Source organism: Lepidochelys kempii, chromosome 5 (genome assembly GCF_965140285.1).
Source record: "Lepidochelys kempii isolate rLepKem1 chromosome 5, rLepKem1.hap1, whole genome shotgun sequence".
Taxonomy (NCBI): Eukaryota; Metazoa; Chordata; order Testudines; family Cheloniidae; genus Lepidochelys; species Lepidochelys kempii.
The window spans coordinates 22,493,997-22,756,563 of NC_136384.1; the positions used below are offsets into that span (position 1 = coordinate 22,493,997).

Below are 262,567 nucleotides of genomic sequence, written 5' to 3' on the forward strand. Positions count from 1 at the left end.
CTGCCACAGTAAGGAGATTCTCTATTTAAAACTAAGCTCATTGTTAGGAATGTTTGCCATTTCCCAGTCAGTCATGAACTGCTTTTTGAATTTTTCAAAGACATGCACAAGTTTGAAAAAATGCCCTCTCTCTGCCAAAAATTAGTCCATCCTGAAATGAAGACAACCACCCATCCAATCCCCAATTATGCAAATTAGCACCAAGAAATGGAAACATTCCTTGAAGCTGTTATGCATAAGTGAGCATCTTTATTGTAGTACATAATAATGTTGCTCATTTGTAAGAACTCTTTCACTTTGTCCAGATAATTAAATTTGTTTCCATATATATTAAAGGGGAAGAGGACAGAATGGCTGAAGGTAGGGGCTGCAGAACTGGTTCATTGGTCTGCATCCAGCTGGGGTCAGTAGGAACTGACAGTTGTTGCCATCCAAGAAAACAGCTGTCTTTATCAGTTCAGTTCCAGGAGAGTAGATGTGCACTCAGAAAACACCATTATATGTTCCGGATGTCTCAGCAGAGCAGCCAAGGTCCAAATAAACATAAATACTCACATAGCCTCTTACCTATTGGGTCTGAGGTTCATTGGCGGGGTGGTGTGGTACAAGCTTGTATAACCCCATCAATTACAGGGTCCTAATTATTGCAGAGTCAACTGACCGACAGAAGGCCAAATTTCTTCTGACAGTGTGCTCAGAAAGAATTAATTAATAAATTAAATAAAGAATTATCAATATTCCTTGCAAAAATATTCATATAAACAATCTTCAAAGTCCTTATGTTAGTGCTAAAAAGAATGTCGTACAATAAATAGTTATCATTAGAACTAATCAAAAATTCCATTGAAACAACTTTTTGGACAGAAAATTACTTTTAAAAAAAATTCTCAGGAAACTTTTGTTTCATTTAAAAAAAACTTGTTTATTTTTAATATAAAACTATTTTTCCCCAGAGTTTTTGGTGAAAAATATTATTTTCTCACCTCCTCTAGATAACCATACATTATAAAACCATGGCACAACTGAACCAGAGTACTTTCACACACAGTTGTTTTCACTGAGCTCTAGCTGACATGATGGCGATGAGAATGTTCCTAGTAATGTGGACCTGAAGATGTGCTTCTGTGGTGGCCACCATTTGGATGATACACTGAATACTGAACCATAGGCTGCTACTTCATGAAGATTCCCTAGCTGAGGCTCTAAGAGACTCATGTCCTCTGTGGATCAGACACAGGGAGGAACCTGCAATACCCACTGACCAGTGGGTTACATTTCTTCGGTTAATTATCCATATAATCACCATGGTATATGAGTGTCTTATTTAAATCCAGGTGAGCAATCCACAAATTCACCTGTGTTTTCTTGCCCTCTTGTCAGGAACAAGTCAGATTTTTAGTAAATTCTCTCTATTTTTATTCTTCTCTCCCTCATTCTGACAGCACCACTGCTGACTGGTTGTAGAAATTTATTCTCAATTAATTTGCTCTGAAAAGGTGAGGTTTGAACGGGTTGGTAGTTGGACGGGTTGGTGGCATTGGGTTTTGATTTCTTGAATCCCAGCCATATAGTTGTGGAGTTCTTTCTATGGAATTGTTGACAACTTATTATTATTATTTGCATTACGGTAGTGCCTAGTATTCTCAGTCATGGACCAAGACCCCATTATGCTAGGTGCTGTACAAACAGAAAAAAGAGAGAGGCCTTGCCCCTAAGAGCGTACAATCTTGTCTATATTAGTAGAGGGTCTCAGTGTTCACTATCCTTCAGCATCCAGGAGGGGCCTTGGCAAGAATCTCAGGTGGTGGCTCAAACACCCTTTGGCACATCCAGCATTTTCTGTTGTGTGAAAAGGCCAAAGCCTGTAATGAAGTTTGGGTTGCTATCCTAACTGGGATTCCACACAGATCATTTTGGGAAGGTTGATCATTTTTCACAGCAGTCTGTGCTGACTCTTGAAGCCGACTGGTCATCCACCTAAGACTTTCCAGGAGTTATGGCTGACGAGAAGAAGGGTCTAACCTCCATTTCCATGGTCTTGGTGAAGGTCTGAAGGAATTCCTTAGCCCATAGTCTGTGTGTCAAGAGGTATTTTTTTGCTCACAGTGTTAGAGTCAACTACCTTTGTGTTCCCTCTGCCACAAGTTGTCAGAGAACCCTAAAGTATTTTGTGGGTGGTGTTGTCTGGGAAGGATGATTTAGATGCTAACATGTTGATTGCAATGAATAGTATGCGACTGTAACATTTTTCTGGGTATGTAGCAATTTTCCTAAGGAAGTTCTGGGAACTTTCTGGATCCAGAGGTTTTCTGGGGTGGACAGCTGTGATGTAGCCTTCTATTGCAATAGTGTCTTGTTATGCCTTCTTATCAGGTAGACCTGTGATGTCAGCAAGGAGAATGTGGTGGTCCATGCAAGATAGGATATGCTTCATGTGTTATCTACATCCACATACAGACAGAAGATGAAGTCTAGTGAATGCACACTATGTGGATAGAGCCTGTGACTGCCTAAGAGAACCCCATGGTTGTTAATCTAGACATGAGGGCTCTGACCAGAGCATTGGAGCAATGCCAACATGGGTGCAGAAGTCTCCCAAAACAATGACTGTAGCGGTGTCTATCATCATCTCTGTTAGCTCTGCTGGGAAGCCTGAACTTTTTGGAAACCTATAGACTAAAAGATGCTAAATGTTGACTTTGTTTTTGGCATTCAGACTTTGACTGTTGGCTAGAGTAGGCTGATCACTTAAAAATCAGGGTAGTCCTGACAGAACCTTTTCTGCCTTTGATGTAACCTTCAACAGAATGTCAGCTTTGCCTCTGGCCTTCTCCATTGCTCTGATATAGTGATGTATGGAGTAGCCTCAGGGGATGACATAGGCCAGAACTGTACCTGTGTTGTTGCTGAATGAGATCTCAGTGATGCAGCTCAGAGGTTTTCTTGAAGTTTCTTACCAAGCCCCAGGAATTTGACTAGGTTGCAACGAGAAACTGCAGGTGCTTTGGGATCCTAGGTGGTGCACTGCTGCAGTAGAGGCACTGGTACATGTAAATATTATGTTATGGCAGGCATCACCAAGTGGTGCTTAGTCTATTCATACTCTTCCAAGTTCAAGCAAATGTTCAGTCTTGGGGAGATATGCTGTATTGTTAGTTTTTGTTATGCAAAGTTCTGTGTAGAAACAGTGGTCCTCAGGGAGGAAACTGAGCAATCAGATGGTGAGTATAGTCTCTGGCTGGAGTAAATTCTTAAAGCAGAGTTGCTCATTGGGAACTGGACACTGGTGTTGGTCTGAGTTTTCTGAAAGAAGAGATGCAGTTTGACCACCTCTGTTCCAGGATTAATGTATATGTGTAAATACAAGAATTTACAGAATAGACCCAGACTCCACCTATGTTCTTGATTTCAACTCCACTGGGAAGCGGACCTGCAAACACCTGGACATCTGCTATCACTCGTAAGAGGACTGAAGTTGGTGTCCCAACGGGACACGTGTTAGAAGGAGGAGCGACAATTAGACAGTTCATTACAATGAGCTAGATCATCTCCGTTTAATCTGATCTAATCTAGTCTATCTAGAAGTATTCAAATAGTTTTTAATGGCCATAGATGGTATACCCCGGAGATCTACATGAGCAAGGAATATAAACTGCCACCTGCCTGGCACTATTCTGCAGCCGCAGACCCAAGTAGAGCCCTTTGAGGAATCCACACCTGGGGAGAGTGTGGGAACATAAAATTATTTATTTCTGGGAACATTACGTTGTTCATATTCAAGATAGTAGAGAAGAAAAGGGGTAATAAATAGAACTCCAACTGGAAATGTACTTAAAAGTGAAATGACTGAAGAAAAAAAAAGGCACGAGAGGAAAAAAGATATGAGTAACTTAAATGGTGAACATCAGTTGTGAGTACTCAGTAATGATCCCTAGCCCATGTAGGCTCATATATGTCCCTCTATCCCTCATCTGTATAGTCACGGAGAACCTCACAATCATTAGTGCATTTATTTTGGGGTATGTCTACACAAATAATGAGTTTGCGGCCTAGCCTGCTGCACACTAAGTGTCCATGTGGACCCTGCTGCCGCACACTAAAATTTCCCAAGTGCTCTTTCATGTACCCCACTTTGAAACAGGAATAGATTAAAGCACAATAGCGAACTTTTAGTGCCTGGCAGCAGGGTCCATGTGGAAACGTAGTGCACAGTAGGCTAATGTGAAGTAGATTTACACCCCAGCTTGCTGTGAATTATGTGTTTGGGTAAACAAACGCTTTGCAACTACTCCCTGAGATAAGAAAGCAGTATCACCCCATTTTGCACATAGAGAACTGAGGCAAAGAGATTAAGTGATTTGCCCAGGTCACCCAGGCAGTCTGTGGTAGAACTAAGTCTGTGGTGAGACCTAAGCCAGGGCATTATCCACAAGGCTATTGTTTCTCCCTGTTGCTATCCTGGTTCTAGCACAGGTTCTCTGACTGGTACGTACAGCGATTTATTTATTTTTTCATGAGAACCATGTAATCCAACCCATGCCCCCTTAACTCTCCTCCTAGGTAATCTATAGCACAGTTTGATAACACAGTTCTCATACAAACAAAAAGCCCTATCCACATCAGTGAAATAAACCATGCTAGAACGCCATACTAACAAGCATGCTTAGACACACACAACTGTAGCTAAGATGTTTCTGAATCATAAATGAACTGAGCTTTTCTTATTAATTTTATTTAGCATATGGACATAGGTGCTGGAACTAGGGGTGCTGCCATGAAGTGGTTTCAACCATATACAGGGGTCACAGTTTGGTTCAATGGCTCTTAGCACCCCCACTATACAAATCGTTCCAGAACCTCTGCATATGGGTGGAAGGAAGGTGTTTGTCAAATTTTCAGAAGTCCTAAGCAACGCCCTCCCACAACCCACTCCATGCCCCAGTAGGTGATGTCCAGCAATAAATTAATGTTAGGATTTTTGCCCTATAGGTGTGGTCCAAGAGGATCTCAAAATCCACAAAAATTTTTGACAGGAAAAGAACATTTCACAACTTTTCTTAATTTCCAGGCAGTGGTCCTTGCTGGTCCTACTCAGTTGCTCTTTCTAGCCTACAAATCCATAAATGAAGTATATTACTTAATTTCAATTACAATGTTAATTATAGAAGACAAATGGATACTGGATCTCACACCGTAATTAATCTACCCGATATTTACTTAGTAAATTGCTCAGACCAGATTAAGCTGTAGCTAGGGAAGCAGGACAAGGAAAGTGAGTGACAGAAGCATTATCATGGCACACTGCCTCCCATTGGGAGAGTTCTTCTTTCTTCTGAAAGAGACGCCTTCAGGGATCATGTAATTTGAATTCCCTGTGAATTTAGTGTCATCTTAGCTTGACCAGCTCTGGAAGAACATATTAACCTCCTCTTGTGATTTTCAAAAAACCATTCTAATTTAGCAAGTAATTAAGGGTCACATGTAGGATAAAGAGCTAGATAATCTTGGATTACGCACAGGAAGCTTTGTTTCCAAGGCAACCCCAGTGGAGGGGGTGTTAATGCCGAGGTCAGTCAGTTAATGAACTGGGAATGGTTACTGGCAGCAAAACAGGCTAGGGCCAGGGAAATGGAAATAACAATTATATTACCATTTAATGATTCAGTAATAGAAAACAAATGCTTACAAAGCTGGTTAACACAGAAAATATTGGAGACAAAGGTTGCAGTCAGTGGGAACGTTCTGCTGGGTAAGGTCAAGTGAAATCGAAAACAGTGACGCTTGACAAGCCTCATATTTCTGAGCTCAAATCAGTTCAGTTGTCATTCATGGATTTCATTGCAGTCTCAGTACGAACCTGTCAGTGTTTGCGTAAACTGACGTTGTTTTCGTTGGCACTAAATGCTGGACATTCATTTCTTCCTAAGGTTAGTCCTGACAGAGGTTACTACCTGTGGGACTTTGTTGGAGCGATATCAGCTGGATGGATTTAAGACACTGGGAGCAGGACACACAGCTTCTATGTATTAAGGAGGTAGCATTGTCTGACAGAGTTCTAGGCCTCCATGACTAATCTTACAAAAAAATCTCACGAGGCAAGAACAGAATTAAACATTATGGACAAGGGTGATATGCAGAAGAAACTCAAGAAGCACATGGTAAAGGTTAACTAAAATTCAATCAATATATTAAAACAATTATAACTTTTTAAAAAATGGAATCTAATGCAGGAGAGACTACTCATAAGAGATTGTAATTTGAATTATATTACCAGGTGGATACTTATGACCATTCTAAATGCTTGCTACCAATCCAATTATTCTTTTATAATCGGGCTGCCTCGGTGAACAGAAGACTATGTTCACATGGTTCAGTGGGAACATCTTCACAGAATCCCATATTCCTGCTTCTATTTAAACCCTTTCATACCTACCTCTCTCACAAGGTGGACAGATCCACATCAAGAGCCAAATTCAGTGCTAACAAATAGAGGTGTGACTTCCAGTGACTTAGATAGAAGTCAAGTCTGCTTATTCTAGGGGCTGGATGTAACCCTGAGATGTCAATGAGCTCTTGCATTTTGCAGAGTTGATGGTAAGCATTCCTTCATGATTCAACGTTTGGGGCCAACTTGTTAAAATCTGGCCACAAAATCCTGTGTTTTCATGCACAAACCGGCTAGCAGCACAGAGGAAACACTCTATGCAGTGTTATTGCAGCCATGTTGGTCCCAGGATGTTAGAGGCGCAAGGTAGTTGAGGTAATATCTTTTATTGGACCAACTTCTGTTGGTGAGAGAGACCAGCTTTCAAGAGGAAATATTGTTTATTAATTTGTGTTGAGTTTTTCAGACTTAGTGGGCACTTGTTGTTCCACCATGGAATTGCCTCTGCAGATCCCTGCTTATGAAGTCATGTGCCATGCCTCACGGGTACCTCCGAATGTTCCAAGCATGCCTGTAATGCCCTATGTGCGAAGGGTAACCTTCAGCATTGTACGTTACATGTAAGTAGGCCACTGAGACATGGCGCATTCCTGGCTCGCATACCAATCACACATCATCCTGATTCTAATTATATAGACACTATCAGATAAAATCTCACCCCCAAAATGTAGATTTTGCAAAAACAAGTTTTTATAAAACCTCGTTGCAATGAACTGTGGCCACACATACACACACCAGTGATAAGCACTGATCAAAAGCAGGCCCTTCAGCGCTCAGACCCTGAATCAGCAAAGCACTTAAGCACATACTTAAGTTTACATCCATCCATGTTCAGCAAAGCACTTAAGCACACGTTTGACTTCAATGGGACTTGAAGCCTATACTCAAAGTAAGAACCTACTTATTTGTACTGATGAATAGAGATGGCCTTTGCTGTCTTGGTGCCCCAAAGCTTAGGCATCTCTAGAAAGCTGCTAAAGCAAAACTACTTTACCTTTACGTCAGTGATACTCAGACCTCAGTGTTCAGGAGCCGCATTGGTGATCAGCATTACACAAAAGAGTCACAGTAGTGTGAATTCATTGTTTCATTTACCATTTATCTCTCGCTATATATATATATATATATATATATATATATATATATATAAGCTATAAACGAAACAATTAATTCACTGATTTTATACTTTATATTTTCTCACAGCAAAATGACTGACCAAGTAATATTATATGATCAACTACAGTTGGCTAATAACATAGTAAAAGCATCCTGATTGGCTAATAATTAAATTACACTGTGTTTTAATACCATGTGCTGTGAAGAGCTGCAGGAGACACATTAAAGCTCAGGCTTCAGAGTAGCAGCTGTGTTAGTCTGTATCCACAAAAAGAACAGGAGGACTTGTGGCACCTTAGAGACTAACAAATTTATTAGAGCATAAGCTTTGGGCTGTAGCCTACGAAAGCTTATGCTCTAATAAATTTGTTAGTCTCTAAGGTGCCACAAGTCCTCCTGTTCTTATTAAAGCTCATGAGCCTCAGTTGGAGTATCACTGCTTAAAGTAGTACACTGTTGCAGTGGGGGTGCTGAGAGCCATTGCACCAACGTGTAAACCCTGTATATGATGGAAACCACTTCAAGCTGGAGGGTACGGCAGTGGAAAAGTTTTCTGTTAAAAAATGCAGTTTTGTCTGAGCCAAAATGTTTTGTGAGGATGTTTCAATTTAGACTAAACTTTCAATGGGAAAATGTTCATTTTGACTTTCTTGTTCCATTTTGCTAATGTCAATATGTTTCACTTCAACATTATCATTTAAATTCATTTTGTTTGGACATATATTATCTCCATAACTAATTTTAATACTATATTATATTTAATCTTTTAATAATATATTGTAACACTGTAAAAACTGTAAAACTGTAAACAAAACTGACATTATTGAAACAAAACATGTTTAGCCTTATTAAAATGAAACTTTTTAACATTATTGAAATGAAAAATTTTAGTGGCTCCAAACTGAATTTTTTCAGAATTTTTGTTGCACAGTAAATTTCAGCTTTTTGTTCTGATTCAGAACCACCATTTTTCCAGAATTGCCCGCAGAACAGAAATTCTGGTTTGTGATTAGCTCTAGTTTCCATGAAATATTTTTAGAATTCCGATGGAGTAGGCTTTTTAAAAAGTAAATAAATAGCCACCTGTTGTGTTTGTAATTCAAGCATTGTGTTAGTGCATGTGAATCTTAACATTAAACTAACTAAATAAAATGAAAGTGACAATCTATTTTCATTGCCCAAACTGATACAAAAATCAAAAAATAAACAAAGAGCATCCATTATAAAAAGTAAATTTCATTATTAAAATTCTTCCAGACTTATTAATCTAAAGCAGTATTAGTACCAATAGGAAGGAAAGTTGTGATTTTTAAAAATATATGATTTTTAACCAAACATTACTGTTCTCATTGTTCTCAATGAACATTCAGAAATATTATTTCTTTCTTACCATTGTTTTCATTTGCAGTCTAATAGCAAAATTGGAAGACACATTCTGTTTTTCTCTGTACTAATCCTGTTCTCTTGCTGAGATAAACAATTTGCTCTTTCAGTTTATCCATTTGCAAATGAGATTATTGTCTCATAAAACAGCACAATAGTAATTTTATAAATTATGCAACATGAAGACTATGAATGATCTATTAGGTTTTTAATGTTTTCTTAACTCATCTGTATCACCAGTTCTCTCCTGTGATCTGTTGAGAGGAAAAACTCTGCAGGTGTTTTTCACCTTTTTTTAAAATAAATTCCCAACTATTTGCAATATTCAAATGAAATCAGTGTCTTAGAATGTGTTTTTAACAGTTGTTAAACTAGGAAACATTTAACTTAAAGATTTGGCCAAATTGTTTGAAAATGTGCATGGATTAGGGGTGTCTCCTATAGGGCAACTGATTTTTGGATGCCATCTGACTCCACAATGGTTCCTACATGCAGCCCCCGAACATGTGCATAGTTTTGCAGCTTCTAGTATATCTGCATTCATTTGGGGGACTATGGCATACTGAGGCAGACCCAGTTACTTGGTACACATACTGCACTGTATAAGTAAATATACTTTCCCCCCCAGTGTATATACTTTAATATATAAAAAGGAGAGAATGTGCAAAAAAAACAAAAGTGCAGCTGGAAGTACATGCCACTCTGTGTCTGTAAGATAGTCTTCATTTAGTTTTATTCTTCACATTTCACAATGAACAGGATAAAAATGTCACTGTAAGTAAATAATTTAGCCTTATGCTTAAGTAGATTTCACAATAAGCTACCAGATGTACAAGAGGTTACAAGCAACTGGTCAGTTCAGAAGTTCCCCAATGCTGCACAGATTTAGAGGCAAGGAGAAATCTTAACTCTAGGCATTCTGATTGCAAAAGGATCAAAAGTACATTTAAAAGGCATAAGTGAATCAATACAGAAGCTTGGAAAACCAGAAGTCATCGTACAATGGATTCAAGTAGCTCATCAAAATTGGACTAATGCCAAGTTTCTCAAAATAATGCATCCTGGTTCCCATAGTACAATGAAATTATTTTGTTGTCAAAAAATGGTGCTGTGTCACATCCGTTCAGTGTGAATGGTTTGGGTTGAGTATTAGTCTGCCACAGACATCCACTAAGCAAATCTAGACATTGTGCCAAATTGTTTTGAGGTTCTGTAAGACGAATTTATCTAGAGGTTGAACAAATATAATCAAACTGTTGACTGCTTAATTGTTCAACTCCAGGCTGCAAAGTAATTAATCACTAGGTTTATTTGTCTATTTATACAATTTCAAAACCCCAATACAGCCTGAACAGCTAATGGAGGCATTTAACCTATTGTGATTCCTGGCAAGTCTTAATTCAATATTTGATTTGGGAGGTGTATCCGCCAAACTTTTCCAAGAATAACAACTTAACAATGGGATTAATCAGAGTACTTCAAGTATTAAGCAGTGGCAAACCAGCAAACATCATTATGAACATGCTTTGTAGCTCTCATACAAATACTGTACAGTCAGTAATATTCAGTAAACAAACACTTGACTTCCCAATTGACTTCAGTCTTTTTCTTCTCAACATCTTCTTTAAGGAAACTCTACCAATGCCTGATGAAAAGGAAGCAAAAGCCCTTCACTGTGCAGAAGTCTTTATGGAAAGGAAGATACACTTCTGTGATTTCCTTTTTTTACACTCCTTCCTAAAACAGCTGGCCACAGTTAACAAACCAGCCTGACTGTGAAATGAAGGCAAGTTATAGCCTTTTCAGCTATCAATGCAGGATATAATACCTAATTTTGGTGGGAAACACAACATACTAATTATTACTCACAAAGCAGGGACAAAGTCATAGAGATTGCCTAGCCATTAATAATTATTACTTAGAAAGCACACCAGAACATTTATACTCTTCCTAAAATAATAGGTCAACAAATCTAGTCATTTTGTTCAACATCTAAAATACTCTTTTTAAAAAATGTGAGCAGAGCAGACACTGCATCATATTGGGACCTGTAGGTCACAGTGATACTCACTATCAATTACATTTCCTTGTTTCTTTCTCTCCTTTTTTCTTTTTTGGCTGATTATAATATTTTTATATCTGAGGGACTGCTATTTTGTAAGAGATCTCACTATCTTTTGCAGCTTTGGACAACCATGTTCAGGTCGAATTTTATTAAAATGAACAACTGACTTGTTCATGTTTACTTCAAGCAGGGATGAGCTGAACAGATTTGAAAACATCTGAAACCCTTTGAACGTTAGAGGTTGGAGAGTTTAGACTCGTTTAAAGTAAATGACCTGGAAGTGAACCATGAGAAACATGAAAGCATCCTAGGCTTTGAACTTTGACTTCTAGAATGCACCCATGAGAAGCATGAGTTACTCCCTTGGAGGAACTCATGTGAACCACTCCCTTACTTGAACCACCAGATTTTCTTCTCTCTTGTTGCTATAATTTCTTTCCTTTTCAGTTACCAAGGATTCCTTCTCATTCTCAGTTGCCAGACCTTTACCCTGATCTACCCAACACCTTGCCTTCTCCCTTCCTTGCCTCCCACAGCTGCTACACCTCTTTTGTCTTGCTTGCAAACCCTCCCCACCCCACATCCATCCATCCATCCATCCATCCCAACCTCTCTTTCACTTTCTTTCCATTCTCTCAGTGACATTCATTTTCTTCCTTTTGCCAGGTCCTGTCTCAGTTGCCACACACTCTCTTTCAGATGCCTTATCTCTTCTGTGGTACAGCACAACTGCCAGCATCATAACACTGGATAAGGAAGGAGCAGTGCAGAAATCCATAGTGTAGATTTCCTGTGATTCACTGTAGGAGCTCCCCTCTCTAATGGGATCTGCTATGTGGGATCAGGCCATTAGTCTGTATTGTCCCAGAAAATGGCCAGTGACTAATGGTCAGAGGAAGATGAAAATACTAATGATGCAATGCTGCTGCTTTCCAGTGGTGTTGACCATACACAAATAACTGCTTTGAACAACACAGTGATCTTCTTCAACATGGATTGTGATTAACGTGAACCTGGAAGTACTAATTAATGAAACCAGGAACTAAAAGTACCAAAACAGTAAGAAATCCTTCTACTCTGGGGAAAGATGGAGATACATAATAGCACTACATACTAGGCTTTCAGGATATTTCCTCATATATAATTCCTCCAAAATCCCAGGGCTCTGGGCCATAGGTGTGGCAGCCACAAGCATTGTAACCATCAAGGTGACACTGAATAGACTACAGGAGGAATAGGGAAAGGGGCCACATCCAGTCAGGCTGCAAAGAACACAAGAGAACCCCCTTTGGCTGCCAGCAGGAATTTGACCCCTCCACTCCTTGGCTCTATCTTGCTGCTGGTGAATGTCACTGAATCTGCACTTTCCACCTCCTGCTGCAGTGGCTTCTCTTCTGCCAAACTGAGAATGGCCCTGCTGGGGACTTCCTAGCTAAGAAGGAGGTGGGGAGAATGAACAAATGGGTCTGTGAGAGAAAGAGGGAGTGAGAGCGAGGATGCAAGAGGAGGATACTCTGGGTGAGGAGAGACGGAATGGTCAAGCAAAGGTGAGGAAGGAGAAGCAAAGAAAATGGAGTAGAATGTAACAGCAGAATCTTGCCAGTGAGCTTCATAGAACCCCAAGGTGTGTATTGTATTTTACTGCATGTTCCAAAACATCAAACCACACAGAACGCTAAGCTAAACCCACTTCCCCTGACAGGACACATGAAGGAAGTTGTCCTCTCAGCACTGAACTGATATTAACAACTAATCCAAAGCTTGATCCAATAAGCATACCTGAGTGGAAACTGGGGAACAATAGGGAATGCACATAAGGAAATAGGTACCAATTAGGATCCTGGGAAGAGAGAAACAAGGAGGAAATGTCCATTGGGGCCCAGATTCTGCTCCCAGTAAATCCAGTCACCCCCCTGATTTACATCGGTGTAAATTAGACTGGAAACCCAGATGCCAGAGTCCAGGAAGGAAACGTGTAGGAGCGAGAGGGAGAGAAGAAAAGGCTTTAAACTGAACATGTGTAAATGAATTGCTATTTTAAGTTGTTTTCTTTTAAAAAAAAGCTTCTCCAGTGCTTGTGTGTGTGGTCTTATCTGTGTCTGCAGTAATCCGAACATCAGCTGGGAACACAGAATTTGCTAGCTGGGAGGAGAGAAGGCTGTATTTCCCGACACGTCAGAGACGTGATGAGACACTCTCTTCAGGCAGAGCAGCTGCTGCCTTTTAGTCCCTTTGCCCAAAATACCTGCTCTTCTGGTCTCCCATGCCAGAGGGTGACCCGAGGTTGATGGCTTCCTCCAAAACCTAGAGGATTAGAGAGAAAGCAAATGGGGAGATTGAGTCCCAGGCCACTTTAGGGGGTTACATTGGTCTTGTTCCTATCTCAGCAAATATTTCACCTTGGGTTTATTCTGTTGTGTGGATGGGCGAAACCCTGGAAGCCCTTGGCCAGGCTGTGCACTGGGGAGTTCTGGGATGCACATAGGAGGGAAGGAATCCTGCCTCCAAAGCTACTGAGAAACAGCAGCAGAGCTACAAAAAGGCTCTTGATGCAATGTCAGGATTGCAATAGATTGCCACTGTGGTCCACAGCCAGGAGATGAAAAAGCTGATGTATTGCCTAGTTATGGAGCTGCCAGCCCAGCTCACTCCCCTCACCACAGCTTGCTCTTAGCCCACCACCGAACCCACCCTGCAGGCAGGGGGAGACTCTGCAGGACAGAGGTCTGCATAGGTCCCAAATCCTGCCCTCCCCTTGCCACTGCAGAACTGGGGCAGTTATGTTGGGTTGGGCCCTTTATGGCTATAGAAAAGGCTGCAGAATTGGTCCCTGTATTGTTTGTATGACAGTGAAACATGAAGGAGTAACATAGGATGACTGTTGTCTCATTGGAGTTCTTACAGAAGGGATGGCCTAGTGTAGTGCTACTCAAAGCGGTGGTCCGCAGACCGATGCTGGTCCGCGAGCCATCAGCTGCTGGTCTGCGCACACATTGGAAAAAAAAATTGCCGGTCCCCCACATCAGATAGCTTGAGAAGCAGTGGCCTAGTGGTTAGCATGCTAGCCTGGGACTTAAGCGACCCATGTTCAATTTTCTGCTTCATCACACTCTCCACTGTAACACTTTGTCTCTGTGCCTCAGCTCCCCATCTGTAAAATGATGAAAACAGAACTTCCCTACCTTACAGGGGTGCTGTGAAGATAAATGCATCAAAGATTCCCAGGCGCTCAGATACTATGGTCGTGGGGGCCACAAAAGTACCTACAACAGATACATGTTATGTGAGGTCTCTCTTACCCAGCAAAGTGTTTAATAAGATAAATACGAAGACTTATTTAAAAAAACAACAACAAATAAGCAGGCACATACACTGCACCTGTGAAATGTGTGTGTTCCCAGGCAAGTTGTGTGTGTGCAGGTGTAATTACCATCTGAACATGCAAACTGAGTGCAAGTCAGGCCCCCTCTTTTTGTTTTCAAAGTCATCCTCTAACTTTGCTGCAAGATGCTGCCAAACAGGTGGACAGCTCAGGATAACTGAAGTCATTCAAGCGTACATTCCTTCCAGTTTAGCTTTTCGTGAGTTTCCTCAGTCTTACTCATCCTTGCTGTAATGTTACTTTAATTTATGGGTGAGGGATATGTGAGTAGATGAGGGAGTAGTGAGAGTAGTGTACCAGATTACAGAGCAATAGCTGTCTTTTTACACAGACTAATTTTTTCAGCTGTGAGAATTTATTGCTCCGTGACAGACCTACAAACGTAGCAGTGAAAACAGAGTGTTCGAAGAATTAAAGAAAACAACCCTTCTTTTCACCTTAGAGCAGAGTCAATGGATGTGTGTCCTGCTGACATTGTTATTCAATCTGCATTTAGCGAAAAACTGTGGCTGTTGCTTTACGCAAAGACTAACTGTACTTCAATTATTTCAAAAACTGACCCTGGAGCCAAGATTCTTTTGACACAATTAAAAGAGATTCATTTGTGACTAGTGAAAAGAACTGAGAGATTTGGATTTTGTAGCTAAGACAGGAGGAATATCCTTTTTGGAGTAATTGTCATCTCCCCTGCACTACAGATAACCTGTGAGGAGTGTGCTTTTTAACCTGACAAACCATTACAATGAGAAACCATTCTGATTTGAACAGAAAACTTCCTGTAGCTTAAATTATAACCATTTAAAATGACCAGAGGTGTAGCCAGTGAAGTCTGACTGACCCTCTATTATGGCTTGTTCCAACTATTATAAATGGTGCTGACTTTTGCATATCATGAAACGTGCCTTTGCTAATGTGGGCGTTTGAGAAAAAATAAACATATTTATAATTATTAAGTTCCATGGTTGTTTTTTTTCCCATTTTCAAATCACATTACAAATATTAACCTTCAAAATAACTCTGTAAAATAGGTATAATTTTGGAGCCAGATCTTCAGCTGTTGTCAATTGTTTCAGCTCCATGGACTTCAACTGAGCGACAATAATTTACACAAATTGAGGATCTGGCCCTCACATTTTACAAGGCCAAATACTAGTAAGTTAGTTTCACCCAGCTTCCATTCCCTGAGGTCAGACACAGAATATGGCATATTGAAAAGTATTTGCTAGAACATAAGATTTAGAAGTTTGATGTGGTAATTTGACACTCTGATATCAGGGGAGAGAGTAAAAGCACTTGTCCTTGAGGAAAATGGCAGATGTTATTCCCCATCTATCAATAACATTCTTCAGATAATTTATCCTTTCATTTAAGATTTGTTTATGCATAGGAAGGTAAAATGAATTATCAGCTATTTCAGTGTAGGGTTGTTTATTTCATAAGATATCAAATATATTATTACCTAGATGATAGATTAGTTAGCCCATTAAAGCTAAAAGAGCCATGTTAAAATTCCACAGCTACATTATAATCTTTTAACCTTTATTAGCCAAGGTCATCTTCATGTCAGTATCAGGCACTGGGTCATCTGATCTTTTCTTAGAGCCTGTTCAATCCAGCGAGACACCGAAGTGCCTTTTCCAACGTCCTCAGCTCTCAATTGCTGGTGCTCAGTATTTTGCAAGACAGCACTTTGTATTTCACAGGATCATGCTCTGGGGCATCCTTATCAGAGCTAGAACAGTTTTCCAGCCACAAAAAATAAAACCTATGGAGTAGCATATACTGTACTGTGTATTTGAGATGCGACATCCACCTGCGAGGAAGTAAGAATTCTGACTTGACAGGCCTCATTCTTCAGTGAAGCCTATGCTAAATCACTCGCCAAAGAATATTAAAATCCTCACCAAAGACATTGTTGAGATCTTTACTAATTACTGATAGTTACATTGTTGTTTTAGCAGTGTCAGTCCCTGGATATTAGAGAGACAAGGTAGGTGAGGTAATATCTTTTATTGGACCAACTTTTGTTGGTGAGAGAGACAAGCTTTTGAGTCACATGGAACTGAAGAGCTCTGAGTGGCTCAAAAGCTTGTCTCTCTCACCAACAGAAGTCAGTCCAATTAAAGATGTTACCTTGCCCACTTTGACTCTTTGATAGTTACAATGACGAACACAGCAAGATAGATGCATTTGAGGCCCAGTTATCATTGGAGTCTCAAGCTAGCCTGTTTGGAGCATTTTTCTGACACTAAAATTCTCAAAAGCAGGCAATGTGTTGTAATATGTGAAAATTCTACCACTGGTTATGCCCGTTTGGGGCACTAATATGTGCATGCAGATTTCAGTGCACAGAGAGATGGAGAGAGGTTGGGGTCTGAAATATTAGGCCTTTTATGCTCTTTGCTGCGTGCTTTTTATGAATGTTGCATCATTTCTTTTGTGTTTTCCATTGTATGCTTACGTGCCATCATTCAACTTATTCTTATTCTATTCTAAACTTTTTAAAAAGGGAAAAATAAGGCCAGAGGACTTAGCAGAAGGCACCACGTCTGCCATGATTTAGCTTTTATAGACAATAACCATTCCTGGATCCCAGGACACAGTACACACCCTGATCAGAACCAACTACATCTTTACATGTAAAGTTCATTCCTCCCAGCTCCAATATTGACCTCAGTTTTGTACAACTGCACAAAAAGGGGAGCCAGGAAGAAGGTACAAGGAACCTGCCAGACTTTCAGTAGGAAATCATCTTTCTTGCACTCGCTATGTTTTCTAAGCCTTCCCTAATACCTTTGAGTTATTTTCTTTGGCATCAGAGAGTTTCTCTTTCAATAATTGCCGGGCTTGTGTTACAATACTCCTTGGTCACTTTCTCTTTACATCATCCCTAGTACCTTTCCCTTCTTCATGAGCTTTGTAAATAGGCTTCACTGCCCTTCGAGAGGGCTTAATTATTTAACATTAGCCCAAGTGAATTTGTGCTGAACTAGTACTTCCATAGTGATCAACATGAGGAGGTACCAGTGCCCTACCTCAATGGATGGAGCAGCAGGAGGGGGACAGAAAGAAGACAGAAGAGGAAAGGAACAGAGGTGTGTCTTCACCTCTCTCTTGCTGTCTTTCCCCAAGGACCTTGCTGGTGGTTAGTAAATTACTTTTATGCACCAGTTTTTACCTGCTAATACACCTCACATATGCTTTGGTGGGACAGGGCCCAATCATTTACACAAGGCCCGATTCAAAAGACTCCCATGGATTTCATTGGACTTTGTTTGAGTCAGGTCCATAGAGAGAGGGTACCTGAAACCTTGCTGCGGTTGTGGGAACTGAAAAATGCTCTTGTCATGGGGCAAGTGCAGTACTACTAATAAATAGCACTTTGCCTTTATATGGTGACTTTCATTCCAGGACCTCCATGCACCGTACAAACCCTTGGTGAGATAGCGTATGTATCAGTATCCCCAATTTACAGCTAATGATACTGTGGTCCAGAGAGATGAAGCAGCTTGGCCAAGGTCACCCAGCAAATTCATGGCAGAACCCAGATCTCCTGCCTTCCTCCCCATCCCTGTGCCTTAACCGTAAGATCATCTCATTCCCCTTCAGAAAATGACAATCATTCCAGGTTAAAGTGTCACGTAATCCACCACGCTCATTAGCCCTTAGGGGATATGAAGCGCAGGTACTGACATTGACTGAAGTAAACTGGGGAGTACAGCACACATCTAAAGATTACAGCTCAGATGTGGGAAATGTACAGCGGCAGCCCAGTGTTGCACAGTGTGTGATTTTCAACCCCATGTTACATTGACTTGTGGTAACCAGAAGCTATTATTGCTATGGGAAACAAAGGAAAACAGAAGGATCTTGGGAGAACACAAGCAGGTTAGCCGTAAACAATGGGGAGAACAGAGATCACTGCAACTGTGAGCTACAGAACAAACATGTCTGGAAAGCACTTCAAAATTTGTAGCTGCATAACACATAAGAGTGCAATGAGCTTAGATTTGGACAGGTATTAGATCAAGAGGCAGACAGCAGGTTTCTCAGCTCTCTTTGTTTTGTGGCTGTACCGAGTAATGGGTTTTGCACAGTGTTTGCTAGTTGCCCTGTAACTGCAGCAACCAAATAACCCACATTTAGAGGAGTTAATTGTAACTTGTTCATAAGGAAGTTTCTTTTTCTGAGCTAGTAGGAAATCCTTAATTTTCATGACAATGGAAAGAAAAGCAAGTGCCCGGTACAAGATTCAAAAGCATCTTTAGGAAACTAACTCCCAATTTAGAATATGAATAGGGGCCACAAATTACCTGGGATAAACATTTAGCCAGTATTTGACTGCTTGCAAACTAATTGATTTTGCCAAGTGCACTTACATGAAAGACAAAAAAAGAGTCTTTAATGTTAGTTTCACTTCAGCATAAATGAAATATTTCTGAATTGTTTTAAAAATGGATGCTCGGTCCACGCAATCTGTTCATTATACATATTTTATATTTATAGTTTTTAAATTTTGTGTCATTTTTGTCTAATGTGGGAATACTTAAAAGAGAAGCTTTAAAGGAATCAGAGCATCACCTGAAGGTTCTATAACAAAATGAAGACACTTACCCCCTCAAACATCTATTTCCATGCAACTTGCAATATGTTGTTTGATTGTAATTTGCAACACACACTGCAACTAGCAGAAATTTCTTTCATAGTATGTGTGCTCAGGGTAAAAACAATACTAAACACTGCTGATTTCATTTGTCACAAACTTTTGCAATGACACCTTTGTGAACTTCCTTTGAAATTTTTTCATAAATATTGGTCTATGGCTAAGCTATAAGGATAGTATGCTTGGACGCTCTCCATCTGGGGAGTTCAGAGCACTTTAGAAACATTAGTTAAACTTCAAGACACATCCCTAAAGTGCAGTAAGTATTGTTTATATCCATTTTGCAGGTTGGATTAATAAAGCAGAGAGAGAAAGATCAAAAAGCCAATCCAATGTTAATTGGAATCCATAGAAAGACACCCCATTTTGGATCAGGTTCTAAATGAATTTCTCAAGAACACAATAGTACTAGAACCCAGGAGACCCCCTAATCTTTTGCTCTAATGCTAGATAGATTAATTTTTTAAAGATACCTTGTATAATAATACTGATAATAATATTTTGCATATATAGTTAAAAATAAAATACCCACCAAAATTTTCAAAACTGGTTCCTTTGACAGGGATAAAGATTTTTTTTTAGGTTTTTTTTCCAACAATTTTCAGGGATTTTTTTATCCAAACTTTTATTGAAAATGTTATCAACATGATTAGTGAATCTTTTAATCCAAAATTTGATCCAAATTTAATCCAAACCATTTCAAAAATGGCTTTGTAAAGATGAAAAATATTAAAATGATAACATTTCAATAAAAATATGAGATTTTTAAAAAAGAAAACTTTTAAAAAATATTTTCAAAAAGAAAGGCACACAAACGGCTTTTTGATTAAAATCTTTTCATCCAAAAAATTTCAACAGCTGTGGTTGTTGGCTTTGCTGTGGTCATGGACATATTTCATAGAAAGCGAATGACACAGATTCACTGATAACATGCCTGCTCAATATTTTTTTGATGTCAGTTGCAGACTTAGAATAACTAAGAGCATACTGACAGGTTTCAGAGTAACAGCCGTGTTAGTGTGTATTTGCAAAAAGAAAAGGAGTACTTGTGGCACCTTAGAGACTAACCAATTTATTTCATCCGATGAAGTGAGCTGTAGCTCACGAAAGCTTATGCTCAAATAAATTGGTTAGTCTCTAAGGTGCCACAAGTACTCCTTTTCTAAGAACATCCTGTTCTCTAAAGGGGAAAAGTTGTGTGTATCGTTAAATCCTCCAGAGGTTAACGCTTACTTCTCACTGACATGCTTCCAGTCTTCCCACCAACATCTCACTTATAAGCAAAACCCCCACAAACGATTATGGACTATGCATATTTTGGGCCCAACCTTGCAGCAAATAGCTCATGCCAGTGACACTTACTCACCTGACGGAGCACTAGTCATGTTGACTGAAGGTTTTCTCTCTATCACCAGGTAAAAATACCTTCTTAAAACTCACATCTTCCACAATGTCTTCTAACAATGATTTCTTCAAGATAGCAATTCCAATTCAAATCAGACATGTCTGTGTGTTTTAATTGTCTTGCCTCTGACTGTTTTAGCACCCAACCTCCCCAGACAAGCTGTCCCAGAGAACTAGTAGAAACTCCTAGAAGTAAATGCTGTGGGGTTGGCCTTTAAGATTATATGCTTATTGGGAAAGATACTATGTATTTTATACATTGATACAGCTCCAAATACACTGGTGGTTCTCTATTATAATTTGTAACGTGGTAGTTCCCAGAGGTCCCCATCAGAACTGGGGCCTGTGCTAGGCTCTGTACAAAACACATAGAAGACCGTCCCTACCCCCAGGATTTTACAGCCTAAACAAATAAATACAGACTAGATGTGTGTTCAAGAACACAACTGCAGCTAAGGTTTACAACACATGTGTAACACATCAGCAGCATCTACCAAAGCCATGTTGGCATACAGGAAAGTGAAGGAGGCCTAACTGAATGGACGTGGCAACAGCCCTAATTCAGGTAGATGAGAGGGGTCTATCAGCTTTGAGTGGTTTGCTTTGGAGGGTGCTTTTATGTAAGCCTATCAAGATAATAAAGAGCTTAGTGCATGTTTGCGGCATTTAAAGGGTAGCTGGCTATTTGTTCACATTTATTGCAGGTTGTGTCCTATCCTTTACAAAATTCAACTGCCCAAAGCTATTTATGTAAAACTCACCCCCAAGCCTGAAAACCCCCCATACTTCTTGATTTTTTTTTTTTTAATTTTTTGTTGCTAAACCCTCATTAACTCCACTCATGCTGTCTCACTCTGTCTGCCAGGGCTTAAGAAGTGCTTTTTTTAAAAAGCAACCAATTAGCACCTCATCAGCTCCAATTAGAGGAGACAAAAGCAGTGTAAAGATAACTCAATGAGAGGGGGTGGCACAACATCATGTAATCACTTAAGACAGCATTGAGCATTCACTGTGCTAACTGTGCTGGGCCTATTCACCTTTTTTTCTTCCCTTTAGATGCATTTAAGACTGTTTTGCTGGGAAGCCAGGCCTCCCAGGAGTCTCATAGTTCCCCATTCAGGGACTACCTGTTTACAGCTCACAGAGCAGAAGGACCTAAACAATCCTATATTGTACGCTTAGTGCTTCCTTAAACGTAGGCCTCAATAATGGCATGTTTTCAGTGGCTGGGCAGAATAAGTTAAAGGCTGGCTTTATACTCATTAAGTGTTCTAGCTGTACTGTCTTCTAATTACACGGGAGGGCAACAATATAGTTTTTTCAATGAGAGTTCTTTGGAGCAGTTAATTTGGTGCCTGTACTAAATGCCCCAAACATTAATTAGTGTGGAAGGAACCCTAATTTCCTCAGGAGCTTTCCTCTCCATTTACTCCCCTTGTTTTCACATAGGCTTGGATGAGCCTCTATAATGAAATTACCTCATTAATGCCTTTATTCTTGCACAGTAACTCATTCAAGATCTACCATTTAGCTTTAATTTAATGCTGTCAAAAGCAAAAGGTGCATTCACGGCTTTGATGAGTGAATTTTTTTCTCTCTAAAGGGTGGACAGATTTAAATTATTAAGATGGCAAGTAGTGAGTTATAATTGGATACAAGCAGCACTTCAGTGAATATTAAATGCTTTCAAAGCCTGGCCTATGTAGTCTGCTGACTATTAACTGTGTCCAGCAGGTTTTTCTGTGGTTTCTGAATTAACGGCATCTTAACTACTGTGACGCAAATTAAGTTTAATTTTTCTTTATAAAACCAGTGGTGATGCCTTTTATCCACATGACATTCAGTTCAGTTTTTCCCATTGTCCTAGCCTGACCTCATCACTTGCTACTACTGGGAATCTGGGGCTTCATCCTGTACTCCTTATGCACACACAAAACTCCCACAGTGCCTAATGGGAGACTTGCCCGAGTGAGGAGTACAGGATAGGGATGAATTGCAACTGCCACTTAGCTCTTGATGCTCCCTATAGGGTAACCAAAGCCAAATGAGCTTTCAGGTAGAATCCACCTATCTGACACACAAACAAGCTTGCATTTCCTTTTTAAAAGTAATGATACTTAGCACTTATATAGAGGTTTTCATCCATAGAACTCAAACGACTTACAACTGCCTTCACCAAACAGGGGCACTCCACCAGAGGAGTAAATCACATCATGGAACAAGCCGCTACACTTACACTGAGAGAACCTGCTTTAATACAGAAAAAAAAAAGACAAAAAACCCCACAAACTGCACGCTCCTTGTTGTCACCTACCACCTCACACAAGAACTCATATGGGGTATCATGAAACAATTATAACTCATACTTGATGGGGCCTACATCCTAAAAGAAACCTTTCCCAAACCCCCTCTTCTGGCCTTCAAATAACCCCCCACCTTATCAAGCTCATCATCGGACGCAAGCTCCCTGCACACGAGGACACACCAACTCAAAGCAGCACCAGACCCTGCCATAACACCAGACATAAAACCTGCAGACAGATCTCCACTGCTACAATGATCAACACTCCTCAGAACACACCTTTCAAGCTTAAGCTTATGCTCAAATAAATCGGTTAGGGAAAGCTTATGCTCAAATAAATTGATTAGTCTCTAAGGTGCCACCAGTACTCCTTTTCTTTTTGCGAATACAGACTAACACGGCTGCTACTCTGAAACCTTTCACGATCTGTGGGTCCTACACATATCTATCACAACATGTGGTATACCTCATCCAGTGCACTAAATGCCCCGGTAATAATGATGTGGGTGAAAGCAGACAAACACTATGCTCTCAAACTCACACAGGAAAATGGTAAAAGTTAAAAACACTGTATCACCCACGGATGAACACTTCACAAAACAATCACTCTATTTCTGACCTCTCAGTCCGTACACTCAAAGGAAACCTTCACAGAACCTAAAAATCATTACAACAATCTGTAACCTACTAGTCCCCTTTTTTTGTCCAGTGACTTCAGAGGTGTTAACTGCCCACTTCACTTTGAGTGGTCTCCTGCAACATGTGCTAATGCCTTTTCTTAACAATCTGTTCTACCTTGTATCTAGCTGTAACACTCTGAGGCCTGGTCTACACTGCAAAGTTAGGCTGACGTAAGCCACCTTGCATTGACATAGTTGTGCATGTGTCTACACTTGTATTTATTTCCCACCGATGTAAGTGCCCCATTACACCAACATCGTAACACCACCTCCCTGAGCAGTCTTGAGCCAGGGTCGATTTATAGAGGTCAGCGCAGCGCAAGTGTAGACACTGCATTACCTATGTCGACCCCAACAGTCCTCTGGAGGCTGTCCCACAATGCCTCACACTGACCGTGGTGGTCACAATTGTGAACTCCACTGCTGAGGGTTCATGTAGACCGGCAGCCAGCGGACCCCACGCCCAACTTTAAAATCCCTGCGATTTTTTGAAATGCCTGTCCCTGGTTGTCCAGCTCGGTGAGCACACCTCTATCTGGTCTCCATAAGTGTGTGCAACTGCACATGCTGGCTGGATGCTCCAGACAAGCTCCGGCCTGGAGTAGACAGGAGATATAGGATCTCCTGGCCTGTGGGGAGAAGAGGCTTTGCAGGCACAACTCTGAACCAGTGATAGAAACATCAACATCTACAAGCAGATTGCCCAGGGAATACAGGAAAAGGGATATGACAAGGATGAGCAGCACAGCCATGCGAAAGCCTAGGAACTATGGCAGGCATACCAGAAGGGCAGGGAGACCGACGGTTAATCCAGTGCCATCCGCAGACCTTCCACTTTTACAATGAGCTGCATGCTGTACTTCGTGGAGACTCTGCCTCCCCCCACCCACACAAACCACTGTGGATACCCCTGAGGAGCCTAAGTCACAGGCCTCTCTCGGGAACAGCGATGAGGAGGAGATGGACAAGAAAGAGGAGGCGGCATACTGGGGACAGGCGACTGAGTGAGGGGGTCCAGCTGTGCCACGAACCAGGACCTGGTTTTGACTCCACCTCAGTCCAGTCCATCCCAGCAGCCGAGCATGGGCAAGCCCAATGCTGGGGAAGGAGCCTTGGGCAAAGGTGTAAATACATTTTCCATTACACTGGTGGCACCCCCCCAAACTGAGCAGGACACAGGTATTGACTGCCCATTAATTTACTTGTGCTAGAAGAGAGAGTAATACAACAAAGACAGGTAGAGTTGCTATCTGCTTTTCATTCCCCTCTAGAATGGGGTGTATGGGGGGGGGCATGCGGAGCACTTTATTTATGGACAGAGCGATGTCTCTTGAATCCTGCAGAGAGATTCTGATGAAACTTCCATGGAGGTATTCTGCAATCCTCTCCCAAAGAAGCCTTACTTCGTCCTCTGCAGAGGACAGTTTCCCATGCCAGTTAATGATAACTTCACCAGGCACCATTGCTGTAAACAGTCTAGTAGCATACAGGCCTGTGCTCTCTGTGCCTTTGTTACTCTCTCAGGCATGTATCTTGGGCATGAGATATCAGCTAAAACTACCACCACCTGGGGGAAATGGTGCAGTATTCAGTGCCATTGCCCTATGATCACAATTTCATGCAAACGAGCTGAGCGTGGCACTGGGAATCAGGTACTCCAAAGCAGAAGTGTCAATAAACTTGTTTAACACTTTCAGGGAGCAAGGGAAGGAAGGCAGCTCTGAATCTTGAGTTTCACATAAAAAGAAAAGGAGGACTTGTGGCACCTTAGAGACTAACAAATTTATCTGAGCATAAGCTTTCATGAGCTACAGCTCACTTCATCAGATGCATTCAGTAGAAAATACAGTGGGGAGATTTTATATACACAGAGAACATGAAACAATGGGTGTTACCATACACGCTGTAAGGAGAGTGATCAGGTAAGGTGAGCTATTACCAGCAAGGGTGGGGGGGACCTTTTGTAGTGATAATCAAGCTGGGCCATTTGCAGCAGTTGACAAGACAGTGTGAGGAACAGTAGGGGGAGGGAAGTAAACATGGGGAAATAGTTTTACTTTGTGTAATGACACATCCACTCCCGTTCTGTTCCTACTGTACTGACAATAGTACCTTTATGTGTTTTATCTGCAGACGCAGCCATGGCAGGCTTGAAGGGGACCCCTCCACACCTGAGGAATGACTCTCCCAGATAAGGATGAGGAAAAAAAGAGGACATGTTCTGTGAGATCCTGTAAGCCAATGCTGCATCAGACCTTGAACAGAGGGCCTGGAGGGTGAATATTGCGGACTGTTTGGAGAAGGAAAGCGTGGACAGGAGAAAGGTGCAGGAAACGGAGAGGGAGATGCTTCCTGTGCTTGCAATGGTCATGACAGTAGTGCAGATCTCTGCAGGCTCCAGGCTTCTGTCTGAGATGGCAGATAGCAACAAGTACCACGCTGATTCATTGGAAATAGGTGCAAAAATTATGGGATAAAGATAACATTATGGGATGTACAACACTGAATTATGGGAAGGTGATCCTTTTCTCCTGGTCACCACTGTGCGAGTCGTTTCTGCCCCACCGTGATTGGCCAAAACTAGCCAAAAGACAGTGCGCTGGATGGTGGCAGGTTGGATACTGGGATACCTACCCATGGTGCACCACACTCTGCATTGACACAAGCACTCCTGGTGAGTTCACACACCGCCAACACAAGGAGCCATGTATGCACACGCATAAACGATATAGTAACTTTGGCAGTTATATGCTGATGTACCTTGGGTCAGCAAAACTTTGTAATGTAGCCATGGCCCGTGTACCTTTCCCAGACCTGAAGAAGAGCTCTGTGTAAGTGCCAAAACTTGTCTCTTTTGCTCCAATAAAAGATATTACCTCACCCGCCTTGTCTCCATCATATCCTGGGACCAACACAACTACAACAACACTGCAAGCAAAAACCTTTGTCAGTTTCACCAATCACAAGCTTCAGAAAAAATCCTGATCATGACAAGGAAATGATGTACTTAAAGGTGTTATGTGCACAGAAACGAGTGAAGTCCAGGGATGTTTCGCATTATATTTTATCTGTGTGAAGTGTATGCTCTGAAATGGTGCTAGACTGGCATGCCTGGAGACTGAAGGCCTGTATTTATCCACAGGCAAGTTGTAGCATGGGTAGTGGCAATGCAAGCGGCCCTGCCAATGCGTTTCAACTCTGTCCTGGAGGCATCGGTCCTATGCATAAAAGGATAGTTGAGGATCCATGTGACAATAATGTTTCCTTTTTATTTATTTATTTTTTATTATTATTAGTGGCTTGATCCCAAGCCCACTGCCTTTAATGGAAAGACTCCCATTAACTCCACAGGGCTTTGGATCAGGCCCTTGTTCATTAATTTGCTATTAATTGTTTGATGTTTATATGCTGCTTAGAAGATGTGAAATGCTGTATTTCCTAAGAGCTGAGTCGTACAGTTTTATTTTCTCCCGGGAAAGAAGGCACAAGAAGATTTGCTCAACAGGAAATCTTTGGTTTTGTTATATAAAAATAATAATTGAGTTTAATTAACAGAGGACCATACAGAATGGGCTGTTTTTTGCAATTTTTTTGTCTTCATATTATTTGCAGGTGCAAGTTAGGTAATTTGCAATACCCGAATACTTGATTTCGGAGAGAAACAGTAGTGACAATAAACTTTGTCTACAGTTAAGTGTGGATGCAAAGTCACATGCTCATTCATGTGTGTCAACAATTTGTGGTCACAGAAACTGAGGGAAGATTTCAGAAATCTGGTCCTTGATCTTTAATCCATTGCTCATCTTCCCTCTTTTCTTCCTTTCTAAATGATCTAAGATACTTTAAATGGAGGAATATTTACTTTGATGCTTTAGTGCTTAACCTGGCTCAACACCATTCCCCCTGCCTCTGGCTGAATATTGTCAAAATTGCATACAGAAGAGATCATAATGGGAAATAGAGAGGTAATACCTTATCCTATGCTAATCATTACCTACTGGGACCCCCCAGGCACCCAAATTGCGTAATGGTCGTCTGGTTACTATCCTTGAAATCTGGCCCATTACAAGGGCTTGCCTGTTATTTCTGGGGGGAGATAAGGGGAATGAGGTAGAGGAAATGGGATTTGAGGGCCAGGAGCTTTTTATTTCCTGTCTTTGTTACAGATTTTTCTCAATTTGGTTTGTTTTTTTTAAATGGCTCCTTTAAGCCACATATCTGTGCTCTCTGATGTGCACTGGGGCGGGGGGCACTAATTAGGGGCTCAGCTCTCTTCTAGCCCTTTTCAGTGTTGCAGGCTTCCTCTCCAGAGCTCCTCATTGATAGATTGAGTGCCACTGGAGAGAGGACAACTTGAATGTCCGCAAGGGCTTGCACAGCATCATGCTGGCTGCACATTGAAATACTGCACAGTACATTACCAGGAGCCACTCAACCCAAGGAAAACCATCTGGCAAAGGAGTTCATCTCAGCTGGATGTTCACAACACATGAGAGTCCCTGAGCATGTTCAGATATGAACTCTTATAGCATGGTGCTGAGTAGGGCATTAAATCCCTATTTAGAAGGTATGTACCAATTTTCCAGTAGACCTCCAAGCACTGTATTATTGACTAGCTAGCAAATGAAAGTTACCTTTAAAAAAACCCAAAAAGTGTTGCTGTAGGGAAGTCTTTGGGAATTTGGGGAGGGAGGAGTCAAAATCTGAAAGGCCATTAAGGTCTACAGATTGGATTAATGTCCAACACTATATTCAAAGTTGAATGTAAAAACAATGCAATGAAACCGAGGTAAAGAAAATAGCTTGTTGAAAATGTGGCTGCCCATTTCCTCCAAAGGTTAGGCACACACAAACAAATCAGGCCCTCCACTGGTTCCTGGTTCAAAGCCTTGGTCCTGATCTTCAAATCCCTTGGTGGAACAAGTGCAGCTACATTAGAGGCTGCATCTCCACCTACGTATCACCACCACAGTTGCACTCCTCTGGGACAATGCAGATCACAGAGCCCAGTGTGAAGAATGTAGGTAAGAGCTAGGGGCAAGCCATTCTCATTTGAATGCACTGGCTGCAGAACAAACTTCCAGAAGAGCGGAGTCTTATCCAGTTTGAGCACATGTAGGTCATGCTGTAAAATCTTCCGCTTTGCTAAAGCCTTTCTAACATAAGCCGATGGTGTTCACAGCAACAACCCTTCCACCAGCACCCATTCTCTCCCCCTCCAAAATCCCCCAAAAAACAAAAGAAACAAAAAAACCCACTCTCCTGCAAGAAGAGCCAAGAACTCCGTGAAGTCCATCGGGGCCCTTGTTATACCAGGCACTCAGATACTATGGCGATGGTTGCCAGTACAAAACAGTAAGAGGAAGAAACAGAGCAGTGGGGTCAGAAATATAAGAAATGTTATCCTATAAATTAAGAAATGCACCCCTCTTAAAACTTTTGGATTTGGTCAACTAACTAGCTTTCGCTACAAGGGCTATTCCTTTGTCCAAACTACCCTAGCCAGCTGAAAAAGGTGAATTGTCCAAGGAGCCTGATGAAGGTACCTATCAGGTAACCCATCTGTAAATATGGCTCCATCATCCAAAGGGGAGTATTTAAATTTGCAGTGGAGATGAGGGCCTTGTTTACTAAAAGAGGAAATAGTTTGATGTAGGTCCAGTGGCAACACTGAAGGGAAGTAAATTGTGTGTGTGAGAATGATTTGATGGAAAACTTAGTTTCTGATGATTGATGATCCTGAGCTTCAACGTACCAAATCATGCAACTCTCATGACAATGTAAAGGCTCACAGTTTACATATTTTGAGAAGTGATTACTCCTGGACTAGGACAGGGGGTTGAGATGATGACAGAGCAGTAGATCTAAACTTCTTCTTCTTATGTGGCATCTCTATTACTGAAGGTTTGCAGTCACGGTAGCCCATTCTGTATGGTCCTCTGTTAATCTCTTATGTGGATAAATAGTCTTTTTGATCCACACAGGATACCACATCGCCCATCCCAAATTTTTTTTTCTGCCTGTGTTCTTCTGCCATCAATCTTCCTGAAAGGGCCTGTAAGCATGCATCGCTCACTGAACCTCTTTAGAACATGTCCTGCAAATAGATTCTTTTCTTTCCCCGTACAATCTGTCACAAGCATTTGCCAAGTTCTAATAATCTCCAATACTTTGTAGTGGGTTATATGATCTATGATATTTTCAGAATTCTTCTGTAACACCATAAATGAAAGGATTGTAATTTCTTTATTATTGACTGTTCTTTTATGATCAGTTATGTCCATGTTTCACAGCCATAATTTAGCACAGAGCAAATGTAAGTTTTTAAGAGTTGGAATCTTGTCGTCAGATTTATGTCCCTTTTCCTCAGATGTTTATTCTTCCAGAATGTCTCTTTCGCTCTTGCTATTTTGATGCTGACATCAGTTTCCAATTTTCCATCTTCTGTAATGATGCTTCCTGAGTAGCAAGCCCTAAGTTACTGTGAGAAAAAGAGAAACAGGAAGAGAGGAATAACTCAAACAAATAAAAGCACATACAAATGACATTTTTGAGGAAATGTAAGATTATGAGGATGAAAAAGTGGGCAGATTTTTAAAATGAGGAAGAAAATGGTGAATAACCAGGCTGAAGTAAAAATTGCAGAATCAAGGTATTGAGCAGACCTCACTAAGGGAACAAATAGAGGGAGTAAGGAAAAGATGTAAGTAGCAGTGAGGCACCATAGTGCTAGCAGAAATACAGTTTGCAGACATGACCCTGGGTCTCATGTCGGCATCTCATAGCTGGTACTGTAGGATAGAAAACATCATGGATAGATGAAAACCGAGCAAAAGCTGCAGTTGATCCAGTACTGTTGGACTGTAGCAGAACAAACATATTGGGAAGTAAACCAGTTTTGAGGAATTATGAGCTGTTTGGAGCTGGCGCTATTGTTTTGTACATTACCTCGCACAGTGGCATTCTGGGCCATGATTGGGTCTCCTAGGTGCTACAGTAAGACAAATATATAAACGAAGCTAACTAACTAAAATAAATAACAAAAGAATAGGATGCACTCTAAAGAGCAGGACTTTGCAAACAATTTCCCCCAGAACAATACCTTGACCAGCCTTCGGGATGGGTAGACAGTAGCAAATTGGAAAGTTGGCCAAAAAAAACCCAAACAATCAATGCCGCCGATCACGGAAAAGTTTTAGATTTGTAAGGCAATAAGAGTCATTTTAAAGGTAATGTAGCCCATATAGGGGAGACAGGCAGTGTACTAGTGCCCCCTTCTGTTCATGGAGAGCCTCAAATGAAGAGGCAAAGCAGTAAGGAGACCATACGCTGGGGAGGGGGAAAATAAGCGCATGAGAATGCGAAGGGTAGCTTTACAGAGGCAATCAGAGGAGAAAGTGACAAGTATAAGAGTGGATGAAGAAACAAGGAGGACATATTACCAACAGTGACACTGATCATGTAAAGGCCTTGAGGAATTAGAAGAAGAACATAAAGAGGAAAATCGGGTTCAATACACAAAAATGTTAGATGCAGTTCATCTGAATGGAAATGTTAAAGGTCAGATGCAAAATGAATGGAAAAGAAAACAGGGACCATAAAAGCCTGTGCAGGGATGATTTCGGTGTCTTGGACTTACCTGAAATATGGCTGGGAAGCAAGATATCAGAGAATGTATATATTGGGGATATGCATTATTAAGAGATTAAGGGAGACTTGAAAGAAGTGAAGGAAAGTCTTCCTATAGCAGCTGCCTGGCAGGGCCAACCCTCCTTGTTTCCAGATGCTGACGAGGTTCAGGCGGGAGGGGATCACTCCTTTTCAGCCGCAAGTTTCAATGCTTGGTTTCAGCCCAGAAGTGAATTTTAGCCAAAATCCCTTCACTCTTTTTGGAGTTATGGAAAAGTGAAAAAAAAAATGAATGAATTTGATTTAACATGGGGAAAAAATGGTAAGACCCTTTTAGCTCAAACGTAACTCAACGCTAGCTGGCCTTTACAATTTGAAATATTCACAGAGGCTGGAGTCTCACGGAGATCTAGGCTCTTTCATTGTTTCTTCTTTTCCCCTCCAAGAAAGAATAGTAGTTATAAGATTTACAAACTCAGAGCCTCATCAGCTGGGTGATAGTAACTTTTGCTAATGCTGGGAGCTGTGATGCTATCTGTGGTTATAAGTTATTTACATGATACATCTGTCCCTGTGAGCCTACTGCTGTAGTCCCCAGGTGCTGTAGATGGATAATTGAAGCCAGTGTTCAGAAGAGAAGGTCAGATCTCCATCCCGCTCTTTAGTGTAATCACTAGGCACACTTGAGTGCACTGCTGGTCTCTCTCTGGGGAATGCTAGAGTAAAAGGTGAGTCTTTCAGCCTGAGGGATGGGATCAGACGAAAATGCCACATTTATCCAAATGTTCTTCTCGTTGGATGGCAAGGTTGATAAAATCAGGAGCTCAGAATGCATTATAAACAGGGATAGTCTGCACCTCACTATTCACAATCACAGAATGTTCCTATTTGGGCTTACTTAGCTCTCTCTTACTCCTCTCCGCAGATGAGCCCCGCCCCTTCTCCTCCTGACCTGCTAATGCTAGAGAAAGTGCTAACCTACAACTATCTGTTCCTATTTCTGTCTGTAACTTAACATGTCAGATATAGATGCTTCACAGGGGATTATGCAACTGCCTTACTTATCACATGTGGTCCATGCACTGATTAATTCCTAAATATGACCGGTGTCTATGTAGAATACCTGCTCAAGTGTTCAATTTATTTGGATCAAAAGAGCCATGGCATAATCAAGTGTTTAGTTGAATGAGCAATTCACTTTGAATAGCACAAATATTTGGATTCAAGTGTATGTCAGTAACGATCAATTGAAATCTTAATAATGAAAGCCTGTGGGAACAAAATGGGTATAAAAGAGAGGGAAAGATTCTTTGTGGGGGTAAGTCATTGCAGAATGACTACCCAAGAGGTTTCCCCACTGCAAATATACAGGTTAGTTAGGTTCTGAGCTAGAGCAGAATGGGACACAGAGCTGACGATGAATCAGTCTGGCCAAAGTACACAAGTACAACCCACCTTCATATTCTGTCCTTTGTTTTCTTTGGTTTTAAAAGTCTAGGATGAGAAAAATGATAACCTCTTGATGTTAAAAGAATGTAAGGAAGTTGCAGGACCTGCTGGCACCACTGGGTAATTTTAACTAGCCAAGCACACACTGGTTGAATGGCCGCTGGGGCCTGGTTAGGGGAAGTAATTATTCTCACATGCTATTTGGGAGGCGCTAACTCACAACTCAGCCTTGTGAAATACATCAGAGTTAATAACGGCAGCAAGTGTAGGGCTGTCAAGGTTCCTCCCCCACTCTGAACTCTAGGGTACAGATGTGGGGACCTGCGTGAAAAACCTCCTAAGCTTATCTTTACCAGCTTAGGTCAAAACTTCCCCAAGGTACAAAATATTACACCCGTCGTCCTTGGATTGGCCGCTATCACCACCAAACTAATACTGGTTACTGGGGAAGAGCTGTTTGGACGCGTCTTTCCCCCCCAAATACTTCCCAAAACCTTGCACCCCACTTCCTGGACAAGGTTTGGTAAAAAGCCTCACCAATTTGCCTAGGTGACTACAGACCCAGACCCTTGGATCTTAAGAACAATGAACAATCCTCCCAACACTTGCACCCCCCCTTTCCTGGGAAATGTTGGATAAAAAGCCTCACCAATTTGCATAGGTGACCACAGACCCAAACCCTTGGATCTGAGAACAATGAAAAAGCATTCAGTTTTCTTACAAGAAGACTTTTAATAAAAATAGAAGTAAATAGAAATAAAGAAATCCCCCCTGTAAAATCAGAATGGTAGATACCTTACAGGGTAATTAGATTCAAAACAGAGAACCCCTCTAGGCAAAACCTTAAGTTACAAAAAAGATACACAGACAGAAATAGTTATTCTATTCAGCACAATTCTTTTCTCAGCCATTTAAAGAAATCATAATCTAACCCATACCTAGCTAGATTACTTACTAAAAGTTCTAAGACTCCATTCCTGGTCTATCCCCGACAAAGACAGAATATAGACAGACACACAGACCCTTTGTTTCTCTCCCTCCTCCCAGCTTTTGAAAGTATCTTGTCTCCTCATTGGTCATTTTGGTCAGGTGCCAGCGAGGTTACCTTTAGCTTCTTAACCCTTTACAGGTGAGAGGAGCTTTCCCCTGGCCAGGAGGGATTTCAAAGGGGTTTACCCTTCCCTTTATATTTATGACAAGGGCGCTCCCGTGATGAAAAGTGCCCTGTGCACAGTTAGGGTTGACACTGTAATGCAGGGTGACTTTCTGAAACAGGTGACTCAGTGACTATGAACTTTAAATGGGTAGATTTTTAAAATGAGGAGGAAAATTGTTAATAACAGGCTGAAGGGTTAAAACAAAAAATAAAAACTCAAACCACAGAGTTTTGGAATCTCGCAAAGAACGTCATCTTTGAGGCACAGAAGGTGTGAGTACCTCTAAAAAGAAAAGGCAATGAGTAGAGAAAAACTACATGGTTAAGCTTCCACATGAGCTTATTAGGGCTAAAAAAAAAAGCATCCTTTAAAGAACAGAAAATGCTTTCAGGATGACATCAATAGACAGGAAGATGCAGAGCCAAGGAAGATATTAACTGTAAATTCAAAAAAGGACACAAGGCCAATCTGACTAAGGCACCTCTTCTGTCACAAATACTTTCCCATCTCTGCCCTCCAATGTGTCTGTAAGTGTCTAACCTGTGCCAGGGAAACCCCTGTGAACACAGACTCTCCACAGGGCTGCAACACTGCTAGCACCAATGGCCACCCACAGAGCTTTGGAGAGCTGCAGTGACAGTCCCTCAGAAGTGGTCTGCTGGTGCCGTGAACCTGGTGTGGCCAAATGATTTCGGAGTGAGTGGGTGTGGAATAAATACACTTTGAAGGAATGTGAGCTGAATGAGCACAGCACAGAGAATCACCCCTGAGAGCTAGTACCTTTCATACGGAAATGGCAGTAGGAGTGTGAGCCTGTTGATGCTCCCAAACTCTACGGGGCATTGTAATTCAGGAAGTTCCTATAGTGTAATGCCAGGTAGTAGGGGACAAAAGACAGAGACAAGGCTCCTCTCACTCAGCAATTCTGAAATATGTTTTTGAAAACGAAGTAAATTCCCAAACAAAAAGCTCTGTTATTCTAAAGTTAAAGGTCAAGCGTATGTACAATACCACTTACTTAAAGGTTAGAACGAAACACTTCAGAAAAACATTAACAGAAAAACAATAAACAGGCACTGGAAAACCAGGAAATTCTGAGTTAAAGTTAAACTTAGTCATAGATTAATAGATTCCAGGGCTAGAAGGGACCACTGTGATCATCTAGTCTGAGCTCCTGTATAACACAGGGCGTAGAATTTCTCCAAAATAATTCCTAGGGCAGATCTTTCAGAAGAATATCCAAGCTTGATTTAAAAGCTGACAGTGATGGAAACTCCATCCTGACCCATGGCAAGTTGTTCCAATGGTTAATTACTCTCATCATTAAAAATTTACACCTTATTTCCAGTCTTTAACCTAAGCTGGTAGAAATAAGCTTAGGGGGTCTTTCATATGGGTCCCCACATCTGTACCCTAGAGTTCAGAGCGGGGAGGGAACCCTGACAATAAATAAAATAAAATAAAATAATAATAATTAATAATTCCTCATGCCTTTGATTGGGTACACTCTGGAACTGCTAGCACTGTACCACTATGTGTGGAATTGGGAACAAAGACAGACTGGACATGGTAACCTTAGGGCAATTTAATCGAGGAAATATGGACACGTTGAATTTCCCTAATGATTCAACTGTGCCATCTGCTGGGGAGCCATGGAAATACAGCACTGTAACTGACTTTTAATACAGAAGGTAACAAGGAACTCTAGAGCGTCTTTTACAGTTATTAGTTGACTCTGCATGGGATGATTATTTTCACCCAGTAATTTCTTCTTGTAGTTTCATGTGCCTCTTGATATGAAGCATTGGTCACCCGTTGCTTTTCCCATTATGCTCCCTGCCTGTGGAATCTCCTTACTCTGGCGACTTACGCAGAGTCTCCTACAGCTTTAAATTAGTTGACATTTTATTTAATTAGTTCTGCATTCGTTTATCAAAGGCTTGATCCCACAGTGCCTAAGGTCAAGCTTCCCAGATGGCTCCCTGTTTTGCACTGTTGGGAAGTGTTCAGAGGTACCTGCCAGAAGAGCACCCTATAAAGAGAAGTGATTGATTAATCATAGAAGCTAGAGGTGGAAAAGCCTGTTAGGTCCATTACTCTATGTATATAAGTAAGAAAGGCAACAGCTGAGGAGAGTGAAAATATAGTTCTTTCTTCTGAGGTTCCTGCCTCCAAAACCCATGGATCCATAGCCTCACCCCACTAAGACTAACCCCAAACATTCCCTTTTATGCAGCTGATATGAAGGGATTATACTATAGCAGGACAGAATCAAACAGCAGTGCCTGGAGGTCAGGGAGGTGAGAGATTCCAGCCAAACTGAGGGTCCTTCCAGGTAAAGGATAAAGTAGACTGGTGGTGCTGGGGACAATTGCACTGCAGCTGTGTGTGCTGACCCTCTCCTCTGGCTAGAGGATTGTGGCTAGAGCCTGTCAAGCCAGATCCTGACAATGAATTCAAGTATACTGAGAAAGAAAATAGAAATGGGGAGAAGAGAGAGCAAGCAATGGACTCATGTCATACACTGTGCATTATTGTTGCGTCTGCCGACATACTGAGCCAGTGCTGTGGATGTGAGTTCTTTTGAGTGGCTGAAATAGACAGTGGAACATCCTTTGTTCACAGCCAAAAATCTACAGATTAGCACTACCCCGGTTAGATCTGATGCCAGCTGCCAGGCACAGATGTTGATTGTGCTGTAGTTTATTATTCGTAGCTCCTGATTAGACATGTCCCCATGTCCTCAGTCCCAAGATATATGAACAGTAAAAAATATCTTACTGGAGTGAAATATAATTTCCTTCCCGCGCCAGCCCACCTACCAAATCATGGCACCAATTTACAGCCACAGCTAGCCCAATCTAAAACCAGGGGAAGGGAAGTTTTCTTTCTAGTTACCCTCTTTCTCACTGGGGAACCCAATTCCAAACCAGTCTGTTCCACTGAGATGGATTTATGAGTCTCTCTCTGTGCCAAAGCACAAGCTCTACCTTTGTTTTTGTTTTTTTAAAGGACATTATTACATAAAACCAAATGTAACACTTCATTTGTCACGTCTTTAATTTCCTGCCTGTCCCCAACGTTTAAATCAGTTCTTGTGATACCATCTGGATTTCCAAAAATGTGCTCCCCAAGGTAACTTGAGTTGTGAAATATTGGGCAACACATGACCAAGTTTTTCATTTTCTCTGGGAATGTGTTTTCGAAAATTTTGATGCTGTGTATCAGGAGAATGAAGAACTGTTCTTGATTTTATTACCTCTTTCTTGATCAGTCTCTGATCAGATACAGTCTATATTCCTTTCCAGTTGACCCCTAGCTCACAAAACCAGAAACCAAAACAGTAACATACAGGATACTACCCATGATCACACTCCATAAGCAAGTCAACATGCACAAGATAAATTTGAAGAATGTGTGAAACACACTGTAAAGTACATAGTGTAACTTTATAGGGAAGACGGTAGAACCGTACATTAAAGCAAGACAAATCAAAAATCAAAAGCATTTTCTACCTGAGATTGATTCTCCTAAAAATTCTCACAGTTGCTACTACCAGTCCAGCTCCATCAGTGGTACCTTCAATGGGACTGGTAGCGTAGATGTAGCTGCCTGTATTTTAACCACCAAGGCCTGGATGCACAAAAGGAATTAGGTGTTTTTGACACTGCACGTCACAGCATCTAACTGTTAGGCACATAGAAAATCACTGCAATGCATAAAGCCTGAGTTAGGCGCCTAGGTTTCTCTATAATGACTGGGGAGAGATAGGTGCTTTAAATTGTGATTCACAGAAGCCAGCACATTAGGCAGGGACCTGCCCGAGCTAGCTAATGGGAGATGCTAACCAGAGGGGTGTGCTAAGTCCCACCTCTCTCACGGATAGAGGCACCTTAGTCCAGGTCATGGGTGGCAGGTGAACACACCTTAGGGGAGGCTAGCCCCCGGTCCCTCCTGCTCTGTCCAAGGCCCAGCCTCTTCTGCCCCGGAGTTTCCCCCGCCCCTGGGGGTGGAGTGTGGGTGAGGCCATGCCAGGTTGTTTGGGGAGGCACAGCCTCCCTCTCCCTACGATACCCACCGCCCATGGTCCAGGTTGCAAGGAGGCGCTCATCTCTGCTTGCGATTCTCACCCAGGATCCCTCTTCTGGAGTAAGGAGCCAACACTATTTTTGCAAGAAAATGGGGGAGGATGGAGGAGGACCTCCCTTATAACTTTTAGCCTAGTGGTTAGGATAGTCAACTGGGAGACCCCCAGTTCAAGTGCTCTCTCTGCCTGAGGGGGGAAAGGATTTAACAGGGGTCTGCCACCTCTCAGGTGAGTGCTCAAACCACTGAAGCTGTGTACTCTGGATAAATAATTAAAGGGTCATTGGAGCAGGGGACTAGATCCTGGTCATTCACAGCCTGGGTGAGTGCGCTAACCATCGGGCTATCAAGGCACGCTCTCTCTCTCTCGGGATCTTATGACTCCTTAATCATTTATTCACAGCTTCAACGGTAGAGACTGAGGGTGCCCAATGTCAGAATATCCCGCTGCCCAGTGGTTGGAGCACTCAACTAAACAAGTGGTAGATCCCTGTTCAAACCCCTTCTCCTGCTCAGATGGAGGGGGGACTTGAACCGGTGGTCTCCCACATTTCAGGTGAGTGCTGTTGTGATAACTGGGCCTGCAAATTGTGAGTTCAACTGTAAAAAGTGAGTGAAAGTTCATCAGTTGTCATAATAACCTATAATAAATATTAATGAGAAAAGGTACACAAGGGACATACACAGACAGACTGAATTAGCCCAAACTAAAAGGCCTCCTGACTAACTCAAGGACTGTGTTAAGAGCGTGCCAGTAAACAATAGAAGTGTGGGACCCAGAACTCACTGAACCAAAATTGGTGTGTCGGAAACTAGGCCTAATTTGTGGACAAAATAACAAGGAGACGGGATAGTCCACTCATCACTCCCTTTGCAGGTCCTTAAAGAGACTGTGGGGACAAAAATTAGCTATGGGAGTGAGCTTCATCGTCATGGCTTCCTGAGACCCCAGACCTTCTTGGTCCTAACCCTGACCACACCAGGCAAGAGAGAGGGACCCCGATGACATTGCCCCTGCCACTGGTCTAGCTGAATCCTGACCACCACCTGGGTTGAAATGGATTGGACTTTAACAACAACAAGTTCCAGCCCATTTCAGCTAACTTCTCTTTTCTCCAAAAAGACAGGTGTTACTATCTTTGATACCACTAAGAGACTGTCAAACAAGGGGGGTTTTCCTTCTAAAAACTCTCTCCACCTAGAGGCGAAGGGCACAAGAGACGTTGTTAAAATGAAAGCCTTAGTTAATACTTTACATTTCAAGTGCTGTAATTGTTTTTCCCTTCTTTTCTGTAGATTTAATAAATGGTCAAAGGATTTTAATGGTGTGTTCGCCATGGTATTAAGGAGACTGAGGTCGCTGTTTATCAAACCCCAAACCCCAAACCCCTTGTTTGAATTTTTTTTATTGCTGGACAGCGGCTGGGTTATGTCACTAAAGGGGTTGGACTAGATGACCTTCTGGGGTCCCTTCCAACCCTGATATTCTATGATTCTATGATTCTACTCAGGCTTCAGGTTGAGGCCCAGTTGGCAGGGCTCAGGGCAGTGGGGCTTTGGCTTTCTGCCCTGGTCCCCAGTGAGTCTAATGCTGGTCCTGCTTGGCGGACCCCCTGAAACCTGCTTGAGGCCCCCCCAGGGGGCCTCACTCCCCTGCTTGAGAACAGCTGGTCTAAGGCACCTGTCTCTCCCCATTCATTGGAACCTAGGCCCTTAAGTCAGGCTTTGTGGATCACTGTGTTGTTCCTGTAATTTGTTAGACCCTGCGACGCTCGTAATCGCAAGTCCCTTTGTGGAGCTAGGCCTTTCTGCCTTCCCAGCCATGTCAGAAGCACCCCCTCCCAGTACTTCCTGAGGGCGGGGTCTTTCCCCTCTGGACGAAGCCATGCCATGTAGGGAGTGTTTGTGGATGTGCCACACACAGAGATCCAGCAACTGGGCCACAACACACTCCTTGAAATCCTTCTGGCAAAGAGTTGATAACTCTTCTAAAAATGGCCCTCTTTTCATGCCTGGCTGAAATAGGAACAACTTCTATTTGGTTCAAAAAACAAGACTCAGCTAAAAAAATTATAAAGTTAAGCCAGTTATGGTTTAATGTTAGCTATGGAGGAGGTGTTTAAGGCCCTTAAGCATAGAATCATAGAATCATAGAATCATAGAATATCAGGGTTGGAAGGGACCCCAGAAGGTCATCTAGTCCAACCCCCTGCTCAAAGCAGGACCAATTCCCAGTTAAATCATCCCAGCCAGGGCTTTGTCAAGCCTGACCTTAAAAACCTCTAAGGAAGGAGATTCTACCACCTCCCTAGGTAACGCATTCCAGTGTTTCACCACCCTCTTAGTGAAAAAGTTTTTCCTAATATCCAATCTAAACCTCCCCCACTGCAACTTGAGACCATTACTCCTCGTTCTGTCATCTGCTACCATTGAGAACAGTCTAGAGCCATCCTCTTTGGAACCCCCTTTCAGGTAGTTGAAAGCAGCTATCAAATCCCCCCTCATTCTTCTCTTCTGCAGGCTAAACAATCCCAGCTCCCTCAGCCTCTCCTCATAACTCATGTGTTCCAGTCCCCTAATCATTTTTGTTGCCCTTCGCTGGACTCTCTCCAATTTATCCACATCCTTCTTGAAGTGTGGGGCCCAAAACTGGACACAGTACTCCAGATGAGGCCTCACCAATGTCGAATAGAGGGGAACGATCACGTCCCTCGATCTGCTCGCTATGCCCCTACTTATACATCCCAAAATGCCATTGGCCTTCTTGGCAACAAGGGCACACTGCTGACTCATATCCAGCTTCTCGTCCACTGTCACCCCTAGGTCCTTTTCCGCAGAACTGCTGCCTAGCCATTCGGTCCCTAGTCTGTAGCTGTGCATTGGGTTCTTCCATCCTAAGTGCAGGACCCTGCACTTATCCTTATTGAACCTCATCAGATTCCTTTTGGCCCAATCTTCCAATTGGTCTAGGTCCTTCTGTATCCTATCCCTCCCCTCCAGTGTATCTACCACTCCTCCCAGTTTAGTATCATCCGCAAATTTGCTGAGAGTGCAATCCACACCATCCTCCAGATCATTTATGAAGATATTGAATAAAACCGGCCCCAGGACCGACCCTTGGGGCACTCCACTTGATACCGGCTGCCAACTAGACATGGAGCCATTGATCACTATCCGTTGAGCCCGACAATCTAGCCAGCTTTCTACCCACCTTATAGTGCATTCATCCAGCCCATACTTCCTTAACTTGCTGACAAGAATACTATGGGAGACCGTGTCAAAAGCTTTGCTAAAGTCAAGAAACAATACATCCACCGCTTTCCCTTCATCCACAGAACCAGTAATCTCATCATAAAAGGCGATTAGATTAGTCAGGCATGACCTTCCCTTGGTGAATCCATGCTGGCTGTTCCTGATCACTTTCCTCTCATGCAAGTGCTTCAGGATTGATTCTTTGAGGACCTGCTCCATGATTTTTCCAGGGACTGAGGTGAGGCTGACTGGCCTGTAGTTCCCAGGATCTTCCTTCTTCCCTTTTTTAAAGATTGGCACTACATTAGCCTTTTTCCAGTCATCCGGGACTTCCCCGGTTCGCCACGAGTTTTCAAAGATAATGGCCAGTGGCTCTGCAATCACAGCCGCCAATTCCTTCAGCACTCTCGGATGCAACTCGTCCGGCCCCATGGACTTGTGCACGTCCAGCTTTTCTAAATAGTCCCTAACCGCCTCTATCTCCACAGAGGGCTGGCCATCTCTTCCGCATTTTGTGATGCCCAGCGCAGCAGTCTGGGAGCTGACCTTGTTAGTGAAAACAGAGGCAAAAAAAGCATTGAGTACATTAGCTTTTCCCACATCCTCTGTCACTAGGTTGCCTCCCTTATTCAGTAAGGGGCCCACACATTCCTTGGCTTTCTTCTTGTTGCCAACATACCTGAAGAAACCCTTCTTGTTACTCTTGTTACTTGTTACTCTTGACATCTCTGGCTAGCTGCAGCTCCAGGTGCGATTTGGCCCTCCTGATAACATAAGCATGTGCTTATGTAATAGGCTTGGGGAAAACACTATGCTAAGATTAATATAACATTCCTTTCCTGTACCTCAGCTTACCTCTCTACTGGGGTACAGAATAGAGTTTAGTCTTTTCAGAACTTATGTAAAATATACAGAGTTAAATCTCAGAGAACAAAAGTGACACAAAAATCTCTAAAGAAAAACACATTTACTAAATCCATCCAAGTGTGTGTGTGTAAATGCAAAACAGTTTACTTATAAAACAATTGTGATTATTGCCAATAACAACTTTTTAAAGATAACACTTTCAGGATGTCTTCCTCAAGTTTTTTCCTACCCCAGATTTCAATGCAAAATGTCAATTATGCCCACACACATACATATGGTGCCCTAGGACTCTTTTATGGGAGGATTTACCCACTTCCGTCTCTGAGTTGTGGTCTCCAAAACCTCTGTAGAGCTGCAAATTCCTTTAAGTTCCTATAGTCTCCTTCAAATTCCCCTTGAATCTCTGCAATTTTCACAGCCTGCAACCATTCCAGTCCTCCTCTTCATCTACAATGTGAAGGAACCTGCAGTTAAATCCAACAGAACTGGAAAGTCCCTGGAACACGACACTTACAGCCACTCCTTCTATGGTTGCGCCATTACTGAATGTACTGTTTGGCTCCCATTCCTGCTATTTATAAACTCCTCCCCCTCCTGTTGAGTTCCTGTTGGTTCCACTTTCATAGAGTATCTCTGGGTGTCTTCTGCCAGAGTGCTTGCCCACCATGGAAATCACCTAAGTCGCTTCAAACCGCTAATGAGTATTCCTAATGCCTACCACATGCAATTTCTGGATGATTCTTACCTATCCAGCAGGGTCATCCCATCCAGCTCCAGCCAGTGTGCAGGCACACAAAGCACCACAAACAAAAACATAAACCAAGTAATAAATGAACATCACCTCTCCAGCGGAAAGACTGGGAATAGTACTGTTCTTATTCTTTGTAATTGCTGCAGGATCCAGCCTGGTCCCACTGGGCTAGATGCTGTTTGCGCACATAAGAAGACATTCTCTTCATCCCATTTACCATCTAATTTATCGGGTCAGCCTGTGTGAGAATTGACTGTTTCAATTTTCTCAAAAAGAAAAGGAGGACTTGTGGCACCTTAGAGACTAACCAATTTATTAGAGCATAAGCTTTCGTGAGCTACAGCTCACTTCCTCAGATGCATATCATGGAAACTGCAGCAGGCTTTATATATACACAGAGAATATGAAACAATACCTCCTCCCACCCCACTGTCCTGCTGGTAATAGCTTATCTAAAGTGATCATCAGGTGGGCCATTTCCAGCACAAATCCAGGTTTTCTCACCCTCCACCCCCCCACACAAATTCACTCTCCTGCTGGTGATAGCCCATCCAAAGTGACAACTCTTTACACAATGTGCATGACAATCAAGTTGGGCTATTTCCTGCACAAATCCAGGTTTTCTCACATCCCCCCCACCCCCATACACACACAAACTTATTGTCGGCCAACCCAGAGAAACAAATTCCTGCGGCATCCTGATGGATACTTGGAACTTCATTAGCTCAGCGGGGACAGCATGCAGATCCTTCTGCTTTCATGGTTTCTGCCCCAGCCACTGGGCTAGCCGAGAATCTCCGTTAGCTGCAAGCACTCTTGGTAGCTGTGTTTCTTCCTATGCCATACCAGGCACCCTGGACTGGGAATTTGGCATGATCATGCAACTAAGTCTGTATGGGCACAGCTGCTTGGAACACAATGCAGAGGTGCAGGGGTGTGCCTGCAGTGTCAATTACAGGATCAAGGCCTTAGTCACTGCCCTTGGTTGTTGGTGTGGTAATTTCACCCGGCCTCGGGGGATAGAAAGTGGGTAAAACCAAGATAAGGTGACTGTAATATCACAAAAATTGTCTGCGGGCCTCTGGGCCCTGTGTAACTGCTTTTGACTCACTCTTGTAAGTGGCCTTATCTGACACCTCCCAAGCATGCTGGGAGTACACACAGGATAGTCCCTGCCTCAAAGAGGTTACAGTTTCGGTTCTTCTGAGAGAGACAAAGGGTTAACAGAACAGAGGGGAGGCCTTGTGAGGCGGGAGGGCATGATTTACAGCAATAGGATTGCACTGTTACCCAGCAAAGGTTAGTACACAGCACAGCGAACATCTTTTGTTACAGCAGCTTTGCTGAGTCCCTTGTTCTATACATCGTAGCACTAGCTGGGCTGGGCAAAGTAATTGCTAAATTTCATGCTGACAGACGGCATCCCTTTCAGTGTTAGGTATGCATGAGTTAGTGAAACAGTTCAGCACGCAAACCACAGCCCCTCTCTTCCCCCAGCCAGATCCTGTTTTGCCAGGAAAAATGTCCTTTCTTGGTCACAGAAAAAAAAACCAAAAAAACAAGCAGCAACTGAAACGCAAAAATACTCCCCCCTCCTAGCTTGGGGTTTCTTACCAGCCCCAGGAGTAACAAACAGCCTCACCTGTCCTTTTCCTGGAACAGTGGCTCTGATGGGCTCTCCCTGAAACACCTGTATGAGCCTGACTGGGTGTTATTTCCCTGTGTGCCAGGGACAGCATAAAACCTCTGCATTCTGCCATCACACTGCGACGCTGAGGGATGAGGGTGGGTAAATGACTTTCCCAAGGTCACCCAGGAAGTCGGAACCAGGATTCTGACAGAGCATTCCTGACTCCCAGCCCCCATTCTAACAACTGGATAATAAATATTGCCTCGGACATTGACATTTTTCACGGTATTTTAAACTATGAGCTTCCCCTAACGTAGCTCCTCTGTTCTGCTACACCAAAATGCAAACCACGTTGGATACGCCAACTGTAAACAAAGAGACCCTATGACTAATTATGTTTATTCTGACATAAAGCAAATTAATTTACATTAAATGCTTTCATGCACAGACTGTGTTGAACCTTGTATAATGAGTATGACAAGCCTTAGGACTTCAAGATGCTGATAGTTTAGTTAACAAAACGCAGAAGAAATCTGATTATCGTTTTCATGTGGTTTTAGAATCGTGTTTTGAAGCCACTTCATTGTAAAATGATTTCCAGCTGTTATTTCCTCTTTGAATTTGTTTCACATTATTTAATTTGTGCAACTTTCACATTTCTAGACTTTCAAAAGGGAAAGTACCAGCATCTGGCTCTCTCTATTTCTTTTAAACATAGGTTTGTCAGTTTTGAAATATACTTTTTATGGTATATAATCTGCAAACAAAGGAAAGACAGATTGTAACTGCGCCATCTACAACACTGGCAAGAATGTATCTGAGTGACATGGCCAAATTCTGCTCTTATTTACACTCATGCATGTATATAACTGAGAGCAGAAACAGGCCCAGTGTGTGTATTGTTACTAAATAAAAATGTGACAATGTCAGTCATTAAGATGAGCCAGAGCTGGTCCAGAGAACCAGATTAAATACTGTATTACAGTGAGAAAAATGTAAAAGGAAAAATAGCCAAGAAAGTACTCCAGACTATCTTTAACTTCACATGCTGAAAGACAGCCCTTTGCCTCATCTACCAGGCACATCTATTTGTAAAAGCAAATGCAAACTATTTTGGGATCATTAGCAGTTTGATGTAACTGTTTCTGACTCTCATAAAATGACTGGCACGTGTAATGTGGCTGTGAAAGGAGAGATGCGACTGTGCTGTGGTCTGAGGCTAAAGTCTCTTCAGGTGAGCAGTTAATTGCATAGCAGGTGACCATAGGTAGGTTGCGTTCTGAGGTGTCACAAATGATGGAATCGTCTGAGTGCTGGCTTAACAAGTCAGACTATTTCAGTGCTACTTTCTTTGTTAAAACGTGTCTGTGATTATTGACAACTCGTCTTGGGACCCTCAGCCTAAGTGACACACTAATTCATGTGGTTTATGTACCCTAGTGGAAATTTTAGTAGACTGTAGAATCAGTCATCTTGCCTCTGCTGGTGTCTACTGTAGGAGTAGTAACAAGTAGCTTAGCTCCCTTGTTCAAAACCTATTTTCCCAACTTGAACCAATGGAAAGCGATTGTAAATTTGGATTTCTGGTAAAAGGCCCAATTTCTCTCACTTCTTCTTGTCTATGGCCTGAGGAAACGAGTCTGTTTCTCAATAGGCAATGTGTTGTGCTGTGAACGTAACGTCTACTGCTACCAAGCAAAGGCTATTCATTTTCTGTACTTTGCGCATAGTTTAAGCCATGTCCTTATCTATCAGTGTCAGCAGGAGCTGTGTGGCTAATTCCCAGAGCAATAGCCATATGTTTTTGCAACAAAATTTGCAGTCACAGTGCTATCACAATATAGATGTTTCCCCACTTGGTCTGTGTAATGTCAGAGTTCATAAATAGCACCTCAACTCCATAGCACCAAAACAATCAGTGTGAATCTTAACTAATAGCCATGATCACCATGATCTGTCCTGGGGGATCTCAAGACAAACCTGGAGAACTGATTTAGACTGCCTACAATGAGCTTTCTCTTAGTCATGCACCAGTGGGAGTTCCTAACAGTGGTAACAGTGGCAGGGTGCTATTGTAAATCAGCTGCCAGCATTTTTACCACCATGTCATCTAGACCTGTTCTGAGAAGGTGCAGACACTATGGGGTTACTTACTTCAGGAGCCAGTCTCCATTGGCATTGTGAGCAACAGCTGGGCTGCACCAATGGTAGTCCACTAGTGGGTGTGATGGTGGCAGACTAGGTGACAGGTCATGCCGAGGTCCACACATCTCAACTAAACACTGACAAATACAGAGCTGGAACCAGTCTCGCTCACCTGTGGGTTAGTATTGTTAAAATAGGTATTAGAGTTATAAGAATGTGTTTAGACTTAAGTGAATGCTTGTGAGTTGCTCTCACTTATAACATCTGTATCCCATACTGTAAGGTCATATTTGCATTGTAAGCCTCTGTAACCGTGTAAATCACCAGACAAGAGAGAGAGACATTAACTAGCTTGAAATGCCGGCCTACAATAAAAGGTGTTATGACCTGCCCCTCAGAGAAAGCCCTTTAACACCAGACAAACTATTGTGGATCATCAAAGCAGACAAAAGACTTTACTGATTTCTCTTTCCCCCATGAAGAGGAGAATGCAATGAATTCCCACCATCAGCTGAGCTGGCAACTCAGAGAACAGGGAAGGGAATAAAAATCCCTGACAAGGGACAACAGAGAGATAGAAGCTGTATCTCTGTGCTGCTTAGATTCTCAAGGGCAAGGTTTTCTAGGCATAAGCAAGAGATCCTCAAATACTCCGCTTGGGATAGCCCTAAAGGACATATAGAGCTTGCTTCTTATAGAAGCTATTACTTTTTGAAACTTAAGATTGGAACTCATTTACAAGAGTAAAGCAGGCAAACATATAAACCCACCAATAACTCTCTTATTCCCTTTTCCTAGTTAATAAATCTGTATATAGTTTATTATAAGGATTGGGTGCAAGTGTTATCTTTGGTGTGAGCTCTAAGGTGCAATTGACTTGGTGTAAGTGACTGGTTCTTTGGGACTGGGAGTAACCTGAATACTGCTCTGATGTTTGGTGTAAGGGATAATCTATCACAAAGGCAAGCTTGCCTAGGTGACGAGATAGATCAGTGTATGCAAGGGGACTATCTACGACTCCATGGTTAGGCTGTTGTAGTGCCTGAGGCATTTACACTTAACAAATGGTTGCTGAAATCGAAGTATAGAAATCATGGCCAATTTGGGTTTGGGGCCCTGCCTCTTAACAGCTTGCCCTTAGGTTGGTACTTATGCTCTTGAGCTACTGCAGGACAGCTTGACAGTGGGAACAGTGTGGAAACCACGACAGGGCCCTTAAACACATATCTCTACCTTTTAAAGATCAGCAGTGTGGATATAGCAGTACGTACTAATTCATTAATACCAATACAGTGCGGATACAGCAGTATCATACTCCCATTTCTTTGAAACTCTTGGTAGGTGGATCTACTCTGAAAAGTGATTCTGTAAAAATGACTTCCTGAAGTTTCATGTTAATTGCCCTCCAGAATGTGGAATAAAAAGATGGCGGTGTGTTTCTCTTCCCCGCCCCCCATCAGTCCTCCAAACTGGTAATGGAGGGTTAAGCTAAGTTATTTCTTTCTTGTGCATCATCGCTAGTTATAAATGTCCTGGCTCTCACTACACCTGTGTATCCTCACTGTCTTCCATTTTTGCATGGACACCTGTGCATCCCCGTGGCTTCACCGAGTTTGCACAGGTGAAACTGACTGGAACTTAGTAAATAGTTCGGCTGGCGTTGCACAAGAGAGAGCATGGCCAGCTCACTCCAATGTAAGTGTGTTGGCTCTGCAGGGCTAGTCAAAGTGAAAAGCAGTAAACATTGTATTCTTATCACTAACAAAGTGCATAGACCTCTGAATACAAAAAAAGGACCAAGCTGAGTAAGAAGGTGCCATGATTACATAACCACCTTTTAGAAGTGAACCATATTCTGTTGAGTTAAGATCAAAAGTGGAAAACACTATGTAAGAGCTGGGTATTAATGAATTAGTATTATTAATGACCTCACAGGAACATTCACCTGCTGCCTCCTCCCAAATAACAGTTGACAAAATCAAGCAGGACCATGTGTGCATGCATGAATGCGTACGCGTGCGTGTGCACACCCACACATTGCCAACTGGCCACATACATGGAACACCAACAAGAATGAAACTAGTTTCCCAAAGTAAAGATTTCTGTCCAGGGAGAGCAGGCCCATTCAGTCCGCTGGTAGAGAGAATTGTTATAAATGAACAGGTGTTACATATTGCTGCAAAAAGCAGCTTTATGTTGGGAATAATATTCATCAGACTTTGACCACCTAGAAGTTCACAGTGCTACTAAGGTATGAGTGGTAAGGCTGGGTGAAAATTTTCCATAAACACTATTTTTGATGAAAAATTGCTTGTTTTTTGACAAAGCGAAAATGTTCACAAAAGGTGTTTGCTTTCCATGGAAAATTTTGACACTTTGTCAAAAAACTGACCACCTGAAAACCAAAAGGTTTTCCTTTTTGGGTCAAAACCCCAAAAATTTTGATTTAGAAATACTGCCAGTGTGTCTCATAAGAGCTGGGACAGCCATGATGCACTGTGGCATCTCAGCAAAAGGGGAGACTCTGGTGCATCATGGGAGATGTGGTCTGCCCAGGTAGTCCAGCCCATAGAAGATAAGGAGGGCATGAGACACCTGAACTACAATGCCCATGAGGCACTATGGCAGCATTTCTAATTTGAAATATTCAGCATTGATCTGAAAGATTTTGGCTGAAAAATTTCAGGCTTTGATTTTTTTTGTCTAACAGTTGAAATTTTTCATGGAAAAAACCCCCCATTTTCTGACCAGCTCTAATGAATAACATTGTGCACCATCTGAAAAGATTTAGTAATAGATTTCTCTATTTTGATACAGAAGGGCCTGTATAACATACTTTGTTACATGTGAAATAATAAACAGGAATCTGACTCATGTTTCAGGGGGCTGATATTCTTTTGTAACTCCTAGCCATTTTGTTTTTACCAAAACAAAACCTGGAAAGTTTCAGGGAAAAGATTTGTAACAAAAGCAACTCCCAACAGCATAAGAAAAATATCTTTGTTATTAAGAGTACATCATATAATCATTTTTATATGCATCTTAGTATTTCATATACTTATTATAAATAACATGAGCAGTGTAAAAAAATGTATAACTGGAACAAAATTGTGAGTCCTGGCAAATTAAAAACAAATTCATGGACCCAATTCTCATCTGCCACGACATCAGTGGGGTTCTAATTTATAAACTATGAAATACAACCAGGAAGTGACTTGATTAGAGACTCTTTTACACTGTGATACAACAAGCTATTACTTGAACCCTACTTCAACTTCTTTTTTCCCCCTGGTTTTCTGATTTACCATGACTACACTGGACATTTTCAGGCCGTACTTTTTGCTTTACTATTCCAGCTTTACACGAATGGCTAATCTCATATTGACTTTGTACACTGTTGGGAGACTCAAAAATTTCTTCCAGCTTTGTTGATCTAATTTTGTTAAAAAACTAATACCAACCCATTAACAATACGAATTCTGCCCATTACTACATATGTCTGAAAATGTTTCAATTAAATATTTATTTCCACTATTAATAAAATAATGAACTTTTCATCTTAGTATCCTTCTCTTTTAAACTTAGCACATTTTTAATTCATCAAAATAATATTTCTTTCTAATAAAATTATACATGGTATTTAGGAGATGAAACAAAAGTTGTCATGTGCATGAGACTAAGTAATGAAACTAGCCAGAAGGGTGACTGTTGCTGTATCCATATGTTGGGAACTTGGTTGTTTTTTTTTTTGTTATTTTAAGAATTATAAAGGAGTAAGTAATTTACAATTTAAAAAGCCTCGTCTTGAATCGATTTATCTTATCTGGATTTTTAGTGCTTCAGGTAGGTCACAGAAAATACCTAATACCTTACCTTTTTCTCTGAGGATTTGTGGGCGTGTGTATGTATATAAGTCTCTCTCTCAGAATCCTAAACTGAACAATTTCTGCTACAACTCCTTTATTGTGAAAACTATCATATGGTTAACTGAAAATATAAGAAGAAAAGTCCCTCCCAAAGATCTCTGCTCTGTAAGCACACCTAGGACTAGATCATCCCAGAAGAGGTCACGCTGCCAGAGGAACTCCTGCTGCAACGTGAAAATGGCAGACCTTGCTCAATAGCACCATCCCCCAAGTCCCTGGGACCCAACCAAGGCCCTCTGTGGGGTTGTGAATCTGTGGTGGGGCGGGGCAGGGGGAGAAGGAAGCCCAAGGATGAGACCAGAAGTATTGCTCAGTTAAATCTCCTACCCCAGAGATCTACAGCGTGTTTGCTCAAGAAGTAACACCTTAGGCCACGTAACATTTTCCATGGTTACCCTCCTTTTAAGGATGCCACAAAGGGAGTGGCCAAAAAGGGAAGCCCATTCAGCATAGCTTCCCCAGAACTGGGCTGCCACAGATGAGGTGGACAGAAAGCTGGCTAGATTGTTGGGCTCAACGGGGAGTGATCAATGGCTCCATGTCTGGTTGGCAGCCGGTATCAAGCAGAGTTCCCTAAGGTCGGACCTGGGGCCAGTTTTATTCAACATCTTCATTAATGATCTGGATGATGGGATGAATTGCACCCTCAACAAATTTGCGGATGACACTATGCTATGGGGAGTGGTAGATATGCTGGAGGGTAGGGATAGGGTCCAGAGTGACCTAGCCAAATTGGAGGATTGGGCCAAAGGAAATCTGATGAGGTTCAACAAGGACAAGTGCAGAGTCCTGCACTTAGGACAGAAAACTCCCATGCACCGCTACAGGCTGTGGACCGACTGGCTAAGGGGCAGTTCTGCAGAGAAGGACCTGGGGATTACAGTGGATGAGAAGCTGGATATGAGTCAACAGTGTGCCCTTGTTGCCAAGAAGGCTAACAGCATATTGGGTTGCATTAGTAGGAGCATTGCCAACAGATCGACGGAAGTGATTATTTCCCTCTATTCGGCACTGGTGAGGCCACATCTGGAGTATTGCATCCAGTTTTGGGCCCCCCACTACAGAAGGGATGTGGACAAATTGGAGAGAGTCCAGCGGAGGGCAACGAAAATGATTAGGGGGCTCGGGCACATGACTTATGAGGAGAGGCTGACGGCACTGGGCTTATATAGTCTGCAGAAGAGAAGAGTGAGGGGGGATTCGATAGCAACCTTCAACTACCTGAAGGGGGGTTCCAGAGAGGATGGAGCTGGGCCGTTCTCAATGGTAGCAGATGACAGAACAAGAAGCAATGGTCTCAAGTTGCAGTGGGGGAGGTCTAGGTTGGAAATTATGAAAAAACTATTTCACTACAAGGGTGGTGAAGCACTGGAATGGGTTACCTAGGGAACTGGTGGAATCTCCATCCTTAGAGGTTTTTAAGGCCTGGCTTGACAAAGCTCTGGCTGGGATAATTTAGTTGGGGTTGGTCCTGCTTTGAGAAGGGGGTTGGACTAGATGACCTCCTGAGGTCTCTTCCAACCCTATCTTCTGGGCTGGAGAGGCATGAGTGGGAGAGGCATGGATGGCCTTGGCCCCTGGAAGAGCCCTATACACAGGTTGTGGGGGCTCTTCCCCATGCCTGTTCCACTGGGGACAAGGGCCTGCAGAAAACCTTGTGCCCAACCAATTGGAGTGACATGATGGACATTCCACTAGGGGAACCTTACTAAGGCCCAGATTCAGGAAGGTACTTAAACATATGTCATAGATGTCAATGGGACTACTTGCACACTTAAAGTTAGGCATGTGTTTAAGCAACTTCCTGATTCAGGGTCAGAGTTCTCCTCCCATGGGTATTGCTGCACACCAGGGCAATCTGTCCCTTTGGGTGTCCAGAAGCTTTAATTTGCTGTTTTCCTAGAACTGAAAAAACAAAGCCGAGAACTAAAACCAATGCCTTATTTTAGATCACATTTTCTGTGGTGGGAAAAAATCTTGATTGATTTCCAAAACATCCTGTTCAGTAGTTTATGTTCCAAAAAACCCTCAGGTTATTAATGCATGGAGAATATCAACCTGATCCAGCAGATTAAGTGCATGACATAATTGTATGTATGGGTATATATACAGTTTAAGATTGTGACTATAAATAGTTACCTCCATGAAATTAACTAAGGGTAGGTCTACACTACAGGGCTATGTCAACCTAAGTTACACAACTCCAGCTACGTGAATATTGTCGTACTTTGGATCGACTTACTGCGGTTTTCACACCACACTGGGTCAATGGGAGAAACTCTCCCATTGACTTACCTTATGCTTCTCATTCCAGTGGAGTACAAGAGTCGACGGGAGAGCAACTGGTGGTTGATTTAGTGGGTTTTCACTAGACCCACTAAATCAACGCCTGGTGGATTGATTCACCACATGTCCATTCCCTGATAAGTGAACACAAGCCCTAAGTGGGCCATATACAGCTCACCTAACACTAGTTTAGGTCTTCCATTATGCTGACTCAAAGATTATTCCACTTCTGGACACACCTTCCTTCCCACAACCCCAACCCCCACTGCTTGGTTCTCAAAATATTTCAAACTGCAGCTCACAAAACTCTTCAGAGCATTGAAGGTCCATGAGCTACTGTAATTAGCCTAACCTTTACTGATTATGTAGTCAGTTCTTTTTAATTTGGGATATATACAAAAGATCAAGAAAACAGGAATGAAGAAAAAACTTATTGCATATGATCTGCAGAAATATACCCATAGGAAGGAATTGAAAAGGTATCTGAGGATAATTTGCAAAGAAACTTCGCAAATTTCAAGATTTCCTGAGATTCCCTGCTCCTTTGCTGACACACTGCAGGGCTAATATTAAGAGTTTGAACTACATGGTTAATATAGTAGGGGTATGTCTATACTGCAATTAGACACCTGTGACTGGCCTGTTACAGCTGACTCGGGCTAACTGTGGTGTAGACGTTCAGGCTCGGGGTTCAGCCTGAGCTCTGGGACTCTCCCACCAAGCAGGATCCTAGAGCCCAGGCACCAGCCTGAGCCTGAATATCTACACTGCAATTAAAAAGCCCCTTAGCCTGAGCCCTGCGAGCCCGAGTCAGCTGGCATGGACCAGCCAGGGCTTTTTAACTGCAGGGTAGCCAACATGGACAGTACTACTGGCATAGGAATTACAGTAATTGCCCTCTGGAAGGGAGACATGAAAGGAGACCCCCCTCCTCCCCCCAAAAAAGCCCCAACCAACCCACGCATCTTGGAAAGGTGCTGCTTATATCACTGTCCATACTTGCTCCAGGGAGAACATACAAGCCCTGGAGATGAAGTGGAGCAATGAGGGGTTTTCTTTTGCACTTGTCACAGGGAAGCTGTCTTAACACTACAAGTACTGTAGGAAGAGGAACCATGCAAATAAAATGCTTGTGCTTAATACACTGGAAAAACTGTGTAGACTATAATGGTGGCAAAGTGCCTGCCAGGTTCAGGAATCTTCCCGGAGAGGTAATATACGTCATAGATGACTAGGGGTACGCTAACTTGTCAATCCAACTTTTCAGTATGGATAGGTGTGAGGAATGAGTTCCCTGTTAATTCTTCAATCCCGCTTTCAAACAACGATTTTCTCTCTGGCCCCGGGGCAGTGACGTGACTTTCTCCAGAGTTCACCCATGCCATCCCAAGCACCAGCGACAGTGTTTGGTCATATGTACTCCTTTATTCACTGCTCTTCATTATATACTGAGTCAAAGATTCTTGTGACATATTACACTTAGAAGAACGTCAGTTACCTTCAACTCAGACAGCAGATGCTAGTGCTAGTCGGTAGAAACAACTTGGATGAAAATTCTTTTGCAAACATTTGGCCTCATTCTGATCTCATATACATCAGTGTATCACTGTTGAATTCAATGGGATGACTTTCACGGGTGTAAGTGAGATCAGAATCAGTTAGTGTACCCCAAGTCATCCACAATGTATATTGCCACTCCTTTCAGATAACTGAACCTGACAGTCATTTTGCCACCACCAAGGGTTGGTTGATTTTATCTGTGTGAATCAGCAAACTTGTCTCATTCACACCAGTTCTTCCTCTTAGTAAATTTCCTGCTCCCTTACCCACCCCCACATCACGTATAGACCATATTCTCTCATTGCACAGCCAGAAATCTATTGCTGACTAGATCTGACTGCCTACACTGGATGAGCAGTGGGGTATTTTTAAGGGACAAGCAGAAGTAGTTTTAGGACACACGCATCCCCCAGCTTTACCTTAGCCCTCATTGTATGACACTTCGGACTGACACTTAGCCAACTAATTTCTATTACAATAATGTCTACATACACGAAGCACAAAAACTGACAAAGGCTGGAATGTATGTAACCACCACTAGTAGATGTCTCTGTAAATAGAGAAAGCTACAGTACATGGGGACAAGAAAAGAGAAAACTGGAAAATTATCTATATATTTTACATCATCAGTGCATTTTTATATTATACAACTCTGAACATCTCTCTTTGCTATATATAACCAAACCTAGCTAATGATGGGCTGTTTTGTGCATCCTAGAGTCTTTGGGTGCAATCCTTTGCTTGTAGTCCTCTCCAGAGCCAAAGTCTACTGTGTCATGATAGTTTGTAAATTCCTGAGGTAATGGAAACTCCTCTGCTGATGAGTGAGTCCTGTGTCCAAACACTCGCTCCTGCAGCTCAGCAATGTCATTTCTGATGTCTGCCATCATCAGCAACAGAAAATCGAATGAGCCTGGTGGGCCCTGCAAACATGACGTGTGATCATTAATAATACCTGTTACTTAGTGCTTTGATATTTTCCAAGCACTGCCCAAATATTAACGTACTTATGCTCGGTGGAGTACTTTAACAAAACATTGCTTGGTGTTGGCTGCCTGAAATAAAACATCTCCCCTTCAATCAACCTGGAATAACTCAGAAAAGCAGCTTCAAATGGTAAATGTGTTTAGCAGACAGGGCTCCATCCTGCAAGATGCTGAACACTTCTGAGAGTAGCCAAATGCCTCCGAGCCCCTCTGGCATCAGCCCTCATCATTTCAGGAAAGTCCTCTGCACTGAGCAGGCACAGAGCATAGTTCAGAGGAGATTCTTTTCCTCATGCTCCTTCTATTTTAAAAAATAAATGACTTACTTTTTATGAATGGAAGATGTATAATAAAACACAATCAATAGGAGAAACTGAATTTTAAAATGAATCAGTTTCTCTACTGTGACCCAAATGCTGTTTATCAATTATTAAATACATTTCCATTTGTAAAAATGTTTTTCCATCTGGTTTTATCTCATTTGACAAAACCATAATGGTTTTTAAGTTCTCTTCACATGGATAAGTACACTGTGCCATCCTCAGATTGTGGACGCGCTGGTGGACCACCCATTTAAGAATCTGCCCTGTAGAAACAAGAGTCTGAAAGGATTTAACAGGCTGCAAATATTCATCTTTGTCCAGTGCTACGTCCCACTCAAATCCCAGGTAAGTCCTATTTTGAGGATGTAAGTGGTGACTAAGGGCCAGATTTTTAAAAGGTATTTAGGTAGCTAAAAATGCAGATAGGTGCCTAGTGAGATTTTCAAACTCACGCCAGTGCCTAACTCCATTGGGAGTGCTTGGTCTGCTGCAGAGGACTGAATTTCACCCTGACTGAATAAGTATATGAGAACAAATACTCTGCATTGCATCTCTCTCTCTTCTTCTTTTAATCTTTATTTGTTAATTGCACCAAACCCCAATTAATCCCTTCTTATTGGATGGTGTTCCTTTTAAGCAAAATGTTTGCTAATCCTGTTCCAATCAGGCACCTGTTACTGCCGTTTACTATTATTAAGCTAACTAGTTCTGTGGGAGATGTCCCAGGATAGTGCCTTCTAACAATGTACAGTACACCATAATGGCATTGTGATGCAATGTATCCACTGAAGAGAGAACAGGGTACATAGACAAGTGTTACGCTTGATGAAATCTTTAGGTACAAAATCCTGATACAGTAACAGAGACATAGAGGGATTGCTTTCACTATAGGTATCCGACTGTGACATTGTTACTAGATCATGTCCTTTCTCTACTGTGGGAATCCTAGGGGGCTGGCAGTGATACTTACAGGTGGCCCTTTTGGTCCTGGCGCTCCTCTCTCCCCCTGTAATAAATACCATTTTAATTAGCTGTGATTAAAGCAAGCAGAAAATGACATAGCTTTGCCTCAACTGAGGCACTCATTCATCCCTGTGGATCAAGAATCCCTTGGTAACTGTAGGCTTCATCCAATAAGGTGACGTAAAATAAGAGGAACAGGTAGGACAGCTTCCATCTAGCCTACACACTGAGGATTGAATCAGGGACCTCCAGAACTTCAAGCAAAAGCTCCTAGAAGCTTGGCCTAAAGAGCCAATCCTCCCTAGTTCAGTCTGCAATAGACTCATATCCCAGGCACACTGCGGACCTGCCACATGCTCTGACCAGTGGGTTACACAGGTGCTACAGGCTAGTAGGCCAGCTAGAACATTTGCCCAGCATATGCCATGAGGGAACTAGCAGCTGGCTATGAGAGCTAGGGGTTGCATGGAAACCTCAGACATATTTTTTTGTCAGAGACTGGTCTTCAAGGCTGTCTCAAGTGTCACTTCTATGTACAACTCTGAAGCACGTTTAAATGTCCATTACTCCTGGCCGGCAGTTGGAGTAATTGAAATTCCTACAAGTGGCTGCTATGCACCCACTTTGAAGTCACTGGATTTAAGAACCGATACCCTGGCTACATGCTCACCCACTTTCCCCCAATTCAACGGGGCTTGTTTACTGTAGGTGTAGAGGGTTTCACATATTCCTCCTCACTAGGCAGAAGCACAAGCACAGAGCAATTACTCACATTATTGCTTGCGTCTCCATGCTTTCCACAACCACACTCAGCAACCTGTAAACTTACACCCCTATTAAATACCCCTGAAGACAAAATTGCAAATCTTGGCTGCCACAAGGAACTACAGGAGCAATCAATTTCTGAAAGGATTGTAGAAAACAAGGTTTACAAAATGGCACCAGTAGCTTTCCAATAGCCTGAAGTTATTTTAAAAATAATATATAGTAATTGTCAGTCAAAATTGGTGCTGGTTCTTAAGGATTTTTATGATTTATAGAGTTCATCATAAAAAACTACAACCAAGGAAAGAGTACTGACCACAGAGGAAGTCACATTTCACTAGAGGAGAAAGACTTTACTCATTTATTATAGCACCGTAATCATTATTTGATTGAAGAGCTGATGTTTTGGGTCACCAGCCACATGTAAAACTAAGTGTTTGCGACCATTTGTTATACATGTAAGATAAAAGTTTTCCAAATACAATTTGGTTTTTTTCTGAAGGTATTCAGATTAACAAGAAATGACAGATTTGCACAATCTCTTAAAACAGAAAATCAAGACCAAAAAAAAACCAACCAAAAAAGAAACCCCAGGAAAAAAAGAGATCAGAAGGACATAGGCCCCGATACTCAAAGGTATTAGGTAACTAATTCCCATGGAAATTAATGGAAGTTAGGCCCCTAAATACCTTTGTGTACCTGGGCCATAGTCACCAAGAGAAAAGAGTGAGGAATTTGAAGACTTGGATCAGTCAGATGGAAGCGGCAGAAATTGCATCAGGGTGAAGACGGAGATCAGAAATCAGTATGAAGAACTCAATGCATTTCATGCATGCAACAACAGAAGTGAGAGAGACATGAGCACTTGCAACAGGGATTTTAGGAAGAGAAGTTTCATATCATAGAAGTAATTAGAGCATCTAAAGATAAATTGGTTGATTACTTCCAAAATGGCTGTGATTATCTTTTCTAAAATACATTTTTATTTATGGCCCAGAGACAGATATCTCCACACACAATATGTATACATTTAATAAGATGGCCATCCCATTATAAAAAACAATTACATGTAGGAGCACTTATGTTCCAGCTGTTAAAAATAAAATTACCCACACAAATACTTCTTTTTAAGCTCCATCTTTCCTTGAACACACAATTTGTAAGCATGTTGCTAGAAAGTTTATGTAAAAAGTCAATAGGTCTTTGGCTGCTAAGTGTCAAAGTCACATTTGAAAATGGGACTTAGGCTTCAAGTCACTTAAGTGCTTTTGAAAATGTTACCTTCAGCAACGTAATTATCCTATAAAAAATCCTCCAGCAACCAGTGGGGGTTTTCATTGCAAAACAATTGCAGGAAAATACCCTTCATGGATAAAACAAAGCAGTGGTTTTACCTTGTGAATCAGGTTTCATTTTGACCCGATACCCGATGAAGGACTTGATTCTAATATTCTACTATGGTCATACAATCATAGAAAAGTAGGGCTGGAAGCGACCTCAAGAGTTCATCTAGTTCATCCCCTTGCACTGAGGCAGGATCAAGTATACCTAGACCATCCCTGACAGGTGTTTGTCCAACCTGTTCTTAAAAACCTCCAATGACAGGGATTACACAACCTCCCTTGGTCGCTTATTCCTGAGCTTAACTATTCTTAGTTAGAAAGTTTTTCCTAATATCTAACCTAAATCTCCTTTGCTGAAAATTAAGCCCATTACTTCTTGTCCTGCTCTCAGTGAACATAGAGGACAATTGATCACTGTCCTCTTTAAAGAAGGATATAGAGAAGGAAAGGGCAGATGCTCAGCATAGAAGAGGGGATAAGCATTTTCAAGAGCCAGGGAACATAAATGAAAGCACAAAACAGAGAGTAGGATGAGGACACAAAGGGATTTGTAGGTGGGGAAGATTCAGCAGTGCATAGGGAGTAAGAGAGAGACGCTGAGGATATGGGTGCAAATGCATGGATGGTCTTGAAAGTGAGGGTAAGGAGCATGTACTTGATGTGGAAACAGAGAAAGACGTGGAAGGTCTTTGAAGCGGGGGGTGGAACATGATCAAATCAGTGGGAGAGGAAAATGATCTTAGTATTTGGAATAAACTGATCTGCAATAGCAATCAGTGAGATTGATGATAGCGATTGGGGGATGTATGCATACGGGAAAAGATTAATCCTTCTGGCCTCACCTTGGTACCATCTCTCCCTGGTGCCCCCGGCGGACCCTGCAAGACAAAGGAATGGTTTTCACAAGAATGGAAAGGCTTGTGTATGCATGTGGATGGTGGGGGGACACACTGCATGTTCTTGATAGGAAAGTAAAATACTGACCACTGGGCCCCGTCTGCCCTGCTTAATATGTGATATATCAGGCGATGGTCCAATGGGTCCCATTGATCCTCTAGGACCTGGTTGGCCTGGAGGTCCAGGTGAGCCAGGAAATCCTGGACTTCCTTTTGGTCCCGGGGCCCCTATAAATTAAAAGTGATCCAGTGAAGGTTAATACCCAGTTAGAGACTTTCCATTAGTGTATCAATGTAAGCAGCAAAGTATACAATTTCCCTAATGGATTCCCTTTTCCTTTCTCTCTTTTCTTTAGGATAGTACTTCACTGATGAGCTGCAGTAATTCCACAAAACCAAAACACAGCAATAAGGCAGTCAGGAACAATTCCATTATTCAGAGCAACAGCACCTTTCTTCACTTTCATCCCAGCATCACAAAGTGCTTCACAAACATTAATTAAGGAAACCTCATGAACAGAACTAGACTACAACTGCTATCAGACAGGTGGTCAGGGATATGAAGAGTGGGAAATGAAGAGAAAAGCAGAAATGTCTCAATACTAACACAACAAAGAGCAAATGGGCAAGTTAAACTAAAGAAAAACCTTTTGTAAAAAAGGAAGCATCAGCAAACTTGCAGCAATGGTGGATTTAAGGCTCTACAGAGGAGAGGCACAGAAACAATCAGGACTTTCAAGTTTAGCCCACTTTTATTGGTGATGTGTTCCATCTTTCTTCTACCTGATACATGAGCAGAAACGTGTACTGTTCTTCTATTCCACTTCTTATACTCATCAGCTACAAGGTGACTGTTGACTCAGTACAAAATATACTTTTAAGAGGCGAAGCAAGACAAATGGTTTATATATAGGTCAATAGAAACATTGCCTTTCTTTGCCTCTCAGAAGTAGGCATCATATTGGAAACAAACAATGTTCTCATAATAAGCAACACTAATGTGATATCTGGCTGAACTGCTTTATAACCAGCAGATGATGCATTCCTCTTCACAGTGCATGAACATGAAGGGCACAAGAAATGAAAGTCAAACACTGAGGTGGAAAACAGAACTAAAAATATTTATGACTAGGGTTTGCAAAGGAACCAGACACCCAATTCCCACTGACTTAGCGTGTCATTCCATTTGAAAATCCCAGCCTACTTGTTCACTAATCACATAGGAAATAGATTAGCATAGGTAGTTTTCAACTAGAAAAAGATAATTCTACAGTACCTTGGACAGCGCAGGTCATTGAGAAACTAGATGGAAGAAGTGTAGAGACTACAGTCAAGCCTTGTTCAGAATGATTTCAAGAAGATAATAAACAGTACATTGCAGTCAGAGTCTTAGCCAGAAGAAGTGTCTAAAACAATATTGTCTTTGCACTGATGACATACCATAGACTGAAGACACTCTCCTCCAAGAAAATAAAGCAAAGATTTCTTCTACTCAGAGACTAACTTTCGAGACTAATAAATTTATTTGAGCATAAGCTTTCGTCTCTAAGGTGTCACAAGTACTCCTTTTCTTTTTGCGGCTACAGACTAACATGGCTGCTACTCTGAAACCTGTCAGAGACTAAAGGAGACTGTAATGATAGGAATCAATTAAGTAGATAAGAAATCAAGCCAACTAAGGAATACAGCTAGAACTCTGCAAAACTTCCTAATGAAACCCAGAACCAGGTAAAACTCTCTTGGGTTTGTTACTAATCCAAAATTAGACCTAAGTTAACTGAAGTTAGTGAACCTTTTAGCATATTTGACCTTAGCTTCAAGGTAACAAGGCTGAATTATAATCTTATAAACTCTGTGATTTCTCATGGTTTCAACCCCATGAGACAAAATGCAAAGTGTGTCAGTGGAGTTTTGTTTTTGTTTTTCAATGCATTTGAATCCAGAAATCAGCACTAAAGCAATGAATGAATTCATGCAAAAATATCATGGGAAAAAGGTTTGTTTGAACCCTTGCAAATTAAAAGCACATTTCCTATTGCGTTAATGAGAATGGGCTAAAGTAACAGGCATTTCTGAAATGAGGTGAGGACAGTTTCAGGCTGAGTTACAAAAATAAAAAATGGTGACTGAAATATACGAGATACCCCAGGAAGAGATGGGAAAAAAAATCTATAGGACGTGTATGTGAGGAAATGTTTGATGAAGAGAAAATGGGAAAGATATCGAAGGCACTGTCAGATTGTGATGTGGTGGACTGGCAGATAAAATCAATTTTAAAAGAAAAATGTTGCACACTTAGAATCATATTAAATGAAACGCTTTTTGTTCATATCACTATTTTATATTTGATTTCTCCTGGCTTGCATCTTACCTGGAGGGCCTTGGTGTCCTGGTTGCCCAGGGGGGCCTGGTATATAGGCATTAGATGCAAGCACCTTTTCACCAGTGATTTGTTTGCTAAGGTCTGCAGCGTTGTTTGGTAGCAAAGCAACCTGAGGGGGAAAAAAGAGAAAGGGTTGTAGATCCACTCTAGTTCCCCAGTTTCAATGACAAGCCTTGTTAAATTTCTCTGGAAACAAAGTGAGTGAAACTTTAAAGGTCTTGATGCAGATGAGGTATTTACTACTAATATTCTCACTATTATTTATATTATGGCAGTTCCCAAAGGCCCTGTCAGGTTTGGGGTTCCCTTGTCCTCGTTGCTGTACAGACACAAACCAAGACATATTTCTCTGCTTCAAGGTGCTTACAATACAATGCCCCAATCCTGCAATACTAGACTGCATAAGGGCAGACTGTTGTACTAGGGTGCAGCCCCCCTGATGACTATGGGGCTCTGGATGGGCACAACTGCCTGCTCACGTCTTGTTCATTGGAGGATCAGGGCATATTTTAAGACAACAGCCAACAAGTGAGTGCAGCAAACGATACAGAAGAGCAGAAGGAAGGGGGCAAAAGGGGAAGAAAGAGGACTACAGCAATAAGATCTCATGGCTACACAGCCTGGCAATGTGCGTCACTTGATGGCCCCAAATCACTGAAACTTAAAAAAAGTTAACAATTCAAAATATTCCCTATCAAACCATAACCCTGTTGTTGTGACCCCTTTATGTTTGCACGGCACACCCTAGCCCCAAAGAAGTGATCCATTGGCGCATGGTTGATTATTTCTGTATTAATAATTAATTAATTAATTAATGTGTTTGTTTCCCCCCTCTGCATAGACTCCCCCCATCTGCCCCTTTACTCAGCACCATTAGTTCATTTAAATATACCTGAACTGCCCCCGCAGCTCCTTCAGATGGTTTGCCTCGCCCTATACAACCCCCACCCCCTACCCCCTCCTGTCCCACATGGGACTGTGAGGTCACTATGGCCCCTTGTTTCCCCACGCTCTGCTGCTGTCTGGGGATGGTGGCAGATAGCTGCAGCTGCCAGGGTGCAGAAAGTCCACTGATCAGTTCAGCGTGTTCTCTGATATCATGGCAGTCTGGGGCTATGGAGATGCCAGTGGGACCTGCCCATCATCTAACTCCCCTTCCCTTTCCTATACCTGTCACAACCCAGGGTGCATCTCCACTGCAGCTGGCAACATGCTTCCCAGCGCCAGTAGACAGACACACGCTAGTTCTGCTTGAGCTAGTGTACTAAAAATAGCAGTGAAGCTGGGGGTAGCGCAGGAAGGACAGCTTGGAGTACAAGCCCACCCAGGCCCCCTGGGTACGTACTCAGCCAGCTAGTCTAAGCCTCCACCCACGCTATCCCCTGGCTATACTGCTACTTTCAGCACATTCACTTGAACAGAGCTAGCATGTGTTTTTCTACCCGCATTGGGAAGTGTCCTCCCAGACACACCACAAGAGTCAGTCTCCTAGTCCCACAAAACAGCTCATAGAGCTCAGAATGGCAGATCACATCAGGGCTCCAGAGACTGTACAAGGGTTGTCACATAGTGCTGCTGGAAGAGGGCAGGAGGCTGCTGGAACTGTGTTGCCCCTAGGGGCTGGTTCATTGAGTGGCCAGGGCACAGGTAGCCCCCTCCACTGCTGCTGTTGAGTTTCTCCTTCCTGGAGGTTGCTGGGGCCCTCTGAAAAGACCACTTCCCTCCCCCGCTGTGAAATTCTGTGGAGGAGTCCAGATGATGTGGGGCTGTTGGAAGGGACAGGGAACAGCTGGGACCATGTGCCCCACTACCTTTCTTCGGGGCTGGGGGGACTGGGGAAAGAGGAACTGAGTTTGGGGAGGAGGGCAACTCAGTTAGGCCTCTCTTCCTGCTCTGTGGATGGTTTTGCAGAGGTAGGACTCTCCTCTACCTTCCAATTACAAGCGTGGGAGATCCCAGAAGTGGGAAAGAGGGGATCCTAGGTGATTATCCGGGTCCAAATGATCATATATCCAGTAGGGAGAGACCAATGGTATTTACTCTGAAAAGCTGATGAACAATGCAAATGGGGAGAAAGTAGAGAAGTAACAACAAAATTCTTTAAACTAGATGAAGTCTCATTAACTAGCCAGTCTCATGAGGAAACATCTCTTCTTCTTCCTTGCCTGCACTATATCTCTTCCTTTCCCTCTCCCTCTATTGTTCTTTAACCCTGTAACTGTAGGATTTAACTCAGAAAAGAGTTCTGGAAACACGCTGTATGAAAGTAGCTGAACAAAACAAAGTTGCACTGTACGAAGAGATGCACATTGTGTATCTGAAGTGCTCTTATGCATTAAACACCAGGCACCCTTGTCCAGATAATTAAAAACATTTCACTGTTAAATTTTAAAATATTCTGAAAACCTTCTGTCCCCCAAAAATCGGTCCAGGGGAGACAACAATCGTCGAATCGTGGAAGTCAATGAATGGCTACGCAGGTGGTGTCGGAGAGAAGGCTTTGGATTCTTCGACCATGGGATGGTGTTCCAAGAAGGAGCAGTGCTAGGCAGAGACGGGCTCCACTTAACGAAGAGAGGGAAGAGCATCTTCATGAGCAGGATGGCTAACCTAGTGAGGAGGGCTTTAAACTAGGTTCACCGGGGGAAGGAGACCAAAGCCCTGAGGTAAGTGGGGAAGTGGGATACCAGGAGGAGGCACGAGCAGGAGCATGTGAGAGGGGAGGGCTCCTGCCTCATACTGAGAACAAGGGGCAATCAGCGGGTTATCTCAAGTGCCTATATACAAATGCACAAAGCCTGGGAAACAAGCAGGGAGAACTGGAGGTCCTGGCAAAGTCAGGGAATTATGATGTGATTGGAATAACGGAGACTTGGTGGGATAACTCGCATGACTGGAGTACTGTCATGGATGGATATAAACTGTTCAGGAAGGACAGGGAGGCCAGAAAAGGTGGGGGAGTTGCACTGTATGTAAGGGAGCAGTATGACTGCTCAGAGCTCAAGTATGAAACTGCAGAAAAACCTGAGAGTCTCTGGATTAAGTTTAGAAGCCTGAGCAACAAGGGTGATGTCGTGGTGGGAGTCTGCTATAGACCACCGGACCAGGGGGATGAGGTGAACAAGGCTTTCTTCCGGCAAGTCTCAGAAGCTACTAGATCGCACGCCCTGGTTCTCATGGGCAACTTCAATCATCCTGATATCTGCTGGGAGAGCAATACAGCGGTGCACAGACAATCCAGGAAGTTTTTGGAAACTGTAGGGGACAATTTCCTGGTGCAAGTGCTGGAGGAACCAACTAGGGGTGGAGCTCTTCTTCAAACCGGGAAGAATTAGTAGGGGAAGCAAAAGTGGATGGGAACCTGGGAGGCAGTGACCACGAGATGGTCGAGTTCAGGATCCTGACACAAGGAAGAGAGGAAAGCAGCAGAATACGGACCCTGGACTTCAGAAAAGCAGACTTTGACTCCCTTAGGGAACTGATGGGCAAGATCCCCTGGGAGAATGAGGGGGAAAGGAGTCCAGGAGAGCTGGCTGTATTTTAAAGAATCCTTATTGAGGTTACAGGGACAAACCATCCCGATGTGTAGAAAGAATAGTAAATATGGCAGGCAACCAGCTTGGCTTAACAGTGAAATCCTTGCTGATCTTAAACACAAAAAAGAGGCTTACTAGAAGTGGAAGACTGGACAAATGACCAGGGATGAGTATATAAATATTGCTCAGGCATGTAGGAATGGAATCAGGAAGGCTAAATCACACCTGGAGTTGCAGCTAGCGAGGGATGTTAAGAGTAACAAAAAGGGTTTCTTCAGGAATGTTGGCAATAAGAAGAAAGCCAAGGAAAGTGTGGACCCCTTACTAAATGAGGGAGGCAACCTAGTGACAGAGGATGTGGAAAAAGCTAACGTACTCAATGCTTTTTTTGCCTCTGTCTTCACGAACAAGGTCAGCTCCCAGACTACTGCACTGGGCAGCACAGCATGGGGAGAAGGTGACCAGCCCTCTGTGGAGAAAGAGGTGGTTCGGGACTATTTAGAAAAACTGGACGTGCACAAGTCCATGGGGCCGGATGCGTTTTATCCAAGAGTGCTAAAGGAATTGGCGGATGTGATTGCAGAGTCATTGGCCATTATCTTTGAAAACTCATGGCAATCAGGGGAAGTCCCGGAAAACTGGAAAAAGGCTAACGTAGTGCCCATCTTTAAAAAAGGGAAGAAGGATGATCCTGGGAACTACAGGCAGGTTAGCCTCACCTCAGTCCCTGGAAAAATCATGGAGCATGTCCTCAAGGAATCAATTCTGAAGCACTTAGACGAGAGGAAAGTGATCAGGAACAGTCAGCATGGATTCACCAAGGGAAAGTCATGCCTGCCTAATCTAATTGCCTTCTATGATGAGATAACTGGTTCTGTGGATGAGGGGAAAGCAGTGGAGGTGTTATTCTTCGACTTTAGCAAAGCTTTTGACACTGTCTCCCACAGTATTCTTGTCAGCAAGTTAAAGAAGTATGGGCTGGATGGATGCACTACAAGGTGGGTAGAAAGTTGGCTAGATTGTTGGGCTCAACGGGTAGTGATCAATGGCTCCATGTCTAGTTGGCAGCCGGTATCTAGCGGAGTGCCCCAAGGTTCTGTCCTGGGGCTGGTTTTGTTCAATATCTTCATTAATGATCTGGAGGATGGTGTGGATTGCACCCTCAGCAAGTTTGCGGATGACACTAAACTGGGAGGAGTGGTAGATACGCTGGAGGGTAGGGATAGGATACAGAGGGACCTAGACAAATTGGAGGATTGGGCCAAAAGAAATCTGATGAGGTTCAACAAGAACAAGTGCAGAGTCCTGCACTTAGGACGGAAGAATCCAATGCACCGCTACAGACTAGGGACCGAATGGCTAGGCAGCAGTTCTGCAGAGAAGGACCTAGGGTTTACAGTGGACAAGAAGCTGGATATGAGTCAACAGTGTGCCCTTGTTGCCAAGAAGGCCAATGGCATTTTGGGGTGTATAAGTAGGGGCATTGCCAGCAGATCGAGGGATGTGATCGTTCCCCTCTATTCGACATTGGTGAGGCCTCATCTGGAGTACTGTGTCCAGTTTTGGGCCTCACACTACAAGAAGGATGTGGAGAAATTGGAGAGAGTCCAGCGAAGGGCAACAAAAATGATTAGGGGATTGGAACACATGAGTTATGAGGAGAGGCTCAGGGAACTGGGATTGTTTAGTCTATGGAAGAGAAGTATGAGGGGGGATTTGATAGCTGCTTTTAACTACTTGAAAGGTGGATCCAAAGAGGATGGATCTAGACTATTCTCTGTGATAGCAGATGACAGGACAAGGAGTAATGGTCTCAAGTTGCAGTGGGGAAGCTTTAGGTTGGATATTAGGAAAAACTTTTTCACTAGGAGGGTGGTGAAACACTGGAATGCGTTACCTAGGGAGGTAGTGGAATCCCCTTCCTTAGACGTTTTTAAGGTCAGGCTTGACAAAGCCCTGGGTGGGATGATTTAGTTGGGATTGGTCCTGCTCTGGGCAGGGGGTTGGACTAGATGGCCTCCAGAGGTCCCTTCCAATTCTGTTATTCTATGATTCTATGATCCCTACTGATCTGCAGCCAAGAAAGTTACTAGCTGGGAGTGACCACAGGTGGAGTTGGGAATTTTGCTCTGCCGAACAGAATTTAAGGAATGTTTTAAAGATACTTGGGGCAAATTCATTCCTGGTGTAACTCCGCTGACCTCCTGGATGAATTTGGCTGACTGGCTATTTCAGTGTTCGATTCCTTCACATTTGCATTAGAGAGCTGTATTCTAAAGCACAATGATTCTTATTATCTGGCATTAATTTGTCCAGTCACTTGGAATTCATTGAATTGGATGGTCTCAAGACTCCTCTAGTTATTGCTATTCATTGTTGACATACACTCACCTGCCAACGGTTTAAATGTAAGGCTTTTAATATAAGGAGATGGTAACACTATGTGCCTGTAATATGCAGCAACTTTCATGCAAGGCTCTCCATCAAGGGATGGAGACATTTTGCAAGCATTAATGACTTAAGCCTGGGATGGAGCTAAGTGTTAGTGTCTGTTTTACACCTAGGTATATTGAGACAAAGGCAGGTCAAATGACTCACCACACGTCACACAACAAGTCAGTAACAAAGCCACCGGGGCCCAGGTCACTTCCTCTCCTCTCCTTCTCACTCATTGTAATGCCCCAATATCTACAGCCCTAAGGCTTCAGCCAAGGCAGAGAGAGAGGAAATGAGACCAAGAGCCCTAATTTTGTTTCTTTAAAGAAAAGAAGAGAACTGTATTTTCGAGGAATGGGAATAGGTGTGGTAGAAGGGTTTGCTCTTATCTTCCCCGCTCATCTGACACTGATCACACCTTGCCTGATGAGCTCCTGGCTCAGCTCCTTGTTTGAGCCCTGTTTTAGGGCTGTCAACAAGGGACAGTGATTGTGTAACCCTACCCAGTCTCTCCCAGTCTGTTAATCAGCCTGTTAAGCCTTCTTGCTGTTCACGCTCAGTGCCTTCACTGATGTCATTCCACAACACCTGGTTGCCACACATGGCAGCTGGGTTGGCTGGAGTCCGAAGATTTTTCTTTACTGCAGAGCTAATGCAGGCTCTTACCTGGATGTTGTCCCTAATCTGGCTCCCATCCACACACAACACCCTCTCAGCCGAGTGTGGTGGTGCTTTACACCTCAGCTAGCTTGTCTGTCCTGGGGCACAGGCTAAAACTCAAGTGCAGTTTACACTCTGGGAAGGGGGAGGAGTTGAGTGGTCAGGGTGGGATAGATATTTCCCAGGAACCCCAGAGGAAGCACAGATGCTGGCAGGTCTCTGAAGCTCAGGTGGCCAGTGGGACTCCTGAGGGACCCTCACCAGAGACACACTCTTTATGCTTTATTGGGCCCTTTGTACTTTTATCCTTTGTTTCAAATTAAAATATCTGCACTTCCCTAATCAATTAATTTATGGCCTGGAGATGTGCCAGCCACTATTTTAGCTATTACCCAGGGATTGAACCTGGGACCTCCAGAGCCAAAAGCATGAGTTGCTACAGCTTGAGCTAAATAACAAGGTTCTGTGGGAAGGGGTCTGTAACAGATCCCCAGCCTTTGTGGTTTAAGCATAAGAGGGACACATAACACACACTGATCCCTGGGTTATACAAGCTTGTTATCTTGGGCTGTGATCTCTCATGAGGCGTGAGTGGGATTGTGCTACCACTTGGTTGGGAAGCATTTAAGAACCATCTAAATGCTTCAAGAAGTGACAGTGGTGACTCTGTAAATGAAATCCTTCTCTCTGTGTAGGTATTAAACCAATGCCCCAGCACAGATTTGGGGCTACATTCCGCCAAAGATGCCATTTTTAGATTGAGAGCTAGAACTAAGTCTTGACCACTTGTGAGCATTAAAATTTCCCTTGCACTTTTGGCAGGAGAGTTCTAGGTGTCTTAGAACCAACGTCTCTATAAATTCAAACTAGTAAGTAAAATTCTGCCAATCTCAAATTTCATCTGGACTAAGCAGCTGTGTAGTATTTATATGCACTGTTGAAAAGCATGGAATGTTTCACCCCATTGATGGTCCCATTTGAGTGATGGATTAATTAATTTCCCCTGTATAGATTTTATTTTAATTTGTGGCCTGGAGGTTACTTTGGGCTCTTTCAGGAGCCCAACTGCTATATAAATGCCACTCATTATAGTCATTACAATGACCAGTTCTTCAGTTTATGTTCTGAACAGGAAAAAATGTGTGTAACTGCAAAGGATCGACATGACCAGAATATAAAAACGTCTTCTGTTGCTTGGGTAAAAAAAAAAATCACTTGTACTGTCAACAAGCCTCTTTATTAAATAATTTAGTAAGTAAAAAAAAAATATCTGCAAAGCCAGCATACACACATGCCTCCCCACTGAGTCAGCTGGACCTGAGACATGCACTAAACATGTCAAGTAAGTGAGTCCCGGGTCTAGTTCACTAACTTTTATATCTCCTAGCCAGAAACTGCCTGTTATACAAATTGGTGCCAAACCATGTGTTTCTGATGTTGACTGTTATCCTCTTAGGGATTAACTACACTCACTGACCTAATTCATATTTCACTTTTTGGATGGATTGGGATAATTGTCCAAAATGACCTTGGTTTTCTCCATCCATAACTCAAAAGCCAACTTTTCCTCACAACTTACCTTTTTCTGTCTCAGTGTAAAGTTTTGTGTGGACGGATGTTTAGGGAATGGCAGTGCTAGAAACAAGATCCTCCCACCATCAATGTTTCATGTTACCTATTGTAGTTTTGAGCGGTTCCTATAAGAACTGTAGACTAGTTGATTTTGACATGGTTTGACTGGACTGATTTCTAATAAAGATGCTTACATATGTCTTGGTGAGTAGATGTGCATGATTCCAAGCACTGGATTGCTGACTTGATATATTTTTTATAAATTCTGACAACTCATTTGCATGCTAGATATCCTCAGCCTAGTTCTTCAACTGGCTCATCCCAGTTTCACTAGAGCTATCCTGAAAGCTGCAAGGTTCAGGGTCAGCACAACTTTGCAGTCAAGATGTTGCACTAGTACATCATGGTGACATTGAGTCCCACTGGAGAAATCATTCAAGGTGGCATCTCTGTCTTGATCCCAGCCCTACTACTTATTGGTTCTGCCATCCGTGGTACAATCCCCTACAGGCTGAGGCTATATGAGATACTCTTAGGAGAATTCTGCGCTACTGCACATGTGCAGAATTTATGTCCCTCACAGATCTCTTTGCTTTCTTGCAGAAAAATGCAGGGAATCAAATGGAAGCTCAAGAGTGCTCATGCAACCCTCCCAAGCAGTATGTTTTGGGTGCCAAGGGCAGCCGGCAGAGAGGTAAATCACTCTGGGGCAGGGGGCGAGACTGGGGAAGACCTGGCTGGTGGCTCCAACTCTGCACCATTCTCAGTTGCTAGTCCCGGCTGGGCTGGGCAGGGCAGGACGGGACTTCCCTCTTCCCCTGCATGGCACCCGGGGCTGTGTCAGACCCACTCCCAGATTTCTCCCCCAGCTGTAGAAAGCTCTGGAAACTCCCTTTCCCCCGTGCTTCCTGCATCCATTGGCCCTCAGCTGCAGGGGAAGGGATCATTGTACAGGGAGCTGCTCCCCCATCCACCCAACCCCCATGCATCCAGACCCCCCCTACCAAGCCTAACCCCTCCACCCCCACACCCAGAACCCCCAGACAGCCACCCATACCTGTATCCCCACCCCACTGAGCCACACTCCCCCAGCATCTGGACCCACCACATCCAGACCCCCTGCCGAGCTCTATTCCCCCCACAACCAGCCCCCTCCTGCTGAGCCCAAAACACCTTCACCTGGACCTTCCTGCAGAGTCCCATTACTGTTGCACCCAGAACCCCCCAACAAACCCCTGTGCATCCAGACCCCGCCCCACACCCGGATCCCCCACTGAGCTGCCCACACCCAGATTGCCCCCCACAGAACTCTCTCAACCCACACCTGGATCCCCACAACACTAAGCCTCTTCACACTTGGGTCCTACCTTGCTGAGCCTGCTTGCCCACAACTGGTGCACCTGACATGGAGGGGCAGGGCCCTCAGGAGTTTCTGGGGCAGGCCTGGTCCTCACACTGTGTCAGGATTGGGTGCAGCCTCAGCCCTGAGTCAGTGTCCCGGGGAAGAGCTGCACAGTGATCTCCCATCTCTGTGCAGTCAGTGGTCTGTGCTCCCCAATGCCATGCTGGACCCTCCACACTTATTTGACAAATAAAATTTGCAGAATTTTAAAATATTGTGTGCAGAATTTTTAATTTTTTGGCACAGAATGCTCTCAGAGTAATGAGATAAAGGCAACCTAGATAGGCAGGGCCTAGGCATTAAAGCTCTTGCACATGCCTCTGTTAAAAGGCCTTGTTTCCTGTTTGCTAACCTTTTCCTCCAGGCATACGTGCCTTATTCTCATACAACAATTCTAAGTCAGGAGAGTCACTCCTGATCAGCCAGCATGTTTTGCTGTAGACAAGACTTAATTACCAATGGAGATAAGCACACACGCTGAAGTGTTTGCAATACCCAACAAATCTGAGAGCAGGTTATTTAGTACAGGATTTGATGCCAGGCTTCTCAATTGGGAACAAATAACTGGGCAACCAGCCCATTCAAAGAGCCATATTTACTGTAAATAATTGCACGTAGTAGCACACAGAGGACTTGTCATTTTCTTGGATGCTGTTTGTTTACAGCCAGCATTGCTGTCCTATATGCTGTTTTCATTAAATTAATATTACCTCTAACAAGAGCTGGTTAGAAAATGGAATTTCTGTTCTGTGGGAAACTGCAACATTTCAAAATTTGTTGTTCTGAATCAGAAAGAAAAGTTAAAATTTCCAACTTTCCCACACAACAGAAATGCCTAAAAATTTTCATTCTAAACCATCAAAACATTTTGTTTCAATAACGTCAAATTACAGAATAAAAAATAACACATTAAAATTAGCATATTATAATTTAAAAGTTGAAATGAAATAAAATTAAACAGGAAAGTCCAAATGAATATTACCAAAATGTAAGGAGAAAGTCAAAATGACTCGCTTAGACCTCCTTTCACCAAAATGTAGTTGAAATTGACACGTTCCTGCAAAAGTTTCCATTTTGACAAAACTACATTTGGACTGGCTATACCTGTTCTGTGCAGGCTCAAGCCCTAAATGTTGTGCATTTGGAAGGAATAAAAGGGGAAAAGATGATGCCACTTGTCAACACAGCTGGGTTCAAATCCTTGTAAGTGGAACTGGATTTCATGGTCTTATCCTAGTCTGTGGTGGGCATCTGTCTATATCTCAAAGCTACCACTGAATTTGATTTGATTAGCAATCTGTTTGGATGAGGTCTGTGGAATAGCAATTGCTGCCATTCACACATGATTTTAAAATGCTGCTACACCCTATTTCATGAACACAAGCCTCACGTGGCTGTGATTCATCAACACTGGTATGTTTAAAGGTACCCTAAGAAGAACTGCAGCTGTATCTAGTCTCTAATTTACACCTTTAAAATGTACAATGCAATGATGTGACTGACAAAATGTTTGTACCTTTTGCTTTAGTTGTAAAACCGTCTGCTTTATCTGATGAAATTCCTTACAAGAGGCACAACAGGTTCCTGCTTTCACCACGTTGTCAGCCTTCTCAGAAAGCCCAGCTAAAATTAAAACAATTTCCAATATATTTTAAAAGGGAAGAAAACCCAAAGGAAAGAAAAGCATACAGCAGTTGCAAAAGCTACTGTGCCACAGAACAGCCTTTGCGGTTTTTATGCTACCCAACAGTGTGAAAGGAAGAGAGGCTCATGCCATTACCAGCTTTTCAATTATGAATCACAACGTAAGGCTGAGCAATTTCACAGAGGCAGTACAGGCCACATTTTAAACGCAGCTGTTTCCAGTTAACAGCCTGAAATGCCCTTTTCCTCTTTTATATCTGAAAATGTTTACACTTGTACTTTTATCTGTGCATTTACACTAGGCCAGCCCTATAGATCCAAAATGATTTACAATCCCCTCCAACCGCCACTTTTCAAATATTGTAAATGACACTCAAACCCCATGCAACGTGACAATCTTACTCAATTTGCACAAAACCGGTCTTTATCAACACTGACTATTCTGCCGTGCAATGGAGCTCCAAGAGCGAACAGGGCTGAGAATTGGGATTCGTGGTAAAGATTTACAGCCAAGTTAGAGAAAAGGTCACTATAATCGTTAGGTATGTAAGAATGAATCTGTTGTGGAATCTGCAGAATAACCCTGAAAATAAGCATTTCAACCTTATTATTGTTGGCCTCACACAGAGCTAATCACTTTAGCATCACAAACAAACAATCATTGTTTTAATAGTTGTCCCACATGTAGGCTTGCATAATGATCATCCACAAGAGCCAATAGTAGGAGGGTTCAAACGCTGGACCTTCAGAATTATGGTACAGACTTCTGCGACTGGAGTTAATGGAGGAACTCTAGTAGCAATAGTAGCCGTTTGCCTCTAAATGGACCAGCAGCAGCACGCTTAGCTATTGTGTTATGCTTGCTCATTTGAAAACATACTTTAGTATAATTGTTTGGGTCATGTTTTCATAAATGTGCACTGCTTTTGAAAAATAAAACTGCAACACTAAATACAAACAGGCTTTCTTTTAGTATAGTATTAAGGACATGACTTTTGGATATATATATATTTACTGTGTCCAATGTAAAAAAATTCACATTCATCATGTTCTTCTGTAATACATAAGGATATGATTCTGTCACTGAAGTCACGGGTTCTGTGACATTCTGGGCCCTCCGTGACTTCTTCTGGGCCAGGGCTGGAGCAGCGGCTACCAGAACAGCTGACCGGTGGCCAGCCCCGGGCTGCCAAACAACTGACCAGAAGTCACCCCAGGGGCCACCGCAACAGCTGGCCAGCGATCAGCACCGGGGCTGCAAGAGCAGTGGCAGCCGGAACAGCTGACTGGCAACCCAGCCCCTGGGCACTCAGAACAGCAGTCGGGGGGGGGGAACCGCTGGAACAGGTGACCTGCCGTCTGCCCCAGGGCCGCCAGAACAGTGGCTGCAGCCAACCTCAGGACTACGGGAACAGGGACAGGTCACGGGCTTCTGTGAATTTTTGTTTATTGCCCTCAACCTGTCCCTGACTTTTACTAAAAATACCCGTGACAGAATCTTAACCTTAGTAATACACCAGGATACTAATACAGCTTCACAGCCAATTGATTTTTCTGTAGGATTATTCTACCAGACTCCACACCCAGGAAGCCTTTTGGGATCCACTGCAACAAGTAGTTCTGCCTTTGAGAGAGAGAGGTTTATTTTTCTTATCTTGGTATGTCAGATCAGAAACATGCCCTGTACTTCCTTGTCCTAAAGTACGAAGAAGAAGATGATAAAGAGGAGGTAAGGTTAGCTGATCATCAGTATTAAGGGTATCAGAATTAGTCATGAATAGTCAAAAGATTAGGAGATTCAGACAAGCATCTAAGCACTCATATGCTTATCAAGTGCCTCATTTAACACTCACTGTAGCCAATAGGAGTCTTTTCACTGATTGCATTGGGCATTAGAACATCCCTCAAATACTCCTCTGAATTTTATTTGGTCCTTTTTTCAGCTAGAAATACCAGGCTCCTTTGTGAGCTTTCCAGTGCTTCCTAATAGTGTACAAGATGGTAATACTTGGAGAACAGCTTCCCTCATCATATTCGCCACAGATTCATCAATTTAAGACCAGAAGGGATCATTATATCGTCTAGTCTGACCTCCTGAATAATACAGGCCATAAAATTCACCCAGTTGCCCCCTGCACTTAGCCCAATAAGTTGGGTTTGGCTAAAGCATATCTTTGAGAAAGGCACTTAGGCTTGATCTGAAGACATCAAAAGATGGAGAATCCACCATCTCCCTTGGTAGTTTGTTGCATTGCACGGTTACAAATTTGTGCCTTGTTTCCCATTTGAATGTGTCGGTCTTTAATGTCCAGCCACTGGTTCTTGCTGTGCCTTTCTCTGCTAGATTAAAGAGCCCTTCAATACCTAATGTTTTCTTCCTGTGAAAGTACTTCTACACAGAAATCAAGTCACCTCTTGATCTTCTTTTTGATCAGCTAAACAGACTGAGCTCTTTAAGTCTTTCCCTGCAAGGCATTTTTTCCAGACCTCAAATTCTGCACCTTCTCCCAACTTTTCAACTTCTTTTTAAAAATGTGAATATTTTTGTGCCAGTATTTCTAGACAAAAGCAGGAATTACAGAGACATGCATCATTTTAAAAATAAAAAGATAATCAGGCTTGTCTGTTTTTAAACTACAGTAAAGATGTTGGTTTGGAACAAGTATTAAACCAAAGTCCCTTTCAATTTTTATTTTATCCCAAAGAGTTCACCCCCCACACCCCTGATGACTGGACTGTGTTGAGAAATGTTGCTGAAAGCAACAACAGTCAGAGAAAAATTGCCAGCTTTCTCTGCTGTCTTTAACCCCATGCAATCCCATTGGAACCAGTGGGACTGAGCGGTGTATAAGAAACACTGAATTTGCCCCTAGTTCTAATATATAATCCAGTTCATCTGTACGACCGATGTAGAGCAAAGGTCCGTGCATCAACAAAATATCGTTATAATAGTTGACTGCAGCCATCAGTGAGGTGGTCTAATAGTTGGAAAGGATCATGCTGCAGAGAATTGTGTGAATCTAGTTGGATCCAGTAGTCTCTGTGACCATCAAAACACAATCCAACATGCTGGTGAGAACAAGGATAAGATATCTCCCTATTTCCTGACTTGTGCACGGCAGGATTCCCCTGATGTACACCAAAGGGAGGTGATGTTCTGACCATGAAAACAGTCATCCATCACTACCTTGTGACCCCAGACATCAGATCCAGAGTGTGTCCACTTCTGAATAGAACCAGAATCCATCTGGGTCATGCCCATTGGTCAAGGAAGCAATGAGATTCTGAGGCAGTCATCATTGGTGCAGATACTGAATTCAGGCAGAGTAAAACTTGGCAACCCCAGGGTTCACCAACACTTCAGTGGGATGTTTAAATAAACAGTTTGCATTGTATAAAACTTGAATCTGGGGGCTAAACTACTTGACAGAGTCCCTTTGAACCTGTCCCATCTTAGAAGGCCTCCTACAGTACAAACAATTAAGTCCAGCTCACATGATGTTTTGTTGGCCTTCTTCAGAGCCCTTTACCTCGTTACTGGTGAGCCCTGCAGCTGCTATTGATAAGAAAACTGCTTGGAGAGGCAGTATGTTTCTTTAGCATATGCTGGAAGTCACGATCTTGCTTATGCTGGAAGAGAGAGAGATCCTGCCAGGAGGAGATCTCTACAGGGAGCTGTTCTGAATGCATTCTTTGCACAGAGATTATTTAGTTTATCATCTGTGTTGTATTATCTGGGCTCAGACTGCAGAGAAGGTTTAGTTTGTCCACCTTTGAGTGTGTAACTGTATTGTCTCTGTAATGTGAAAAATGACTGCTGAAGCAGCAAGGATGCAGCCCCTTTTGGTGCCTGATGTACAAATCCAAAGCATATTTAATCCAATCCACTGCTAGTAGGATAGGGCCAATTCTTCTGGCTTTGCAGAGTAAACAATTATTAACTCTCTGTGTAAGGTATGTTATATTTGGAATTATGGTGAGATGTCAGATTTTTGTCTGTTTTTATGTTGTCTCAAATAAAATATTGTCAGAAAATTTGCCTTAGTGTTCCAGCGACCTATATAATGTGACTCTATTGTTCTTTATAAGGTTATTACAACTTAAATGTGTTGCTGTTTTATAATGGTGCAGGAACTTACATTTACCACAAGGTGGCATATAATTTATAGACCTGGAAGTCACCTGCTGAAAATCCTCTTGTTCTGCGTGCTCGCCAGTATTTTGCAGGCTAGTGTGCTTAATACAAAAATAGGTAGGGCCAAATTCTGCTCTCATTTACATCTGAAATCTGTAAAATTATTCTAGATTTACGCTGGTGTAACAGAGCAGAATGTAGCCCTTAGATTCTGCATGCTGCCTCTCCAACTGCTGCTGGTAACTGTTTGAGAGATGGTGTCTTATGCCACACAGGAGACATGGATTATAGTGGAAAGAAAACTGTGTTACAAACTGCTGTTTGCAGATAGCTGAAGTTCATTTACAAATGCCTAGAATATTTTCAACAGTCAATAATCCTGAATGCTATGGACATTCCTCTGTCAGAAAGCTTGAATTACAGAGGAAATGTTAATTATAAATATATCTGCAAGGGTATTAGTGACAACACACTTTTTGTTAATGACATCTTTATAAATAAAAGAATTATAAATGTTTGAAAGCTACAAAGAGCAATCGCAGAAACCTGGGGTGCTCCAGATACATGTTTTCAGTGGGACAAATAAAAATTACAAAATGTTTGTGCCTATTGTCCAGCTGGGGTTTGGAAAAGTCAGTGATATAAAATGTACTTTCAGTCATTAATAGGTGAGCCAACTGTAACCTAAAGTTCATCAAAAGATGTTTTCAGTTTTTTTCTTTTTCCCCCCCTCTGTTACTAACTTTCTGTATCTGTGATTAATTTAAATTATCCCAACGTTTATTAATTTAAAGGCATTGGATGATGGCAAACACTTTTATACTTAATACCAATGTTCAAATAAAACAAAAAGCCGAAAAGCTCAACATTCTATATTTATTGGAACAAATTCTGATCTCTGTTGCAACAGTGCCATCCAATTAACTTCAGTGCCATGGAATTCAAGAACTCTACAGCCACAGATGGAATTTAGCCTACTGGTTTAGATTATTAAAACATAAGTTGACTCTCCAGGTATGATTTTGGTGTGTGCCTGAAAGCTCAAAAGCACTAACACTGGGCCATCTGCTAATCTCATTGGTATTAGTGTAAATACAGACTAAAGCCACTTTAGCGATTTTGGATTTATGGAGGTCAGAATCTGGCTCATTTTCCTCTAAGTGAGATCCCACACTGGACTAAATTCTATTCTTAGTTACTCCTGTATTAAGATTTGGCTTATTATTATTATGTTAGCTGCAAGTATTTTATGTGTTTCAGACAAAGTGGTCTAAATTAAGTAGTAAGAGCTAGATTCATTATTCACCCACCCTTCCCCTCCAGGGAGAATCTTTTCCACATGCTTCAAAATACTAGCTTTTCATTTTCACTCCTCTCACACGCAGACATTACAGTTCATTAAATGCTAATTACAGGGAAAAGGTAGCTCCAGAACAAGCCATGGGAATTGCCCTGGGAACTCAAGAGTACAGTATCTCAGGGGCAGTAAAAGGCTTATGCTCACATAGATTTTTTTACATTGTTACAGTAGTGGTCTAGTTGATGAGAACCTAGGTTTGCCATGAATGTACACTATCAAGACACTGAATGAGGTACACATATCTTCTGTATGGATCACATTATGAGACAGTACCTGGTTGCCCCCTCCCATGGCTAAAGGAGAAGAAATCACCAAGAGACTCTCCTACTGGGGTTTTCTTCCCAAACATTCCATCAGCCAGAGGGCCGTGTGTTTTGCACCCCTGCAGGACAGTGAGATGCTAGCCCCAAAACCCTGTGGAGCCCCTGAGATGTTCAATGGGAGGCCAGGGCCATCCATAGGGGTTTTCTAGACAGTGACTGTTCCTAGGAGCACCATGGACAGAGGACTATGGAAGCATGGTACAGCCTTTGGATAGTTCACTTGCTTTTTAGTAATCTAAAGTCAATGGACCAGATTCAGTTCTGTTACCCCAGGGCACCTGAATTTGGCATTGGCTGTATTACATTTCCACAGCTCCCTCTCTATGATGCATCAGTTTTCTTAGGCTATATTTGGCCCAGGATATTACTGCACGCTAGTATATACCTTTGTCTCCTTTGGTGCAAGTCCTCCCGTCATCTTCTCGGATATAGCCTTCATGACATTCACATCTGTAACTGCCCAAGGTGTTGACACAGATTTGAGAGCAGAGAGTCTCATTGTTTGTGGCACACTCATCGATATCTGAAGTTGAACAAATGTTGAGAATCCCCCAAAAGTTACAGAGGTTCAGAGATCAAATAAGATATTTCCCTTACTGGTTCCATTATCTGAAGGGATTCTGAATGGATGGTCAAGCAACCACAGAACTTCAGGGGGCCTGGGCCACAGTTTCACATCAATTATAATTATTAACATGCATGGCCCTTTACACATGACTACCTCTTGACAAGTCCTTGCATCAAAACTTGATCCTGAAAACCTTGGCTCATGTAAATACTCACCCATGCAAGGTAGCGCTACTGAGTTAGCTGGGAGTGGTATAAATCCCTGAATTAGGAGTTACAATCTGAATTGAATCTCAGAGGTTTGCTTTCATAATTTAACATAATTTCCCTGGTTTTCAGTTTGATGTGAGAATCATGCCCTGTTTCATTGCCAAAGACCTTGAATACTGCTCAGAGACTGCATGGGGAAGGAATTAACAAGGGGGGGGGGGAAACTTATACAGCTATTTACTTAAATCAATTAAAAGCATGCATACTAAAAGAATGAAGGAAAGTAAAAGGAAAGGGTCTAGCACTATTCAACTTCTTCTTTGAAGAATTTCTAAAAAATTGAAAATTCTGCCTGACGCAGGACACAGCCTTAACCAAAGATAAATGTGACATGTTCTTCATACCCACCTAGGCAGTAGGGTTTCTCTCTGTTCCTGTGTCTCTCACGGTCATACCGGTATCCAGGATAACATGTACAAAGGACACGTCCAAAGTTATCTGTGCACTGCTGTTCACACGGAGCTTCTGCACACACATCGTAGTCTAAAGAGAGAAAAGCGTGCTTAAGGGAAACATTGGAAGCAGGCCCATGTGTTTAGGACAACCATATGATTTGATATTTTATCTCATCTTATGTTATTGTTCATTAACAAAGTCCAACTGCATTATCACAGCAGATGGCAGAAACATAAGTGAGATTGTCACAAAACGTAACTAATGTTTTATTGGGGAATTATAATTCCTAGCCACAGCTTTTCTACAGGTCTAATAATTTGAGAAAGAGGCACTTTCTTTGTGTTTGTACAGCACCTTGCACAATGGGATCCTAGCACAAATAAGGGTCCTAGGTGCTACAATATAATAAAATAATAATTAATATGCTGCTTTGGTTGCAGAGAATTAGTAATTATTCTCAGGGAAATATTTGCTTTTTTTCCCCTCCCCAAATTCACAAGTGACAGAAGCAACAGCTGCTGTGTAATATACTATACAATAGCTTACAGATAATTCAGTGGCAAATACATTGAGAAAACGTTTCAGAAAGAAAAGTTAGTTAAAAAAAATACATTAACTGCACCAAACCTACCCTAATTGCCCAAGCAAAGAGCACATAGTTAATAAGATATCACCGTTTTTAATAATATAAATGTGCTGACTAGCATCTGATACTAAGCCTCTTACCAGAGTGTAGTGGAGCTTTCCACTTGGCCCTCTGGGGGTATAGGCTGAAGCCCAAGTGAAGCTTTCATTTGGGCTGGTAACCATTCACTTTGCAGTGAGGATGCAGGCTAAATCACACCAGTGATGATAGTCATCCAGTGCTTTCCCACAATTCCCCCCAGAAGTCCAGAACCATAGACAAATTCTCCCACAATTCACTGGGAAGGAATTACAGAGTGGCTCATCTTACCATAGCACTAAGATCCATGGGATATGCCCCCAGAAGTCCGAGTGACATATACAGGTGAGTGCAGTACCAGAGAGGACACAATGATTTAAGTAGGGCTTTAGAGTCTGGATGCTAATGCCTTGGCGAGGCTAACAATGCTCAGACCAAGATGCCAATCACCCAAGTTAACTCTGCAGTAAAGACATTCCCTCAGTGTGAAGGTTGATTAGCTGGAGAAGAAGGGGAAACTGAGGCAGTGGCAGGGCCCAAAGCAAGTCTGGATAAGCGCTGCTGCAGGCTCTTAGAGTTTATATCAAAATTCATGACAGTGTTGCTTTATATCATTTAAAAAAAACTTCTACACGTTTAATTCAGAGTTTATAAAAGGGCCAGTCCACTGTTTCTAACCTTTTAAAAAATATATTATTTTTAATTGTTGCTTGTATTATTTTGGCAACAAGGACCTGTAACCGTGGTCCAGGAACCCACTGCCTCAGGCACCGTACAAACACAGAACAAAAAGACAGTGCCTGCCCCCAAAAGCTTGCAATTTAAGAAAATGTAAATCTAAGTAAAATCTAAATGTTTTTGCCAACATTCCAACACTCTTTGCATATATACCGTACTTTAAAAATTATTGATTGATTGTTGAAGAAATATTCTGATTCATACTAGTGACTAGCAGCCACCTTGTGAATTGCAGAATTTTCCAAAAGATAAATGTCATAACAAATTACTGATAGATGGTAATGCAGGTTCAGCCCCATCACAGTTTCAGACTTAACTGCACTTTGCTCCCACTCCTGGTCTTCCTTGAAGGCACCCTCTAAAGGTCTCAGGCTCTCAGCCATTACTTGTGTCAGACAGAGAGCTGCACTTCTCTCCCCGCAGACCAGGGTTTGAGGCTTGTAGCCCCTCTGCACCACAGTGTGATTTCCCCAGCAGGTCTGACCAAGGTCTGGCCCATGTGGTTAACCTCTCTTCAGGGGCTACAGCAGTGTACACCAGTTACCAGCCAGTCTTCATACAGCAAAATACTTTCATTCTTAGAGTAAAAGCATTACAGAAAAAACAAATGGAAGTTCCTATATACATGAGAAAAGCTTACCCAGAGACCACCCATCAGTCCTATGGGGTCCCAGTAAGCCAAAGTCCTTCCAACCCTTCGGCAAGGGTTGGGACCCCCCCCCCACCACCTTGGACAGAGGATCCTGTCCACTTGCTGAATCAAAGGAAGGACCTGTGCCAGTTCAAGCTCATCCTTTTATACCAAAAGCCCTTTCTTTGTTTCCTAGCCTCTGGAAAAAACCCACTTGAACCAGTATATGCAACCAGGAGGCGTGGAGGGGAGAAGCTCTCTTAAACGGGAAGAGGCAGAGAAATAGGAAGGGGAGTTGTGGCACATCAGGTAATGTGTTTCAGTGGGCCTGATCAATTCAGCGTGCCCCAACTCACTGTGTTTATAATCTGTATCTAAAAGGTATCATGTAATATGTCATTGGAAACTCACTGATCATTAATATTATTTCATGATTTATATATGGGGTGTGTATTAAGAGTTATGGATATAGGCAGGAATGATGACTAAAATTTGCATAAGCCAGGCATGTCAGGGGGAATTGGTAAGCAGCTCTGCCCTAGATGAAAGAATGCGTATTTGCTTCTCTGCCTAGCACAATCATCAGGCAGAGACAACGAAGGGCCATTTACATATTAGGTAAACAAAGCTACCGAGCTATCAAGAGGGGGAGGAGATAGCTTCCAGCAGAGAACAGAAATGTTATCTGCGCGATAAAGTCTGAACCTCTGCATGATTAAGTTCAGGGGGATCTGAACCTCAAATGATAAGTAATTGAATCAACTGATTGAAGACAATATTACTGTATTATAAAAGTTTATTGAGTGAGATGTTTTATGAAAGCAAATGACACACTGGTGATTAATACCATCGTAAAATGTGTGCATAAACACTGCATAAGGAATGATGGATTTCCATTGATATTAAGCTTTACAGTCTTAACAAAAGGAGAAACAGGTCTCGCCCAGACAGGAGGGAATGTCACAGCTATTTACCTGTCTCCTATATCAATTAAGTATGGGGGAATCAAAACAATGGAAGCCCCATTTACATACAGGGTGATGGGAAGCTCATAGAAAGGGGAAAACAGAATGAGGTCATCCTGCCTCTTGAAACAACATCACTGAACTTTGGAAGACATAAGCAAAGACGGAAGCCATCTTTGGCATCCATCACTAGACAGACACAAGGGAACAGAGCTCTTGCAAGCTGGGAAAGATGGCTCTTGCATGCTGAGAAAAATGGAGGAGTTGAAGTCTCTGCAAACTGAATATAGGTGAGAAACCTGCTTAGGCAAAGACCTTTCACCTAGGAAGACAAGGGAAGCCAGCATCTTGTACTTCTGTGGAAGGTCCTGACTGAGGGAAAGTCAGCCATGGCTGAGAAGAAGGAAGACCAATGAGAGAAAGCATCTTGAACAAAGCCTGTAGCTTACTAAATTTAGTTGTAGACTTTTAGATGCATTTTCACTTTTATTTGCTGGTTTCCCTTTCTAACTTTATTCCTTTTACTTGGCATCACTTAATCTATGTCCTCTTGTTAATACATTTGTTTTATTTTAACTATAAACCAACTCAGTGCTGTGTTTGAAGAGCAGAAGAAATTGCTCACCTTGTGCAGTAACTGTGTTTCTTCAAGATGTGTGTCCCCATGGTGCTCCACTTCAGGTGTGCATGTGCCTCTCAAGCCCTTAATCAGAGATTTTCTGTTGGCAGTGTCTGTTCAACCCATGCACGTGCTATACAACCTCATGGTGCACGCCAAAGTATATGGAGCCGCAAGGGTGAACGGCGCTCAGTTCCTTCTCTATTTGAATGTCCAACAAAGAACAGTCTGAAGCAGAGGGGAGGAGGACAGGTAGTGGAGCATCCATAGGGACACACATTTTGAAGAACCACAGTTACTGCACAAGGTGAGTAACCTCTTCTTCAAATAGTGTCCCTATGGGTGCTTCCACTTCAGATGACCTCCGAGCAGTATCCCCACATGAAAAACCCCCTTGTTTGACAGTCTCTTAGATGAGGAGTACTAGTGGCACCTTAGAGACTAACCAATTTATTTGAGCATAAGCTTTCGTGATCTTATGCTCAAATAAACTGGTTAGTCTCTAAGGTGCCACTAGTATTCCTTTTCTTTTTGCGAATATAGACTAACACAGCTGCTACTCTGAAACCAGTCTCTTAGATGGTATCAAAGATGGTAACACCTGTCCTTTTGGGGAAAACAGAAGAAGTTAGTTGAAATGGGCTGGAGATTGTTGTTAAAGTCCAATCCCCTTTCATCTCAGGTGGTGTTCAGGATTCAGCTGGAGCCAGAGGAGGAGCAATGTCATCGTGGTCCCTCTCTCTTGCCTGGTGTGGTCAGGGTTAGGACCAAGAAGGTCTGCATTCACAGGAAGCCACGATGGTGAAGCTCACTCCCATAGCTAATTTCTGCCCCTGCACAATCTCTTTAAGGACCCTTAAGGAGCTTCAGAATTGAATCTAAGATTGAAGACAGTACAGCACAACCAAGCATCGCATCAGATCTGGTGTTGTGGACCAAGGCATTGTGTTTACAAAAAGTATGCACTGAAGTCTGTGTAGCAGCTTTGCATATCTAAGACACTGGAATGTTCTAGATTAAAGCTGTGGAAGTTGCCTTTGATCTGGTAAAGTGTGCTATTATCCTTGGGGAAAGTAGAGCACTAGTTGTGTTATAGCAAGCGATGATACACCCAGAGATCCCCCTTGAAAGTCTCTGTGTAGAGATTGTGGACTCCTTGGATCTCTCTGTGATAGAGACAAAAAATCAAGGTGATTTCCAAAATTGCTTGGTCCTATCTAGATAAGAGACCAATGCCCATCTAACATCTGTCTCATACTGAGATATACGTGGTTTAGGGGAAAATACACCTGGTAATGAATGGCCTGGTTAATGAAAATCCAACAGCACTTTAGGTAAGAATTTACGGTGGCCATTAACAGATCTTGTCCTTGAAAGATATCATAAATGGAGGGTCTGCCATCAAGGCCCCAGTCTCCCTAAGTCTGTGAGCTGAAATGATGGCTACTAGAAAGGCCATCTTCATAGATAACTGAAGCAGAAAGCAGGTTCAGCCTATGGCAAACAAAGGTCCCATGAGGTACTTAAGTACAGGTTGAGATCCCAAGTAGGAGTAGGATCCTTAAACTGTGGGAGAGGTTCCCTAAACACTTAATAAATCTTGAAGACATAGGGTGAGCAAATATGGAAAACCCTCCAGTGGGGGATGAAGTGCTGATATTGCAGCCAGATGAACCTTAATAGAGATAACTGATAACCTGATTTCTTCAGGTTCAGCAGGTGCAAGATGACTGAAAGCAAAGAAAATTCAGGCACTACACTGTCACAGTGACAGTAGTACTTGAATCTTTCCTATTTCTGAAGGTAATTTTAGTTGACTCTTTTTCACTGTTTAGTAATACTTGTTGTACTCCTGTTGAGCAGGCGGATTCTAATCTTCTGAATGCCCTGAGGCAGAAGCCCCCTCAGTTGGGGTGAAGCACGCTATCTGCACTCTAGGAGAGGAGATAAAGGATGGTTGAAAGCTTGAATGCAGGTTGGACACACAGGTGAAGCAGGTAAGAATACCAAATCTGTCTCAGCCAGCTTGGTACTATAGGGATGACCCTGGCATTGTCCTGTCTGATCTTGTTAATCATGCTTCATATTAGCAGTATTGGAGGGAATCCATAGAAAAGGTCAAATAATTCTGGCTGCAGCATGTTGATGGACTGAAGAATGGACAGGTGATAAAGAAAGAGACCAGAAAGGATGAAGCAGAGTTTTTGGCAATGGGGATACTGAGGAAGGAGAATCTGACCAGGGTTTGTCTACACTAGACTCTTATCTCCAGTTAATCTTCATCAAGAAACTCACAGTAGTGAACATATTTGTAAAAGCTACCATGGATACTCCCTGAATGTTTGATCCAGGCTACAAGCATGTATGCTTTGCTTTAGGCTGAGCCCAGAGAAGGAAGAGAGAATGGAATTGTCAACCATGAATAGTAAGACAGAGATAGAGGAAGTTCTGGAGAAAAGATGAGAAGTTCTATTTTTGGCATGTTTGGTTTGAGAAAGTGGGGCAGAAGGAGATGTCAGAGAGGCAACAATAAAATAGTATTTAGCACTCAGTCTCAAACTGCTTTTCTAAATATCATTATCCCCAGGGTAGGACAAGGTAGAACAGGGAAAGGAGAATGAATGGAAATGACAGGAAGAAGGTTGAAGATCAATGACAATGCCATTGCCTTAGGGAGGAGAGACTATTTAAAAAACACCTGCCCCAGAAGGAGAACCAGGTCTTTCTGAGGCAGACATAAAAGAGTAGATGGAGCAGGGTCTGCTTTAGCTCCTAAGCCCTTCCTTGTACTCACTGCTAGTTGCACAGGAAGACGGTACTACAATTGCTTTCTTGGTGTTGTGATTTGCCAGTAATGGCTAAAAGGCAAAGATATACTTTAATAAAGAAGCTAACAACCTGAGACATCTGTAATATACTTATGTGCCTGGGTTTAGATATGCATTTCAAGCACACTCATACTGCCAAGATTATGATGAAACGATGTGTGGGGAGTGGTTACATTTTAACAGAGTAAGTTAAAAGAGTGTTTCCCTGAATCATAGTGTTTCTAGTTTATACACTATGGCCCCGAACAGTTTCAGCTGTTTCCGCTGTTCCTTAGGTCTGTGAAATTCAAGGTGAAACTCAGGTCAGGTTGATATGAGGCCTAATGGAGGATACAAAGAGGGAGGTAGAGAAACCACAGCCAGCGAACAAGTTCATTTAAAGAAAGAAATGCTCCAAGCTTGTTAAGATCCAGAGCCCAGGGACAGCATAACTAAAGTCAATGGAATCATAATTAAGAGCTACTTTCAGGTTCACCTAAATCTGAATACGTCAAAACTAGAAGCACCAATTCTCTTTTGTTGTGGCTTTTTTCTTATCCATAACCCTGTTTCTTCTCCCACAATCTCTGATTCTTAGTGAATAATCACTACAGACACAAGCTATTTTACTGGAGACACCATCCTAAGAAAGCCAGGGGATGGATTTGCAGAAAGCCTGCATTCTTTCCATTCTATATGGTTTCTGTTTCTCCCTCTCTCTCTCTCTAGTCTACAAAACCAAAAATTTCTTCAATCCAACATCATGCTTCTACTCAGTCTCGGTCTCTCACACTGTAGCTTACCATTCCTGCCATGAGCTCCCTGCACAAACACAAAGGCAAAGCCCAAAATCAAAATCATTAGCATAAGCAGACCAAGTTGAACTGATCTCATTCAAACATCATCCATTCTTGCAGCAGCTCTGCTGGGTCTTGTGCTGGGAGCACTTTGAATTTCTCACCACATTGACAGCACGAGGATCAATATTTTTAGGAGGTGGCTGTTTTTTGTCACAAAGTGTTGCTATCTGACAACGAACTCACTCACTCACCCAGGGGCAAATGGCAGCAAGATCCACAGCTGGGAGGAACCTGTTGGCCAGAATTTATAAGCCAAAGAACAAGCAGTTCACTGGGTCTCTCAAGAACGACTTTACCCTACCCTACCATGACCATATTCCCTTCAAAATGTTTACATCTCATCCTAAGAAAGCTCACTGACCAACTCCATAGTCCCAGTGTGGCATTGTCCTTGTACAGATGTGTTACCCAGCACAGGCTTTTTATTTTCAGCTTAAAGAGTTTGCCTGCAGCAAGAGGATTTTGCAGCTTTGCAGTCAGTCTTAGCTCTGCATATATGGCTTGATCCTGCACCAGGGAAGTCAGTGAGAAGAGGAGATGTCTTATGTGAAGAAGTTTTGTGAATAACTATTTTATGGACTGGTCCAAATCCTACTGAAGTTACTGGAGAGACACCCGGTGATGTCAATTGACTTCAGATTGTGCCCTTAAAATTCATGCCTGTCATCCAGTAGCACCATGTGTTGTGTCCATGAGCTACAGCTTGACTTGCAAAGGCATCTCATTCTTTTCTAAAAGATGATCCAAATTGTGATGTTCCCCTCCATATGCTTTATGGAAGTATTCTTATGAATATGACATTACTGGAATATGCTTTATGCTAAATACCCCTTGTATGGTGTCATTAGAAAGCTTATAATCTACTGAGTGTGTTCACCCTATTTGTTTGCATGTATTATTTCTATGTCTGGAGTTAGGAGAATAAGACATAAACTTGTATCACTGATGTAAACATATTAAGTGGAGGCCATTAAGGGTGCTCCAGAAAGAATCAGTTGTAAATGGCCTTAGTTACTTGAAAGCCTTCCTGTGTACAGCCCATGAGGAATGGAAACTAGACCATGTCACCTGATAATGAAATCCATCCTAAATCTGGTACTTTTCCATTTAGAAGGAGGGGTGGGGACCCAGAGAGACAAAAGATTCTCGCCTTGTGCCAAAACTATAAAAGGGGGTGGAGCAGGACTAAGCGGGCTGCCAGTCATGAGAAAACCACTACTTACACCTGAGATGCCTGCTGGATCTAACAAGGACTGTACCAGGGGAAAGGATTGGGCCCAGACTAGGAAGGAGTCTAGTCTGTGAAAGAAGCTTACTGGAACATCTCTGAGGGTGAGATATTACCTCTAATCAGTTTCTTAATGTATTAGGCTTAGACTTGCATGTCTTTGCTTTATTTTGCTTGGTGACTGACTTTGTTCTGTCTGTTATTACTTGAAACCAGTTAAATCCTACTTTTTATACTTAATAAAATCACTTTTGTTTATTAATAAACCCAGAGTAAGTGATTAATACCTCAGGGACCAAACAGCTGTGCATCTCTCTCTATCTGTGTTATAGAGGGCAGACAATTTATGAATTTACCCTGTATAAGCTTTATACAGAGGAAAACGGATTTATTTGGGGTTTGCATCCCATTGGGAACTGGGTGTCTGGGTGCTGGAGACAGGTAACCTGCTGAACTGTTTTCAGTTTAGTCTGCAGCTTTGGGGGTGTGGACCAGACTTGGGTCTGTGTTGCAGCAGGCTTGCATGTCTGGCTCAACAAGGCAGGGTTCTGGAGTTCCAAGCTGGCAGGTAAAATGGGCTCAGAGGTAATTTCAGCACATCAGGTGAGCTCTGTGACTGAACCCATCACAAAGATGTTCCAAGACCTTTGAACTCAGGAGTTCCAAAAACTGTATTTACAAAATATGGTTTAGCTTCACTCACTAATGCCAGTAAGAGAACACTCCCTTTCCAACACAGCATGAGCTATGCAGAATAATTCTCATTGCCTTTATGGACAGCCCTGTGTAAGAGGCAATGTCTAAGCTGCACTACCCCAGGAGTATACCCCTCCGAGGCACTATCCTCTCCCAGCCTCCACACTGCTGTTGTTGGGAGAGAAGGAATAATTAGCCGCTGGCCTAGCTGCACTGACTAATACTCCTGGGTGAAATGGCTCTCAACATACATCCAAGGGCAGAATATGGCTCTGTGTGTACACTAATTCATATCACAAGATCTATACACCCAGATGTATGTAGGGAAAGCCAAGACCCAGCTTCCTAGTTGAAATATTTTGAAGACACAGAATTTATCGTATTGCTGTTTCTGGTAACGAATCCCACACTGATACACCAGGGACAACCAAGCCTGTGGTTAATTCAGTATTTTCTCCCAAATTAACAGCACAGAAAGCAGAAGAAATGAGAAATGGCTAATGGCACTGGGATGTGAAGGATTAGAACAATAAAATCACATACCTTCGGGGATGCATTGTCCAAGAACAAATTTATAACCCTTACAGCATTTTTTCCTGAAAGACAAAAATACAATAAAATAAAGTAAAATAAAAATGCTGTTTAAAGGAGATACGGCCTTTAAAAACAACTTTTTAAAAGGGTTTAAAAGTTCTATTTGAGAACCGATCTCAAAAATAAATTTAAAAAGCCATTAATTCAAAAAACTGATTAATAAACTGGTGATTTCTATTCCTGGGTATACAGAGAGATTTGAAATGATCCATACTAGCACAAACGGTGCATGGAAAACTTCAAAATGAAAGGCTTTTTCCCCTCCTAGATGCATACTGATCTCTAAGTGGAAAAGCAAAGTTCTTCAGCCCCAAAAAGCTCTGAGCATCGTGTCCCTCTGCTCTGCCTCAGTCAGGGCTTTCTGTGGCTCTTATTTAGGCTGGATGACTGCGCTTTTAAAAGGTGAGTGTTTGGAGAGAAGTGGAGAAGTTTGTGGAGAGCTTCTCAATTCCAAAAAAAAAAAAAAAAAAAATTCATGGAGGGTATGGAAGTTTGGACGAGAAGATGCCTGTCGAAAAAGACCTGGTACTATTTCCTAGGGCAAGAGCATTTTGGATCTTTATTCACTCAATTCTAAGGCAGGGTCCTTAGCCAAGATTTTCAAAAGTGACTAGTGATTATTGGTGCCTCAGCTTCTCGGTGTCTACTTGAGACACTTTAAAAGGGCCTGATTTTTGGAAAGTGATGAGCACCCACCATCTGAAAATCAGGGCTCGAACTGGGCACCCAAACACAGCAACCCAAAATCATTAGTCCCTTTTGAAAATCCTGGACAACTTATGCCTCTGTGTGGAAAGCACATGACATACTTCTGGAGCTATACATATAAACCACCATGATCATAACTTTCCTGACATGCCATAGAGCGTTTCCAAGCATCTGCCGCGCTAAAGTAAACTGACTGAAGGGCCTATATCTCTGCTAGTGGTACGCACAAGATTAAATGTTATAATTCATTTCCCATATTTGAAAGAACTCTGGAAAGATGACCAATTAAATAAATGAGCTATTTTAACTACAGAAAGATTAATAGGGCACTTAGAATGTTCTAGAAAGAGGGACACTTAAATATTAACACCCCTATATGGTCTGAAATTTCTTGAGCTGTTCACTACATGAGAAAGTTCTGGGTGTAGGGAAAACGTGTAGGCGAGTGTGAAATCACATTTAAACATAGGGCATTATTTGTCTGTTTCTATTTTGTACGGCAGAGCTACAATAAGCCTCCAAGTTTCTTGATAGCATTTCTAAATACATTCTAATCGATACAATCTTTACAGTCCTCTATTAGAGCGATACTAAGTGCCAAGACTGAGGGATCTTTTCCATTCCTTGTGGATTGCCAGCACTGCTTACCCAGAAGTAACCTGTCATTCAACCTCCTGTGGAATTAAATTTAAATTAAGTGACTTAATCTGGTTTTTGAAAGCTTGGGGATTTTAGAGATATGGACTCTAGAATGTTTTGCAGACGTGCTGAAGTAAAGTGTCTGGTAAGCTAAGAAGTAATCACTCTTCTGTTTTCCTCCTTAAATGTATAATTGACCCAGGAGAATGCTAACGCAATGGAAGTCAATGACACAAATGCACCCCCTAGGAGACCCAGAGTTCATCACAATATATCATTATGTTGCATTTAAAACAACTATCAGTTGCAACTGACCATTTAAAACAAACAATATATTATTCCAAACTATGTAAAAACAAACTTTGGCTGCACATTTTATACACTTTCAAAGATTAGCTGGAATATAAATTAAATATAATGAAGTTTGGATGGCTGCAGGGGAAGCTTTGCCTTGTTATGCAAACACTGGTCCTCATTAGACTTCACTACAAACACTGCTGTGAAGTCTTATCTTCAAGACAAACAAATGAAGGAGGAAAAAGTTCAAAGGTGCATCAGGGAGGCTGTTCAGATGCTTCAAGCTATGCAGGCGGCTTTCCAAATGCACAGTCATCGCCTTTCCTCTTCAGGATAGGGCGAGACTGATAGCACAGTCTCCTTGTAGGCAGTAGAGGCACAGACCAGTGAAGAAACCAGCTGGTAGTAGTAGAGAATGTAATAAACTACTCAGATGCTTAAAGCTATGCACATGCTTTGCAGGATCAGGGTCAAAATGCTCAGTATCTTTCAGGATTGGGTCTTATCCTCCTAAATCAAATACTTGTGGGTTTTTTTGCAAGCTAAACTGTGTGAGTCTAAAGATAATGTATCTTCCCTTCTGAATTATTATGTTAGCTTGTTCCCCTGCCCTGTACAAACTCCTTCCCACCCCAGAATGTGCAGATGCTCAAAACTCTCATTGACTGTGAGGTCTATAAAAACTTGACAACAGTTAGGCTGCTGGCATGCTGAGACCACAGCCAATCATGCTGACCAATACCGTCTCATTGTGTCCTTGTACTCTCCCATCTTTTTATCCATCTGTATCCAGCTATTGTCTCTTGTCCAATACTTAGATTGTAAGCTCCTTGGGGCAGGGACTGCCTTTGTTCTGTGTTTGTACAGCACTTACCACAACTAGAGCTCCAGGTGTTATAGTAATACAAACAAACAAATAATAAATAATAATAATAATGAGGGGGCAGTGTCTCTTCATGCTACTGGGTGTAAGAGAGGTTCCCCAACATAAGAAGCATTGTGACACTGGACCCGACCCAAAGTCTATCTAACCCGTATCCAATCTCTGGCAGTGGCCAGTTCCAGATCTTGTAAGGAAAATGCAAAAACCCCAAGACAGGCAGATGTGGGACAGTTTTCCCCTATATAGGTCACTGTCACGGAGTCACCGGGCAATGCTCTGGAAGTGCTCCAGATGAAGCCAGTCAGGACTCTGGGGGAGCCTCCTCTCTCTGAGCAGACTGTCTCCAGGGCAAGAAACTTCCACAGCTTCCACCTTCCTAGGTCTGACCTCGGAGCATTCAGCATCCCCTGCCCCACCGTGCACTTCCCATAGCAAGTCTGCACAGGCCAGGCTCCTGGGGAAGCCAGTGGGCCCTGCACCTCAATTCCACAGTCAGACGTGACTCTCAGCCAGTGTAAAACAGAAGGTTTATTAGACAACAGGAACACAGTCTAAAACAGAGCTTGTAGGTATAGAAATAGGACCCCTAAGTCAGGTCCATCTTGGGGCACGGAGGCCATACCCCGGGTCTGGATCTCCCCCCATCTCTCCGGCCAGATCCAAACTGAAACTCTCCTGCCCCTCCTCTCGCCTTTGTCTCTTTCCTGGGCCAGGAGGCCACCTGATCTCTTTGTTCTCCAACACCTTCAGTTGGCACCTTGCAGGGGAGGGGCCCAGGCATCAGTTGCCAGGAGACAGGGTGTCAGCCATTTTCTGTGCAAACACCATCACACTGGCCCTGTAGGGCTCTCCAGCAATCACACACTCTTATCCCACCACCTAGATACTTAAGAAATGCATAGGGGAAACTGAGGCACCCACACAGTATTCAGAGAGAACATTAAGAACAGTCCCACTTCGTCACAGTCACGTCCTGATCGCTAATAGTTAGAGACTGGTTTAAGCCCTGAAGCATGAGATTCAGTAGTTCTTCCAGAATGTCTGTTGTCATTCATTTATTACTACTCTGGGTATTCTTGGTATCCAGATAAAGAGCCAACCCCTTTTTCAGTCTTGTTAGGTTCTTGGCCTTAATGACACAGCGAGGCAATGAGTTCCACAGCTTAATTCCACAATGTGCAAAAAAAAAAAAGAAGAAGAAGAAGTATTTTCTTCTCTCGCTTCTGAATTTCTCACCATTTAATTTAACTGAATGTCCCCTTAGTCTTGTTTTATGAGACAGGGAGAACAGAAGTTGCTGATCTCCCCTCCTCCGGATTATCCCTGCTCCTCTTCATGGTAGCTTTAAGTCATGAGGGAATGGCATAAAAAGGACCTAACCAGGCCTCAGAAACTGCATTCTTGCCCCCATACAATCCACTATAAGTAAATTCCCAATTCAGAATATAGGCTTCTTTTCTTGATGCCAACTCCTTTTTTGATACATTACTTTTCTAAATAGCAAACATTAATTTGACATGATTTTGCAAGGGGATCTGATAGGTTAGGGTTAATGCACAGAAAATACAATACTATAGTACTTGCTGCCTTGAACATCATATTACAGCTCTAATTCTAATTAACACAGCCTGGGATGTATTCTTGATGACCTTTACATTCTTTAGGCCAGCTACATTCCTGAAAATCAATTTATCAAAATAACTGACACTTAAATTGATTATTAACAGAGGTACTTTAATGCTAAAACTTATTCTTAGAACCTGGCTGACATTTCTAATCAACATTGCATAATTATGATCTCATTATAGATAATAAGAAGCAAGCAGGCTGCTACTGATCTTTCTAAGCACTGAACAATTTTCTTCATGACTGTCGCTAGGCAGTTGTACATTTAAGTGTGAATCAAATACAGTGGATAATATTTAGCTGCCTTGGAATGTGAAACAGTTGTGGATCTGCTGTGAAATTAGCTTGGTTCATTATTAAGTTATATTTCCAAACAACAGTAACTTTTTGGCACACCTGCCTTTCATATCATGTAACAGGGTGGTCTACCTACCAGAAAATGTTATAACAATGTTTCCTGTCAGTTTCCCAGGTTTCCATGAGCTCAATCATATAGTGTTCATACAGGAAAAGCACTGTTTTAAATAGGAGTTTATCCTGAATGAAGACTGCAGGAAGCCCCATCTCCCAAAATCTGGCACCTGAAGTATTAAAAGAGTCACAGTATCAGGGAGAAAAGGAGTACTTGTGGCACCTTAGAGACTAACCAATTTATTTGAGCAAAAGCTTTCGTGAGCTGCAGCTCACTTCATCGGATGCGCTCACTTCATCGGATGCATCCGATGAAGTGAGCTGCAGCTCACGAAAGCTTATGCTCAAATAAATTGGTTAGTCTCTAAGGTGCCACAAGTACTCCTGTTCTTTTTGCGAATACAGACTAACACGGCTGTTACTCTGAAACCTGTCATTATGCAAGGCACTGCATTTAGCCATATGGAGTGGAAATCTATTAAGGAATGCATCCGATGAAGTGAGCTGCAGCTCACGAAAGCTTATGCTCAAATAAATTGGTTAGTCTCTAAGGTGCCACAAGTACTCCTTTTCTTTTTGCGAATACAGACTAACACGGCTGCCACTCTGAAAAGTATCAGGGAGGTGTCATAATTCTACAGCTGTCAGCATTCTGTAACATTCTAATTGAAAGTGTGTACATGGCCTTAGATGTATATAATATTCATCCATTTCCAGGTATCCATCCTCTTAATGTAGTGAGAGGCCATATCAAATCGAGCTGGTCAGAAATTAGTATTTTTCTCGATGGAACATCTTGGTGAAAACAAAACACATTTTCATCAAAATTCAGTGGCAAACTTTGAGTTTTTTTTTTTTCCAAAATGCAGGAAAATTTTCAACCAAAAACTCAAAAATCAAAACACTTCAGGTTTTCAGGGGAAAATTTTTAGATTTGGGGTTTTCCAGTGAAAAATCCAAAATTTCAAGGCTCTATTCCACGAAAATTTTCATTTAATCGAAAACCCAATTTTCCGTTGAAAAAAAATTCACCAGAAAATTCTCAACCAGACCTACTCAAAGAATATCATAACATGAACTTACAACAAACTATGCACTATCTCACAGATCAGAGGTTCAGCAAGAGCTTCAAGTGAACCTGCTGTGCTTAATAACACAAGGGAGCCTTTGTAATATGTACACAGAAGGGATACTTATTGTGACGGTCCGAAGTGCTTCTTTGATCTTCCTGAATTTCAGAAATATGCAAGACTCTAAAAGAAATACAAAAAAGGCATACTTAACTTCTATACCTGGCTGATGAATTGTTTAGAAGTGAACCAAACTGCTACAAAAATCTTTGTTTTTTAAAAATTATATATAAAATCCAAATGAGCTCCTGCATTGCCTGTCAAATCTTGCATGGACAAATAAGGCCCATATGTAGTGCAAGAGTGCTCAGTAACCCAGTAGCTGTGGGTATCTATATTTCACATACACAGAAGATTTATGCCGTTTTGGGCAACATGATCTAAAACTGAAAGAACATGCTTTGTTTTTATTTGGGATACATACCAAAATCTTGAGTAACAGCAAATGGTGTAGGCAGAAGTTCAGTATCATAAGCTTTGCCATGGTTTCTAGACTGAGTCCTCTTTTCTAGACTGAGTCAGCTATCTGAAAAGATAAATGCAGCCAAGGCAGCATTTACTATCCTGGACATCTTACCTGCAAAAGTGGGATTCCTCTCTCTTCCTCTGCATATTCCTCTCATTGGTCTAGTTCCAACTGACATTGCAGTCAATGGAAAGACTCCTTGTGACTTCATTGGTAATTGGACTGAGCCTATGATCATCAGAACAAAATGAGCTGGGACTACATCACCACATTAAGGCACTCTCCCTCTTCTGAAGAAGCCTTTCCATTGATTTCAATGAGACTGAATAATATAAGGAGCAGCAGGTGCCTATTATCTAAAACAGGGGTAGTCAATTATTTTTTGTCAAGGTCCACATTTCTTGGTCAAGGTATAGTCAAGACCAAGACTCCAGAGAATATAATTTAAAAAAAACCAATAATTATAATAATAAGTAAATAAAAAGATTTCGGGGTCTGTTCAAAAGCATCTGGCGGTCCAGATTTGGCCCGCGGTCTGCTTATTGACTATACCGGATTTAAAGAATCTTCCTGGTACCTGGGACCACAACATATGTACTGTGTTGACACTAACTCATTGACTAATTTATTGGAGAGCAAAATGAGAATTTGGACTGAGTAAAGATCAAGAAGATCCCCATGGGACAAGGAAACTGAAGAAGTCAGAGACCTGAGAATCAGCTGGTGTAGTAAAACACTTAATTTCTTGAAAGTAAGATTTCAACTGATAAATGGATTTTTAAGGATATGAATGAAGGTCATGTTTCTGACCAGCAATTGCAGTTAGTAATTCAGTCTAGTTGTGCATTACTGTTTTCTTTGAAACAAAATGCTGCTTGGCTCTAGTTATTAACATTTTTATCAGGAAAGAAATCCTTTTTTGGTTGTTGTTAAGGTGAAGCCCTTGATAAGACTGAAAATGCATGCACTATATTACTCATTCTCCAAACATATGCCACAGGCCAGATCCTCAGCTGTTAAAAATCTACAAAGCTCCATTGATCCTGTGATTTTGAAAGCTTTCTGACATGCTATTTGGCTGTCCGTTACTGAAATGTATTATTATCTGATTCTCTCTCTCTCTCTCTCAGCCATTTGAAGTGTTGTTTTCTCCTGGTGTTTTTATGGACACAGGAGTTTTATGATGCGTGACTAGAAATTGTGTTTCTTGGCCTCCTAACTTACAGAGGACATTGCAAAAATGACAGAATGATGAATTACTTTGCAGGGCTACTGAAGAACTCAGTATTTTCACATGAAGGAAACTGGCTGCACATCCATCGATAAAGAGACACTGTCATCTTGACTCTAATCAATTTCAAAAGGTGTGTTCAAAAGAAATTAACTACAAAACTCCTTCAGTAAGACAACGTCTCACTAAGATCAAACAGATCCAACTCTTGAGGCTCCTGGTGATGGATGTGCTGAGATGAGATAATAACCAGCTCACCTGGAAAAATGGATTCTTTTGAAACAAACAATTTGAAGATTTGGAATTTACTAAAAATCTCCTAACCTGCACCCCCCAAAAGATAGTTAGGTGCCTACCTCTGCTTGGGATTCACAGCTGTGAACCCGCTCCTGGATTTAGGCACCTAAGCCAGGTCCATTCAGCCCTTTCTTAGGAAAACCAATAGCCCAGTGGTTCAGGAACTCACCTGCAATGTGAAATGCCTGCTTTTCCTAATTTGGAGCAGGGACTTCAACTTGGGTCTGCAATATCACAGGTGATGCCCTAACCACCAGGGTATTGGGTATTCCAGGGTGTTGCTTTTTTAATCCATTCTGTTGGAGCTGTTCCACTTTGTATAAATAAATTAATATTCATTGGTGCAGGAGCTTGAATTTAGCACGCCAACAGGACAGGTGAGTGGCTCCCCATCCACCCACAAGTCGCAGCCCAGAATAGTCCCAGTCTGGTTGCCCCCCGCTGTTTTTTGCGTGAGGCGCAGTCTAGTAGAAAATGCATAATGGATCAGACCCTGCAGGTGACACAGGAAGGGGAATGATTTTTTTGAAAATCCTTCCAGGTCTTGAGGTAAGGAACCAGGCAGCTCAGTGGCACCAGGACTTAGATGGTTTTGCACATGTCCACCAGCAGAAATGTAGGCACCATGGGGACTTTTCCAGCAGAAACATAGGTCCTCTAGGGTTAGCTGGCAGGGGAGTGAGGGTTTTGAGGATCTCAGTGTGCCTAAATGTTCGATGTAGACACCTAAAGTGGTAGTTAGGTGACTAAGTCCCTTTGTGGGTCTGGCCCTTAGTCTCTTTGTGCCGCAGTTCCCAATTAGTAAAATGTGCCCCATCTCACAGTGGGGTGTTTCTTTGAATATATTAAAGACTGAGAGATAATCAAACATTATGGCAATGGGAGCCATCTAGACTTACAAAATAAAGCCTGACCAGAGCAGCAGCACTCCCCTACCACATATCATTTGATCACCACTCTTGTGACCGATACAGCTGTAACCCCTCTTTCCCACTAGACAAAAACCCCTCTCTTAGCCCTCTGAGCCAACACTCCTTCGACACACTGGCTTTGCAGCATGCCCAAAAGGTCAATGCATTGCAAAGCTCTGCCAAGGGAAAGGGGCCCTTAGAAAGAAAATCCCACCTGCAGCCTCGTAACAAGGGGGGATAAAGTTCCAGGGCCTCTGCTGAGCGTAGCTGTGGCAGTAGGGCACAGGGGACAGAGATGGTCTCACCAGTTGGCAGAGCCAAGCTGTTGAGATTCCGTACTTGTAAGGATGGTTCCTGTGACCCTCCCTTCTGATTGATAATTAAAGAAAACAACCTTACTGGCATTTCCATTTCCAAATGGTACAGACTGGGTTCTGATGGAAGTGAAAAATGAAATTGCAGAGCTGCCACCTGTGATATGTAACCTATTACTTAAATCAGCTTCTGTACCAGATGACTGGAGGATAGCTATTGTGACGTCAATTTTTTAAAAAAGGCTCGAGAGGTGATCTTGACAATTACAGGCCAGTAAGCCGAACTTCAGTACCAGGCAAACTGGTTGAAACTACAGTAAACCACAGAATTTTCAGACACATAAATGAACACGAATTGTTGCAGAAGAGTCAACATGGCTTTTATAAAGGGAAATCATGCCTCACCCATCTATTAGAATTCTTTGAGGGGGTCAACAAACATGTGGACCTGGGAGATCCAGTGGATATAGTATTGAGACTTTCAGAAAGCATTTGACAAGATCCCTCATCAAAGGCTCTTAAGCAAAGTAAGCTGCCATGGGATAAGTGGGAAAGTCCTCTTATGGATCAGCAGCTGGTTAAAAGATAGGAAACAAAGGGTAAGAATAAACGGTCAGTTTTCAGAATGGAAAGAGGTAAATAGTGGTGTCTCCCAAGGGTCTGTATTGGGACCAGTCTGTTCAACATATTCATAAATGATCTCGAAAAAGGGGTAAATAGTGAGGTGGCAAAATTTGTAGACAATACAAAATTGCTCAAGATAGTTAAGTCTAAAGCAGACTGTGAAGAGTTAAAAAGAGCTCTCACAAAACTGGATGACTGGGCAACTAAATGGCAGATGAAATTCAATGTTGATAACTGCTAAGTCATGCACATTGAAAAACATAATCCCAACTTTTCATACAAAATGATGGGGTTTAAATTAGCTGTTACCACTCAAGAAAGAGATCTTGGAGTCATTGTGGGTAAATTTCTCTGAAAACATCCACTCAACGTGCAGTGGCAGTCAAAATAGCTAACAGAATATTAGGAACCATCAGGAAAGGGATAGACAATAAGACAAAAATATCATAATGCTTCTATGTAAGTCCATGGTATGCCCACATCTTGAGTACTGCATGCAGATCTGGTCACCCCATCTCAAAAAAGATATATTAGAACTGGAAAAGGTACAGAGAAGGGCAACAAAAGTGATTAGGGATATGGAACAGCCGATATGAGGAGAGATTAAAAAGACTGGGACTTTTCAGCTTGGAAAAGAGCCAACTAATAGGAGATATGACAGAGGTCTGTAAAATCTTGACTGGTATGGAGAAAGAGAATAAGGAAATGTTATTTATTCTTCACATAACACAAGAACTAGGAGTCACCCAATGAAATTAATAGGCAGCAGGTTTCAAACAACCAAAAGGAAGTACTTCTTCACCCAACACACAATCAACTTGTGAAACTCATTGCCAGGGGAAGCTGTAAAGGCCAAAACTATAACAGGGTTCAAAACAGAAGTAGATAAATTCATGGAGGATAGGTCCATCAGTGGCTATTAGCCAGGAGAGTCAGGGATGCAACCCCATGCTCTGAGTGTCCCTACCCTCTGCTTGCCAGAAGCTGGGAGTGGATGACAGGGGATGATGGATCACCTGATGATTGCCTGTTCTGTTCATTCCTTCTGAAGCACCTGATATTGGCCACTGTCGGAAGACAGGATACTGGGCTAGATGGACCATTGGTCTAACCAAGCATGGCTGTTCTTATGAGTTCTCAGACTTTTTGGGAAGCCTCAATGTTGTTCTGTGGGGAAATACATAATATTGGCCTTTGCCACCGCCAAACATAACCAGGCCTCAAGAAAGGTATTTTTCATGTCTACACAATATATCTTAAATCTTGATGCTGAACTATCATATTATTTCCTGGAAGTGTCGTGTAAAATAGCCACAGTTCTATTCTGACATCACCAATCAGCGGGGCGGCTTACCACAGGCAGTTTGAGAAAGTTTAGCTTAATGATGTCTGAAAGTGGCAAGCAAAATTAGTATGTGAACTTGATCAAAGCAAGTTTAGAGCACAATGTAAGCGTGTGACTCCAATAATGCTGGGCAGTACGTCCTCTGCCTACCTTAAAGAGCCACCAGTTAGATTCACTAGGTACCTCCAGAAAGTGAATGTATATCACCTTCTTGAAGATAATGCGGATAAAACTGGAATTTTGGTTTCTTTTTTCCCCCTTCTTTTTATGGTTTTGGACCATATTTTCCTGTTTTTAAATGGGGGTTAATGCAAGCGAATGTTCATACAATTTTTGATTAGATTGTCAAAAAAATAATGATATGATTAAATAAGAGGGGTGACTAATATTGTCTGCTCAGACCCAGTTTTCATATTCTTATGTGCCGTCAGATTTCTATGCTATCTCCCTTCCCTCCTCTTTTGACAGCTCTGTTTAATTTGTTGACCTATACCAAGAAATGATTGTTTAAATGCACAGGTAAAATTTATTTGGATTTCAATAAATCAAATTTATGATAACAGATGTGACATTTTGGAAAAAAAGTAAATAACTTCATTTTTTATATAATTAAATGATTTTAATATATATAAAATCATTTAATTATATTGAACAAAGCCATGCTTGTTGTATATTGTTGTATTATAGATATATATATTTATACACACACACACAATAAACATGGCTTTGTTCTTATTTGCTACGTGTTTGTTGTGTATAATACAACAATATACAACAAACATGGCTTTGTTCAATATAATTAAATGATTTTATATTCATTCTCACAGGGTGGCAAGGTAGGATTTATTCTTATGTGATTTCTTCTGCAAAAAGTATTCATTTTCTAAACCTCATTTGAAGACATCCAAAAATTGAGCCCACTTGACATTTAAAATAAGAAAAGAGAATAAAGACGTTTTTTCACCATCGACGACTTCCAATTAGAGGACTTGGAGCCAAATTTGCTTCTTAGCCTGTAAACAGCATGTCTTGCTGATGGTGCAGGTTCAGTTATTTATCTAAACAAAGGTGAGCCAGAGTACAGTGCTAATCATTGCACATCTGTCCAGTGTCTTGGAATTCTTAAACTTCCATGACTCTTCATTTTGTGGCTCCAATTTCCTACAAAAAAATGCATTCTAGATAGAAAGCCATAAATTCCATTTCAGTACTGAAAGCAGTGCCAAAGCATGCTGTAAGGAACGCTGTGCTCATTAGCTGGCTGCTGTTCTGTTGCTAGGTCACTGAAGTCAAACAGAAATAAGTTGTTGGCAAGTTGTTAGATTTACTGAATCCAGTCCAATTTATATAGCATCTTTCATCACAAAATGCTGTATAAGCAATGCCCAATAAAACCTTTTTTTAATAAACAATAAAGGCAACCACACAGTTCACATATGCACGCACACCCAAACACATCATACAAATAGTACAAGGAATTCAGATTTTAAAAGTTAGGTTTCCAAATGAGACAAATATTGAGTGAAGTCAATAACACTGTCCAAACTGGGGAGGCTGTTGCATAAGAGCTTGACCCTGTTCTCCAGAAAGTCAATGGCAGTTTTGCCACTGATAACAATATGATTAGAATTAGACCCACAGACCAAGATACAGGACAGTACTTAAGCATGTGGTTACCTTTAAGTATGTCCCATTTACTTGCACAGAATGGAATTGGATGCTTAAATGCTATCCTATAAAAGGATGTTTTCCTGAATCCGGGTCATAATTTGCAGCATAAATAGAAGAGGGTGAAATCCTGGCCCCACTGAAGTCAATGGCAAAATGCCCATTGACTTAAGTGGGGCCAGGATTTCAACCCCCCCCCCACCACATCTCTCTGCCCCAACCCAATGTTAGAAGGCCTTGTTTCAGAAACAGCTATTTGGTTTTGACTTGTCAAAGAAAGGGAACATGTGACATTTCCCTGAGGTACGCAGTGTTGTGAGGCACCTTGCCCCACCTGTCCTTAGTACGGGGTGGGCAAACTATGGCCTGGGGGCAGCATCCGGTCCTCCAAACATTTTAATCCGGCCCTCGAGCTTCCACCAAGGAGTGGGGTCCAGGGCTTGCCCCACTCCACGCGGCACCTGGAAGCAGTGGCATGTCCTCCCTCTGGCTCCTACACTTAAGGGCAACCAGGGGGCTGTGCACGCTGCCCCCGCAGCTCCCATTGGCCGGGAACCATGGCCAATGGGAGCTGCAGGGGCGACACCTGTGGACGGGGCAGTGTGCAGAACCACCTGGCCGTGCCTCCGCGTAGGAGCTGGAGAGAAGACATGCCACTGCTTCTGGGAGCTGCTTGAGGTAAGCACTGCCTGGAGCCTGCACCCCTTATCCCCTCCCATGTCCCAACCCCCTGTCCAGCCTGGAGCCCCCTCCCGTACCCTGAATTCCTCATTTCTGGCCCCACCCCAGAGCCTGCACCCCAGCCAGAGCCCTCACCCAACCCCCAATTTCATGAGCATCCATGGCTCGCCATACAGGTTCCATACCCAGATGTGGCCCTCGAGCCAAAAAGTTTGTCCACCCCTGCCTTAGTACGAGGAAGTCTTGTCTATGCTTGCTACGGATCAGCTCCCTGGCAACACAAGCACTGCCTTCCAGGCCTTCGCAGGCTTTGCTTGCTCTGCACAAGATAGTGATAGGCACATGTCAGCCCCCGAGTCCTCTGAGCATCTCTCTGGACTGCTCAGCTCCTGTTCTACTGAACACTCCCAGAACTCTTAGGGTATGTCTACAGTGCAGTAAAACACCTCTGGCTGGCCTTTGTCAGCTGATTCGGGCTCGTGGGGCTGTAAAACTGTAGTGTAGATGTTTGACCTCTGGCTGGAGCCTGGGCTCCCAGATCCTGTAAGGAGGGAGGGATCCCAGAGCCCGGGCTCTAGCCCGACCTGAATGTCTACAATGCAATTTTATAGCCCCAGAGCCTGAGTCCCATGAGCCCAAGTCAACTAACACAGGCCAGCCACGGGTGTTTTACTGCAGTGTAGACATACACTTAGATCTGTTATTCCCAAAGGCATTGAGTTGCTATGGGCTACCCAGGGAGCTGTCCCTGAGGTTTGACAGGGAGGCAAGCGGTCACAGAGAGAGGCACTACAGAAGAATCTCTAAAGAAATAATCCTTCCAGACTTTCCATATGGAAAAAGGCTAGATACTTAGCAAGCAGGCATGTGTGTAGGCTGGTTTATTGGTTTAAAGATGTATGTTTTCTCTGAAATGCTTTCATTCCAAATGAACAATACTTTGCTTTGAGGTAGCTGTTTGGTCACTGATCACCACTGGCATTGCTCCAGAGGGAACAGAACTGAAGAGTTTGAGCTTAAGTCATACCTGCTGAGCTAACTGCAGTTAATACCTGAGGATTGCTACTCAGGATATGGTCTGAGAGTGGGAGAATCACTTGAATCCCACCTGAGCACAGGTGATGGCCTAAGACCGGAGAAGGGGGTGCACATTCAATGAAGGGGTCAGAGTAACTGTGACAGATACCACAAAAGAAAGCAATTTAAATTCTGAGAATTCCTTTACTCCTTCAGAACAAACATTTTCATTCAAATGTCACTTGCACAAAGTTTTACCAGCCTGATATTTAAAATTTATTAGCCTCTGCTTCTCTTTCATACTATACTGGAATTTCTTTTTCAGTCACATGTATTCCTGAGAATGAAAGGACAATAAATTTCCAGTACTCTGCATTTATCAAAATAAAAAAAGTCCCCATGAATCTGTATGGCTATGAATCAAAAACCTGTCAACCCCCTTCAACAATATGCTGCTTGTAAAGTAAATCACACTAGTAAGCTGCTACCTTGCTATTCCTGCTTCAGAAAAATCGCTAGTTGTCTCCTGGGCACTGTTTACATATTGTCTAACGACTGACGGTATAAATTTGATTTTTTGTGGAAGGACTGAGAAGGCGCACACTTACCTGGATTTAATGTACACATTTTAACACAAAATGCTTTGATATGACCAGTAATGGCCAGAGATATAGGGTGAAATTCTGGTCCCCTGAAGACAATGGGAATGTTGGAGCTAGGATTTCACCCATCCTTAAACAAGTCCTAAGAAAAAACAGACAACTTACCTTTCTAATCACGCTATATGCATGGAAGACAAATGCTTGCTACATGATTGCTTGAAAAGTTTTAAAAAGTGGAAAATACAAAAAAAAAAAAAAACCCTGAAAAAATTTCAGTTTTTCAATTAATAACAAAAAACATTTTTTTGAAAACCTGAAAATATGTTGGTGTTTTAGTCCCCTCCCACTTCCTTTATCTGCAAACTATAGTTCAGACCAGCCATATAAACACACATTATGCTTTAATAGGGCTAATAAAAGGGGGCGTTCAAAACAATTTTGAGCCAAATCAGCTTGGAAGAAGAATTCAATTGAAAAAATGTGAACGATAATTGTGACTCACTAAAGGACACCTTACTAAATGCTCAAAAAGCCACAATTGAGGAAGAAGGTTTTACTGGTTAAAAATCTGACATCCTTTAGACAGGAAGTGAAGGCAGCTGTAAATTTTTTTTTAAACGGAAGAAAGGGGAAATTGACACAGTAGTTAATATAAATTAGAAGTTAGGAATTGTAGAAAATTGATAAGGGAAGCCAAAGGACACAAGGAGACCTCTATTGTCAACAGAGATAAGGACAATAAGATATTATATATTATAAATTATATATATATATATTAATTGAAAACTTGTGCCTTTTCTCTGTTATTGTTGATAATTTTACAATTTCCATCTAGTTCTAGACCAATACCATTGTCAGTATTGGTCTATAACTAGATGGAAATTGTAAAATTATCAACAATAACAGAGAAAAGGCACAAGTTTTCAATTAATATTTCTGTTCTGTATTTCGGGGAAAACTAGATGATACAATCTCATCATATAGTAATGATAACACTCTTTCCATTCTACTAGCATCTCTGGAGGATGTTAAACAGAACCTAGTAAAGTTGGACATTTTTAAATCAGCATGTCCAGATAACTTGCATCCAAGAGCTTTAAAGGGCTGTGTGATACTCTCCCTGGACCATGATTGCAATAGGTCTTGGAGCACTGGGGAAGTTCAAGAAGAAAGTTAATGTTGTGCCAATTTTTCAAAAGGGGAAGTGGGATGACCTGGGTAATTTTAGGCCTATCAGCGTGACATCAATCCTGGATAAGATAATGGAGCAGCTGATCTGGGACTCGATAAATAAAGAGTTAAAGGAGGGTAATGTAATTAATGCAAATCCACATAGGATTATGGAAAATAGATCCTGTCAAACTAACTTAATATCTTTTTTTGATGACAGTACAACCAAAGTCTGGTTGATAAAATTAATAGCATTGATATACTTGGACTTCTGTCGGTGTTTGACTTGGTGCCACATGACATTTTGATTAAAAAACTAGAATATAAGCTTAGCATGGCACACATTCAATGGATTAAAAATGGGATAACTGATATGTCTCAAAATGTAACTGTGAACAGGGAATCATCATCAAGCAGGTGTGATTCCAGTGGGGTCCCACAGGAAGTAGTTCTTGGCCCTATGCTAGTTAACATTTTTATGTATGACCTGGAAGAAAACAAAGTCATCAAAGATAAAATTTGCAGCTGACACACAAATTGGGTTGGTGGTAAATAATGAAGAGGACAGGTCACTGATTCAGAGTGACCTGGCAAGCAAACAACATGCATTTTAATACAGCTAAATATAAATGTATACATCTAGGAACAAAGGTTGTAGGCCATACTTACAGGAAGGAGGACTTTATGTTGGCAAGCAATGACTCTGAGAAAAATTTGGGGAGGGGAGTGGGGAGGGTGGACAGTCAACTGAACATGAGCTCCCAGTGTGACACTGTGGCCAAAAGAGCCAATGTGATCCTGGGATGCAAAAATGGGAATATTAGGTAGAAATAGAGATAATTTTATCTCTGTATTTGGTAATGGTGTAACCACTGCTGGGTTACTGTGTCCAGTTCTGGTGCCAACTGTTCAAGAAGGATGTTGGAGAGAATTCAGAAAAGAGCCACCAGAATGATTAGAAAATATACTTTATTGTGATAGAATCAAGGAGCTCAATTTATTTACTTTCACAAAGAGAAGTTTAAGGGGTCACTTGATTACAGTCTGTAAGGAGCTACATGGGGAACATGTGTTTAATAAGGGGCTGTTCAATCTAGCAGAAAAAGTTATAGCATGATCCAATGGCTGGAAGTTGAAGCTAGACAAATTCAGACTGGAAACAAGGCGTACATTTTTAATCGTGAGAGTGATTAACCATCAGAACAATTTACCAAGGCTTGTGGTGGATTCTCCATCACTGATAATTTTTAAATCAAGGTTGGATATTTCTCTAAAAAGATATGCTTTAAGAATTATTTTGGGGAAGTTCTACGGCCTGTGTTATACAGAAGGGCAGAGTAGATGGACACAATGGTACCTTCTGTCCATATAATCTATGAATCTCTCTTTCCCCCATTCTTTTCCCTTGGCAAAATAGGAAAAAGAAGAAAAAGGTGGGGACAAAACAACCCCAGAAAATGCAGAAAATTTAGAATGAAACAAAAATTTTCCTCCAAAATTTTAGATTAGAAAAATTGCATTTTCAAACAAAAAATGTTGACCAGCTCAGATCAATATTGATATATCAAAGCAATGAGACTATGGAAAAATTGTTCTGTTAATACATTTTCTAACATCAAAAGCAGCACAAAGAACATGGAATTAACTTCTCAATGTGAGTTAACAAAATCGCTATAGGGACAGCAAAGAAATTATTTCAAGTGTGTTTAACTTATCCAGATGTTTCTCTCTTTTCTGCTTCATTTTTCTCAGAAAAGACCTTTTAAAGATAAAACTGATAATTAAGACACAGAGTTAATGAATTGGATGAGAAAAGAAATAATTGTTCAAGTGACCATGCCAGATGAATGTTTATTACCCAAGGAGATGATAAAGACATATGCTACAGATAGAAAAGTCATTATTTGGCTCGAGTACATCTCTATTCTATGAACCACTTCCAGCATAAAGAAGTGATTTGCTTGTAAAATAACACTGTATAAAAGTTTGGTGAATTATATAGTGTTATTATAATGTAGTCTCAGTGCCATGGATTATTTTTAGACATGCTCAGCTGCAGGTTATTTGCTGCAGGGTGGATTATGCGCAGTGAGTCGTGAAGCTGTTGAATCAATCATTATTAGTATGATTTATTTATATTTATATATATTTAGAGAGCATGAGAGCATCAAGGTGGGTGAGGTAATATATTTTATTGCACCACCTTCTGTTGGTGAAAGAGACTAGCTTTCGAGCTCCACAGAGCTCTTCTTCAGGTCTCTTAGCGTATGTCTACACTGTAATAAAACTCCACACAGTTGACTTGGGATCACAGGGCTATAAAATTGCAGTGTAGACATCCAGGCTTGGGCTGCAACCTCAAGGGCTCTGGGACACCCCCCCCCCCCTTCGGCTATCAGGGCCCGGGTTCCAGCTCAAGCCTGGACATCTACAGTACAATTTTATAGCCCCCGCAGAACGAGCCTGTGTCAGCTGACTTGGGGAAGCCACAGGTGTTTTATTGTAGTGTAGACATTAGAGTATGTCTACACTGCAATGTAAGCCCAGGGTTAGTAGAACTTGACTTACCAGACCCTGTGTTAGTTAACCTAGAGCTTGAGCATCTACATTCACTTGTAATCCCAGGTTAGGAATTGTTGAACCCTGGGTTCCAGCCTGGGGTTTCAGCATCTACACTACATTATGCAGACCCAAGTCCAACCAGCCATATTCCAGACTTCCTAGTGCCCTCCCAAAATGTGGTTGCTCTAACCCTCTGTTCATGGTACAGGGTGAGAAAACTTGACTGACAAGAGGCCAAAGAAAGTAAAAGAAAGTGGGATACTTTTGGTGGACTCCCAGACCACGAGTCAAGTGGGACTGCTTTTACATTGCAAAGCAAAGGGGCTTGAACTCATTTTGACTCAGGTGAGGACCCTCCATCCCTGTGGGGTCCAGGGACGCTGAGTCCAAGCCCTGGGTTAGCACAATTTGTGTGTAGACAGAAGGGAGGTTAGGCTTGAGCCTGAGTTTTAACCATGGGCTTACAGTGTAGTGCAGATGTATCCTTAGGTCTTCTTTGAGACAGACTGCTGCCGTTAACAGGAGCTTACACACAAGGCAGGCAGCTGCAACGGTGAGGGTGGGAGCAGATAGCATTGCAGTCAATAGATAATGGAAGGTGAGGTAAAAGAAGTGGTTTTGCAATAGAGCACTTCCATTAAATCCTTTGTTTAAAATGCAAGGAGTAGGAGGTCAATCCAACTCCCTTTAATATCACTGAAGTCTGTTCTTTGACATTAATGTGATCTGGGGCTACCATTCTGGGCACAATCTTCTCTCAGTGTATGTGCATAACTCCCTTAATGTCTCTTGTTGAGAAGAGTGGTGGTCCTGACTATATTTTTCTTTTTAACTAAGGCTTGGGCTACACTAGGAACTTATGTTGGTATAACTACATCACTCCGGGATATGAAAAACCCACACACTGAGTGATGTAGTTACATGGACCTAACACCCAGTATAGTCAGCAGTATGTCGACGGGAGAAGCACTTCTGTCACCATAGCTACTCCCTCTCTGGGAGGTGGAGCACCTACGCCAATGTGAGAAGCTCACCCATCAGAGTAGGAGGCATCTTCGCTAAGTACTACAGCACTATAGATGTAGACAAGCCCTGAGTTAACCAGTTTCCTGTCACTTCCTACAGTTACCCTGCTTCACATAGTCCACATAAAACAGCCTGTGAGCCTGTTCCCTTTTTGAATTTGGTGCCGACGACCCATTACTCAGATGTAGTGTGTAGTCACCAATGCCGTGATCCAACTAAGCAATCTGCAAGCAGAACCCCAGCACTAAGTCTGAGGAGAGATCAGCTCAACAAACAGCTGATGCAGAAAGCTGCTGCCCCTCTCCATCACTACTCATGGATCTTGCTGCTGAAAGGTTAACTTGGTCCTGAATAGCCTCCCTGCCAGGGTCCAATGCAAGCCCTTCATCTAGTCTTACTGCCAGCTGCGCCTCACCTCCTCCCAGAGTCTTGCTGCCACAGGAGAGAATCCAACCCATAACAACTTCCGGCCCCATTTTCCTGTAGCTATCTATCATAGTGGGCCAAGCACTCAGAAGCCTGGCCTTCACCACACCTGGCTCCGAGAGGAAGAGAGGGTTGTAGAAGTGGCCTTTCTTTCCTACAGCAGAGCCCGGGGGACAAGTCACTATATTTGGGTGATACCTTATCTGAGATGCCTGCCTTCCATTCACTCCCTCTGCCAACTGTGGCATCCCTCTGGGATTCCCCCCTTATTCCACACTTCCTTGCTCCACCCCAGCATTTGAGTGTCATCTATTTCCTCTCATCTTCCCCGCCCCAATACCTCCTCTCATCCCACTGTCTGAGGGTGGGAGGTAAATCTGCTGGCATCACGGCTGCTTGCTTTGGGGTTGGGAGGGCGCGGTGAAGAAAAGGCTGACTTTCTTTCCCGACAGGAAGCCAACAGAGCGGAAGAATGGAAACCCAGCCAACAGAGCAGTAAAACTAGCGGTGGAGTAGCCGCACGAGCGGCCTGCAAAACTGGTAGCCCCAAGATGCCAGAATGGAGACGTGCAGGCAAAACCTGTTTACCCCTCTGGGATGCACAAGTGCAGGCAAAACCTGTTTACCCCTCTGGGATGCACAAGTGCAGGCAAAACCTGTTTACCTGTTTACCCCTCTGGGATGCACAAGGGAACCAAGGACAAAGGTCAAAAGCTCAAGACTGTCCCATCTATCCACAGTGAAACCGCTGGAAAATCTATGCTGGCTTCATGACCCTGAGCTGTTGGGGGCTGTGTGTCATGGAAGGATTAAAATTCTCAAGAGCATTCGCAGTTGGGATCAAATTTCCACAACTTCTCTGCCTGCCATTTGGCTCAGCAGGATCAAAAAGAATTTAAAAAAAAAAGTAAATTCTTTATTTATTTTAAAAAATAGAATTCCCATCTTTCCTTTGAAAGGAAAGGCAGACAGCTAGGATTGGTGACTTCCAGGGCTTGTGCTACTTGGGAAGCAGAAGATATTTTTAGCTGCATCAGCCCATTAATCAGAGAAACTGAAGCAAACAGATTTGGCACACAGTACGTCTTGTGGGCAAGTATGTGTTTTACTTGGAGAAGGTACTTATTGGGTTTTTTTAGCTTTTGATAAAGTATGAATAAAATTTATCTTTAAAAATGAACATCTCCAAGGAAAAGCAATGGAGCGTGTCATTTTTAGGCATTGAGCCCGCTGGGTAATATTCCTACAAATAATCATTTAGAAATCTGGGATTTTTATCCTTATTTTTATTCTGCAATTTAAAATGGATCCAGGATTCTTCTTCACAGTCTGGCCTGAACTGCAATGTAATGTTGCTTTGCATTTTGGCCACATTCTACTTTAGAAGTGGATGCATTTCATTAGTGAGTAGAGTGATTCCCTGTGGAGATAATGTGGGTCATTTTTCCTTGTAAAGTTCTTTGGGTGGAAGGTATTCTATATCTAAAATTATTTGATTTTAGATGTTATGGACGGTCAAAATAATACATGCAGAAGCACATTCAACATTTACATTGTTCCAGGGTCATTGTTGGGTTTTGTTGCTGTTTTATTCAGTTGCTTTATCAATTCTGTTAATCACTCTAATTAAAAGAGGACAAAACAGTCTTGTGTTGCTGCTACTTTTTTGCTACAATTTTTTTATTAATTTTTTTTTGAACACTGTTTTATTGGAGCTCCCTTCGTATAGTAGAAATCAGTTTGTGGCTGCCTGGCACATTTCAGTGTTACCGCAATATTGATAACAGATTTTGTTTCTTGCTACTTGAATGGGTTATTATATATGTATTAATTTATTAACTATGTAAGCATTACAAAAATAGTAATGTTTTAATACTGTAGTGTCTATATCGTAACTGGACTTACTGTGTACACACCGTAGCTGTCTCTATGTGTATATTTTAAACCAAAACACAGACATTCACCTGTCCTTTACACCAATGTAAATCAGAGGCAACTCTACTGAGGCTGGTTGACTAGATTCTGCTCACAGGCGAAAATTCAGAGCAAATGTACTGAAGTCAATGGATTTGCTCTGCATTTACACTGGTGTAAATGAGATTAGGATCTGGCCCCAAACCGTTCCAATGGATATTAAACCAAAGTGAGCTCAGAATCTGTGCTACAGGCCAATTTAATATGAGCAAGTGTTAGAAAATATCCATTAAATGGGTTTTGATATGTATTGATATTTGTTGTTATAAAATATTAACGTTATTTTAGGAGAGGTGAGAAGAGACATTGAGATAAGATCACTGGCTTCTGACCTCTCAGTAGGCATAGCATTTTATGAGGCTTGGAAAGGGCTTACTTAGCTTTACAGGGTTTGATCTTTTTCATTTTGTCTGGGAATGTGTTTTTCTTAAGAATTTCCCCGCTCCCCACCCAGATTGTCTTATTTAGTCAGATTTTCCCCTCATTATAGACATTCCTGTATCGTTCATAACATAAAACTTTGCTGGTAGAGAAATATAGTTCGCTTGGCTCGATGGATTCATCCACACATGCACAGCTTCTTTTAACTCACTTTCAAATGTTTATTTTCTTCTGGTGATTGGTTTTTGTTCTGTCTGCCTTTCTTCTAAGAGCCATGACTAAGGTATGCTTCCTGCTGGCAGCCTGGTTAGAGATGTACTTGATGCATGCCACATGTTTGTTTATTCATGTGAATACTTCTCTCTCTCTCAGTATCATCACTGTGGAGTTACAGTCACCATGTACTGGTTTGTAGACTAAATTTTGTCCATCTAGACGAAACTGTCTTTTGAACAGCCGAAGATGTCAGTTTTCATTTACATCCACCACCACGTCAGGTATTTTCCTTCTCTGTCCGCATGTTTAAGCTATGAATGGTCACAACTGCTTTGGATGTTTTTAACTGCCGTTTTCATCTAAATACTGTCCTGGGCTAATGGACTCTTTCAGGATCTCTTTCACTGAATATAATACGCCCCAAATTAATGACCCCACCAGGCAACTCTTAAGAGATACTGAGAACCCTCATCTCCCACTTAAGTCAATAGGTCTCAGCACCTTGTGCAATTCAGCCTAAACCAGTGTAGACCAGCCCAAAGTTTATCAGAACACATACATTAGTATAGCTAAATCTCTCAAGGTGTGAAAAATCCACACCCCTGAGAGACATAATCCCACCAACCTAACCCTAGCTGTAGACAGCATTAGGTCAACAGAAGAATTTGTCCCTCAACACAGGGCATGGCTACACTTGCGGATGTAGAGCGCCAGGAGTTAAACCAGCCCTCGGAGACAGCAGCAGGGGAAGCATTGCTGTGTGTTCACACAATGCCCCTTGTGACTGTGAAGCATGTCCACATTAGCAGCTCTTGCAACGCCACAGAGAGCAGTGAATTGTGGTAGCTATCCCAGTGTGCAAGTGGCTGCAGTGTGCTTTGGAAAGGGTTTACAAAGCGTGGGGGGCAGAATGTGTCAGCATGCTATCTTGTAAGTTCAGACAGTGGAAGGGGGAAACCCAACATCAGTCCCCACCCCCTGCCTCTCTCTCTCACACTCACACCTGCCTCTGCAGCAGGAGCATTCCACAGAAACAGTTTGCTTTGTGTCCCGGAGCAGATAAGTATGCCGGCTGTCAGAAACGGAGCTTTGAAAGGGGATATCCACATGCCTGCAGCCCAGTTCAAAACAATGACCAGAGTGGCCGCTTGACTTCAAGGGATTATGGGACATTTCCAGAGGCCAATCACAGCACAGTAATACAACACACTGTCCACACTGACATCTCAGTTTTTCAGCCAGGGCGCAGCAAGCTCTATGCTTCTTGTGGAGGTGGATTACCAGGGGCGATCCAGCAGTGGAGTCCGGGCACTCTATGTGCCTTGCCAGTGTGGACACCTCAGGAGTTAGGGCGCCCGGGGCTGACTTAATGCGCTCTAACTTGCAAGTGTAGCCAAGGCCTTAGCTACCGCCTCCCAGGGAGGTGGATTAACTACACCAATGGGAGAACACGTCCCATCACTGTAGTGAGTGTCTACACTGAAGTGCTACAGTGGCGCACCTAAAGCACTGCAGCTGAGCCATGGTAGCATTTTAAGTGTAGACATACCCTTTGTGTTACTGCTTCATTGACAGAGAGCACCAGGCTCGAGTTAAGAGACTGATTTCTGCCGGGGGTGGGGTGCTGTTCTACCTACACTCTGTAAATAGCACTATGGGTTACCCGATGGTGAGGTTATCCAAAAAGAGGACGTTTAGGTCCAAGTTTTATGAGAGTCATTTGCATTCCACTGGTGCAATACAAAATCATCTGTGTTGAAAAGGAATAGGTTGGGTAACTGCAGTTTATCTTTGTTTATCCTCCTTTTATGTCTCATCTTCAGTCATCTGTTTCTCTTCCTGGAGGATGGTTTCGGCTCATTTCCTCAAGTCTTCTTTGTTTACTTACAAAGGCTATTACTACACATGGAACTGGGTGGGCTAGCTGCCCTCAGTATGTGCAGTCAGAGTCCCTAGGCTCGTACTTGGGGCGACTAACCCATGCCACACCTCACACTGCTGTGCCTACAATCTACTTTTAGTGCCCTAGCACCCAATGCGCTAGTGTGAGTATGTCTCCTTGAGTAGACATACCCTACATTTCAACCTAATTGGTTCGTTTTGTAGCACTCATTCCAGAGAGATTCTAACTGCTTCCTTGGCTGTTCTCACCTTATCCTAGTATTAGCTGAAGCATTCAAGGTATAGGGTTTGCCCTTAATCTAGTTATGGGTAAGAGTTTTTAGTATCATCTGCAAACTTTGCCAGATCGTTTATGAATAAGTTTGGAATTGGTCCTAGGACTGACCCTTGGGGAACACCACTAGTTACCCCTCTCCATTCTGAAAATTTACCATTTATTCCTATCCTTTGTTTCCTGTCTTTTAACCAGTTCTCAATCCATGAAAGGACCTTCCCTCTTATCCCATGACAACTTAATTTATGTAAGAGCCTTTGGTGAGGGACCTTGTCAAAGGCTTTCTGGAAATCTAAGTACACTATGTCCACTGGATCCCCCTTGTCCACATGTTTGTTGACCCCTTCAAAGGTTAGTGTATGTGTAGCTAAAATGGACATGAATGTTCTTTCTTGTTAAGTTCTGTTACATTAAAACCTTGATAAATTTATGGATTTTCTTTCAATTTGCACAGAATTTTTGAGGTGCTTTCATTACTCAATAAAACTCTATTCTTTGGAAAATAATTCACTTTTAATAATTCCCAACATATGGACAGAATGCCCGGCAGCAGTGACAGCACCCACTTAGCTGTTATTGTACACTGACACAACTCATAGGATCAGAGACAAACACAGTGTAATAATCATAGATGTACAGGAAGCAGCACAGAATTAATAGGTGCATGGTCAGTATTATAGTTATAAATTTGCACCAAGCACCACACAATTCCAAACAGCCTTCAAGCGACAGGGCCAGGTAGAGCACAGTACACCACAATGCATTACTGTGGCTCACTGTTAAAGTGCTCCTTCAAAGCCTTCCTGAGCCACGTAGTTCCACACTGATCTCTTCCAACACTGCTTGTGTCTGGCTGTCCAAACTCAGCAGCCAGCTGCTCCACCTCTGTGGCAACTTTCCCCACTTTGCTTCACAGTTATTATGCAGGATGCAGAAGGCAACTATAACCGTTGGATATTTTTCACACATAATGACAGGTTTCAGAGTAGCAGCCGTGTTAGTCTGTATTCGCAAAAAGAAAAGGAGGACTTGTGGCACCTTAGAAACTAACCAATTTATTTGAGCATAAGCTTTTGTGAGCTACAGCTCACTTCATCAGATGCATAAAGTGGAAAGTACAGTGAGGAGATTTTATATACACACAGACCATGAAAAAATACACATTGTAAGGAGACTGATCACTTAAGATGAGCTATTACCAGCAGGAGAGTGGGGTGCGGGGAGAGAAAACCTTTTGAAGTGATAATCAAGGTGGGCTATTTCCAGCACATTTCCAGGAATTAACAAGAACCACTGAGGAACAGTTGGGGGGGGGGGAGGAGGAATAAACAAGGGGAAATAGTTTTACTTAGTATAATGATTCAACCACTCCCAGTCTCTATTCAAGCTAAAGTTAATTGCATCCAATTTGCAAATTAATTCCAATTCAGCAGTCTCTCGTTGGAGTCTGTTTTCGAAGTTTTAACCTCTCCAACGCATTATCAAGGATCTACAACCTATCCTGAAGGACGACCCATCACTCTCAAAAATCTTGGGAGACAGGCCAGTCCTTGCCTACAGACAGCCCCCCAACCTGAAGCAAATACTCACCAGCAACCACACACCACACAACAGAACCACTAATCCAGGAACCTATCCTTGCAACAAAGCCCGTTGCCAACTGTGCCACATATCTATTCAGGGGACACCATCATAGGGCCTAATCACATCAGCCACATTATCAGAGGCTCGTTCACCTGCACATCTACCAATGTGATATATGCCATCATGTGCCAGCAATGCCCCTCTGCCATGTACACTGGGCAAACTGGATAGTCTCTACGTAAAAGAATAAATGGACACAAATCAGATGTCAAGAATTATAACATTCATAAATCAGTCAGAGAACACTTCAATCTCTCTGGTCACTCGATTTCTGATCTCAAAGTGACTATCCCTCAACAAAAAAACTTTGAAAACAGACTCCAACGAGAGACTGCTGAATTGGAATTAATTTGCAAATTGGATACAATTAACTTAGGCTTGAATAGAGACTGGGAGTGGTTGAGTCATTATACTAAGTAAAACTATTTCCCCTTGTTTATTCCCCCCCCCCCCCCGTTCATCAGAGGTTCTTGTTAACTCCTGGAAATGTGCTGGAAATGGCCCACCTTGATTATCACTTCAAAAGGTTTTTTCTCCCCCCACCCCACTCTCCTGTTGGTAATAGCTCATCTTAAGTGATCACTCTCCTTACAACGTGTATTTTTTCATGGTCTGTGTGTATATAAAATCTCCTCACTGTACTTTCCACTTTTTGCATCCGATGAAGTGAGCTGTAGCTCACGAAAGCTTATGCTCAAATAAATCGGTTAGTCTCTAAGGTGCCACAAAGTACTCCTTTTCATTTTTCACACAGAGATCAAAACTTGTGTGTAAGAAACAGCAGCACCCCTTCAGTTTAGACCAGTGGTTCCCAAACTTGTTCCGCCGCCTGTGCAGGGAAAGCCTGTGACGGGCTGGACCGGTTTGTTTACCTGCCACATCTGCAGGTTCGGCCGATCGCGGCTCCCAGAGGCCGCAGTTCGCTGCTCCAGGCCAATGGGAGCTGCTGGAAGCGGGCGGGCCGAGGGACGTTCTGGCCACCACTTCCAGCAGCTCCCATTGGCCTGGAGCAGTGAACCACGGCCACTGGGAGCCACGATCGGCCGAACCTGCAGACACAGCAGGCAAACAAACCGGCCCAGCCCGGCAGGGGCTTTCCCTGCACAAGCAGCGGAACAAGTTTGGGAACCACTGGTTTAGACATTCAACTGTCATTCTGCACCTGCTGAGCTGGTAGTTGAATATTTTCTTGGTACTATTGAGGTGGCTGGCATACAGCTTCATGAGCCAAGGGAGTAAGGGGTAGGCTGGGTCCTCCAGGATCACTATTGACATTTCAACATCGCCAGTGGTAATCTTCTGGTCAGCAAAGGAAGTCCCTGCTTGTAGCTTTCTAAACAGTCCTGTATTCTTAAAGATGCGTGCATCTTGCAGCCAGCACTGATGTTGGTGAAACGTCCCCAGTGATACACCAGCGCTTGCATAACCATAGAAAAATAGCCCTTTCTGTTGATGTACTCAGTGACAAGGTGGGCTGGTGCCAAAATAGAGATACAAGTGCTATCTATTGCCCCACTGCAGTTCGGGAAACTCACTACTGCAAATCCATCCATTATGTCCTGTACATTGTCAAGGGTCACAGTCCTGACTAGCAGGAAATGATTAACGGCCCTGCACACTTGCATGACAATAGCTTCCAAATGATTTTCCATCTCCAAAATGATTTCCCACTGACCAGTAGCAATCCAGTGTTGCAAGTTTACACAGTGCTATCACCATTCACTTCTCCACCATCAGTGCAGCTCTCATTTTGGTGTCCCTGAACTGAAGGGGCAAGCTCAGCATACAGATCCAGGAATGTGGCCTTGTGTATCCAAAAGTTCTGTAGCCACTGCTTGTCATCCCAAGCCTGCATCATGATGGGATCCCACCCATCAGTGCTTGTCTCTCAGGCCCAGAAGCAGCTCTCCACTGTTTGCAGCTCTTCCATGAACACCATCAGCAACCGTGAATTAGTTCTCTCTGCACCACACAGCAATCTGCCCTCTAGGAAATAGTCACATGCCCTGCAGCCTTGCTTGTGGCTCTGCAAATACTGGAGGATAGTGCGTTCTGTGCTTGCAATGCTCATGATAATAGTGCAGAGCTGTGAAGGCACCATGCTTCTGTCAGAGATGGCTGTCAGCGACAAGTCCCATGGAGGTTCATGGGATTTTCAAAATAGGCATGAAATTATGGGACAGAAATAGCTTTATGGGATGGAGAAAGTTGCATGATGGGAACATCATGTCTTTTGTAGGTGACAAATCTGAGGAATTGTCACAGACTGAAGTGTCACTAGAGCAGGTTTTGGAATTAATTGAGAAACTTAACAGCAACAAGTCACTGGGACCAGATGGCATTCACCCAAGAGTTCTGAAAGAACTCAAATGTGAAATTGCGGAACTATGGTTTGTAACCTGTCCTTTAAATCAGCTACTATACCCAACGACTGGAAGATAGCTAATGTAATGCCAATATTTAAGAAGGGCTCTAGAGGTGATCCTGGCAATTACAGACCGGTAAGTCTAACATCAGTACTGGACAAATTAGTTGAAACAATAGTAAAAAATAAAATTGTCAGACACATAGAAAAACAAATTGTTGTGCAAAAGTCAACATGGTTTCTGTAAAGGGAGATCGTGTCTTACTAATCTATTAGAGTTCTTTGAGGGGGTCAACAAACATATGGGCAAGGAGGACCCAGTTTTATATACACACAGTCTAACCGTCTATCCTCCAGTAGACATAATATACTTAGATTTCCAGAAAGCCTTTGACAAGATCCCTCACCAAAGATCTTATGTAAATTAAGTTGTCATGGGATAAGAGGGAAGGTCCTTTCATGGATGGAGAACTGGTTAAAAGACATGGAACAAAGAGTAGGAATAAATGGTAAATTTTCAGAATGGAGAGGGGTAACTAGTGGTGTTCCCCAAGGGTCAGTCCTAGGACCAATCCTATTAAATGTATTCAGAAATGATCTGGAGAAAGGGGTAAACAGTGAGGTGGCAAAATTTGCAGATGACACTAAACTGCTCAAGATAGTTAAAACCAAAGCAGACTGTGAAGAACTTCAAAAAGATCTCACAAAACTAAGTGATTGGGCAACAAAATGGCAAATGAAATTTAATGTGGATAAATGTAAAGTAATGCACGTTGGAAAAGATAACCCCAACTATACATATAATATGATGGGGGCTAATTCAGCTACAATTAATCAGGAGAAAGATCTTGGAGTCATCATGGATAGTTCTCTGAAGACGTCCACACCGTGTGCAGCAGCAATCAAAAAAGCAAACGGGATGTTAGGAGTCATTATAAAAGGGATAGAGAATAAGACGGAGAATATCTTATTGCCCTTATATAAATCCATGGTATGCCCACATCTTGAATACTGCGTACAGATGTGGTCCCCTCATCTAAAAAAAGATATACTGGCATTAGTAAAGGTTCAGAAAAAGGCAACTAAAATGATTAGGGGTTTGGAACGGGTCCCATATCAGGAGAGATTAAAGAGGCTAGGACTTTTCAGCTTGGAAAAGAGGAGACAAAGAGGGGATATGATTGAGGTGTATAAAATCATGAGTGGTGTGGAGAAAGTGAATAAGGAAAACTTATTTACTTGTTTCCATAATATAAGGACTAGGGGCCATCAAATGAAATTAATGGGTAGCAGATTTAAAACAAATAAAAGGAAGTTCTTCTTCACTCAGCGCACAGTCAACCTGTGGAACTCCTTGCCTGAGGAGGTTGTGAAGGCTAGGACTATAACAGGGTTTAAAAGAAAACTCGATAAATTCATGGAGGTTAAGTCCATTAATGGTTATTAGCCAGGATGGGTAAGGAATGGTGTCCCTAGCCTCTGTTATCAGAGGGTGGATATGGCTGGAAGGAGAGAGATCAGTAGATCATTATCTGTTAGGTTCACTCCCTCTGGGGCACCTGGCATTGGCCACTGTCGGAAGACAGGAATACTGGGCTGGATGGACCTTTGGTCTGACCCAGTATGGCTATTCTTATGTTCTTAACTTGACACTGCAGTCCCAGTCAGCCCTCCACAACTTGTTTCTGCCCCACTGGGCATTTCCAAAGCTTCCCCAAAAGACAGTGCACTGAACAATGGCTGGTTGTACACAGAGATACCTCCCATGGTGCACCATGCTGTGGATTGAAACAAGCATGTGCAGCTCTGACACAAAGAGCCAAGTATGCACATGCACAAATGATATACTAACTGCTGCAGATTTATCCCAACAGCATTTGTGTCGGCGAACGTTTGTAGTATAGACACACCTCAACATATTTTTGAGTTTCATAGGCTAGGGTTACCACTAACGCTCGCAATTTGTATTTCACAGGGGATTAATCTCACCACAAAGACCAATATCTCCCAAATATGAAAGAAACCCTCCTACAACATGGGATAAAAGTTGGAAGTGCTCTATTGTAACATAACACAAATGCTATTTTAAACACTGGGGTTCTTCTGAAACTGTAATAGGTAAGAGTGTTATAGAAAAGATACAATATTAATGAAATCTTGTTGACATTCTGTTTCTGGGTATTCCAGATCATTTGTACCTGTGATATCTCACAGATAGTCTCAGAAATATACATCATACCTATGAATAAAGTTCTAGTCATATACTACATGGAAACATGCACAATCCTCGTACATGTTTTCCAATGATATGCAAGACAGGTTTAAACTTTCCAAATTCCAGTGCGTTGAAAATCTGAGGACCAAGCTGTCTGACAACAAGGCGTACAGCTGTTTCTATGAATAGTTTACACATGCATAAGCTATGGCAACCAAATTGTCCAAACTGGCCTAGATAATCATTCTGAACGATAGGAACATTTTTTTTTGGTTGATGGCGATTTCCTTCAGCCTTTCCTACCATTGCACAAACATGTGATTAGTAAGCAACTTTTCCTGATTAGAGAAGGGAACATGGTTTGGGTTTTTTTGTTTTTTACATTCACAAGATGGTTTAACCAAGGAAAATATCTTTTGCATAGTTAAAAGGGGAATGTGAGGAAATGTCCTGCATAAAGATTTGGAGATAGACAAGTAGAAAGTTCTCTACAAGGCAGTATCAAGAAGCTGCTCACATAGTTTGGGCTAGCAGTCCTCCAGTGAGGTACCTTTTCTCTCAGAGCACCAAGTCTAATCATTTGTGTGTGTTGGGCCTTTTAAGAAATGATGTAAGTACAAAAACCCTCAGACATGGCCCCTCTTAAGAGAACATCAGTCACCAGCTATTTAGATTTCTTGCTTTTAGGTCCCTTCAAGAGGCTTGGTATGCAGTTCTACAGCTAACAGTTGTAAATCTTGGCAATTTGTGGACAATTCTGATTTCATGCTCAGTGGTTTGCGCATTGGCCTGCTAAACCCAGGGTTGTGAGCTCAATCCTTAAGGGGGCCATTTAGGGATCTGGGGCAAAAATTGGGGATTGGTCCTGCTTTTGAGCAGGGGGTTGGACTAGATGACCTCCTGAGGTCCCTTCCAACCCTGATAGTCTATGATTCTCTTTAGTAGGAAATGTCAAGTGTCCTAGATTTTCAAGCACCAACAGAAGTATCTGAAGCCCAAGATCTAATTTATCAGGAGGGGAGCAATTGCATTTGAACAGTCCTGCATATGTTACTTGTACCAGTCATAAGAACACTTATCTGCTAGTAATGTTCATTATGAAGGCTGTGTGTCTGTTGCGGAAGTCAGGGATTCTGTGACTTCCCATGACTTCCATGACTTCTGTAGAGGCCGGTGCGGCTGGCTCTGGGGCTGCCTGAGCAGCTTGGGCAGCCCCTGAGCCAGCTGCACCGGCCCATTGCTGGGGCAGTCTCAGGACACCACAGCCCTCCCCCCTACCAGCAGTAGTTTGGGAGGGGGCTCAGGGCTGAGGCAGGAAGTTGGAGTACAGGGTGGTGCTTACCTGGGGGGGCTCCCTGGAAGCGGCCGGCATGTCCCTGCAGCTCCCAGGTGGAGGGGCCAGGCGGTTCCCGGCCAATGGGAGCTGCGGAGCCGGTGCTCGTGGCGAGGGCAGCGTGTGGAGCCCGCCACCTTCCCTCCCCCTAGGAGCTACAAGGACATGCCGGCCGCTTCCCGGGAGCCATGCGGAGCTGGGTAGGGAGCCTGCCAGCCCAGCCAACCCTCCCCCCCAGCACCAGCGGGGGTCCCAGGCCACAGGCCCCTCCCCCAGGCCACCTCCCCTGCACCCACGGCGCTCCCCCAGTCCGCCCCCCCCAGAGCACCCACAGTCCACCGGTCCAAGTTTTAGTTATAGTATAAGTCATGGGCCGCGGGTTTTTGTTTACTGCCTGTGACCTGTCCATGACGTTTACTAAAAATACCTGTGACTAAAACATAGCCTTATTCATTATACACCATTCTAATTCTCTATTAAAGGCATAGGTTTAATGGAATTATTCCAGGAATTAATTTAGTCCATTGTTTTAAATATCTCTGCTATGAGATTTAATTGAAGAAAACACCACTTTCTTATACAGCACCTATTTAATGATGTACTTGCTTTAAAAAAAACAAACTGATTTTTTAAAAAAATTATTTTTAAAACAAAGAAGTGTTTTCCTGTGACTTTGTTCATGCTACCCTGTTCTTTTTCCAGCAAGGGATAAACTGATCATGATTCCTATTCTTCAAACAGTTAAATATGTGACTAGCTTGTAACTTTATGCATATGAGTTAGACCAGTTTAACACAGTGAGACTACTCATGTGTATAAAGTGCTCACATGCAATTCAGGACAGGAGCCAAAGAGATTGATGGTACAGGACAAATCATGAAACTGAGTATATACTCAAAGGCTGTCAAATGTACAAAGTAAATTAACCTGAAAGTTCAGAGAATTTTTTTTCTGGTACCTTCTTGCAGTTATAATGCTCTTATATGTTACTTGTAACTTCAGTAGTCTAAACTTTCAGACAGTAATGTGATTCCCAAGACAGTGTCCCTTTAATGAGTGTAATATAGACTGTGAAGGAAGTCTGGAAGATAAGAGAGTCCTGTATTTTTCCTACTCTCTGACCTGTCACTGAATTGTTGTGTGACCCCGGGTCACTTGGGTAAGTGATTTAATCTTCTTGTCCCTCCCATAAAAGTGGGTTAACATTGGCCCCCACTGAAACAAATACATGCTGCATGGAGCTAATTACATTAGCCTATGTTAACCCCAAAAGACAATAAACCAAATCAGCCCAAGCGTAAGTCAATGTCAAGATGGTCAGATTTACACTTTTCCGCCCCCCTTCAATATGCCCATCACACTAATTTAGACTCACTCATTTGCCCACATGTAACACATATATCTAACCCACACATTGCTCTGAGTCAGGCCCACTATTTCCGATCACACACCAACATATCACTATGACGTTATGTTTTATCCAGAATACTCAGACGCAGTCCCTCTTGTTTCTTATTTTGTTTACAATTTAATTTTATATAAAGATAAAATATATATATATATAACATGCCATGTTAATCTAACTTGATAAATTCAGGGCAGATAGGTCCATCAATGGCTTTTTGCCAAGAGGGTCGGGGACACAATCCCATGCTCCAGGTGTCCCTAAACCTCTGATTGCCAGAAGATGGGACTGGTTGGCTGGGGATGCGTCACTCAGTAATTGCTATGTTCCGTTCATCCCTTCTGACGCATCTGGCACTGGCCACTGTTGGAGGACAGGAAACTGGCTAGATGGACCATTGGTCTGACCCAGCATGGCCATTCTTATGTTCTAACAATCTAAATCTGATTCTGATCAGTTATTTTAAAGTGCAAAATTGTTTCTGGAACAAGCAAATAAATCTGAATATAATTTTGCATGTGGCATACAAAGTAGAATCTACACAGAGTAATGGATAATGGCCTATTGAAAGGAATATTGTGTAGACTCCCCCAAAGAAACTTCACTTGTTACCTTTACAGAATTTATTTTCTCTCCTCTCTTTTATTATTTTCTGCTGTTTACTTAAATTACCTTGTTTATCACCATTACTGCACTGCTGGGCAAATGTGTTTGGCATTTCAGCATTTGCATCATCTGCATTCCTAAACCTGGAATCTCAACCAGATGTCTGACTTCTCTCCAAGACACTGTCTGTACTCATGTAGCTCACGAAAGCTTATACTCAAATAAATTGGTTAGCCTCTAAGATGCCACAAGTACTCCTTTTCTTTTTGCGAATACAGACTAACACGGCTGCTACTCTGAAACAGAACTAACAGAAATCCATCATTTACACTTATCACAACTGCACAGTTAAATGACTGAAAGAGGATACATTTCTCTGCAGATCCATACAATTGTAGCCAGCTTTGACATTGGTTTCCCCGCTTGTCCAGATCCACAGATTAATCCCTCTCAATTTAGAAGAGGTTCCGAACATATAGGGAAAGCTGAATATTGAGCAGAGTATTTCATTGCAGAAGCAAGAGAATTTTGTCCTTAGTAAACAAGCAATCTAGAGATAGCAAAACTAAAAAAAGACCTGTTAACACAATAATCCCTATCAAGCATCTGAACTGGGCTCCTTTGAGCCAGGTCAATATCTATTCTCTTTTCTGTACAGCTACCTCCACAATTCTAGCACTCAATAAATGATAAATGTCATCTTGTTCAACTGGACCTACAAACCAAGTACAGAAAGTACTATCCACTGGATTTTCTGTGTAAGTACAGCTGGTCAAGTTTTTCCAAAATTTGATTTTGTGAGAGGGGAAAAAAGGGGGGACATTTTTCATGAAAATTGTTGTGAAAATGATACCCTGGTCTGGACTGGATTAGTGAAACACATACAATGCCTAATCTCTGAATGGGAGCTCTAGCTACTACATTAAAAATACATAATAATTTCAGTGGTATCCATCACTACAATAGCTGTGTGCCACATAGCACAATTAAGATTTGTATAGGCCAGTTCATAGTGCTTAATTTGTAATGAAAAAGCAATTTTTTTTACATCCATAACTGAAGCAGCAAGCCCAGAGTGCCAGGGCTATGAACTGCCAAGCCTAGAGGTGCTGCGGCTCAGCCCTGGCAAGCCCTGGCATAAATTAAGCACTGCCAGTCCATAGAAAGCTTGATAGCAGACTCTACTCTTCACCTCTCCCAGGTTCAACAGTTTTATTATTAATTACTTGTATTGCAGTAACACTCGAGTCCCTGCCATTCACCAGCCCCCTTCATGCTATGCGCCCTACAAACAGCAAGAGTTTGCAATTGAAGTATCAGACAAGAGACATACAGATGAGGGAGTTAATACATGATGAGGATGTTCTCAATCTTTTGATGTCTTGTTTAATAGAAGGCGGAGGAAGGATGGACACAAAGCCTTTGGTGGTATTTAGTAGCATCACTTTCAGCATCAACACAAGTGTTGTTCTTCAGGGGGTGTTAATCTACTCAGCATCTATCTGCTGATAATGAACAAGTATCAGCAACACCAGACCTTACTAACAGAGCTTTGCTGGTGTTACAGACCCTGGCTGGCCTGTGTGGAGCATTTAATGCAACTTAGTGTCAGAACTCCCTCAGTGCTGCCAACGCCTTTCCCCACAACAGGGAAAGACTCCACCAAGGGGGAAGCTCTGGCACAGCTCTGGGGCCTCCCCCCACTGCCTCCCCCCTGTCAGAGCCTTTCACTGTCCCATGTAGCTATGCACCACAGTATGTATGCAGCCTGCTTTTCACTGCAGCGTGTAGCTACATGTAGTCTAGCCCATACCACCAGTTTAGACAAAGCCTAAGTCAGAAAGCTCCTTATTTTACTGATAAAAATAAGCTTCTACTGTTAATAGCTAACAGTGCAGAGCCATTTCAGTTATGCCTGAGTGAGAATGGATAATCTTAGGCATTGCACACCATCAGCACATTGTCAGCTAAACTCTAATTGCACCGTATTCATCAGTCAGGATGATAATCGGGGCTTGTTTATGCACAAGTTGCACTGATTTAACTTAAATCAATTTAGTTAAACTGGGGCAGCTCTTGTGTTTCTCATATAGTTTAAAATGAATTATATCAGTTTAGTTGCACCTGTAAATTTACTGACACAAGCTTAACCAATATAAGCTAGGTTTGAATCAATATAAGAAGATCCACACACAATGTTGCACTGGGTTAACTAAAATCATTATAAAATCATGACTTTCATTACACTGCTGCAACTTTGTAAATAGACCAGTCCTCAAATGGAGCACAGCCTGATTATGTTTAGTTTGTAGGGCTGGCAATCTGGAAGAAAGACTTATCCAGCTACCTCATTTGACAAGGAAACTACTGAGAGAGAATAAAAATAGAACCCCACCATGTTCTTGATCAAGTCACTATTAGGAACAGAACTGAATCTTGCATTCTTTTCCAATGTTCACATGGCAGAGAAAAACTAGAAATAAGATGGATAAGAAGGTCTACAATATAGTGAGAGACAGAGGCACTGTTCAGCAATTTAAACACAGAATTAGGAGACAAGAATTCCAGAAAATCCAGAAAGTCTGCCATTGATTTGCTGTGTGGCATTGGGCAAGTAACTTAATCTCTCTGTGCCTCAGTTCCCCATCGAGATAGGCATACTTCCTTACCACACAGGGATGTTGTGAAGGTTAATTGTAAAAGGCTTATTATTATCAAACTTCTTCTAACAAGGCCATGCTAGAAATGAAAAGCTGCCAATAACTGATAAATGACTAGTTATTTTGTATGTACTGTATGATCAAAGTATCAGAGCATCAATAATTACCCGGTAGGCAGAAATGAACCAGTAATGACTAAGTAGGACATTCGAATACTGTCCTCCTCCACAATAATACAGTATGTACTTGCCGAATTGAAAGCATTTACAAATTCTGTAGCTGTTCCTACCTGTCAGCAAATTCTAAATACCTGAATTTAATTCTCCCAGAAGAGGCCAGCTGTAAAAGAGTAATTAATGTGACACCATCACAGCTGGCAGCCCCCAAGTTTGACCTTTGCTGTTTCTTATGCAGTACCCACTTGTCAATTTAATGTAATTCTTCAGATATTTTTTGAACACAAGTTCTTACATGCACTTGTTTCTTTACAAATAAAATCTCCCATAATCATGGCCAAACTTACAGTAATGAGATAGCACCCACATGTCCTGGAGAGAAAGGGAACAGAAGAGGAAGCAAACAGCAGAGCTGTGTAAGCTGGGGTTGCCACCTCTGAGGTGGGGGGGGGGGAGGAACTGGCAATGGGTTCTGAGAATGCTTACACATTTCCCAGAACATCTACCACAAAATAGGGACAATCCTTGGAAAACCTGGACAGGAGGCATCCTTACTGTGAGCCCTGCAAAGTTCATTGTATGCTACTGAACTGAGCCCTGCATTTTGGTTCATGAGGGTTTGCCATAAACCAAATACTGTCCTGTTTGCTTGAAGGTGTGAGGGGAACATCTCAACTTCCACTCTCATACTAAGGACTCACTACCTCACTACTGACTACCAACAAACCCCACAGCCCTTGCCCCCCTTATCACTAGCATCTAAAGGGAGGTCTCAGAGACCTATTTCCCCTCCCACTGCCTCCTGGCCCAGTGGCCCCCTCATTTGGTCTTTGGGGGTGCTCAGTATCAAGCTGTCCCACAATGGCTCAAAAGCGAGAGTACCAACCTCAGGGCAGACTGTTAAGAAACAGGGCATAAACCCCAAACTGGTGGAGATTACACCAACCAGGTATGAGGTGTGAACTCCTCAGGCACTTTAACAGCCTAACCACAGAGTCATAGACAGTTCCCTTGGGCACTCTGATCTATCCTGTCACATAGATAAGCCTACCTTTGTGATTCCCAATCCCAAAGGAGGAGTCACTTACCCCAGGTCAATTGCATTTTAGATCTCACATCAAAGACAATGCTTTTAGCTAATCCTATAATAAACTATCAAGATTTATTATATAGGAAAAGGAAACAACATATACACACAAATGAACTCCAATCTTAACTTTCAAAAGTTAGTAGAAGCTTTTATAATAAGCAAGCTCTATATGTCCCTTAGGGCTAACCCAGGCTAAGCACTGGGGTTTTGTTGCTTATGTCTAAAAGACTTTGCCCAGAGTCCAAGGAGCATAGAGATACATTTCCTCCTTGGTAGTGGTTTTTATACCCTTACCCCCTTCTGCTTAGAGTTACACACTCAGGCTATAGCTACACTAAAGAGCTTAGAGTGGACACTCTAAGCTGATGAGAGAAAGCTCTCCAGGCAACATAATTACTCCAGCCTTTGCAAATACCTCCAGCCCTTAGGTCGGTGCAACTTATGTGGCTCGAGGGGTGGCTTATTTACACCCCTGAGCGACAGAACGTATACCAATGTAAGCGGTATATAGCCTCAGCAGATGGAAGGAATTCACTTGCATAACTCATCGTCATGGCTGGGGCGAAGGGGAAGTAAACAACAAAGTCTTTTGTTTTCTTTAATGTTCCACCCTTGTCTGTCTGGTTTCAATGGGCCTTCTTTCTTGGGCAGGATATAACACCTTCTATAGGGGACCAGCATTTCACACTAGTTATTTTCTCTCTCCTGTCTGATGTTTTACACGTTACAGAGGCTTATGACACAAAGGCTTAAATATGACCTTACAGCGTGGGATACAGATGTAATAAGTGAGACTAATGCATGCAGTAACATATAAGCATAATTCTAATATCTATCTTAACAATACTAATCCACAAGACTGGTTCCAGTGATGTACTTGTCAGTGTTTAGTCGAGACATGGGGACCTTAGCATGAACTAGCACCCGGTTGGCCAACATCACAACTGGTGGTGGCCACGTCCCACTACTTGTACCACGGAAAGAACTGCCGGGCTGCGCCACAAACTTTCTGTTCTCAAAGGTCTCCTGGGAGCGTCTAACTCCTCCTATACCATCCATTAGGACAGTAGGAGAAGGAAAGTGTCCCCCCCATCCCGCCTATCACGTTAGGCCTTAAGTGTCACTGCCTGTTCTGTAGCTTAAGTACAAACTGCTGCAGTGGGAGGAAAGGGGTGTGTTGCAGGAGAGTAAGGGCGAGGCAACTTCCTAGCCACAAAAATCTTTGGAGGAGCCGGCTGCTCTGCCTTGCAGCCACCCAGCACGCCCCAAAGGTGGAAGAAGGGCACCGCGTGAAACAGCAGGACATTGAACTTGCCTTGAAGAGGCACCAATAATTTAAGTAGTGGGATTCTGGGAGTTGTTGGGAGGGAGGAAAGGAAAGGGTGGTCACTGGGAGGGAGCCCAGCAACCAAGGGGGAGATATTATAGAGGAGAATGCAAATTTCCCCTTCCTCCTCCTAGGTTTGCAAAAATCTACTCAACCATGAAGCCAGACTTAGCTCAAAGCATGTTCAGGGTTTGATATAACTGTTTTGGACATCTCTAGCAAACACTTGGCAGCTTCAGACTTCTAAAAGGATTACTGTAAAGAAAAATGAGCAAAATAACCAGCAATAGTTTGACAGCTTCCCATAGCTCCAACTTGATATTTCTTTGCCTGTACGGTATAAGGGCAAATGGTGGGTACATTTAAACAGTGAAATTCTGTATGTAAAAGGAAATCCATTTTAGATGTAGGCCCCACTTTAGTGCCGAGAAGCAGGGAGTTCTCCGGGAGGAGTTAGTTCTCAAATTCGGTATTCTTGATTCTGATGAAACGTGAGGATGTTTGAAACATGTCCTCACAACCATCTGTATGGTGACTGATTCAACTCTCATTTTAGTCAATAAAAAGAGTATCATTAGTTCAGGGGGACCTTATTGGGCCTATACTGCACTTCCATATAGCACTGACGTAGTTAAGAAAACATTTGAGATCTTATAAAAATGACAACCGCACATTCACCAGCTAAAGCTCAATAAGTTTTACAACACAACCGACACAAATGTCAACCATGCAATTTCTGAACAGGTTTTTGTTGTTGCTTTTTGACAGCTACAGCAAAGCATAGAAAAATGATTGAAATCTCACTCATAAAAATTGGGCAGTAAATTTCATGCTCAGCTCTGTCCATGAAGAAATGTTTATTCTCTGATGCCAAAAACCACAAGCACCCTAACGTTTTCCCCATCTTAATTTCCATTCCGACAAGCCACTGATGAATCTGTTACCCCTCAGGACATCCCACTGAGAATAAACAGTTTTATAAGCAGTTCTTTATATCTGCTCTCATAATTCCTAGAGAAAGGCCACACACTAGTTAATAAGCTATTGAGAATGACGCCATCAGAAAGGGAGCTCCAGTTTGTTAACCAGCCCATGAGTAATTGCGTTTTATGGGTTGAAGAAGAACCGCAGTGAATTTGTCAGCTTTCTACTTCTGGGCTTTGGGACACCCTTGGTGTCTAGATACCCATGGAGGCGCTATGGCTGGACAGTCCTATGAGAAGGAATCCTCTCATCGCAGGCTTGCTAGGAGTGGGTCACAGATTCCACCCGATCTGGCCACTATGTCCATGCTCTCTGCCTCCCTAACTCGAAATGTGGGGTGTATTCCTGCGTCACAGCTCAGAGACTTAACTGGCCACATGGCCCAAACAGGAATGCCCCAGCTGACAGCTATGCAACAAGAATCTAAGGACCCTACAGATGCAGCAAGGGGCTATCACTCAGGTCTGTCTGGGAGGTTCTTCCTGCCACGCTCAGCCTCACAGGTTCCTTCTATGGGACTCCACTCTAAGCCTTCCATGGCGATTGGCAAGGCAGTGGCGTGAGCAGCACAGAACCTCTATAGTCCCAGGTTTCAACCTTGCAGGTTCTTACAGTCTGCTTTATGGACACACCGGCAAATCTTGGGACACAGATCCATTAAGTCTACGTAACATTAAATGGGGGGCCTCACTCAGCTCCAACCCGTTATATCCAACAGGCAAAGGGTGAAAGCGGTCCATTAAGTGAGGCTCCTCAATGCAGATGTGGTATAAATATATAGCATGCAAATAAGATCAGTTTTTAGGATTGAACATTTTACCAGCTAGGAAATTACTCCTTTGGCTTTCAAATGACAAAGATTTGTAGATCAAATTATTTTTTAGCCCCACATTTAGTTTAATTCCTAATGAGAGAGGCTAATCTTCTCTTACAGATACATTTTGTGGTATACAGGAGGTTAAACTTCCCCAATTTAAAACCTATGCATCCTGCTGAAAATACATTAATGAAACTAAAGCGAGAGCAGATTACATTAGAGATTGCTTTTTATGCCCACTCACCCTCCCACCCCACATCTTCATTAGTAATTTTATCTTGGTTGGCTTTTTGCATTAGTCTAATGATATAGCAGCACATAATCAGACCACCATCTGATGTGACTTGTAACAAGCACTGAGATTAGAATTTTCAACTATCAACAGAGGAGAGAGAGTCCCATGAAGACTGACTCTTCCACTTCCCACCAGCCTGCAGGAAGTAGTTATGGCTTGTGAGTTTGAGTCAAAGCATTTTTGTCAAGGCTTTTTCCCATTACAAGGCTCTCCCCAAATCATTACTTTCCAAGCTATTGAAAGAGAGAGAGAGACAACCAGGTATGGATTAAAGTTCATCATTGGAAATATTGGCAATAAATACATTATGATACAGGCATGACCTATTCAGACACTGAAGTAAAATGAATGGTCTATATTTTACATGGAAAATGTACTCACATATCCAAAAATCTTACACAGTAGAAAGCATCAACTGTGTGTGTATGTAAGAAAAATCCCCACTGTAATTCTGGGAATTATATGTGTACTGTGTTGTATACAGACAGGTTTCAGAGTAGCAGCCGTGTTAGTCTGTATCCGCAAAAAGAAAAGGAGGACTTGTGGCACCTTAGAGGCTAACAAATTTATTTGAGCATAAGCTTTCGTGAGTTACAGCTCACTTCATCGGATGCATTCAGTGGAAAATACAGCAGGGAGATTTATATACACAGAGAACATGAAACAATGGGTGTTACCATACACACTGTAACAAGAGTGATCAGGTAAGGTGAGCTATTACCAGCAGGAGAGCGGGGGGCGGGGGGGAGGAACCTTTTGTAGTGACAATCAAGGTGGGCCATTTCCAGCAGTTGACAAGAACATGTGAGGAATAGCAGGGGGGTGGGGGGAGGGAAACATGGGGAAATAGTTTTACTTTGTGTAACGACCCATCCACTCCCAGTCTTTATTCAAGCCTAAGTTAATTGTATCCTGGACACTACAGTGCTAATAAGCAATGGTCACATAAACACCACCCTGTACCGGAAACCTACTCACTGCTATTCCTACCTACATGCCTCCAGCTTTCATCCAGACCACACCACACAATCCATTGTCTACAGCCAAGCTCTACGATACAACCGCATTTGCTCCAACCCCTCAGACAGAGACAATCACCTACAAGAACTCTATCAAGCGTTCTTACAACTACAATACCCACCTGTTGAAGCGAAGAAACAGATTGACAGAGCCAGAAGACTACCCAGAAGTTACCTACTACAAGACAGGCCCAACAAAGAAAACAACAGAACGCCACTAGCCATCACCTTCAGCCCCCAACTAAAACCTCTCCAACGCAACATCAAGGATCTACAACCTATCCTGAAGGACAACCCATCACTCTCACAGATCTTGGGAGACAGGCCAGTCCTTGCTTACAGACAGCCCCCCAACCTGAAGCAAATACTCACCAGCAACCACACACCACACAACAGAACCATTAACCCAGGAACCTATCCTTGCAACAAAGCCCATTGCCAACTCTGTCCACATATCTATTCAGGGGACACCATCATAGGGCCTAATCATATCAGCCACACTATCAGAGGCTTGTTCACCTGTGCATCTACCAATGTGATATAGGCCTGTGAAAGTGAGGGATCGTTGTCCAGGATGGGCTGTAGATCACTGATGTGCTGGAGAGGTTTTAGCTGAGGATTGTCTGTGATGGCCAGTGGAGTTCTGTTGGTTTCTGTCTTGGGCTTGTCTTGCAGCAGGAGGCTTCTGGGTACACATCTGGCTCTGTTGTTCTGTTTCCTTATTTCCTCATGTGGGTATTGTAGTCTTGAGAATGCTTGGTGAAGATCTTGTAGGTGTTGGTCTCTGTCTGAGGGGTTGGAGCAAATGCGGTTGTACCTCAGCGCTCGGCTGTAGACCAATCACATCAGCCACACTATAAGAGGCTCGTTCACCTGCACATCTACCAATGTGATATATGCCATCATGTGCCAGCAATGCCCCTCTGCCACGTACATTGGCCAAACTGGACAGTGTCTACGTAAAAGAATAAATGGACATAAATCAGACGTCAAGAATTCTAACATTCAAAAACCAGTCGGAGAACACTTCAATCTCTTTGGTCACTCGATTACAGACCTAAAAATGGCAATTCTTCAACAAAAAAACTTCAAAAACAGACTCCAAGGAGAGACTGCTGAATTGGAATTAATTTGCAAACTGGATAAAATTAATTTAGGCTTGAATAAAGACTGGGAGTGGATGGGTCATTACGAAAAGTAAAACTATTTCCCCATGTTTATTCCGCTCCGCCCCCCTTCCCCAGACATTCTTGTCAACTGCTGGAAATGGCCCACCTTGATTGTCATTACAAAAGGTTCCCTCCACCCCCTGCTCTCCTGCTGGTAATAGCTCACCTTATCTGATCACTCTCGTTACAGTGTGTATGGTAACTCCCGTTGTTTCATGTTCTCTGTGTATATAAATCTCCCCGCTGTATTTTCCACTGAATGCATCCGATGAAGTGAGCTGTAGCTCATGAAAGCTTATGCTCAAATAAATTTGTTAGTCTCTAAGGTGCCACAAGTCCTCCTTTTCTTTTTGTGTTGTATACAGTACACTCCAGAGTTAGGCTTATGCCACAGAGTTTGGATCTGGATTCAGATCCAAACTTCCCCAAAGTCTGTAGTTTGTGATTCAGCTAATGTGCCCTACTTCCATTGTAGCACCATCTTTGGAAGCTAAAAATGTAGTAGTAATAATAATCAAGACCAACCCTACAAGATCTAATCTTCAGTGTGAAACCTTCCTTCCCCATCCCAGTTTGCCCCCAAACTCTTCTTCCATACCATTGGAGAGGGTTAGGAATGGAAGGTGAAACAATAAACAACATGAACAGGTCTGGGATACGTATTCCTGGACAGAGTAAGAGAAACAGCTGATAGAAGTTTCCTGTTGAACAGGAAGTGGGGGGAAACATGTGAAAGGCACAATAAAAGGGAAGATGTCTCAATCCCACACAAATGTCTTGATCATCACAAAACTTACTGAGCAGTTCAAACAATACCCGCGATGGTACAGAGGCGTGAGGGTAGAATATCACAGCAGCATTTCAAACTGCCCCTCAGGCATCCACCACACCATGTCAAGGGCTCCCTGTGTCTATCAACACCACTTAAATAGGCCCCAATAACGGTAATTTGTACTTTGAGGTCCTCCAAAAAAAGGCAGTAGAAGAGCTTTGCAAATATTAAATTTCACTGTGGGGCAAAAGTATCACAGTATTTATCCAACTGTAAAATAAATGGAACTGAGTCCCAGCGAGGTTAAAGGCCCAGTCCTACATTCCTTCTGGTTGCTGAGCAACCTCATCTCCCATTCATGTCAACGGAAGCTGAGGGCCTCAGCACATTCAAAGAAACACTCAGTACACCAGAGGACTGGAATATAAATGACTCAGATAAAGTCACGCAGCAAGTCAGTATCAAGGCACTAATCTGCAAATCCTAACCCTGTGTAAGGGGACTGTTGCCCCCTTACTAACATTCAGTGGGGGTGTTTTAGTTGCTAGCTCCCAGTACTAAAAAGGGAGAAGGGTCGATGGGGAATCAGGATCCTGAGACTGACAGCCCCCAGGAACAATGGGGAGAAGCCAATGCTCCAGGTCAGCCTGAATGACAGGGCGGGCAGGCTAATCAGGGAGGTCCCCTCCTCTGTGTGAGCTGGTTTTGCCTGGGTCAGACAGAGAGGGGCCAAGCTAAGGAGAAAGCAGGGGCCCAAGCTGAGCTGGGGAGCAGAGTTGGGCCAGATCCAGAGGGACCAGAAAAGCAGCCCAGAGAGAGCAGACCCTGTCCTGGGAGCAGAGCTGCAGCCCCAAAGCCAGAGGCACAGCCCAGAGAGAGCAGACTAGCCCTGGGAGCAGAGCTGCAGCAACCAGAGCCAGAGGGGCCAGAAAAGCAGCCCAGGAAGCAGGTCAGTGCTGGGAGCAGAGTCACAGAAGCAGCCTGCAGAGCAGACCTGCCCTGGGAGCAGAGCTGCAGCAACCAGAGCCAGAGGGGCCAGAGAAGCAGCCCAGGGAGCTGGAGGCAGAGCAGCAGCAGCGCTGAGACAGAGTGATGGAGCTGAAGCAGTCTGGAGCTGGGTGCGGTGAGCAGTTGGGGAGAGTGAGGGGGACCCTGGGCACGGGCCCAGCACAGGGAGATGCCTCAGCCAAGAGGCTCTGCAGGCCAGGCTTGGATTGTAACCCTGACAGGTTACAATCCCATTTTTCCTTATTCTTTTTAAAATTAATTGTTGATTAAATAACTTGCATTTGCTTTAACTTGTATGTAAGTGGGTCAGAGAAGTGCCCAGTGTAGAGAGAGTACCCCCGAGTGGGGACACCCCAGCCCCTGTCCTAGGTGACCGCAGCAAGGTTGGGGGGTCGAGCCACCCAGGAATCCTGGGCCCAACCTTGTTGGGGTTACGAGGACTCTGCCAGACAGGAGAGTGGAAGAGGCGTCCTCAAGGGCAGGGAGGCCACTGGGTAAAGGAAGTGGGAGCGAGGACTCAGATCCTTTCACTCGCCCACTTCTCCGGGGTAGTGCAGAAGCCAGGAAAGTTCCCCACAATAGCGGGACTATACCTCCGCTTACACCTGCACTAACCATTGCTTCCCTATTATCAACCCCTTAGCACAGCAGATGCAGTGGAGAATCAGTAGCAATCATTATTTGTTAACATTCTATTTAAGTTTTTATTAAGTCACCCAGCACCTTGGTATTTTAGTGCCGTATCAACTGATCTCAGTGAACCATTAATAGCACAAGGTGGTATGTTCTACATGAACTTAGATCTGACATTTGCAGCCGCAGCCACCAAACATTTAAAACAAAGGCAGTTACATATTCGAGTGCATTTGGGAGTCAAGATAAAGCAGCCCTACAAGTGTTATGACAAGAAAACTTTTAGTAAAGATGAAGCAGATAGCCTCTGTTTACAAGAACCCTTTGTGAATGGAAACTGTAATTGAATTTGAAAGGACAACTGCATGGACAGAATCTCTCTCTACTGAAAGCAGCAATAATTTTGATGTCACACTGCAAGGTAAATGATCTTTCCCCAGTAAAACAGGATTATGGCTGCATTCTTGTAGCATACCTGACCTTGAGTATGCTCTGAAGTGCAGAGAGTGAATAATATCTCTCCCTTGCACTGTGCTATGTGTCCCTGGCACAGCCTAATGAAAGCTTATGGAACAACTAAGTGAGTTTACAGAATAACTCAAGTCATTTTTCTGGTATGAAAGCTTGACAGTTTTTTCCAGTAGGGATGGATACCAGCCTGTTTCTGCTGTTTCATTGTCAGCAAGAAGCATGTGAAGTAGGTGATGGGTTCTGCTCTTAATCTCACGTTTCATTACTCAATTGATAGGTTTAAAGAACATGGGGATTTAGAAGGCTGCTCCAATATTTATTTTGCCACTAAACATTCCATGCAAAGACCAGACTTTGGGTTGTATCTTAGTCCACCTGAATGGTAAGTTAGGTTTTGGAACTACTCAAAATGACCTCAGCTGAGAAAGACAACAATGGACTTGCGGGGAGGGTGGGGAATTGTATGTAGGTGTTTTGCCAAGAATCTTGTCCATTATCATAGGGTTTGTTCAGAAGCTATAAGAAACAAGCCCTAATGTTTTACAGTCTCATATTGACACATGACTGGGAAAAGCAGGTATCCTAAAACTTCTGTGCTCTCCTTACCCCAGAGATTCACAGCAGCCATGGAAATGTACTATTGGCAGAAAATCTAGAAAACAACCAGCAGCAACACCAGCAACTAGAAAAATGCAGCCTTGACCTGACTGGCCTCTAAGTGCTACGACAATATAAATATGAAATAAGAACCACCACCACCAAAACACCAAGAGAGAAACAGAATTTCAGTCAGAGGTCTTTCCCCAGCAAGCCGTCAGATCAGAGCCATTCCGAGAGAGAGGCAATATGCACAGAGGCAGGATGTTAGTCACAGTTAATTACAGGTGGACTATAAATCCAGGTGGGTGTCAGGATCCTAACAAGGACAGTCAGAATCAAGGTCAGAGAAGATTTAAACCTGAGGCCGGGAATAGTGGAGGAGTTTGTAGTCAGGTTCCAGGCCAGGGTCAATATCAAGGGCCAGAGTCCAAATCAGGTTTCAGGGTCTGGGTCAGGAGATGAAGTCCAAATCCAGCTGAGGTCAAAGCCAGGAGTTCAGGAACAGGAATGGTTGTGGCAGCTACAGAAAATCCACACTGTTGCCTGGACACTTCCTGGAATGCCCTTTACCTTTATATAGTGCAGCAGGGCCAGCTCTAGGATTTTTGCCTCCCCAAGCAAAAAAATTTTTGGCCGCCCCCGCTTTTTTTTCGTGCTCCCCCCTGGCTCCGCCCCAACTCCGGCCCTTTCCAACCCCTTCCCCAAATCCCCAGCCCCACCTCCTCCCCCGGGCGTGCCACATTTCCCCCCACATTGCTTCCTGCGGCTCCCGCAACCTCCCACCCTAGCTCACCTCCGCTCTGCCTGCTCCCCTGAACATGCTGCCGCTCCGCTTCTCCCCCCTCCCTCTCAGGCGAGGGAGAGGCAGCACGTTCAGGGGAGCAGGCAGAGCGGCGGTGAGCGAGGGTGGGGGTTGAGTAGAGGAACCGCTCCCCACCCCAGCTCACCTCCGCTCCACCACCACCACCACCTCCCCTGAGCACGCCGCCGCTCGGCTTCTCCTCCCTCCCTCCCTCCCAGGCTTGCCGCGCGAAACAGCTGTTTCGCGCGGCAAACCTGGGAGGGAGGGGGGAGAAGCCGAGCAGCGGAGGCGAGCTGTGGTAGCAAGGGCACATTTCTAGGGGCGGCATGGCCAGCGCCGGAATGCCGCCCCTATAAATGTGCCGCCCCAAGCACCTGCTTATTTTGCTGGTGCCTAGAGCCGGCCCTGTAGTGCAGGGAGCCAGTCAGCAGCCAGGAGGTCAAATCCCTTGAGGTGAGACTTCCCCTAGAATCATAGAATCATAGAATATCAGGGTTGGAAGGGACCCCAGAAGGTCATCTAGTCCAACCCCCTGCTCAAAGCAGGACCAATTCCCAGTTAAATCATCCCAGCCAGGGCTTTGTCAAGCCTGACCTTAAAAACCTCTAAGGAAGGAGATTCTACCACCTCCCTAGGTAACGCATTCCAGTGTTTCACCACCCTCTTAGTGAAAAAGTTTTTCCTAATATCCAATCTAAACCTCCCCCACTGCAACTTGAGACCATTACTCCTCGTTCTGTCATCTGCTACCATTGAGAACAGTCTAGAGACATCCTCTTTGGAACCCCCTTTCAGGTAGTTGAAAACAGCTATCAAATCCCCCCTCATTCTTCTCTTCTGCAGGCTAAACAATCCCAGCTCCCTCAGCCTCTCCTCATAAGTCATGTGTTCCAGTCCCCTAATCATTTTTGTTCCCCTCCACTGGACTCTCTCCAATTTATCCACATCCTTCTTGAAGTGTGGGGCCCAAAACTGGACACAGTACTCCAGATGAGGCCTCACCAATGTAACCCTAATCTGTTTCCACAGTGGGCAGTGGAGTGCACCTTATAGTTGCTACGGGGTGGCAGCCTGAAGCGGTCAGTTACCTGGCAGCTCTGCAGGCCTAAGCTCTAGACCCATGGGGCTTTATAATGAATCCTTCTTATCTTTAGTCTAACCCCTATGTGCCCCTGTAACAGGGGAAACTGCAGGAGAGAGATAATTTACCAAATACAATTAAATGTTCTATACCGTAGCATGCTGTCTGATACGTGCATAACTCCGTCACAAAGAGTACAGTGGGCATGACTAAAAAGCCCATCAAATACCACATAGCTCTGAGTTCCACCACCCAAAATCAGGGCCAACAAAGGGCACTGGACCAAAGGTGTTTTCACAAAGTTCTCCCAATCCCTTGTCATCAGTCACAGGCCCCAGCAGCCAATAATCCCTGCGTGTGAAACCTTTGGGTGGGCTAGAATTTATTTTACCACTTCTCTCTTAGTGCTTCCCCACAACTCCTACAGAAAAGCACATGGAGACCAAGAATTCAGTTGCTGAGGATTTTCAGCAAGGGCCGCATGGAGTCAACCTCCTCACAACAAAATCCAAACAGAACAAGAGGAATGAACTTAATCCTTAAATACCAACTTCATAAAGATAAAAAAATAGTCATAGTAGCAGCTTAATTTCCACTAAATAAAAAGGCAACTTCATAATCCACATACATTATCTTTACAGTTAATACCTGAATAATACACATGATAACCAAATTAAATCTCAACAGATAAACCCCCATGGAAACACAGGCAGAAGTAACTCAGAGCTCCAAAAGCTTAGGTTGAGTTCACCTGAGTCTCAGAGTCTTTGCTCATCAACTTTATAGAGTCTGCTAAGACAAAAGCACTGCAATAATATCATCCTTCCTCTTGCTGGCAAAAATCTCCAGTTAGAACCCATGTAGAGGCTTTCTCCTCCTCTGCTGGACTGGAATCACTCAGTTTGCTAGTCAGCTAATTAACCTATCAGTACGAAATATGTAAATGAAAAATTACAAATCTGAGAATAGCAAAATATAGATGACTCTTTCCCCATCATCACATTTAAATGAGAAAAGACTTGGTGAACCAGACTGGCTAAGACAATTTGATTACAACCATTTGGCTAAAGTCAGATAACATCCAAGGTATACAATGAAAAAGAAAGACATTAGTTTGCTCTCCCCATTTCCCCTTTCTATAACTAAGACTGCCAGAGTTCCTCTGTTGTAAAGTTAACAATATCACTAGCCTGCTGCAAAATGCTTCAGAGTTAGGAGAAAACAGCCTGCTTGCTGCTCTGTGGCTGAGCCTCTCCCAGCCCACTCCTGTCATATGTCCTGTAGGAAAGCAGCTGCCCTGACTACTTGCCCTCAGTGGAGTCTATTGCTCAATAGGCTCCCTGTAGTTTGACTGTGCCCAACCCTACCACACCAAATTCCAGAAACATGTGAGCCTGGAATGCTACTTGTGCATTGGCCTAGCAACAATGACCCAGACACAACTCATTCCTCCCCCACGTCTCCTCTCTAGATCTCTTAAAAGAGATGTCTTCCTATTAGGCATGTTTCATGTGTAGATTACATATATGCACCTCAGAGGAACCAATATGCATAGCTTACATTGCTGTGTGCAGTGTGATGATGTCCCAGGCATCTGTAACTGGGATCAGAAAATACAGACTAATCTCTTACCAGCACTTCCATGAGTCAAACCTTTGAAGAAGGTACTGTACTGAGAGTGCACTGCACACAGCAACTCCCAGGATCCACCCATCAGTTAGCAATCACCAAGCACATCCAGTGTTTTTCTTAACCAATTTCCAATCTCCACGTGCTCTTGAGACCTTGGATTGCAATAGATTGAAAACTCCACATACACTATACATATTTTAATCAGTGTCCGATTCAGGAATGCCAATTTTGTAACAATTTATAAAAGCACCATCCAAAAATAAAAGGTAAATCAATTAAATATTTGGAACCAATAATTAATTCAGTTCAAATGTCTGTTGATCTGAATGCTACGGATGTGCCTGAAACATTTCAGATAAACAAGGTGGTGCTGTATGTTAAATGAAGTCACATGGCAAGATTTTCCTACATAGTAAACGCTAATAGGCAGCCACTATTCAAGACTTGAAATTTCACCAAGGATCTCCCTGGCAGTCACTTTCAAAAGGATCATCGCTTATTGCAAAAGGGAGTTTGTTTAATTAATCAATTACTCCATTACTTCCAAAGACATGCTTTAAACAATGGAATAAATTGTTCCAGGCTTTTCCGGAGTAAACTCTGCCACATGAAAATATCCATGGTGCAGAACCATTAAAAAAATTAGATCTATAAGACCAGCAGGGTTGAATAATTGTGGGAGAACATTGTCAAGAAGCATAACCGCATGATAGCACAGGAGCCAAAGAAAACAAGTCTGCTCAGGGGCTTTCCTTTGCATAGATGAAAAACAGAAACATCAAAATCAAACCCCACAGGTAGGAGTCTTTCACTACAAACACTTTTCTAATTCCAGGTGGTGTTTATTTTTTCTATCGTTTTTAATAATTTATAGCAGCTTTAGATACGCTAAAGGCACTTAAACATCTGGAATATACTCTGTGATGTTTCATACAGTGATGCACTCTGTGTTGAAAGAGTTGGGTTTGTACAATGAGAATGGTCTTTTAAGTCAGTTTTTACTCTGATATTTTTCCTTGACATGTAAAATGTACTGTGAGACAGTGCCACCTCCTCAGCAATAAGGAAGTGAAAGCTGGGAGCAAACAGATCAAAACTTAAATGCTAACAGAGAAAGAGAAACGTAAACAACTGCTGCCAGTGGCAAAATGGCCACTACTACTCCGCAAAATGTAAGAAGGACAACCCTGGAAAGGCATGATTGGGAAAAGAACCCATGAAAGGACAACCATACACCATGGTGGGGACTGGGAAGTAACCAGAGTGTTCCTGGGGAAAAGACTGTTTTGGTAACACTGCCTTGCCCATCTCCACTCTATCACAAACGTATTCCATGAAATACATATCAGGTCTGATCTCAGTGCTCTTGAGATCACCTGTTAGCACGCTCATCAACATGCCTACTTTGCACGTGCACTATTGGATGCATTGACAAAAATTTACACGTTGGAATGTCTGAAAGAGCCAGATACTCAGATATACCATTAGCGTTGTTACAATGCTAAACAAATCCAATAGTTATAACGCGCTCACTATGGATTTAAATGCAAAACATATAATTGTGATGACTAAAAATCAGTAGTGCTGCCACAGGTTATTGCTCAAATGACAAGAATGAATTCTCCACCATTTCCTACAATTGAAGATCAAGGGGGAACCAAACGGGGCATTCTGAAGTTACAAATTTGTTACAAGTAAAGTTCTGTCTTGGCAGTGAAAACACTACAAAAAAGAAGTCTGCTGTCTGCGTTTACTAACTGTAGGGATTGAGCCTACATCGGGCTGAGCGCTCCCAACTTGCATCAAGCCAAACGGGATTTGAGGGTGCTCCGCACTATTCCCTCTAAGCTGTGCGCGTGCACACAGATCCTAAACCCCACGCACACGGCGAAACACTGCGCACCCAAAAATTTGCACAGAAGCACAATTTGCACAGAAGAAATTTTTTGCACACACAGCCTGCCAAAAATTTGCACAGAAGACATTTTTTGCACACACAGCCTGTCAAAAATTAGAGGGAACATTGGTGCTCAGCCACTTTCAGGCCCTTACCAGAGTTCAGTTTGTGGTGGTGAACTCCCAGAATCTAAGTATGTATACTGCAAACTGCCTGCATCATTAAGGCTGAGACACAGTATGCCCCGGAATGTATCCCTTCCTCTTCCACTTCAGCTGTAACTTGGGCTTCTGTCTTAAACTTCACACTAGCTGGGACACCTGTGGTCACTGTGGCATTTAGTACTTGGCTGAAAAAGTGTGACAACGCTGACAGAAGAAAATCAGCATAGCAAAAGTTCAAGCTATTTACACGTACACACCATTTGTGCGGCTGGCCCACAGCTGCAGCTTGTCTCCAGACAACGATAAAGTAGGAGTCATGTTTTTAATACCAGAATGTGAGAAGACTTCATATCACCAAGGACAGGAGAAAGTGAACTGCAAAAACACTTCTCCCACGACATTCCTTCTGAGTGATGATTAATGAAAGCACATAGTCAGCTATAGTGCAATTATTGGATATGACATGCCAGCGAAATACATATGTTTGCATAACAAAGGAGAGAGATGAAGGCAGTTTCCCTGAAGGCTATTAAACACAGGGCATGGATTAGTAGTAAAAAAAGAATAGCAATCATCTATCCTGCGTGCAATTTGGATGCTTATCATCCATCTACTTCATCTTGTTTTAGATCCTTACCACTGAAATATAAGACTAAAGCCATGTCTTTTCTCCTCAACTTCATATTTTACTTTGTGACATAAAACATGTATGTTTCTTTCTTTTGTTTATGTTTAGGTCCCTCCTATAGATTCAAAACATACAAAAAAATCAAGGGATCAAATGATTTTCAAGTCACTGGAGAATACTGAATAGTATAGCAGACATCAGGCAAAAGCTGGAAATACACCTTAAAATAAATTAGCGAGAGTATAACACCACCACTAATACTTCGGTGAAATCCTAAATCTATTACATTTCTTACAGCAGAACTGCACTAATGACTGGGAGAGCTATTGTGAATGATCAAGTAAGTAACAACAACCCACCAAAAGCAGCAGTTTTACTCTATGTCAGAATTAGATATGGATAAAATGAAAACCTTTTGTCTGAACCACAAACCCAGAATCTTTGGGAACTCTGGTAATGGAACTTAGATTTGAACCCCCATTTCTGGCTGAATTTTTCATTGAGAATAACAAGCTTTTCACACAAAAAGAAAAGAAAGTTTTGCCAGCTGAGATTCTTCTAAAACCTGTACAGCTCTACCCTAAACTCTAAACCCTACAGGCTTTCTTGTCCCTATGAAAAATAATGACCATAAAGAATATTTCCACATGAAACCCTAGGGAACAAATTATCATACTTCTCTGGAAAACACAATTATTTTCTCTTTACAAAAATGTTTTTGTGCTTGCTTCCAAGAGGTAGGCAGGCAAGCAATATAGCCAATAGAAATAGTGTTTGATATTTAATTTAATATCATATATGCTGAGTTTCTGCTTTCTGGCACCATTCACATGTCCATTTTAATTTTGGAAAAGTCCACTAAAGTTAATCATCAGATCCATATGGCACTCTTCTAGTGTGAATTCCAAGCTAAGACACTTTAATTAGAAGTATATTAACTCAATAGGCATGTGTGTACATGTTAACATTCATCTGCATTCATTAGTACAAATGTTTGTATAAGCATTATGAAATAGTGGCAAACAAATTACGTTTTAAGTGTCCAGAAAATATGGCCTGTATGCAATAAAACAAACATTTTAAACAGGATGTGTTAAGTTTTTCATGTTGGATATTAATGTTGCTGGGATTTTTTATAAATAACATAGTAAAAACAGTAACTAGAAAAACCTTAAAATTCCAAATAAATATTCATATATTTTCCACTGTGCTGCAAAGTGCCAAAGATACTTTCCAACACTGCTAAGGTTATCCATTATACACACATCTATTCACACAAACACACACACACCTTTAAATACTAGAAATCACGAAATACCCCAGCAACGGGGTGAATGGTATTTGCTTTGAAAAGCAATAAGATGTATTTTTTTTATTGTCTGTCTCAATCACATCTGAAGAATTCTTGACATGGGCTTTATGAAAACATTGGCTTCCAAGAATGCCTGACTTCAAATAACTAACTGAGTGCCAACAAGAAGTTCTCAATTAAGGAGGATGCTCAAGGATATATTTAAGGCTTAGTTCCTATGCAATTGTTAAGATTAAAAGTTTAGTTCAACATTTATACCTGGTGGTAAGTTTAACTCCATTATCATCAATGGAAATACACCAGAAAATAGTTTACCTCCAATGCCCCTGTATTATGAATACCAAATTTTTGACAATACACCACTGACTGTGAAATTGACATAGTCAATATAGAGAGCAGAAGCTAAAAAGGCAATTACAACAAACCAAAACCTAAAACCCAGCTTCCACCTGGTTCAATATTTCAAACACAAAGTAGGAGACATTTTATTAACTTTTCCCATCACTCTTTAGAATACTGGCATTTTCCAGACTTCCAGCCAAAACAGTAGTAGTAGTATGGTTTTATTTACTATTTAGAAATGCAGTAGCCTCCAGGCTCTGCTAAACAGGTTCCAAATGCTGTTTGTCCAAATCCAGACATTATCCTTGCACCAAGTACTTTATTACAGGACTCAACCAGATGTCCTCATTCGGTCAAAACTAATGCTGTGTGTTTAACCTGTGCCAGTCAAACCATTCTCCTCTTTTCTTGCTGTAGCAATTGTCCTCCCATTCACTACAGAGATACTGAAAAGTTCCAAAATCTTATTAATTCTATGCAAGCCAGCTCTTCTGGAGGATAATACTGAATCACATAGCACCTGAAATTCTGAGAGTATGTCTACACTGCAGTTGAAAGTAAACCTCCTACCCTGGATAACAAGGTTCACGCTAGCATGCTAAAAATAGCAGTGTGGATGTCACAGCTCAGGCTGGAGCTCTCCAGACCCCCATCTATCTATGCTTGAGACCCAGAGCTGCAATGTCCAAACTGATATTTTTAGCGCACTAGGTCTGGCCCCTCTTGCATAAGTCTCTCTCTCCAGACTGGGACGATGGCTCCCAGCTGCAGTGCACACGTATTCTGCATGACTCCAAAGAAGAGCAGGGCAAATCACTGATTTTCTGGCTGTTCCAAAAATGAAATAAAAAAAAAATAATAATTTCAGGCTTAGTGAAATGTTTAGTTTAGGTTTTGAGCTTTTAAAAAAATGTTTACTTTTTTTAAACAAAATTAAAGTAAATTTCTAAATGAAAAATCGAAACAGTTTGTTCCAAGAAATTAAACAACTTAATTTTGTCTGAATTTTGGGTTGGGGGAATGTTTCAATTCTACACAAGTTTGTGAAATGTTGCAGTTGAACTGAATCTGCATGTTTCAGCTGAAAAATGTCACCCAGCTCTAATTCAAAGGAAAATGTGGGTGAGCAAAAAAACAAAAACCCCAGGATTGGCCCGTGTAAACTGTATTAATATTTTCCCCCTTAATGTTGCAACTTGAGTACTAGAATCCATACTAGTTGGAAGGCTTTCCCAGGTTCTATGCTAAGATTAAAGTTGTGAAGTCAATTTCTCTATAAATAGCTGGGATTGTACTGCAAATCACAATGTATAAAAACAGCTTGAGGTTCTTTTACATCAATATAGACAGTTTTACTACACGGAAGTTTAATTAAAGTGGGTTCTACTGCACTTAAGATGTAATATTTAATACAATCAACCAACCCCAACAGAGTGATGAGATTTTATATTAAGGCTCCAAATATATTCTGAGAACAATATTAACTCTACTGTAAATATATTAATTCGGTCTTATCATATTTGCAATGTAACCAGATCCAAAGATTGTGTATGAGGAGATGATTGGATAAACTATTCTTGTGAATACCTTATCAAAGCAATCTGTTCAGGAATTATACACAGACTATGGATTTTTGAAAATTTAGTTCTTTTATGCTTTGTGAACATATTTCAACCAGTGGGCTTGTTTATAAATAAAGCTGGCTGAAAACTTTTCAGTTTTCTTTCAGAAAATGCTGTTTTGTCAAACTAGAAATGCTTTGCAGGAATATATCTACTTCAACTAAACTTCTGACAGAAAAAATTCAGAATGATTCAAAATCATTTTGGAGTATTTCATTTTGGTTCCCATTTTATTTTGACTTGTAATAACAAAATCGTTGTTATATTTATTTATATATTTAATACTCGATATTTTATATTCTAACATTTCAGCATTATCATTAAGGGCATAGTGATGTTTATGAATTAAAATGTTTTGGAATTTCCATTCTGCAAAATATTTCAAGATTCTGACTTTCTGCCCTGATTCAAGAGGAAAAGAAATGTCTGAAGATCAGCATTTCCCATGGGTCAGAAATTCCATTTTGTCATCAGCTGTTTTTGTGAACTATTTTTTATTTATGGTCTGTTTCTGTTCATCTAGGTCATATGGTTCTGGTTCAGCTCCCTGACTGAACAACAGAGGGCCTGCTTTTCAGAGGCACTGAGCACCTGCAGCTCCCACTGACTTCAATTGGCCAGGTGGGTAGAGGTGAGTGACTAGTTGATTTGCTGGTTTAGGGGCTGAACTGAAAAATCTGGGGGGGAAATTAGTTGATTTTGAACCACAACTGAATTTCAACTTAAAAAAAAATAATTCTTCAGTTTTTTTGCCAAATGCAGCTGAAATTCATGATTGTTTTGATGTCCCCCCACCCCAATTTTTTTTTGGCAAATTTACTGTTCACCAAAAAAAACGCACCCTGCTTTACTTGTGGGTGTTCAGCACTTCTGAAAATCAGGGCCTGAAATTTTATAAACAATAATGAGTATTTTAGTGCAAATAGTGAATACCTCTACTTGCACATGAATACCCTTGTTGCCATGGAAATCTGGATGTTTGTATGAAAAACAGCCATTCTCTAAAATTTGTGTGACCAAAAAGAAAATGAAGAGCATCTGTTTTCTGCAGACAATCTGTTCTGTTCCATTTACCCAGGAAATAGAACATGAAATTTTGCTCTGAGCTCAAGCAGCCATTCTTGTCCATTAACTGTTCACAGGGACCTCTTTGGCCAGTTCATGTTTACTGAATTTTTAAAAAAAAATATTTTAGTACATAAAGATCTGTTTCCACAATTTCACTTTTTGTCTATAGATGCTTCATCAGCACACTGGAGCATTTTGCAGCCACATACTAGTCTTCACGTTTTTCGTTTCATGCTGACTTTTAAACCTGGGAGAACAGCAACAGTGAATTAACAAAAAGGTTATTCACTATCGTCCCAAGTCAGATGAGGGAGCAGCAGCTGAATACATATCTCAGGCCTTTGCAATCTTACATATGAAAGGGAAGTATAATTTTAATAAACACTTGCAGAAAAGCAAACTATTCCAGGTCACCTCAGGGTTCTGGGGGTGGCTTTTTTTTTTTTTTTTGGCAATGTATTCAGATTAAGACCTGGAATTAAGTAATTTAGTTAACATGTTTTCATTAAAAAGGTATTAAGCAGTTCTATGCTACCAGCTGTTCATGAAGTTGTACCTTCAACCACTCCAATGTCTCTTTGCATTTAACCAATGTTGGGCACACAACCAAACTGTAGGCGTCCACACTTCACTTTATGATCCACCATCTGATTCATGGTATGAAATTAATATAACCAATAAGATTTCTGGATAAATCAGTGAAGTAGCTGGATTTTAAGAGGACTGCATAACTGAGTAATGAATTCCATGGTCCAAGTTGAGAGCTTGTCACAAATGGCATTAGGGAAAGAAAAGCTCTGGGCAATTGTCCAGGTTTCTTCATCGTCTGAAGCATCAAGTAGTGACTACTTGATGGACCAATCAATAGTCTGATCTGCTAAATAAGTCCTCTTTTCCTAATGAGGTCTCCATAACTCCCAAGCCATGGCATCAGAAACTAGTATCTGCAGGAAGATTTTCTTTTCTACCTGCCCTCACTGAATAGTTGTGGGTCTGATGTGAGATGCAATGCCTCTCCCTTATCAGTGTTTGCAGAACGAATTTTTGGCTCAGTAATTTTTCTGCATTACAGTACTGCTCGCAATGGAGCAAGTCATTGTGCATGCCTACAGGGGAGGCTGGATCTGGTGGTACTGTTCAATTTAACAAATAATCTGATTATAATTATTAACAACAAATCTGGCCTCTAGCCTAAGTGAAAGAGATTTTATCCCAATCTTTTCAAAAGGAGAATTTAGTCCAATCTTCCACAAATCTCTTTGTTTCTCAGTCTTCTTTCCTTGTAAGCAGCTGCCTGACAGCAGTGGAGGTGGTGGGTTATCTTGACCTTGTCTCTTTGCATACATATAGCCTCAGCTGCGTAGGTTGCAGGATGCAGTTTGACCTAAGAATTTCCTGAGGTTCAGCCAGTACATCATGCAACAGTGGATTTCTGCTCTGAGAGTTTTAGATCCCTGCTCATTCAGAGCTACATTCAGATAGCCTTACTACTGTTTAGCAGCACCTTACTCCAATGACTTGCAGTTGACTACCTTGTGGAGTAAATCACTACCCAGTGGGACTGAGAGCATTAGAATCTGGTCTCTAACAGTCAGAGCAACTACAGAGAATACATAATTCCCCTCTCATTGGGCTATTACTGATGCAATGGGTTTTTTGTAAGTGGATAGTTTTTCTAGCACCATATAAAAGAAGCGATGGGCATGAAACAGAGTTGCTAGATTGCAAATGGGCCTGATTAAACGCCTGTGTATTTTTAAAAAGGAAACCAAACCCTTGTGCCCTTTCAGGGCTGGGACTGTCTCTTTAATGTGTTTGTACAACACCCACTACAGTGGGACCCCAAACCCAGTCAGGGTTGTTGGGTGCTATATTTACTGCTACCACTTGGACCAACTCCTGGACTCCTTACTTGCTTTTCTCTTGGTCCTTATATAGGCTGAAGTCTGAATTCAAATTTTGCCTGAACAAAGACTACTAAAAATGGAGGACTAGATTATGGAATTTAGTAGGTGCCTACCGATGTTCTCTAGCATGCATGGAGAACATGCAATTTTCACTGTCGCTTAGAATGAAAAAAACCTGTTCCTTGCAGCATGCCATGCAAAGGATAAGGGGCTGTCACTTCACCTCTTCCCTACCCCTTTCATAGCAATTTGCATCCCTATAGGCAGCAGTTGTCCCTGGACTTTCAAGGGTAGCACTTTGTGGTCTTCTCCCCAACATACATAAACTAGGCCAGGGATAATCTGGCCTCACATAAGAACTTCAGGATTTAGCCCCACAGGAATAAAGCTTCTTCACTTGTTGTGGAAAGCACAAAAAGTAGAGACGGGCCTTTCATGATCTTAAATACCTCAGTGAAGTTCCCTCTAGGTCTTCTGGTATTAAAACTACATAATCCCAGAGTTTATAATCTCTCCTCACATGTAACTCCTGCCCGTCTGCTAACCACCTGCATTTACTCCGGCCTGGTCCTGTTCAATCTGAGCCCTGGTAAACGATCATGACCCCATTGTGCTAAGTGCTGTACAAACACAGAACATAGCTTCTCACCAGCCAGTATTGCAGTTTCTCCATTGGGCCAGCAGGGGATGCTGTGTAGCAGACCAGGCCAAATTTGAGTGGTGTTACAAGCCAGTATGTCAGGTTACAAGGCCACTCGTAGAACTTTGGCCTGGCCACCCCTCTGTCATGGCAGCTTCACCAAATCTGCCACCCTAGGCCTACAAGGAGAGGGGCAGCAGGTTGTCATGAACAGCTTCTGTCATTGCTGCCCCTCACGCCCTGCCACCACAAGGAGAGAAAGCAGAAGCGGTGGCTTGGCCAGAGCTGAGGGCAGAGAGAGCCGGCCTGATCCCTGCCCCTGGCCGACAATTGGTGAAACTCCCCCCCTCCCTCCCACACAAACACGCGCACGCCCATCTCCCCAGGATGGCACCAGCATGCAACCTCCCCAACCCCCGGAAGGATAGGACCAACCTGGTGACTCCCTGCCCCCCATTAGCAGCTGCAGCCTCACTGTGAAGGTGGACGCAAGATGCTGATACAACCTCACCATGTTTTTCTGAAATGATGCCCCTGTTTAAGTCCCATTTAAATCAGTGAATGAAGTCAACATGATGTAAGCACTGTGCACAGCTGAACAGGGCTAGACTTTATCACATGCTTAAGTGTACTGCTGAATGTGGGCTGAATTCTTTTTAGTGCAATACCTTTAGTGACTAATATCCACCAGCGAAGCTTGATCAGCCCTGTTCCTACTATTAAGGACAATATTCTGCCACCCTTACTCAGCTCAATACCTGACTCTATAAGTAGTCTTGCTGAAATCAAAGACACAAATAGTTCCTGCTCCAAGACACTTGTGCGTAGGGTGACCAGATTGTCCCGATTTTATAAGGACAGTCCTGATATTTGGGGCTCTTTCTTATATAGACTCCTATTACCCCCCACCCCCGTCCTGATTTTTCACACTTGCTGTCTGGTCACTCTACTTGTGTGGGAATTGGGGGTGGGGGGCAGGAACTAATGTGAAGCCAAAAGCAGATGGAATTTGGAGGAGTTTTTAAAAAAAATGAAGATGACTTAATTCTCATTGGCACTGCAGAATCAGAGCAGTGTCCAACTCTTACCTTGGGTTCAGTCACCTCAGCTTCTTCTTCACACCTGGCTGGTACGATATCCACATAGTGACCAGAAGCTCCTAGTGAACTCCAGGGACACTCATGGCAGGCGTGTTGCTGGTGGGGTGAGGAACGTGTGCATGGAGTGGTGTGGATAAGTGTGTAGGGAAGAGAGAAAAGTGACCACTCCTCTCTGTCCCCTCCCTTGCTAAGCAATGCCCCACCCTGACATCCTGTGGATTTGACACTGTGCAGAGACTACCGGTGCAAGGACTCAGGCCGGGCAGATGTTTGCTGGGCGGCACCGTGGAGGGGAGGCCAGCCTACCAGCATGTGACCTGCCTGGGGACTACAGCTGCCTAGAGGATAACAATTCCGTTTCACAGCAGCTTCTGAGGTTTCCAGATCTGTTTTGGTTCCACATTGGAATGAAAACAAAACCCTTTGGAAAGAGAATTGTGTCTAAATGTCCTTTTTCAGCTCAGAACTTGAGCTTTTTGATTCAGGACTGTTTTTGGGTTCAGGGCTTTGTGGTTACTTCTGGAGAGAAACAGGCTCTCCCAGTTTATAGCTGTCTGGGCTATGGCACTGCCTTGGGAGACCCAAAGCTTCAAGTTCATGCTCTGAGCAGTGTCTGATTCATAGTGATCTGGGATGAAAATGCTGCTCTGAATCAGGCAGAGCAGGAAATTAAGCCTGTGTCCTAAACCCCAGCCTATAGTATCTCAGTATCTGTCATAACCAGGGTTATGTTTGGAACAAGCTTCCCCACAGCTATGCTAATGGTCAGATTGTGCAAGCTGCTACTCAAATTGGTGCATTCTTACTCACATGAGCAGTCATGCTGACGTCAGTAGAACTAAGCGCTCACCAATGGGAGTAGCTTGCACAACCTAATCTTAAGTGTCCTCTTTGCTTCCCCCCCCCTTTACCCCCCTTCTCCTGCATAAACTTAAAGTTAAAATAAAGTTGGGGAAGAAGAGAGAAGAACCAGCTTTTTGATAGTAGATTTTGGCATTTTGATGCTTTTACTAATCTCTTTACTCAGCTCTAAAAAGTAATAAAACATCACTACACACGAATAAGTCATTTTCCTTGTTTTTTATGATCTATAGCACCAAATCAGGCTTATGATCAGAACACTGCTGAGTATAATCCAGCTGAGGCAGTATTATTGTAGCTGTCAAGAATTAGTCTTTTTTTTTAGAAGCTGGAACCAATTGCTAGTTACAATGAAAGAGGAATCTCAATACAAATGGCTTAGGATTTCCTGTTATTGCAGATTGATTTTTGTGATGCAGGACTAGTATCCTCCTCCTCACCCCCACCTCCCAATAATTAAACACATGTGAAGTGGCATTCTTTCCAGTCCACAACAATGACTTTCTTGGGGATTGTTTTGACAATGCTTTTAAGTGAAATATTTTTCATAAGGAAAATTTATATAAATCAGTTTGTTTCTCAAAGTCATGGTTCCACAATGATATCATCTTGCACCAATTTGTTTTTTAAGATGATACATTATTTGAGAAATGTCAAAATGTGTAACTCCCCAAAAAGTTATTTATTTTGATCTGTTTCATGTGGTTGAGATCATTGGGACTTGCTTCCAAACGTACTGTTGGTGCAAAATACTTAAATATAAAATAAATAATTTTATAACTTGAGCCTTAACTATATTCTATTGTATTAAACGACAAATATAAGTGTAACTGTGATTCACTCCAAGGATATTCTATAGTACATTACAATGGTAGATCTCTGCTTAAGCAGTAACACAGTTATAAAATTGTTGTGTTTGATAGGAAAAATTTGCTGTGTTTATTAGTGTCTAGAAATTCACTATGGTTCCAATCTTCCATTTACTTCAATAAATCCTGTGGCAGGAAACTGTGACACTCTGTTCCTCAAAATAGTACCCTGGAACCCCCATCTTCACTACGGTCAATATTTATTATATGTTTTGTACAAAACATACCTTGTAAGTAAGATACTACTTTAAAACAGTGATATCACTGTTGAACATTAACAGCCTGTTGGATTGTATATGCTATCATTGTATGTGAAGTTATGAAGTTTTGCTATGTTACTGAAATATGTAGTGAGGTAGGGAAGACCCACAGCCAGGCTTTCAGGTACAACAGTGGAGTAGCCAGACACACTGACGGCTCACTGAAGGGAATCCACTCTCCCAATGACCATCTCAAAGAAAATGTGTAAGGGGACTGTTGCCCCCATACTAACATTCAGTGGGGGTGTTTTGGTTGGCTAGCTCCCAGTACTAAAAGGGGAACGGTCTATGGGAAACCAGGACCCTGAGACTGATAGTCCCCAGGAACAATGGGGAGAGGCCAATGCTCCAGGTCAGCCTGAATGACAGGGCGGGCAGGCTAATCAGGGAGTCAGGAGGCCAGGGAGGTCCCCTCCTCCGTGTAAGCTGGTTTTGCCTGGGTCAGACAGAGAGGGGCCAAGCTAAGGAGAAAGCAGGGGCCCAAGCTGAGCTGGGGAGCAGAGCTGGGCCAGATCCAGAGGGTCCAGAAAAGCAGCCCAGGGAGAGCAGACCTGTCCTGGGAGCAGAGCTGCAGCCCCAAAGCCAGAGGCACAGCCCAGAGAGAGCAGACTAGCCCTGGGAGCAGAGCTGCAGCAACCAGAGCCAGAGGGGCCAGAAAAGCAGCCCACGAAGCAGGTCAGTGCTGGGAGCAGAGTCACAGAAGCAGCCTGCAGAGCAGACCTGTCCTGGGAGCAGAGCTGTAGCAACCAGAACCAGAGGGGCCAAAGCAGCAGCCCAGGGAGCTGGGGCAGAGCAGCAGAAGCAGTGCTGAGACAGAGTGATGGAGCTGAAGCAGTCTGGAGCTGGGTGCGGTGAGCAGCTGGGGAGAGTGAGGGGGACCCTGGGCAGCGGGCCCAGCACAGGGAGACGCCTCACCAAAGAGGCTCTGCAGGCCAGTTTTGGATCGTAACCCCAACAGGGCGGGGGCGACACTGGAAAGAAGGGTCCTACCACTTAGGGCCTGAGAGCGTGTGGCCACCACTAGAGCAAGTGTCCAACCCACAGCATCCCTGCAGCACAGCCAGGGCCTGAGAAGGAGGCCTGGGACTTACAAGGAACAGACTGTGAACTGCCCTGACATTCCAGAGACACTGTTTGTGATGTTCTGTGCCACAGAGCGGGTTGATGCGTTTCCTTTCCCATTTCCCCTTATTCTTTTTAAAATTAATTGTTGATTAAATAACTTGCATTTGCTTTAAATTGTATGTAATGGTCAGTGGGTCAGAGAAGTGCCCAGTGCAGAGAGAGTACCCCGGAGTGGGGACACCCTAGCCCCTGTCCTAGGTGATCGCAGCAAGGTTGGGGGGGGTCAAGCCCTCCAGGAATCCTGGGCCCAGCCTTGTTGGGGTTACAAGGACCATGCCAGATAGGAGAGTGGAAGGGGAGTCCTCAAGGGCAGGGAGGCCATTGGGTAAAGGAAGTGGGAGCGAGGACTCAGATCCTTTCACTAGCCCACTTCACCGGGGTAGTACAGAAGCCAGGAAAGTTCCCCACAATAGCGGGACTATTCCCCTGCTTACACATGTATGCAGTGGAGACTGCTTGACCCACATCATAGTGAAGGACCTTTCCAGCAAGCTGGAAGAAATTATAAAGAGGTGAAGTGACATTATGACTTGGCCTCACTCCCTCCCCTCTCTCCCCGGAAGAAAAATTTGGAGGACAAAGACTTTGAACTGGAGAGGGAGGTCCCGGGCTGGAGGAGACTCCCAGCCTGTGTAATGAGGAACTATACCATCTGTCAGGGTGAGACACTGCTTGATTCAAATCCTGTTTAACTTTTAGAACTCAGACTGAGTTTACTTTTATTTCTTAGGTAACCAGCTTTGATCTCTACATTTGCTACTTATAATAATTTAAAATCTATCTTTCTGTAGTTAATAAATCTGTTTTATATTTTACCTAAAATTGGTCTCAGTGCTTGGGAAATCTCAACTCAATTTACAAAGGCTAGTGTGTGTCCTCTCCACAGCGAGGGCAGGGTGGACTGGGTAATGAACTTACACTGGTCAGGCTTCTGACCAGGGCAAGATGGTACAGTTCTGGGGTGCAAGGCTGGGGAGCTGAGGGGAATTGGCTGGAGCCTCTCTATTGTTGGTTCATGAGTGGCTGGAAAAAGCATTCATGTTACTCATTTGGGTGCGTCCCTGCCTGTGGATGTCTATGTAAGTGCAGCACCTGTCAGAGGTTTGTAGCTAGACAACATCATCACAGAGTGAGAGGGATACCCCAGGTTGGTGGGACAGAGGGCTCAGCGGCTTCATACTGGGAACCCCATCACAGAAATGCACTGTCAAGAACAATATTTTCTAAAACATAGTGCTGTGACCACTACAGTAACAAAACAATTTCAACTGAAAGAGAAAACTTAAGACCAGAGTCTATGGATTTTTTCTAATATCAAGCAGCCAACCAACTCTGCAATAGTCCACCAAGTGCTATTCAATGTGAATAAGACCTGTAGTAATTTGGGTCCAATTTTACAAGGTGCAGAGCATCCTTGTTTCAGTGGAAGCTGGGTGTGCTCAGCATCTCACAGAACCAAGGCCCTAAAGTCTCTTGGGTCTCCATCTTTATGTTACAGCCAAAATTAAATGCACCCCAGTTTGGTCTAGCGCACATTTGCTGGGCTTAAGTAGAAGTCCATCCCCCCTTGGGCACAGGGAAGAGGAGTGTGTGAAAGGAAATCTATTAAGCAGTTTCAGCAGTTTCATAACAACGCTAATGGGAAATGACCACGCGCCCCACACTCCAAAGGAGGATACACTTCTTTGGCCTCCTTCCCACCAGGAAATGGTGTTGTGCAGTACAGAGGCATCAGACATCTGAAGCCTGAAGTGAGCTCTTTGTATGTTCATTTTTCATTTTTATTAAATGTGGGATAACATATCTTTTGTTACTTCCACTGAGGCAATTCATTTGCATCCACAGTGGCTTCAAGTAAAGGCAGGACTTCGTTTTTACCTTGGCCAAGCTTTTCAACCCCCCACCCCTGCTTTTCAGTTTCTTTTGGTGCCAGATGATGAATGTTCACTCAGGCTTCAACATACACCTCCAAGTTTACAAGGACCTGTTTGTAAAAATCGCCCCGCTGTCTTCTGAGAATTGTTCACAAAAGCAGATCTCCCCCCGGGGGATTACATGGTACCTTTGAAGACTGCTTGGCTGCATTTCTGCTCTTTATTTGACAAGGTATTTTAGCTCTCTGAAATGACAGAGTGCTCGGTGTTGCTGAAAAATGTATGGACCAATTTATTATTATTTATTCCTTTTACATAACAAAACACCTAGCTTTCACCTGGCAGTTTTCATCCAGACATCTCAAAGTGCTTTGCAAAGGCAGTATCGTTATCCCTATCTTATGCATGGGAAAACTGAGGCACTTAACAGTGAAGTGACTTGCCTAGTGACACCAAGCTGGCCAGTGGCTGAGCCAGGGATAGAACCCAGGTGTCTCGAGTCCAAGGGTACGTCTACACTGCAGCTGGGAGGTAGAATTCCCAGCTCAGGTAGCAGTACATGGGCTAGCTCTCATGGAACTAACTCAGGATAGCAGCATGGCCACAGAGACCCCAGTGGGTAGCTCAAGTCACCAAATGTGCCACAACGACAATCCTGCTATTTTTAGCCTGCTAGCTTGATCCAAGATTATTCCTTCCAGCTACTGTGTGAACATACCTCTAGCCCGCTGTCCCATTCATTGAACCAAACTCCCTTCCTCCCCCAGAGATGCGCATGGCGTTTTACATAACAAATATAAACAGAGCTGGGCTGGTTTCAGAGTAGCAGCCGTGTTAGTCTGTATTCGCAAAAAGAAAAGGAGGACTTGTGGCACCTTAGAGTCTAACCAATTTATTTGAGCATGAGCTTTCATGAGCTACAGCTCACTTCATCGGATGCATCCTGTGGAAAGTACAGAAGATCTTTTTATACACACAAACCATGAAAAAATGGGTGTTTACCACTACAAAAGGTTTTCTCTCCCCCCACCCCACTCTCCTGCTGGTAATAGCTTATCTAAAGTGATCACTCTCCTTACAATGTATATGATAATCAAGGTGGGCCATTTCCAGCACAAATCCAGGGTTTAACAAGAACGTGGGGGGGGGGGGGAGCTGTAGCTCACGAAAGCTCATGCTCAAATAAATTGGTTAGTCTCTAAGGTGCCACAAGTCCTCCTTTTTTTAGAGCTGGGCTGGTTTTCAAAAGTGCTGAGTGCTTGTATCTCCTAGAGACATCAACAGGAAGTGCGAGCGATCACTTCTGAAAACTCAGACCCTGAGTTCCTGTCAGCTTACAATCAAATACAGAGGTTTGCAAACTATGCGGTGCACCCTGTAGGGGGGCGAGGAGAAACATTCAGGGTGGCAGAGCTGGGGCTGGGGTCTGGGCCAGCCACCCCGGGGAGGGAGCGCCACCCAGCTCTGCTCCTGGCCCTGGGCTCTACTCCCTGCCCTGCGCCTGGGGCCCTGGCTGCCATCCCCACACCCAGGTCTCCACTCCTGACCCCGCCTGTCAGCCCTGGACCCGGCTGGAGCTCTGCTGCTGGCTGCACCCCCACCCTAAGCTGAGGCCCCCTTACCCCTGTCTGGGGCCCCCTCTCCCGGAGCTGCGGCCCCGCTCCTGCCCCCAGCTTGGAGGGGGGAGGGAGCGGACAGGAGTAAGTGGTGGTGAGGTAAAAAGTTTGGGGACCACTGATCTGATATGATCATGACAAGAAAGCGTCAGGTGAGGATTTCAAGGGTTGGGGAAGGAGGGTTGTCCCAGGTCCACGCCATGTGTCTCTTCACAAATGCCCTCTCTCCTCACCCAGTACCACAACAGAATCATGCAGAAGGTAGCACATAACGGTGTATGTCGCTTAAGGTGAATGTTTTCTGTGAACAAAGGTGCTCAGTCAGTGCAGGTAGCTGTGATTTACACATTGCTATTTATTACTTTTGCTGAATCTGGCCCCATGCATTTAAATTGCTTCCATGATCCACACTGCACTCCAAATAATGCATGTTAAAAAAGAGAGACAGGAAGAAGCATGGAATCTTTTTTGGGAAAACAATTACATATTTCCGTTGCAAACACATGTACTCAGCTCTCATTTTTAAGCCCACAGCCATAATAATTATTTTTAGGCATGTACTATAGACCTATATTTAAATGGTTTTTATTATACTGTAGCTAGGAAATAAAATCATTGCACAGCAGAGCTACTTTCACGCCAATATTCATCAATCATTCAGACTAAAGCCAGCTCTAGCTGGCTTAACTCCTGTTTTAGAAATTTACCCCCAAAAAAGCAAAAAAGTCCAAACTTGTCTGTGGCCAAACGGGAGAGATACGAAGTAATTCTGATATGTGGTGATCTCACAGAGGAAGACAATTTCCTCCCATTTGCAGAACTACTATCCAAATAGCCTCGCCAAACTGAAATTTCAGTTAAATTATTTAAGTATGTTCAACTGGAAAAGTGTATTAGAAAGAGCATGCAATCTAGCATTGCTGTTATTACTCATACAGCATCAAAGGCATGTGTGTGCCTTTATAATATAGATGACAGATTCCCTGCCCCAAAGAACTTGCAATTTAAGTAGAGGAGAAAACCCAGGGAAAGAGTAATGTGCTTATGCACTTAAATATTCACTGGGCCTAGAAGCTGTACTAATAACCTATTGCGTGATAGGGCCTCTTCAGCCTCTTGGAAATCTTTAGGGGAATTAACAAACTAGTAGATAAAGGAGAAATGGTAGTTATAATTTATTTGATTTTTAAAGGCCTTTAATAAAGTCCCTTACAAGAAGCTGTTACAGAAACTTAAGTAGTGATGTGGAAAGAGGTAAAGTTCTGGCATGGAATAAAAACTGGAAAAGAGAAACACAGAGTAGGGAAAAGCTGCCAATTTTCAACATGCAAAGACTTTAAAAGCGGGGTAGGGATCTGTATTAGCTGTTAATAAGTATCTGTCTTCAGTTCAAGAGGCAGTGATGATAAAGATGGCAAGATCTATGGACGACAAATTATTCAGGTTAGTTAGGTCTACAAAGCATTCTGAGGCACTTCAAAGGGGTCCAAGAAGGTTAACAGACTGGGCATCACAATGGCAGATAAAATTCAGTGGAAACAAGTGAAAAGTAATGCACCTCCAGCAACCAGCCAGGAAAAAGATTCAGGCATCACTGCGGATAATTCAGGGGAAACACAGTTGGGGGAGGGGGGATAAAAAAAACAGCAAAGAAAATAGACTAATAGTAATAATAGTACAGCATTGTGTAAATAAAAAGGTAGGCTAGCTAAAACACTGATAAAATCTAGCCCTTATTTAGGGGCCTAAATGGAAGCTTAGCTTTCTGGAAAATCTGAGCCCAGATATAGACGCTGAACCTTTACCAATCTGGCCGTGAGCTATTCTGAAACTTTGGTCCATAGTCTATGTAATAAAAAATGTGAGACACTTGCTATCTAGAAGCTGTAGCTCACGAAAGCTTATGCTCAAATAAATTGGTTAGTCTCTAAGGTGCCACTAGTACTCCTTTTCTTTTTGCGAATATAGACTAACACGGCTGCTACTCTGAAACTTGCTATCTAGGTATTTCCATGGGCTTATTTAGTTACACTCAATACACACCACTGCATTTGCAAGGTACATGGGTGGGCAGGCTGGCCAAAGCATGGCAGCTGTCAAAGATATTAACCCACTAGTTAGGCAGGTATTAGTCAGTAGCAGGACTCAGGAAAAGCTCTCAAGAACTAAAATAAAGGGCACAGGGAGTATCCCTACTATTTAAAATAAGCATAAGAAAGCCAGATATTGATGGCCAAAATAAACAACAACAGAACAGACATAAATCTTCCATGGGAACTAGGGCACTGAGGAAGTTTTAGCACCTGGATTTTAAGCATCTAAAGCTCCCTAAAACACACAGCTTGGTAATGTGGCAGCAACATTGACAGGGTGAAGGTGACATAACTAGCAACAGCTGCTGAACTCATCAGTAGTCAGTCTGTTAGGAAGGGAAATTCTGTGTCTCCTCTCAAATCACCCGTAAGACACATCAGGAAACATGGAACACTTAATCTGCCCATCCATCTCCCATCTATGTGACAGGCATAATTTATTGAATGCTTCCTTTTATTTAGATAATTTAATTGGAGAATCATTATCTGGTAATTTGGCCAAAAGTACTTGGGTGGCTAACAAGTTAGCTGAGCGATCCCTTTCCAGTTCAAAAAGTAAACTTGGTGAAAGCAGAGCAAAGGTACATGGTAGCTATGGGCAATGCACTCATCGCTTGGCCTGTCACATTTCAGGACTGATGTTATTCTATTCTGTGTAGGTTCTTACACTGCACTTATCATAATATCTGAGTGCCTTCCAGTAGTGCATTAAGCAATGTGACTACACGTGTCATGTGTTGCTTGTCCTCAGCTCTTTCTTTTTCTCGTGCATTTGTCAGTACAGTTCCATGCACACTTCGGGCACTGTATAAACAATAAATGACAAGAGAGGAGGTTTTTTTTGACAGAGATGGGTGGATGGCCACCTTTAGAAATAGACTGCACCACTGGAGCAGTGTAGAGCAGCCAGAACAGGGTTGAGAATCTGGTCCTCTGCCACTACATAGCCATCCAACTACCAGATATCCCCAAAGCAATTTGAAAGAGATTTCAGAGGGACACAGCAGTTTACAGACTGATGAAACACACAGTTGCTATCTCAGTGGAAATAACCTCCACTACTTGCAGAATTAGATTTTTGTGTGTGAAAACAAGCATTTGTGAGCATAAATCTCTCTCTGCAATTATAATTTGTTGTTTTTTCTGGACTGAAATGGATACACCTGTAATATTTTCAGGCACGTTTTCTTAGGCTCTTTAAAAATGAAATCATTTATGTAAAAATGAAAAAATCTTCTATTTAATAGCATGTATATTTTAATAAAAGATCTTTGGCCCAGAAATCAGACTAGAGACCCATAAAGAATTAAAGATGAAGATTTTATAGTAGAGGGTTTTGTATTTTAATTACTTTTACCAAATAAATTTTAAGAATATAAAAAGGAATAATTACAAAACGTGCCTTATCTACCCAAGAAACAGGGAAGGAGTCTCCACATAGACCAGTGGTTCCCAAACTTTAACAACCTGTGAACCCCTTTCACTGAAATCTCAAGTCTCGCGAACCCCTCCTAAAAATGAATATTTCCAGGGATTTTCTCCTTTACCTGAGTATAAATTATAAAAGCAGTGATCTTGGAAATACAAAATTTGTTTTTATGACATGCTTATTGCATGCTCTTTATTATTAATCATTACAGTATTTTTATTACATTATGAAAACAGCAACACTCTTCCAAGATCTCACTTTCATAGCTTGTATCACTTTGAATAAGCCTGTTATAAGACAAGGCTCCTATGTTTCAACAAGGAGTATCAGATGTGAAACAGCATGAAGGGATTTAAGAAGCCAACTCAGAGAGTTCCTCCTACACAAGCATTCAGGTCTTGAGCAGTCCAGGCAAACGACGCCTGTTAAAACAGAGCTTAAAGTTGTTCTTCATAATTTTAAAAACAATACTAGCTGCCTATTTAATTTTAAAAACAGCAAAAAATATCCACCTTCCTTTCCATTTCTTATAAGGAGTCTTGAAGTTTAAATCTTTTCAGTGTGATAGATATACTTGCTTTGATCTGCTTAGCTCTTGGAAGTCCAGGGGCTCCAGGCTGCTGGCCCAGTGCTGCCTGGGATCCCTAGGGATAGCTCTGTCCTCCATTAGGGCATTTTTTCCCTGAGAACCCCCTGTAACATTTTGCGAACCCCCAGGGGTTTGTGAACCCCAGTTTGGGAACCACTGACAGACATATTCAGGTAGTTTTTGAAAAGTGCATTATGTACAGCAATCAAAGAAGCTGTTCCACTTTATCAAATCAAAACATGTATGCAACATTATGGTTCCCACAGCTACCACAAGTTAAGCACCTTTATGCATGTGTAGCCTTTTTTGATAACTGTATATGGTGTTAATTTTACTGCCTCCATCTATGTGCAATGCGGCCATGTTTCAGTTGCAATAACTTTACATTTCCTAACTTTATTGTGGTTAAAGTCTCCACATTACCATAATATTTGACAGTGGCTTCCCTTGTGGATTTGATTGGTTTTGTGTTTTGTTTTGTTTCAGATCCTGTTTAGTAAAGGAGAAAAGCATTCTATAACATGTATTGTGGCTTAGGACAGGGAATGAAAACACCATTACTTTGTCTTCATTGTGACAAGAGAGTGTGTTTTTACCATAGGATAACTAACACACATTACCTATCCCACTGTAAAATCTTAGTGGAGAATAAGGCATTGTAGTTTTACTAAGACGAATTAGGCAAGGTCAGCCATGGGCAAGGGATATAATGTTGACCTTGCTTAGCTACCTCGCAGTAAACTATGGGGAGCTTCTCTCTGTGGTGGGGCACTCTCTCCCGTGGAGTGCCCCCTTGCGACCAAGCATAAAGTTGCCAGTATCTTTGGTCCCAGTTCTTCCTGCTTGCCTCTGACTCCAGGTCTTGTGTGGCTCAGCCCTCTGGCCAAGTCACAAAGTCCTCCATGAACTTAGCAAATTCTTTTTGAAGCCAGTTATATTTTTGGTCTTCAAAATATCTCCCAGCAACAAACTTCCACAGATTGACTGTGTGAAGTAGTACTTCCTTATGTTTGTTTTAAACCTTCTGCCTTCTAATGTCAGAGTGACCCCTGGTTCTGGTGTTTTATGAAGTGGTAAATAACACTCCCTCATTTGCTATCTCCACACCATTCATGTTTTTATAGACCTCTATCATATCCCTTCTTATTGTCTCTTTTCTAAAATGAACAGAACTGGGATAGTCTCAGTCTTTCTAATCTCTCCTCATATGGAAGCTGTTTCATACCCCTAATAATTTTTGTTGCCCTTTTCTGAACCTTTTCTAGTTCTAATCTATCTTTCTTGAGATGGGGTGAGCAGAACTGCATGCAGTATTCAAGGTGTGGGTGAACCACTGATTTATATATTGGTAATATATTTTCTGTTTTATTATCTATCCCTTTCCTAATGGTTCCTAACATTTTGTTAGCTTTTTTTTTTTTTGACTACCATTGCACGTGAAGCAGATGTTTTCAAAGAACTAACCACTCAAGAAAGAGATCTTAGAGTATGTGTGGTAATTTAGACCCCATCCTTTTGTATGTATAGTTGGGATTATGTTTTCACTGTGCATTACTTTAAGATTTATCAACATTGAATTTCACCTGCTGTTTTGTTGCCAATCACCTAGTTTTGTGAGAGCCCTTTGTAACTTTTTTCAGTCTGCTTTGGACTTAACTATCTTGAATAATTTTGTATCATCTGCAAACTTACTATACCACCTCACTGTTTACCCCCTTGTCCAGATAATTTATGAATATGTTGAACAGCACTCATCCCAGTACAGATTCTTGGGGGACCCCACTATTTACCTCTTTCCACTGTGAAAACTGACCATTTATTCCTATAATTTATTTCTTGTCTTTTAACCAGTCACTGATGTGTGAGAGGACCTTCTCTCTTATCCCATGACTGCCTACTTTGCTTAGGAGCATTTAGTGTGGAACCCTGTCTAAAGGCTTTCTGAAAGTCCAAGTGTACTACATCAAATGGCTAACCCTTGCCAGATGATTGTTGACACCCTCAAAAGAATTCTAGCAGATTGGTGATCCATGATTTCCCGCTACAAAAGTCTTGTTAACTCTTACGCAACTTATGTTTCTCTGTGTGTCTGGTAATTCTGTTCTTTACTTATAGTTTCAACTAATTTGCCTGGTACTGAAGTTAGACTCATTGTAATTGCCAAGATCACCCCTGGAGCCTTTTGAAAAAAATCAGCATTAGCTTAGCTATCCTCCACGCATCTGGCACAAAGGCTGATTTAAGCAATAGGTTACACTCCACAGTTAGCAGTTCTTCAATTTTGTATTTGAGCTCCTTCAGAACTCTTGGGTGAATACTAGCTGGTCCTGGTGACATACTGCTATTTAATTTATCTATTTCTTCCAAAACCATCTCTGTTGACCTCAATCTGCCACCATTCATCAGATTTGTCACCTAAAGAGGAACAGCTCTGGTGTGGGAATCTCCTTCACATCCTCTACAGTAAGGACTGATGCAAATAACTCATTTAGCTTCTCCACAATGGCCTTGTCTTCCTTGATTGCTCCTTTAGCTCCTCGATCACTCCACTGACTGTTTGGCTGGCTTCCTGCTTCTGAGGTACTAAAAAAAATTTTGCTGTTAGTTTTTGTGCCTTTTGCTAGTTGCTCTTCAAACTCTTTTGGCCTAATTATACTTTTACACTTTCCATTTTCCTCAGTAGGATTTGACTTCCAATTTTTAAGGGATCTCTTTTTGTCTTTAACCGCTTCTTTTATTCTATTGTTTAGCTATAGTGGCATTTTTTTTGGTCCTCTTATTGGGTTTTTTTAATTTTGGGTATACATTTAGTTTGAGTCTCTATTATGGTGGTTTTAAATAGTTTCCATGCAGCTTGCAGGCATTTCAGTCTTGTGTCTATTCCTTTTCATTTCCATGTGACTAGCTTCCTCATTTTTGTGTTGTTTCTCTTTTTGAAGTTAAATGCCTCTGTGGTGGGTTTCTTTTGTATTTTCCCCCTTACAAGGATATTAAATTTAATTACATTATGGTTGTTATTACCGAGCGGTTTAGTTATATTCCCCTCTTGGACCAGATCCTGTAATCTATTTAGGACTAAATCAAGAATTACCTCTCCCCTTGTGGGTTCCAGGACTAGCTGCTCCAAGAAACAGTCATTAATGATGTCTAGAAATTTTCTCTGTATCCCATCCTGAGAATACATGTTTCCAGTGAATATGGGGATAGTTGAAATCCCCCATTATTATTGAATTTTCTGATTTTGTAGCCTCTCTAATCTCCCTGATCTTTACACAAATACTGTCACTATTCAGGCCAGGTGGTCGGTAGTATATTCCTGCTGCTAGAATCTTGTTATTCAAGCAGGGAATTTCTTTCCACAGAAGTTCTATGGTACAGTTTGATTCATTTAAGATTATTATATTTGACTCCGTCACCAGCATGACCTTCTCTGTCATTTCTCTGTATTTTGTATCCTGGTATTACCGTGTCTCACTGACTGTCATCATTCCACCAAGTTTCTGAAATACCTATGAAATCTAAATCCTCATTTAACACCAGACACTCAAGTTCACCCATCTTAGTATTTAGACTTCTAGTATTTGTATACAAGTACTTATAAAATTTGTCAATATTTAGTTGTCTGCCTTCATGGGATGTAATTGAATGGGACTATTTTTCATTTGACTGTTTCTCTTCAGTTCCTATGTGTACTTTGTCAAATTCTATCTTCTCTTTACTAGGATATAGAGCAGGGGTTCTCAAATTGGGGGTCATGAACCCTCAGGGAGTCACAAGGTTATTACTTGGGGAGTTGAGAGCTGTCAGCCTCCACCCCAAACCCTGCTTCGCCTTCAGCATTTATAATAGTGTTAAATATTTTTTAAAGTTTTTTTTAATTTATAAGGAAGATTGCACTCACAGGCTTGCTGTGTGAAAGGGGTCACCAATACAAAAGTTTGAGAACCACTGATATAGAGAATCCCTGTTCATAGATCCTCCCCTAAGGGATGTCTCTGTCTGAACACTGTGTCCTCCCAACCTGTCGGCTTTCCCCCAGCCCTTAGTTTAAAAACTTCTCTATGACCTATTTAATCTTACATACCAGCAATCTGCTTCCATTTTGTTTTAGGTGGGACCCATCCTTCCTTAGTTTCTAATAAACCTGAATCCCTCCTCTGAACACCATCATCTCATCCATGCATTGAGACCCAGCAGTTCTGCCCATCTAACTGGCCATGCACATGGAACTGGAAGCATTTCAGAGAATGCTACCATGGAGGTCCTGGACTATAAACTCTTACCTAGCAGCCTAAATTTGGCCTGCAGGACCTCTAAAATTCCTGCTGTTAAAAAATTCCTCAGATATAATATTGATGGGTGCAGAATAAGGAATAGAATAGAACTGTTGCATGCACAGAACAAAAGGAGGCTGGGGGGAGGAGAGCCTTGGGGAAGAGCTCAGGAACCTTCAAGCACCATAATCAGAAAAAAAGTGATACCTTTTGCCTGCCAAGAGTGTCTCTGGACAGATGCTGACATTTTCACTTGTGGTGGCTGATGTAGCCCATTGCCTTATTATTTCCATGGCTATTTGTCCAGAATATGGAAGAATTAGCTACACATAATATATGGTATAAACATGATGATCTGTGCAGTTTTTGCAATAGTAAATCTGAAGATGGCAAAAAAAGAATGAATGGTATAAATTTACCAGATGGTGAAATACAGTTTTTAGTTAATATGCTGTGTGGACCAGCTCAGTGTTGGTTTTTCTTGAGTTATATCATAGGGCATCTGAGGTCTTTAAATTTCTGTCACGAGGCAGAACAATTGAATGCTTTCTGCACTTTGTGATATACAGAGAATTTAAATGACACAGACCTCCTTCAGCGAGTCCAAAGCCTTTTCTTTTTCCTAAGCTTGACATGTTGGCTGTTGAATATGCTTTGCTCCTCTTAGTGGTGGAGAGATATAAATGGACCTTTACATCACTAACTGAACAAATGAAAGTGTCTGCATGAACAGTAGTTTCCAGTGTTTTCCAGATATTGCCACATTAGTCTCACATTTTAAAAAAGGATATTAATAATAAATGACTGTAAAATATATGATAAAATCCTGGCAACAAAGCAGAAGACTACAATCCTCATTCACTCTAAACAAACACGTGTGCGCACACACACACTTGAGATCCTCATCTTTTCATGATTGCACAGGGAAGTATGGGAGAGCAAGACTTGACAGAGTAGCTTCAGGACTATAGCTAGGTGAAAGTTTTCAGATTAAGCTTTTTTCACCAAGAAATGCATTTTCGAGTTGACCAAAACATTTAATGAATTCATGTGAAATTCTCCAGGCTGTTTTAGCTGAAGAAAAAATTCCAAAAAAAGCTAAAGCTTTTTTCTTTGACATTTTCAAAATGAAAAGTTTCAATGCCTCAAAATTTTAACTTCCATTTTATTTTTAAAAATTTTAAAAAAAATTATTTCGGGTCAAACTAAATGTTTCGTTCAACTAAAAAATAAGTTGTAAATTTTTTTTGGTTCAGCCACCGAACAAAACAATTTAACTATTTGCACAGCTCTACTCGGGACCTCTGCTCTTCTTAGTGTATTGCAAAATTCCTGTTCTTTCTCCAAGAGGACAAAACACTCCATCACTCTTACAGTGCTTCCCTCTGGTGGCCCATTAGTGGAATAGTATGGTTTGCCAGTGGCCTCAACAGAGGCCCTTTGAGCCTCCTGACTGGAGGAGAAGATGCAGTGGGGAAATGTACTACCTCAGAGAGAAGAAGAGGAACTAAATGAAGATAACATCAGAGGACAAAAGAAATGTTTGCTTAGAGGCTCTAAATAAACACAGGCACAGGGATGTGCCAACACAATAAAAAATGCACAAGGCAAATTAAAAAGCCTCTCCAGGTTAAAAATGCTGCTTCTTGTCTCAGCCTTTATCTTGCAGTGGAACGAAGCTACAAAACAAAAGCCTTCTTTTGTAAAACTAAAACCAGACACATTTGGAATTTTGTGAGGGTTTTGACAACATGTGTAATGGGTGGGTTCAACACTGAATTCATGCCAACAGCACAAATCACAAAAGCTTAGTTTCTGTTTTTTTCAAATAAACCTTGCTGAACATGGGCTGGTTCTCTTTATTTGATTGAATATCAAAAATAAAACCTGTGCTAATATGATACATATGATAGAAAGGTTTTAGAATCATTTCAATTTTTGGAGGCTAGTCAAAAGTTTGAAATTAAAAAGGCTAATAACACTTCAGAAATCTGCAGCACTGGGGCTGGGGATGATCATTCTTGGCTTTAATGCGAATACTGAAAAAAAGCAGAAAGCTTCTCCAACTCACTGCATGATCTGGCTTCAGAATCCTAGTCTTCTAGAAAGCATACAAACATTCAAATGTATAACGAATATCTGCAGTTCCACCCACATGAGATTCCTTTTACTGTACCTTGCTGAAAAAATGGCAATATTTATGCCAAGCTAGGAAAAAGAATGGTTGTTGATTTAGCTTTCCTCACTCCCATAAGGAATGGAGTATGGTCTACTGGCAATGCATCCTTTAAGGCAAATTCACAAAGGTTAGTGGTGACTCATGCTGTACCCATCACAGTTGTTTGCATACCCAGTGCACGCAGCTCTCCCATTTGTTCATAAATAAGCATTTGCACATGCAAGATAAGTTGTTACATACAAATTAACTTCTGTGAATATTCCGTTTTTTAAAATTCAGATTTCCACGACCTGTTTTGAAGGCACAAATGTGTGGTTCTGTGTGAAGGGTGTCAGTGCAAATTTTGTGGGCACACCTGAGGTGCCAGTCTGAAAATTTGGTGGCCAGTTGCAATGGTGATTTTTTGGTGCCGATATGGAAGCTGTTCTTCCAGAATCTAGTGAGACTACAAATTATTTCATGGACAGTAGCCCAATGAACAGCTAGAGAGAAAAGTGATTTTTCATCCACAACTGACCAGGGCTAAATTTGACCTAAAGTATCAAGAGCCCATTTATAAATCTTCTGAGATATCCAGTCCCCTCTTTGCTGCATACTAGCTTTATAGAGTTTATGGGATGACCCAGGATTACTAGTATGTACTACTATTTAAGCAAGCTGAATTCAACAAGTTTAATGAGGCTCAAGATCACAGCAGGATGTAGAGACTGTCAACCAGCACTTTGAATTTCCTCATGTGGGTTTAATTTTGGTCATTTATCCAAGGTCACAGAGGCCTGTTCACACCCCTAGCATGCATGCACAGAACCCAGGCAGCATCCTGCCTTAATTGCTCACTAGGCATGAGGGGCTAGTGCAGGCAGAAGCTCTCCAGACACCAAAGCAGCAAGACCAAATGAAAAGGAGGACTTGTGGCACCTTAGAGACTAGACAATTTATTTGAGTATGAGCTTTCGTGAGCTACAGCTCACTTCATCGGATGCATACCGTGGAAACTGCAGCAGACTTGTTTCCACGGTATGCATCTGATGAAGTGAGCTGTAGCTCACGAAAGCTCATGCTCAAATAAATTGGTTGGTCTCTAAGGTGCCACGAGTCCTCCTTTTCTTTTTGCGAATACAGACTAACACGGCTGTTACTCTGAAGACCAAATGAGTCTGGAGTATGGGCAAGCCCCCAACACTATCCTCAAGGCATCTGCCAGTTTCCAGCAACAGGCAATGGGGAAGCACGTCAACAGGTTAGGATGCTGGACAACATCACCCCACAGTGCTCCCGGAAGACTTGCTGCCTGCCCCTTTTCTACACAATTCGCAGGATGCTTCCCCTGGGCTGCTTTAGCACTGCAGCTTCTCAGGAGAGGAGCGAACAGCAGGACTTTGCCCTAACCAATTTAATGTTCACACCACTTCTGAGAGGCAGGTATTATCCCCTCCATTTTAGAGATGGTAAAACTGAGGTAGAAAGTTTGCCCAAGACCACCAAAGGTAGCCCATGTATAAGCTGGAATCGGAACTGAGAAATCCCTCTGCCCTCACAAGCACACATCTCTCTGCTATTCACTGGGTCCTGAGGTAGGCTTACCAACTTTCAAATTGCACAAAACGGAACACCTCTGCCCCATCCCTGTCCTGCCCTTCTCCAGGGCCCCACACCTGCTCGCTCCATCCCCCCTCCCTTCGTCGCTTGCTCTCTCCCTCACTCACTTTCACCGGGCTGGGGCAGGGAGTTGGGGCGTGGGAGGGATGAGGGCTCTGGCTGGGGGTGTGGGCTCTGGGTGGGGCCAGAAATGAGGGGTTCAGGGTGCAGGAGAGGGCTCTGGGCTGAGGCAGAGGGCTGGAGCATGGGGAGGGGGGTGAAGGCTCCAGCTGGGGGTGTGCGCTCTGGGGTGGGACCGGGGATGAGGGGTTTGGGGTGAAGGAGGCAGCTGGGGCAGGGTGTTGGGGAGGGTGCGGGCTCCGTGAGGGAGTTTGGGTGTGGGAGGGGACTCCGGGCCGGGCCAGGGGGTTGGGATGCGGAAGGGGGTTCAGGGTGCAGGGGCCTGGCAGCACTTACCATGGCTCCCAGAAAGTGGCTACCAGGTCCCTGCAGCCCCTGGATGCATGGGCAGCCAGGGAGGCTGCTCACACTTCCCTTGCGCCCACAGGAGCAGCCCTCGCAGCTCCCATTGCTCGCAATTCCCAGCCAATGGGAGCTGCGAAGCCGGCCCTCTGGGTGGGGGAAGCACATAGAGCCTCCCTGGCCTCCCACGTGTCTAAGGGCTGCAGAGACCTGGCAGCCATTTCAGGGAGCCATGTGGAGCTAGGGCAGGCAGAAAGCCTGCCTTAACCCTAGGCCCCCACTGCGCCATCGACCAGAGCTGCCAGGGTTCCAGTCGAAAACCGGACGCCTGGCAACCCTATCCTGAAGCAATGCATTTGAAGCCAATGGGAAGGCTCCCATTGACTTCAATGGGTGCTAGATCAGTCCCAAAGCACTATACCCATAGAATCATAGAATATCAGGGTTGGAAGGGACCTCAGGAAGTCATCTAGTCCAACCCCCTGCTCAAAGCAGGACCAATCCCCAACTAAATCATCCCAGCCAGGATTCAAGAACAGTATTCCCAACCACAAGAATTCAAAAATCATGAGTCAGGCCCATCAAAAAACATGAGGTTGCCTTAAAAATCATGAGGTTTTTAAATGAATAAATGTAGGGTTCTTTTTATTTACCACCTGATGTTTGAGCCTTTATGGTTCACATTTTTCGAACCCCTCACTGCAACCATCAGGGCTAGAAACCCCCCCCCCCCTTTTTTTTTAAATGAAAGCTGAGATGTCTCATAACAGCATGACTCCAGGAGCTGGGGCTTTAAGAAAAGCACCAGATACCATAAGATTTATGATAAAATTGTGAGGGGCAGCAACACTGTCATAGTCAAGGCAGGGACTTTCCTAATTGTTCTCCGCAGCACAGATTCCACATCCCATGCTAGCCTCCTTGTATTCAGCAATCTGCCAGCTGGTATCACAATCATTTATCAATGAAAACCTTTCAATCCTCCACAGACAATTCCGACGTTGCTTTTAGCACACACCCGACTCAAATCATTTTAAATCGCCTCCCTGAATTATGCTACACTCTGGCCATTTAAATTTACTTAACTATTCAGAGTAAAATAAACCATAGCCCTAGAATAACATTGGAAGATTAGAAAAAATGAACATCAGAAAATGAGAAGATGTATCTGTTTTGTCTTAACTGCATAATCCACTTCTAGTATGAATTTGTAAAAGACAAATCTGGATGAAGATCTTTTAAATAAGCCAAGAATAATAAAAGGGAGTAAAAGAATGACAGCCTGCATTACTTAATCCAATACTTTTAATCATACCTCGGGGTGTTCTCCCACTTTGAAGCACTGTGTTTCTTTCTTTGAAAACTTATGATTTTAAATGTATTTCATTTTCAAGCATCTGAAAATAATTAGGAAACTAAAACAGATTGTCAACTTGCAAATTATACATGTGCTTCAAATGTCCATAAAGATCAAACATTTAAAAACAGGATGACAGTGGAACTGGAAAAAAATCTGTATATAAAGAGAACAGATTATTCATCGGTTATTTAGTTCTGAACAGTATCTGGAGAGTCAGGCTATCCAAGTGGACTCTTTGTCCTGATTAAAATCAATTTCCAGTTATTAGAAGATGCTGTTTTCAATATTAGTGCAGTCATCTAGGAGTTTGCACAGGTGTGTTGAGCTCATCATGTGGTTGGCAGACTTGGACTTAGAAAGGGGCACACAATGTGCATTGGGATAGATTAATCATGCAACCTGCCCATGGCTCATGGCAGAGGTACCTGTGAGATGTAGAGTCAACATGAGACATCCACACACAAATACATATTCACTTCATCCACCTGAAGACATTCCATTTAAGCAGGGATCATTTCACTGCCTATCATTAGAATGAAGGCTCTCATATACTGCAGTACTGGCCACTGTATAGGAACTAAACAGATAGACAAATTCCTTGGGAGATTAAAAGTGCTCTTTAAGTCTGACTCAATTATATGACTTGTACCATGCAACATAAATAGCTAGCGATTCTTAAGGAACTCCAAAGGCTTTTTTCAAACTTTGGCACACAATTCTAGATTCTGCCCATCCCCATCAAATTGGCATTTAGGCCTAGGCATGTGCTTCAGCATGCGCTGAACTTTAAGCACGTGAGCAGTCGCAATGATGTGAAGCATATGCTTAAGTGCTCTGCTGGATTGGGACCACAACTTTTTTCCCCAGCAAAAAATGCAGCATCGGCAATAGCAAAATGTTTTACCAAATTATGTCTGTTTTGCCAAATTGTTTTAGTTGGGGGGGGGGGGGGGGAGGGAGAGAGAGCAGGAGACACTAAAAAACCAAAAAAAAAGAAAAAATCCAAGAAAACCTAAATGTTTTGAAACAAAACTTAATTTGTTGGTTCAAATTGACTTTTCATTTCAAACTTTCCTTTAATTTTATTAAAAATCAAAAACATTTTAAAATAGTCAGAAATGAAACAAAAATTTCAATTTTGTAAAAAAAAACAAAACAAAACAAACCCCCCCACACACAAAGCCCCCCAAACTTTTCACTCAACCCCAGATATTTTTTTTAACTTTTTTTGTTCACACCGTTTTTTGAAAAATGTTATTTTCATTTCAATCCAAAACAATTATTTTCTGATTTTTTGGACAGCTTATTTGCTCAGCATTATTCATCAGGAATGTTTGGGCATCTTTTTTTTTTTTTTTTTTAAATTGAGACAAAATTTTCCCCCTCCCCTTTTTCCCCATCCCAAATTGTCATGAATTTAAATCTCTGCTCTCCTTTGGACTATACTCTGATTAGAAGTAGATTCTGCCCTCTGATATTCATTTTCCAATTAAGTTCAGTGGATCCCAGTGCAGAATTTCACCTTTAGTTTACTTGGCCATTCATGTAGGCAATCTGACCTTTCATGGACATAACACCAGCATTTGGTCCTTTATGTCTTTTAACCAAGATTAGTGAACTTGGGTATCCAATTTGCTACACCTTAAAGTGGCCTAGATTTCAGTAAGGGCTCAGCACCCAACCTCTAACAATCAGGCCCATTTCAATGACACAAAGTAGGTACTCAAAAATCAAGGCAAAATTACTAGCTATCTTTGAAAATCCTGGCCACACTGAAATGACACAAGACACCTTTTACAGAACATCTAATTTGAAGTGCACTACACCCTTCCCTGGGATGCACTCAATTTACTAAATCTTTTGAGCAGACTCAATAACACCATGTGAAACATAATATCTGTTTCTGAGTTTTTCCTGATATGCCTGTACTATATTTGAGTAAGCCAACTCTGGTTTTAGATTTACAAAGATTAAATTACAGGATGATTTCTTCTCTGTCTCTTTTTTTTTCCCCCCCCATATACTGACCGGTTCAGTAATTTTATTGTTTATTGCCCTTCTGGGGTTAAGTCAAAAGGTCTCAGCTGTAGTTCTTATGTTAGCTACCCTCTGCTTAAGCTTGGAAAGGTCCTGAGGTACTCAACTGCTCAGTGCAAAATATGGGGCTAGACTGCTGTAAAGGCACACACAGACTCAAGAAGCCCAGTGCCTCTGACGGTGATAGGAGGGCTTTGGGCCACAATATCCCTGCAACACCCTCTTATGTTTTACACTCTCCTTTCCCCTTGCACCCTTCTCCTGGCTGGTGTGGGCAGGAGTGGGAAACAGGGCGACACTCCTAACCCTCACCACCCACTTTTGGAGCCTAGTACCTGGGTAAGTGTTTGACTTGGGCAGTCTTTGCATGCAAGTACTGTGATCATAACGAGCACCTAGGCACTTTGCCCAGCCACCTCTACATCATGTGTAGACTGTATTTATACAGTCTGAACTTACTCCCTTCCTGTAGATTCAAATTCTGAGCAACAAAAATTACAGTACGATGATAACGTTCAGCTCACACCTTCTCTTCAAGACTGGCTGTTCCTCCCTCAGACTACTCAGCCCACAGCCTAGATCCTCTCTCTAGAAAGCCAATAGAATCTCCTCATCCCTTTCTCAACAGAAAGAACACCTGCCAACAGGGTGAGGTTTCAGGCAAACCCTGCCAGCCTGTTACATGCCCCAACACAAGAACATACAGGGAGCTTTCCTTCCCCACCTTGTGCAGCCACAATCAGGCCTGCAGTGTTCTCCTAATTTTAATCCTGAAGATTTTTATAGATATCTTGGTGGGATACTTTATCTTTAACAGGTAACAACTGCTGGGTATCATAATTTACACAGGGTTCAGTCCTTACTCAATAGGAGTTTTGCCTGACTAAAGGCTGTGCAAGGACTTCAGGATGCACCCATACATTGCAAAATAGTCATATGGTGATGAAAAATAAGCTATTAGGTACAAGAACTATCATTTAATAACAACAATGCACTACTTTTTATACAGTACCTAGCAGAGTGGGATCCCAACATGACTCAGGTCTCTTGGAGCTCATACTATATAAATGTTTCATAATACCAAATAACAGTGATGAGCCAGATTCCCCATTGCCCTACACCTCATACAGTCAATTACACCTCATACAGTCAATTACATGCAAGGTAAAGCACAAGTAAATCAGCATGAAAGTGATTTACCCACTTTGCATTGATATAACTGACCACAAAGGTGCAGGACAGCAGAGAATCTGGTCCAAGAGTAACTCTAATGGAGGCAACAACATTAACATCCACTTAGCTGTAGCTGGGGGTCTGTTAATGCTGTGAAAAGAGATACTGAGAGTCAAATTCTGTACCCAGTTTCACTGGTGTAACTATAGTATGGTCACTCTAGATTTACACCAAAGAACTTTGTCATATGTCAAAAATACACTCTGCATATGAAGTACTTTCTTGTTAATGAAAAATATATCTGTCACGTTCTACACCTCGTGGGAACACCCTACACCCCCATGTTCTTCCTTAGAATATGATTGTGCGATATCCAATGCAAAGTTTGTCATGTTGGGTGTTTTCAGAAGGCTCATGATGTACTGAGCATTGTTATGGTAATGTTATAGTAATTGTTGTTATAGTAATGTTATAGTAATTTTATAGGTTGTAATTTCACGTATATAGTTATGAGGCTGAAAACGTGTCCTCATGGCTTAAAGCAAGCCCAGGCAAAAACTCCCCAAAAGCATAGGGGCAGTTCACACCTCATCAGGGCATGTATGAGACAAATCCAGCCCAGCCTCACAGGAACAAAGGACACCGGCCTAGGCAATAACAAAGGATCTGTTGGACTCCCGAGTGAGTCATCCCCCTTCCTTTGGTCAGTTTCGGACTGCGATGAGGTAATGCTCAGCTGACTCTGAAGGCGGGCGGCAAAGCCAAGAGGGAAGAAAGAACAGGATAAAAGGGAGAGACGTTTGCCATGCTCTTCCTCTCTCTTCTGCCTCCATCTACAGACATCACCACCAAGCAACTGAAGCGCTGATCAAAGAGGGAGCCTGGCTGAAGGGCAACCAGCCAACCTGTGGTGAGAAGCATCTAAGTTTGTAAGGGCACTGAAAGTGTTAAAATCAGCTTAGAATGTGTTTTACTTTTATTTCATTTGACCAAATCCGCCTTGTTATGCTTTGACTTATAAATTTAAAATCTATCTTTATAGTTAATAAATCTATTTGTTTATTCTACCTGAAGCAGTGCATTTGGTTTGAAGCGTGTCAGAGACTCCCCTTGGGATAACAAGCCTGGTATGTATCTATTTCTTTGTTAAACTGATGAATGCATTGTGACAAAGTTCCTCCTCTGCCCTGGTGGGTCCTGCGCTTATTGGTGGATTTGCTTGCCACAGAGGTTCACAGCAGCCCTCAGTTTGGCCACTTTTGCTAGTGGCTCAAACCTGCTGTCCACTCAGCTAACCTCATTACTGGCCAGCATGGGGGGGAACAGAGAACAATCCCCGCAGTCTCTGTGCCCCACCTAGTGGGTCGGGGACAGGCCAGATCCCTTTCCAATTTAGGGCTTCCCTTCTGGTGTTTCTCAGAGACCAGGACAACTCCTCCTGTGTCTGATAAGGAGTTAGGGAGATGGCGGGAACCCGGGTCCACCCTCTGCATGGGGTTCCAGCCCAGGGCCCTGTGGATAGCAGCTGTCTACAATGTTCCCTGTATCAGCTGCGTGACAGCTACAACTCCCTGGGCTACTTCCCCATCGCCTCCCCCCGGCACCTTCTTTATCCTCACTGTAGGATCTTCCTGCTGAAGCCTGATCACACTTGTACTCCTCAGTCCTCCAGCAGCATACCTTCACTCCTTGCATGCCCTCCTACTAACTGAGGGGGGGTCCTTTTTAAACCAGATGTCCAGATTAGCCTGCCTGCCATAATCGATTCTAGAAAGTTCTTAATTGGCTCCAGGTGTCTTGATTAGCTTGCCTGTCTTAATTGGTTCTAGCAGGTTCCTGATTACTCTAGGGCAGCCCCTGCTCTGGTCACTCAGGGAACATAAAACTGTTTATCCAGTGGCCAGTATATTTGCTTTCTACCAGACTCCTGTACCTCACTGGTCTGGATCCGTCACAGCATATAAGCTTGTAGCATTCAGTGAGCATAACTGGACACTGCAAGATGGAGGTTTCTAGGTTGTGTCTGGGATCAGAGATATTGGCTAGTGTCATTTGGTTGCACAATCCAAGCACCTTACATGCTAGAGGCTGTGCGTGAACAGCCCAGGAGTGGGGGTTTTCACAGCAGAGCAGGGTAAGACTGGCTCCCAGAGTCAAGGATTTGAGTGACCTAGCAGATCACCAGCCCAGATAACACCTGGGGAATGTCACAATATCCTTGTGTGCTTTTTTTCAACCCTTATACATCAAACTTTGTTTTAATTTACTGCATGCTTAAAGAGGCTGTTATGACATCCTATAACAAATTGTCTTCAAATAAAGTAGTAAACATTCTTTACTCCTAAACGATATATACCATATGTTGGCCTAGCCATGCATTCCTTGTGGCCAGCTAAGTATTTATAAAAGTTATTCTCAATCTCATACGATATGATAACAAACCAACCTTTGGTGGGGGTAATTTATAATAATGTGTCACTGGCGAGTTTAATTTCAAAACACTTTAACTTTTGTAATTTTAAAGAAGGCCCACTTTTGTTGGACTTTTCCCTACTTTTTTAATGATTTATTGCTGGTACCATATCACAGCTGTACAAAGAAACATTCTACATCCAAAAATAGTAGCAAAATAGCTAAGTTGTCATGCGAATTCTGGTTAAACTTATACCTAGTGCATCCCTCCACTCTGGAGAATGGAGAATAGACAAGATGCCATTTGATAAAAGGGATAAACATGATCCTTGCTGTGACAATTTGGGAAATTTGTCTATTTAAAAGTTATGAATTCTGGTTGATTTTACAAAATTGCTCTATTGTTGAATGCCTCAGTGTGTACTGAATAAGCAATTTGCTAACATGGTTTGTGTCATGTACAATCCCCAACCTGGGCTAGGTAGGTGCTACAGAAAAAAGGAAGGGTCATTCACCTGAATGATCTTTCATTCAGGTAGAAGCACCTTAGACCAATGGGACGGCTCCCCAGGTTGTCTGCAGGGGGTGGGGTTGGAGCAGTGGAAAACCTCCAGCAAAACAGAAGGGGGAAAAAAGGGTGTTAAGAGCTGCTCTTAAAAAGGTCCATGCTCACCTTTTGACTACCAGACCTGAATAAGCAAAGGGGAGCTAGAAGCATGAGTCACAAGATAGATTAGTCAGAGCCGTAACCAGGAAGAGAAACTGAGCTGGAGGAGTGGGGTCCAGAAGGGGACCCAGGACCCGTGAAAGGCACTGACTAAAACCCAAAGAATGTTCAAGAGCGGTGAGGACTTTGAGTGAAGAAACCGTGTACAACTGTTTATTATTTTGCCTAGATTTGTGTCTCTCATGTGATTTGTCTGTGAGGAAAGTGTGATTGGTTTAGAAATTCCTCTGCAAGTCTGTGCATTGCTTGCTTCAACTATCACGTCCCTGAAAGGCTAAACCATAGAGTACTCATGGGGGGTGAAAGTCTGTGGACCAAGTGTTTGAGGAGTCAGTACTGGTCCTGTGGGCTGAGGGCAGTCTATTCCCTACAAGTGGTACCAGACAGAGAGACAGGTGTGTGCCCAGGAATTGTGTCAAAGATGCCAATACCTGTGACTGGACCCTGGAGCATTTAGAAGCACATGGCTCCAAACCAGTGCTGAGAGAATTTTTTCAGATGAATAGTTTATTCAACAAAAAAATGTAGTTTCCATCATGTGGAAACTATTATTGAATTTGACCCAATTTGTTCTGATCAGCTTCAGAAAAGTAAAAAAAGAGAGAGTATGGACATGAGATAGGCAGGTACTCTGGCCCCAGGGCAAAAGGTTGATATGTAGAAAACACACATTTGAATTCCCACTCTGAAGCAGGGAGTTGAACTCAGGTTCTCTCTCTGTCCGGTGAGTGCCCTAACCATCAAGCTTTTGGCTAGTCTACTCTCAGTTTCTCCTATTGAAGTTGTTCCATTTTTATACATATTTAACTATTCACTGGGTCCCCAGCCTGCTGATGAAGGCACGCACTGGGGAGGTTGGAGATGTGGAGTCAAATCCCCCCTCTAAGTCAGTCAGAGAGAAGATATGAATCCACACTTCCTACTGACCAGGAAAGTCCCTTCATCACCAGGCTAGAGAGTCAGTCTCACTTCTTCTACTTGGCCCAGTGCATATTTAGGTATATATACAAAGGGGAGCTTCAATGGGAGAGAATGAGAGGCACCCACCCCAGAACAGCCTATAGCCTGGTGGTTAGGCTGATCACGGGCGGGGGCACAGAGGAGGGGACAAGACCCTCCTCCAGAGTAGGGTTTCAAACCTGGGTCTCCCACATCCCAAGCAAGTGCCCACTAGGGCACATGGACACACACGCAGAGTTTTCTGATGCGGACTACAACGAAATGGACTTTTCTGATCTGTTGACAAATTCTGAAGGTTTTTGTAACTGACCCTAATATTTTTTTCCTGAGTTTTCAGTTTGCTCTCCACAGTAGCATAACTAGGAATGGAAATGTGGGTGGGCTCCAACTTATGGTGGATGGGCAACATCCAAAACCTGAGTACCCACCTTCAGGATGCATGGCTTAATAAAATAAATAAATAAATAAATAAACAAACAAGCCTGTTTGTTGTTAAATATATATAAATATACTTAAACTTGGCATTCACACAGGCTCAGATTTGAGTGGGAGCTAAGGCCCAGGCAGGCCCACCCATGGCTATGGCCCTGGCTGTCTGAACAAAAAAACAAACAAACAAAAAAATAATTCACCCAGCTCTAGTCCAAACACCACCCCCTTTGGCGAGTGTCCAGCCGGGGGGCTGTACCAGGTCTGTGACACTTGCATAACACTTTTAATCAACCAAACCGAACCACACTGTGGTTCAACTAATACTTTAGTACAGTAGCTGGAACAAAATTCATGCATATGCAGAAAGACAGCTGTCCCAGTGCAGCACCGTTGTTATACTCCACTCTGATTTCCTATTTAACCACTGAGTCCTCCAGAGTAATGCCATAAAGAGGTTCATTTGGGGATAGGCTGTGGGTTATGGAACACAGTGAGAGGATTTTAGCACATAACTGTCCGAACTGGCCACTCCAAATCTCACACAGCTTAGTCTTGTTCCTGGGAGGAATAACATGCTTGGATGTTCTCCATGGGCCTGTGCTCAAGACAGATTTTGCAGTAGTAATAAATCCCAGTATGGGTCATCAGGAATGGGGACCCAACCCAGGACCTCTGGATTTTAAAGCATGAGCTGTGACTGCCTGACCCACTTCTGTTAGACAAGACTGTAGCAGGTTTATCAACCTCTATCTGCAGCTCAACCATCACTAGGAGGGAATGGAAATCCAGATCCATAAAGGGACTTAGGCACATAAAACCCAGATTTAGTTGCTTAAGTGCTAGTTTTTCGCACCACTGCAATCCACAAAACCCCTGCTCAGATGCCACCTAAAGTCACTTGGTGCCTAAATTTTCACTGTAGAAGTCCCATTAGCACCCTATGTTTCTGCCTCTCTGGGCATGGATACTGCTGCCTAAAGTAGACCTACAGCTGCCTACCTCACATCTAAACTCCAGCGCAATCCTCAAACCAGCAAGAGAGAGGCAGGGTGACGCCTATGTTGACTATGGGGTTCAATCCAGTAGGCATGCTCTGGGCACACCCAACTCCACATACTATGTTTAAGTCCTTTTGTAGATCCAGGTGAGAGTGCCACACTGTATGGATGTGAGTTACACAAAATTGTGAAAGCCCATTTTGACAAACTCAACTTGGGGCTTTAGTTTGGCCTGTACAAAATAATCTTCTGACACAAGCCCACCAGCCATGCATATGTTGTGCCCTCTGTCCAGTACTGGCCCATTGTGACCACCTTTTTTCCCCTCTTGCGCTTCCCTGAAATTTTCTCTTAGACATGTGTATTTTTTGGTTTTGTTGTTTACATTTTATTTATTTGTTGTGACCACAATAAATAAAATGTGCTGAAATCCCTGGGACAGTCAAAGAGTAAGGGACTGCTCAGTGTGAGTAAGTGTGGCAGAATAAGGCCTTTTATTTGCAAAAAGACTGTCCTGTGTACACCTCCCATTACCACTCATGCAGACCACCTTCCCTCCCACTTACAGTCAGTGGGGCAGCTACTGCCATTGATTACATGGAAAAATAGGATTGTGGATATGTAAATATGTATAATGGGATTTGACAGCTAGAAGCAAGGAGAGTCAGCATCATGTAACCGGGCAGATCTCCAGAGACCATATGTTAGAGAAACTCTACTTCTGGGGTTGTTCATTTGAGTTAAACATGTGCATTATGCCGAGGGAATTTCATTTGCATTGAACATGGAATGTTAAAGATTTATGTTAAAATGTGTAGGTGATTATTTTGCTTTCTTCCTTTATTTATTTTTTGTTGCCTGGAATACTCACTGGGAATTCTGAAACTAAATTTTAATTGGAAAAAAATGGTATAATTGTAGCCAAATAAATGTGGGCATATGCTGTTAAACAATGAAGTTAGATGTGTGCCGATTACATACCCATTTAGACAAAAGGGCAGGTTTATTATTAGACCTTCAGATTCCATGCATCCCAATTTAAATATTATAATCTAAAATATTTGGAAAGGTTTGTGTAGTCTGGTTTAACCTATGGTTAAGGAACATTTGATAAAGTAAATGGCTGATCTTTTTCTTGAGCATCATCCTGTATAATATACCTACACGTACACAAGAAATAAAGGAACTGCATTCCTCTTAGGCTAATGCTCCTTATATCTCGATACTTAGCTTGGTAAAATGGAAAAAAAATAGAAATATAAGAAAAGTGACTTCATTTTGAACAGAGAAAAGTACCAGTTGCCAGGAAGGGAAGAGCTCGTCTCTGTTTCGTTGGAGGTGGGTCATAGGGCAACAGGTGGAATGAAAAGCCTCAAACAGAAAAACCTTTATGTCATGCTTCTTTAGAGGTTTCTTCAGGCAGGTTTAAATCATGGACTGTGTCACACAGCGTTGGCCTTTGACTCTCACTAACTTCTGTCCTGGGGCACTTTACCACACAGGCTTTTGAGATTTTTAGGCCTATAAAGCTCTACAATATGTGCTCATTTGAAAGTATTACTACATAATTTCACTGCAGGACAGGGTTACAAAGGTTGAATCTAAATCCTGATTACCCAGAGTCTGAACACTTCACAAGCTTTCCCGTAACGAATCAAGATACACAATTTTACAGCGCAGCATACAGTAGGCTACATCAGAACAGTCTTATCACAAAAGATATTTAATTGAAATGAGACACTTGGACTAATTAGGCTTTTTAATAGACTAATTATAGATCATACAACTTACTGGAAAGCAAAATGTAGCTAGGATTTATTTAATCTTTTTTGATTAAATCTCTTATAAATTCTAAACTTTTGAATTAAGCCCTCGGCTCCAGAGCTCAAATTAAACCATTTAAGTGGAGTAGAGATACACTTTGATGGGTCTCCTTACACTCCCTAACATCTGATAAAAGCCCTCGGAATAAACAGTGCCTCTAAATTACCAGCCAGGAACATGCCAAATTTGCACAAGGTGTTCTACACAACAAACACGGTCTATTACCTCTCTTTGTGGAGCTGTAAGATGTTTCGGTGCATTAAATAGCTGATTATTTATAGCACCCAAGCAAATTCTTACTTTTCAGATGGACTCAGATGCTTAACTCTCAAAAGGGAGAACTCTCTCACTTCTACCTCCTTTCTCCCCCCCCCACTCCCACTTTTGGTCCTTACTGCTTTCTTTCCTTGCAGGCATTAGCAGCACGACAGTTAGCAGCCACTCTGTTCACCTCCCATATACACAGTGTTGTGTAAAAAGAAAAGGCGTACTGGTGGCACGTTAGAGACTAACCAATTTATTTGAGCATAAGCTTTTGTGAGCTACAGCTCACGTCATCGGATGCAGTGTTTTGTGACATTCATCACTTCTAGGAAGTGCTAGGAGGGGGATGGATAGTAAACAGCGTAGACTATTGCTGGGGAACAGTTCCACTCTTAAAAGAATGCCACAAGCTGTCACCTTCAGGCCGCAACTAAAACCTCTCCAGCGCATCATCACAGATTTACAACCTATCCTGAAAAATGATCCCTCACTCTCACAGATCTTGGGAGACAGACCAGTCCTCGCTTACAGACAGCCCCCCAGCCTGAAGCAAATACTCACCAGCAACCACACACCACACAACAAAAAAACTAACCCAGGAACCTATCCTTGCAACAAAGCCCGATGCCAATTGTGTCTACATATTTATTCAAGTGACACCATCATAGGACCTAATCACGTTAGCCACACCATCAGGGGCTCGTTCACCTGCACATCTACCAATGTGATTGATATATGTCATCATGTGCCAGCAATGCCCCTCTGCCATGTACATTGGCCAAACCGGACAATCTCTATGCAAAAGAATAAATGGACACAAATCTGACTCATAACATTCAAAAACCGGTAGGAGAACACTTCAACCTCTCTGGCCACTCAATAAAAGATTTAAGGGTGGCAATTTTGCAATAGAAAAGCTTCAAAAACAGACTCCAAGGAGAAACTGCTGAGCTTGAATTAATATGCAAACTAGATACCATTAACTTGGGTTTGAATAGAGACTGGGAGTGGCTGGGACATTACACATATTGAATCTATTTCCCTAAGTTAAGTATCCTCACACCTTCTTGTCAACTGTCTAAATGGGCCATCTTGATTATCACTACAAAAGGTTTTTTTTTCTCCTGCTGATAATAGCTCATCTTAACTAATTAGCCTCTCACAGTTTGTACGGCAACTTCCAATTTATCTGTATGTATATATATATATATATCTTCTTACTATATGTTCCATTCTATGCATCCGATGAAGTGGGCTGTAGCCCACGAAAGCTTATGCTCTAATAAATTTGTTAGTCTCTAAGGTGCCACAAGTCCTCCTGTTCTTTTTGTGGATACAGATGAACACGGCTGCTACTCTGGAACCAGATAAAATATGTGTAACTTCATCCCAATTCAGTTTTATTCTCCAACCTTAAATTCGGGGATGGGGGGTGCAGGGGGCAGAGTGGGGACATTACTTCCCACTATATGGGACACGTTCCAGTTGAGGATTCCAAAGCAGTATTATGACTCTACTGAGCAACCAGCAGAGTGCTGAGGTTCATTTTCATAGTCCCCGTAAGTAAAAGAGCTTATGGGTAGACCTGAGGAAATAACTGAGTTTTTGGTTCAGTGGACGCACTAAAAAAATCTGAACAAAATTCAATTTGTTTCAACCTGAAACTGATTTTTTTTTCAGTTTTTCTCACCAAAACGAAAAACTGGGGGAAAAAAGTGTGTTAATGTCAATTCAAATTGACCTGGTCTAAATGAACCATTTTACCTTTAAAAAAGAGAGTCCTCTTTATCAGCTTTAATTTTTTTTTTTAAAAAGTCCATTCTTAGCCCTCATCGTTGAGCAGGAAAATATAAAACGTCAGCCAAATGTACCCCAAGGACTGAAAAAACAAACGGCACATAACAAGTACTTTCTTTTTTAAATCTCATTATTCACTGGGGACGGACTCATGATTTTTGAATGCTTGGACCGGCAGTACTGAACAGTGATGGTATATAGGACATATATCATTGTCTGCACTGAGTGAACATGGAGAACAAACTAATTAAAGAAACCATAAAGGTTCTTTGGGGTTGCACCAAGAACAATCAATAATTAAACACCCACTGTCCCCATTCCTGTGCAACCTAAAGCCTCTAGAATAACTCCTGTGACTACACCAGCCTCCTGTACTACAAATAGGTTTTCTCCTCCTGCAGTTCTGCATTAACAGCACTCTTTCCCAACTCTCTTTGACTCCTTTGCCCATTAGCTACCTTTGACTCTCTCTCAAAATCCTCCCCCAGTCCTAACCCAGGGTCCCTTTCCATAAAAGGCTTTCCTGAGTTTTTCAGAGAAAAAAAACAAGAAATACCATCTTATCTCCTGTTCTTCAGCAACGCTCCATTCCAACATGGCCTCCCCCTTCTGTTACTGTTGCATAGGCTTGTTTATCTCTAACTGCTACAACCAGCCCCTTGGCTCATCTCCTTCCAGCTACTAATTCCTCCATTCTCATACTTCCTTCTCATTCTCTTCTGGCCAGTTCCCCTCAAAGTACAAGTATTCTTGTATCTCCCCCATCCTCAGAAACTCTACCCTAGATCCTGCCTGACTTCCCAACCACCATGCCATCTCCATCTTCCTTTTGTCTCAAAACACAAACTCCCTATTTACAACCATTCCTGTTCTCCAACGCCACACTGGAGATCCTCCAGCCTGACTTCCACCCATTCACTCTGCCAAAACTGCTCTCATCAAGGTCACGAGTGACTTCTTCCTACCTCAGTCTCAGGGTCTCTACTCCATCTTTCTCCATAGTTGCATCATTTGAGGCTCCATCACTGTCCTCAACCTAAAGGCCAAACTCTACTCTGAACTATGGGTTCCCACTCAATTGAGTGACATTTATGAAACATGGTGGTGGTCTCAGTCCCATTCTTCATGGGGGAGATGGTGTTCATGGCAGCCACGTAAGCACACCCAAAGGGCTTCTATTTATTTATTTATTAATTAGAGTTATGGATGCTCTAAAGAAAATGAGGCCATCTATTTAAGTGCCTAAATATGATTTTTGGCAAATAACTTTAAACACCAAATTTGAATACCGTGGCTCTAGTTTCCACTCACACAACAGCATTTCTCCGTCATGTTCTTCCAAGATGCCCATGAAAACACCTTTTTTCAGACCTCCTCCTTTAAGAAACAGGAGTGTTGGAGATTACAAGGATGCAGTTTCACCATAAGTGAAAACTAAATGTATACAATTCCCTCAGAGAAAAAGTGTTTTGCTTTAATCACAAGGCTACTGAAAGACAGAATTATGCTACAGTTTTCACTTTGGGTTTGTGTGTGAATCTCTGGTAAATGGACAATCAAAACTAAATACTGGGACTAAACAAAACACCAGAACAATTAACCATTGGGTTTAACACATAGATCTCAATTCAGCAAGATATATTAAGCACATGCCTAACTTTAAACTCATAGATAGCCCCACTGGCTCAGTTTACTTGGGCACGGTAGCTGGAATTCAAGTATTAAAATTAGTCACATGCTTCAATATCTAGCTGAACGGGTACCCTCTGCAATATCATTTAACAGAGAACAACTGAATTCAAGACAGACTTGACTAGAGATAAAACAAAAAGCTATGACTCCTGTAGGCAACGTAGAAGTTGCATTTCTCATTGTATGTGCCATTTTCCTCAGTATTAGGGTGACCAGATGTCCCATTTTTAAAGGGACAGTCCTGTTTTTGGAGATTTTTTCTTATATAGGCGCCTATTACCTTCCACCCACTGTCCCGTTTTTTCACAGTTGCTATCTGGTCACCCTACTCAGTATCAGTAACATTAGAGGGTAAGCATTTTTTAAAAAACAATCTGAATTTGCATTAGAATTACTGCCCAAGAGATCATTATAAACGTTCTAGGATTTGCCTGCAGTAGTAGATTGTCTAATGGACATAATCTTATCCAAAAGTAATAGGGCTAACCCGTCACAAAAATAATCAACATTAAGTACATTTGACAGGAGGATTAAGAGTTTATTTGTAGACTCAGCTAATTGCCTGGGATTATCAAGTATTTTTGGTAATATCTCAGCGGAAAGTTAATCTTGCAGTTTCAAGTGTGACTCAAGACCTTGTCAAATGGTTTTTCAAAATTGCATTGAGGATGTGGGGCCAAGATTTTCATCTCCGCAATCATCCAGTTTTCACTGCTTCCTTCACAAATCTCTAATATTGATATGGTACTATAGAGAGGTTTTGTATAAAATAATAAGAATAATAACTAATGGGTCTAAACTTGAAGTCATTACTTAGGAAAAATTTCACTGAAAAGTGAATAAGGACTTTGGGGAATAGCCCAATAATAAATCAATGTCACCAGGAAAGGTCACATCATGAGCCAAATTCTGCCCTTGAACATACCTTAGATTCATATTCCTGTAACTAAGAGGGAAAAAAGTAGCCCTATTTGTGTTGAACATGAGCATTCTGTCTGTCAGGGCAGCCATTCCGTCAGGCAACCTGTCTGTCAAGGCCAGCCATTCTCCATCTCCATAGGAGACAAAAGGTGCCACAAAACAGCCAGCGTAGAACATGTGGACGTAGACCTAAAGCCAAATAACTAATCACACACTTTATAAACCACATTAAAATGCAACATAGACTGTACATGCTCAGGGGGTTACTACATGAAAATACAGATATGATTCCATGATTCCACTGAAAATCTATGGTAGCAAGAACTATGGATCTTTTTACTCTAATAGAAAGAAGACTTTTGCATCATTACCATTAACAGCAGAACACAGTCTCTGCCTATCCTAGCAGAAAGTAATTTTAACACTGCTCCATATATTTCATCCCTACTACTTTTAGGCTTAGTGGTCCATTGTGCCCTCAACTGCATGGCATGTGTTTTCATAGAAAAATACAGGTACGTTGTTGTTGTTGGTTTGCTTGCTTGCTTGTTTGCTTGTTACAGGAACATAGCAGTTTGGGGAATACAGAAGACTATTTGAAACGTTTCAGTCTATTCAAATATATGGCAGAAATGAAATATTCCTGAAACCATGATTTGAAGAGTAATATCATATGTTCTATAATCAAGAGAAAGTGAAAAAAAATCGTTTAAAATCGCTAAGTCCAAGATGGATGCAGGGATGCTAATTTTTAATACGGTTTATTTTTAATCTTTTCGGAGTTTACAATTTTGACCTTTAACCACATCTACCTGTTTCTTTAAATGCTTATTTTGAGTCACCAAGTGCTGAGACAGTTCTTGTGTAAAATACATGATTTAATATCAAATGGTTTCATGTTCTCCTATATTAACAATCCAGTTAGAGACGCAGGACTAGAAAGACCTATATTGGGATGGGCAAAGAGCAACCAACAGATTGCTGGAATATGGCCCATGGGTGCCAATACAAAGTGGTGGCATGGGCATTGCTGGACTGGAGCTGCTGTTTGGTGCCTGTTTTGACCACCACTATGTTTAAATGGATTCAGAAGTGAGGCTGTAGGCACATGGAGACTGCTTGAAGAAGAGTTCTGAACTCTACCAGACAGATAATTAATAACTGGGACTATGGGGCTGGTCATACTCTGGATACAGATTTTGGGTTTTGCTAATTTTTAATCTCATGTAAATATATGGCTATTATGTTTTTTCCAGCTAAAAGGTATTTGTGGTTTCACATTCCCAAGGACTCTTGAGTGCTTGTGAGTGGAGAAGAATCACCCGTAAAGGTGAACGGGGGATTAAAATTTTAAGTTCCTAAAACCAGGGAGTGAATAAGGTTTGAGGTGGGGGGCTCCAAGACAATTTTATTTATTTTAAAAAGGTATCCTTGGACAGCATTGAATCCAGCCCTTACTATGGTTAATGAGACATGGCACAATGTTTGCTATCATACCATGGTGTTATGAAAATTATACTGTAATTCCTTGCATGGAAAAAATAGCATTAAAATACATAATGTAGTTTCAGCTGTCTTTTAATGAAATGTAGCAGGTGGAAACGAGGCGAGAAGGCACCCTGTGACCAGTCTGCTCTTTGAAGAACACCGTTGAAATTTCATACCGTCTCTAGTTTACTGTCCTAACCCAGACAGTAGCAAGTACCAGACGCTTCGGAGAAGGTACAGAAACCCAGTAACAAACAACCTGGGAATAACTTGCCTATAGGTTAAGATTCTTCCTAACCCCCTCCCCCACGAACCCCCCCCCCCCCAGTTAATGGATGCCTATGACTTGAAACATCAGAGTTTGTATCCTAAAGTCATTGTGGATGCTCTCAGCATCCATCTAGATATCCAGCCTTTTTCAGAATTCTATGAAGCTCTTTGCCTCGATGACACTTTGTAACAATGAGTTCCACCATTTAATTATGCATTGTATAAAGCAGCGTTTCCTTTTTATCGGATTTTAAATGGTTGCGTGCAGGTTCATTGAATGTCCCCATTGCTCTCGTCAGTAAGTCCATAGTTTGGACAACCTCTTACCTTGGATTGTGCCCAGCTCCTGAAGTTCCCATTCAGGAAGCTGTTGGAGTGATTTTTCTTCTTTTGGCTGATTGCAGAAAAAGGGATGTTAGAAGTTTGAGCTGCCTTAAAATGTAATTCTAAACTTCTCATACGTAGTGTATGACGCAAAAGGCATTCCGTGTATGGTTTGTCTGAATTTTACTTCTGAGGACAAGTTCAAAATAATGTACTGTGACAGACCCAGACCAGCAGTAGAAGGTACCCAGGAGTACCTGGTAGAAGGCAAATATATGGGCCACTGGATAAACAGTTTTCTTTTCCCTGAGCGACCAGGGCAGGGGCTGCACTAGAGCAATCAGGAACCTGCTAGAACCAACTAAGACAGGCAAGCTAATCAAGGCACCTGGAGCCAATTAAGAACATACTAGAATCAATTATGGCAGGCAGACTAATCAGGACATCTGGTTTAAAAAGGACTTCCCATCAATTAGTGGAGGGTGTGCAAGGAGTGAAAAGGTGTGCTGCTGGAAGACTGAGGAGTACAAGCGTGATCAGGCTTCAGGAGGAAGATCCTGCGGGGAGGATAAAGAAGGTGCTGAGGGGAGGCGATGGGGAAGTAGCCCAGGGAGTTGTAGCTGTAGCTGTCACGCAGCTGATATAGGAGATGTAGACAGCTGCTATCCACAGGGCCCTGGGCTGGAACCCAGTGTAGAGGGCGAGCCTGGGTTCCCCCCAACTCCTGATCGGACACAGGAGGAGCTGACCTGGTCTGTGAGCAACACCAGAAGGGAAGGTCTAATTTGGAAAGGGATCTGGCCTGTCCCTGACCCACTAGGTGGGACAACAGAGACTATGGAGATTGTTCTCATTTCCCTGATGCTGGCCAGTGATGAGATTAGCTGAGTGAACGGCAGGTTTGAACCTCTAGCAGAAGTGGCCAAACTGAGGGCTGCCGTGAATCTCTGAGGTGAGCAAATTCGCCAAAAAGCGCAGGACCCACCAAAGCAGAGGAGGAACTTTGTCACAGTACCTAAAGTTATGCCATTACAATAAGATTTACAATAAGGTGCTGTATTTCTTTTTAAAAAAAGAAAAGGAGTACTTAGATGTAAAAAAAAATTCCTAAAATGCCCTATCTGCAGAATTTCCAACAGTATGATCACATATCATCATGTTTGTATAACTGTTATATTTTTTTACCCATTACACATAACTACTGTTTATATTAACAGAAGTTCTCAGCAATATGAAAACATGAAGGAAATAGAATCCTGTATTTGTATCGCTCTGTGTACACATCTTGCTAATTTCCCAGAGGATGAGGAAACTTCATTACAACACAGTTTAAAAAAAAAAAGACAGCATACTAAGACAATTGGTTTCCTAACAGGAGAGCAATTTGTACCAAACTGAAAATGCACAGCTAGACCATGACTGTGGAAAATTATTTAACTCCATGAAACAGTGGCATGCTATAATGCTGTAGAATATATGTTGTTTAAAGATCATGGCACACCATTAAATGTGAGCACTGGCATGAAACCTGTTTTCACTCCGCATTCTCTCACTTTTACTTGTTTAGGAGGCAATTAGATTTTTAAAAAGCCACATCTGATTATACAAGTTCTTTTTGTGACAACATAGGCCATTTACAGAAAAACTTCCGGTTTTACCATTGTAAAGTATAACACACAAACTAAAAATAGCAAATGAGGACCAAGTGCTTTAATAAGAAAATGACTGGCCTTCTGCATCTGAGATTGGAGACCAAGGCTGTAAAAATAGTGGGGTGCTGTTAACTCCAACCCTAGTGTGCAAGAGTCCACCCCACAAAATCATTAACAAATACAGTAATTTGACACAAGCAACAGGTCAGTGCTTGAACAAGCACAAAGGCTGAATTTCACTTCGAGAGAGGGTGGTCCATCTAGGTCACGACTCAGGTCGGTGGGCAGGCAATTTAAGGAGGTGTGCAGCTGCCTGCACATGATGCATGTCCAGAGCGTTTCAAACCCCCAGTTACTCCAGCTCTTTATGAAAAATCATCCAAAGAGACACTAAGGGGCTGATCCAAAGCCCACTGAAGTGAATGGAAAATCTCCCACTGACTATGATGAGCTTTGGATCAGGCTCAAATACAATACTGGGGCTTTCCAAAATATAACACTTATTTCTTAAAAATCTATATAACAATATTCTTAAGTTAGATTGTAATAAGGAATCATTCCAAAGATATTTTGCATAGTGCACTATTAAAGTGCCATTTATAAATGGACTAAAATGATTTTTAAAAAACTTTTAAAAATGAATCGGTGCCCTTTTTATTTAATAAGTGTTTACTAAAACTATGGCCATTCATTAAGTGTAATGTTCCAACCACAGCACACTCCAGGGGCTGAGCAAACCAAACTGAGCAGAGTCAGCCAAAAGAATATGTGTTTCCCAACTCCTCAGCAACCTCTATCCACACGCAAAAGGAAAGCTGAATCAATCAATCAAAAAAGCTGCAGGCGGACAGATCAGCAGTATCTTAAATTGCCACCACCTGGGTATAGGCTTGAACTGAACTTGGTAGTCCTTGCATATGCAAAACTTCCACTGCAATCAATTAACATAACATAAGAACGACCATACTGGTAAGACCAAAGGTCCATCTTGCCCAGTATCCTGTCTGTCGACAGTGGACAATACCAGGTGCCCCAGAGGGAATGAACAGAACAGGTAATAATCAAGTGATCCATCTGCTGTGGCTCATTCCCAGCTTCTGGCTAATAGCCATTGATCTATCTTCCATGAATTGATCTAGATCTTTTTTTGAACTCTGTTATAGACTTGGCCTTCACAACATCCTCTGGCAAAGAGTTCCACAGGTTGACTGTGCTTGGAGTGAAGAAATACTTACTTTTGTTTGTTTTAAGCCTGCTGCCTATTAATTTCGTTTGGTGACCCCAGATCTTGTGTTATAAGGAGTAAATAACACTTCCTTATTTACTTTCTCCATACCAGTCATGATTTTATAGACCTCAATCATATCCCCCCTCAGTCATCTATTTCCAAACTGAAAAGTCCCAGGCTTATTAATCTCTTCTCATACAGAAGCCGTTCCATACCCCTAATCATTTTTGTTGCCCTTTTCTGAACCTTTTCCAATTACAATATATCTTTTTTGAGATGAGAGCACGCAGTAGTCCAGATGTGGGTGTACCACGGATTTATATAGAGGCAATATGATATTTTCTGTCTTATTATCTATCCCTTTCTTAATGATTCCCGACATTCTGTTTGCTTTTTTGACTGCTGCTGCACATGGAGTGGATGTTTTCAAAAAACTATCCACAATAATGCCAAGATCTTTCTTGAGTGGTAACAGCTGATTTAGACCCCATCATTTTATATGTATAGTTAGGATTATGTTTTCCAGTGTGCATTACTTTGAATTTTGGAGGGAGGGGATTAAGGCTGGGGACTGTGGTTGTGGTTAAGGCACTGCATTGAGAGTCAAGTGACTTCAGTTCAACCCCCAGCTCTTTCATGAACTTCCTGTGTGACTGGGCAGATCACGAGAGGCCTTTACGCTGACTTTAGTAGTCTTTGGATTGGGTCCTTCATTTCTCTGTGCCTTAGTTTCTCCTCAGTGAAATGGAGATGCTCCAGTCCAGGGGTTGTGAGGAACTTAAAAAAAAAAATCCAACAACAAATAACAAAAGCAACATTACCTCACACAAACCAAGGACTGTGAAGTAGAGAGGTATAGGAGTGGCAATGCCAATGGAATTGTGCTTTTATTGACGTCTCAGTCTCTCAGTTAAGACTTTCCATTTCCTCGTCATTTTCCCAAATACTTAACTTTCTTCAGAAACTGGACATGCTGACATGGAGCAAGCTTAGAAAAAATAGCCACATCTTTAATTCTCGCAAAAAAATGCCAAGCCTCAAATCTCTCTGCAAAAAAGCTCTAAAATCATTTTGTACTTTTTCTTGCGCCAACAATGAGTCGAGGTCATAGTCTGGATTGCAGAACTGATTGTGTTTCATCTACCACACGAAAGGTCTTCCAAAGTTGCACTAGATTTGTGGTCTGACATTCGAAAACATGCCGTTTTCAACTATATGCTGAAATCTGATAAGAACTATCTTCAGTATGTGGCAAATTTCAGATTCTATTCTATTCTAACCTCACTTACCTAAAAAGTTCCACTCCCTCACTCACATGCATGCAGTAAGTGCAGCATTTGGGCCCCAATTCAGGAGACTATGTGTAACCCCCACACCTCCTGGGGGTGGTGGTCTGTCCCAGCTAGTAGCACTGAGACCACTTAGAGAGAGAGATAAAATGAGTCTGCTCTACAGCCTTAGCTAAGAGCCAGTTGGCTTTTAGCACACGCGGTAGAGGCTCATGCACTAAGCTCCAAGAGGTCCCCAGTTCGATCGTGCCCGCCAACGACCGGGGTCTGTCGGTATTACATATACACGTGCTTAAACTACCTTGCTGAATCAATGCCACAGTGAGATAAACTGCAGAACAAGCTCCATTATCTGAACACATAAGTAAGCCCACTGAGTACAATCCAGCCATCAATATTCCTTTTGGTTTCCAAAGAAATATGTCAGGTTTCAGAGTAGCAGCCGTGTCAGTCTGTATTCGCAAAAAGAAAAAGAGGACTTGTGGCACCTTAGAGACTAACCAATTTATTTGAGCATAAGCTTTTTTTATGCTCAAATAAATTGGTTAGTCTCTAAGGTGCCACAAGTCCTCCTGTTCTTTTTAAAGAAATATGTGTCACTTCTCCAAAATATTATTGGCATTAGCAAAACTAAATTATTGTTAAACCCCCATTAAAAATTCCTTTGATTTTTATTATATGGTCTGAAATCATATGCTTTTAAACCACATGTAAAGCATATGAAATGTTTTTAATTTTCACTCTTGATAAAGTGTGTGACTTGAACAAATTTAAATGGCAAAAGTTTTAAACTTGTTTACATTTCACAAGCGTTTTTAAAAAAGGGGATTAACTTTAATCACATAATGCTAAATGCTATTGTGTGGGAGTTTTGTATTTTCAATTAAATGACTTTCAATAACTTACCATTATAAACATCAGATCATAACCTCAAAGCCTACTTTAAGGAGGCAATATATCTTTGAAAACATTTCCGTTGTGTGGTCTGAATGCTAAAACTTCACTGGCAAAATGTCAGTGCAAGCTCAAGTAATTTTAGCTTTTATCCCACAGTAAATATCACTCTTCAGCTTTACTCCTCAGAACAAATCAATATTAAGGTTTTGTCAGCGCTTAAAAATCTGCATTGATAACAGCTCTGAATCGCCCGTTTTCAACACCAACTGATGGGGTAGTGTTGATGGCAGCTAGTTGTTGGCGCCCATTGTCACAGACTGCAAATTTTTAAGTGATGACAAAATCTAAATAGGCCAGCTCAGTAATGAAAGTATAATGTTATCCTTGGTTCTAATACACAGTCAGAGAAATAAAATATTCATCCCTACTTGTCCTTTGCTCAGTACTATCCGTTTACTTGGAGTGTCCTGTAAATCTTTGGGAACACCCTAAACACTTGCCTTGATGTTTACACTTGTCAGACATTGGTGGGCTATTCTGATATCCTCACCTTAGGGCCTGCTCCTCACAGGATGAATGTCTCCTGTAGCAGCCTGCTAGCACAACACTTCTGGGCCCAAAGTAAGCTACACTAGAGTAGCAATGGCTACATACTGCACCGTGTTCACAGCCCCTGCCCTACTTCTGTGCAGTGGGATGTACCCCCTGCCTGCATAGCTAGGGAAGAGAAAGTGCAGGAGATGTGATGAAGGTCTTAAGGATAAAGAGCAGATGCTCCGTATACTGTACTTTTGAGCTAGTCGTTATGCAGCCATTTGGGAGCCTAGTAATTACCTCTCCTCTTAGGTGAAGAGTAACTGCTACACAATTACTTCTGATGGGGTCCATATGCAGCACATCCGTGAGACCCGGGAAATGCCCCACAAAGAACTGGACATCTACCTAATCCATTAGTAGCTGTCTTTTAATGGTATCCACTGAAACGCCAACTTTTGTCCACTCCAGGTGCCTTATTCTGTCTTAATTAAAAAGAAGCTTATTAGTAGTTGTACCTGGGAGTACTGCACTCAAATTATTCTTCCAACTCCATTTAGAATTATCTCTCACACATCTATTTGTTCTGAAAAACCAGGGTCATTCCCAAAATATAACCCAAATGCACCGTTCCCACAACTGATTAACCCAGACAGTTTTTTTTTTTACCTAACATGTCAGATATCAAAAATGAGGAGTCAACAGTATGGAAAAAATTCTACTTGTAATGTAACAGAAAGTATTACAAAGAGAAAATTCTATATTGTGTATCCTTGGTGCAATAGGACACTTGCATAGATTCTACTCATACAGCCTTCATGCCCCTTCAGTGTTTTCAATATTACATAAACATTTCTCTGTCTCACACACACACACACACACACAAACACACACACACACACACCCCTGTTAGCCACAATGCAGTATTTTGTGACATAGACCCTACAAATCAGTGGAGAGGGAAGTTGTACTTTTTAGATACAAAATGTTGCTTCTTACATTAGATACGTTAGTGCTTAGGTCTTAGTTGTCACATTACAGATAAGTGCGTCACACCACTGTTTTTCAGCTACATTAGGTCACCTAGACTGTACCATGTCCCGTTTTTACCATGTCACAGTCCAGCTATCATACCACAGCAAGAAAGCCTGTGTTTGTGGCAAGTCTCTCAGTTCACTGACATAAATATACCACAGGTTTTTGTGCATTTTACACATTTAAAATTAATCTCCATTATGTTGTGTTACACAAGTTGACATGGGTAGCTATATTGTCAGCTGGTGTAAGTTGATGAAGGCCCATTGATGGAGCCATGCCACTTTATGCCAGCTGGGAATCTGGATACTATCCAACCAGAAGAAAACTACATCCCACTTTGCTCATCCAAGAGTTTTTTGAAAAGGTACTTTATTAATTTCTATATATAATGCTTAGTTTACTCATGCTGACTCTAATAATTTAGATCACAATAAAAACAGAAATATTTTAAAGTACATCACAGTGTTAGCCTATATTTCAGTTTCCCTTTAAATAACATGAGCAATATCAGTGCAAGATTACATCTGTCACAGATTAAAATACTATTTCATGTCTCATTGTAATCCATGCATTAGTTATGGATATTGGGAATTGCCACAAATCTTTATACTGTTAAACCCCAGTGATAGATTTTTGCATTTGGATCTCTGATTTAGCTGACAGATGTGTGAGATCACATATATTCTGAGACCTACCCATGCCTCTCAGGAGGCTGAAGAACACAAATTATCTCAAAACTTTCCCCTCCAGATTTGCCTGTTTCAGATGGTTCCAAGCAACTAAATGTTTCTTATGGTCTTCCCCTATTTTTGCTCAAGTTGTACCCCTTAGGAGATGTTTGCACAAGACAAGAGCACAAGACATGGTCATACTATTGAGACCTGATTTAAATACAGATACTGTTACTAACCCATAATAAGTAAAGAGACAAACTTAGGCACCCAGACAGATGTACATGCCCTCGCCCCACCCTTTTTAAGATGCCACAATTAATATGTATTTTTGTTTTTCCTTAAATTAGAGATCAGAATTCAGTAATACAGCAGCAGCAGAGTTAAAAAATCAGGCCAATTTTTTCAAATTGCTGTTGCATCCAGATAAATCCCGCCTGATTTTCAAAGGTGCTGTGAGCATGCACAGCTGCTGCTGAAGTCAATCAGAACGGCAGGTACTCACCACCTCTGAAGATCAGGCCACTTATTAAGCAGATTATATATGAATTTGTTTTAGTTTAGTAAGCTGAAGTTTTGAAAGAATGGCCCCCAGAGCACACTCTTCATAAGGGTCTAACTGTCTCTGAAAACACTCCAAAACGTGTTACATGCAACTATTTTTGTGCTTACTTTTCTATTTGATTAATAGAAGGAACCACTATGATCATTTAGTCTGACCTGCATAGCACAGGCTGAACAACATCAATGAGTAAATTCCATCAGTGGTTGGAAATACTCTTCAGTAAAATTCACTCATGGCTTGGTCTTCCTTATTACGATACACAATGAACTATTTAAGTTACTAAACCATCACTATGTGCACATTCTAGACTGAGCAACCATGTGATTACATTGCTGTAAACTTAGTCCTTCTTTGCCCTATCCCCTCCTCACAGTTAGTCATCACCCCTCTGATTGTGTTATGTCTCAAATTTCGTTTGGAAGCTCTGACTTTCTTCTGTGAAGTAACTAGAATGGCCTGTGGGCATTGTCAAGGACCACAGTCTGCTAACTTTACTAACCCTGAGTAATCTTACTTTGTGCCAAGTCTCATTAAAATCAACAGAAGGGGGCAGAAACAGGCCCACAATTATATTTTTACTCCAGCATTTGTAACTGAAGCCTTGACTTCTAACATAACATTCAGAAATGATTTTCTACTCCTCCTGTATTTAAGCACACTGTTTCTGACTACATTTTCCCCAGGACTTGTTTACTTTGACTTTCTTCTATAGATCTAGGTCTCCATTAAATAGTAAGGTTCTCTGCTCGTCAGAAAATATTCCACTATTATGCAATTTCTGGGCAGGATAGGAACCACGGATCCAGCCTCCGCATCTGGCCACTGATTCAGCTCAAAATTATCTGTCCTGGCAGAACTTTATTTTTTTAAAGTTAACTTTCCATCACTGTGACCTGGGAACACAGACACATGGAGAGGTTCCAGGAAGAGGCAAGCTCATTCGAATGGATTAGCAATCCTAATTAGGATTCTTGGTGCCCTATAGGATAGACAGGATGTATTTTTTTTCTTTGTTCCCTTAAGCAAACTAAGGACCTGACCATCAGCCCTTGGGACACACCATTTCTGTGTGAGAGATAATGCTTCTGTCCCCAGCATATCAGATTACCACCGGTATCAGTCAAACTCTTCATACTACTAGCAAGCTCTCCAGTCCCAACCATCACTTCATTTTCAGCTTTTATTGACATAACTGCTGCTCCCTCTGTTACTCCAATTTTAAGGGTCACTGGAGAGTCAGACTCAGGTCATTCCACTGCACCACAAAAGTCCATGTTACTATTCAATGGACAAGAATCTGTGACCCTCCCCAAAGCACTGTAAAAACAGGGAACAGAACAACTAATATCTCATTCTTCTAAGGGAGAAAAAACCCCAGAGCTAAAACCAACAGGCTCTGCGCCCAATTTGAACGGACAACATACATGTAAAATGCTCTCTATTGTTTTGCCTGTATCCTGAGCCATCCAGTCCCAAAATTGCTATATTTGGTGACTCAAATAAAGGGCAAAGTTCTGCTCTTTTACCCACATCTATAGAAACAGTCTCTCATGTTATAATTAACATTTGCTCTGTGCAGCATAGGTACAGATTATTGTAAAGAGATCCCCAGAGCACAATGAGGAGAATATAGTCCAAATACCATATCCTTTCTTCCAGCCCAAACCACTAGTATAAAACTGTCAAGTAATTTTCAGAATGGACATTGTCAAGTAACATTGTTTTCCAAGAATTAATGCATGTGAATGACATTAAGGCTCTGACTCCTTTTAGCTTTTAAACATTCCACACAAAAAATGTAACATGATTTAGGAGCACAACAAAGTCTGACATTTTAGAAAGGCACATCCTTTTAGTAACGAGAATAATCCTTTCAGAGGAAAATGTAGCAGCTGGGCTAAGGTCACGTCTACATTACAAACTTTGGTTGACACAAGTCTCGTCAGGATAAAGCTGCTGCAGTTAGCTGTGCACGCCCACACTTGATTCCTTGCGTCGGCGCTGCACATCCTCCCCAGGAGTGCTCGTATAGGTCCACAGTGCGATGCGCCATGTGTTGGTATCCCTGTGTGCAACCCACTACCATCCAGCGTACCCTCTTTTGGGCGTTTTAGCAAAGCATGGTGGGGCAGAAATGAGTCATGCAGGGAGCAAGGGGACAACTTCCCAGTGTGCAACTGTCTCCATTCTCTAATCTCCTCTGTATCCCATAATTTTTGCACCTTTTTAAAAAAATCCCATGAATTCATGTGGCATTCCTCACTCTCCGCCAAGTCTGAAGCGGAAGCATGGAGCTTGCACACCTCTGCACTATTGTCATAAGCACAGGACACACAATCCGCGGATATTTGCGGAGCCATAAGCAGAACCAAATCAGCAAGGAACATGACTATTTCCTAGAGGACAGATTGCTGTTGGACATAGTGAGAACCAGTTCAAGGTTGTTGGTGGTGTTCAAACAACCACAGATGGTCATGCTGCGGAGCTTAGGCAAGCTAGTCCCTACCTGTCCTGGCCCCGCACTGCGTCCCAGAAGCAGCCAGCAGGTCTGACTCCTAGGAGGGGGGTGGGAGCCTCGGGGCTCTGTGTACTACCCCTGCCCCGAGCACAGGCTCTGCACTCCCATTGGCCAGGAACTACGATCAATGAGAGCTGCAGGGGCGGGCCTGCAGGTGAGAGCAGCGTGCAGAGGCACCTGCCACGCCTCCACCTAGGAGCCAGACCTGCTGGCCACTTCCGGAGTGCAGCGTGGAGTCAGGACAGGCAGGAAGCCTGCCTTAGCTCCCCTGCTGCACTGCTGACTGGGAGCTGCCCAAGGTAACCCCGCGGCCTAAGCCCCTGCCCCAGCCCTGCACCCCAAACCCCTCATACCCAGCCCCACCCCAGAGCCTGCACCTCCAGACAGAACCCTCACCCTCTCCTGCACCCAGCCCCCTGCCCCAACCCAGAGCCCCCTCCCACACCCAGAATCCCTCTTCCCCACCTCCCATCCTGGAGCCCGCTCCTGCACCCCAAACCCCTCATCCCCAGCCCCACCCCAGAGCCCACACCCCCAGATGGAGCACTCACCCCTCCCACACCCCTGCCCCAGCCCAGTGAAAGTGAGTGAGGGTGGGGGAAAGCAAGCCACCGAGGGAGGGAGAATGTAGTGAGCAGGGGGTAGGGCCTCAGGGAAGGGGTGGTGAAGGAGGCATAGCCTTGTGGGAAGAGGCGGGGTTAGGATGTTTGGTTTTGTGCGATTAGAACATTGGCAACCCTACCTTATGGGACATATTTGCAGTGCTTTGTAGGATACTAACTATTCACCCATGAATTTCCAGGACCCAGGGATTGAGTTCCCATCATACCACTTTTTCCATCCCATAATGCTTATTTCATCCCATAATCCCTGCAGTTTTTTAAACCTCCCATGGTCACGCGTGCTGCTTGCCAGTGTCCACCCTCTCTTCGGCAAAAGCATGGATCCTGCAGAGCTCAGCACAATTCCAAGGACCGTTGCTAATACAGGATGTACAGTTCTCTTGTATTTGCGGAACTTCAGCCAATGCTCTATAACCGGCTGCGCGAGGAGGAAGAAGAGGAGATGTTTGGATGCCCATGAAATGCCAGGTTGCTGCTGGCTTTCATGGAACAGCTCCACATGGTGGAGTGGAGCTTTCGGGCCCCGGGAACAAGCCCTGATTGGTGGGCTCACATTATAATGCAAGTATGATACGATGAGCAGCAGCAGCAGAATTTTCAGCTGTGAAAAGCCGTGTTCTGGGATCTGTGTGATAATTTTGTCCCAGCCCTCCAGAGCAGGGACACCAGAATGAGTGCTGCACTGATAGTGGAAAATGATAGAATCATAGAACTTCAGGGTTGGAAGGGACCTCAGGAGGTCATCTAGTCCAACCCCCTGCTCAAAGCAGGGCCGATCCCCAACTAAAGCAAGTGGCAATCATGCCCTGAAAGCTTGCAACTCTGGTCATTGCTATTGGTCATCAGGCAATCAGTTTGGAGTTGGAAAATCCACCACAGGGGCCATTGTCATGCAAATGTACAAGGCCTGTAAGTGTATCCTGGTGCACAGGATTGTGACTCTCAGCAATATGCAGGACATAGTGGATGAATTTGAAGCAGTGGGGCAATAGACGGCAAACATCCCTAGTCTGGCACCACCCCACCTTGCCAGTGGGTACAGGAATAAGTACTCAAAGGCAATCAACAGGGAAACTGTGTTAGAAAAGCACAAGCATCCCCATGATTATAAATATGCCTCTAGAAAATACTGGCATACTATGTCTAAAGTGATGTTTGCAAAGAATACACAAAACAAACATTACTCTCTGGATATATACACACCAGTTTTTCAAATACACAAACCGAGTTGGCAAGCTCCCTACTGCAGTTATAAGCCAGAATATAATTGAATTTGTTTACGTCAAGCCCATGTTAACTATGCATATACTTATAATTATTATCTAGCTGTGTTTCCATCTTGGTTAAAGGCAAGCTAGCACACAAAAAGTGTGTTCGTTCCTTTTTTGTTCCTTTACGCATTATGCATTCCATTATGGAATGTTTGTTTTGTTTGTTTGTTGTGAGTACACATTAGAAACATCCGATCTTTACTTTCCATGATTTGCTGAGGCTTTGGCAAGCCACACTATGGACACCCACAGAAAAAGGTCTTTTTTTTGTTGTAATCAATATTTGCTCTGTTCGATGGAGGACTGAAGAACTAGTGAGATTATGACATCACAAGAGGAAAGACAGGAAGCTGAGCAACTGGGATGGGAAGCAAAATTTAGTCAGGCTTTTAAAAACTCTGTGGTTTGTTTGTTTTGGTTAACACAATTTCAACTCACAGATCTGCCAAATACTTAGGAGAAAAGCAGTCTTTGTGAAAAATTCAACATCCATCCTTTTCAGCTGAGTGCTAGGAAAGCTCATATTCCACTTTTTCAGGTCTTCTATATAGTCCCCAGGACAAAAACAAGTTCCTAATATTTCTTAATTTAAATACATTTAAAAATAAATGTACATATTTATACGTCATAAAGGAACCAAACAGAAAATCCTTTTAAAGGGGAACTGCAAAGTAACTTAAGTTATCATTTAAAAAGTTAGTCGCTTTTTCTTCCATGTTAAACACTAACATTAATATACCTGTATTTAAACTATCCAATTTTGTTGAGAATTAAAATATGTAGTTCAATACATCTTTTGAAGGAAGGGTTATTTTCTGGGAGCCAAAGATTTGGATTTTTCAAATTCAGTATGCTTTCCACATGGTCTTTTTATAAATAGGTTTTGAAGAGTTGAAACTGCAAGTTATATAAAACCTATTGAAGAGGCAAGTTCAAAATATTCAAAAAAGTTCAAAAAGCTATTAAAAATTGCTTTTCGGAAAAGCAACAATAGTTGTAGAATCTTGCACTATCCCTGTTCATATAAGATCAGAGCTGAACTGGACAAAATGGATTATAACTGTGCCACAGTATACATCTCTAAAACTGTATCACCAGATGCGACTGTTGCGATGTAACTGGTAAGAGATAACATGCTCCTAGAGTTAAAGAAATACAGACCTGACTGAACCTTCCCAAGACAACCGTCTCATTTCTTGATTTAGAAAGCTGAACTCACAGACCAGAGTGAAATTATACAAATTCCATGAAAACAACATAGGAACAAAAATTTGAAAAACAGACCTGAGTTTTAGAAAGTTTAAATAGTTGTGTTCCAAGTTCACTACTAATCATTAACTTCTTCTTCTCCATCTCCCAATAAAACATGAGAAGGAAGAAAAAATTCATTAAAAATTCATGTGTATTTCACTTCTCATGTAGCTTTAATCATAGAATCATTGAATCGCAGGACTGGAAGGGACCTGGAGAGGTCATCTAGTCCAGTCCCCTAAATTTAGGGCAGGACTAAGTATTATCTTTCTAGACCATCCCTGACAGGTGTTTGTCTAACCTGCTCTTAAAAATCTCCAATGATGGAGATTTCACAGCCTCCCTGGGCAATTTATTCCACTGCTTAACTACCCTGACAGTTAGGAGGTTTTTCCTAATGTCCAACTTAAACCCCCTTGCTGCAATTTAAGCCCGTTGTTTCTTGTCCTTCTCTCAGAGGTTAAGGAGAATATTTTTTCTCCCTCATCCTTGTAACAATTTTTATGTACTTGAAAATTATCATCATATCCCCTCTCTCTCTTCTCTTCTCCAGACTAAACAAAATTTTTAAATCTTCCCTCAAAGGTCATGTTTTCCAGACCTTTAATCACTTTTGTTGCTCTTCAATGGACTTTCTCCAATTTGTCCATCATTCCTGAAATGTGGTGCCCAGAACTGGAGACAAGACTCCAACTGAGGCCTAATCTGCATGGAGTAGAATGGAAGAATTACTTCTCGTGTCTTGTTTACAATACTCCTGCTAATACATCCCAGAGTGATTTTTTTTTTTTTTTTGCAACAGTGTTACATTCTTGACTCATATTTAGCTTGTGATCCACTATGACCCTCAGATCCCTTTCTGCAATGCTCCTTCCTAGGCAGTCATTTTCCATTTTGTATGCATGCAACTGATTGTTCCCGCCTAAGTGGAGTACTCTGCATTTGTCCTTCTTGACTTCCATCCTAATTACTTCAAACCATTTCTCCAGTTTATCCAGATCATTTTGAATTTTAATTCCATCCTCCAAAGCACTTGCGACCCCTCCCAGCTTGAATATCGTCCACAAACATTATGAGTGTAGCCTCTAGGCCATTATCTAAATTATTGACTAACATATTGAATAGAACCGGACCCAGAACTGATCCCTGCAGGACCCCACTCGATATATTTTTCCAGCTTGAGGTGAGTGTTGAAATTAATATTGTTCTGAAAAATTTAGCCCATGTGAAATGAAGAAAGCTTACTGGAAGGTAAATAGAGCAAATACAGTTTGCAGTTCATTATGGTTTAAATCAAAGGCCTAAACTAGGAGCAATTGCACTTTTCATATTATCAACAATGAAAACACAGAACAGATTTTTACAAAGTGTTGAGCCTTGTAAAGGACTTCTGATGTTTTTCTTTTTACTGCAGCTAAGAAACAAAACTCTCTAAGGCTACACTGGAGAACCTAATAGTTACGATTATTTGAAAGCGCAACACGCTTTGGATACAATTCATTAAGATTGAATTAATTGAAGACTGCAAATCCTGTTTAGAGATTAGCCCAATCTGTACATTTCTGATTTGGATCAGAATTTCCTGAAGAGATAAGGAGACCTGGATCTAGAGCTGAAATTCCCCAAGGTTTAAGGGAGTTTGGAGCCAGCAACTTCTCTCTATGTAACCTTAAATAAAGTATAGTTTGCCTTATTACTGAGATTTATACAGAGCATGTGTATCACTGCACACACAAAGGGTAAATCTACAACACAAACTAAGGTGTAATTATAGCATGAGTAGGCAAACCCAAAACTTACTTTAATCTAGTGTAAACAACAACAGTAATGAACACATAAGTGGCATGGTTTTCAATGCAGGCTTGCCACTCCAGCCCTAGCCTGCCAAGGACCCTGGATACACCCTTGGATTGCTAGCCCATGCCAGAGTACATACCGTTGCATCGTCACTACTCTTGTTACCTGTGTAAGCTAGATAAAAGCTAGTGGAGTATGCCTACCCACACTACAAGAACACCTTAATTTGTGGTGTAAACATGCTCCCCTCTTCACCCCAGATCTCTAAATTACACCAAGATGAGAAAAGAAACCAATTCCCTGATGCACTATCTTCGATTTGCACAGCAGAGAAAGTAGTCACAAAACGTGAAGTTGCCTCAGTTCTCAAAGCAATGAATTTACGCATTTAACTGCTATGATTTGCAGATGATCCAATTTGTCTTTGTTTCAGATCTTTCAAAAGTGGAAGCCAAAGAAGGTTTCTAGGAGTCAGGCCTTGTTCACATAGCAAAATTGCAAAGGTTTTGAAATAAATTCCTTTTTAAAGGAAGGAAGGATGGTCCAGTGGTTAGGCTGCAAGTCTAGGAGTTCCAAGTTCAATTCCCTGCTCTGCCACAGATTGCCTGTGTGACCTTGGGCACGTCACTTAAGGAACATCTATCCTGCAAAAAAATAAAAAAACAAACCAAAAACCCTGTGGTGGGGAGTCTCAGACCCCAGTCTATGGGCTTGGGCTAAGATGCTAAAATTAGCAATGTAGATGTTCCTGCTCAGCTGGAGACCAGGCTCGGAGACCCTCCCTGGGTTTCAGAGCCTGGGCAGGAACATCGACACTGCTATTTTTAGCACCATAGCACGAGCCCCGCAAGCCGGAGTCTGTAGATCCAGGCTCTGAGAGTTGCTGCCTCAGGTTTGTTTGTTTTGTCGTATAGCTGTACTGTAGCCTCTTCTATGCCTCAGTTCCCCATCTGTAAAACCGGGGATAACTCCTCTTCCCTACCACACAGGAGCCTTCTGAGGACAAATACATTCAAGACTGTGATAAGCTTTGAGAGCTACTGTTGAAAGTACTATGTAACAGCTAGGGGTTAATATAAACCAGTACACTGCCCACCAGTGCTAATCCTTCTGCAGCCCAATGTATTGCAGTACAGAAGCAGCTTATTTCTGTTTAAACTGAGAACTGTTCCCAACTGACAAACCAAAGTGGAAAAAAACCCAACTGCCCTGAGACCAAGAGGAGAACACTAATGGTTTGCACCCATGGAACTATAAAGGTTTATAGTCACACCTTAAATTATCCCAATGCACTTTCCCATGTAGACCAGGCCTCAGTTGTGCCCTCTTTACTCACACAGATCAAGGTGGCAAGGCTGCTTCTTCAAATTCACTTTCTGAAAAAGGTCAGCAGCTCTCTTAAGAGTATGGGAATGATTTAATTTAAAAGGAAAGTCAAACCCTAAACAGCCCTGTTTTCCCACATGTGAAAGAAATCAGGAAAGTCTGCAACTGGCAAGAGTGATTGATACATGGTATGGGAACATCCGATTTGTTTCAGACACGTCTCTTTTTATTAAGTGGAACAGGGGTTCAGTCTCTGAGCAGATGTTGTGAATCTCGCTCTACACTCAGGTCTATTTCTATCTTTTTCTACCTGATTCCCCTCCTCAGATCATGTCAGACAGTGTAACACCATGGTATTTTAAAAGCTACAGATGAGATGATGTAACTTTGCCAAGCTCCGCTGCTGGTGGCTCGCTCTCTCCTGGAGACATCCAATTCCTCCTCTAGCAGACTTAACCGATCCCTCTGGACTGCTGCTTTTTTCCACTCAGTCTCATTTTGAATACAATTAAAGTATTTTGAAGCAACTAAAAGACAATATTCATTTCAGTACAACCAAATGTAAAGTCATATCTAGGAACTGCCAACTACATTGCTTTGTGCACAAAGATATGATGCAAAGGCAAATCAGTTTTTTTAAATCCTGCTCTGACCACAACCAAAAATCATGCAAAAATCTTTGGTGAGGAAAAAAAATCCTGCTCAAATTGCAATAATTGCTGGGTTTAGACAATTCATGTTTAAACAAAAGCCGATTATTTTGAAAGACCTGTACCTCAACACACTGTTGACCAAGAGAGTTTTAGGAACCTCTGCACAAATTCTGAATTCCAGAGGCCAAATTCTGCCCCAATTTACACCATTCCCTCATTTAGGCCAATATAAATCTAGAGAAATTCAACTGAAGCCACTGGAACTACTCCAGATTTAGACTGGTGCAACAGAGCAGAATTTGAACATGGATCATTATTTCTTGCTCTTAGTGGTTGAAAAACAATATTCAGGTTAACTATCAGCCAGCTGTTTTAGAATGGCTATTATATGGAGAACGAGCTCCCATGACAGTGACTTTTCCATTGCAGAAGGGCAGCAGTGTTTCTGTTTAGAGATAATTTTTCTAAGGGCTTGTCTACACAAACTCTTAGTCTGCAGCAAGCTGGGGTGTAAATCTATCCCGCTCTAGGTACGCGCACGAAGCATGCACGTGGACCCTGCTGCCGCACACTAAAAGTTTTCTAGTGCACTTTGATCTACCCTGCTTTGAAATGGGAGTAGATCAAAGTACACTAGGAACTTTTAGTGGATGGCAGCACGGGTGAAAGTAAGTCGAGTGACTTACCGGTATGCTGGGGCCAGATCTGGCCCCTGGAAGGGGTGGGGCCTAGGACAGAAAGGGCGGGGCTGAGGGGGTCAGAGCCAGCCCTAGCCCACCCTGTAAGGTAAGTGCTCCTCCTCCCCTGGGGTAGCAGCAGCAGCCTGGGGCTCCAGCAGCTATTTAAAGGACTGGGGCAGCAGAGGCAGCTGGAGCCCAGGCCCTTTAAATAGCCCCCGGAACCCCCTCTACCCTAGGGCTCTGGGGGCTATTTAAAGGGCCTGCAGCTCCCCTGCTTATACTGCCCCAGTCCTTTAAATAGCCCCCGGAGCTCTGGAGTAGTGGCGGCGGAGCTCTGGCAGCTATTTAAAGGGCCGGGGCGGTAGAAGCAGGGGAGCCCCGGGCCCTTTAAATAGCCGCTGAAGCCCCACGGCCGCTACCCCAGGGTTCCAGCAGCGGGGCTCTGGAGGCAATCTAAAGGGCCTGGGGCTCCAGCCACTGCTTTAAATTGCCCCCTGGGGAAGCCAGGCTGCCCCAGTATGGTGCACCGGCTCTTGCCGGTATGCCGTACCGGCTTACTTTCACCTCTGGGGTGGGGTAGATTTACACACATGCTTGCCATGAACTTATAGCTGAGCTGTACTGCATAGCTATGTCTTTCAGGCCTGTGAAAAATCCATACCCTTGAAAGATGTAGTTAAACTGACCTAATCCCCATGTAGACCGCATTAAATCAACAGAAGAATTCTTCTGTCGACCTAGCTACTGCCTCTCTGGCAGGTGGATTAACTACAGTGACAGGAGATCTCCCTGTCACTGCAGTGAGTGTGACAGGTTCCCGCAGGGTTCCCTGTAAGTGCCACCTGCAACTGGGATACCACTGAGCCCCTCTGACCTACCAGCCTGGGCCCCCTCTCACACTGTGCTGCTGTGACAAGTTACAAAGCTTGCCAAGCTAGCTCTTTCACCAACATACACACTGGTAGGGACACACCCAGCTGCAGAATTTACAGGCTGCGGTGATCAGCTCTGCATAGGGAAGCTACAGCTAAGGAATTGCCCAACTACTCAAGAGCACACACTCCTTTGAAGTGTAAACCCAAAATTATACTGCCTTGCACTACACAGAGATCTGTACAGCGTAAGCTCTTGAAATTTGCCCCCTCCCTCAATGTGGAGAGGAAACATACAACAGCTTCTTGTCCCAAGTTATAACTCCCACACACTGGTTTGTGATAAAACAAAAACAAATTGATTAACTACAAAAGGTAGATTTTAAGTGATTATAAGGGCTAGCAAATAGATCAAAGCAGGATAGTTAATAAATAAAAATGCAATCTAAGCTTAATATAGTAAAGAGATTAGATATAAATAGCAAATTCTCACCCTAAATGATGATGCAAGCCAGCTGCAGGCTCTCAAGAAGCAAGCTGTGCTGGCTCACAGCTTAGCATCCCCAGGTATTCCTTTCACAGGCTAGAAATTCTTCCAGCCTGGGTCTAGCACTTCCCCTGAGTTCAGTTCTTGTTCCTCAGATGTTTCCAAGAGTCTCCTTTGGGCGGGAAGTTAGTGAAGAACCCAGATGATATCACTCCCCTGCCTTAAATAGCTTTTGCATATGGCGGGAACCCTTTCTCTCCAAGCCTGGTTCCCACACCTTTCAATGGGAAAACACTGGTATTCCAAGACGGAGTCTAATACCAGGCGATCTGGTCACATGCTCTGTAATGTTATAGCATCCATGACTCGGAGACTGTTTATAGCATCCTCAGGAGGCTCCCTGGTGGGAAATAATCTTCTTCTAAGGCCTATTGTTTTCTCTAATAGCCCTTCCCAGCTAGCCATCTAGACTGATTGCATTCTGCCTATTGGGCATTCCCCAGGTGTAAACACAGTTGTAATACAGATCTATATAGTAATTGGAAACAACAGTTAACAACATTACATTGTCAAAACAAATGGCCGTACAAGAAAGTTCACTGCAGACTTTTAATCAAATTATATCCCATTAATTGTCTAGGAGTATTTAATAGAATGGAAGGCCAGGCCTACTATAAGCTGGTTGACATAGCTAGATCAGTCAGAGGTGTGAAAAAAACCCCATACCCATGACCAGTATAGCTCTGCCAATCTAACCGCCAGTGCAGACATAGCTATGTTGACGGAAGAATATTTCCATTGATTTAACTACCATTGTTCGAGGAGGTGATGTTGCTATACTTAGGGTATGTCTACATTACGGAAACCATACCAGCATAGCTATGTTACCATAGCTATGCAGGCATAACCCCATAGTGTAGACAGAAGATTTTTTTCTGTGTGTAGGGACACCACCTCCTCAAACAATGGTAGCTACATCAATGGACACATTCTTCCATTGACATAGCTGCATCTACACTGGGGGCTAGGTCGGTGTAGCTTCGTCGGTCAGGAGCATGGCTTGTTCCACACCACTTACCAATGGAGCTATGTTGATCTAGCTTTTAAATGTAGACCAGGCCTGAAAGTAAAAACCCCTTCTGTCAGTGCAGGCTGTGTCTACACTACGGAGTTACGCTGGCATCATCATCGTTAGTATGCTAAAGGGAAATTCAGAATAGGCTGTGTGAGCAAAAGTACTAAAGCAGGAACGTGAGATAGATGGATAAACAACTGCTGTTGATAGCCAGTAATGCCTGTGGTCCGAATCTCACGAGCATCCACCTCACAAAGTCTTCTGAAGACAATCCATTTAGTAGAGTAAAGCAGGAAAATAAGCCACTTTGTTTTGGTGTTCGAGGGGGTGTTGGGTTTTTTGGCTCCTACTAATAATAAAAGAATTTTGTTGCTATCACTTGCAAGACACATGCTTCAATAATTTTGGATGCCAACTGAGATATGCATACATAAAATAGATGATTTTGTGTAAAAGGCTAATTGTGAAACTTTGTACAATAATACAATAAAGAAAGGTTATAGTATGAAAGAAATGGAAGGAAATATAACCAATAGAAAAGTGCCCAAGGAAGTGTTCATTTTTATTTTGTCTCCAAGAAGAAGAAAAAAAACCTGATATCTATTAGAATGCCTATAATTGAAGGATTCTTCTGCAAAACATGTTTATTTCTAACAACATTTAACTTATATCTAGGTTTATTCATCACTGACCCACCTTTCCTTGTGTGAGCAGATCTTATCTGTTCAAAAATAAGGATCACATCAGTAAAGCTCAACGTAAATACGAATATGTTAAGGAACCAGGATTAGTCTGAGAAGAGAGATCACACTGGCTACAAGAAACCTTTTACATTCAGTTATTGAAGTCTGGCTTCAGAAAGGTCACTTGCCATTTGTCCAGCCCTCTCAGCCATACATTTTGTAGTATTTCAGCTTCACTTGGCCTTAGCTTTCCTCCCCAACAGCCATACACAACAACTGCAGCAAACAAGCTGTAATAAAAGACATAGAATGATAGATTCCAGTTCCTTTACTCATCTTAATTAGCACTGAGTCTCATTAAGTTAGGGGGACTACTTCTGGAGTAAAGTGCCTGATGACTGATTAAAATTCATGTCCTCAGGCATTTTCCTGAAATACACATCATGCCTATCAAGAAAGCAACAAACCGTATTTCTGAGAATTCTAATCTCTGTCATCTTGACTTTTTCTAGGTTAGCCAGGATACACAGGCCATGCACCACACTAGGATATGAGGTTTTTTAAAGTTGCTTTTCTAATACTTAATCATTTCACAATTGATATTGGATTTCAGTAAAATGACCTCATGCAACATGTTCACCCAATAGACCACTAAAGTTTATTTCCAAGAGCTGAAGATTAAGACACTATTTAAAATCATATTTGCTGTATTTGCCTTAATCCTTCCTTCCGGAGAAAAGCACTACAGAACAATGCCACACCTTCTGCCATACAGAAGATCTCCATAATCTTGAATACAGTTCCATCATCTACAATCAACAGGAAATGATCTCTAAAAAATACCATCCCCATGTTTATTCCCACAGATATATTTTGTTATCCAGGAATCACTTGTAAAAACCTTAAAGAAAATTAGAACAATCCTCTTTTTTGGAAGAGCTCTTAACTTTAATGGCGAGAAGGGCATCTGCAATTCTAGAAGAATCTTTTATTCCTGATATTTTTCAAATACCCAGCAGACTATATTGCAAGGGAAGATGTGTAAATAAGTGTGTTTATGTGTATGAGAGAGAGAAAACAATTCTTTCCCTTTTACTACTTGTTTTCTGCTTCTTTTTTCAGTCAACATAGCTATTTTTACTGGAGATATTCCAATGTCTCGTTAGCTTATTCCCACTGTGGAAATTGTCTGGATAGTTTTGTAACATAAGAAAACATCACAGAAATCTAATTTGTGTCTCTGTGGATATGAAAACTATACTCCAAAAAAAAAAAAAAGCAACAATTTTTTTCCCATCTCACACAGCAGTAGCTCAGCAAAAACAACGAGGAGTACTTGTGGCACCTTAGAGACTAAAGAATTTATTTGGGCATAAGCTTTCGTGGGATAAAACCCATTTCATCAGATGTAGTTCAGTGATCTTGTATGATTACAAAATCATTACAGGCAGATAAGTCTAACAACAATTCAAGGGGTTAATTAACAAGGACTCTTTTGGTATAATAATAATATAACATCTTATCATCTACATCAAAGTTTACACTTTCAAAACACTTCATAAATTTACCTGTGTATCAGTTTATCTTTACGTTCTCTACAAAGTAATGATAAGTCCCCATCCCTCTATTTTACAGAGGAGGATGTAATCAGAACCAAATTCTGAAGTAGACCTCAGTGGGGGTGACTGAGGGCAGAATATGGCTCAGAAATGTTAAATGACTTGCCCAAGGACACACAGCAAGTCAGCCAAGAGCTAGTAATAAAATTCCTGGCAAGTAGACCTCTGCTTAGACAATACTGCGTCCCAAGATCACACTGCCTCCCTGTGATACAAGTCTGGAAGGGCAACATAATGCACCTCTTAAGAAAATTCAATAAAATTGGTACCCAAATTGTCTTTCCTGGTACAAGGGTGGGGTAGGGGACAAGGAACAGCAAACTTAGACAGATGATTCAGATACACAAACACAAATCATGGGGACATTCTGAAACATGAGTGATGAGATGTATTTAATTTGTTGCACCAACTTTTTATGTATTTATTTTTCTAAGAATGTCAGAAAGGGCTAAATCATTAACTGGCACAAATAGGCATAGCTCCAGTGAAGTAGGTGGATGCCAATTTAAACCTACTGAAAATCTGGCCCTCTAACATTTTACATGACCAACCAGGGACCAACATAAGAAAGGCCATACTTGGTCAGACCAATGGTCCATCTAGCCCAGTATCCTGTCTCCCGACAGCAGCCAGTGCCAGATGCTTCGGGGGAAAGAATAGAACAGGGCAATTATAAAGTGATCCATCCCCTGTCATCCAGTCCCAGAATCTGCGAGTTAGAGGCTAATAGCCATTGATGGAACTATCCTCCATGAACTTATCTAACTCTTCCTTGAATCCAGTTTCACTTTTGGCCTTCCCCACATCTGCTGGTAATAAATTCCACAGGTTGACTGTGCATTGGGTGTGTCAAGGTTCCTTCCCCACTCTGAACTCTAGGGTACAGATGTGGGGACCTGCATGAAAACCCCCTAAGCTTATTTTTACCAGCTTAGGTTAAAACTTCCCCAAGGTACAAACTATTTACCTTTTACCCTTGCCACCACCAAGCGTCTAACAAATATATAACAGGGAAAGAGCCCGCTTAGAAACGTCTTTCCCCCAAAAATCCTCCCCAAACCCTACACCCCCTTTCCTGGGGAAGGCTCGATAAAAATCCTCACCAATTTACATCAGTGAACACAGACCCAAACCCTTGGATCTTAAGAACAATGAAAAAGCAATCAGGTTCTTAAAAGAAGAATTTTAATAGAAGAAAAAGTAAAAGAATCACCTCTGTAAAATCAGGATGTTAAATACCTTACAGGGTAATCAGATTCAAAACATAGAGAATCCCTCTAAGCAAAACCTTAAGTTACAAAAAGACACAAAAACAGGAATATACATTCCATTCAGAACAGCTTATTTTATCAGCCATTTAAACAAAACAGAATCTAACTCATATCTAGCTAGATTACTTACTAAGTTCTAAGACTCCATTCCTTTTCTGTTCCAGGAAAAGTATCACATAGACAGAGAGAGCCTTTGTTTCTCCCCCCTCCAGCTTTGAAAGTAACTTGTCTCCTCATTGGTCATTTTGGTCAGGTGCCAGTGAGGTTATCCTAGCTTCTTAACCCTTTACAGGTGAAAGGGTTTTTCCTCTGGCCAGGAGGGATTTTAAAGGTGTTGACCCTTCCCTTTATATTTATGACAGGGTGAAGAAGTACTTCCTTTTGTTTGTTTAAACCTGCTGCCTGTTAATTTCGTCTGGTGACCCCTGCTTCTTGTGTTATGTGAAGGAGTAAACAACACTTCCTTATTTACTTTCTCCAACACCAGTCATGATTTTATAGACCTCTCTCATATCCCCTTTAGTCATCTTTTCCAAGCTGAACAGTCCCAGTCTTTTTAATCTCTCCTCATATGGAAGCTGTTCTATACCTTTACTCATTTTTGTGCCCTTCTCTGCTCCTTTTCAATTCTAATATATCTTTTTTGAGATGGGGCAACTAGAACTGTATTCAAGGTGTGGATGCACCATGGATTTATAGCGTCATTATGATATTTACTGTGTTATTACTGATTCCTTTCCCAATAGTTTCTAGCATTCCATTCACTTTTTTGACTGACACTGCACATTGAACAAATTGCCACCTGGAACTGGTGAACTACTGAGCCCCTCTGACCCATCAGCCTGTGCTCCCTTTACACTGTACTGCTGTGACCAGCCTGCCAAGCCCTCTCCCAGGATCCAGCCTGCACTTTAACCAGCACACATACAGGTAGGGACTCACCCAGCTGCAGAACTTACAGGCTGCTGTGATCAGCTCTGCATAGGGAGGCTACAGCTAAGGAATTGCCCAACTGCTCAAGAGCACACCCCCCTCTGAAGTGTAAACCCAACATTATACCATCTTGTGCTGCACAGAGATCAGTACAGCATAAGCTCTTGAAATTCTCCCCCTCCCTCAACATGGAGAGGAAATATACAACAGCTTTTTGCCCCAAGTTATAACTCCCACACACTGGTTTGTGATAAAACAAAAACAAATTGATTAACTACAAAAGATGCATTTTAAGTGATTATAAGGGATAACAACAGATCAAAGCAGGGTAGCTAACAAATAAACAAAAATGCAATCGAAGCTTAATATACTAAAGAGATTGGATATAAGTAGCAAATTCTCACCCTAAATGATGATGCAAGCCAGCTGCAGGCTCTCAAGAAGCAAGCTGTGCTGGCTCACAGCTTAGAATCCCCAGGTGTTCCATTCACAGGCTAAAAATTCCTTTAGCCTGTGTCCAGCACTTCCCTCCAGTTCAGTCTTTGTTTCTCAGGTGTTTCCAGGAGTCTTCTTGGGTGGGGAGTCAGTGAAGAACCACAATGATGTCACTCCCCTGCCTTATATAGCTTTTGTATATGGCAGGAACCCTTTGTTTCAAAACTTGGTTCCCATGCCAGTCAGTGGAAAAACACTGGTATCCCAAGATGGAGTCCAGCATCAGGTGACCTGGTCACATGTCCCTGTAGTGTTACAGCAGCCATGAGTCAGAGGCTGTTTGTAGCATCCTCAGGAAGGCTCCCAGGTGGGAAATTCTAAGGTCTATTGTTCTCTCTAATGGTTCATTAACTTGAATGGGCCCTTCCCAGCCAGTCTTCTAGTCTTTTGTCTAGGGGGTGTTTCCCATGTGTAAACACAGTTACATAGTCACAATATTCCTAACTTCAGATACAAAAATGATACATCCATACAAATAGGATAATCATACTCAGTAAATCATAACCTTTTCAATATCTCACATGACTTATCTTGCATAAAATACAACAGAATTATGCCATAATAATATCTCTATGAAGAATACGGGATGCAGTGTCACACAGATGTTTTCAGAGAACTATCCATGACAACTCCAAGATCTCTTTCTTGAGTGGTAACAGCTAATTTAGACCCCCTCATTTTGTATGTACAGTTAGGATTATGTTCTCCAATGTGCATTATTTTGCATTTATCAACACTGAATTTCATCTGCCATTTCGTTGCCCAGTCACCCAGTTTTGTGAGATCCCTTTGTAACTCTTCACAGTCTTCTTTGGACTTAATATTTTAAGTACTTTTGTATCATATGCAAATTTTGCCACCTTATTGTTTACCCCTTTTTCTAGATCATTTATGAATATATTGAACAGCACTGGTCCCAGTACAGTTCCTTGGGGGACCCCGCTATTTACCTCTCTCCATTTTGAAAACTGACCATTTATTCCTACCCTTTATTTCCTGTCTTTTAACCCGTTACTGATCCATGACAGGACCTTCCATCTTATCCAACAACTGCCTACTTTGCTTAAGAGACCTTGACAAGGGACCTTGCCAAAGACTTTCTGAAAGTCCAAGTACACTGTCCACTAGATCTCTCCTGTCCACATGTTTGTTGACCTCCTCAAAGCATTCTAGTAGGTTGGTGAGTCATGATTTCCCTTTACAAAAGCCATGTTGACTCTTTCCCAACATATTGTGTTCATCTGTGTGTCTGTTAATTCTGTTCTTTACTGTAATTTCAACTAATTTGCCTGTACTGAAATTAGGCTTACTGGCCTGCAATTGCCAGGATCACCTTTGGAGTCCTTTTTAAAAATCGGTGGTACATTAGCTATCCTCAGGTCATCTAATACAGAGGCTGATTTAAGAAATAGGTTACATAAGACAGTCAGTAGTTCTGCAAATTCATATCTGAGTTCCTTCAGAACTCTTGGGTGAATTCTATCTGGTCCTGGTGACTTATTACTGTAGAATTTATCATTTTGTTTCAAAACCTCCTCTATCAACACCTCAGTCTGGGACAGTTCCTCAGATCTGTCACCTAAAAAGAATGCTTCAGATGTGGGAATTTCTCTCACATCCTCTGCAGTGAAGACTGATGCAAAGAATTAATTTGACTTCTCTGCAATGGCCTTGTCTTCCTTGAGTTCTCCTTTAGCACCTTGACCATCCTGTGGCCTAAATGGTTGTTTCTGGTGTACTTAAAAAAAAATTGCTGTTAGTTTTTGTGTCTTTTGCTAGTTGCTCCTCAAATTCTTTTTTGGCCTGCCTAATTATACTTTTACACTTGAATTGCCAGAGTTTGTGCTCCTTTCTATTTTCCTCAGTAAAAAACAAAACAAAAACAAAACAGATTGGGCTTCTAATAAAAACAGAGTAGAATTATACTCACTGAGAACCCAATCCTGCAAAGACTTGCACACTTTGAGTTAATATATGCATATTAGTGTCAATGAGCAAAATGGGATACTGACATACAGAAGTGTCTGCAGCAATAGGGCTTAATTTAAGACCAGATGCAACAAATGGGTTTAACAAAAATTGAGACTAGCTGACCAAAGAAAACCAGGATTTTCCCAGTGAACATTTTTGTGTGGAAACAAAAATTCCCCTTTTGAAATTTCCCCAAAACGAAATTGAGGTTTCCTCACTGGCATGGGTGGCCTGGCCTAAGGATTAGCATTAGTAGCTGGCCAAGGGTCTAGGGGCCAGAGGAGTTAGCTTCTGGCACAGACCAAAGGTCCAGGAGGCAGAAGTCAACCACCAGAAATCAGTCCAGGCTGGAATGCCAGATCAGAATCAAAGAGACAGACTGGAGGCAAGGGATCAAGAGTCTGTCACCAGGAATCAGGCCAGGTCAGGGTACCTGGAGGTCAGGTTCAGGTAACAGAACAGGAGGGCAAGAACCAGTTACCAAGAGTCAGGCCTACTCAGGATACTGGAAGGTCAGGATCAGAAGGCAGGAAGAGGTAAACCGCCAGGCAAGCAGTCTATGGCAGGACAGAGCCCAGTTGTATGGACAATTTCCTGTTTCCTCCTCTGGCCTAAATAGGGGCTGCAGCCCAATCAGGAGCCTTGGATCTCTTCCATTCAAAGCATAGGAGTGAGGCTTGTGTCCCAGTTGGGCTTCACGGACCCCAGTCCCAACTGCTGTCAGAGTTGCTGGATGGACGATTGAAGTGTGATGACTCCCAGGACCCTCATGAACCTAGGTTCAAGACTCGCAGGGTCTGACATCACATTGTCCCCAAGGGGCACCCTCTGGTGGCTGTGGGTCTGGGCTTCTCAAGGCGGTTCTCATGGAAGGCTTGTATTCGAGCAGGAGCCTGGACATTTTCTGCTGGCTCTCTCATACGCTTCTGAGGATCATAAGCCTTCCCAATCCACCAGGTACAAAAGTTTACCCCACCAGCGTTTAGAATCGAAGATCTCATGGATGACGTATTTCTCATGGCGTTGTATGCATGCCGGTGGGAGAGCTCGCTAGGTCCTATGTGGAAACAAATTTTCAGTATGTGGTTTCAGGAGAGGTATGTGAAATACTGGGTGGATCTTGAGAGATCAGGATAGGTGTGGTTCATTGGTGACCAGGTTCAATAAGGGTTCAATATGGAAGACTAACTTATGTGAGGGTCTCTTCATGTGGATGTGCTCTGTCAATAGCTATACTTTTTGTCCCACTGAAAGGTTGGGCTTGGTTGACAGTGTTGGTCTACATGTCACTTGTAGTCAACTTTACTTTTTCCACGTGGCCGATGAATCCTCTGCACCAACCCTGAGGTAGTTGGGTTAGGTTAGGAGAGCTCATAGGTAGCTGTGGGTGGAATCAGATGTTGGCAAAGAAGGAGCTTTTCCCTGTGGAAGCATGATCTGTGCTACTATATGCAAACACCACATAGGATAATAGTGAGGACCAATCATCCTGATAGTGATTAATATAATATCAGAGGTATTTCTCTAAAACCTGATTGGCACTTTTCATATGGCTGTTGGACTATGGGTGAAGGCAGAAGAGAGATGCAGCAGGACTCTCAGAAAACATACGGCCTCCTGCCAGAATTGCAGGAGATGAAGTCCAGTGAGCAATGGAAATGGATCCCATCTCTTCAGCAGGGCACAAAGTGGGCCATTTTGGTGAAGTGGTCTACCAATGTCAAGACTGTCATAAATCCACTGGACTGGGCAAGCTCCACAATAAAATCTAAAGCAATAGCAGCCCAGGGCTGGGACTGGGAACCCAGAGGTTGAAGGAGACCAAACAGTGTGTGGAGTGGCATCTTAGCTCAACCATGCACTTCGCAAGATACTGCAAAGGCCTGTATGATGGGGCACATTCAGGGTCACCAGAAAAGATGGGATGTCAGCTGCTGAGTCTTAAAGTGGCCCAGGTGTCCTACCAGGGGGAGCTGTGTCACACCTATAAGGCTGCCACTCTCGCCTGACCCATGGGAACATAAATGAGGTTCTTCACAAGCGTGACCCCCTCTGGAGGTCATGCAGTTCGCTGTTGGTGGCAGCTAGTTTGTCAGGTGGAATTTCTGAGGCAGAGGCATAACCAATTGCATGACTAGGTTCTGGCGAAGGGCAGCATTCAGGAAGTTGCAGGGCTTGAAGATGTGGGCCGGTTCCTGGCCAGGTTCACAGAGTTTAGTATCAAAGATTTGGGACAAGGCATTAGCATTGCCATTTCCAGTTGCGGGACAATATGTGATGGTGAAGTTAATCTGTGAAAAAAACTGAGCCCATTGGAACTGCTTTTGGTTTAGTGCAGTTGTTCTCAAACTTCTGTATTGGTGACCCCTTTCACACAGCAAGCCTATGAGTGTGGCCCCCCTTATAAATTAAAAAACACATTTTTTATATTTAAACACTATTATAAATGCTGGAGGCGAAGCAGGATTTGGGGTCAAGGCTAACAGCTCGTGACCCCTAAGTAATAAATTTGCAACCCCCTGAGGGGTCACAACCTCCAGTTTGAGAACCCCTGGTTTAGTGCCTTTGCCCTGCACACGTTTTTGTGGTGAGGGTGTACTTCAGTTGGATGGTGAGAGGCTTCCAAATTATGTTTCCACTCCTCAAAGACCGCCTTCATGGCTAGGAGCACCTTACCCAGGATCTCATAGCTCTGTTTGGCAGGGCTAAGTTTCTGTGAATAATATGCCAGTGGGTGCAATATTTGTTTGGTTCCATGTGGCTGGGAAAATACGATCCCCAATTGCCATACTAGATGTATCAGCTTCTATAAGAAAGGCTTTCATGGCATGTGGGTGGGCCACTATGGGCACAGTGGTAAAGGTGAGTTTCAGCTGATTGAACGCACTCTGGGTTTCAGGGACTACTCGGACTGGGTATTCCTCTTGAGCAGAGAGGTGAGAGGCCCAATTCATTTCAAGAAATGTGAAATAAACAACTCATAAAAATTGGTGAACCCTAAGAAGCACTGCAGATCAAGCGTTGTCGGGGTTGGGCATGGGGGGCATCCGGCCACAGATGGCCTGGACCTTGCATGGGTCCATCTTGATCCCTCGGGGATCAGGATAAAGCCTAGAAATTCTGTGGAAATCTGGACAAACATGCACTTCTCAACCTTATCATAGAGTCTGCTGCTGTAAAGGCTCCAGGGCCACTCGAATGTGACCAGTGTGCTGTCAGGGTTGTTTGAGAAGACCAGGATATCATCCAGGTAAACCACTACATACTGGTACAGTATGTCCCAGGACACATAGTTCATGAAGTGTCGGAAGGCTGATCAGTCCAAACAGCATCACCAGGTATTCAAAATGACCATACTGCATTCGGAAGGCGGTTTTCCATTCATCACTTTCTCTAATTCGCATTGGGTCCAACGTAGTAAATATTGAGGCAACCCCTCCCAACCCCCCGGGATCCAGTAGCTCAGGAATCAGGGGCAGCAGTTGCCGGTTTCTTACTGTTATTGTATTTGATTCAGGGCATGGTAATTGACACAAAATTGTCAGAAAGTGTGAAAATGTTTTTTGGGTTTTTTTTAAACTTTCCCACAGGAGAACCGTTTTTTTCCGATAGAAAAATTTCAAATTCCAACAGGAAAAAAATCCCATTTTCTGATTAAATATGAAAACTGACTAGAGTGTAGCTAACGTGGGGTTTCATATACTTTTTTCAAGTTTATATTCTACAAAATCAATTGGGTAGAAGCTGTGCTGACGTAGGAATATGTGTGCCTTCTTCTGAAGGAAGTTAGCTGACCTATTTAGGTCTCAACACATTATATACCAAAACAACAATGTTTATACATTTAACTAAATTTATACACAGTTTTCCGGTTGACCGAAATGTTGCTTACTGTGTATGTATACAGTGAGAGTGCTATCACATGCAGTAAACATCTGTTTGCACCATGCTATTTACAGTTCAAGACTGTAGACTCTGCCAGCGTGGGGACAAAAAGTCTCATCATGCTCCCATTCCCAGTAGGAACGGACTTCAATGGAGAAGGTTCCAACTAACAGAGGACTCAGTCCTGTGTGGTGCTGATTGCCTTCTACTCCCGCTGAAGGCAACAGGCATTGACAGCACTCAACTGTTTGCAGGATCAGGCCCTTACAATTTTAAAAGATATTCCAAGTAATTTATAAACTTTGGGTCCTTCCCTGAAACTCTTCCTAAAGCAAGTGACGCTAGCAATTCTTTGTCATGGAGCTCCAAGTCTCTGACTTACTCTCTATTCAAACCCTCCACCTGACCCACTAAACCCTACCAATGTCCTGTGACTCCACTTTCACCCCATTTTTCCTCCCCATGAGCCTCTCCCTCAGCTCTGGTTTCTTTCATCCTTAAAAAAAACCCACCATATTTGACTGCACCTGTCTCTCCACCTGCCGTCCAATCTCTCTTCTTCTTCCTCTTCCCCTCCAATCCTTTGGGCAAGCTGCTGAATTAGCTTCCTTACTTGAGATTCACCACAGGACACACTTAAGTCCAGCCTCCAGACTACCCACTCCACAGACACCACTCTCACCATAGCCTGCAATGACCTCTTTCTGGCTAAGTCGTCTTCTCCTTTTGGAGCTTTCTGCTGCTTTTGATACTGTTGATTGCATCATCTTCCTTGATATCTGCCTTCCTTTGGCTTACGCACCTGTTTTCACCTCTCCAGATCCTCTTTCAGGGGTGTCTTTGTGGCTCTTTCCCCTCTCCATGCTCCTTGTCTTTGGGAGTTTCCCAGGGCTCTATTCTTATCCCTTTCCTCTTCTCCCTCTATGCCTCATCCTTGGGTGACCTCATCCATTCATATGTGATTACTTGCATCCTCTATGCTAACAACTCTTGTATATATTTCTCCATTCTAGATCTACCTCCTGTACTTGCATCTCATTCACTCGGACATCACATTTTGGATTGTTCACAGCCATCGCAAGCGAAACATGGCCCAAGATTAGCTTACCATTGCCTCTGTCCTCTATTTTTAAGAGTAAGGGTTATTTAAATAGTACAGTGATGGATGCAGTTCTCCAACTATAGAGAGATAGATGGCCTTTCTTAGCTCGATATGACATTTATTTATTTTTTAAGAAATATATTATAGAGAAAGTAATTTCCTCTTCAGCTATTTTTTGTTTATAGCATAAGTCATTTTAACTTATTCTCTCTCAAGGGCAACGATCTCTAAAATAAATGTGTTGTCAATGTTTCAGAAAGCAACTTTCCGAAAACAACACTGCTTTCCTTTCTACAGCTATGCAAATAAACTTTACAATGCAAGCTGGGTAATTAATGATTAAATCATTTGGCCGACTAGCCGAGACATCATATTTACAATATATCTAATGTGACCATAAACATGTTAACATTCAGCTGAGATGCTAAGGCTCCATGCTACACCTTTGAAAATTATTTAAAATGTATTTGTTAAGGTCCTGTGCTTCTTTTTTAATAAAACAATTGTGAAACAAAGATACTGAACAGATGCAACAACTTCTAGATTACTGAGTATTCTGAAAACATGTCGGCATTCATCAGCAATTCTTGGTTAAAGAGTCATCCTAAATATATTCAAGCATGAACTGTGCAAGCTGAGTTATTGGCCACTGCCTAGAAGAATTAGATCTTCAACCCTCACCTACAGCGAGAGGTTAATGAGACTGCAGAGCTAATGTGAACACTGCTGGTTTACACTGGAGGCTACACACCACTAATTTCCCTATAGAAAAGACTTTTGTCCTTTATACACTTGCAATCCTGAGATGAATATTCTCCTCCACACATTTAAACTTCCCCTTTGGTGTAACTTGTATTTAACTTATAATAAGCCTATTCATTCTCCAACAACAATCCTTTTTAAAAAAATCAAATTATTCCTTTGGACTTTGCCTTTCTTGTCTATTTAAAATATTGCATACAACAGTGTTCCCAGCCTACTTGAAAGGAAGGGGGAAAGCCTTTTTGATGTGGGTTCACTATTGAATTGCTGCTAATATCGATCCAATGAGCGTGGTCTTTATGTGTGCCACCTAATTTAAATTCCAGTACAAACTTATTAATGGAAATGTATGCATTTAGCTTTCATATGTAACTGAAAATATGTTGCCTCATTGTAACTAAACTCTTTACTGTACTAATGTTTCAGTTGTTCATATGCTCAGCAATGACATTTACTGGATAAGAGGGATAAGCCTGTATTAGTGAGAAGGATTCCTAATGCAGAACTAAGATCTGAGACTACTGTCTGTGACTAAACTTGGGGTTTTTTACACCAACAACTCTCCTGAGTCAGCATCGTGCAGGTCCTGTTCTTTATCTGGTTTGATTATAATTGGAATAATTTAGAAGAGAAAGCAAAGAACAGTAATGGAACCATGTTTGCAACTATTGTGTTTATAACAGACACCAATAAATAGTTTGAAAACTAATCAGTTAAAACTCAGGTAAAGAAACTGGGCAGTAGAGGAAGAAAAATGATAATCAGAAATTTGAAAACAGGTGGGCTAACAACCATCACTGTAAATATCCATTCATTTGTGCTGTGGGCCCAATCCTGCAGCCCTTAGCAGGAATACGTTTTACAGACATTAATAGTTCAATTGACTGCACTGGAATAATTCATGTAAGTAAGTAGAATAAGTAATGTAAGTAAAGGTTCTCGAATCAGACCTTTTACTTGTATCTTGATATGTACATTAATACCAACTGAGTGCAATGCAATCACTGTGATTATAACAAACTCCAAGTGAAATGATACGAATATTGAAATGTTATCAGTGAAACACAGATAGGGAGAAAATCTATGAGAACTCTGTGGAAGAGGTAGAGGAGACAAAAATAAAGTATTAAACTCACAGCGCTACAAATTTACACATGTGGGGCTTGAGCCTATGCTCCTATTCCCTTTAACAGTGCAGGATCAGGGCCATGTGAACCATACCAATGAGTATGTGTTTGCAAGATCAGAACACATGGGCCAGATCCTCAGCTGGCGTAAATTGTCACAGCTCCATTGACTTCTCCATATGTCTGCTGACTGTCTCTCCTCTACTCCACCCGGAGTTCTGATAGGATTTTAATGGAGCCCTGATGATTCACACCAGCTGAGATTCTATCCCATGGTTTGTGGGGAAGCGTTACAAAAAATTAAATGGAAAACTAAAAATAGGAGACACGTTGGTATAAGGTAATTGCACCTTTTCTGTTTAAATATTTCTTTTAAAATTAGCTCTCCCTGATTTTGTGGAATCATAATGAGGACAAACATATTTTCCTTCAAAGCTAGCTAGTGTGTGGTCATCAAAGGATTGCAGAGCCAGTTTGCAGAGGGAAGGCAAGTGACATTTAACCTTTTGTTCTCTAACATCATGGACCAGCAAATCTTCAAATACAGAAGAGGAAAGAAAGTAAGCCAGATTGAGCAAAGGGTAAGTGGGCCAATGTACGTGCCTATCTGTGATACGCTCTCACTACCCCCATGTACCTAGAATATACAGTAGGAAAGAGACATTTTTCAAACTGGTAAAGGAGAGAGAGAAAGGAAGGAAGAAATGTCAAGGAAAGATGCAGCATTTACTAGACTTTTTTTTATTCCAAGTACAGTTGGGAGTACAGGGTTCTATTCTTACAAAAGATTATTTTTTTTATAAAACGGAGGCAATCTGGAAATATTTTAATTGGAGCTAGTTAGGAAATGATTTCTCCCACCACACACACACACACAAATTAGATGAAAACAATGACAAGATGAAATTTCTCTTTCCTATTTCCTGTCTCTACTCATCCCCTTTTCTGCCTATTTTAGTTCCCATCTTCTCTTTCTCTTCCTGGTTATTCCTTTCCTTTACTCTTTCCTCCGTCCTTTATCTGTCTTGTGTATTTAGACTATAAGCTCTTCAGACCAGGGATTGTCTATCCAGCACAATGGGGCCCCGATCTCAGTTACACTCCCTATATGCTACAATAATGCAAATAATAATTAATAAAAACTAGATCACACTGCCTCCCTATTTTATTTAAAACAAGGGATGTGATCAGATTTTTTTAAAGACAAAATAGTCTGACCCTCGGGAACATATATGATACCCAGTATAATCTTAAAAGTCATATTCCTGCTGGTGGCCTATATTTACTACATATTTTGTATCAACCACAGTGGGCCCTTAGGCTACTATTTTGTTGGTCTGGAGTCTTTGTGCTAGACGACATGCCCCAAAAGTCAGTTCATATTTAACCCTATAGTCTGTAGATCAAAACCATGGCGCAGTGCACCTGGGTTTCATTACTGATCAAACCACCAAGGAGGGCACTTATCAGATAGTTCGTGGCTTGCCAATTTTAAAATTCTGAGAACTCCTTTGATGTGACCATCAAGAACCTTCCATATACACAAACAGCTATTTGCCAGACATTATCCTTTGTAGTAACTCCTGCCTCAATACATTATTCACAATAATTACACCAGTTCACAGGAAGATCATAATTATATTGGTCCATTTCACAGTGAACTGAGTATATTGCGGGGAAAGTATAAATAGTTGCTTTTATACAAGTAAACCCACATAGGCATTGATTTTTGCTGTTACTCAAGCGCTATTAAAAACATGTATTTATGGGACTTTGAGGCTTCTCTCTTCAGTTGTCTTGATAAAACATCATTACTAAGGGTAATAACAGTTTCAGGTTGGGAATTTCAATGAGAATTAAGCACCTCATTTCCAGAGGCTCCTTTGAAAAACCCGCCCTTAGCCTCCATACTGCAAAACATTATGATGCATTCACATTTTGGGGTAGACGGGAGGTTATTAATAAAGGATAAACAAGCATTAGCAAAGTGAAAGCTTGGCGGCAGAGGGCTGCATTCAGAAAGCTCATGGAGTACATGGTGCTGAGCTGGGAGGTGATTTGTAGAGTTGCACAGAACTGGTTACACTCTTGTTCCTAAGAGGAGTGATAATTTTCCCCCAGCAATAGCTGGTGAGCATGTCACTGGCACACTATGGAGCAGCAGATACATCCATTGCGCCAAGAGAAAAAAGCCCTTTGCAAGACTCCTCCTGACACACTCCCTTAGGAAAATGAGAGAACTTGCATTTTGTATTGCATAATTTAGATGTCTGTGTAGCATTCCAACTGAGCTTAGCCCAGAGGGCTGTCATCCAACATGGACTAGACTTCACAGAGGGTGTATTAATCCTCTGCTCTTCTGCAGCAGACTGCACGTTTTGACACCATTTGTGGTCTTAATGGGTTTGCCAGGCAGGCAACCTCAGATCCATAAGATGATCTTCTACCAACAGTTCCTGAAAAAAATTTGCCTCTTTTTCTGTGTAACAAATTTGGAAAATATGTATAAGTGTTACCACGTGTGAAAGTGCTTTTCTCAATGTCTTAAGGTTTTGTATATTGCCAACAACCACAATAGCTAAGTGCTTCAGAGAGGATTTGGGGAGGTTCTGGTTTTTGTGCAGAAAATCACTTTTGGAGCATTATAGAAGCTATCATCTGCATCCATCTTTGATTACCATTGAGAGGAAGGATCGTCCAGTATTTAGGGCACTAGCCTAGGACTCAGAAGACCTAAGTCCAAGTCCCTGCTCAATCATAAACTTCCTATGTGACCTTGGGCAAGTCACTTAGCCTCTCTATGCCACAGTCTCCCATCTATAAAAGATAGGGATAACAGTACTTCCTATCCTCTCAGGAGTGTTGTGAGGATATGTACATTAAAGACTGTGTTTCTCGGATGCTATGGTAAAGGGTGGGGGGATATATTAGCTAAGGCACACAGCTATATCCTAACCCTTGGTATTGCATCTTGTAAGCAGCAAGTATATCATCCAAACCTATATTAGCCTCCGTGAAGACTTGCAAGAGATCATATATAAATGTCAAATGTGTTTGGTACACATACTGTAGTATTCTAAGAGTGCAAACACTGATTTTCATAAACATTCCCAGTTAAACTACATGGTGACAGCATAGCGATTCTACTGTGCTTTATAAAAAGGAGCCTGTGACCTTGGTATGGGACACATTTTTAATTAAAAAAAGAAATAAAATACTGGAAGACTGGATTGGTAGTTGTCAATGGTAATTTTAGGCCTGGTCTACACACAGTTTTTGTACGAGCATATAAAGGATGTTGGGTAGGGGTGTAATTCTTTTACTGACACATTTATATCAGTTCAACCACTAATGTGGGCACAGTTATGCCTGTGTAAAGGTGTCTTATTCTAGCATAGCTCATTCCCTTTCCTGAACCAGTAGAAGCACCTTTATACTGGTATAACTGCATCCCCACTAAGGGAGGGTTGTACCACTTTAACTATACCAGTCTAGTTAAAGCAGTTTAAACTCTTAAGTTGTACAAGATCTCTGTCACTAGCTCAAATGTGTCTCCAATCAGTAATGGTGGAAAGTCATCATGACCAACTACCAGCAATTCAGGTACCTACATAAGATGTGTGCATGCTGTTGGTTTTGTTCCTATTAACAGAGGTCCACATCATACTTCACCACAAGAGTTGACAACAATCAGTTCCCTTGGTAGTCTCAGCAAAGATGTCAAGCCAAGGACTGAATGGGCACAAAACCTTTGTTACTAGGGGTGCTACTTCAAAGTAGTAGTGAGGATAAATGATTAGGTGGCATGGGGAAGTTTATTCCACTGCCATGGTTTACCTGTTTTGTGAAAAAATAACAATGCTACATTTTCCTATAAACTATCCCTATTCACAAGCACTAAGTTCTGCCCAAGGATGTCAAGCTAGAGTAAGAACAATTAAAAAGCAAAGACAGCAGACAGACAGGTAGCTATTAGAAGCACTTCTGTACTCAGCGTGACCACAGTTATACTTATTACTGCTTGAGAAAGCGCATTGTGCTACTGATTTTAATCGGAATTACTAAAAGTCAGATTCTGAAAATAGCAAGAAAATGGGCCAAATCCTAAAGATGCTGAGCACCTGCAACTCCCATCCAAGTCAGTGGGACTCAGCACATCTCAGGATATGGTCCCACGTTTTTGTTATGGTGCCTAGAGGCCTAAGGCGCTATATATATATATAGTAGAACTTTTATGCCTGACAGATGCATTGACATATCTAATTCTGAAATTCCCATTTTCAAAATGATGACTAAATAAGATTCATTATTCATTTCTAGTCACAGCCACAATATGCTGGGCACAGAGATACCAGCACTGTCCCAAAGAGCTAGCAGCTCATTGCACTTTAAAGTATGTGAAATGAAATATATTAGTTTATGGAAACAAACAACCTTGGCAAAAGCGTTGTTACAGATGTTGTGGCTGTTTACTTTTCTAAAACAAAAACAAAGCACAAGTAAAATATAACCAAGAACATCTCATCCTCTTGAATTCTTAGCAAACTTCCAACATAGCTCCAAGATAACTGGGGCTTATGTGTTCTTTTGCCCTAATTGGATAAATATCATTTACAATCTTATATTGCAATGAGAATCAGGGTTATGTTGATTCCACTGAACGTGATGACAGCAGAGTTTTGGATTAGAAAGGCAATGGAAAAGGTGTCTGGAAAGCAAAAAAGAGTCTTGAGATAAAATATCACCTTGGCTTTCTCTGGCTGAGAACTTCAAAAAATCTATGTAGTCAAATTAACTGGGAAGCAATGCAACATGCTTTTCGGGGACTCTGGGAACTAAGAACTGAACGTGGTCCCAGGGGACACATCAGTGGAAGTACTGCCCTTTGTGGAGCAGTTCAGTTCTAACTTACTTGCAATAACTTTTATCCTTTAAGAATGTGTAAAATGACACAGTCTATAAAAATTGGACTTTGCTAGCAACAACAGCATTCAATAGAATAAAAAGAAGTCTTTTTTTTAAAATGTGATCTTCAGTTAGCATCACAATTAGCTAGCTTATAGGCATACATTTATTTCTGCCTTATATTTGAATTATCTTTTTGTTATAAAGTTTAGAGTATCCTTTTCATGGCAGAATTCAACACCTGCAATACTATACTGATTACAGTTAGATATTTTTAGCTGCCAAACAATTATGAGATAAGAAAACGGACAATATTCCATAGTTGTACAATTATTATATCCTGTTTCAAAAGCCTGCATGGATTTATTGTAGGGAAATACTGGCTAATCTGATGGATATTGTTAGTACTTAAGAGACTGATAACTTTTGAAATCATCACTCTCTTCATATATATTACCCATATTTTGAACAAGACTAGAATTATTATTTAGCACCTACTTTAACCCAGCATCATGCTTCACTCAATTGTACCAACCTCTCAGGAGACAACTTATCCATGATAGTGATTAGCATGTCTAGAGCACTTTCCTCCCAAGGACCGCAAAGCATTTTACAAACTGTAATTAGGTAGGCCTCATTCATTACATCCCATGAAGCCGGTACATTGTGCACATTTTACAGACGGGTAAACCAGGAGGACTAACAGTAGTTTCAGGCGTGAGTGATTCTGGTCCCATCTGAGTCAATGGCAAAATTCTCATTGACTGCAAGAGGGGGAGGACTGGTCAAACACAGAGAATCCAGGAATTCAAACTCCCAGTCCTTATTCCAAGTAGTAGATAGATCAGGGTGGGCAAACTACAGCCCACGGACCACATCCGGCCCCTCAGACCTTTTAATCTGGCCCCCCGGGAGTGGCGTCGGGTCAGCAGTTTGCCCTGCGCTGCCTACCCGACGCTCTGACGTGTTCAGGTGGGACCTGTGTGAGGGCACACTTACTGCGGCTGCACAACCCAAATGCACCATCAGAGCCTGGAACGTGCAAGCCCTTGTGCCGCTACTTGCTGGCTTAGGAGACTGCTGTTTTAGTAGTGTTAATTTTCCATTGTTGAGGATAAAACAAAGGATAGTTGGCCAGGGAGTGACAGCTGCATTGTTCACATTAATCAAACAGGGCGTGAAAAGGGGGTAAGTTTGGTTTAATCATTGTAATACTTTGTTATAATAGTATATTTATAATTGTAAGTAAGGTTTAATGTTTATTTCCACTAAAATGTATCTTTATTAAATAAAGTTTATTTGAATATCTCTGCATTGTTAATTTCGTGAGCATTCATGGCCCACTATACAATTTCTATACCCAGATGTGGCCCTCAGGCCAAAAACTTAGTCCATCTCTCTCAGAGGTGGGCAATCTCTTTATTGCATGGGTGCATGTGCACCAATATCAGCACAGATTAGTAAGGAAGAACACAGAGTGTTTTAACACGGATGCTTTGTAAATGTCAGCCATGCAAGTTTAGTGAGCAGTTTGAACTAAAATTTGCTATAGCGATATAGAAGTCCCAGTCCTCTGAGATACCTAATACCCTCCTCTCCCATTAAAGTACAGAAACTGGAGGGCACTCAGCACCCTTTAGCAGATGCTCAAGCACACAGGGTTGGACGCAAAGTAAGTATCTACTGTATCTGGTGGTTTCCATTACTTTGGGACAGAAACATTCTCTCATTTTCCCATCTGTTGCTAAAGTGTATTTTGCCCTGGACTGTTCTTTTATTCCTATAGTTTAAATTTCTGCATAACTGTAATGTTTGTTAAACATTTTTTTATTAGAAAATATCTCTACTAAACCTCTAGATCAGTGTTTCTCAAACGGGGTCCACGAGGGTACTCCACAGGCCCCGCTGACCAACACCTCCCCCTCCCTCCCAGTGCCTCCTGCACACTGGGGAACAGCTGTTCAGCAGCGTGCAGGAAGCACGGGGAGGGAGGAGCAGAGATGGGGCATACTCAGGGGAGGGTACAGAAAGAGGTGAGGAAGAGGAGGGGAGGGGTAGGGGTAGGGTCTTGGGGGAAGGGATGGAGTGGGGGCAGGACCTGGGGCTGAGCAGGGAGCTTGGGGGTCTGCAAAATATCTTAAATCAAAATGGGGGTCCTCGGGTTGCTAAAGTTTGAGAACCACTGCTCTAGATTATCATTCTGGAAGATCATACCTATTATAAACCAATCTCCATTGTATCATAGAATTTAAACATAATATAATTTTCTCTCACCTGAAAATACTATGGGGGACTTACTTGATTGTGAGGTTAGGTTTTGTTAGTTTTCAAAAAAGGAGGACAACTCCAACAAGTATTCATAAGTTTCCTAAATTGCCCTCCAATATTCTCTGGTATGGTTGTGGCATTACATTAAATTACAGGCTAAGCCTCCTTAATTTGGAAATAACCATATTTACAGAACTATAATCCTAACCACTGCCATATTCTCATGGGAACAGAGCTATTCTATTTTATGATAAAGTGGGTGCAGTGTGTCCTATTTAACATTGTTTCATAGAGGAACATACAGTTGGTCACCACAGGTCAGAGTGGAAACCTCCATTCAATCACGTACCAGATCACTGCTGAGTGCAAGAATAATATAGGACACCACTGTATGACATGAAAATGAGTAAAGCAAACTATCCACAAAAATACCTATAAGCAGTGAAAAAAGCTTACTGGGTTGTCAAGTCTACTGCTAGGGCTAAACCAAGATGTACAAAATGAATGACTTATCAAATACAAGCCAAGTAATACACAGGTACCCTGGAGAAGTAAAGGAATTTTGCTAATACCGTTCTAATTTGGCATACCAATAAAATTATTAGGGTCTGTTTAAAGGGGTTAAGCAGACTAAATATGCCATATGCAAGTATCTGAGAGGGTGGAGACATTATAATAATTAAGGGCTCAATTTTACCTTCCTTGTGCTGCTCAGATTCTCATTGATTTCAGGTGGAGCTCTGGCTGCCCGAGAAATGCAAGATCAAGCCCTGTACCCTATTGTATGCTTCGCAATGACCAGAACTTACTGTGTATGGATACAAAAGCTTATTATTGGTACATGCAACTTTATTTATTGTTAAAAAAAAAAAAAGTAAGGCTTAAAAATACTGGCCAGGCTGAAGCACCAACTGCTATTCAAATCTGTTTCTCTGTTCTCTTGTGGAAATAAATAAAAGCACCATCTAAAAATAAATACAAACCAAACTAAGCCAAAGGGCCAAACTCTGCACATGCTAGAAAAAAAATACATCTAGTCATGTACAAGGTCACTATGATCACAAGTGAATAATATCAAAATAGTCTCTTTGGCTTGGCCCTGCTTTTGGCTCATCTTTATTCATAAACTCACAATCAAGCCACACCCTACCTCAAGCCTCCATTGGCTTGCTCACTATTAGTAGGTGTAACCTGCCAGTGCACTGCGAAGGAAACACATTAGCATTAACTGGAGAATATTCATATATTTTAAATTCTTCTGGGGGTAGCCTCACAGATTGGGAGGTAGCATAAGCTGCTACCATAGTGACGCCTCTTGCTTCTCCATCTCAGGCTGGGGTCAAAGCATGCACCACACTAGTAACACTTGCTACGGCTGATCAGCGGTAAAGTCTGATAGGGATGACAGCCTCCTCCGCAAGGTAGGATTAGTGTGGTCATGCAGCACAGGACGGATGTTCTCTAAACAGAAAAGCAGAGCCCAGAAATGGGGAAGCTAATCAACTATTCAGACTTATTCTCATTGCCTAGGGCCAAATGCTACACCAGAATGGGGGTAAGTGGGAGACCTGAGAGAGGTTCTGTTGCGGGGCTCTTCTTCCCCTCACAATCCTGAAGGTTGGCAAGAGATGACTCAACACTGCTTCCACTGCTACAGTGTTGCAAACCCTAACAATATTAGGTAATTTACTTAGAGCCCCAGCTCCTGGAGACAAGTGATTACATGGGAATCACAGCATTAATTAAAAATAATGAAATAAAAGGACATCCTCGCTAGAGCTTTTTACATCCTATGAAAAATCGTGAAAGTTTGAAAAACAAAATTCTTCCCACATCAGGATGAAATGTGAAAAATTTCAGTTTTCCACAAAATAAAATTCTGAAAATAAATTCATTTTGTTTTGACGAATTAAAAAGGTTTCATTTCAATTTCAACCTTTTCTATTGTTTTAATTTAATATCAAATACATTTCAAATTAAAAAAATCAAAACTTTTCATTCCAAAAATGTCAAACCAGACATTTTTAAATGGATTTTTTCAATTTTGTTTCAAAACAAAAATGTTGTCAAAAATCTGTGCAATGCTCTGAAAAATTTCATTTTTTTCAAAATGGCATTTCCTTACAGAAAACAGCGAAAATGCCCATGTAGTGGACAAAAGCTCAAAAACATGACCCAAGTGAGCCCTAAAGACCCAGAAACCGGAAGGCAAGCAAAAAGAACCCAAAAGTTACTTTTAAAAAGAAATCTCCTGATTTTAAAGGCAATCTCATTACTTTTTCTGCCTGATTCATTGTGATTTTTTAAAGCGTGGGGTAGGCAGTACAACTATTACAGACATGGGCTGTGACGCCATTGGTACCCAGGCAAAGTCTTGCCCCACTGCACACAGAGCAGAACGACATTGCTACTGCTGCATTTGGGACCCCTCGAGTGTGGGAGAATTTTACAAATTAGAGGATTCCTAGACAAATTGGAGGGCTGGGCCAAAAGAAATCTGATGAGGTTCAACTAGGACCTGTGTGGAGTCCTGCACTTAGGTCGGAAGAATCCCATGCACCGCTACAGTCTGCTAAGCGGCAGTTCTGCAGTAAAGGACCTGGGGATTGCAGTGGATGAGAAGCTGGATATGAGTCAGCAGTGTGCCCTTGTTGCCAAGAAGGCTAATGGCATATTGGGCTGTATTAGTAGGAGCACTGCCAGCAGATCGAGGAAAGTGATTATTCCCCTCTATTTGGCACTGGTGAGGCCACATCTGGAGTGTTGTGTCCAGTTTTGGACCCCCTACTGCAGAAAGGATGTGGAAAAATTGGAGAGAGTCCAGTGCAGGGCAACGAAAATGATGAGGGGCCCGGGGCACATGACGTATGAGGAGAGGCTGAGGGAACTGGGCTTATTTAGTCTGCAGAAGAGAAGACTGAGGGGGAATTTGATAGCAGCCTTCAACTACCTGAAGGGGGGATTCTAAAGAGGATGGAGCTCGGCTGTTCTCAATGGTGGCAGATGACAGAACAAGGAGCAATGGTCTCAAGTTGCAGTGTGGGTGGTCTAGGTTGGATATTAGGAAACACTATTTCACTAGGAGGGTGGTAAAGCACTGGAATGGGTTACCTAGGGAGGTGGTGGAATCTCCATCCGTAGGGATTTGGTCCTTCTTTGAGTGGGAGGTTGGACTAGATGACCTCCTGAGGTCTCTCCCAACCTTATCTTCTATGATTCTATCTTCAGGGAGGCCAAACACACCTCAGTACCTGGACCTCACACTGCTCATTCTGCACCTTCAGTCTTTAAACTCTCCAGTCGGGGTTGCTCTCTCAATGAAGCTGCCTCATCTATCTGAAAACTCTGTCTCTGAACCACTGACACTTTAAATCCCACTCGGCAGCCTTCCTTTTCTCCACTGCTTATTACCATCTCTCTGTGAAACGTTTTGTGGTACTGTGGGTTAAGGAACTGTATGCAATGATGGGCTCTATTGTACCTTTAAAAAGTAAAGCCATGGGGATGGGGGAAAGGAAGACAGGAGATTCAGCTGCGGGTTGGGGCAGGGACCAGTGGAGAAAAAAAGAAGTGAGTCATAGCACCATCCAACCCTTTCTAGAGTGTGTGATGATACACTGGCGCTCTCTGGGGGCAGCAGCGACTGTGCTGTGACTGTGCTGTGACTTGGCTGGTCGTCTACACTGGCATATTCTGTAACCCCAGCCGTACCTCAGAGATTCATCTATTCCAAGGCTGGAAGGGACCACTGTGATCATCTAGTCTGACCTTCTGCATAACACAGGCTGGAGAACTTCCCCAAAATAATTCCTAGAGCAAATCTTTTAGGAAAACATCCAATCTTGATTTGAAAAGGGTCAGTGATGGAGCATCCACCACAGCCCTTGCTAAATTGTTCCAATGGTTAATTACTCTCACCGTTAAACATGTACGCTTTATTTCCAGTCTGCATTTGTTTAGCTTCAGCCTCCAACCACTGGATCATGTTAAACCTTCCTCTGCTAAACTGAAGAGCCCATTATTAAATATTTGTTCCCTGTGTATATATTTATCAACTATAATCAAGTCATCCCTTAATCTTCTGTTTATTAAGCTAACTAGACTGAGGTCTTTGAATCCATCATTATAAGGCATGTTTTCTAATCCTGTAGTCATTCTCCTTGCTCTTCTCTGAACCCTCTCCAAATTAACATCCTTCTTGAACTGTGAGCACCAGAACTGGGCACAGTATTCCAGCAGTGATCACACCAGTATCAGAGAGATACTGATAAAATAACCTCTTTGCTCCTACTCAAGATCCCCTTGTTTATGAATCCCAGGATCTATAGGCTCTTCTGTCCACAGCTTCACACGGGGAACTTATGATCAGTTGATTATCCACCACAACCCCCAAATCTTTTTCAGTCACTGCTTCCCAGCATAGACTCCCCCATCCTATAAATATGACCTACATTCTTTGTTCCTAGATGTACATGTTTAAATTTACCCATATTCAAACACACATTGTTTGCTTGCCACAGGCACTGACTTTCCAAAGTGCCAGGGGGTACTCCATCCCTGGCTTCTGCCCCCACTCCGCTCCTTCCCCCAAGACCCTGCCCCCACCCTGCCTCTTCCCACCCCATCCCCAGCCCTTCCTGCCCAGTTCTGCCCCCACCCCATAGCGTGCTGTGTCCTCGCTCCTCCCCCCTCCCACCCAGAGCCTTCTGCACTCCATGAAACAGCTGATTGGAAGAGGGGCTGATCCATGGGCCCAGCCAGCGGGTGGGAGGCACTGGTGGAGTGCAGGGCTGAGCCGATAAGGGGGTTGCCAGTGGTCCCCCAATTTTTGTGGCATCTGCAAACTTTATCAGTGTTGGTCTTATGTTTTCTTCCAGGTCGCTGATAAAAATGTTAAATAGCATAAGGCCAAAACCATTCCCTGAGGGATCCAACTGGAAACACATCCACTAGTGACAATTCCCCGTTTACAGTCAGAGGAGAGGCAGGACCTGTGTGCACTGCAAAGCTACATTTCAAACCACCTATACCTATACTAAATAAAAGGCATTGTGAAAAGAAAAACAATCTGTCACCAAAAGAGGTTTTTAAAAACTCCCCTTTGTTTTCTATCATTTAGGGACTTCTTTAATGCCTTTCACTAGCACTAAAGTGCTTTCACCGTATCGCATGCTCCCTATATGTAATAGCAGACAGATCACTTCTCGCACACACACCCCAATGCAGTTACCTCTGGAAGTGGCTCTGTAGAGGGAAGTGCCTCTCAGAGGCTAAACATCTTGTCTGAGAGAGACTAGATTACTCAGAGGACATTGGTAATTAGATATTTGTTTGCTTGCAGTTTATGTCTTTGACAAAGTCTCTGGGTACATTTACAGCAGTTAGAAACAATTCTAGTTTTGTTAATTTCTTGCAAACAACCGTATATAAAGAGGACATTCCTCAAATTTACAAACATATAATATAAAGTGGAAACTCAGAGACAGTATCTCTGATCAATAACTGCAGGAAGGCCATTCTTAAAACATAACATCCTTCCCATCAACTTATCTCAGGCAAAGGCCTAAGTAAATAGATGGATTTATGAACCATACCCCAAAGGTTAAACTCAGGCTCTTTCAGATCAACAGGAAAAGTGAGTATGACAGTCCAAAACCACTCCACTAAGAACATCTGGCCTGCACACCCCAAACATTCAAATCTAGGGGCTGCTAGCTAGGGCATGTTGGCTGATTTTAAATGCAGCCCTCATTAGTGCATGGCAAGAGGAAGTGTCAGTTATGCAAATCATGCAGGGTTTCATACATCAATATCATTCCCTTGAATTGCACCCCTGTGGAATATGAAACCATTCACTTCTAAGACATATGCTATAGCCTGGCACAGATGAAAACCAGCAATGATCGAAAGCCATAATTATATGATGGTGTTTTCAGTGGGTTCATAATAGACAAGTATCTATCTAAATATATTTGTCACTATTGGTACCTTTGTTGGTAGTCACAGCACAGAGGTCAATGGTGAAATGGGCCCAGGGATTGAATTATCCCCTTACCCCTGTTGGTTGTTCACTCAAGAGTAAGATTTAGACAAATGCTACCAGAGCAATGTATTTGGAAGCCTATACTGCTACTCCTCAGGCTGTACCTTTCTGTGGATGGAGAGCTGCTATAATTTAGCAAATGTTACTAGTACAGCAGGGGTTACCTGTTACAGTCCCTAACTCAACCTCACCAGAGCACGTGCTGGATACATTGCATCCCATTCACTCCACAGAGCAACTTCCCTGAGTCTAAGCGCTAAGCAGATACAGCTGCTGAAAGACTTTGCAAGGGAAAATGACCAAGCCAGTCAAATGTTAAACATTTCTTTCTGGCTGACTTTAGATACAACTTTTATAAACAACATGCAACCATTAAACCAGCTATTCATCTTCTCGATAGGACTGTCATGAATGTTTACGTGTGTACTACTATCAGCGTCCCATAGCCTACAAACTCCAAATACACACACTTACACACACAAAATACACACTCTCACTGTCACCACACACTCGCTGATCACAACAGTCACACTAGTGCCATAACACCCCATCCATCATAACACACACACAAAGAGACCGTCAGGCATTCTCATACAGACAGACACCCACTCATAGGATTGAGCCAGGTCTGGGAACTTCACTACACAATGTCTGGTGCCACACCAGCAACTGTGACCACTCTGCCTGGCACAACAGCCTTCAGGAGGCTGTGTGTTTGATGACGACACTCACCACAATACAACAATCACACAACTGCCATAATACACCATCAATCACAACACACAAAGACAAGCACACACTATCACTACACAATCCCCTGCCACACAAGAGTCATACACGCCTGCCAGAGGCAGCAGTCACACTGTGTAACAAGCACACACTCTCACAGCCACACAACACAACACACAAGTGTCACACACACAAGGAGACGGTCATACATTCTCATACCGACAAGCACACACCAGCTGTCACAACACAATGCACCTCCCCACAAACACAGGAGGCAGTCCTATTCTGGTAGCAAGTACGCACACTCTCACAACACAGTGACCATACCGCACAAGGCACCGGTGGCACACACTCAGGAGGTGGCAGTCCCACATGCTGGTAACACACACACACACACAGAGAAGAGGGAAGTCCCCGTAACAAACACACACGCACACAGGAGGGAGAGCTCAGTGGTTTGAGCATTGGCCTGCTAAACCCAGGGTTGTGAGTTCAATCCTTGAGGGGGCCATTTAGGGATCTGGGGCAAAAATTGGGGATCGCTCCTGCCTTGAGCAGGGGGTTGGACTAGATGACCTCCTGAGGTCCCTTCAGCCCTGAGATTCTGTGTGATATCTGAGTGTGTGAGCAGTCCCAGGTGCTGGTAACAGCATACAGAGGAGAAGGCAGCAGTCCCCGCAACACACCCACACCCCGAGGCGGCAGTCCCACGTGCTAGTAACACGCACCCAGAGAAGGAGAACGCACGCAGGCACACACACACACAAGGAGACGGCGGTCCCACGTGCCAGTAACACACACACACACACACGCCCGTGCTGGTAACACACACACGGAGGAGGAGGAGGAGGGGGTGGCAGTCCAGGTAACACACACACACAAGGAGACGGCAGTCCCACGTGCCGGTAACACACACACACACACACACACACACAGAGGAGGAGGGGGTGGCGGTCCCACGTGCCGGTAACACACACACACACACAGAGGAGGAGGAGGGGGTGGCGGTCCCACGTGCCGGTAACACACACACACACACACACACAGAGGAGGAGGAGGGGGTGGCGGTCCCACGTGCCGGTAACACACACACACACACACACACAGAGGAGGAGGAGGGGGTGGCGGTCCCACGTGCCGGTAACACACACACACACACACACACACACAGAGGAGGAGGAGGAGGGGGTGGCAGTCCAGGTAACACACACACACAAGGAGACGGCAGTCCCACGTGCCGGTAACACACACACACACACACACACACACCCGCCCGCCCGCGGCCCCGCCCCGCTCACCTGAAGCAGGTGGCCAGCTCGCCGCTGGGTTTCAGGCACGGGTACCGGCTGGTGGCGATCTTGTTCTCGGAACAAACCTCCCTGCGGGGGAAGCCGGAGAGAAGAGGCGGCTTTAGCCAGAGCCCGAGCGGGGCCGGGCAGCGGCGCGGGGGCGCCCCGGGCTGGGGCTGCCAGGTGCAGCCCGGGGCTCTCGGCGGCGCGGGCGGGGGACGAAGCGGGGGACCCACCTGTCGCGCTCCTCGGGCTCCTCCCGGTAGGTCCAGGTGTGCCCCAGCGCCAGGAGCAGGAGCAGGGCAGCCAGGCTCCGGGGCAGCCGCCGCCGCCCTGCCTCTCCCGGGCCGCTCTGCAGCACCATCGGGCGGCCTCTGCTTCCGCAGCTCCCTCGGCCTCCTCGGAGAGCAGCGCCGCAGCCCCTGCCTACCCCGCCTGCCGAGGAGGAGAGCGGCCCCCTGCGGCGGCCAGATGGTAGCGGGGGGACGTGGAGAGGAGCGGCCGCGGCAGCCAGATGTTCCACCGGGGACAGGCAGCGGTACCCGGGGGCTGGGGAGTCCTCGCCAGAGGCACAGGCACTGAGGATAGTGGTAGCCAGATGTTGCAGAGGGGGCAGGCAGGGGCAGCTAGGGGACGAGGCAAAGGCTCGAGGTATCTAGATGTTGCAGAGGCGGCAGGGGCAGCTGGGGGGGGAGGGCTGGCGATGAGACAGACGCTGGGGTAGCCAGATGTTGCAGGGGGGGCAGACAGGGGTAGCTGGGGGGTTGACGACAGACAGACGCTGGGGTAGCCGGATATTGCCGGGGGGGGGCAGACAGGGGTAACGGGAGGGGGGGGGTTGAGAACCAGGCAGACGCTGGGGTTGCCAGATGTTGCCGGGGGGGCAGACAGGGGTAGCTGGGGGGTTGACGACAGACAGACGCTGGGGTAGCCGGATATTGCCGGGGGGGGGGGCAGACAGGGGTAACGGGAGGGGGGGGGTTGAGAACCAGGCAGACGCTGGGGTTGCCAGATGTTGCCGGGGGGGGCAGACAGGGGTAGCGGGGGGGGGGGGTTGAGAACCAGGCAGACGCTGGGGTTGCCAGATGTTGCCGGGGGGGGCAGACAGGGGTAGCGGGGGGGGGGGGTTGAGAACCAGGCAGACGCTGGGGTGGCCAGATGTTGCGGAGGGGGTGTCTAGGGGCTTCAGCAAGAGGTGGGGCTGGACGCGGGAGAGAAGTTCCCTGGAGCCTGAGTCCCTGTCCGCAGGCAAGTGCCGAGGCAAGCCGCGCTGGAGTTGTGTGGCTGTCGGGGAGGGGAGGTGTGTATTTACGGGGGGCCGGAGCGGGGGGGGGGGATCAGTTTCCTAGCGTAGGGATCTCCCCGGGCTCCTGGAGACGCAGTTCTTCGTCTCCTGTGCTACACGCGGGGACATCGCCCTTGCCCTGGTCCGTTTTAAATGACTCGCGCTCCAGACTCAGCCCTGTGCTCTTTGCTGCCCAGCGATCCTGCCGCCGAAGGAAGAGACCGAAACACGCCAGAGAGACTTGGATGAAAAAACGAAAGGTCCCAGAAACCGAAAGACTCTGAGACAGAAACCCCCCAACACTGTAAAGCTGCCCTCGGCAGTAGGAATGATGGGAGGCTGAGTGCCGGCACATGGCTGCCTTCCAGATCCAGCCTTATCCCACACGTCTCTCTCACAAGGACAGCGTAGCCACAGGATCTCTGCTACAAGTGTTGTTTACCCTTGTGCGCAGTTACCCCTTCCGCCCCATTCCCAGAAGGGAGATCAACTGATAAAACAGTGCATCAGCTGGGGCCCACTGCACCGTGTCATCCTGCTTTTATAGTTCGGGCGCAAATACCACAGAGGAACAAACCCGCCTAATGACCCTACGCTTGCAAATTGGGAGGAGAGCTGAGAAACACTAAATCCCTAAATGGGCTTTGAGAGTAGGGGGTGCTGTCTACAACCATGGAAGGCTTTGGGACAAAAGAGAGCGCTTACAGCTACAGTCCTTTCACCTGTAGCGCTGGAAACAGTTTACAGAAGCAGCATTATAATCCCATTTTACAGCCGGAGAAACTGAGGAACAGAGTTTAAAGACCAAATTGTAGACCCCTTTACGCCCACCACTAACCCCGCTGACCTCGCTACAGTGAATAAAGCCACATTGTGAATACTGTGAGTAAATTGTTCAATACCACCCAGGCAAACTGGAAGGATTGAATTTCAGGGCCTTTCAGAAATTTCCCCGAACTGCCAACCAGACTCTGCTTAGCTATAACAACCCCACCCATAAACAGTTTTGTTCTATTACATACACTAGCAAAACTGCTTTTCTTAACATGTGCTTTTATGTTTTGGGGGTATTTGAAGGTCCTATCTCACAATTATAATAAGCTGCTTCTGTATCTCACTAAAGCATAGATGATTGTTATTGGCAGATTTTTGTTTTCAGTAGGGAGATGCTTTAAGTGTTTCTTCCATTCTAGTTCCTTCTGGTCAAAATAAGGAGTAGGCAGAGACAGAGCCCAGTCCTACCTCACTGAAGTCCATGAGTTTTGGGGGTGTTCCTGGCAGGGGTAAGCCCTAAACTTCTCATTCAGACTCTCTCAAAATCTGAGATAACAGGGAACAAAAGACAGGAACCTGATGTTTGGATCTCGGGGCTTTGTAAGCACCTGTTTCCATATAATGTTCCTTCCCTTCCCCTCCACTCCCCAAGGAGGATAGTATCCAATAACAGAGTTTGAAAGGAAGAGAAGCTTGCACTGCTACAACCCATACTCTGCCTATCTATGGAGTAACAAAAGAACTATTTTCTAGTGATGCTAATCCAGCATTTTTCACAAGCAGTAAAATTCTCCCCCCTAAGTTTTGATTATTATTTTTTTTAAATTTAAAGAGATGGACACAAATGGGAGTAATTTGTCACATCCCCTCCAATCATAATACCACACTTCAGATAAGTTCCAAGTTTCACATCTTGGGAAAGTCTATGATTTTATTTTTTCTGTAAAGATAGGCTAAGTGGGATGTATAGATTTTTGTAAGTCATTACTGTAACTTTTGTAGTACGTAGGCACTGTAATTCAGTACCTATGCTACGCTTATTGTTTTATGTTTATCACCCATTTATGTAAGAAAGTTTGTACTATCAACAATATTGTTTATCTTTAGTAAAAACTAGCAACAAAGGCCTACACTTGCTTCATTTGACATATGTAAGTAGTCCCACTGACTTTAAGGAAACTACATGTATACAAAGTTAAGCATGTACATTATATCTTTGCAAGATCAGGGCCTAAAAAATACAATATAAGAAGTATTTTAGATATGACCATGATATACAAAACTAAACAAGTTTAAGTAAGTTTGGATAATATCCAAACACAGGCCTTTTTTTTTTCCAATTAGTAATTTTATTACCAGCTAACACATAAAAGATGTGGGTTAGATCTTTTTGCTTTGTCTCATTTTTAAATGGACGTGCAGCCAAGCCTATTAGGAGCACAAGGGTTACATTTTAAAAAGTGTTGAAGTGTGCCATTCGTTAAGAAAACACTGAAGTGGTCTGATTGCCCCAGGCAGGAATAATCTAGAGGTTTTTGTTTGTTTTTTTAAATACAATAAATAGCCATAAAGTGCTTTTTTGGTGTGAGGGATGCTTTTGTCCTTGCATCGAGGCAAACTTTGTTTTGTTTTGACTTGCACTACTCAAGTATGTATAAAGTTGATAAAGCTACGTGTGAAATTTTGGAGCAGTCTCAAAAAGGAGATGAGGAATTCAGCATAATAGTGGTGCATATTAACAATTTCCTTGGTGTTGTTTATGCAGGAATACAAACATTATTGTGACCCTATGTGTTTTTACAAATGATAATATTGATTAAACATCATACAAATTCAGGTTTTTTCTGGGATTTCACAAGTAGTTTGAGTATTTCATAAACAAGGTTAATCAACTGCACATTAATAAAGAATCTTTCATATGCCCACTTCTGGAGCAGGAGGGCACAACCATCTAGGACATTGCATCACAGTGGTGCAATGAAATTGAAATGTGGAAAGACACCATGGCAAGCCCTGACTCATCCAAAATACATCTCTAAAGAGATCACAAGGCCTTGAGTTAATATACTGTTATGGAGCTTTTAGGCGCTAGCAGTCAGAGCTCCACTGTGCTGGGCATTGCCCCTAAAAATTGAAATCGTAAAGGGTGATTATGATGTATAAAGATGACTTTAAAGTATTCCTTCCTCTGCACAAAAAGGGTGTCCTCCCCCCACCACACACACCCCTTAGAAATAGGAAAACTTCCAAAAAGACTTCTAGCAATTCAGTCTTCCTTGGTTTTGCTAGAACTCTTGTTGGAAGTTTCAGAGATGTGCATTCTCTTAGCCCTTTATTGAAAGAGTGACTGTACTTATATTTAACAGACACATCTTGTCAAACATCTCCCATGTGTGTAAATTAAAAAGATGTTAAATAAAGAACAGATTTTAAACAGTCTGAATAAAAATCACTACCGCTCTCACCTGGGTTTCATTTGCACCATGTAGCTTTGCTGTCATAATCCTGTGTAATCCAGTTATCATTAAAGCCTTCTAGTGAAATCAAGGCAGAACAGACCTGATGTTTAAACAAACAGAAGAAAGGTTTTTGAAGACATTTCTCAGGTCTTCCTTCTATCTCAAAGAATCCATTAAAGTTTCAGAAGTCATTTTTTCCCTTTTGCATGTTACTTTTCTTATAAGAAAGGCCTCTAAACTTCATGGTGTTGAACTAACCTGTCTCAGAAGATGAAGGCATAAACTGAACTTGTCCAGATTTGAACATGTGGTTCCAAGGAGTATTCCAGGCCTGACGTTTATACATCTAAATTATCCCTCTGTTGGGTAACTTGGGAATTACTATGCTATTTCAGACTAATAGCCCATCTAGTACAGCATCCCATTTCTGAGAGCAGCCAGGACCAGATGCTAGTGAAGAAGGTGCAAGAAAGACTTCTTCTCTAGTGAGTAATTATGCAATAACTAGTCTACGGAGTGGGGGCAAGCAGTTCTTCCTCATCAGTTAGTGGCTGACAAAGAGGGGAATAATAGGCAGAGGACTAGGAGAATGGGGAAGAGAAAGTCAGAGAAAAGAAGACTGGAGAGAAGGAGAACTGGTAGAGATGATGACATGGGATAAAAAAACAGAGAAGGGTTGGGAGGATAAGCAGAGAGCAGCAAGAGGAAGGATAGAGAAATGAAAAACAGAAGGCAGGAGTGAGGTGGGAGAGAGAGAAGGAATGCGGGAAAATAGGAGAAAAGAAGCTGAGGAAAGAAAAGCAAAGTGGTGAGTGAGACTGACATGGGTGGCCACATTCAGCCCTGGTGGAAGCAGATGTGAATTCACTGCATTCAGAGGGTAAGAAAAGGAAGTGAGACACAAGGAAGTGGGGAACAATTGGGGGGGGGGGAATGACAGAAGTGAGGTGGGGAAAGAAGCTAAAATGTTAGTGGTGCAAAGAGTATGATCTAGAGGTGGATGGTGAGGGATAAGAGCTACAAAAAGGGAACAGGAAGCAGAGGGGAGTACCTTCTGGCAGGGAAAAGTAGTTACCCTGCCCATCTATTTACTTCATCTATCTCATTTCTCATACACCGAGACAATAAGCTCTTTGGGGAAAGAACTATTTCTTTTACTTCGCCTTGCACAATGGGATGCAATCCCTGACTGGGGGCCTCTAGGTGCTATTGTACAAATTAATATTAAATAAAAACAAGTAGACAGAAAAGCAGAGTGGGGAAGGCGCTCTTGTCATTATCATTATTATGGAGCTTAATCGACTAGGGGACAAGGGACATTAGCTCTTTATCAGATATTATCATTAAAAATGCTTTAATACTGGTTGAAGGTATATTCAATTAGATTTGTGTAGCTTTACCCCATCTGATGGAGAAGTAAGTTTGGAAAAAGATACTTTAGAAACATCTATACAATGGACAACATCATGCTGCCTCTAAAGGCCATCACAGCTACTGAAAGGAAATACATAAAACTGCTTTCTGCCTTTCACAAATACTTACAGAGCTCATCTTAGATTACTAACAAAAACAAATGGCTTTTGAAAATGTCCACTAAAACAATAGCACTGCTGACCAAGCAGAAAATAAGTAAACAGTAGCTCTAATCCACCAAAAACATAGACAACCACATATATGGCACATGAGAGGACACTAAACAGAGCTGACATTTTCTCTCAGGTTAGTTTTGGGTTTCATTTTGTTATAAAAGAGGAGAGCTGAAGAATGCAAAATCTTTCACAGTATACTGGCTATCAGTCACCAATGGCCTCTGAAGTATGCATGTGCTTCTTGTCAGATGACACGGCTTTGGTCATCCTTCTAAATTTAGAGACAGTAAAACAAAATAGTCCCCTTTGATTTAATCCTTGCAATTATTAGAACAAGGTCTCTGTGTGAGGAGCTGTGAAATTTTCAAACTGTTCCATCCAGTTGTATCATTGCTAGAGTAACCATCACTTTGGCATGTAGTTTTATATCCAAAAGAAAATGCAACCCTGGAGATTCTTGCTCACATGTATGGGACAGAAATGACTGATACATTTTTAATCAGGAAGGAGTTTTTCTGCCACCCATATACTGACACGGATCTCTGGAGCCTTACCTGTGTGGTTCCATGAGTAGAGCGTAAGACTTGGAATCTATAAGAGAGCTTATTGAATAGTCAGCATCAAACCAGGAATTTGGCAGCTCTGCCTTTTTTTGGTTTGCAAATAATTCACGAACCAATTTTGATTTCTGTGCATGAACTCAGTGTTCACATAGCAAGACAGATTAAACGTCATTAATCAATGTGTTTGAAAACTGCAAGAAAGATGTACTTGTGACTAAGGCATAGGAGGCCTGGATTCAGTTCCCCATTCTGTCAGACTTCCGGTGTGATCTTGGGCAACTCACTTAATCTCTGTAACATCTGTACCTTTTGTCCACCTTTTCTATTTAAACTATGCTTTCCAGGGCCAGAGGTATTTCTATTTGCATCGCATAATAGAGCCCTGCTCTCAGTTGTGGCATCTAGGTGCTTATGGTAATACAAACTATTAACAGTCCCTTCAATTATTCATTATTTGCAGTGTGTGGTCCTGTGGTGTATTTTCTGCTCCTTCATTGGATGACAAACATTGCAACAGGAGAGCAACACATCAATTATAGGGAATGGATACAAATATATGTTATGCCAGTTGTAAATAGGGCTCATGAATAGTTTATTTTACTGAAGAATTTCTGAACTAGAAATAGCAATGGCAAGTTAAATGGACTATTGGGAATATGGAAAATTCTCAGAGATAAGTGATATGAGAATTAGGCTCAAATGTTCACTCAATACAAGACAAGCACTTTAACACTGAAGCGTACAACATCTGTGTCCACTTTCAAAAGTTTGGCTTGAATGGTTTCATGAGTCTCCTATCTTCTGTGCACGCTATATCAGTGTCTGCTATCCCTCAGTATCACTCTACTTTGTAGGTTTCCCTTCAATCGCATTTTAAGTTTAAAAACATGCAATCTTTTTCTATTTTTTTTAAAGCCATCCACTTGTTTTTACATTACATGATGGGAGGCAAATATATGACCTTATCCAAGTTTTTATTGTGAACACTCTAAAGGAGGGCACACCTCAAGACAGACCCGGGGAGCAAATTATTCATGATTGCAGTGGTGTCTGTTGGGAGGCTAAATATATTTCCAATATATTCACCCTTAAAGAATGCTTTGGATAAAATCCCGCCATCCCAGGCAAAAGATTTTACATAAAGCCACCGATTCTCATTTGTGCATCTCCGGGCACGTCACAGTCATTAGGCTTAAAATTTTTCAAAAGTGACTAATGATTTTGGGCCCCCAATTTGAGACACCTTAGAAGGGCCTCGTTTTCGGAGGGTAGGTCTTCAGAAAATCGGGAACCCTTTAAGGTGTCAAGTTACACACCCAGAAATTAGGCACCTAGGCAGGGCCGTCCCTAGCTATTCTGGGGCCCTACACAGCTCCCCCCCCGGGGGGGGGCTACTTGGGAGCAGGGGGGAACTGCGGCCCAGCACTCACCGCCAGCGCGGCTGGGGCCGGGTTGCTGCACTTCCCACCGCTCGTGAGTGCAGGCCAAGCCCTGCTTCTGTCCTCAGGGGAGTGGGGGTGGGGCTGGGGCGGAGCAGGGGTGGGAAGAGGCGGGGCTGAGGCCATGGGGAAGGGGTGGGGCAGGGGCTGGAGCAGCATGCAGCTGCACAGGGCACCAGGAAATGTAGTGCCCCAAATTTGCTGGTGCCCTACACAGCTGCGTACTTTGCATATGGGTAGGGATGGCCCTGCACCCAGGACCTAAATATTTTTTAAAATCTGGCCCTTAGTTACTTTGGAAAATGTGGGCCTAATAAATGAACAAGACCCTGAAGCTCAGTGGGAGTTGAGGACCCTCAGCAGCTCACAGGTTTTTCAGTCCTGGAATGTAAGATGACGACATGGTCATGTGCAATGTACAAATTTTAATTACTTGTCTATGTTTTACCAGGAAAAAGGAGATTAACCCACTATTGTGCTTATTTCACTCTGTTCTTCCAGAGTTGCATAGTCAAAAACTTGCCTCACTAGGGTTGCCAGGCATCCGGTTTTCGACTGGAACGCCCGGTCGAAAAGGGACCCTGGTGGCTCTAATCGGCACTGCTGACCAGGCTGTTAAAAGTCCGATCAGTGGTGCAGCAGGGACCTGGGGCTAAGGCAAGCTCCCTGCCTGCCTGGCTCCCAGAAGCAGCCACCAGGTCCCTGCAGCCCCTAGACTCATGGGCAGCCAGGGAGGCTGCGTGTGCTGTCCCCACCCCCAGAGCTAGCCCCACAGCTCCCATTGGTCGGGAACTGTGACCAATGGGAACTGCGGGGGCAATGCCTGCAGGTGCAAGGGCACTGTGCAGAACCACCCTAGCTGCCCATGTGTCTAGGGGCTGCAGGGACCTGGTGGCCGCTTCCTGGGAGCCACAGTAAGTGCCACCGGGCCCCCGCACCCTGAACCCCTGCCCCAGCCCTGAGTCCCCTCATGCACCCAAACTTCCTCCCAGAGCCTGCATCCCTCCAACACCCTGCCCCAGCCCCCTCCTGCACCCCAAACCCCCTCAGAGCCTTCACACCCCTCCCACACCCCAACCCCCTGCCCCAGCCCAGTGAAAGTAGGTGAGCATGGGGGAGAGCAAGCAACAGAGGGAGGGGATGGAGTGAGTGGGGGCGGGGCCTCGGGGAAGGGGCAGGGCAGGGGTGTTCAGTTTTGTGCCATTTGAAAGTTAGCAATCCTAATCACTACATAACTCCACCGTGAAAGGCAGCACTAAGCCACACCTATGTAACCAGTACCAATATTATGGCCAGATTGTGGCTTTGAACCACTGTCTGTTTGTTTGTTTGTTTTTTTTTGGTGGGGGGGGGGCGTTGAGAAGGGTTGAGAGCCCAAGGAGGAATTCTAGCTGTGCACTGCAGTTTGAGAGGACCACACTCTCCACTGCATATGAATAGAGAAAGGCCTAGATCCACAGAGGGACTTGCGCGTTGCAACACGGAGCATCACAATGGCTAACTTCTAGACACCTAGAAAATCACTGGAACAACAATGGGATCCACAAACCCTGAGTTAGGCACCTAGGCTACCTGTAGAATGCATGGGGAGAGACATGTGCCTAAAAATTGGATTGACCTCATTCTCTTCGTGGAGCTGGGCCAGAGTGATGGTTCCCAATCATCAGGCCTGGCTGCACCTGCCTTCTTTGGCAAGACAAGCTCCATAAGAAGTCTCTACATCTATTGACAGACAAAGTTATTTTCCATCGGCACATAAAAATGAACAAAGATTTAACCCAAATGTAACAAGCCTAACCCTGGAGACTGAAAATAAACATGGGGCATTTAAACTGAAAATTAGATTTGTTCAAAAAGTTCTGAGCATCTAAAAAACATGGGGTTATAATGACAGTCTGACCTAAACCCTAAATATGCAATATATTCACTAGCAAGGGAATAATAGTAATGTTTATCGCTCTTCATCACCAAACAGTTTAATTACTCCAGATTGCCTGCTGCCTTTCCAGCTTAATACATAAACTATCCTCCCCCCAATGTATTCTGAATGAGACAGCTGTTCCTGGAGTTTATCCATTCTAATCTTCAGTGAAACATATGTAACTCATCAGAGAGAGGGACCAAATTTTCCCCAATGACTCTAATTTAATGGAGTATGGTACCAGGACAACAGCAGACTGTGGCCCTAACTCTACAACCTATGACAGCTCGATTACTCCTTATTTATTTACTCTTCACTCTCTGCAAAAACACCCCCAGCACTCAATCAAATGTCAAAGAAAGGGGTCAGAAGGCAAGTGACTTAAACTACCTCATTTAAACAGTCCCTTCCCATTAAAGCCAGGCGGTTTTTGTCAAAAGATAAAAGGCTGGTTTTCCTGTAAGGAGTGACCACTGCAAATAAAAATCAGTTACGAATCATCTGAAAATTAGTTACTATCCAGTTATGATTGTGTTCATTCTGGAAAGCTGAATCTTCTTTGGCACACTGTAGATTCAGTAGCCAAAGTAGTTCGTGTACTTAAACTTTTAAAAGCACAAGTTATTTACTGTAGCCAATGATCTCTACTTTAGAACATTATTTTCTTTCTAGCCAGAATTCCCTGAAATGCACAGTTGAGGTTCAGAAAACTTAAAACAATGGTTTGGGGGATTTGTATAAATGGAAAACTGGTGAGACTAAAAAAAGGGGGGGGTTATCCTGGAAAATGTTGATCTGCAACAATCAGTGGTGCGTAAGACGGCTTCAAAGTTGGAGAATAGGTAGGAAGCAAACAGTGCATGTTAAGAAAAGATTTTTCTCATATCAAAATGAGAAAAAAAAACATTTGAAAATTTATCAAAGTACAGGTTAAGATAAATAGAAAAAAGAAACCTTACCTTTGAGAAGGACCTTTCCCCTCCTAGATGTCAATTTCCATCTGCCCTGAGTTCATGCTAAAGTGCCATAATCCCCAGTTTGTGATAGCCCTATCTGTTGCTGTGGCCTCACAATCAGTCAGTCTTACAGTAAGAGATTATAGGTGGTGTGTGTGAATAAAGCAAAGATGGGGGGTTTTTTTAGATTTACTTATTTGCACAAAGACAAGTCACACACTATGCATATTGAAGCTGGGCTTGATCCCCATCACCTCCAACCCTTCCTAAAATAGTCACCATTGAATGTACTGTCTTTCTATGTACTAGTCTGATGTTAACTTTTAGTGGCTGTCCCACAGGTGCCATATACTCTTTATCATTAATATCAGCTAAAGGATTTCTCCTTGAGTTCAAGTGATTGAGGGCTGTGGATCTGGAACTGAAGGACAGTGTTTCTGTTCCTCATTCCCACTATGTGTGCAATTTGTGTTATAATTGTTTCTTTTGCCAGCTGAAGTGATGTGTTAAAGAATGGCACCTGACCTCCTGTGACTTTCATAGGTTTGGGACAAACTTTTGTAGGTCAGAAGGGACCATTAGATTATATAGTCTGACCTCCTGTTTGTCCATCAGGGGGTAATGTAACACACTGTCTTGATTGTAGGAGTATGGGATGTTACCCTCTAGCATCAAGCCCACAAAGAAGATAATAAAGGGACCAGTTACTATCATCTCTTAGAGTCCAGGCTCTGTGATAGAATTTATATGCATACTTGAGTCTTACATGATGCAGCAGAAGGTTTTGTTACATCCAGGACAGATTTGTTGCAAAGTTTACACGGTATTATGCCAGGCTAAGCCTAGGTGCCTCTCTGCCAAAGAATGAGGCAACAGCAGTACCAAGCATCCCCCACCACTCCTTTGCTGGGCCGGGGGAGCAAAAAAGGGGCATCAGTCAACTCGTATTGTCAGGGTGGCCAGGTCAGACGGAGCAACTGCTGATTGAACACCTTCTCTCAGTGGCTCCTGCCAAAGAAAGATTCTGTGGAGATCCAATGGAAATGAAAGCCCTGCCATGCACCGAAATTCAAACAGAGGGCATTGGCAGTCTCACTAGCTGGCCTCACTTGGGCCATTTCACACACAGCCCACCCACTGCAGAGATGTCATTTAAAGCTCCTATGTCAGCTTTACTGTTTCTGGCCTACCATGCATAACAAACAACGGGCCACACTGAGATCCCACCAAAGGTTTAATACCTACTACAGACCCCTTGACTCTTCCCTGCCCTCCCGTGTTTCCTCAGGCATTTCAGATGGGGCTAGTTTCAGGTAGAGAGAGAAAACAGGGTTTGGGTGGGGCCGGGGGCAGGGGATTCATTGCTGACTGGAATTGGATGGTAGCACCTGGCAGTGTTTTAGTGCTGTAGCCATTGTTATTTTAATTGGTATGAATTTCAAGTTATTGTGATAGTGCTCAGAGGTCTGGTTAGAGCTTATTGATTTATCAAAGCTAGCCAACTCTACAAAGAACCATCTGTTTTGCGGACAACACAGTAGCAGAAATAAAGCGATCCTCTCACTTTTCTCTACTACCCCTTACCTCTAACCCTCATTTACACCACAGCAGGCAAGCATGAGGCCACGTCTACACTAGCAAGCTCACAGGGGCAGCACAGCTGTACTGATGGCTCATGTAGCTACTCTACGCGGATGGGAGAGAGCCTCCCATCAACATACTAAAACCACCTCAACGAGCGGCGATAGCTAAGTCAGTGGGAGAGGCTCTCCCACCGACACAGCTCTGGGCACACTACCGCTTATGCTGGCAAAACTTAAGTCACTCAGGGATGTGGTTTTTTCTACACCCCTGAGTGACATAAGCTTTGCCAACAGAAGTTCTACTATAGACATGGTACTACTCCTGTGATTTAATAGCATTTTACAGCTACTTTGCACTAGTCTAAATGCCAGAATGAGATACAGGGCAATGGAGAATCAAGCCCAAAGTCGCAGGAAGGATGGTCTAGAACTAGGGCGCTAGCCTGGGATTTGAGAAATCTAGATTCAATGTCCCACTCCTCCACAGACTGGGTGGCACTGGCAAGTCACTTCATCTCTGTGCCGCAATTCCCAATTATAAAGTGGGAATAATAGCACTTCCCATAGATACACTGAAGACTTTAAGGTGGTCATATACTATAGTAATGGGGACTATAGCAGTAACACTTTACCCACTCTGGCTTCAGGCTAGCCACAGCCTCATTTTCCCCTTCAATCCCAGGGCCAATCACCTGCCCACATTTGCCCAGAAAGGACTCACTGCCACACCCAGAATCTTTCAGGCCCTTGTTCCAGGGCACTGTTTTATTAACTGAAACAAACATAACACTTACAATCAGTGCAGGCTGCTAGAGGCCTTTCACTCTTTTCTCCTCCGCTAGGCTAGTCACAGGGACCAACCTCTATACTACAACCCCTTTCAACTAGGGCTTTTCAGCCATTGATAGATAACGCCTGTCCCCCTTCTCAGATGGGATTCAAAATTGAAAAGGGCAGGTTGGCCCCAGGTTCTCTAGTCCTTAAAGGGGCAGGCCTCAGCCTGATACTGGAGCCATAAGTATCTTAGATAGATAGCAATGAACATTTCAACCTGCTATTTAAAGGTCTTTTATTCATTATCTCTGTTAGAGTCCTAAAAGAACCACCAGAATGGAGGCACAGAATTTAAACTAAATGGCCCTGCACATGCTACCTGTCCCTTGCAGCCAGCAAACACTACATGGGTGATCTTTCACCTTTTCCAAATACAGACAAAATACAGACAAAAACCAGAAAACCAAATCTACTCTTTCCTCCCAAATGGGTGGGAATGATTTAAATGCCTAGAAGAAAGGTTCCCCCTCCCCCCCATGAACCACTGTATAAACAAACCCCACAAAAGTTCAGTCAGCATTTCCCTTTGTAAAACTACCTACATATAATAAAGGAGTGAGTACTAGAACAATCATGATTGCAACTCATTTTTACTGAGCAACGGAAGAAACTTGAATAAAGCTAGCAGTGCATGTCTTGGCACTTAGTTAAGTTGGCCTAAACTGCATTTGCTTATTCACCTGCCAGTCAGGCAATGCTTCCAAAATGTTTCTCTGGAATATGTTCCTTGTGTCTGCAGGAGCTATTTATAATCTACAACACTTATTTTTGGATTACACTCATCTAGGTGGCTCCTTGCCACAAGAGAAATGGGGTTTAAATGAATTCCAAAAACGTGTATGAAGTATTGCACTTGGGCTGAGGCACTTCCAAGTACAGTGGCCTGGCCACGTGCACAGAATGGTCAGACCTCTTGTGAGCAGGCACAGCTCCGCTGACACCAGTGAACTCTCTCTGGTGCGTTCACATGGGTTCTGGTCTCTTAAGTGCCCTGCCTTTCTTGGTAGGGTTCTCCTCAGAAGAACCTCTCTCAGAGCATAGGCTGATACAGAGGAGCAACCAGGAAGCAGCTCAAAATGCTTCGTCTGTGTTGGTTATTTAGAACAGTGGTTCTCAACCTATTTACCATAGTGGACCGCATCCAATACTATCTGTATGGCCCTGAGGATGGCACATGGGCCACAGCTCTGTGCTGATTGGGCCACAAGTGGCCAGTGGGCTGCAAGTTGAGAACCACTGATTGAGAACCTCTCCTGGATTTAAGCAAGCTGTGCGTAGATTTCAACAATACCTACTCCGGTCCACCCCACCCCCAAGAAAGGAACACATTAGAAATGCTCCCACTTCTTGTCTTGTTAGACTTAGACTGTAAACTCTTCAGAGTAAAGCTTTTCTTTTGTTTGTACAGCACATAATGGGGACCTGGCCTCTGGAAACTCTCAAGACACAAATAATAATGATAATAGATTCGCTCATCTGCAACCAAGTCTGAGCAAGAGAGATTGCTATTATCAGCTAAAGGTGAATAGAATGTGTCATTAATGTCATGTTGTAATAAAGATGTGCCAACAATTGGAGAACTGATTTATATATTCATTGTGTACAGACCTTTAATTACAATGGAGCTCCTCCTGATTTACACCAAAATAAGTGAAATCAGAATCTTGCCCTATAACATATGTACACTGCAAATATAACTTGCCAGTACAGATAAATACATTTATTTGTAAATGTGCAAATACTGCAAAGACGACTAGTTAGCCATACCTAGCTTGGGTGGCAAATCCACCTTTTCTGACATGGAAAAACTTGACTCCCAAAGGTGTGTAGTCTAGTCAAAAATCCTATCAGTTGCCCACTATTCTCATGGCAAATCTGAAATCATTGCACTGTACATATGGAGGCAGTGGAAAAGCACCGAACTGGGACTTGGCTACTGGCTTACAAGTCACTGCCCCACTCTGTGCCTCAATTTCCCCACTGGCAAAAAGAGAATAATGATGTTGCCCTCCTTTGTAAAACACTTTGAGTTCTACTGATGACAAGTGCTGCATAAGTGTTAGGTATTATTGTTGGATTTCAGACAGACTATTCTAACCCTGGGTTTTATTGCAAAATGTGTTTCTTTCTGCTATGGAGTATTTGCAACAGTGATGGGCAAATCTACAGTCAGTTATTTGAGTAGCTGGCAAGCTGTAGTATTCACAGCACTAGTTTCAGTAGCTCATGGTCCCGTTCATGTTATATTTATATTGCAACAGCGAGATTTCCTAAAATTCCCAGAGAGCAGCAACACCGAAAGTCACATTACTAATGTCATGACAACATATAGAGTTACATCTTGCTCCTGTTGAAGTCAATGACAAAACGCCCTCTCTGAGTTCAACCAAAGCAGGATTGGGTTTATAGTCTTATTATTTTCAGCAAGACAGGTTGTCAAGTTAGCAACAGAACTTTTCCAAAATGTAAAGAGAGAATGTGTTTTGAGTGACTGATGCTCTGTGTTATTCTGTAACTAAACCCCTCAATTTAAGAGACCTTTGTTGCCATTTACTCATAATTCTCAGGAGGAGGGAAGGTGAAAAATGGGCCACTCACTATATGGCTCAGTCCCACTGTTTTTTGTTATATTCTCACCCCTATTAGCTGGCATGCAGCCTCTACCCCCCATCCTGGCAGGCTGCCCAATCTGTGTGCAGTAATTTGGATGAGAAAACACAGAGGCTGCATAATTTAAGCAGCAGCTATGTCAGTCAGTTCTCTTGTGTCAGTTACATGAAAACATTCATGATTTTTCATACACACAGAGAGACCCCATATTTCCAGCTTGAATTATTTGTTTTAGATTAAGGGAAACCACAAAACAAGAATGAATAAAACTAAAATCCCATGGGAGAGCACAGGGTGCAGAGAACACCTGATGTATCAACTTAGCCCTGGTCTACACAACGGGGTTAAGTTGAAGTTAGCCGCATTAGGTCCATTTAAAAATGACTGCGTCCACACAACCAACCCTGTTCCGTCGACCTAAAAGGCTCTTAAAATCGACTTCTGTACTCCTCCCCGATGAGGGAACTAGTGCTAAAATCAACCTTGCAGGGTCGAATTTGGGGTAGTGTGGACACAAATCGACAGTATTGGCCTCCGGGAGCTATCCCAGAGTGCTCCAATGTGACCGCTCTGGACAGCACTTTGAACTCCAATGCACGAGCCAGGTACACAGGAAAAGCCCCAGAAACTTTTGAATTTAATTCTGGTTTGGTCAGCGTGGCGTGCTCAGCAGCACAGGTGACCATGCAGTCCCCCCAGAATCGCAAACAAGCTCCAGCATGGACCGAAAGGGAGACCCTGGATCTGATTGCTGTATGGGGAGAAGAATCTGTGCAGGCCGAACTCTGATCAAAAAGAAGAAATGCAAATATATATGCCAAAATCTCACACGGCATGGTGGAGAGAAGCTACAACAGGGACACACAGCAGTGCCATGTGAAAGTTAAGCCTACCAAAAGACAAAGGCGGCAAACGGTCGCTCTGGGTCAGAGCCCCATACATGCCGCTTCTATGATCAGCTGCATGGTATTCGGGGGGGACACCCTACTACTATCCCACCACTGTCCGTGGACACTTGCAAAGGGGGAGTCTCACGCACCAGGGAGGAGGATTTTGTGGATGAGGAAGAGGAGGAGAAGAAGGAGGAGAATGCGCAGCAGGCAAGCAATGAATCTGTTCTCCCCAGCAGCCAGGACCTTTTCATCACCCTGGAGCCAATACCCTCCCAAGGCAGGATCCCTGACCCTGAAGCTGGAGAAGGCACCTCTGGTGAGTGCACATTTGTAACTACAGTACAGGGTTTAAAAGCAATTGTGTTTAATGTTTTGATTTGCCCTGAAGAATTGGGATTCATTCATGGCCAGTACAGCTACTGGAAAAGTCTGTTAACGTGTCTGGGGATGGAGCGGGAATCCTCCAGGGACATCTCCATGAAGCTCTCCTGGAGGTACTCTGAAAGCCTTTGCAGAGGGTTTCTGGGGAGAGCTGCCTTATTTCATCCTCCATGGTAGGACACTTCACCACGCCAAGCCAGTAGCAAGTAGTCTGGAATCATTGCAGCACAAAGCATGGCAGTGAATGGTCCCGGGTTTTGGTTGCATTCAAGCAACATTCGGTCTATATCTTTCTGTGTTAGCCTCAGGAGTGGTATCATTCATTGTCACCTGGTTGAAATAGGGGAATTTTTGTAAGGGAACAGTAAAAGGACCCTGTTCATGCTGGGCTGTTTGCGCTTGGCTAAAAGGGATCATCCCAGAGAATAGCCACGCGGTGTGGGGTGGGGGAAGGGATCATCCCGGAGAATAGCCACGCGGTGGGGTGGGGGGAGCTGTGTGCTGCACAGCCACCCGAAAACCGCAGCCCCTCCTTGTAAATGTGAAACCCAACCCATTGCTTGCTCTGGGAAAGGAGGGCGCTGCAGTTTGAAAACATTCTCACATGTTATGAAGGCGTAAGAAGCCAACCCCGCATACCAAACGGCTTACCATGGCTGCCTGGAAACTGAATTCTGTTGCCCAGCCATGTGCGTGTGTGATGTGTCACCATATCGGCAGGTGCTCAATATAAAAAGAAAAATGTGACCTTGTACCTAAAGCACATGTGCTGTCTGCTGTGAATTGCTTGATTCACTGTGAAAGAGTCTCCCTTTTGTTCTCAGAAATGTATCATCTTAAATTTTATTCTCTCTTTTTATCTCCCCCCAGGTGCAAATGTTTCTATGCTCCCCCTATTATCTCCGCCCCTGAGGTTATCGCAGATTAGAAGGCAAAAAAACCGCACTTGTGAAGACATGTTTGCCGAGCTCATGCAGTCCTCCTGCACTGATAGGGCACAGCTTAATGCATGGAGGCATTCAGTGGCAGAGGCCAGTAAAGAATTAAGTGAGCGCGAAGAGCAGAGGCAGGATGTGATGCTGAGGCTAATGGGGGAGTGAACGGACATGATGAAGTGTCTGTTGGGGGAGCAATGGACATGATGAAGCGTCTGATGGAGCTGCAGGAAAGCCAACAAGAGCACAGACCCCCGCTGCATCCACTGTATAGCTGCATGCCCTCCTCCCCAAGTTCCATATCCACCTCACCCAGACGCCCAAGAATGAGGGGTGGGGGAAAGGCTCCGGGTACCCAGCCACTCCACTCCAGAGGATGGCCCAAGCAACAAAAGGCTGTCATTCAAACAGTTTGATTATTAGTGTGACTACAATAAACAATATGGCCTTGTCCTTCCCTTCTCCCCCAGTCCACCCAGGCTACCTCGTCCATTATCTCATTTTTTTTAATTAATAAAGAAAGAATGCATGGTTTCAAAACAACAGTTATTTTATTTTGAAGGGGGGAGGGTGGTTGGCTTACAGGGAATTAAAATCAACAAAAGGGGCAGGTTTGCATCAAGGAGAAACACACACAACTGTCACACTGTAGCCTGGCCAGTCATGAAACTGGTTTTCAAAGCCTCTCTGAGGCGCAGTGTGCCTAGCTGTGCTCTTCTAATCGCCTGGTGTCTGTCTACTCAAAATCGGACACCAGGCAATTTGCCTCAACTTTCCACCCTGCCATAAACATCTCCCCCTTACTCTCACAGATATTATGGAGCACACAGCAAGCAGCAATAACAATGGGAATGTTGGTTGCGCTGAGGTCTGTCCTAGTCAGCAGACAGCGCCAGCAAGCTTTTAAATGTCCAAAGGTACATTCTACCACCATTCTGCACTTGCTCAGCCTGTAGTTGAAAAGCTCCTGACTACTGTCCAGGCTGCCTGTGTACGGCTTCATGAGCCATGGCATTAAGGGGTAGGCTGGGGCCCCAAGGATAACTATAGGCATTTCAACATCCCCAACGGTAATTTTCCGATCTGGGAAGTAAGTCCCTTCTTGCATCTGCTTGAACAGCCCAGAGTTCCTAAATATGCGAGCCTAATGCACCTTTCCCAGCTATCCCACGTTGATGTCGGTGAAACGTCCTTTGTGATCCACCAGTGCTTGCAGCACCATTTAAAGTACCCCTTGCAGTTTACGTACTGGTTGGCAAGGTGGTCCGGTCTCAAGATAGGGATATGTGTTCCGTCTATTGCCCCACCGCAGTGGGGGAACCCCATTGCAGCAAAGCCATCCAGTATGACCTGCACATTTCCCAGAGTCACTACCCTTGATAACAGAATGTCAATGATTGCATTGGTTACTTGGATCACAGCAGCCCCCACAGTAGACTTGCCCACTCCAAATTGATTCCCAACTGACCGGTAGCAGTCAGGCGTTGCAAGCTTCCACAGGGCTATCGCCATGCGCTTCTCAACTGTCAGGGCAGCTCTCATCTTGGTATTCCTACCCTTCAGGGTGGGGGAAAGCAACTCACAGAGTTCCAGGAAAGTTTCGCAGTCACTGTGAATCATCCCATACCTGCAACACTATGCGGTCCCACCAGTTTGTGCTTGTTTGCCTGGCCCAGAATCGGCGTTCCACTGTATCAACCAGCCCCACTGTCCCCATGATGTCCCAATTGCCAAAGCCTGTGCTTTCAGGAATGTCTGTGTCCATGTCCTCATCAAAATCCTCCTCGTGCTGGCGTCTCTTAGCCCAGTTCTGCATATAGTCCAGGATAATGCGTGAGGTGTTTACAAAACTCAAAACAGCAGCGGTGACAGTGAACTGAGCGGGCTCCATGCTTGCCGTGGTATGGTGTCTGCATGGGTAACCCAGGAAAAAAGGTGCAAAATGATTGTCTACCGTTGCTTTCACAGAGGGAGGGGCAACTGACGACATGTACCTGAAACCGTCTGCGACAATGTTTTTGCCCCATCAGGCATTGGGCTCTTAACCCAGAATTCCAATGGGCAGCGGAGACTGCGGGAACTGTGGGATAGCTACCCTCAGTGCACCACTCTGTAATTCGATGTTGCCACGGTAGTGAGGACGCACTACGCCGACTTAATGCGCTTAGTGGGAACAGGTGGAGTTAGGCTAGAAGCAACTCAGCTACATGGACAGAATAGTCTGCAGGGTTTAATAAGTTCAACTTAACCTGCATTCAGCTCTGCTCTTTCCAAAGGAAACAGGCAGGGACTCAGCTGGACATGTGGGTGAACGAGAGGCAGCCAGCAAGCAGTCCAGCTGTGCTGGCAATGTGGCCCTAGAGAAAGCTAAGAGAGAAAGTGTTTGGGGCACAGAGTGCTGTCTGGAAAGGCAGGTTTGGGACAGCGAGCAAAGAAACTGGTTCCTTCCGTTTGATTCCTGCTGTGTTCAGGGAAACAGGACTTTGTAAATAAAGAAGATTGTATCAAAGAAATACCCAACTGTCATCAATTTCTCCTCCTAATTGGAACAACCTGCAACATCCTGAATTTAGCTAACCACACAGGTCAAAAGGCATAATATTATATACTACAGGGGGATTGGCAAAATAGAGTAGTGTGTTTGGGACTCACACTTTGGGCACAGTCCCATTAAAATCAATGAGAGTTTTGTTATTGATTTCAATGGGACCAGGAGCAGGTCCCTTTTTCTCTCCAGACATTGTAGTTTGATTTCTGGAGCATTGTGAAAAGTTGTGACTAGAAAATTTGGTTGCCAGCATTTGTCAGTTTCCTGTTTAACATGTGCCTTCAAAATGGCTGGCCAAATTCTGGTGCTTTATGTGTGTGCACACTAAAGAAATTGCAAGAAGTACCAGGAGCAAAGGGTAAAAGCTGTATTTTTGGCTTCTGCCTGCTGAGAGAAGTCACAGAGTCTGTGCTCTGCAGGTACCTGACGTACGGTGAAGAGAAGCAAACTGAGCATGATCAAGCTCTCGGGGGCACTGTCCATACGTTTATGGCTCTACACATATGGCTGCCCTTATCAAACAATGGCCCCTATGCAAAGCCTCCTCACCACCTCTTCACCACAATTTCTGCTTCTAACAGGCTTCCCTCACCTAGGATATGTGTATGCACCTGGGAGCATTACACCCGCTTCCAAGAATGATGTAGAATTTGGTTCACCATTTCTCTATTTGACACATGCAATTGCACAGATTAACAGAACACTCTGACATGGCACATCTCAGAATCAGTGGAGCAAACGTTTAAAATGGTGCACGCCATTTGTGCAACTCCAAGCCAGCATTTTTACACCAAAGTGCATATGAGAGGTGAGGTGCAAGGAATGAGGTGTGGCCTGCATTTTTTACCCCGGGGGGGATTCCGTGCCACTGCACATGCACAGAATTGATGTCCCCTGCAGATTTTTTTTACTTCCCAGGAGAAAAATGACTTTCTGACAGGGAAGCAAAGGGAAGCCACAAGAGCAGTCATGCAACCCTCCCCAGCAGTATGTTTTGGGTACCCAGGGCAGCCAGCAGAGAGGGAGATCACTGTGGGGCAGGGGGCAGAAATGGGGAAGACCCAGCTGGTGGTGCCTACCCCATGCTAGGCTCAGCTGCTAGTCCTGGCTGGGCTGGGGAGGACGGGACTTCCTTTTCCCCGCATGGCATCCAGGGTCATGTCAGACCCACCCCTGGATTTCTCCCCCAGGTGTAGGAAGCTCTGCAAACTCTTCCCCCACACCCCCACCCACTGTGCTTCCTGCACCGATCACTCCCCCGCTGCAGAGGGAGGGGTCACTGTACAGGGAGCTGCTCCCCCATCCACCCAACCCCCCTGCATCCAGACCCCCGTCATACCCAGACCCTCCCGCTGAGCCTCACTCTCCCCCCCACACCCAGAACCCACCCAATGAGCCCCACTCCTCCTTCACCTGGATCACCCTGAGCCACCTGCCTGGATCCCCACTGTACTGAGCCCCACTCCCCCAGCATCTGGACTCCCCACTGAGCCCCCCACACCCAGACCCCGCTGCTGAGCTCTATCCCCCCATACCCAGACCCCCACCCCCGCTGATCCCTAACCACCTTCACCTGGATCCCCATGCAGAGTCCCATTACCTTTGCACTCAGAATCCCCCACAACAAACTCCTTTGCATCCAGATCCCCTCCACACCCGGATCCCGCATTGAGCCACCCACACACAACCCTCTCAACCCACACCTGGACCCCCCACAGTAAGTCCCTTCACACTTGGATCCTGCCTTGCTGAGCCTGCCTGCCCACACCTGGTGCACCTGGCACAGAAGGGCACGGCCATCGGATGTTTCTGGGGCAGGCCTGGTCCTTGCGCTGTATCAGGGTTGGGTACAGCTTCACCACTGAGTCCATGTCCTGTGTGGGGGAGCTGCACAGTGATCTCCCACCTCTGTGCACCCCAATGCCATGCTGGAGTCTCCATATTCATTTGACAAATACAATTTGCAGAATTTTAGAATACTGTGTGCAAAATTTTTATTTTTTGGTGCAGAATGCCATCAAGACTAATTTTTAAATGTGAATCCAGGCATATGCAGTACTGCACAGCTGGGCTAGAAAAACTGGAAAAGAGTGAGACCAAAAGAAGGTGCACAAAGGAAACCTTAAAGCAATTTGGATGCACACATTCCATTCTAGAATACTGAGACTAGAATGGTATATTAAGTTACAGGTGGCAAGAATGCCTGTAGAGAGGCATGATCTGAAGATAGGCCTGCAGCCATGAACTGTGTTGAGTACTAATCTTGCTCTGACATAGTGTCAGAAGGTGGCAATCTAATATTTCCATTTCCCCTTCTGTAACATGGGAAAAACACTTAGTGTTGTAAGCATTAATTTATGTTCATAAAGCCCATTGCTGGTGTTAAATACTAAGTATTACTAACCATCTATATAAACTGCTGAAATTTCTTTATGGCTTTCAAGTTGAAGTACATATGTAAACTAAATTGCTATGTAGCTGCTAGCGGTTAATATATGAGTGTACAAATGGTTCTATAGTTTTTGGGTAGCGACTAGAAGTAGTTTGGAGTATTTGTCAAAAGCAGGTATTTTCCTGTACAATTATTCAGGGATTTCTTTCTCCACAAGTAGCAACTGGCTTAAGGTAAGGAGTGTTATGGAGTGGCTATCATAGAAGATTTATTGACTGTCCCATAGCAGAAAGTGGATTTGGTGCATTATACAGCATTTTAACATAGGTGCTTCAGATTTCTCACATGGAAAGGCATCTTAGGGAGGAAAGAATAGGGTGAAACAAGTTAGTGACAACAACATCCTCAGAAATCAGCTAGTTCTTGGCACTCAATGAAAAATAAATAGCTATGAGGAAGCAAGATGCCCCGCCCTCCACATG

At 42.7% G+C, this 262,567-nt stretch overlaps 1 protein-coding gene across 2 annotated transcripts; it reads right to left on the reverse strand.

The window, feature by feature from the left end:
- Positions 1-54,778: 54,778 nt before the first annotated feature.
- CCBE1 (collagen and calcium binding EGF domains 1) lies at positions 54,779-239,644 on the reverse strand. Of its 2 annotated transcripts, XM_073343658.2 has the most exons (12): positions 239,160-239,644; positions 238,933-239,013; positions 89,890-89,942; positions 80,091-80,225; positions 79,291-79,428; positions 72,960-73,066; positions 61,826-61,946; positions 60,731-60,790; positions 59,543-59,682; positions 59,401-59,436; positions 56,458-56,493; positions 54,779-55,101 (listed from the first exon to the last, which is right to left on the reverse strand). In XM_073343658.2, exons 1-12 carry the CDS (start codon positions 239,285-239,287, stop codon positions 54,868-54,870), a joined length of 1,269 nt encoding a protein of 422 aa, XP_073199759.1. In that variant the 5' UTR covers positions 239,288-239,644; the 3' UTR covers positions 54,779-54,867. The 2 variants fall into 2 exon arrangements, with proteins under 2 accessions (XP_073199759.1, XP_073199760.1); XM_073343659.2 differs by lacking the exon at positions 60,731-60,790 and having other exon boundaries at positions 239,160-239,642.
- Between the last annotated feature and the right edge of the window lie 22,923 nt (positions 239,645-262,567).

What these genes read in the sequence shown, in the direction of transcription:
- CCBE1 (XM_073343658.2), bottom strand. Translation starts at nt 239,287, where the DNA reads ATGGTGCTGCAGAGCGGCCCGGGAGAGGCAGGGCGGCGGCGGCTGCCC. An exon ending in TGGACAATGCATCCCCGAAG is followed by an intron (nt 80,226 to 89,889) that starts GTATGTGATTTT and finishes TTCTCTCTTTAG; the next exon opens with ACTACGATGTGTGTGCAGAA. An exon ending in AGAGAAACCCTACTGCCTAG is followed by an intron (nt 79,429 to 80,090) that starts GTGGGTATGAAG and finishes GTTCAACTTCAG; the next exon opens with ATATCGATGAGTGTGCCACA.